A 252,002-nucleotide genomic window follows, 5' to 3' on the forward strand; every position below is an offset into this window, starting at 1 on the left:
AGATGGGCTGGCAACTCTTATTCAAGAATGCAGAAACATTTTACTGTGTGCCAAAGAAAGGGAACATCATTATTACATCCAGGGAAGTAACTGGCTAGAAATGATCCATAATGCTGTGGCAAAACAACTGAAAGAAAACTCTCTTTGAGCTTCTGACAGTACATACAACTGTCACAAGATACAGATGGCCCTTCAGTGTTGGACCACCTAGACAAGGGTCCCATTTCTGACAGTGCCAAGTTGCAGAAACTTGGGGAAATAAGGCACAATGCAGTTAGTGAGCAGTGTTTCTGACAGTACGTCCTTCCAGCTGCTGAGACAAAGGCACATCATGACCAGAATGTTTATCAGCCCTTCACAAACATTTCTTCTTCTAAATTCTAGGATTGCTGCTCTGAATGTATTTCACATTTATTTACAACCTCCTACATTTTTAACTTCGATCTGAAACCCCTGGCATACTCTACAAAAAGCAAACCCCTTTTACTCTACCACATGCACTCGTTATGCTCATTTTACAAATGCACAAAGGCCAGAGATAAGGAGATCCAATGCTAAACAACAGATTCTTGGCACAGCTGGGAACAAACCTGGACTGGTTCTTAACCTCTTACCCTAGCCATGCATTCATGCTTCCTCCATGTGGAGGAACATGAACATTTCATACATGCTTCATTGGATTAAAATTCTTACCGTCTGCTTCTTCAATTTCAAAGTATCTGTAGTTGAAGTGCATGGTTGGAACATGAGGGTTCTTTGGATGGATAACGGAGCTCACACCCATGGCGCAAAAAGGCAGCTTCCCTAGATAAAGAGATGCACCAAGAAAGCCCTTTAGTTTTTCAAGAAACTTCATTTACTATCATTTAAGGAACATCGCTATTTTTCCTTAGGTTTCGTGACAGGAAAATTTCTCATGTTGGATCACCATAATTATTAGTAAATGTGCAATTCACTTCTCATTCACGCTCTTCTGTGCACCTTTTTTTGGTATTAGTCCTAAAATGCAGCAACATGTTAGAGAACCCATTAAATGAAGACCATTTAAAACATAAGGCACTGCTAAGGGTTTCAGCCACCCCCAGTCCTCACAACTGCCCTTTGCTACACAAACATGGGTTGAGTGCTCTTTAGCCTTCAGGTGGTGTTGGTTCCCTCCCTTCACCTCTTTGGTACATAACTCCTGCACTGTTTCACTATTAAGCTACAGTGTCATTATTGAGAAATCACCCGTGCCTATAATGCATTCCTTGAAGCAGCAAGACGGAGAGAGAAGCACTCTGATACATGGCTTTTTAGGGATACGGAAGTCCACCTGTTAGGCTTACTGGTTAGAAATCACCTTGATACAAATGAAACCCTTCGATCTTTGATCCGTCTGGCTTTCCTCAGGTTCTGCTCAAAGGCCAGGACTGCTGAGAGTCCCGCACGGGAATACTCAGGTGAACGTGTCCCGGTTCCCTACCCCACCTCCCGGCCGGACACCTTACCGTCCTTGGCCTTCAGAGACTTCCCCCTGCTCCGCATCTGCCGCGCTGCCTCCTCGGACAGGAGCCCGGACACGACGGACACATTCACGCCCGCCTTCTCGAAGACCTCGCCGTCCTGCAGTACGCAGCTGATGCCGCCTCCGCCTGCCAAGGCCAGGGGCAGGGTCACCGCGGGGTGACCGAGCCCGGGGTGCCGGTGCCCGCGGCGTCTCCCGCGGCTTTCCCCGTACCTTCCTTCCTCTCCCAGGTGTCGACGGAGAAGGAGGCGCCGGGGTCCAGCGCGGCCAGGGCGCGGCACACCTCCGCCTGCGTCTCCATGATGAGCAGCTCCATGCGGCTCCGCAGCTCCCGCCGCCGCCGCCGCAGCTCTCGCAGCCCGCTCACGGGCGGCGCCATGAACCGCTGCCGCAGCTCCTTGTCCTCCTCGTCCTCCCGGGACGCCGCCAGCGCGGTCTGCCGCCGCCACAGCCCCAGCGCCAGCCCGAGCCCGCCCAGCGCCCCCGCGGCCGCCAGCGCGGCCCGCCGCCCTCCCCGGCCCGCCGGCCCCGGCGGCGCGGAGCTCAGCGCCCGGGCAAGAACAAGGGTGGACGGGCCGCGGACAGCCCCGCGGAACAGCCGCGCTGCCGCCGCCATGACCGGCACCGGCACCGCACGGCCGGCGGGGCGGGCCGGGGGCCGGGCCGGGGCGGGGCGGGCCGGGGCGAGGCTGCGCGCCCTGTCTGTGTAGGGCATCGATTACGTGGGAAAAGACCTCTGAGATTATCGAGTGCAACCTTTGACCCAACACCACCATGTCAACTAGACCATGGCAGTAAGTGCCACATCCAGTCTTACCTTAAACACCTCCAGGGACGGTGAGTTCACCACCTCCCTGGGCAGGCCATTCCAATACCCAATCACCCTTTCTGTGAAGAAATTCTTTCTTATGTCCAACCTGAAGCTCCCCTGGTACAGCTTAAGACTATGTCCTCTTGTTCTGTAACTCATTGCCTGGGAGAAGAGCCGACCCCTACCTGGTTACAACCTCCTTGCAAGCAGTTGTAGAGAGTGATAAGGTCCCCCCTGAGCCTCCACAAGCCTAACAATCCCAGCTCCCTCAGTTGCTCCTCATAAAAATTGCATTCCAGCCCCTTCACCAGCTTTGTTGCCCTTCTTTCGACCTGCTCCAGCACTTCAATTGAGCTTCTTTCCTGAATTGAGGGGCCCGGAAATTGACACGGGATTCAAGGTGCAGCCTCACCAGTGCACAGTAGAGGAGCAGAATCACTGTCCTGCTGGCCACACTACTTCTGATACAGGCCAAGATGCCATTTGCCTTCTTGGCCACCTGGGCACACTGCTGGCTCATACGTGTCTGTACGGGGTAGCCTGCCCTCACTGGGTGCCATGGGGCAGTGCAAGTGCCCTGTAACCATCCCGGCTGGGTGCCCCCGGAGCTGGGCTGCCTGCGCCGTGTGGATGCTGTGGCAGGGAGAGGCACCTGTAGAGAGAGTGCTGAGGTACTGCAGCCCACCCAGCGTGGCTTTGGGAGAGCAGGTTATGCTGTGTTTGTGCCCGTGAAACATTTCTGCGTACTGCTTTCAAATAACTCGGTAGGATCACTGCAGCTGCTTGGGGCTGCATAGTCACTTGTGTGAGTAAAGGCTTGTACAGGGCCAGGCATGGCTGGAATAGGGGCAGTGATATATTTTATTGAGCTATCCTGTGAACCATGTGGAATTGCTCTCCTGTGTGTGGCATTGCTGGTTTTAGAAATTTAGAAACAATTTTTAGAAATTTATAAACTCACAGATTTTAGAACCTGACTACTTTGTGGGACCACCACTTTAGTGCAAAGGGAATATTCCCCATGGACCTTAGAGGGCACATACTTATACCTTCTTTGTTTTCTCTAAAGTTGAAGCATGTTTTCTTTCCTAATAAAAGAGGAACTAGAGATATGTGTGCAGTCATAGGGCTTTGATCTCATTGTGATTACAGAGATATGGTGGGATAGCTTGCATGATTGAAATTTTGTCATGAAGGGCTACACACTGTTTAGGGGAGGCAGACCAGGCAGGTGCAGTGGTGGAGTTGCCCTCTATGTGACACTTGGAATATATCGAGCTCTGTCTTGGGGTGGACAGTGAGCAAGAGCTTATGGGTTAGGGTAAAGGGGCAGACTAGTAAGGGTGACATCCTTGTGGGTGTTTGCTACAGGCCTCCTGGTCAGGAGGAGGAAGTTGATGAGGCCTTCTACAGGCAGCTTGAAGCAGCTTCACAGTCACAGGCCCTAGTCCTGGTGGGGGACTTTAACTACCCTGACATCTGCTGGAGAAGCAACAGGTGACAAAAATTAAGGGACTGGAGCATCTCTCTTAGGAGGAAAGGCTGAGGGGGGTGGGTCTGTTCAGTGTCAAGAAGAAATGGCTGAGAGGGGACCTCATTAATGTGTATAAATATCTAAAGAGACGGTTCCAAGAGGATGGAGCCAGGCTCTTCTTGGTGGTGCCAAGCAATAGGACAAGAGGCAATGGGCAGAAACTGATGCACAGAAGTTCCACTTGAACATGAGGAAGAGCTTCTTTACTGTGTGGGTGCCTGCACACTAGACACTAGGTTGCCCCGAGGGGCTGTGGAGTCTCCCTCACTGGAGATATTCAAGAACAATCTGGAAGCAATCCTCTGCAATGTGCTGCTCTAGGATGACCCTGCATGAGCAGGGAGGTTGGACCAGATGACCCCCAGTGGTCCCTTCCAACCTGACCCATTCTGTAATTATGTGAAAATAAGAATTCAGAATAATAAGGAAAAGGGCTATGTAGAGCCAGATGTTGAAAGGTACTCCATAAAAAGGCCCAGGCCTGCAAGGTTTGTACTCTGGTATGGGACTATTCCTTGGACACAGTGAGCTTCTGGCATTTCAGGACTGATTTGCACCTGTAGTTCCCAAGAGCAGGTCAGTTTCAAAAGTGGCTCTGGGGAAGGCATGGAGATTGATCCCTGTTGCAGATCAGGGATCTTCGTTATCTGCCTCTTTTCACTGTAGGGTAACTGGGGGGAGTGTCTGTCTGTATAAGGCGATAATGTTTGCTTGAAGGCTCAGCCTGTTTTCTCATTTCTGATCTGATTCTGCTCTTTGGCAGCAGAGGATGCTGTGAAGCTGCTGAAGCGCTGCAAGGAGGAATGGAAGATCTCTGAGTTGTGCTCTCTTCTGCCAACATCTGGAGGACAGGATCCCTGATGAGCCAGGAAACCTGACCCACTGGGGGTAGGAGTGAAGGAAGGAATGTGTTGTTATTTGCAGAAGAGATCTGTGGCTGAGGGAGAAAGGCACTACCATCTTAGGAGCTTTGGCTGCTCTAAGCAGGTCTTTCAACCATTCTTTATCCAGGGCTGGCTGTGATAGCTCAGTTTCTTCTTGAATTGCATCTAGTGGATTTATCAAAACACTTTCATGATAGTGTGCATTGTGTACTTCTTCTACTACTTACTGTAGTAAAGGTCTGCTCTTTGACTGTGGTTCTTAGATGCTATGGAAATGAAAAAAATAAATAAATGCTGAGGCCAAGACACGTAAAACACATTCATGCTGATTTAGTGTGTTGGTAGGTTTTTTCTGTGTTAAACTGAATGCAAGCTCTGATTGATAACATCTGGTAATTCAGCTGGGTGGACCTCTGGAGGTCTGTAGTCCAACCCCAAGGGTTCACAGTTCCCAGGCTGGATGAGGTTGCACAAGACTTTCCTTGTCCAGCTGCATTTAGGAAACCTCTTTCCTCGTTTTTTTCTGGGCTCCTGCCTCAGCACTCCACCACTCTCCCTGGGAAGAATTTTTTCTCATATCTAGTGAGAATTTCCTTTGCTGCAAACAAGTTGTCAGATCAGTGTCTTACTCTTGCTGCTGAAGCACAACTTCTTTACAGCCTGGTCAGGCTACACTCACTGGTGGAGGTGAGGAGGAGTGACAGAGTGTAAGACACTCCTACTGTTTCTGTGCTGAAGCCTCTCACATTAGCTCCTTGTGAGGACCTCCTCTATAACAGCACCTTAAGATTGAAACTTCAGCCAAATGCCATGTACTTTCACTTTGCAGCAGTGGAGAAGGTGCAATAAGCAGACAGTGCATCAAAAATGGCACCATGCATAGGAGATTGTTTTTGTAGCCCTATTTATATGTGTACAACCAAATTGTGCTGGCAGGTGAAAAATAGCATCGTAGAGAGTAGTTCAAGCCACGTTTTTCACTCTTTGAACTCAATGTGGTGCTTCACCACATTACGTCTGGTTACTTCTCTTTAAAGTACTGAGAATAGGAGCATGTACTGATGTGTGTGAGATGCTCAACAGTGATATGAGGCAAGAAAATGATATCTTGCATTTTGATCTGCATTTGCAGTGCATGGTATTGGTATGAAGGGTGGGCCTTTCTGTGGAAATAAAGGAAGAGATAAAAAAGCACTCAGAGCCAAAAAGGAAAGCATGGAATTCCTTCTTGCACTTAATTGAACAAGAATTGAATCTGAGGAATTGTACCTTGAGCTTTTAGTGTGCTAGGTGAAATTCCAAGGTCTTGACCTCCCTTGAAATCTCTATGTCAGTTTTTAAAGTCTGACTGAAAATTTGCACGGTGAAATGACTTTGAATATTGTATCTCTCCATTTTCATACCTGTATGTGTAGCGAGGATCTTGTGGTAGGTTTTGTTTCCAATGACAATGAAGTGATTTAGATTTGCTTTGTAGCCAAAACCTCTACTGATGCAAATGTGATTCTAGAGCAGGTTGTAGGGGTACAGTGATTTCAAGAAGATTTGATGAACTGTACTTTTATCTACAGTTTTATGCAAGGTGACCTCCTATGAAGAAAAGAGTATTGTTAATTTTATTTCTTCATTTTTGTTGTCCTACCTATACTTTAAGAGAGCTCTGAAGCTTCTCTGCTGCTTGTATTTAGGTGCTGTCTACCTTGGTTTTCCTTTTTTTTTTTTTTTTTAAAGGAGAATTTAAGCACAAAGAGGATATTAACAAAAGAACAAAAGACAATGCATGTTCTAAGGTAACAAAGCACAATCAGACCTGATTCAGACTGAGACAGGCACATGCTTTCGCTAAGGCTGTTTGATACTTTTACTTTGAGCACTAAATCAATGCAGTTGCTTATCACTAAATGGGAAGAAAAAGATGAGAACAGGAAAATTCACCATCAAGTTGGCATTTCTGTTACTTCTTAAGTTAAAAGAACGAATCTCATCCAGTGTACTCTACCACACAAAGCATTTATTGTGACTTCAAAAAGATTTTGAGGGCTTGCAAAGTTAGACAAGCACTCTTGTTTAACAGAGGTCATCTCTAAGGTTTTGCATGACAATACAAGTTGAATTAAGTTATTATCTCAGTATGATTATAGTGAGAGAGAAGTAAAAGCTTTGGTGACTGAGCTGAAATAGTAGGCGATGTCAAGGTTATAAGAGGAAGAAGAAAACCTTTCCTTCTACATCTGTCATCTCAGTAATTTGTCTGGAGGCAGGTTCATAAGAATCCTCCTTTTATTCTTTGGTTTTTTTTAATGCAGGATTGATTCTCCTGGGTGTATGAAGGAGGGAAAGGACAGCTACAGAACAAGAAGCTGCTGTGCTGGAATTCCTTCAGGCTACCTTCTGGAAGGTGAGTTATGCAATGCCTTAGGAAAACCTTTCTTCTTCTAATGATTGATCATCTTTCCATAGTTAATAAAAGAGAAGTGAAAAAGTGAAATGTAGCATTGCCCAAAGACAGCGAGTCTCCTAAAGAGGTTTGCACTAACAATCAGGCTCCAAAACATGCTGTTTGCAATCTCCTCTGGAAATGTATTAGCACTCCAGATCAGGTACTACATCTTCCCAGTGATGAGAGATTTGTCCACTGTTTCCCAATTCCTCTGCCCCCTTCCTTCAGCTCTGTCTTCAGATTTACTGTTACATAGCACCACCTTCATAAAACATCAGGTTTCAAAAACCATATTGCAAACATATTGCATATGTGACTTCATCCAGGCTAAAAAGCCAAAGCACAACCTTCTCTTCCAGACTTCCAAGGAAAGGGGAAGAACGAGCAGAAGGGATCTGTTGGAGAGAATTCTTTTCTCGTACTGAGATCCAGGTCAAACACACTACTTTAGCACACTAAATGTAATGTTTACCATTATGAAAGTTCATCCAGAAGCCAAAATACACACCTTTCTGTCTTCTCTGGAACAATAGGTACATATTGTATGGTTAAGCTGAGTTAGCTCACAAGTCTTAAGAGACATATCTGCAGCTCTACAGGGCTCCAGAGATTTATAGTCTTTGAAAAGCTCTTGTACAACTACAGAACTGAACTTTGAATTTGTAGATTTAAAATCATGTGCTTATGCTTCCCTAAGTTCAGTAATGCCCACTGAAAAGCCTTGATTCTAAGGGTGTCAGAAAGAACTACTCATTTTATTATGGTGTAAAATAAGACCTTTCCCACTGTTGCAAGAAAGATGCTAAAACTTTTCTCTGTGGTAACTGCAGCAACATGGGTTACAAGAGCTGCAGTGCTGTCTTAGTATTTTGTGTGTCCATAACTTTTCCTGGTGTAAGACATGGTGGCACAATGAAAGCTATGTTTTAGGTTCTAGTTCATCTTTAATCAACTGGACTAAATTGTTTTCACACCAGTACATTCTAAATTTCTTTTGTAGACTTTGCTGTGGTTTTCAAGATTTTTAAATCAGAGAACTTCTCAATCTGCACTTGCTGATCAGATTTCTGTGACACACATAAGTGAACGTCACATAGTATTCAGCAGGGTTTTTTAATAGTTACAGTTATCGAAGTAGAAATCTTGGGAAGAAAGTAGCTGTATTGGTGCCACTGCCCAACACAGGATTAGCAGGAAGACAGTGACGGGGAGGGTTATGATTCATATGTGGAGAATCAACAGGGGGCTTTAGGACAGGAAAGCAGTTTCCATGGAAAAAGTTACTATGGTCACCCTTGCTGACAAGGAAGATGATCATTGTGAGAACTGTGGACAGCACACAAGACAAGTGTTGTGGTCATTTTAAATCTGGCAGTTTGGGACTAATGATGGTCCCTGGTTGAGGCATTTTTAGCCTGGCACTGTGGGACTAGTTTACCACCTGGTGGAACTCTAGGCTTATTGCACCATCTTAATCTCACCCTTACACTGTATTGCAGGGGTAAGGTCGGACAGGAATTTTACAGAAAAGAAAATAAGCTGTTTTTCCTGCCTTGCCTCCAAAAAAACTGATGGTAAGGCCTGTTTAGTACATTATTTGCTGTCAAGATACTCTTTCCTCATGCTGTTAGTTCAAAGAAGTTATAACTACAGGTTTTACTATGGCAAATATTCAATTACCAGTTCTAACTATCTGTCCTGACTAAAAGCAAGCCAAATCCAAAAGCAATATGCCAGATGATACTTCTGCCAGATACTTTCCCAGACTGTGCATGTTTTAACTTTAGGAATTTCCTGAACCTGGTGTGATTGATCTAGTTAGTGACTATAAGCAGGTATCTTCTAAATGCTCATTCAGTCTCTGTTGAGGATTTTCTGCACCTAGAAAATCCTCAGGCAAGGAACATGGTGGTCTGTAGGGCTGTCTAGAACACAGCTTCTCTTAGCATCATTGATGACTCCTCATTCTTGAATATCTGAAGAGACAGTGAAGGATTTTCCCTATACATGCCATCAGGTCTCCCAAAGGTCTCTTCACCAGGATGGAGAATCCTAACCCTTTAGCACCTTGAATGGTGACACCTTGTGCAAAGTATGTGTCAGGAACACATTGCTTACCTATGAAATGCATGTATTTCCCAAGTGAAACACTGCAGATCTGCGTCAGCAGGTTAGGGGACTTCTAAATTAACCCACTGTCTTTAGTAGTTCTCTCAAAACTCTGAGAAAGAACAACATTTTGTTCTGCCTGGTTTGAAAAAGGGCACCTTAAAAGGCCAGTCGATGAATGTCTTGGCAGCACTCTGATTTCAGTCTTGCCTAAGAGAGAATCATCATCTGTTGAATCACAACTTTCACTTCCTTCGTTTGCTGAGTTTCTTAATCTTTCATCTCACATTGGTCTAGCTCTGTGGATGGGCAATGTCACCAAAGCAAAATATCACACCAGAGATGAACCTAGGGACTGTAGAGGCAAGTCTAGGCAGGAACCTGGGGACTGGGCTGGAGTGGAGAAATGGAGCAGGCCCCATACAGATGAGGGTATTTTGGAGGAGAGCAGACAGCAAAGGCAGAAAGCAGAAGTTTCTGGGGGAAGTTTGTGACAGTTAGTTTGGAAACTACTAATGTTTTTTAAAAGTTAGTTTTCCAAAGTAGGCTGAACTACTGCAAGGGAGCCCTCTTGGGTAGTGTGGTTTGCAAGGACTGAAATGGATTTGAGTTCAGTGTACTGAAAACCACAGAATCAATTCCTTACTGAGACTAGCATCTGTCCAGAACTTACTCTGTACAGCTCCCTGCCAGAGATCTCAAAAATGCTGATAAGGTGTAGGATGTTGTAGGGCAGCTGCACCATCTCAGCATCAGACTTCCTTTTTTGTTTATTTATGTAACTTGGCCTTCTTGCCAGAGCATGCCTTGTCATGAGGCATTTAATTGTCTTTTCAGCTTTTAAATGAGTGTCCCAAACAATACTGGATCTCAGCACTGCATTATTTTCCCTTTTGGGAACTTCTTCAGTTTCATTTTTTTTTCGGTGTAATAAAACCCAGAGCCCTGTCCTGATGCCTTCCTTCCCTGTTCTTCAAAACCGCCTTGAAAATCCCTGGCTAGACTTATCACATGCTCATCACTGGTTTTCCCCAAGGGTCCTGTATCTTGTAACACAGGCCCTTAGGGTTGTTGTCTGGAGAGTACTTCTCATAAGACACCTGTTTTCTACTCATTCTTGTCTAAAACTCCTGCAACTTTTCCTCTCCCACAAGTGTCAAACTTTTCCTCTCTTCTGGAGCTGAAGCATGATGCACTAGCTGAATAGTTCCATTGCCTCACTCTGGTATTATTCTAATCCTTCTCTATCATTGTGGTCTGTTTTGTTATATTTAGCTGTAAGAACAGATATTGGACAAACAATATTAAGCTGTCTTAGAAGTGTGCATCAAGTCCTTGTGGAACATTATTTGCACTGTCCAATGTAACAGAAAAGTGAATTATTTTTAGTACTGCTGTAACATTTCTCTAGATAATTAAAAACCATTTATCAGTGTTAATACTCTCTATTAGTACTCTGGAATTGTGGAAGATACTGCTCTAAAAACATATTAACTCATTCCCGTTACGTTTTCATGGCAGTTTTGTCAGCTTCATGAAAGCGTGAACATTTTAGAGAGCATACAGCTTCCTCAAAGAATAATCTTGGAATACAGAAAATAGACAAAGTTTTTTAGTTCTTATAATTTTTAAACTGACTGATTTCTTGCTAATTCGAAGTCAATGTTATTTGTAGCTCAGTTATTTCAGTTGCACTTTTGTAAAAGAAAAATTATTTAACTGTTCACAGTTTTCTACGTTTTAAGTTTTGCTGTACACTTTCTTGTGTAATTTTTTGACAAGTTCTCCATAAACTCAGATGGCAAGTTACAGCTTGCATTGAACAGTTTGATATATTTAATTGACTTGTTCAGTACTGAGGAATTTGAATCTTGAAAAATGTCTCCACTAGCATGTTTTCCAGCCCTTCCTGGAAGTACTGGAAGGTGAACTCTAACAGCTGTCATTCATTAGCTCGAGCAGTTTCTTTGTTTAAAGTGCAAAACCCTGGACTTGTTCTGCAAGGAGACCTACTGGTTCCCTGAAGGGTTTGGTTATTATTTAGTAAGTTCAGAAACTGTTGAGATTCCATGAAATTCTTTTTCTGAAAGTTTTCCCAGTAATTTGTAGGTGTGGTGATGGCAGAAGATAAAACCTATGTTTTATCTTTATGTTCTTTGTTTTGTCTCAGTATTTCCTTCTGTGTTTCTACATCTAGTCCCTGCTCCACCAGAGTATTGTGGGACAGATAGCAGTGATAGTGGTTCTACTGCTGATGACCTGGTATTCAACATATGGTCTGAGGGTGATTAGGGAGGGGATTATTCTACCACAGAACAAGAAGCCCGAGTGCCTGTTGAAATTACCAGGCAGCAGGTTTAAATCAAACAGGCAAGTTCTCTTTATATAGCACAGTAGAAATAAACCAAGACTGATAGGAGCAGGGTGTTACAGAGACCAGGCGTGCAAATGGACTTTAAAAAGGAACTAAACAGATCATAGAAAGGCTTTTAAAGGCACAGATGCAAAACCAGCCCCTGAGTCTGGCTCCCTGAACACCAAATTACCAGATCTCACCAGGGTATATTAGAGGAAGAGTCAACCTTGCCCTGTTTTTTGTACTCTTTCCCTAAGTACCCATCCCTGGCCACTGGCAGAGGAAGGAGCCTGGCTTTTTATAGGTTTGGTCTGATTCACTGTGGCTGTCCTCATGCTACTGACCCCCTGTATCTGGGAAGCAGGAGCAGAATTCGTGGTTGAGTACACATCTTCTAGTGTGCAAAAAAAAAGAAATGAAAGTTGTCCTCAGTCACACCACAACCTGTTCATGCTTTTCTAATATGTAAGGTTAATGAGAATAAACACATCTCTTGACCTAAACACATTCCCTAGACTAAAAGTGCAGTAGATCCTGGGATGGTTTGAGAAGAAAGAGTAAAACAGCATCAAATTACTCTTAATTCTGCTGTGGTCTTATTTGCTTAGCTCACAAATATTCAGGGATAGCAAGAAAAAGTCTGGCTTCCAGTGTAGCCCAATGCCAAGAATGTAATCCACAGTTTGTCCTTAATCCCAAAAGGATTGTCTCAAATGTTTCCAGTGCTTTTGGCAGGAATATTAAATTACAAAATCTAGGATACTTGCCAGAAATAGACAAAAGTAGGTTCACAGTAAAGGCAGTGCCCCTGCTCTATGCTTCTGCAGGAGCAAAATGGCCTGTCAATATGGACTATTACTTTGAAAATAAATTAAAAGGCCAGCTTCTCATAAGTGTCTTGCAGCAATCCATTCCAATTAGTTCCTAGTACTAAAATATGCATTGTTTGGTGCCTACTGATGACAATTCAAGGAAGTAAGTGAAGCCGACCATCTTGTGAGTATATTGAGCTTTTCTTTTGAGCTAAAAGCACTTATCTGTCTCATTTCTGACTCAGGCTGGGACCTGAACTCCAGAGCCTGACTTCTGCTTTCTTTGTTGGTTGGAAGGAATTTGCAGAACACAGTGGGGTGTTTCAGATTCACTCTGATACAACCAAGGCCAGAGTTCAAAAATTGCTGGTTTTGTTCAATTTACCATAAGAAGGTATTTATACTTTTGTAAAATAAATCCTGGACTATACAAGGAATTCCAAGAAGAGAAAGTTGGAGAATGGTAAGGACTTGTTGTATGTATGTCAAGCCTCCTTTTAGACTTTGAGGCATGACTTACATGCAGTCAATACCTGCTTTATTTGTCACTTTCCTCATTTGTATCAGACAGTTGTGGTGTTTTGTGGTGGCAGGAAAGGGTGGAGAGGAAGAAGTGTTGACCGCAGAGCTGCTTTCATGCTTCTCTTTCTTGCTTTTTTTGGTCTGAGGGATATTTATGTCTGCCAGCTGGGGCTCACCTGCAGATGCATGTCTTGTCTTACAAAGCTGATTGACTTCTTAGGTGCTTAGAAGACCTCTACATGCTGTTGAATTTGCACCAGCTATGTTGGAAGTCACATCCTGTCTTACATGCATACTTGCAGCCACAAACGGAAAACAGAACACATTTTGATAGATGTAAACATGAGACAGCATCTACCTTGTTATTTTGATCCTTTTTACAGCTCTGTTCAGATGAAAGGGTTTGAAAGAATGCTGAAACTAGAGGGAAGGTGACAAATACGTGGAGGAGCAACGCACACTCTGCCTCTCTTGTAAAAAAGGTTCTGGAAAGCTTAGTAGGCATGAGGCTTGTTAAACCCACACATTTTTCAGAGAAAGACAGGCATGCATTCAAGGAAACGTTGATGGCAACATTCAAGTTGCTTAAAAAGATAACAGCCCTGCTTTCTAAACCTAAGTTCCTCTTCATTTTGGTTATAAAACACTAGTTACTTTCATCAAAGGAAACTCTAAGATACATTTTTCTTGTTAACCATATACCTAGTGATATTTTTTTGTCCTATTGAAGATTGACTTGACCCTTTTTTAAAACAATACCACAGGTAACTTGTTAGTGTTTAGGAGAAGGGGAAAAGCAGTAGTATTGAGAGAGAAGAAAACTGAGGCTTCCAACTTGTTATTGTCAAAAATGTATGTGACCAAGTGACAGCCTAGTCATCTAAATTCCATACAGCAGTTATTTTGCTTTGTGCCCTCTGTTTTCAAAACCTTGAATGCTTAAGTTAAAGTATATGAAAGCAAGTTATGTACATAGGCTGAAAAAGATAGCTGTCAAAGGCTTTTGGCAAGGCATTTAGACCATCATGCAAACTCTAGTTCTTCAGTTGCAGTGTTTGCTCAGCATCTGTGAAGGAGCATCAGCTGCAGAAACAGCCATTTCATGTGCCTGTACTGCAGTGGTATGTTGGCATTGTAATGTGAGGGATTAAAATACATAAAAAATTGAGTGCACCTGAGAAAATCTGAGGCTAAAGCAATCAGAAGCAAAGTACCCAGCATTCAAACAAGAAATGCTGGCCTCTTTTCTGTGCACCGACAAAAAATGAAACAAAATTAACTGGAACATAATCTCAGATAGGCTTGGAGTCCTAAATGAAAGAAAGGAAAAGGACACAAATTCAATAACTGAATTCAAAGCCTCCAGTAGGTCCCAGACTCATCATGGGAGGATCCAGGAAGAGTGGAGCCCAAACCTCTTTTTGCAAATAAGAGGAGTGCCTTATTGAAGGAAAAGAGGGTTAACATAGCTGGTTTGCTTGTGTTAAAACATGTCTTTGAACTGAAGTTCTAGTTGACTTCAGTGGAGTTTTGCCAAAATACATCTGTATTAGGCACTGAATAGGATTTCAGGACTCCAGGTTCATTGATGTACTTTATACATCAGCCCTTGGGAAATTGTGGTAATCACTTATCTTCCCATTAGGAAATGACTCTGTAATGATACTCTCTGCTTCTTACTTTATGTTGTGCAGAGCTGGTAAAAGCCTTCACACCCCAACTTTTAGTGAATGGTTGCACTGCTTAGTGCTGGCATGAAAATAAATAGCAGCAGTTTGGGACTCATGCTGCTTTTCTTTTTGTTTGGTTGGTTGGTTGGGTTTTTTGTGTTGTTCATGTTTGCTGTTGTTTCATTATAACGGCCTGGATAGTATGTGGGGTACTTTAACTGAGAAAAAATTGGCCATTCATACATTTCTTATTAGCGTTCCTAAGGCATGTTGGTCAAATCATACTAACCATAAAGACTGAGCAATGATTAATGAACCCTTTGGAGAATGTAGATGAGTTCTGCTTCACATTCTGATGAGCACAAGGGCAGCTACCAACATTTTCAGTATGTTTGCTAATGCTGTGAGCTTCAATATCTGGGAGATTTTCTAGGCCCTATTAAAACAACTTGGTTTGCTGCTGGCAGACTGTATGCCATAAACAAATTATTGCCAACCAGAAACTCTGGCCATAGGATCTTAGAATGCGTTCACTTCTTAAGCCTCATATTGAGGGATGCTGAGGACCTGCAGCCCTGGTTCTTATTGCTGAGAGCTATTTCCCCTTGGGACTTCTGAAAACTGGCATAATGCGTGCCAATGAGGATCCAAAAATGACTGTGTGATATTCGGTAATAAGCACCCTGGGGGCTCGACCAGTCTTCCTATTCTGCATTTCTGCAGTATGTCATATTATAGGGGTCTGAATCCAAGTGTCTCACGAGCTATGCAATACTACTAGATATTAATAATAGTCATAACTAAGGAATATAGTTTGGCTGCTTTCATCGGAGCCACATTTCAAATCTTGCAGAGCTGAATGTAGAAATCCAGGGTTTCTAGATCTCACTCTTTGTTATTTGAGCAGCAGGCCATCCATTGCAGTAGTTACTTCGTTCTATACACAGCAGTTCCTCATGAAGTAAAATAAAAACAATGAGATGGAAAAAAGATACTTGATGCAATTTCTGTTGTTTTGTTTACTCAAATGGCATTTACAACTCTGCAGAGTGCAATTGGAAATGAGGCCTCCTACTGTCAGCTCCTATGCAAGCATGCTGGAAGGAACCAACTTTTCCACACAATTCTCTTAAAATGATATTGCCTGTAAAATTCGTATTTGGGCACTGAGATTATCAGCAGAGCTTAAGGAGAAGTTAGGAGATGCCACGTTAACCAAGCGCCATCCATTCAAAGGTGACTCAAAGTCACAAGATTTATTTAAAATATGTTATAATTTAGAGTTCTTCTCTATTTGCCATCTTGCCTGGGGATTCAGATTTTATAGCTTTAGATCTTTAACCATGCCGATGAAAGACTACTTTTATAGAGGGAGATAAAGGTCATGGGTAGTCATGTGGTTGCATGAGTTAACCTTCAGATGGAAACACCAGATATTACAGTATTTAGCAAGATGGAGTAGAATTATTGTCCTTTTAAATTGCTTTTCAGCACCAGTGAAAGATGGTATTCCTTGTAATTCTTCCTCAGAATATGAATGGACCCCCTTGTTGCTGTAATCTCAAGAAACGATAATGAGTCTTCCTTATAGCCATAGGGTGATCACATTTTGCAGCATGTGGGGGCTAAAACTTTTCTTAGAGCAGCATGCTTGTTAGTAAATGAATGCTTCCTTAACGGAAAGCCCACGTTTGTTTGCAAGGCCACATGTGTGTCAAAGCAGGACCTGCAAAATACCAGCCATGATTCAGGCACTCTCATGACACTGAAAAACTAAAAGTGAATGTTGCTGAGAACCATAAGGAAGAACGTTATGTAACTATCCTCTTTTTATTCTGCTCTTAATGGCTCATCCTCTGTGAGCAGCAGTACTATAATTTTTCATGATAGTAAAAATGGAGTCTGAGTGAATTGATTCCAAAATCTCCTTGCTGGCCTCGGTGTAGCCAAAAAGCCACACATATCTACATGGTAAAATGCAAAACCTCTGTCAGCATTTCCCCTCTGCTGAGCCTTGCAGTCAGCACAAGTGGACCTCACAGCAGGTCTACGACCAGTCATGCTAGTGGCTACATACTCAGAGGCACATAAGTCCTGAGTTCAAAGTCTTGAACTTATATGAACCTTACTTATATAGGGAAGGAGTATCATGACTGCATCTATGCTTTATTTCTATTCCCCAGTGTGCACGTTAAACCAGTCTAGTATTAGAAGATGCTAAATTACTTAGATTAATATACTTTAATTTATTTCTCCTTATCGAAGTGAAAGTTGCATCCATACATCATTTATCACTTTTTTATCATTGCCCAAAAGATAAAAGTTACATTTATGCACCAGAAGGTGGCATATGATGAACTTACGTTGGCATGTACCTAAAATAACAGTGAAGACAGATTCCAGACAGAACTCAGTATAAGCATCTTTTGTTCGACTATGATCTTGTCTGTAAATTTTAACTACTGTAGCCAACCCAAGTTGCACTGGCTTGATGGCTGTCTTAACTCAAGATCCCCTTTGGTTTTGCAGTTTGGATATGGGGTTCTGGGGTGGATTTTTTTTTAAGGGTATGTTAAAGAATCTAAATTGCTTTCATTCCTTATGAACAAAAGAAAAGCAATAGCAATTAAAAAAAACAAGATGGAGACTAAGAAGATAGAGAAGGCTACAGTTTTAAGGATGGGGAAGCTTGAAATCAGGGTGACATAACATTCTTGAGGTCACATCAGAGCCCCCAGCAAAGCAAGATCTCTTGGCCACTTTTCACAGTTTATTCATTCCTACATGTTTGTATAAGTCAGGAAAAAACATGCATGAAGGCGACGAGAGAGAGAGGAGGCTGTTGTATTCTCGAGCCTGTGTGACTGTTCCACAATCAGTCTGTGGCTGTGCCTCCAGATGTTCAGGTACACAGGGCTCAATTCTCCCTTTCAGTAAGCAGAATTTAGATCTAAGCCTGAGGATGTATATGTTCCCAGACATATCCTAACCTTGGACCATGCATTGGTACATAATGCCAGATGACATAAGCAATCTGAAGGGATGTAGGGACCTCACCAATTGCAGAGCCTATGTGGCATAACCTGTTCGCTGCAAGAGTAAGCAACAGGCAGCCACGATGGTGCTAATGGCAGCAGAAAGCAGCCTGTATCCCAGGTAAATGTTTCACAGGTGAAAAGTGAATTGTTTAGGTCTGCAAATTGTACTGACAGTTCCAGCCTAATAATCATTTGGGTGATGTGTTTATTATTTTTGTAGCCATTCAGGTAGCAAGCATTATTATTGGAGAAATTCCGGAGTAACTTTCTGTTTTCTTCTCTCGTTTCAGTCTTATTCTTCTAACACATCTTCACATCACGCACATTTTCCTCTTATGATATTTTTCTTCCTCTGCTGTATCTCTTTCTGTCACTGTCTTTTCCCTTCAGCTCACCTCTGTTCACTCTGTTCTTTCTACTCTCTTGCCAGATCAGTTTTCTCACTACCATACACTAACCTGAGTATCCTGGGATGTACTGCAGGTACATATGGCCATATGGCCATAGCATAATATATTGCAATATGTGAAACCATACGGTAGGATGGAGAAACTGTGTAGAACCATGTATTTATTTTTGTTGCATGTGTGTTTATTATAATACTGTGAGGTCTCACATAGAAAACTGTTTTAACCCAGACAAGTAACACTCACCTAGTTGTCCATCTTCTACCTCTGCCATTATTCAGTTTTTATTGATGCAGACAGACTGGAGAGTGCCTAGATCTGAAGGAAACCTCATTAAATATTTTCTCCAGCCCTCTGGTTGACAGTGAAGCAAGTTCATAGTTAAAGAAATCACACAAAAGCAGGCTTTCTCAAACAGTTAGACTTTAAGTATAACAGTTTTTATGCCTTCTATCTCTGTTTATTCCACCTTGTCATAATCTTTTCCGGATTATCACCACATGCTGTCTAATTAGAAAAGTCTTCTTAGAGAATTGTTTTATCTTCATTTTTCCAGGAAAAATCCTATGTCATGGCCCTTCTTAAATAATACAGGATTGAAAAACCAAGAGGAAGATGATCAAGGAGTTGCATTGGTTTGACTCAATCAAATTATTTTAGTCAGTGCGGGTACCATTTGTGGGCATTATCCTAAGTCATAAACAGCTGAAGATAATTCAGTCCATTATCTGTTGTTAATTTAATTTCAGATTGTCAGTTTAGCTAAATCAGTACAACCAGTCAGAGTAAAGAGAGTGAGTGGATAGACACAAATCTTGGCATGAGGATCATTGTTGAGATTCTGAAGGTAAATAAATGCATAAAGAATTAATCTTTTCCCATTCAGTCAATGACGAAAGCTACACTGATCAAAATGGAAAGAATGGCAGAAAAAACAACAGTGGATTAGAACAATTGTGCAAAGGCAGATCTCCTTCTCAATCATTGGCTTTGGGAACAGCTCGTTGCCTAAAGGTATGTTTTTCTCCTGTTTTGTTTTTTTTCTCCAGGACCATTGTGGCTGCCTGTTGCTGTGTTTGGTACTTTTTGTACTTGAAATGTTATAGTTAGAGGAGATGTGTTTGATCCACTGATTCAGGAGCTGGGAATCTTCCTGACTTACTACATGTCTACAGTAGAATATCTACAGTTATTATGAAGTATTTCATAATGGCGAAGTATCTTTGGAAGTATTCTGTGGCTAAAAGGACTTATGGGTACTTTTGTTCCATTGACTAGAAGTGCTCCAAGTGGTATTACAGGACACTGCAGGAATAAAGCTAAAAGCCATCTGAGAAAGATATAGAGGATTTTCTCTAGAGGATTTTCTTATGTGATATTTAACCATGTTTTTCAAACTTGCATGTGATAATTATGTTAGAATGCTAAAAGCCTTATTTTAATGCTGCCCTCTGTTCACACATTAACTCAGAAAAGGGCATTTGTCCCCACAGTTTTACAAGAAAGCCTACAAAGCAGAGAAAAAGCAATCCTTATGAAATCAATAGGAAGTTTTATCTGGTAAGAAAAACAAGAGCATGGTACAGTAATATAGTACTTGCATAATTGTGCATATATAGATCTGTCTTATCTCAAGGTGACTATGGCTAGGTCTGTGTTAATGAGTAGCACAGCACAGTGGGAATGGATTTGTGGAGCCAAACAGTGCTGAAGACTGAGTGTTTACACTATCTGCTTTTTTAAGGTAGTTAATTTGGACTGGCTCTGGTCAGGTCCCATGGGCTGACTGCCCTTTAGCAGCTGAAGTATCCAGGTTGAGCTCATCAAGAATGTCTTCCAATTTCTTTTTGTCCAAAAGAAATTCAGTCCATGTGCTCTGGGGCCATTCTGTACCATGAACCAAAGTGCTGAATGTGGGAGCTATTGGGACGATGTCTGAAAAGCACCTTCCTGATTTTAACAGGAATGCTAATGTAGGCACCCCTCCTCAGCTGCCAGCTTATGCTTTCATTTAATTACAAGGCACATTCACCAAGGTCCTCACAGGAGCATTGGGTGAAATTCCTGTTTGTGATTACTGCCAAGGGCTTAATTGTTGACTAATTTCCCATTTTTCAGCCCAGGTGAAATATTCTTTAAAGATGTATTGCGAACTTTATACTTTGTACCTTTGTATCTTTTTTGTTCCTCTTTGTAAAGCCTAACAGTTAGTCCACTTGAGGACTGAGTGTTTCAGTGGCTTTCAAGAGACTTCCAGTGATTTAGATCAAGCTCACAGATTCTACACCATACAACAAAAGCATTTTCAGAATTCTTTAGCATATTTTTCTCTTTTGTATCAAAGGGCTTTGGAGGGCAGATCCTGGGATCAGAGGAATCTCTTTCCAAGTGGCTGAAGAACTGGACAGAAATCAGGGACATGTGTGGTGAAAGGAGGACTGAGGAGGGAGGGAAGCCTTTTGTATGTGTGTTATTCTTTTCATAGGGAGAAAAAAAAAGATGACACTAAAGGATAAGATGCTTGAGAAGAAAAACTAAAGCATGGGAATGGACATGCTTTAGGGCAGAACAGAAAGGAGGGAGCGTAGCAAGAAGATACGGAAGAGAACAAGACTACTGAAAGGGCATCCATGTAGAAAACAGTCACCCAGGACAAGAGGTAGATTGCATCTCATGGATGAGTAAATACAGAAATCACAGATTTGAACAAACTGGTACATCATGAATGTAGCTCTTAATTTGTGGAAATTTGTGGAATAACTTTACTAGACTTCTCTGTTGGTTTTATCTTTAACTGCTAAGAAATTTGTGGCATACCAGCTGAACCTTAACCAAGAGATCTGATTTAAAACTCAAAATGGCTATAATGAAGGGAGGAGAGGGAATACTGGGTGTATGTGTATGGTTCCTTAAGTGTGTAGTTGCCTGTGTTCCATGATTGTGTCTTGTGGTTTCATTACAGAGCGCTAAAGTATGATCCAGTAGAGGAGGTAGATCAAGAAGAGTTTAAGGCTTTTCTAGATAGCTTAACTCTTTCTTAAAGGTGGTCACTTACTGTGTAGAAACCTTCAGAGCTTGCATTCCACTGGTGAAGGGAGAATGTTAATAGCCAGACTACTAAGTTTCAGATTTAACAGCAGTTTTGCCTCTGTTAGTTCCTTTAAACTTTGGCCATTCAGTCCTCTGCTGTAGATGTTACTGGGAGATCCAAGCTCAAACAGAAATACCTGGGCTGTGAAGCTGTGCTGGCCAGTGCACCAAGGCTACAACAGAGAAACAAACTCACTCTCTCTCTTTTTTTATTTTTTTCTTTTCAGTTCATTGCAGTTTTTCCTCTCTTGAGGTGTGTGTGGGAACACCTGATAAGAAGCACTCTAAAAGCTGCTGGTGTTATGGAGATGGTGTTTATAGACTCTCACTGTGATATTAGCAGCCAGCTGGGTCAAGTGTCACAGACCATACTGCTCTTGTTTCCTGAAGGTGTTTTCATTTATAGGAGTCATTAGTGCAACTTTACACTCATTGAGTAACTCAAACAGTGAAAACTTGGACTGGTTTTGTAGCCACGTACATTAACAATGTCTTTCAGTTATTTCCTTCTCAGGACTTTAAGGAAGTGTGACAAATACTTGGTAGGTCACCCCAGCAATGCTTTCTACAATTGTTTGGCAGCTCTTGAAAATCTGAGTCATGTCCTTTCCTGTTTCCAATTTTCACTGGGAAACTCCCTCTTGGTACTTGACACTTCACCACTCCAACAGTACCCATGCTTACTTGCACACCACAAAACATTTCTCATGTTATCCCAAGTGACCTACCTCTGCAAATATTTCAGTATTATAAACAGTCAAGGCCCATTTTTGAGCAAAACTCTAACTAAATACTGAGCTTGCCTCCCTTGTTTTTTGGGGGGAGTTTGTTGTTGTTTGTTTTTTAGTGATTACATTCATATGAGCCAACTTAAATCAATTTTGAACCAAGACGCTGCAAAGAAAAGTCCATGGACTGGATACTAATGATTGTTTATTTCTCTTTTTTTTTTTTACATTGTTAATTGCATTTTCTGTTCCTTTTTGGCAGGCATAATTATCAAATATACTAATCAAATGTCAAAGTGGAGATCTTTCATCCTTAATTTTTTTGCTTTACAAAAATAAGGGTTGCCTAAAGTTCGTAGTATAGTATTTAAACACGTGTGGGAGTAGAATTGTTTTAGACCACACCACAGACAAATACCAGAATGGTCAAACCCTGCATTTTGTTTGCCCAGACAGCTTGGCTGTCTCTCTGTTGTCTCTGAGGACTGCAGATATGCTTCATCTTAAAGATGCTGGTAAAGTAACTAATCTGATTCTGTCTCTGTTGAATTCCAGTTTATGGTATTTGAGTTTAAGAAGTTATTTCCTAGTCAAAGGTATGGGTTAATTGTTGTTTTATTCTTTTCCCCTCCTGTTGTTTAGGGAAAGCTGATTTTGCTCAGTCTAATCAGCTCAACAGTCAAACATTGAATCTTCCACATTTTCAATAAAACCGATCCCTAAAAAAGTGCTAAAGTAGTAAGGTGAAACCAGTTGTGGCAGTGGTCATTCTAAATATAGTTTTGCAAATCTCCACATGCAGTTTTCTCAGTGTAGTTTAAATATTTTTTTTTCCTTTAACTATCTTCTATTTTTGTGGCAAATATTTTTGGAAATGAATATTTTTTTAAATAAAATTTTAAGTTAATAAGAGGCTTTTCCTCTTCAAACTAGCCACTGCAGTATCTGCAGACAATTATTAATTATCACTTCTTCAGACTTGCCTGTCTGTCTTTCCAAAGACACAATTCTGACACTTCCCAAACCAGAGGCAGGAAGGGAGAACACTCAATTGCCATTGCAGATGACTCTGAAAATGAACAATTCTGTTTTCATTCCAAATTGCCAATGAAAGGTAATTGCTAAGCTCTCCACAGAACAGCATCTGAAAAATGTTGGCTTGCTAATTTCAACAAATTGGGACTGGGGGAGATTAAGAAAATGTAGACTTCCAATTTCAAAAGCCCCTGAGTTTGCCATAGAGGGTGGGGCTTGTTTGTTCCTTTTCGGCCCATGTAGTGGGATGGCAGGAGAGGGAGGGGAGCATCTGAGATTCTTTGATTTCTAGACTACTGGGACAAGGAATCTGAAAATCCTGGACACTCCTTCCCTGGAGGGCTGCCAGGATCTGTAGGGCTCCTAATATTTCTGACTTTGAAAAAAAAAATAAAAAATCTGCCAAGAGGGTTGACTGTAGGCCAAGACAGCATGGAAGCACTCCCCAAAGTCTGTCTGCTGAACTTCTGAGATTTCAATGAGTAAATCAGCAAGAGTTCAAGCAGGATCCCAAGGGAAAAGTGACTCTTGACTTTGATTTAAAACGTATTCCTTATAAGTTCCCTAACAACTTTAATAGTAGATGAGGAAAAGCAAGCAGTCTGCATAACAGTAGCTGAACATCCCAGGGAACATTGCCAGCAGTGACTGGCTGCAGTCAGATGCAGCTAATACAAGCCTCCTCACAGAATTTCTGCCTCTTAGTGTCTCCCAGTGACATCACATCTGTACTGGCTTAAAAGTAAACTGATCCCCTTCCTTAGTTTTACAGCTACAGCTTGTCCTGATCTTCTTATTCCTAAGCTCTGAAATGCTTTCAGAGTCATCTGACAGTTGTCCACAGGACACACTGATCCCAGCAATTAAAACTGATCTGGATCATAATCTGTCTGAACTGAACTGCAGTATTGGCTCAAACTCTCCTTTTTCAAACACTTTGGACATAGAAGTTATTGTCAAAACATAGGTAATGTTTGTTGAAAAATTAACTAAACTGTGCAGTGTCAAAACCCCACCCTTTTCAACAATTTTTAAGTCATGTTTTTCTTTCCCTTCATATAGTTTTGTCTTCTTCCTCTGTCTTTGGAAGACCTGAAAAATCAAGATGTATGTCCATCATTTATGTGGCAGCAGTTTGGTGTCTTGGTCAAGACATGACTGAACATGTTTTGAAGAGGGTAGACAAATCACCTTTTTTGTTTATAGAAAGCAAAAAGTTTCCACTTTGAATGCCATGACGTGCCACTCTGTTGCATTCACTTTGTAGAAGCTTCTTAACACTGAAAGACATTTTCATAAATTTTAAGAGAGCACTCTAAAAATATCAGCTAAGTTCTATTAACAAGTGATAAGTTAGTATGAAGGTTTTAGTAATCATCCACTTTGCAGGCATTTTAGATGGAAGAAAATCTGTTCAGAAAGCAAGCTGTGTTACCTACCACATGCTGAAACACTGTCTGTTCACAAGAAGACACAGCAGTGGATGAATCCCTTTTGGGAGAACAGCTTGTTGGAGTAGAGAACTGGAAACATTGGAAAGAGTAAGTGTGAAGAAGCTCTGTCTTGAAAAAGGTAGTCTTACGAGTCCTCTTCTTTCTTAAAATATGTATTTAATCCTTGGTATGATTTCTGCAAAGACCACCTCTGCTTCTGTCAAAAAAATGAAACTACTGCAACTGTTAGCATCCTGGTCCTGTGCTATTTGCCTCTTCTGGAAAGGTCAAGGGATCCTTCTTTCCATTAAAGGGGACCTTCTGACCTGCAGCATCAATGATCCAGATTCTGCTCTCAAATTGCTCTGTCATTATCTCTCTGTTGTTTTCTGTTGTAAATCACTGATTGTGATTGCCTGTAAACAACAGTGGCACGATAGTACTGGAGTAATTGTCATGTTTGTTCCAGGTGATCATGGCACTTCAACATGAGAGGAGTTACAAGAACATGCCCACCTGTGGGATGTGGACTCTACTGTTGATTTTGGATCAATCTTTGTGTTACCTGAAAGTAGATGTTCACTTTATAAAGCATTGGCTGGTTTATCAGTTCAGCTTTAAGTATATGTTTAAGCAAAACTTACTGGCAGCACTCCACCAAAATTGTTTGCTGTTGGATACGTCCTGACAGCTCCTACCAAGCACAGTAATGGGAAATCCTCAACAGAGCCATTTATTTAATTAGAATTATTTTGACATAACTATTATGTATGTACATTAGAGTTGATTTAAGTAGAGACTTATGACCATTCCATATATTGTGTTACCCAAGTTGCTCTAGCTCATGGGACAACTGGATAAACTGGCAAAGTGAAGCTGTTTGTCACAGGCAATTTAATTCTCTAATTAGCTTTTCCTTCTTCCCATATGCTTGCAGGGCAAGAATCTGCTCTGGTTTGGTTACATTCACAAGAAACTCAAAAGGTCTTTTGGAAAACTGAACTTCCCAATTACTAAAATAGAAAAGACACAAAACTAAAAACAAATACACAAAGAGTCTTTAGGAGGAAAAAAAAGAGGTTGTTAAAATAGGCAATGAGGTAGATTCTTTTCTTAGTTATATTGATTTAAATAAAAGTTATTTCAGTGACATGAAATATAAATGTATATAAGAATAACTGAAGGGCAGCATCTGACTTTCATTGCCTCTGTTGCAGTGATAGCTGGGCTTCATTTGTGCTTGCTGGAGATAAAATATTTCCCCATGGTCATACCAAGTTCAACAACCAGCTCAAAAGCACAAGTAATGATGCAAGCATCAGCTGTGCCAGGGAGAGAGTAATATAACTGAAAGCTATTTACTTCTGGTGATATTTCTGTAAGAGAAAATGTGAGTTTGCAGCCTTTTCTTAGCTGGGTTGCTACAAACACTGTCCAGCTACAAAAACCTCCTTTTTTGTGTGTGTATTTGTAGGCATTCTGACTTAGCTCTTCCATGCTTTTTAAGGGAAGAAGGAGAGAGGTGAGATGCCATAGGGCTTCAAATGACACCAATTATGGGGGAAGAATCCCACTCTATGAGGCATAGCCATGCAACTTTGCATGTTGAGTTTTTTGTTCAAAAATGTCCATAAAACATTTCCTTCATGCTTCACCAATTTATGTTGTGCCAAGGGTCCTTTCCAGAGCTTTACAACGAACTCAAGGCTTGTAAGAAAAGGCCAAAGAGCCAAGGAAAAATGTGCTACAGACAGAGGGGCAGAAAGCAGAACAAGGGTACCAACAAGTCTGCAGGTTTCTGTTATGCCAAGAAATTTGTTCAATTCACAGCCAGTTTGTATCCCTTTGTTCTCCTGCCAGCACTGTTTAGCTGCTCTCACATGACAGACTGTCCATTCTCGGTGTAACCCTTCTCTGCACCTTCACTAGAACTGTTTTCTTCTCCAGAACTGTTTTCCTCTCAAGTGTGAGAGCACAAATCATATACTGTGTTCTGGGGGAAGCACCAGAGAGCATTTAGTACACTTGCGTTAGTGCTTTCCTGCCTCTACCAGCAAAATACCATCTAAGGCATGTTCTCCTCTTCTCTGAATGCCTGAAGATTTAATTCAATCATCTTTAGCATGTCCTAGCTCATTTGACTTTTGACAAAACTGTCCTTAATCCTACGCATCTCTATCTCTACACAACAGCTATCTTTGTTGACCAGGATTATTTGCTATTTCTGACTCCTGAGAACCACTCTATAGTGAAGTTTTTTTCCACTTATTCAGGCCTCAAATATTTCTCGGTAAGATTTTTTTTTCTTGATGGGAATAGTTTTTATATCTTCGGTCTAGATATATTCCAATCTTCCTCCACATTCAAGTCTTTCATCTCTTCAGTCCAGGTAAATCTGCTAGTGAGTTTCCTTAATTTGACAGTTTGCCCTTTTGAAACTGAAATATTTTATTACCAACTTGCTTCTCTTTGTTATTCTGTCCACAGAAATGCAAACAGTTGCTGAGTGCTCAGCCCAATGGAGTTTTTTATGACCAGTTCTTTTTTAGTGTCTTCATTACTTACTAATTTGGGGTTGTCTCTTTTTGTCTCAGTGACTACTGAGAAGAAATCTGGCAGCTATCACACACATGGCTAGCTGGGCCCAAGTTTATTATTAGAACCATGTTTCCCAAATAGGGTATCTGGGAAGTTAAAGTTGACCATGGCACAATTCCCAGTGGTGTTTCTTTAATAACATTTCAGTGACAGACTTCTTCTTGCACCATTGTATTTTAGCTGCAGACAAGAAAGGCCAGGTTTCAATGAAGTGTCCAAATCAAAAACAACCACTCCCCAAAAAGCAGAGGCTGTGAGCAGGTGGCTTGGGCTTCTGGAAGTGGAGCTCCCTGTTCCCATACAATGGGGAATTTTATGATGAATGAAATGATGATGAGTTAAGTGACAGGTGGCTTTTAATAAAAAAAGATCACTTGATGGTTTCCACTTGTGTGGATGAAATGGCTAAACTTAAATAGAAGGAGTATTGTACTAAGATTGCAAATGACTTGGATATTGGCCTATTGATTGTATCCACATGAGTCAGGTCTGGCTTCCATTTGGAACAGGAACAGAGCAGTAAAATACAAAAGTTTGATCCACAAGCTATTGTTCTCCTGAGTTACAGAGACCAAGCCAGCCTTTTCTGCCATAGGGCTTCTCTGTTCAACCTGGAGTCCCGTGGAGGGAGGATTCCTTCTCCCGTGCCACCAGCCCAGTTTTGAGTGGGTACTTACTGGTTCTTCCAACCTGTTGCAAGTGACCATTTTTTCATTAGCAATGGGCATTACCTGGCAGAAGTTGTAAGTGGACAAGTCAGTCATGGGAAGAAATGCATTTAAAATTTTTGCACATTTTGCCTACATCCAAGACACTGAGTGCAACTTGAACTCTTAAATGTAAGAAACATGCAAAGCACTCTTCTTCTCAGCCCATGTCTGTGTCTCATTGAAATTATTCTGCTGTTTACATATGACAAGGCTTCTAGCAGCTTGTCATAACATTTCTGACTTATAGTGGCTCACCTAGCCTTCTCACCCTCCTTCTTCCTGGAATCAAATCATAGCTATTTGTATCACTTTTATAGCCTGTTTTGTGTTCTGACTTGCTACATCATATTTTCAAGTAAAGACCCAAACTGAAGAGTACCTGGCAGAAAAACTGTGTACCTGTTCCAAGATCTTAGGCTGCGAACCAGTAAAGGAATCCAGGCCAGTTAACACTGGCCAAAATTCGAAGTGGAAAGGTTATATATCTGAGAGCTGCAGTAGCTGCCTCAGCACTTGTAATAATGACTTGGCTGTACAGGTGAGGCCAGCAGGACACAGGACAGAAACTTGGGGCCAGAATCACAGGCTGTGCAATGGGGAGCCAGCAGGAAAAACAGAGATGTCTTTTTCATAAAATGCATAGAGAAAGAAATAGGGCATTAAGCTGTGCTTTAAATGGCAAAGGCATCTCACCTATTGGCCTCTACTTAGAAAAGAAACAAGGAGAGTGGGTTTTGGCATGGTACTGTAGGAATAACAGAGCTATCATAAAAGGACAGGTATTTCATCTTCTAGAAGCAGCTTATGTCAGTCATCTGAGCACACAAGGCCCAGTGGGTAGAGACCCAGAGCCACAAGATCAAGGGCTTCTTGTTCTCTTTGAGCTCGGAGCCCACCTGCATTTGGCACAGGGGATGTGACCCAACAGCAGACTGCAAATAAGGGTCTCCCACAGCCCTGCCACCCCCTAGCTCTGCCCCCTGCACCCTCTCACCTCTCTCCTCACAGTCTTCCCTCGTGCCAGATGCCACAGCCAACATCCTCTGTGAACAGCAGTCCACTGCGTGCCTGTAAGCTACAGGGAGGAGCTGCATCCCAGGCAGATGGGGAGGAGAACTGGATCTTGAGAGGTCTGTCTCCTGCCAGGGGAGGAAGCACCAGCTCTGGCCTGCTTTGCCTGGAGAAAGGGATGCTTTCAGCACTATGAAGCTTCAGTTTGGGTCACCCTTGGATGCACATAGAGGTGGAGTCACACCAGTACGCTGGCATCTATTGGGAAGATGAGGGGGCAAGTGGAGGATTTAAGTTCCATATGACAGTGTAGTTAAATGGAAACCAGGCAACAATTGGTGGGGAGAAATCTGAGGTTTAATGTTGCTTTTGACCTAGTGAAAACAACTGGCTGCTCAGGACATATTTTCTCTATTTTTTCAAACTCTTTCCCCTTTTCCTTCCTGCTGTTTTACTTGCAATGCTCTTCAAGTGCGTGTTTTGACCTACTTCTTCTGCTTATGCCTAATAAAGTACAAGCATGCTTAGTGCCTATTAGATAATGTATTTCTTCATAGGTTTGCAGATGCTCTTATGTATAGACACATGCCCTGAAGGCTTCACTTTGGTTGGCAAATAGCACTTCCTAATGTGCTCACCATTCAAGATTGAGTTTGACTTGCTGGCGGGGAGGCTGTCTCAGCCTACCTGGGTTACCTCTGCAATATATTTTGCTGTCATATGTTTTGTTTGTTTCTGTCCTGTCTCCCCAATGGAGTAGAGGACCACTGCACAGCCTGAGGCAGGAGAAAGCACCCTGCAATTCCCAGAAAAGGCAGTCCCCAGTGACTGTGAAAGCAGTCACAGCCTAATGTAGTTCTTTGGCTGACCCGGTCTTGAAAAAGTGACCTTAAAACTAGGTGGGGGTTGCATGTTGTGAGTTCCAAACACTGTGGGTTCTGATTAGACGTGCTACAGTCACTCACCAGATTTTTTTAAAGCTCCTGGGACAGGCTTTAGCAAGTTGTCTCCTGGCAGAGTCTCTGGAAGAAATATCATGCAACCACAAATCAGTCACTGCTGCTTACTACAACTGGGGCAGTAAGTGCAGCCGTGACCAGTCCCCAGTCATCTGGGGCAAGGGGATTGAGAGAAGGTCTACAAAACAGAATTGTGCTCAGATTTTGGGGCTCAACAGCAGAGATTTAGGCATGTATGGGACTCAGGGCAGCGGTCATGGTGTGATGTAAAGATTAGGATCAGACTGTGATGGTAGATAGTAAAGCTAGAAGACGAGTGACGAAGGGATGTTATTGCAGTCTGTATTTCTATAAATGCATTCATCTCCCAAAGTAATTAATGAACGGTGTCAGGTCTGTTGCATTTTTAGCTCTAAGACCAGAGGTGTATGATAGACTGCATGGTGCATTGCCTACACAGAGCTTCATTAGTCATCTTGCTTGTTGGATTGCTGGGCAAGAAATCAACTTTCCATTCTCTTTATTCCTTATTCTCCACAGTTTTGCTTTTCCCACGTTCAACAGTTTTTCCTGTAATTTACTGTAATAAATAAACAAAAAATACAGTATTTTATTTGTCTTATTACAGTATTTTATTTTATTGTACTTTATTTGTCTTTGATTTTGCAAGCTGGGGTAGAGACTGCAACATTTTCTTAATTTAGTAGTGACTCAGGAGGTACATGGTTTCTCCTGGAACTAAAATATGAATACATTTTATTTAGATTTATTTTAGTTATTGCTTCACATTTAAAGGTTTGTGTGGCTTTTATGTTTGGTTTGGGGAGAGGTTTGTGTCTCATGAGAGTTGATTTTGAACCAAAAGAGCAAATCTGTTAACTTTTTGGTCACATGCATTGTTTTCATTTGCAGGAACATTCATTTGACTTCCTGCTAGTCATCCATTTCCAAAGCATTTTGAAAGGTTCTTATTGTTGTCAAATCATTTGTGTGCAGTAGACTACATCCCAGTGATTCCTTATACTGTCCTTTTACTTTGTGCCAAATAAAGTCATTGGTGTTGCAGATTAGTTATTAACTTCTTGCTTGTACAGATTATTTGGAAAACACCTAGGAACGAAACTATTTTGCACTGTATCAATTATTCAAATTGCTATTTGAATCCTTGAATTTAGTTCAACATATTTAAATGACAACAAACATCAGCTTTCCTTCTGTTGCTGGTGTGGGATAGCTACAGTTGCCAGAAGAAACTGAAGTGAAATTACATTACTGCAAATTAGATTATTATATTACTTGACCAATGTGGTGCACTTTATTCCAGATAAAGATGTAGTCAACTATCTTAGATGCAATTTTTTGTATTTTTTACATGCACTGCCTTTAATGAAAGGTAATAAAACTGTGAGTAAACAGGTCCACTGTATCTCCTGTGGACTTTGGGCTGCAATTGTGAATGTTTAGCTCTTCCTAGAGTTAGATGCCTTGTGCAAGACTCCCAGAAAATGACAAGCACATAACTTGCAGCCAGCTATAAAATCAAATGGCCTCCAAGTCATCACACAGCATCACCATAGTAAAGAACATTGCTAGCTTCAGAGGTGCACTGGTAACTGGAGTTGGCCTTTCTGAGCCAGTGGCTCAGTCCTGCCAACAGTACAGTCATGTTTTTCACCCGTATCTTTCAGCCTGCCCAAAGGTCCATGCTAGACTGTTATCAATACTCAGGTATCAGCTCATGCCCGTGAACTCATGCACTAAAGATGCAGCTGCAACACACACATCCTGTCTGGAACAGAGGCAGGAATAGCATCCATTTCCTCAAGCTTTCCTACACTCGCCTGTGGTGAATAGTTCCAACAGCTTGCTCTGCAAAAATGTGGCACATCCTGAGAATAAGTCCATCCTGTATACTAAACAAAGGCAAGGCTTTGCAAAATAAAGCAAGGCCAGAAACAAAATAATACCAGACTATGTAATTTTAGACTGTCCTGAAAGAACAAGCAAGGGGACTGACATGAAGTCACATAATCAGTCTTCTGGTATTTCATGACTTCTAACTCCTTTGTTGTGCAACCTTAGTGATTTTTAAAAAGAATTGGTTTTGTGCCTGTTATACTTAGGTGAACCAAAGGGTAAGGATTGAAGAGATGAGAGCTAGCAGCAAAAAGGTATAGCAGAGTTAAATAAACTAACTTTAGAAGGCAGGTAGTTTACCTATGTACTTGGCGGCAGCTTGGTTTTGTAAAGGCCAGGATGTGAAGAGGGAAGACCTTGGGAACCTCTTGGGAGAAGGGGAAAAGTACAAAGGTATTTTCAGCTCAAGGGAAGACAAATTACAGAGGACTGAACTTTGGTTCTTAGCCCAGAACACACTGAAAGCCACCTCAGCAGACTACAGAGTGGGATAATCCCTTAAGAATAGACAAAATTTCCAGGCTTTCAATCTGTTATTTTTATTACATGTACTCATAGGCTGTAAAAAACTGCTCCTGAGAATAGACTCCAGCTATGATCATTCCAAGTGATAGCCATCAAAAACAGGAGTGGCTCTTCCAATAAAGGAAGCATCTTATTCTGATACAATCCTAAAAAACATACTGTAAGCTCACTGAAGCATCATATAGAAAACTTTCAGATTAGAAGTGATTAGGATTGTAACAATTGAAATAGGAGAGAATAACTAAATTATTAACAACCCCTCAGATTTTTTTTCTAGCATGATACACTCCTCTAGGTAAAATACAGCATTGATGCAGTACAGAATTCCTAACAAACTGATTTTTTTCATCACTAGCAGAATTGTTTATTAGTTTTCCTTTCAAATAGCAAGACCCAGCCCCACGCGGTTGGGTCCTGAGGTATGGAGAGATTTTCCAGGAGCCCCATGACTCGCTCCTGCGTTGATCATAAAGTGTGAGGCTCCATTTTGCTCCTGACAGCAGCTCTACAAGGAGATAGTTCTTCTTCCCCTGGAGGCTGTCCCTAGGGCTTGATGGCAGGGGGCAGAAGTGCTCGGGGAGGGAGAACCCTGCCCCTGAACGAGGTACAGTGGCTCTAGGCTTGCTTGGCTCACCCTCCCCCGCACCCCACACCTCGACACGCAGCCGGTGACAATCAGTTTGTTAATTAGATGGTAATTCCCGGAGGCCGAAGAGGGGCTGGTGGGTAGGGTGTTGTTCGCTGCCCCTTGCTTTGCGGGACTCCCACGCCTTCTCGGGCTGTCGGCGGCGAAAGGGCTGGGGAGGGAGGAGAAAGAGGCGCGTCTGCGGCTCCAGCTAGAAGTTGGTCAGAGCCCAGAAACTCACTACTGAGGGTAAGAGATAGCAACGCTTTATCTTTCTTCGCGTGAGTCTCTCCACCCCCTGGAAGGTATTGGTATAAACGGAGGAGGAATTTGAGCAGGCTCGAGCCAAATAATATTTCTGTCTAAACACACAACGTGCTTCCTCCTACGTTTTCGCTTCCAGATGGGGCTCAGCTGAATCAGCCCTCCTCTTCAGCCCAGTCGTAAGCACCAACCGTGTGGGAACCGGGCTGGAGCTGCTAGAGGCTGCAGCAGCAGCCTGGGCGGTCCTGAGCAGAAGCAACGAGCTCTGCCCTCTTCTCTGGGATCATTTGAAGATAAAATACCTGCTCTTTTGACAACCGGTAAGTGAACACCCCTGCTTTATAAAGTAAACCCCTGCACAGGCTGAGAGGGTGTTTGGATGGTGTCTGAACCCATAGGACTGGGTGCGGTGGAAGTGCTTGTTCCCGAATTTGCAGGACGTATAGGATGGTTGTTGTGAGACGTTCGACGCTTGGACGCAAACGGACCTGGGGGGTCTTTCCCAACCTTTACCATTCCATGCTCTTCTCACTGGGCTCTCGCGTCATTTCAGACGGGAAAGCTTCCTCTTTTAACCTCACGTAGAGCATGCATGCTTCTAATTTTAAAACCTGCTTCAGGTGAATACTGGGGGGCAGCATCTGCCAACAGCATTGCTATTCAGTGTAAATTACCGCGTATTCAAAGGCAGAGCTGCCTATTCCGATACATCAGCGTGTTCCTCGATGAAAGCATTCAAGGAATTAAATTGAATTTCCAGAGGGATGAAGCCTGCCTCCACAAGCCTCCTTTGAAGAGAACACAATTTTAATCGGCTTGAGAGCTGGTGAGATGAGACATCCCAGACCTTTCCCAGAGATTCCTGGGAACTTTCTGGCTAAAAAATATTAACACCGCGGCGCAGCGGGGAGCCGGCTCCCGGTGGGGATGAGCCCGAAAGAAGTCGAAGCGCCGCCGCCCCCCGCCTTCCCGGCGTCTCTCGGATGCGCTTGATGCCGCGGGCGGGCGGGCGGCCGGGGCCGGAGGGCGAGGCCGGGCTGAGGCGCTGCCCGGGGCCGCATGTGGAGCCAGGAGTCGCCCCCGGCCGGAGCGGGGCCCCCCGGCGGGCGGCGGGGGAGGGTCCGGCGGGCGGCCGGGCGGCTCCGCACGCACAGGTAGGCGGCTCTGGAGGGCCGCGGGTGAGGGGAAAAAGGGCCGCGTTCCCCCGGCTGCTCCCGCCGTGCGCGGGGCGCGGGAGCCGCCCGCCTGTCCCCGGCCTCCCGCAGCAGCCCCGCTGGCAGGCCGGGGCGGCGGGAGGAGCCGCCACGGGGCCCCCCGTGGGTCGCGGCGGGAGGCGAGCCCGGGGGCGGGAGAGTAAGGGGTGGCGGGGCCCGGAGCTCTCGGGGTGGGTAGGTCAGGGCAAGGTTGGGGGAAAGCGGGTTCGTGCGGGCAGGACAGCCCCGCGGAGGGGGAGCCTCCTGGCGCTGCAGGCGGCGGTCCGTAAGTAAAATTTGAGGGGAGATTCGCGGCTTCTGCTAAGCTGCTTGGGTCGGGTAATCCCACCGTGTTGCCATGGCTGCCGGTCAGGCAAGTTCGGATAAAGGGTTGCTTCTGGTGAGGGTACCCTTGGAAATGCCGAAGGCCTCAGGGAAGGAACAATGGCTCTGTGGGCAGACTCGGCTTTAAGCTATGCAAATCCATTACTTGTAGTTTAGGGAAGAAACAAACCCTGGAAGTTTTGTGTGCTCTGGTTTTTTTATTATTATTATTTTGAGTATTTGGATTATTATTTGGCAGTCGGAGTGGTGTTTCTATTTTAGGTACAGCAAGCTGTGAGATCAGTCCTGCTGTCCGTTCTCAAATTAAAGTTTACAAGGAGATGAACAGCTGATCTATTTGGATTTGTGGCTGTTGTGTTCTTGTTACCCAACTGAAACTTTCTGTCCAGATTTCTTTCATTTTAGTCTCTCTCTTCTTCACGCACGTTATGCTGAGCTATTCTTGCAGACAGTTTGGTTGTAGAACTATTAAAAGGATAAACTTTGTGATGGGATGAGATTACTTGTTTTAACCTGGTAATTCTATTGCAGCTGAACTATGTAAAAATGTTATACATAAAAATATCTCTGGTGGAGGGTGCCATGGTACTAGGCTGGTCACTCCTAAACTCAAAAAACTGAACTTGAATTTACTCACAGTAAATTAAAGTAAAAGGAAATATGTATGGAGCAGGGCTCCATAGCCATTAACAGGCAACACTCTTATCTGATTAGTCTTAGAAGTGATATTTATGAAACTAAAACGACTTTCCTTTCATATGTAACGTTGCACCAGCTGTATCTTTGTTTTTTTCCTAACTACACGAAATAAATCTATGGATCTTTTTTCCCCAACCTGATCCAGTACCTGCTTCTTTAGCACATCTGTCTCTGCTGAACTGAAGCTGTCCATTAAATTACTCTTTAAGCTTACAACTGTTTATTTAAGCAGCAGAATTGAAAGTGGGTAAGCCTCATGGGCTCCCTGAGGGTCATCTTGGCTTTAGACGACCTTTCCCTGTCTTGGGCTGGATAAATGATCCTCTGAAATTTCTGGAGGAAAAGTTCTCTGTGGAAGCAGTTGCCAGTTGGGGAAGTGCCCATGGGAGCAGCTGCAGAGTGTACAGTCGCAAGAGTAAAACCTGGAAGCTGGCAGAAAAATCACGAGTCCTGAGTTATAAACAGGTGGGGAAATACGTGTTAGACATGGTAGACAAGGTGACTGGCAAGACATTATGTTGATGTACACCGTGTGCCCTGCTAAGTAATGACTTAAACAATTATGAAGGGGAGTTTCCTGCCTGAGGAGGGAAATACAGCGGCTGATGTGGTGACCGATCCTGTTCACAGCAGGAAGCGCTTGAGATGCTTCTCCTTCTCCACCTTCTCAGACTCCTGATAGCTTAACAGCAGAGACAGTTTTAGAGGATTTGTTATGATTGTTTTCTTCCTTACATGATCATTTTTGGATCGTTCTTACGACAGCTTGTTTGTGCCATTAATGTTTTTATCTGAGGCTTGTTTTCTTTGTTAGTTTCTGGGCACACCGTGATTAGTGCCTTTCCGTAAAGATTTGATCCGTTCTCCAATGACAGGTTTGGAAAAGTTCTCATAAACCCACTTTGGCTGATGTGTGGTTTTCTGGTTCTTGCGTGTTGCTTCATAGTCTCTGAACCAATATCCAGGATATTTTGGCCTGGAAGAGGATGCAGTCAAATGGATCCTTTGAAAATAAAACTTGTGAGACCACCATGGGTCTCCTCAAGGCAGTCTATACCATTGACTCAAAGGTGATTCTGAGGAAAGGCTCTAATTTTTTTCCTTCACGGTATAGCTTGAGGTGTAGCACAGAATCTTGGTTTGTCTTTGTATGTTAACATTAAGGTTGTTTTACTTATAAGCACAAAAGGTTGTTTTTACTGTGCGTATGATGTGAAGTACTCTGCTGTGGCTGCCTAGTTTAAGTGCAGTTTAGGAATGAGCTCAAGGTTAGTCGAAATACCTCTTTCTACAGACATCTTTCCTTACAGATGTTTGCACTATTTTAGCTAAATTGGTTGAAATGTGCACTATGTGTTGAAGAGGAGTTTAATTTATCAGACTTAATGAAATCTACTTTGTAATTCATTTGAATACTTTGTTCATCAGTTTCTCTAGCTTTATAGAGGAGTTAGTAAATAATATTGGGAAACTCATTTATGAGGTAACTCAATCTACAGGATTTTTTTCATAGTCTCTGTTTTCTACCATCTAATTACTCAAAATACCAGGAAGAGAATAACCCCCCCTGAACTTCTCTGTTAATCCAGTTTCTTCTAGTTTTGCTGTGTTTCATGTGATTACTTCTGTATGTATTCATAGCCTTCAAGGGAAATGAAAATAAAGCTACTTTTATGTATTATTTGTTGTGTGAGCTTCCTAAAGTGTCAAATCTCTTTTATCATATTTCTACAGAAGAGCCTCAAACTTCAGCTTTTCTTGATGTATACTGAGGTTGGGAGGAAATATGATGTGCAGGCTGTTGTTTTCTTTATAAGTCACTTTTCAATAGTGTGTAGAAACTAATCTGCTCTCACTTTGCAGTTCAGTGTATTCATCACTGGTACCAGTAGCTGCTATCTGTACAGAAAGGGTAATGGACAGTGTTAGTGTGGGCTGTGAAGCAAAAAGAGGTAACATGTAGCTTGCACGCAGTGCCACTACCTCTTGAAAAATGGGTTGAAAAATGCAAGTGCAGAATGTGGTAAAATATTTTGCAACAGTGCTTCTTGCTGTGTTCTGTACCTATCATCTGAAAATACCACATCTTTTTAAAGTTCATTTTGTTCAGGTGGATTGGCTCTTCAGTGCTCTAGGTTGGTCATCCTTTGGTCTTGAAGGCAAAAGTGTGAAGCCTTGGTATCTTAAGAGAAAATACCCTTTACAGTTCTACCACAGAGTGAGCAAATTGTGTCCCCCCCGATAATACCCAAAGTTTGTGTGTAGCTGTTGTGTGTTACTTCTTCTCCTGGCCCCTGCAGCAGCATGGTGTGCTAGAGCTGTTCTTTACATTCCAGTGTAAGTGGAGAGTCAGGAGAGGCAAGGCAAGAACTTGAATACCCTCCATTTGCCTTGGCTGAGAAGGAAGGCTGGAAAACTTCAGGAGCCACAAAGCTGATCCTCCCTCCTGTTAGGAGGGCAGGAATGGAGCAACCATGGAACTGGTTTTAAGAGCAGCAGGAATTAAATGAAGATCAGTCTTAATCATTAAAGCTCTTAACCTGCACTTGAAATCAACAGATGTTTCCATTCCCCTAGCAGGAATATTGCTTTCTTTTGGGCCACTAGCCAGTAGGAAACCTTATTTGTGAGGTATGTGGCTAGCAGTCTTAGATTTCCACAGACTCTTCAACTTACTTTGTAAAGAACAGTTTCTAGCCCTTGTGGGTACAGGTTGTAAACACTACAATAAGGATTAGCTACTGCAGAGCTCAGAAAAGTTCTTTGTTAGGCTGGATCTGCAGACTGACCCAGCACAACAGTATCCAGACACTGCTTTCTGCTCCTGCTCTTCAGGGTCCTGGGCCAACAGTGAAATGAGAATGGTGTGAGGGGCACGTCATCAGCTTACCCAGAACCTTAGGAGGGGAAATACACCTATGTGATGGCCATTTAATGGTACAAAACATGCATGTATAAAATACAAATGAAATCGCATGTGGGATGGGGGAGAAGTCCCTTTCCCAGGATAAGAAAGGAGTTGAAGTTATGTTTTTGCCATTAGCTTTTTTCTTCCCCCCCTGCCCCTCCTGGTTAATGTAGATCCCTCCTGGGCAGCTAATTTTTGCAGGTGTTTAGTGCTGACAGGGTTTTTCGGCTCTGCAATGACCTGTGTAGGAGAAATTATCTATTTAGGGAAAGGAGCATAACAGCATAGCACAAGAGACAGTGTGGGGAAGGAACCTGTGGAGTTTTCTCACTGCAGTGAAGAGAGGAAGATGTTTGCTGCTCAAGAGCTGTTGTTGCTGAATGAAACCTCGTTTATCATTTGGCAGTTAAAGTAGGTATTTCCTGTTTCTTTGAATTCTGGAACCTGCCAGTCTGTGTCCTCTACCAGTGTTATATCTGAACACCCTGGAAACATTATCATCGTTATCTTTACAGTGATTCAGGTAGTCTGAAGTCCTCCTGTGGGACCGAGATCAGGAGGAGTTTAGTGGTGTAGATGGGAGACAGGCTGTAGGGTTGGTTTGAACACAACATGTGCACAATGGAGCCACAATATTAAATCTACTTGGTGAAGCACAGGAACAAGTTAGGATTTGTCCAGATTGCTGAATGTGCACAAGCCTTGCTAGCATGTAGTAGCTAGTCTTGATCGTGCCCCTTGTGTAGACAAGTTACTGCCTTCTCATTTGATTATCTGGGAAAAGCCTGGAGGTTTTTTTGCTGGAAACAGTTAAGGGAAGACTACAGCTAGCTCTGCTTGCCCAAATGTTTTGCAGTATTTAATGAGGCAGGGTGACTGTTACTTGCCTCAGCTGAGAATCTGGAAGGCTATGTAAGGCTATCCTTCAACACACCCTCCTTCCCCCAATTTTATAACCACCTATGGCAGTTTTAATTCTCCCTTCTCAGAAAGTTGAGGACCCCAGGCCTGTGTCTGCAGTGAAGGACCCCACGGTTCAGCAGCTCTGATGTAGCAGAACCACTTCAGTCTCCTTTTGTGGGTTTTCTGCCCTTTTTTGTGCCCTGGTTCCACATCAGTAGGTCCATAAAGGGATGCTAAAAGGAGCAGGTAGGAATGCTGTCCTCCAACTCCTGTACTAAACAATTGTAGGTGCTGCAGGGGGAATGTGGAGGAGGGGAATGAAACACAAAATGACCATAACATGCTGTTCCTAAAGAACATCTCCCACTGTCGATGCTGGAGACAGAACTGGGCTGGATGGACACTGGTCTGACATAGCAGAGCATTCCTTGTGCCTTCGTGGCTCATCTTGTGCTATGAAATACAGGCCAGGATCGTAAACTGGGTTTTGAGTAGCCAGATGATTAAAATACTGATTAATGTAAATATCATTTGTACTGTTTCTCAAGATTGACTGCCTTTTCTTGCAATACATGTTAAGGAAGTACTGTTACTTCATTTTCATTGGAACAATTTGAATGGAATAGTTATTTTAATTCGTTCTTTCTTTTGTGCAAATGGCGCACCGTAATTTGTTTTCAACTTGCGACGTTGGTTCTTAGATGGCTTAGTCTCAAACTTTAGGTTTTGTGTTAAAGATTTCTAATCTAAATTGAAACTCTTGTTTCAGAAATAACTGTAAAGTGAATTAGAATATAATCTCATTCAGTTTTCACAGAGAATATTTCCTGTAATAAATACTGGTTAGTGTTGGAGTGACTTCTTTTGAAGCTGGGTAATTGAAGTCAGCTAGCACTGTTAATTGACTGAAAAGGATATTTAAAATGTTGAGCATCATACAGCCACTTTGGGGAATTTGAATACTTATATATTTGTGCAAGGCTTTCAAAAATTTTAGCACTTTTTTTTTTCCGCAACGGCTAGAGACTTTTATATCTCTGTCGCAGAGTCGTGTGACAAGATATAATGAAAATGAATTTCTGATGTTTTTCTGCATGTACTTTCTGACCTTTAATAAAAAATGAGCTTATAGGCTTTCTTAATTCTACCTAGTTGGGTGTTTATTTTTGTAAAACTTGTGGAGGTCTCAGACACAATAAGTTCCTAATCTCCTCTCAAATTTGACCGAAATAAGCCAAAGGGGTTCAAAAGTTCTGTAGGAAAGGAAAGAAAGGACATGCACGCACGCATCCAGGGTGTGATTGCAGAAATCTCATTTCATGCTGAGACCACATGTGATGGAACAGAACAAAAAGCCCTTTACTGTATGGTATTTCATGCTCTAATGGAGTTCTGCATCGTCTGTGGCACGAATAGCAATCTGATAGGACATGGTGATGCTGGAGGCTGAGCTGGATTTGGCGTGGTCAGGGTAGCAAGGAAAAGATGTCAACAGGCAACACAGCAGGTGCAGCTTATGGCGTGTCTTGCTCTAGAGGAGTTCAAGTTTTGTGCTGAAGCAAATATCAGACTTTGTGTTTTATCACTGCTGCAGCGAGGGCCAGTTTGGTTATAAAAGAGCAGGTCTCTGTCACGAGGTCCATTGCCCTGCTGTGACTCACAGGGAGGTGAGTCCAGTCTTGTCTCAGGGTTTACTGGTTACTTTCATATGCAGCCCTGAGCATATGCAGCGCTCAGCAAAGATCAGGTGGAGGAGGATGGCTAATCTGTTTAAAAATACTGCAGTCCTGAAGAAACTCCTCTTTGTTTTGCTGTAGCATTTAGGGACTGTTGAAACCGAGAATCAAACAGCAAGAAATAGATGCTCTGTTTCACCAACACCAAACCAGACTTGGCTTACAAAGGAACAGAGCAAACTGGTGGAGGGAGCTGATGATGTGCAGCCAGAGGTACTTTGTGAAGTCATCACTGCAGCAGAGATTGGGCTGTGTGTCTGCAGCCTACCCTTAGTTACCTGCCGATGCCTCATTGCTCTCAGCTGGGCTTGGAGGCCTTTTGGCAACTGCAGCAGGGGGGCTGACCCCTAGTGAGGATGTGTGGGTGAGGCAACGTGCACCTTTGACTCCCCTCAGTTTTAGACATGACTGTCCTTTTCAAAAAGAAGAAGGAAAAAAAAACCAAGAAAAAGAGTGACAGATCAATATTCAGATTTGGGGAGGAAGTGGGTTGTGTTTAACCGTCAGTGAGGGTTGAAGTCTGAAAGTCATAAATAGTGTTTCCGTGTGGCACTGAGAAAAGCATAGAAGCTTTCCCAGCATGCCATACTGACTAATGTAGGCAGCTTTCCTCACAGACAGATGGCAATTGAAGATTACCATCAGATATAATTAGCTTTCTTCTTGCATAGGTAAGGAAAGTAAATATGAACTCCAGTATAGGATAAATACCCACTAAAAGTTTGCGCTGCAGTATGGACTGTTGTTTGCACAGAAATATATAAATGAACATGTGCCAACTTTTCTGTAGGGAGCTGCATTCTGTTACAGCAACTAATGGTTGCTCTGTGAAGAATTCCAGTTCTGGTTTTACATCTTCTAGTCTGCTCCTTTGTCCTGAGTTTTTATTATGTTTGATTTCAGCTTTGTTTAAATAAACACAGTTAATGATACTCTGAATGCTGAAGTCAGATACACCCTCATCTTTGTTCTCCTTGGAAAACTTACTACCTTACAAACAATGGTTTGATTGTCTTTTTTGTTTTGTTTTGTTTTGTTTTTGTTTTTTTTTTTAAACACGTTTCATTGGCAACCTTTCCCATTCAGAAAAGATGTCAGGACTCTACGTGCTGTGTTAAATATTCTTCAGGACTACACTTTTCTACCGTGCTCTGTATCTCATAGCACTGAGTCCTCAGAATGTGCTCTGGTTTGATATTGTATGTGATGATTTTGTTTTTTATATGTGAATACAGGAAAAACTAAGCACTAAAACTCTTCGGGGGATCAGATACAGGCTCTGATGCAGTCTGTACAACAGTTCTTTGTGAGCTCAAAAACATCCTATGTTTACAAAGCATTCTCACAGTTATAAAGCTGCTTATTAGAGCTTTTCTTATGGATGATTTTGTTGTTACTGTAAATAATGAATTTGAGCTTTAGTGCTAAGAAAACAAAGCTGTGCATAAAGAAGACTTTTGAAAGTAGCCTTAGTGTGTACAATAGTCAAGGTTTTCCAGTTTGGCACTGCCAGTTTGGGATTAGTTTTCAATGTTAGTTAGCACTTAAGTTGTGTATTCTGATTAATTTTCATGATCCAAAGGCAATGTGAAATCTAAGGCATTAAAGTTACCAGAGAAGCTGCTCAAACTGCTGGTGTCCTGCAGATTTCTTCTGAGCTGACAGGGTTCCTGCCGTGAGAAACTTCCAAAATTTAGTAGTAGTGTGGGGTAAGTGGTACCACTTATCTCCATTTTTCTCCCTCCCTGAATTAATTTGTCTTTACACTTTTCACTGACTTGTTTTGCTGCATTCCTGAGAATCCCAGAGCTCTGCTTGGCACAGATGCACTGCAGGAGATTGACTTGCAGAATTTGCTGTTGGGGTGAGTTGCATCACAGACAGCTGGGGGCTTGGGGTTTTTTTTGGTTGTTGGTTTTGGGGCTCTGACTACAGACATGGTTTGCTTGTTATTTAAATGAAAATTGAACTGTTCAGTTTCATATGCTGGCCAGGATCATGTTCACACCTGTTTTCTGGGCCTCTTAATCCACACAAACCTGAATAATGTACCCTATTGCTTTTTAAAATGGAGTCAAATATGGGCATTAAAAATTACCATAAAAAGAACTGTGCCATCAGATGTTGGCAGACCCTGGGTATGTGAGATTTGTCGTGACTGGGGCTTGCAAATGCTACTGTGAAAACTAGTCATACAAAAAGTACCTGTGTCTATTTAGGGACAGATTCTGACACCAGTAGAGATCAAGATTTATACTGTTGTGACTAAGTGACAAAATAGTTGATGGACTTGGGATTTGCTGTCGATGTAGATGGGGAGCATTTCATTCTCCAGGCGCTGGTAGAGAAGCTAGTAAATCAACCCTCTTAGTTATCCTTAAAAGAAAAAGGCAACAAAAAACTGCAGCAGAATATTATTCCCTCTGTGCTTGAGAGCCCTAATTTTGCTTATGAGTTGGTTTTAAGTTTTTTGGTGTGCTTTCCTCTTTTTTCTTTTTCTCCTTTGGTGGTGGTTGTGTTTTTTTGGGTTGTTGTTGAGTTTGTTTTGGTTTTTTCCTGTGATTTATTTTAGCCTAGTGTTGAGATTTTTCTTTATTTTCCCTGAACTGATGGGTAGATTTAGTTTTGTAATTCCCAACCGTTTTTGTGAGAGCTGAGGTTAAATCACTAACTCCAAATCAGCCAGAGCTGGATGTTTTAGATATCCTATACATTATTAGAAGACAAAGAGTGTGCCTTGTTTTAGAGGTAAACTTAATGCTGTAGCAAATGTGCACATATAATAAATACAGATCAAATTCTCAGGTTGGACGTTTATTTATTTAGATTGATCATGGTGTTCTGGAGGAAGAACCTGAACCGGATATGGTTTGTAACTGAACTGTTCTGAAACCTGACTAATTTGGCTATTTCCAGCCATGTATCCTTCTACTTTTTTCCATCTTTTTTCTCTGGGAAACCTAAGAAGGATTGCTTGTTTGACCTCAAGCCTCTGACTCTGCAGGCACTCACTGACAAAGAACAGTGCGTGTGAATGAGTAACTGATGTTGTACCGGGATGCATATCTTTGAAATAATTATGTTTTTTCAAGCATTGTGTAGTATGTCCGTGGTCTTTGTTGTTTTAAAAGGAGGTGAAGAATCAAAACAACTCAAAACCATGATGCTCTTTTTCTGCAAGTTGACAGAACCCTTTTCAGTTGTGCAAGTCAAAGTACAAGAAGGAAATGACCTGAACTCTGACCCCCAGAACATGTTGCATGGCTTGTTTATATTCCAGTCTTTCTGGAAGAAGAGTTCTTCCAGAGAGAAGGGAGAGGGGAAACAGACTGAGAAGGAACAGTGTTGTCACCACAGCATGCAGGAGGAGCTGTGTGGATTTATAGCACTCATTTTCTGTTTCTTTGTTCTATCGTGTATTATAATGACACCTATGATGTGTAGTGTATAAATAGCAGCCCAGCTTAGGCTGGCTAAAGCTTTAAAGGTTAATCTCTGAGAGTACAAGAGAGCAGGGAAAAAAATCTAGTAGCTAAGGTTGTGTTACTGAATTTTGAATTTGTGGGGGATTTTTAAGTATTTTTTTTAAAAGTGTAGTTAGAGCTGCATGTGTTTTTTTTGGGAGTGGAGGAAGCAGAGCTATCTGTGCTAAGCTCATACCTGCTTTTGACCAAACCCAAAATAGTTGTTTGTGTACCACACTGCATCTCTGTGGCTGCTGGCTGTGACAGGAACTGCTGATCTGAGTTCATGTGCATGGGAGGAAGAAAGGGGAAAAAAAGTGAAATGTGTTGAGGGGAGGGCTGTATAGGGGCAGGACAAGGGAAAGCATATGGAAATGTCTGTTCCCAACTTCTGTGCACCTTTGCATAAACTGACGACTTCCTTCTAGTCCTCATCTCAATGCACAAAAGCAGGCAAGAAGCTGACAGTGTGAACTTCATCTTACTCCTGATCATAATTACAGGCAAGGTTTCTGGAAATCTGTGATACTTAGAAAGCACCAACTAGATGAGAATCCAGTAGTTATTGTTGTTCTTCTTCCTCTCAAAGCCATGAGTTGGATTTGGATCTACCCAGGGCTGACTTTTTAAGCTTAAGTTAGCAGTGTTTAACTGTGCTACAAAAAGTGTGTCTGTTGTTGGAATGAGCCCTAAGCCATTTTGGAATGGTAGATAATGTTTTCTGCCTTGGATGGAAAAAATGATTAAGACCAACACTCACCAGCTGAAAAATATCAATCCAGCTATCTCTTTTGTGCTTGCAGTTTTAATTGTGTATGTGCACCATGCAGTGGAGCCTTGAGCTGGTGCCAGGGATCCACACTGCACTGTCATAACCAGCCAAAATACTAGCTTGGATCTCAAGGGTGGCATAGCAACCCTGTGATAGCCCCAAGCTGGAGTTGAGGTGTTCTGCCTCTCAGCAGGGCTAAATAACTCTGCTTCAGACATCTGCACTGAATACTCCTATTTGAGGGCCATTTCAGTGATGCCTTGTGCCTATGCCCCCTTGTATTTTGCTCATCAGAGTTTTCTGGCAGGCTGCACTGGCTGGTGGCTTTGTACTTCTGTTTTTCATCTGTGGAGCTAGTATTTCTTGTCAGTGTAAGTGACATTAAATTTTGCACTAGTAGGCCCAAAAGCCTTATCTCTGTGAGACAATGCACGTAATTGATTGTGGTACCTCGGAGAACAGGATCACTGCAGGTTTTTTGCAGCCAAATGTGGGACTGTTTCAGTAAGCTTTAAAAAGCTTGTAGTAACTTGACCTGGGCTTGTACCCATGCCTTTTTGCTATCCAAGAAACAGTCTGACTGCCTGCAGCCTCTCTTTCTCTCTGGGCTTACAGTTTCATTCTGTTTCTGCCCCTCCTGTGGGGCACATGTGAAAGCTTCTGGCTTCTCGGGCAGAGAGAGGGAAGAGGAGTGAAAAAGGAAGGAACACACCACTGAACAGACGATACCTTCTTTCTATCCAGTGCAGTTAGAACAAGAGAGTCTAAGCATGGTGATGAGACTGTAAATCAAGACCTGCAGGCTTTCTGTAGCTTTTGCCATCCTCTCTGTATTGAACCTTCTTGGAAGGCTACAAACTCCTGTTCTTTCAGATCTTGTCTGAAATGTTGATGGCCTTAGGTTTGGCTAGAACAACCCCCCATGTCTGATCTCTTGCATTTAAAGGTGGCAGTGGGAATGAAGTGAGAGTGTGGGGCTGAAGATAAGGTTTGGAGGGGTGTAAGTGCTGTGTTGCATGTTACACTGTGAACTGTACTTGTTCCTGAGCTTTTCTGCAGCCTTTGGGAAGGGAGCTCACCTTCCTCTGTCACCACATGTGCTGTCTAGGTAAATGGGATTGCAGGGGGTAAAAGTACAATAAATTTAATTAGACTTGAATTCTTTATCAGTATCTTTTAGCTGAAGGATATGTGTATATGGGGAGTTTCTGAGGATATAAATAGGTCTGCAGTCACACAAGAGGAAAAGTGATGCAGAGATCTTGAAGACTTTGGACAGAAGCAAACTGAAATGGTGATCATCAATGAAAAATACTGATTCTTTTTGCTTGAGCCAGTGAGCAGTTATGTGCTGATGAGCAAAATACTGTTGTCGATTCTTGAAAGGCAAAAAAGGAATAAAAGAATTGTGGATTTTTCACAATGTAATAAATGTACTGCTGTATCTTGTGGTACAGAATGTGTTGCAGCAGGATGAAGAAGGGAAGAGAGATAAGCAGTTAGGCCCTAAAACCAATCTTGCAGCCTGTCTTGAATTAGTGTGCAGCTGCACAAGAGGTCAGAGATGGACACAGCTCCAGTATGTGTCTCTCTCCAATAGGTTATAATGTCAACAGAGGCTACATTTCCAGCTGTAGGAGCTGATGAACAAAGATTGACTAAATCTATTAAACATCACTACTGCTGTGATGCCAAATCTACTGGACATAGTTACTTGCTGTTGAGTACTTGGAAAAAAGATTCTCTTACAGTTTCTTTTCAGGTCTGCTGCAATAGTTGGATAAAGGAGAAATGATAGGGGAAACACTGGAAACCTTCCTTAAAAAGGAGAAGCTATGTTTGGAGAAAGACTGTCTTTTTCTTCAGTTACCTGGTACTATCGAAGTAAAATGGGTTGTTTGGTGTGCTCTTGGAGAGGAAGAAGGCCTCAGTTTTCACAGTCAGCAAACTGTTCCTCTACTGCTTATCCCCACATTGTTGAAAGAGATTAGGACAGAAAGAACCCGAAAACATCTTACCTTCCAGTGCAGGAAAGACAACTTTGTCTGCAGTTCAAAATGTGCGTGGTGTAATGGTGGAAGTCCCCAATGACATTTTGACACAGTAAAACCTTGAGGTTTTTGGTGTCATAGTCTGTGCAGACTTTCAGAAACAGGACTAACTGCTGTGGTTTGTTGTGAGGCAGGACAGGTTAGCAAGAATCTTTTCCAGTTAAGATGATTTAGACTTACAATTTCAAAACCAAGTCTGTTGTTGGAGAGTTAGAAATGCAGTTTTAATTCTGAGCCACTTTGCTAGGATAACCTAATGTATCTCATTTAAACAGTATTTCCGAGGATGTCTGTTTCTTAATAAAATCAGAAAGAGTATTGGAAACCATGAGAATTTCAGGTGCATGTGAGGGAAGGCAGTAGACTGAGTCCGCCACTTCAGTACCTTTAAAACTCTACAGCAGTGCTATAGAATCAATGAACCATGCACACACATAGAGCAAGAACTGAACTAAAGACTGAATGATGAGTAGTGGTTAGATTTGGCAGAAGAAATATGTGCCATAATGTGCTCATGTTTTGACAGCTTAACCTGAAAAAGATGATGATGTGAGAAAACTCCTTCTTTAGTTGTCCTTTTGCTGCATAGTTGTTTCACCAGGCATGTGCTACACCCTGAACAAAAGGAAGCAGTGCTGCAAGTGGTGATCACAAGCAAACCCACAAAATACTGACTACATCTTAAAAATCCCAGTGTTTCTTTTAAAATTTTTATTAGGTTTTTATGTTCTTTTTCTGCTGTCGCTTTAAATTTCAAGGTCTACTTAAGGCACATTTTCAGGCTTACTTCCTCCCCCACAACAAAAGGCTTAGGAATTTGAGGTCTGAGCGAGCTGACATTTTCAGGCTATCAGTTAATTACAGTTGTGAGAAGTTACCTAGTCTTGTGACAGTTCAAGATTGTTTTAAGATGAGTAGTATTTAATTTAGTAGTAACCACTTTTTAGTTAAATATTATTAACTCTTTACTTTAGTAGTAGTCAAAGGTGCTTTACAAAATACACAGGACAAATGGAAAAGCCTACTGCATTATGTTATTAACAACCTAATTTTTAAGGAATAAAGCAAAAGGAATAATAAAAATTATGGAAAAAAAGGTGATCACAGTGTGGTCGTTTGCTTCCCCAGTCCAACAGCTGTAGATTCCTGCGGGGTTATTTTATTCTGTGGCATGGCTGCATCAATAGCATATGTAAGTTGGAAGATAAACAGAGGCTCTGAGATAGTGGCTCATACCAGATTCCACCACACTGTACCAGAATAAAGATGCAGCTTTGACAAGGGTGTGGGTCTGGGTTCCCCACTTCCACCAGGGGCAGAAAATATTAGCCTCAGGTCTTATATAGCTAATTGATCATATACCCAAATCAGTCTTTCTGGTGGGTTGATAGAAGCTGAGGCATATCTGTCTCTCAGTAGGAGATACAGGCTGATCTCTGAGGTCTCTTAGTACTATAACAAAGTCAGTCTTGTCTAATTCTGTAATTGTAGCTCTGCTTTGGGAGAGGTAGGAAATAGAGCCACAGAAGTTAGCTTAGATTCTTACTAAAAAGTGCCCATCAGTCTTTTGCAACATACATCCCATTGCTTGCTTGCTTTCAGAAAGCTGACCAGCTAACACCGTGATCATCAGGCTGTGCTCCTTGCTCCTTCCATTGAGGAGGTCACTGTAGGCTTTTTGTAAGGAGGGGGGAACTGAATAGTTGAGTTTCAGCTTTGTCCTCCTTGTTTTGCTTAATCCTGATTGACATTGACCTAAGGGCACCATGACCTCTGACATTTGGGTTGATGGGTTTAAATCAACATGCCGACTGTTGTATTGACATAAATAAGTTGGAAGAGATTGTTGTTTTACATCCGAACTGTGTCTTCTCAAATAGCCTGTTCTCCTGCGTCTCTAACTGTGGGAATTCTCTACACTCAGCTGTTTTAAAATAGGAAGGGAAAGCTGGAAAATTCTGTCACCATTAAAAATACACACAGAATAATTTCTTCTGTAAACAAGGCAATGGTTTTGTTTACTAAACCAGATTAAGGAAGTCTTCTCTAAGAAGATCGTCTTTCTTGACTACAGAACTCTCTCTTCTAACAGGGAATGAAGCCAGGCACCGGGGGATGGGATGGTGAGGAGACACTTGTATAATTAAAGACCATTTTATCTTTCTAAGAGCTGAGTTAGGTACACTCTTAATGATGGGTTGTTTGGAGCTGGGGTGGACCCATTAGCATGTGTGTGCTGGGCTGAGTGTCCTACATAAGGCACTGAAGGTTGTTACAGATCCCTTGTGATTCTTTGGAAGAATGCTGCTGACTTATGTTCTCTTGTTTCAATGATTTTTTTCTTTCTAGGCTGTACTCACAGCTTTATAAATATTTCAAGTGGAACAGTTTTCCCCCCCTGTGAATAATAGTGTTACGAATAATATTTTTGTTTTGAAAAGACTCTTCGTGGGCAGCTTTGTCTTGTCTTTTCTCTGTTTTGTAGCTTGGTCTGACTCTTCAGCAAGGTTCTTTCTTACACTGAAGTCACCAAAATGAGCAATTTAATCAGTTGTTAATTTAGCAACTTTATCTGAAGAGCTACTTTCTTATGTTCTGTTTAACTGAAGTTTGCATTGATTGAATTAGGGAGTAAAAAGTAAACAGTTGATTTTCACTTTAGTGGGATGTTTTGGCAAACCTTTGCAAAGCAGGAGGTGGTAAAGATACTGACAGTGAAAGGAAAAAAACTAAAGTGCAGTAAATCATAGAATCACATGAGACCAGGGAGTCCAAACATTAGCCCAGCACTACCACATCTACCTGTCAGCCATGTTCCTAAGGGCCACATATACATGACTTTTAAATACCTCCAGAGATGGTGACTCAGCCGCTTCCCTAGGCAGCCTGTTCCAATGATTAACAACTCTTTCAGTGAAAATAGTTTTCCTAATATCCAATCTAAACCTCCTCTGGCACAACTCGGGGCCATTTCCTATTATGTTTTGACTTGTTGCCTGGGAGAAGAGACAGACTCCCACCTCACCACACCCCCCCATTGAAGTAGTTGGGGAGAGCAATAAGGTCCCCACTGACCCTCTTCTCCAAACTCTTCAACAACTTTGCCTTTCTCAGATGTGCTCTGGCACGTCAGTGTCTTTATTCTCGGCCCAAAACTGAACACAGAATTCAAGATGTGGCCTCACCAGTGCTGAGTACAGAGGGACAATCGCTTCCCTGGTCCTGCTGACCACACTGTTAGTGATCCAAGACGGGATACTATTGCTTGTCTTGGCCCCCTGAGCACGCTGATGACTTGTGTTCAGCTGCTGTCAAACAGCACCCCCAGGGCCTTTTCCATCAGGCAGTTTTCCAGCAACTGCCCCGAGCCTGTAGCACTGCATGGGAGTTGTTGTGAGCCAAGGACAGGACCTGACACTTGACCCTATTGAACCTTATAGCACTGGCCTTGGCCCATCCTTCTGATCTGTCCAGATACCTCTGCAGAGCCCTCCTATCCTCCAGCACATCAGCACTCCCACCCAACTCTGTGTCGTCTGCAGAGTGACAGAGTGCACCCTATCTCCTTGTCCAGACCATTTCTTGCTTTTGAAGATATTAGACAGGACTGGTCTGAACGCTGAGCCCTGGGGAACCCCACTAGTGACTGTTGGATGTAACTCCACCACCTCTACTTGGGCTTGGCCAGCCAGCCAGCCAGCTTTTAACCCAGCACACCCATCCAAGTCATGAACAGCCAGTTTGTCTGAGAGAGTGCTGTAGGAAATGATGTCTAAGCTTTACAAAGGTCTAGGTAGACAACATACACAGCATACGCAGCCTTTCCCTCTTCCTTCGTGCAGGACACCCTGTTATACAAGGAGATCAGGTTGGTCAAGCAGGACCTGCCTTTCCTAAACCCATGCAGGCTGGGCCTGATCCCTCGGTTGTCCTGTACATGCTGTGTGATGACACTCAGGATTATGAACCAATTGCTGTTAATGACACTTGACTGAACTCAGTAGGTGAGTTTTCTTGTAATGTTATTGCACTTTTAGGAAATGATTCTTACAGAATTATTGCTAAAACAAAGAGATTGTGCTAAAAGTTGAAAGTGACTGTCAAGACAAATTTGCAGTGCATCATGGGAGTTGGAGCTGAAGGGAAGCAGTGCTAATTCCCAAGGAGGCCTGAAAGGTTGAAGTTGCAACAGCTGCAGCCCCTATGAGTATTTTGTCTAGAACAGAGTAGGATAGCCTGGAGAACATACTTAAGCTTGCTAGATTCTGCCTTGTTTGTTGCATGGCTTTGTTACTGGTACTACTGCTAAAGCCTGGTGAAGAATATAGGTGATAAAAGAATAAAGAAGTGGTGGGTTCTTACACTCAAGTAAATGTAACAAGTAGTTCACTGTCAGGTATTTCCTCAGGGATAAAGATACATGAGTGGCAGTCATTTGCTTTTCAGTTTCTAATAACAAAAAAGCTCTCCAGCAGTTTCTTGGCCTTTAAGGTGGGATATCAAGATATTACTAGCATACAGCATATTGCTATAAATCACTTGAACTATATCCACCTTTAGTTTTATTGCCTTGGGGCTGTTTAAAATAGCAGCAACTCTAAATACTCTAAAAAGCAAAACAGAGTTAAAAAGAAGAAAAATTAAAAAAAAAAAGTCAAAGGAATGAGCCATAAAGGCAGATGTTTTGCTCTTGGAAAATGCAGCAGTATGTTTGGATATGACTTATTTTACTGGACAGCTGTTTGTTATGTTCCCTTTAAAATGCAGATAGGCAGGTAGGAATATGTGCATTGTGTGGTTTGAACCTGCTTACTGTGATGGGGAAGGAGTGAAAATAGTGCAAGGCCATAGCTGTCAAGTAAATTTCCCCAGTAACTTGTGGCCAGAATGGCTATTTTGGACTTTGATGAGATTGACCAACAACAGTTCATTCATAGCTACTGAAAAGGCAGCTCACTGTCTAGGATGTGAGCAATACAGAACTTGATTTTCCCTCGGTATGTCTTGCCAGATGCATGCATTTCTGATATTTCTCTTTTTTTTTTACCAGACTATGCAATGAGGTGCAAGCTCTGTTTGAGAAATGAACACTTTTGCTGATATTTTTCCATAACTTAGTAAGTTTAACTTTTCTTCCTCACTTAGCAATGTTTCAAAGTAACATTTTTCTGTCACTTGAGCAATGAAGTTTGGCCTATGTCAGGAGCTGGAGGCTGTGCAGGCATAAGCAAGTAGCTTCAGTGCAATTTTAAATGTCAAAACTGGACTTCAAGAACATTCAGTCATCCTAAAAAAGCTGGTAGAAATTTGTGGCAGCATGTACCCTGTCCTGTTTCATCAGCCTATCTACCTCCTGGAGAGTGCCAATGCTTGTTTAACTGTGTAATTATGGAAAGTGATAGCGTGTGGCACAAGAAGGGGGAGAAGCGTAGGTGCCTATAAAGGCCAACTGCTGACCCAAGAGTCTAGTTTGGTTGAGCTGCCAGTGAGCAGAAAAGAGTTTCTACTCTTGACGTGCTTCTGGAAGAGCCCATCTTCAGAGAGAACCTGGAGTGAACCCCTCTCAGAGCTTCTGTGCAGTGAGGGCACATGTGGTAGGTGCAAAGCAGCGTTCAGCTCCTGTCTCTGGTGTGTGAAAAGTCAAAGTGGATGATCTCCAGTCAGATCTGTGGTGGTGGAGAATGGCTGTAATAATAATACCTTCCTTTTGTAGGTTTCCAGATGCTTTAGAAAAGTTCACGTAATAGCTTATTTTGGGTTTAAATTTCTTGGTTTGTTTTTCTTGTGTTTCAGGTCTACCAGTCATGAAACGAATTCTTCTGTTTTTTATCCTGGCTGCTGCTGTTATGTATGGTATACTGCATGGAAATCTGTGGAGAAATAACCTCTACTGGTATGGTGATGTTTTGTTCAGACACCTCATGGCTGTATGAGAGATGTGGCTGTGAGTTGCTGTGTTGCTCTTTAACTGTTTACCAGTGATCAACAGAAGTCATTACTACTCTGTCTCTGTGTGTTTGTTTTGTGCCTGGGTTTTTTTTTGTACTGTAAGGGAATCAGTATGATCATTCTGTCCTGTCTCCCCTTGTGTCACTTTTAAACCTAGTAATCAATTTGAGCCTGATTGTATGGAGAGGTCAGGACCTCACAGATAGGGAGCCCCTCTGAGGTTCATGAAAACAGGTGTTCAGGTGAGGAGATACCTTATCTCTGTGTGTCATGTGTCCATATCTCCCTGTACCCCATACGTGTTTAGTGTTAGTTTGTTCTTCAAGTGTCTGATAAGTGACGTGGGAGAGGCCTTCTCCACTCATGGGAATAACTGCAGGTGTGGTGGGCACCTTTTGCAGAGCTGAAATTTGTTGAGGCCCAGTGGCAACCCTTGTGGGCAGTGACCCTTCACTGTCTCCAGGCTCATGGAACAAGTGGCTTGGGACCTAAAATTCAGGGCACTTATTTGAAGAAGTTGAGTTTCCACTGGCATTTACACAGCTGTGACCAGGACTGACCAGAGTGTTATGAAGATAATAGTGATAGCTTTTGAAAGTAGTGATTGATATGCCTCCTTTTATCTTGTTTATAGCATACAGTTGATACAAATAGCTTTCTATTGTGGTTTCTGTTCACAGCAAACCACACTGTTATGAAATTTCCCTTTTTGCAGGATTAGCTTTTATGGACAGACTTCCTCTGTGGGGGCTTCTCCTTCCTATGAGACTAGTGGAGTTACCCAGTAAGTTCAGCAGTTGAGTATTTTTGTGGGTTTTATTTTTGGTTGGTTTTTGGGCAGGTGGGAGGGATTGAGGCTAAAATCTGTAGCCTTTGTCCATAGGCTCCCTGTTCAGTTGGTTATTGTACAGCTGTGTCCAGTGGCTGTTTCTGTTATGAACACAATGGTAACATGTCTGTCAGAAAGAAATTTGTCTTACGTCATGTTTCCAGTGTTTGTTTAATATTAATGGCCACTTCCAATGACTGTCTGTAACAGACAGTGAATTGTTGGAAGGACATCGGTTTACACTTTCCAAATTTTTGCAGTTCTGAATTATACCTGAATAAAATCAGCAGAGCTAAGAGGGCAACTTTTGTGCTTAAAATTTATTAAATCAGAGGAGTGTTTTACTTGCAAAGTGCAAGTGCCTGTATAAGCAGATCTTGTGCTAGTGAATTCCTGCAGTTAGGTTTGTGGGACTAATGAGCACCTATGTTAAAGCTTAAAAGCAGTCATCTGTTCTCTCTGAAGCCATGCTGCAAAATGCCATCTGTGAGGCTGATGCTGGGAAGCAGCAAGGTGGCGAGAGCTGATAGATTTTACAGGGTGCTTTCTCAGTGTCAGTATTCACATGACAACTTGAGGTTACCAAAAGCAACTAACCTTAATGGTCTGTTTGACTTATGGTTCTAATGCGGTGGTTTCATCCTTCTGTTCTTAATGCAACCCAGATGCACACGTTGCTCACATTGAACTTTACTTTCCCTTCTGGGCTTCATGTTTGTGATTAATTGGGCTAAATCACCAAGGCGGGAATGTGCTTAGGCGTGTAAGTCTTAGCCTTATTATGAGAGGAATGACTTATCCCCAAAGAATCTCATTTTCCTTAAAGTACCCTATGTAGTGCTGTCTGTTTCCCTCTCCAAACAAGACTCCATCTCTTCTTTGAGGAGCGCTGGGGATGCCGTCTTGTATGGCTGCAGGGGTGATTCAGCCTGTGTGTCCTGCTTCTCTGGAGGTGGGCCTGAGTTCTCTGCTCTGGTTATGCCTGCTTTGATACTTACTGAGCAAGGGAGGTTACAGACCCTTTGGAACAGCACTGTGAGATAAAAGCCTTTACTAGTAAAAGTAGTTGTGCTGCAACGAGAAAGTTCCGTCTTTACAACACAGGCAGAGGGAGTCATGAAAATTTAGTGTGACATTAGCTCAGTAATCAGCTTTTACTACTTTAGTTTGTCCAAGTTTCCCTACCTTGTTTCTGCAACCCATTCCTGTTCTTACTATTTGTTTGAAATTCTTCTTTTGCAGGCTGCCACCTACAGCTGTGGAGAGAAGGAGCGCGCTGGACACTTGTCTCCTGAAACCTGCGTTTGAATCTTTACTGGGGTGAGTCTTCTGTGGGAACTGGGGGGGAAGGAAAGGCTGTGCTGATTGGGCTATTTATGTGTTTTGGAGCAAACATTGAGTAATGCCTCGAGAAAGCTTGGTAAGATGTTTAGACCAAGGCCTGGCTGAAGAAGTCCTAAAGCTCTGCACAAAGACACCATGACTTTTCTTTTTCCCCTGGTACTTTTTGTGTACAAGAAAATGTGTCTATCACATTGTTTCTTTTTAAAGAACACGGAAGGGTGTAAAATTTGTCCTACCCAAAGCAGACTTGTAGTCTGTGAGTTTTGGTTAGCTCCTGGTCCAGGGAGGTGATCTGAGTTCCCCTCGCCCATGGATTGTGCCCAGGCTGTCTGTGTGTTGGGCACAGCAGGATAACTGGTGCTCAACAAGGGTGCAGGAATGAACTCAGAGGTGCATAGCAAGAAGTTACACACAGAGCTAGGGCAAAGTCTTTCGTACATTTCTGTAGCTCCTTTACTGAGACAACTTGCATGAGCTGAAGATCTGTTCTGTGCGCTTTGGTAATAGCCTGGGGAGGTTGAAAGGATTTCTAACCTTGCAGAATTATTTGTTGGAAAGGAACCAGAGCTAGAATTAAGAATCTCTTTGCAGTAGGTAAATTATTTATTATGTCTAAGGTTACCAGCTGCTTCTGAACAGTAAGGCAAGTTACTAAATTTAGTATGAGTGTTTAGTGCATCATGTCTTGAAGTTAGTTGGTCTTGCTTAGTTAACCTCTGGCCCAGTTCTTGGTGTGTGGGCTGTGGTGTTTTGTAGTTTGATTTTTTTTCCTTTTTATTGTTAGTATCTTCTGAATATGTGGTTGGTAAAGAAGAAGAAGAAAATACTTGGTTTGTGAAACTAAGAGCAAAGGTTTTCTTAACAGCTGTTAATGTTCTTCATGGAAAAACAACTGTGGTGGGTGGGGGTTTTTATGATAAGCACTAGGTTTTCTCATGACTGTATATTTCTGTGTTAACATTATAATGTAAGACCTACTGTGCAGGATCACTACAAAGTCAACCAGTACAGTAAGTGTGTGCTTAGTTAATTCAAAGGTGAAGCCAAGGGCATGGTAGCATGTGACGTTTGTGTCTGCTGTTCATTCATTTGCCTAGACTGGGCAGATAAGGTAATAAGAGTCACTTCCCTGCTATGAGATATTCCTTGTCTGTGGTTCCTGTCTTTTGAAGAAAGAAGTGGCCCATTATTTTTATCTTGATGCTCATAAGGCGTCATGCCATCGTGTTCTGGTTTGTGGGAAGAATGTGCTTTTGAGGCAAACCTCCTTGTGATCCCCTCGTGTCGTGCTTCTCATCCCAGGGTAGCCCTGGCATGTGTGCACTGGGCTCCTTTCACATATGTGGTTAAACCAGAAGATGCACTGCAGGACCGTGCCTGATGTGCTGCAGCTGCTGTGTGTTCAATCCATGGGACCGTATCAGAATTAGTCCAGAATAAAAAATACTTAATATGCATGTAATGTGGACATGAGAACTCCATACTTTTTTGCTATATGGATATACCCATGTTGCCCCAAACTACTCATTAATGTCAACACAGCCACTGCTTGGAATGGGAGTGCATCTCAAATCAGGAGGTGGTATTTTCAAGTTAAAACACCTTGTTTCAAATCCCATTCTTACTTATTAAATTGCCATATACAATACCAACTCTTAATTTTCCTTACTTGCCTCTGTTATGTACTTTTCAAACTGAAGTTACTCATTGTCTTCCTGGGGTTATATATTGTCTTGAATATATGGTCTAATGGTGTGCTTTCAGTCACACAATTTTGGTGACGATTTTAATGACTCTATATAACTTACACTAGCAGACAAATCTTTTTATCTCTTTACACGCATTCTCTAAGATCTTCCCCTTTTCTGTCATCTTCTTGCTTTCCCTGTGTTCATGGATTTCCTTCTTTTAAAAATGGATACTGGTAATAGCATAAAAATTACAATAGTAGGATAAAGAAAGCTTTTTATGAAGCAATTGCATGAATTATTTGCTTATGCAGATGCATCAGGTGGATTTTTGAAACGTCTTTCTTTTTCAGTGTTGACAAAATATACCCATTCCTGTGTGCTAATGATTTTATCAGGGTGGCAGAGTTCCAAGGGAGCGATAAGTTTGAACTACCTTATGGAATAAAGAGAGCAGGTTAGTGTTTCCATGTACCTTGTTTTTAAACAGAAATTCCTAAAAGTCTTGTAAGCCCCCCAAATCTGGCCCTGGTCTTTCCTGTTCACTGATGCCAATTCTTTTGGGGGTGTCTAGCAGTGACTTAATGGTTTCATTTAGTCCCTCTGACCTGACACCTTTCCATTTCTAACAAAAAACCACAGTGTTGGGATTGCCCCTCTCACTAGAGGAGCTCCAAAAAGGTGGGACTGAGGAAGAGTGGACCTTATTCAGCTTCCTTTTGTTTGTATGTGAGCTGGAGTACTAAAGATATTTAGCTAGTGATTTGCTAGGTCAGATATTAACTGGTGGGCTTCATTCAACACCTCTAAGATAACTGGGATGCAGTGTCCTACTGAGGCAGAAGTCCTCAGGTTGGGGTAGTTACATCAGTGAAATTTTCCTTTTACTGTCCTGGTTTTGGCTGGAATAGAGTTAATTGTCTTCTTAGTACGTGGTACAGTGCTGTGATTTGGATTCAGCATGAGAATAGTGTTGCTAGCACACGGATGTTTTACTTGTTGCTAAGTAGTGCTTACCCTAAGTCAAGGACTTTTCAGTTTCCCATGCTCTGCCAGCGACAGGTGCACTAGAAGTCTCAAGTTTTTAACACTGAATAGTGCACCTTCCAAGTACCCTGCGGGTCCCGGCTTTAGATTCTTGATTTGGCCTGCATCAGCATAACAGGCATGGTGCAATTTTTCCTGCACCTCTGGGTTTACAGCGCAGAAAAGCACATTTGGGAAAGAGTTGAGGCTTCCTCTCAGAGGCAAATTGAATGTCCATCAGGAGCCTGCCCACCGAGGGAGGGCTGGGAAGATGCCTCTGCCCAACTTTGCCAGTGAGCACAGGCTGGTTTGATGTTGTCTGCCACGACAGGTAATGCTTTTACTGTCCCTGCGTGTATGACCCCTCTTGGGTCAGGGCTGCTTCTGTTTCATCTGAAGGTGGGTGGAAGAAAAAACAAAGTCAGTGAGGATGTAGGTCTTGGAAATTCTTCCAAATCTTACTTACTGTAACTAGGATTTATTTTTTATACAAATCTCATGATATTTTCCGACAGGGAGGTACTGGGGCAGGATGAACTAAGAGAGGAGCTCTGATAAACCTGAATTTCTTTGGCATCATTGACTGACCTGTGGCCCTAAATTCCAAGTATTCTTATGTTGAGTTTTTTATGCACAGTGAACGTAAAACTAATATGTATGAAAATACTGTAGTCAGGGTGACATGCTTATTTTTGTATTGGCAAATACTGAATGTTTTCATTAATCTTCTTTATATTTGCCTTCTAGAGCAATTTTTTCGTTTAGCCCTTTCAAGACTGGAGAGCTGTGGACTTTCCAATGAAGATGACAAGTGAGTTCAGTTATTTGATACTGTTTCTGTTAATTGCATTTTTTATATTTGGTACTTGCCTGAAAAGGAATGTCAGTGGCGTTATCCTGAAATTGCCCAAGTTAACCAAGATACAGATCAGACCGACTGTGTAACCGATTCTGAGATTTAAATAAGCTTGGGTTTACACACATAGCACCAGCATTCAAGAATAATTTTTCTGTGAAGGAGTTTAAACTTAGAGATTTCTTTTTGTGTGTTAGGAATTTGCTGGCTGAATGTGGTCCCATCTTCCTTAGTATCTTTTTATTCTTGAAAGCTGAGTGTGAGCTCCGCTTTCAAAGTCGTTATTTGCAGAAGAGGGACACTGTTTGAGATAAGCAGATGCAAACCAATGGCTGCTTCTGTGTAAAAGAAATCTTATGCATATCCCTGTGCTTCTGCATCCTCTGGCTGCTGCACACCCTTCTTTGTACATGTGCTCAGCTTCCTTCCCTTGTGACTGAGAGAGACATAGGCAGACAGGAAAGGCTGTTCCTGCGTTTTTGGAGTAACGAGGGTGTGGCAGGGAGCAGACGGTACCTTAGATAACTTGCTTCCCATGCATTAGATTGCCTTGATTAAACCTCTTGTTAGAAGCCACTTCTGCTAGGATTTTTTGTTTGATTTTGGAGGATCTTTCTGTGTGTGTGTGTCTTGTTGGGGTTTTTTTTTGGTTTGGTTTTGATTGGGGTATTTTTGGAGGTAGTGTAGTAGTGTTGGCAAGTAGACTACAATCCTGTGTTTACAAAGTGATGCAAATGACTCATTAGATTTGCAGTCTAGCAAACTGGCTGACAACCTGCCAAATATGTTAATACACAGACTTCTTAATAGAGCTGAATCAAATAAGGCTGAAGTTGGCTGTTCTTGGTTTTGTTTTTTTTTAATTCAGATCATACAAGATTGCTGCTTCAAGCCAAACGTCAGGATCACATTTTAATCTAGCTTGGGTGGAATCTGTTCACACCTAAGAACTGGTTTTAATAACCCTTTTTTCTTTGCCTACTGTACTCTGTCCTTTCACCATGTTTAGTGTCTGGTTCTAGGATGTTCATGTTTATTCTTAAGAAAAGGGGAAAAAAAAGTAACTCCCCTCATTTACTATCAGGAGGGTGATAGTTGGGGAAATTTATACAGAACTGGCTGAAAAAGGTCATCTTTTGTCTGAAGTTTGGAGGAGAGTGCCAAATGTTGTATTAGAAATTTTCTGAAGTCATAAGTTCAGCTCTGTAATTGTTCAGGCTGTAAAGCAGAGATGCTTCCAGTACAGCATAGTACTTTTCAAATGTATTTGTCCTGTAGATGAGAAGCAAAGTAATTGGTATTTATCCTTTGATGGTTCTGGGAAATATGCTTCATTTTATTAAAAATAATGCAGTTCAGTGGTACTGAAGCAAAATGAGAGCTATTGCTTTTTAGTAGGCAGTAGGATAAGCAAATCAAGCACACAGTGAGTTCATACTTTGTATTCTTTCTAGATCCATCAGGTTTTGTGTATAGCACTCTTAGGGCATGAGTCACTGTAGTAGGGAAGAACTTTTATGTATACGTTTCACTGAGATGCAATTGCTTTTAAAATGAAACGTTTTGGGAATTAATCCTGACAACATTCTTCAGTAATACAGAATTATTAGGCTGTTGCCTAATTCAGCCTTCTTGTCAGAACACAAACCAAATTTCCCTTTTAAAATTTTTTAGTCAGGGTGGGGGAATCCTTATAAACTGTTTTAACAAATACTAGGCTGTATGAGCACCAAATCTAACGCTGTATTTGTGTACAACTTACGTAAAACTGTATATAATGAACTACAAAGGATTTTTTTTCCAAATAGTGCTATTTTCCAAACTTAGGTCGAGTTCTCACTGTGTGAAGGTGTAGTTCTCCAAAACTGTTTGGAAATGAACAGTGTCACTGATTCCAGTTCAGTTGTGACTTCAGTTCCTCTCTGGGTATTCTCAGGACTCTAAGCTCAGTAGCTATTACAGATGCATTTACACAATCCTCAGTCAACAAAATGTGACCTCTGCATCCTCCTTTCACCAAATAACCTCAAAGGAAATAATTTGCATTCCTCAGCTGACTATAAGGGGGTGTGTGTTAAAGGAACTGAGGTTGAGATATTTTTCTTTTTCCACAGAAACAGTATTTCAGTGGAATGTGGATGATGCAAGCCTTTTGACTTTTAAAGGCTACATTTCCATTTAGCAATATTTTTCTTTTATAGACTAGGAACATGTTCCTTTTAGCACTTTACCATGTAAACAAAATATGTAAACTAACACCTGGCCTTGAGGTTGAGGCTCTTGTACACCACATGAATAGGGTAGTGGTTTGAGTGACTGGTGCATGTAGACATTGGAGATCAGTTGCCATGCTGTTTGCATCAGGATCCATTTATACTCTTAAACAGATCTCTTAACACCTAAAGGCAATCCCTTAGTTACTCAGACTTTTCTGTAGCTATTTTTACAGCCAAGGTCTTACTATTTTTCATGAATATTGTCATGAATGTTGTGCTGGTGGTTGTAAGCTGAACCCCCAGACACTTCAGTGTATATTTCACTCGTAGCACACCTGATGTTGTTTAAGGACATCTGAATTTATTTCTCTTCTTGACTTGGAGAAAGGGTGAGTGTTTGCGGGTTTTTAATTTGAAAACATTATGAAGAAGGAAACTTGTAAAAAGTGGAGTTGGCAAAATATCTGGGAGTAAGAGTCTGCTGAAAATTGATGTCTTGACTTCTGTGATATGCAGTAAGTACAGGTCAGTTTGTTGAACTTAAGTATCTGAATACAATCCAACCTTGCGGTATATTCTTTATCTCCATGTCATATGTTACTTTCTGTGATATTATGTTCTGTTTTTTACATAAATCATTTTCCTCCCTGCTTATTGTTGTCAGTGGACTCTGTGTCACTGGGGACTTAGACTTACTATTGTAACTGAAGACACTTGAATACTGGGGGGGGAGAGGGAAGGTAAGGGAAGCAGGCGATTCCAAAATGGCACATTTGTGCCAGATTTCCTGTTTGACTTTTCTGTTAGGCTGCTTTGACTCCCTGAGCTTGGTAGAGATTCTAATTTGTTTGTTTGTATTTGACTGTATTCATGTACAATTCTCCAAGAATATTTGATCTGCATGTTGACTTTATCCATTTTAAAAGTTCAAATACCAATGTTAGATGTTTTATGGGGTATTTGAAGGCAGCTGATAACTTTATTTTTGAGTATGCATGTTACAAAGCGAACTGGAGTTCAAAAGATCAATCAAACTTCAAATTTCACTTCGTTTTCTGTCCAAGTAGTTAGCTCTTAATCACAAACAAAAAATATGATCTGCATTTGTCAGTAAGAGGAAAGAGAGTTTGGATTTGACCTGAGAGCAGCAGCATAGCTTCTGTAGCTAAATGAACCTCAGTTGTTCAACTCAAGTCATGTTTTATTTTGCCCTCCCTGCCCTGAGTGTGTCCTGTGCATTGTGACTGTATAGTGCAGAGAGGAGAAACCAAAGAGCTCTTCAGTTGTATGCCAGACTGAAAGGCACTATTTCAATAGCTAAGGATTAACTCAGTGAGGAAGCTTCTTAAAGCACAGCCTCTGCCAAAAATTGGAAGGGTGTAGTAAAGAATCTCTTCAATTCATCTCCAAGGGGCAGAAAAAGCAGTGCCTCCTCAAAGTAACTTTGTGGCTGCTTGTCATGGTCAGAATAATACAAATCACTTGTAATGGAGTTGGCACCGTTTTTGTGAATTCGCACCAAGCAGTCAGAAGGCATAAAAGAAAGTATTCAGCAAGATGAAAAGCAGTTTTTCTGGCTTTTTATTGAGACCTGACATGAGTTCATGCATGGTGTGTCAGTCACTGTCGCTCCAGGGTATCCACCAAGCATCAGGGATGGATGCTGTAGCCAGGAGGGAGCAGGGGGAGATGGAATACGAGTTGCAGTTTAGGATTTGCATTGTGGAGATGAGGTTTGTGCCTCAGTTACCCAGGTGCAGCCGTGTGACTTTTGGTGACGGTGAATTCCGAGATTTGAGGTGATTGAAACTTTCAGTGATTTACAGCTGCACACTGTAAATGCCAGGAAAACATGGTACAACCATATGCTAATTCTGTGCTTTTTGCCCTGCTTCCTCATTCCACCATCATCACTTACTGATCAAGTTTTTTTGTCCAGTTTTCCTTTTTCCCTCCTTACTTTGAACTCTGTGCTGTAGCTGTTAAGTAACAAAGTGTAATTCAGGAAAAGGGCAACTTCTGCTTTCTCTTACTGTCAACTTTGTAAGAGGCGTATGTTTGTCAGCTGGCTTTCTCAGGACATCTTAAAACTAGATATAAAAAACAAAATGGAAAATGAATAGGCTGAAGGAGTAGAGAGGTGGAGAGGTTTTATGGGTGTAGAGGGATTGGGCATACTGAGGGACAGGATGGTGTTCCAGGTTTTTACTCTTATTTCGGAGGTGCCAAGTCACATGATTTATGGTATTAGCTGGAAATCTTTTTATGAATGCTTGCCTTCTACTAAGCAGTTCAGGAAACACTAAAGAAAGGTGTGCCAGCTTTTTCCATGTCACCCAAGCCTGAAAGCTGCATTTAGAGCACTATTTATATTCATATATATTTAAGGGCAACTCCCTGTGCAGATGTTGTTAATTCTGTAGGAGGTACAGAGAATTGCTTTGTACGTTAAGATGTTGGTCAGTCTCGAGTGGAGCAGGGTGTTTTCATTGATGTTGAATAATATTCTCAGCTGAAAAAACAGGTTGGACTATCTGAGGAGAAAGATGGTAATTAGTGTACATAAAGTGCCACACTGGGCATTTAACACCAGTTACAGTATTCTTTGGGACACAGTCTTGGTGTCCCGAACCTAGAGCAAGAAATGACATAGAGCCTTTTTCTTACCTGAAGAAAGAATCAAGAGAGTGGGACATTGTGAGGTGACTCATCCTCTGTAAACAAGCAGACTGTGAGCTTGTGTCTGAAAAAAATACCAATGTTTTCATTTTCCCATTGTTTCTGCTGCAACCAAATTGAACTGCTTTTGCTCTAAATAAAGAAGCATTTTTGCAAGAACAAAAAACGTTGTGCTTATTCTGTAAGGAGGAGTTTGCAGTCTTATACATTGAATGTAAACCTTCTCTAAAAAGGCAAAATATCTTGAGTAAAACAACAGCAAGCCTGTCTGTGAGCTCCCCCTTATTTTTTTTTTAAACAAAGCAGACATTTTACTAGTATTGTAATAAAAAATATGCATGTAGAAAACCTGGGATAACTTTGAAAGTCTTACCATTAGAATTTACTTTCATAAGTTTAACATCTATATAATGCCTTTCTTGGGTGCTCTTTAGCTCTGAATATAATGTAAATTCAGAAGGAATTACAGTTTTGATTTGAGGTCATTTTTAGGATCTTATTTTTAAACTGTGTTTTATATACTTAGTAGTGCTGTCTGATTTGAATCTGGTCATGTGAGAATGCAACTTCTAATCAAGTGAATCTGCCTTGTTACGTCATGACAGCATGAGATTCAGCACATGTTGAAACGTGTTTAGACAGCACTTTTTAAGTAAAGAGAGAAAAACCAAGATCATATCCATTTGAAAAACCATCACATGTCATTGGGCAAAGGTTTTTCACATGTACAGTCTGTGAGGTAAATTGTGAACATAAATCTTGGTGCTTTAGCTCATGTTGGAGATCTCCTGAGTTGTGGAGTTATGCAGTGTTGTGGAGCACCTTAATTTGAGTTAGTTTTTCCAGGCGTACTCTGTCCTGGTTGATACCCCCAGACTGCAAAAAGTTTGAAGCGCTGTGGAAGATAATTTATGTAATGGCCCCCATATCACCAGCTGGTTAGATGATCTTAAACAACAAACCATGAGAAAAATTATGTGTAAAAGCAGTTTCACATGAGAGAAGCCAATTCCTGACTTTGTGAGTCCCTGAAATAGTGCAGCTGCTTTTTCTTTTTTTGAAAGCAGCCATAGTAGATGATACAGGATTGAGTCTGCTTTGTAGGGGCCAGGACTGTAAAAGATACAGGACCTCAGTTAGAAAATAAGCCAGTTAAATGCAGATGTATAATTAATAATATGAAGCCAGGGAAGTAGTGGCTATTAAAACTTCCGTTTGTTCCACAGCATTGCCTGTCGTCGGTGTGTTGTCGTCGGTAATGGAGGAGTGCTTCGAAATAAAACATTAGGGGAGAAAATTGATTCATATGATGTCATAATAAGGTAAATGGTGTCTCCTTTTCAAATTGTGTGCATGGAACAATGGGTGCTTCTCCAAGCCATATATTTTCTTTGCCCTTCTCTAGTTTCTGTGTTTGAGCCAAATCGGAAGGCCTTCTGCTTGAGTGATACATGATAAGCAATTGTATGATTGTATTCTAAACCATCTTGGCCAAGATCCCATATGTGCTTGATCCCTCTGAGTTTAGAGGGTGAGTGCACCTGATAATTGCTCATCTACTATGTAATGTGATAAGTGCTGGGCTGGTGAACTTCCCTGTCCCTAGACATGCTGTCTGTGCCACAGACTAATGTGAGTGCCAGACACCGCATGGTAAGGATGTGGTGGGTAGTCATTGATGTCTGTGTGTCTCTGCCCTGTGCCTTCTGCAGGATGAATAATGGCCCTGTTATAGGGTACGAAGAGGATGTTGGGAGGAGGACGACTTTCCGCCTTTCTTACCCAGAATCTATGTTCTCAGATCCGATCCACTACGACCCCAATACAACTGTGGTTCTCATTGTCTTCAAACCACGTGACTTGAAGTGGCTTTGGAAGATCCTAAGTGGTCAGAAAATAGTGAGTTCAGTTGTTCATGCAGCTTGGCTCATCTTGCCACACGTCTCTCACAGAAAATACATTTGCTTTTAACCTCAGTCCTCCTAGCTCAGGGGAGCACTTGATCTCCTAGTCAGTCTGTTTAATGTCTTTCCCATAAATGCTTCTGTCTTCTTTCTGATGCACATATTTGATCAGTTCCTCACCACAAAGCAGTTTTCCTCTGGGAAATATATTTTTATTCTCTTCCTAGCACTGTCTGATATTTTGCCATACATGCTGCAGACAGTACAAAGTACTTGAGAACAATAACTTCTGTCTGCCTGTTGTCTATGCTGTACCTAATGTGTCCAAGCACACAGTTAACATTTACTGCTTCCAGGGCATGCTGTTGGTATGAGTTGTTCATTAGGGATCTTTCTGCTGTTTTCCAGCCAACTGGACCCAACCACTGCTGCTGCAGTGGGTTATCCTGTTGAAGGAGCAGGTGTTTTTGAACTTCTAGAGGTTCAGCACTCCTCTTCTTCTTTTACCTCATGCCCTCAGAGTTTACTCTCATTAGCTACAAAACTAAATTCAGCTATTTACAACCATTAAAAATGTATATTTACTTACCTGTTACAGAGTGATAAAGGCTTTTGGAAGAAACCGGCTAAGAATATGATATACAAATCTAGTCAAATCAGGATTCTTGATCCCAGCATCACCAGGAAAACAGCTTATGAGTTGCTTCGTTTCCCAACAAGGTTTCCTAAGAAGGAGGTAGGCTCTTTTCTTCATTGCTTTTTAGTTTTGTGCCACCAAATGTGTACTTAGAGGCAATTATATCTTTGTTACAGTGGACTGTATTAGAAGATCTCTCAGGTTTGCTTTGAAGTAATTTGCATTTAGATGGTGCTCAGAAAAGATGGGAAAATGGAATCCAGAAAGAGAGTGGCTAGCCTTGTGTGCCAAAAACATTTTTTTATAGATTCTGTAATTGGTATGACGTGAGACCGCTTTCCAGATAGACATAATGTCTTTTGCAAAATTGGGAAAAATGGGAAGGTAATGGAACATGGCAGATCCAAAGAGCTTCTAGAAATAGTAGGAAGTCTTGAATTATTGAACGTTGAGTGTTTTATAGTGTTTCTTAAAAACAAAACAAAACCCACCAAACCCCACAAAACAACAAACAGGAAAAGAACCCCCAACTAAACCTCCCACGAAAAACCAAAACACCAAACATAAACCCACACCAAACAAACAAAACCCCAACAAACTGGTGATTCTAACACTGCTGCAATTTCACACTTCTGAGGAGGGACTGGGGAACATACAGGATATTCCAGCTCTGTGCTAATGACATATGTCTAGCAGCATTGTTCTGCTTACTGATTTGATGCCAAGCGTTGTAATGAGCTAACCAGCAATTTGGACATAAAAATACATTTTAAGTGTCAGTTTATGACTGAAGAATGTTTCTGATGAAAGGTAAGGCTTCAAGCTGGAGACCTCCCTTGTGCAGTCAGGGTTGACCATGTGCTGTTTAGCACAGTTACAATTCCCGGGGTTATATCGCTGCTTGGTGGGCACCAGCCAACTGACACGTGTGGAAACGTTTGACAGGCTGTCACTGTGCTGTATCTGCCACAATTGTTTTCTGGTTTAATCTTTCTAATCTTTGAGGGAGTGGAGATTTTTTTTTGTTTGTTTGTTTGTTTCTGGAAGTTTCTGTGCCTTTTCTTTTCTCTTTTCAAAATTTCTGTCTGTTTTTTGAGCGCAGTAGTGGCTTTTTTTCTCCCTTATTAGCTCTGGAACTGGAATAGCCATTTTAGCTATGTGCTTGCTGAGGTTCTGTGGCATTTCAGGTTTTCAGCAGAGGGTGGGAAGAAAGCAGCATAATAATTGGATGCCTAACTATCTCCTAAATGACCACAGATGTTCTATGGCCTCCATGGGTCCAGAAATCTCTCCCGTCTCTTCTGGTGTAGATGTTAAAACTGGTGCTGTCAGTGAGTCAGAGAAATGGTGTCCTGAAGTTGGAAAAGAGGCAGAGGTCCCTTGGTCGCCCTTTGCTTCTCTGCTGCTCTCTAGGTGCCCCTGCACAGAGCTGGGGTAGAGTTTGGAGCCCTCCGTGTTTGGAGCCCCCTTCTACCACCTCCAGTTCCCATTTACTCCATTCCAGGGGTTTTGCAGTCCCTTGTCCCTGGGGCAGCAGTGATCAGTCTAAGGCAGACTCTTCCTCGCTTTTCCTCCCATCCTAGAGGCAGGCTGTGGCTGGGAGCCTGCACATCTGCAGTGGCCCCAGAGCAGCTCGGTTAAGCTGCGGGTTGTGCCTCTTGGGTTCCCGTGGGCAGGACAACGTTTTGCAGGATTCACTTCGGGACCCTCTGTACCTTAGTGTGTCCCTGGGGAGGGCTGGTGCTGCCTTCCCTGTCCTGTGCTTCAGCCCCCTCTGCCTGCGGGAGACACCAATGACTGGTGCTGCTTTCCCAGCTGTCCCTGCCTCTTCCATTAAGCCAGTCTTGAGTTCCCAGTGTGTGCATTTGTCCATAGCCAAAAAGCATTTCTGATTTTTAGTAAAGCCAGGAATAAAATTGGATGTGTTGCCTCAGCAGCACTGAAATCAGAAAGTGTTGCGGATTCATTCCAAGGCTGTTCCTGTTCTCATTAAATGTGACTGGCTGCAGTAATTTCATTACAGGCTGAGGATATCTGGATGTTGCTAGAGTGGTATCATGATAATACATTTTAAAAGTAGTTGCCTTTTAAACTATATTCTTTTGAGGTGAATTTTGTGAGAGTCAAAGGTGAACAATGTTAGTTAAAAACGTGATATTCCTGATATTTCCAAATAGCGCTAATCCTGAAGTGTAGCATTCCTGCCATAGTTTTGAGGTCCTGTTTAGTATGGATGTTGCAACAGAGTCACCACTAAGTTTATGAAGATGGGCCCCTAGGGCAGAAAGTTATTTTGCTAACTTGGCAGGAGCCTTGGGCAACAGTGCGCATTTTAAAAAGATGTTATTTCTGGAGTACTCTAAGAGTTGTATAAAGGAACAAAAAATTGTAAAAGGTGAGAGTTCAGTTCTGTGACTTTAATTAGACTTACAGAGCTGAGAAGAGTAGCATTTTCCTGGGGATTTTTTGTGTTATTTTATGATACAAAGAAGTACATCGAGTGCATCTACCTTCTCTCTGCACAGAGATGTCCAGTACTGGTTTGTCTGCTTCATTTTCGGAGACAAACGAAGTGAGCCTTTGGTAACAGTTTAAAAAAAAACTGTATCATTTTGTGCTCAGTTTGACGTTTGATTGCAGCTACCGATAGCACATAGTTCATTTGGTCTCTGAAAAAAATGTTATTTTAGCTAACAAGAGCATTGGTGCCTGAAAGTTTTGTCCATTTCTGGGCACACTTTTTCACCCTAGCTTCATCTATTGGTTTAATGAAAGAGTGCACCTCTCTCTAAAAAACCTTGCCTCATTTACTTGCCCAGATCATTGTAGCTCCTGCTGCTGAAAAAAATCATGTACTTGACCACAAGATAGGGCAGATGGTTGCAAGGAGTTGTTCTCTGCTTTTGTGAGAAGTGCTAGCTTTTCGTTGGGTGCTCTTAATCTTGCACAGTTAAAACCTGTTTATATCCTGCTCTTGATATTTCACATAGCATTTACTTCTGAGCTGTTCTTACTATAGGGAGAAATAAGCCGTTTTACTTACAGGTTTCTCTTCTTCTAATGTGAATAGTGGGGAAGGTCTAAAGCAATGGTCTTCTGGAATTTCCCTGCTTTGAAAAAATTCAAATTCAGTCAAATTTGTGTGGCAGTAGCATTCATGCTTTTTTAGTTTGGGGCTATGAAGATTTGAGGCATGTCATGTTCTGTTCATCTGAGTCTCCGTCATCTAGAAACTTCTGAACACATCTGGTAATTCAGTCATATTAGATAGGTGAAATGGTCTCCAATGTAATGAAGCCTGACCAGTTTCTCAGTAGAATCCCAGGGAAGGCTGACATGGCAGACCCCCTGGTCATGGGAAATCTGTGGGCAGTACCTTCCTCTTTTTGAGCCACAAGGGGATCAAACTATGAAACCAAACATCTGTAGAAGACCCAGGCTACCTGATTTGCCTTGTCTTTGTTATTAAGTTTGCTGTTCCCATTAAGCTACCAGGTATTTATGTATGTGTTATCTCTGTGTTTTGTTTTAGAAACCCAAGCATCCAACAACAGGGCTGATTGCCATTACACTAGCATTTCACATATGCCACGAAGTCCACCTGGCAGGCTTCAAATACGACTTCACTGACAGAAACAGTTCTTTGCACTACTATGGCAATGAAACCATGTCTCAGATGATGCAGGTAACTATAACTTGTTTGTGCTGAGAGAATTATAGCTGGTAACTGGGGAAGGCAATTTAATGTAGATAAGAAGAGTGGACTGCAGGTCAGAAAGCCTCCTGCCTTCTGGTTCAGCTGCTTGCAGGCTAACATTGCTTGAATCTCCTCCTCTCTGCTTTTGTTTTTGAAGAATGTAGATAATGATATTTGTGTCCCTTGTGCTACACCATATTCTGCAATGTCTGCATGAGATATGTCCACTTGTGTGTTCTGTTTTGCTTTGGTGGTGTTGTCCTTAGGTTGCACATGTCATGTCATAGAGATGTTTTCATTAACACTGTCAGAATGTGAGTGGTCTTGTTTCTGTTTGCATTCTCTTTTTCCTTGGCACCTGCTTGCGCAATTTGTCATAGCTGCCAAACCCCTTAAAGGACAGAAAGAAGAGCAAAGGGAAATGGAAGGAGTTAAGACCTATGAACATGCAGTTAGGAAAAGAACTGAATTTTGGAAATGGAAAGCAGAAAAGAGAAGCAGCTCTTGGAGGAGGATAGGAAGAGAAGGTACTGCTTCCAGGATGGGGAAGCCACAATTCAACAGGAGAGGAAGCAGCAGGAGCCTGGCAAACATCAGGGATGCCTTCTCTTCTCCCTGCTGTTTTGCTATGGTCATGCCTCTGTTTTCTTCTGCTCTTATTTTCAGTTGCCTTTGGCTCTGTACTCCAAGCAACCCCATCTCAGCCCTTCACCTCAGTGTGAAGTTTTCTCTTCCATTTGCCCAGAGCATATGGGGACCATTTCCCTCTTCTTCCTTTTCCTGAAGAGGATGGGTAGGGACAATGCCTGTAAGAGCTTCTCATGTCTCTCTCAGGACTTCTAGGTGCCTGCTGTTCTGAGATAATTTTCCTCTAACACTGAACTCACCTTCATTTTGAGGCTCCTCTCTGCACGTGATGTTTCCTAAAATCTTTAAACTTAAAAAAACAAACTACTCAACAAAAATCTTTCTGTTAATTCTTCAGTGTCATTAAGTTGTAAATATTATGCTACATATGTGTAGTATTTTATGCAGTATTTGTATTCTATTCATTTTAATTTACTGGATTCAGTGCCTTAAGTAAATTTACTTTCCTTGTGCTGCCCTCCACTAACCTTGGTGGTCTCCTCTGTGTCCAGGATCTGGGTGTAGCACAGAAGATGGATTGGTTTTGGCTTGCTGAAGCTGATTGGCAGGATGCATCTGATGTGCTTTTCAAGAACCTGCACTGAGTTTTGAGAATTACTCATTTTCTTACTGCTTGTGCTGTAAATGTGGTCCCTCAGTTGTTGTCTCTAAGCAGAGTGAGGAGTTGAGAGGGTTAATAATGGAAGGACTTCTCTGAGACCACATCTCACCCATTCTTGCCACCAAAGGATCATCCTTTTTGGTTGTGTCCTAGTGGAAAAATCTAATGTAGTTTTGAGCAATAATCCCTTGTTTTCTTGAGAGACTGTGCTAAGCCTTTGCTAAAGAAGTCTTTTCCCCAGAACTTTCCTACTGTTAGCATCTTCCAAGTATCACAAGTAATAGAAAGAAGATAACAGTGAAGTGGTGCTTCTGGTTATAATTTGATACTTATTTTTTTTATTATTCCCTCACATCTTTTTAGAATGAATATCACAACATCAGTGCTGAGCAGAAATTCTTGAAGAAGCTTATAGACAAGAACTTTGTGGTCAATTTGACGTGAAAGCTGAATGGAAAATACAAAGAAGAATCACTATTTTCAAGATTTGAAAAATTTTTATTTTTTGTATGACATTTTTATTTTTTAAGTGCAGCATAACTGTTTACTGTTTAAAAGGAGCCCAGAAACCTCACCAAGGCAGAAGCTTCTTCTAAGCCTGAGGGTAATGGACTGCTGCAAACAGAGTCAATTGAATTTCTGTGAAGCTATTTAATAGTGGGAAAACCGTGACACTTTCAACTGAAAGTATCAGGGATATATAAAAATGTGATGCACATCCCTTATTTATCAGTGAGAACTGTTTCCAAATGATGTCGTCCTCCAAAAGGGTTCCACTGTCAAGAGACTGAGATGACCAGTGTTTAATTAGTAGATGGATGTAAAGTACTGAGTATCTGTCTTGTAGTATGGAAGTGGCTTTAAAACTGTGCCTATAAATAATTACTGTATGTTTTGGAGAAGGGTGGACATACAGAGTGTACAGGCTTTGCTCCGCCGTACTCCCAAGGAGAGGACATCCACCGTCAGCAAAGAAGGCACGCGCAGCTCGTGTGCTGCCCATCGACTCTGAACTGCTGTTTGCCTTTGCCAAAGGTGAAGACCCTTGGGTCCAGTTTGTGGAAATGTCGATATTACAATGCTTGTGGTGTACCCATTTTATGGAAGAATCATATTCCCTGTGCTGTGCATCGAGTAAATTTTACAGTTGCTGACTTGACTTACAAAAGAGGGAGTATGAAGACCGAAGAGTTGTCCGAACTACCCGCGTGTCAGGCACGCACAATGGAAATGTGAGCTGGGACAGATGCTCATGCCTGAGTTTAGAGTCAATGCTTGTTGGATTCCTAGGTCTCCAGGGCAGGATGTCATGTATTTTTCTGTTTGCTCCCCAAGAATTGAGGTGGATTTTTCCAAATGAGCACAATCTCCTTCTTCGGATGCTGTAATGCATTTCCACCTTTGAAATGCATCAATACAAGCAGTGAAGACTCCCATTTTTGGCAGTAGAGTGTGGTAGGAATATCCAAGATGTACCTCAGCTGAATTACCATTTGGCATCCGTTTACCTCTCCTGTCCTGACATTTAGATTTAAAGTATGTGGCTGAACTAAATCATTTAGCAATGGGAATTTACTTGAGATTTTAATTGAAATTTAATGGGGCGTTTATGTTTTCTGTATTGGTTTGTCTCTGACAAGCCTGTTGAATAAATTAAGTCTACCTGGGAATGCACTTGACAGTTGTCAAAGAACAACAAGTAATATGCTGTTCTGATTCTTGCACAGGGTGTTGTATATGAAGTTTTTATTGTAATTGTGGCAGATTTGTTGGAAGATTTTGTGGTTATCTTAACCAATCATATCTAAAAAAATACAAAGAAGTCCACTTCCAAAAAAAAAAAAAGTTTAAAGTTAGTTTAAAGTTTAAAGCAGTAAATACCTTTGCTGCTTTTAAATAAAATTATATAGGTAGTGCATTTAAGGGTAATGTAAACAACTGCAATATGAATACAAACCTCTAATAGGTCAAGAGCATGGTATTTCTTCTTTTCAGAAGCTGAGGATTACGAAAGTACTGAACCCAATTTCTTTGCTGCGGCAATGTAGAGGAATAACCCATGAAGTAACCAAAGAGTCTTCTTTCTTTTTTCTATTACTCTTGAGGAGTAGGTATTTAAAACAAACAGGCACACACCTTGCCATAGTTCTCATTTCCATCTTTAGCTCCTTGGCTCTGCCATTTGGGAATTAGCGAGAGCGATGTGATTCGGAGGGGTGCCACAGCTGAAGGGGAGGAGGCTTGTGTTTTCACCTGAGTTTTTGGTCTGTTTCAGGCAAGCTGGACATACCTGAAACAACTCCGGATATCAGAAAAATCCGTGGCATGGGGTGGGGAAGGACCCAGATGTGTCCCCAGCAAGGAACAGGCTGTGCTGTGGTGTCTTGTCAGCTGTGTGTCCCTTGGGTGCAGCTGCAGTCCAGCCATGTGCAGGGCAACAGGCAAGAGCGTGGAGGAGAAGGGAATCTGGGAGGTCCTAGGGCACCGGAGCAGGTAGTGGAAATGGAGGAAATCACAATTTCTTCACCAGGTTGCAGAAGGGCTCTTACTCAATTTTTTTATGTCTTTTTTTTCCCCCCCTAAACATGCACATTTCTGAGGCTTTTAGGAGAACTTTGCTTAAAAATCTGAATACAAACAAAAAATAGTGATAGTACTGTCTTTGTCTCTACCTGCATTTATTTCTCCTGGTTATTTCAGTTAGTTAAAAAGGTTTGTGTGTCAGTCTGCAGCCCCAGACCTGCAGTGATTTAAACTATTGGCAGCAGTAGTAATTCCATGTGAGAACGATGCTGTGGTAAGGCTGTTCGCAGAGGTTGCAGTGTTGTCCAAGCTCTTGTTGCATAGAAGTCCTTGGTAGATCTTAGACTGTGTTGAGAACTGAGGCAGGCAGAAGTGGGGGGCTGCCTCTTCACTCTCAAAATGTGTAGTCACTTCCAGAGCTGGGGCCCCCAGCTCTCCCGTGGCTGCTGCCACGATCCAGCTGCATCCGTGTAATGTCTCTTAGTATGCTGTCTGTAAGGATTTTTTTCCTGGAGAGTTGTTGGATTTGCTCCAGACACTGTGAGGAGAGTGCTTGTGGTGGAGCAAGCTGCTTCCCTCTGCTTCTCCACCCGTCTCCAGTGGCAGGAAGTGGGTAGGGAGCTCTGCTTTTGAGGATGTGGTTATTTTCTCTGCTTTATTTTGTCTCCAGAGATATTCTTCCCATTAATCTAAACTGACTTTGTCTTCTGATTCTCCTAAGTGGTTTTCTACTTTTTGTGGGAGGGTGAGGTTTGGATTCTAACTATAGCAGAACAAACAAAATAACTGAAAAAAAGGCTTCATGGCAAACAAATGGTGTCTCCCAAACTCTTCGTACTTGAAATAGATCCCTTTTTTCTTAATCACATCAGCTTTATTGGTCTCCCTAAGACACATTTTTTTTTTTAAATAATGCGTTTGGTATTCTCAAGGCATTTAATACACTGTCTACAGTTATTTATCTATACTGGCTTCACCTTTTTATTTTTTACAAAGTCTCTCTGTTTGTATGAGTGACTTATTTTTGAAATTAAGCAATACTCTCAGGGATATTTTTCCCCCACTTTTGGGCTCCTGCAGGGATGTTCAGTCCATGTATGCCACTGTTATTGTCCCAGGGTGACTGAGTAACGTTTAGAACCAAACCTGTGTACTTGGGGCCGAGCCAAGAGCAGATACTGTTGAAGAACCACAAAGTATGAGACTTTTTTGAAAGCCCATCTTGCAGACCAGTAGCTTTTCTCTTCAGTAATAAGCAGTGAACCAAGTAATTAATTTTCCCCTCCATGAGATGTTTTGGTAGGATTATGTGTAGGCCAACCCTGCTTCATCACCTGTTTCACATAATTTCTGCTACTCTGCCTCAAGGACAGGTATGGTTTTGGCACTGACTTTGTTCAGGCAGGAATACCCATGTGTAGTGGGTTTCTCAGCAATGTTCACAGATGACAGTGTCTGTTCTGTCTGGGCACACGTTTTCACGGGTGTACTGCAGTACCAAAGACTTTACTTTGGGCTTTTAATAAAAAACAATAATGCTAACTCCAAATATTTAGATTGTTTCTGAGAGTGAGGTGCTATAAAGAAAGACTTTCTTCTTCCGTTTTTGCCGTTCCTGAAAGTGAAATCTCTGCACTGAAACTTCTCTTAATAAGCTATCCAATTTTTTTTATCACATCAGGGACAAAGCTACCAATTTTGGATCCCAGGGTGCTGCCAGCTTTATTTCCACATCTGGTAACAGTGTCTGTATAGGTATCCAGTGTCTCCTATAATTTTTCTTTCTCTTATCAGTTGTGAAGTGAGATGCTCTCCTCCCATCTTACTCTGTCCTGTTCCCCAGCAGCCTGCTGAATTTCAAGAGAGCAGCATCTTACAGCAAAGGTGCTTCTGCATTTTATCTGCTACCCCCCTCAAAAGAGTGCCCAGTCAGAAAGACCCAGCTCTAAGATACCAAAATATGCAGTGAACGGGCAGGATGACACGTGTCAGCTGAAAGCTTTGTTTGGCTCAGACTTTCAGGTTCGCTTTTTTTTTTTGTTTTGTTTCCTGTTGGGAAAGTATTTTTTCCTCCATTGTAATAATTAAGGGAAGTACTGAGATATTTTAAGAAGGAAGGTCATGGACTATTGCACTAAATGTGAATCTGAGAGTGCCTGGAAGATGTTACTAAATTACATTTCCAGTGACTGTGTTGGTGGTGATAATACAGAATCACAACTTTGATGTTTAAAAATTAGCATATGGTACTTCTTGTTTCCTATGCCATGCTTTCCTTTTTAATAATGCCCTGGGGGGTAGTATCAATAGCTTAACTTTTAAGTGGACTCTGATTTTTAAGAACATACTAAACTCAACGTGTTTTTGGTATCAGTAAATACTTATTTTATTTGCCATTTGTCTTAAGTTTTATACACCTTTAAAGTGCCAGCTGTGTTTTGAAGACATTCTTACAGTTGTTTCAAGTGAAATTTTGAATGCTAAAAATTTAGAAAGAGATTATTTTCCTGTGAATAAACTGTTAAAAAGACAGTGCCCTCAGACTTATTTTTCCAAGACCACTGCTCTGTGTGTGAGTGTGGATGTGTGGGTATGCCCAGCCCCATAATGATTGGTGTGTCAAATATGTATCAAATATGTTGTCAAATATGGTATCAAGTTTTGAACAATCTTTGATGCTTAGTGGAGCAAACAGTTGAAAATTTTTGAACCCAGGTGGGCTGAGTTGTTCTGTGGGTGGAGATCTCACTCCAGGCTGAGTACAAGCAAAGCTGGGACATGGTTTTTGTGGATAAGGTCAAGGGCAGCATCGTTGTGATTTGAATTTTTTTCACATTTTTTTGAATCTTGCTTGTCTTATTGTGGACTTTCAGGGGAATGCTAAAACAGAAGATGGTGTGTGACAAAAGACTTCAGAAAGTGAGAAAGTGAGATAGTGAGAGACACTATTGTGGTACTTTGTCTATAATCTTTTTGTGCAGTAAAAATGAGATGCTGGGGGACTTAAGGGAATCTAAGGGAGATTTAGGTAACAGTTACTTGATGCAGTAGATATTCAGTGCTTTCCTTTTAGTATGGACAATTTAGGAGTTTGCCAGCTTAGAGGAAAATGCCTGTCTCTGAGGTGAGATCAGGGAAGCCACATCAGGAGAACCAGGGATGTGATGAGCATCTCTCAGCCTGGGCAGCCAGTTCTGACTTTCTAGGTGAGCGCAAATCCTTACCAGCATGCCTCTGCAACAGATCCCTTGGCTTCCTTCTTGCTGCCCCTCTGCCTTTTTAAGCTGCACTCCCACATCGACTTGTGCTGAGCAGGCACCTGTCCTCACAGGCTGCTGAGGGAGCCCCGCGCTCTGTGCTTTGTGCATCCCCCCCGGCCCCTGCTGAGCCTTCCCACTAAATGTGACTCTAGGACAATGCATTCCCCCAGCAGCTTCTGGGAACTAAAGAAAAGGATATCTCTCTTTTTTGGTTTTTTCCTCATGTCCAGTGTCAGTGGTTTCAGAGAGTCGTTGTGGTCCGATACATGAATTCAGCAGATTGAATGTTCCTTCTAACAGTTCTGAATGAAGACACAATTGTTTTTCGGTTTTATTTTTAAAGATATTTAATAAGATATTTTTTTTTCAAATCAGTACAAAAATTTTAAATACAAAATTATTTGCTTTTGACATATCTCATATATTCTGGGAACATACTGAAGTCACCAGTGTCTGGTAAACTGTCCGTCCATTCCTGCCACCGTTCCATAAAATTTCTGAGATAAAGCACCACATTATATCACTGGAGTCCTTAGTCAATGTTAGACTGCATTAAACTCTGCATTTAAATAATGGTAATGCCAGTTAAATCCAATCTGAGTTCTGCATGAAAAATCTAGTTCATTTTTCACTCAAAAGCGGTAGCGTTAGCTAAAGACATGGAAGAAGTGACGAGTATTTAACTCAACTAGCGCAGCAGTGTGTGATGTGCAGCACTGTACAGGGAACCACAGTAAAGTACGCTGCCCTTTGGAAACGGAACACTGTTGAGGTGAGAGTAGCACCACTGATGAGCAGACAGAGACTTCTTGCAGAGAAGTCGCTGTCCTCAAGTACAGGAAAGGTTGAGGCCTGCAGGTTCTCCTTGACAACTGGTAACATATAAATAAGGATTGGAAATCAGCTTTTAGATAGAATGAAGTTCTTGGATAAATTTGAGTGATCAGCATTGCTGGTAAACTTATCAGTTGATCTCAAGCAACAAATTAGTTAATTAGCAAACAGAGCTACTTCTGCTTTGCCTAGTCATTGAAGAGCAAACTGATTTTACTTTTGCTGAGTGGCAGAATAGGTGTTTCTTCTGACAAGCCAAATGGGTTCTTAGTATAAGCACAGACATCCAAGCAAATTTGTGCCACCCTGTGTAAGCCAAAATGTCTCAATGACATGGCACAAAGTAAATGGGGAGCCCTTCATTTTTGTCTCTGATTTACCTCATCTACTTCAGCTGTGCAAATAGAGATGGAGACATTTTGAGTGCTGTGGCCTTTGGAGGTGAAACCAGTGCCTGCTGGAGTCAGTGGCAGCATTTTGAGTCCAGTGACTGCTGGAGAAGACTCAGGGGAATTGGTTAGTTACAGCATCAATACTTCTTTTCCATCATAAATCATTCAGGAAAAAAACTACCTGCAGGAATATTTTATATGGGGGAAGGGAAATAAAGGTCTTCAGCTACGAGAACCTTTGCTTTGTCAGGCAGACCTGCTGTCAAAAAAACCAAGAAACCCCCCACCCAGACAAATAAGCCACTCAAATTTTTTGTTATAATTAGAGACTGACCTACTCTGGTTTAAGTCACCGTTTTTCATCTCATTACTATGATCAATGCAACAGGAGTGAGTGACGTACACTAATTTGAACTTTAGTACTGAGTTATTGTGAATGAAATTAAGTAAGCATGGCATTGCAGAAATATATAACGTACAGCTAATATGTCCCCCTTGGGTGCAAAACAACTGCTTATGAACCTGATATGCATCTTTAGATATGTTCACCACACCTTTTTGTTTTTATAACTAGCTGTGCATAATGTTAAACTTTGTATTTATTCTTTTTTTTTGTACAAGATGGTCCAAAATGGTCATAAAATGCATCTTTTGTGGTATAAAAGTTGAAGCAGAGGAGAAAGGTTTTGACTTCATGTGTGTGTGTGTGTGGGTTGTTGTGTGTGAGTGTGTCTGGTTTTTTGTTTTACATGGGATACAATAAATATCCTGAAAAAGATGAATGAACGTATTGCCCGGCATAGAGTCCTGCTGCCTGCTCGGATGGCATTTGAACGTAAACCTTGTCTCCAGGCATGAGCTGGACCACGGCACTGCCCGAAGCCTGGTCCAGGAAGCCCTTCTTGTACTCATCGTAGGTGTACATCAGCGGCTCGTTGTTCTTGAACAGAGCCACCCACACGTTGGCCCCTTTACAGTGGACGTGGTAGGCGAAGTAGTAGACACCGGGGATCTCGCAGGTGAAGATCCCCGTCTGGGGGTTGTAGTTCTGCCGGCCGTTGTAGAGGAGCTTGTCGAACTTCACGGGCACCCCAACCCGGGGGAAGGGGGTGAGCAGCTCTGCTGTGAACGCAGGCATCTCGTAGACAATGCCACCAGCCTTGCCTTTCTTGCCCTTGTAGCCGTAGGGGGGCTTGACGCCGTCTATCCCTGGCCCCACCTCAGGCAGGTATTCTCCCACAGCTGGTGGAGTGGGTGGGATGATGACTGGGGGACCTGGGGGTCCAGGGGGGCCCGGTGGCCCCTGGAGCCCTGGCTGGCCAGGAGGACCGAGTGCCCCAGGCTTCCCTGGGGGTCCCTGCAACCCTGCAGCCCCAGGTTTGCCTACGCCAGGGAAGCCAGGGGGTCCAGGCATGCCTGGCTCCCCCTTCGCCCCTGGCAGCCCTGGGGGGCCAATGGGGCCGCTGGGTCCTGCAATGCCGGGGATGCCTGAGGGGCCCTGAAGCCCCTGGGCACCAGGGAGCCCCGGCTCACCCTTTGGCCCCACAAGCCCTGGGACACCCGGCAGCCCCGGCAAGCCTTTATGTCCTGCTTCCCCCTTGGGCCCTGTGGGGCCTGGCAGCCCCCGCAGCCCAGGGGCCCCCACTTCCCCAGGAAAGCCTGGCTTTCCCGGAAAACCCTGCAGGCCAGGTTCTCCCTTAGGGCCGACCGGTCCCGGTGGCCCCACGGGTCCACCCTCTCCTTTGGGTCCTGGGAAACCAGCGGCCCCTGGGGGTCCCATGATGCCTGGCAATCCCGGCTGGCCTGGCTCTCCTGGTGGCCCCCCCATGCCAGGTGGTCCCGCATGCCCCTTCTCCCCCTTTGGCCCCAGGGGGCCGGGCAACCCACCCACGCCTCGCTCACCTTTGGGCCCCGGGAAGCCTGGCTTCCCAACCCCAGGGGGGCCCGGGGGCCCCGGTAGGCCTGGCAGTCCCTGCTCTCCTTTGCCACCTGGGAAGCCTGGCTGGCCAGGCATACCATCCTGGCCTGGTTTGCCGATGCCAGGCGGGCCAGGAGGGCCTTGGATCCCAGGGGCCCCTGGAGGCCCCTGCAGCCCTAGCTCTCCTGGGGGTCCAGGTTTACCCAGGGGTCCCTGTGGCCCAGGAAAGCCAACCATGCCTGGTTTGCCAACCCCTGGCAGCCCCACGGGGCCAGGGGGACCAGGCAGCCCGGGTGGACCCTTCAGGCCTGGCAAACCTGGGATCCCAATGCCCTTCTCCCCTTTTGGCCCTGGGATCCCAGGGATTCCTGGTGGCCCCTTCATCCCAGGCTCACCCTTTGGCCCTGGCTGTCCCTGCAGACCTGGAGGACCTGCTTTCCCTATACCGGGAAGCCCATGAGGTCCTGGTGGTCCTTGTGGTCCAGGTATTCCCATAGGCCCGATCTCCCCCTTTGGCCCCATCTCCCCTCTTGGCCCTGGGGGCCCCATGACCCCTGGTTTTCCTGGCATCCCTGGCAAACCCGGCTTTCCAATTCCTGGATATCCTTGTGGGCCTGGTTTTCCTTTGGCTCCTGGCACGCCATGGCCTGGTAATCCAGGTGGCCCCGGTGGCCCTCTTGGTCCTGGCTCACCAGGGGGGCCTTGCTCACCCCTCAGACTGCGTATGGGCATTTCTGGGTTGGGAAGAAAAGAAGAAGAAAGGGGGAGGGAGAGAGACAAAAGGTGATTGCAGTCGCATCCTTCAAAAAACATAAAGGCAGTTTTGAATGGAATGTACTTGTTATGATGCTTCGTGGGTTTGTGGTAGGTAGAGCCAGCTAGCCAGTTACAGGTTGGTCCTGGGAATGAAGAGGATGTTGCTACTGTTTTGCATACCCCAAACTTCCATGCATGTGTCTGTTTCCATAAAATAATTACTGTGCATCATATGTAAAAGTTATTTGTGCTTTACTGGTATTCTCCACCTATACAGTCTTAAACAGTAAAATCTGCACGTTGTCCCATATTTGCTGTACATTAATCTACCTTTAGGAGTTTTCACAAGACACAGAAGCTGCTCGGTGCTTTCGTGCTGTAGGAGGAGTCCTGGCATAAAAGTACTTTTGCTGGAGGGCTTGCATGAGCAAGATCAATTAAAAAAGATTCTGTCAGTAAGGTTTGTATGTAGGTATGTCTGTATTCACCAAGGCTTTGGATCCCATTAAGGTGTTACTGGAAACCAACCTACGTCCTTAACCATCTCTTCTAAATGTTTTGCAAAATCATTCTATTGTCCAAACCCACATTTTTGTGTATGTGACCACTTAGTGTTGCAGGTCAGGGAGGGAGTTTCTGTGTGGGGGTGTTTGTGCTGGGGTCAGTTGCTTTTCAAGCTGCAGGCTTTTCATGTTAAGTGGAAAATCTCTCCAGCTCTAAAAGGGATAAAATAGTGAGAGGCTTGGGGGAAGGCAAGAGATGAGGTTTCAGGACAAGAGAATTAACTGTTCTTTGAGAGGCAGAAACCCTTCCTCTCTGCACATGTTGTGTTTTATGCACGTAGAAGATCTTTGCTCATGAGATGGGTTGATTTCACAGCCAGTGGTGTTTGTTCAGACAGTCCAAAAATATTCCATTTCCCTCTGAAGCCAGTGGGTGTTGTGGTTAGCTGAAACCTCAATAAGACAAAGGGTTAACCAGCTTGTCTGAAGTCACACAGACGCTGGCTGTCCTCACAAGGATTTTATGATACTGGGTGTTCCTGGTCACCCTTTGTATTTGGACTTTCTTTCTTATTTTGTTAAATATCTTAATACTGTCCAAACTTCCTTTACTGAATACAGAAAGTGCTTGTACGTGCAGACTTGTGCAGTAAACCTCTGTACTTTCAATCTTCTGTTACACCCATAAATAACCTATAGAAAGAGGACTCCAGAGTTGGAAGAGCAATTGTATACTCTTATCTGCAAACCTCTAAATCACAGAGTCTGGGCAAATTCAGACAAAACTGTGATGTTCCCGTAAATTTGAATCTTGGGGCTGTTAGCTCTTATGTCTGGTTGCTGCAGTTAGAGTGGGAGCAGATCCAGGCAGGACCCTGGCCCATCTACCTGGGCCATCCTTTGAAACCCCATCAGAGGGACTTCTGCAGGCAGGTGGGATTACGAGGTTTCTCCTAACCTCGAACAAGCACCCAGGCAAATCTGGGGCCAGCCCTGGGTGCTGGAGACTCATCACAGGTAGGGCTGCTCAGAGGCTGTGCTGCAGTCCAGAGGATGACTGCGGACTTGTGCTGGTGACCCTGAGCTGCCCCACAGCCTGTTTTGTCCACCTGTGGCCAGGTACCAACCTGTCCAGTCCTTTGGGCACAGGGGTGCTGTGCCCAGCCTGCTCCAATGTTCAGGCCCCCCCTCCGGCAAACAGTGCTCTCGTGCACTGGTTGGGATCGTGCAGGGTTGGGGAGGGACATGGCCAGCCTACCTTTTTCTTTCTTGGGAGCCATATCCTTGCCAAGCAGGGGCCTCTGTGGGATCTCCTTCATGTACTGAGGCAGATGGGGGTACTCTTTCCCGTACTGCATGTGGGGCATCTCCTTGCCCATGTGCTGCATTGGGATGCCTTCTTTGCCCAGTGGCATGTGAGGTACTTGTTGTCCAAGAGGTTGGTACTGGGGCACCTGAGGTGGCAGCTGCTTGATCCCATAGTAGGCACCTCCTTGAGCAGACCTCACCAGCTCCAGGTAAACGGTGACAGCCACTGCCAGCAGCTGCACAGGGAAGAGCAGCGCGGCCATCACCTGCAAAAAAACACCGCAAAACCCACAGTTGGCAGAAGATTTTCATGGTATGTGTTTCCCATTAGGGCAACATGCTCTCATTTTCTGCAGCAAACTGGACCTAAACCTCCACAAACTGGCTCTGGTTTGTGCACTGCCCTGAAGGACATCGAGCAGCAGGCCTGTATCTGGTTTATTGGAGGCTCTTACTCAAACAGTACTAATACAGTAAATGTCCTTATATGTATTTAGTTTTATGCTACCCCAGGGGTGCCCTCTGCAGTTTCTTCACACCTGCTCCCAGTTTGCTGCTTTCTCACTTGTGTCAGCGCCACAGCACAGGTTGGGCAAGCTGTGCTGCAAGCTCTGGCACAGGGGAAGAGCAGGCAGGGGATGTGGGGGTCTTATAAACACTTTCTGCCCAAGGAAGCTAAATTGTCAGTGCCCCTTCCGCTCTCCACAGCAATGAAAGCTCAGTTTCTGCAGCTTAAATCTGTGCCTATGCCCCATGACTGCAGGGTCTGTTCCTATGGCAGGTCTTACCAGCTCTCGCCTTAAAACTGGGCTGGGATCCTCTCAGCCTCTACCCAGAAGTAGGCCATCGAAGGGCTACCTGAGTCATCACTGCTCCAGTCAGATCAGCCAACCCAAGACTTTCTCTGGGAATGTTAAAGGTCTAAAGGTCTTCTACTGTTTTCTAAAGATGGGAAATCTTGTCCCATCTGCTGTTGGCTTTCCTTTCTGCAGTAAGGGCATTTACCAGCAGGTGAACAGCAAATCAGGAACCAGGAACTCCCTAGAGGAGTGCAAACTGGGGAGAGCTTATGGTAAAATGAGACTCTCCATGTGTTGGAGTATTTTATCCCACAGCCAAATCCTGCCCTTTTTGGCAATTGCCAGGCCTGATGGCTGTCCCTCTGTCCCTGCTTTTCCACCATGCAAAGATACCTTGCACCCAACCTGGGCACCTGGAAAAGCCCCCTTGCTTTTCCAAGTCACTAATGCTGCAGAGCTTTGCCAAACTGCCTGTTGGGACTCACTCCCAGCAGCTACTGCGCCCCAGTGTGATGAGGGCATGTATTATCATTACTGAAGGTGTAGTGGAGGCTAAATAAAAATTATGTAGTTGGAACCACAAGCAGAAGGTTGTTATTTTCAATAATAATTCTACATAGACAAATGAACTACAGAAAAGATGGAACTGTGTGTTAACAGCGAAACAAACCATTTAAGGACATGAAATATTAGTGAGTAAACGCTAGGTGGAGCATATGTTGCACAGCTGAGTTTCTGCAGTCACTTTCTTTCCCAGGAATTCAAAGTCTTGGATGTAACCGGCTGCCATGTGGCAAAGCGCAAGCACAGTTGCTCATCCTTGTTCAGCACAGCATTTCAGCAAATGCTTCTCCTCCAGTGAGTTTAATGTGGCTTTTAGCCCACAGCTGGCTGTGCTGCTGTGAGCTAAAGGATTAGGGCCTTAGGACGTGGTATTTCTGCTTAAAGCCCAATGGCACTGGACTTCGAGGACAGTCTGTGCATGATCAGTTACTGTGGCCTGGCTGGGACATGGTAACTTATTAACCCACTGCAGCTTCATCTGGGTGCATAAAACACTAAGCAATCTTTTTTTTCCTTTTTTTTGTGGGGGGGAGATGTCCCCATTCTGTCCTCTGTTGGCCTTCCTACCCCATTCTATACCATAACGAGTAACTTGCAGCAGCTTTGCCTCTCTGTAGTGTGACACCTGCCTCAGTTTGCAGGGAAAATCCCAGCTACTGGAAAATTTGCACCATTCTGTGCATCTCTCACAAAGGAAAAGCATTGCCCATATGAAAACAGAAATGCAGCAAAACCTTTAAAAAAATTAGAAGATATTGGATGATTTAGGACTGTTGTTGAAACCTACAAGTATGAAGGGCAGGGTGGATTTGAAGAATGAGGTTATTAAATTAGCTTCTTGGCTACTTTGTTGTTCTGGTGACCAGTTTTGGGGGGTTTATTTTTTTAAAAAGATAACTTCAGTGGAATAAGTAGAGAGGGAAATAGGTAGAATTCCTTTGGATGAGATTTTGTCCTTGTTTTTATTACAAAACATGGGCTTTGTGTGCAAGTGGGAGGTATTTGAAATAACTGAAAAAATTTCCTTCGGGGAGACACCAGCCTGCCCGCAGCTCAGAGTGAACTCAGCCTCCTGCTGCTTGTGCTGGGCTCCCTTGGCCCTGCCAAGCGTCACACAACGCACCTGCAGTTTAACACGAGATGTTTTTGTGGGCCCACGTGGAAATTTTGAGGGAGATGAGGCAAGACTTTTAGAGATAGGAAGGCTCCAGAGAAGGTGATCTCACTACATCTGTGTTTCCTGTCATGTTTTTTGACTCATCATAACCCAACCAGTGTGGCCTGGAAATGACAGATTGCTTCTCATCTATTGATTTTGGCTGGGGCTGGTGCCTGTGACTTGCTGAAGTGGAAGGTGGGGGCTTATTTACTGAACAACCTTGTGCTAGATGGGACTTGGCTGACATCTTTGTGGGAGGAGGTCAGAGCCTCCCCAGTGGCCTTGTGAGCTGTCTGGGTCTTGGGATCTGCCGCAGGTACTGAGAAGCAGCCTGTGTTTGGTGCCGGCCGTACAGCTCATCTCTTCCCCACTCCCAAAGGAAGGAGAGATCAGACAAAACTTGTCTTGATGAGAAATGTGGTAGAGTTGTGTGTGCTGCTGCTGGATTATCCCTAAAAGATGCTGTCACTATAAGGCAAGCCTACCTGGCAGCAGGAGGGATGCCGAGGATAGTCTTCAGTATTTCAGCTCATTGCCTGTCTCATCCAAGTCAGCTTCTCTAAAAAGTTATTTATGTACTGAGGGAAGTTGAAGGCCTTATTTTTTTTGCCTTGCAGTTGGTTTCTGAATACCTGAGTGCACAGCTCTGGTTTGAAGACCTCACTAGGAAACCACTAGCATCTTTAATGCCTAAAAGCTACTGAAAATCTTGTTCTTGGTTTTCAAAAGAAGACTATAGATTGTAAATGTTGGACTGGTCCTTCAGAGTTTATGAATAGCAAAAGGAGAGTTTTTCCAGCAGTGTCAGAACTTTAGGAAAATAGCAGAGTGAGGAGGAGAAAAATCTGTGTTGAAGATGCAGCCAAAGCGTAAGACTTCCCACACCTTTCACCCAAATCCCAGCAATTTAGGGATCATCTCCAAACACTTTCATGTAATGCAATCTGACATACTTTCAAAGGTGTGTCTGTTAGTGGAGTGATAATTTGGCTCTGGATTGGGATTTTCCTGGGTTTCTGTCAGAAAGTAATAGGAATGTGTCTGTGTATTTGTGCACCTTTAGAGAAGCCAAAGGCTTGGAGAAAGTGAAATTTTACCTTACCTTTTTTTGATGTCTGAAGGGAGATGGAGGAGAAGCAACTATGCCTTCACACTATGTGACATGTCATTTTGAACCAGTCATTCAAATTAAGCCACAATAAACATTTTGCTTTACCTGGGGTGGGACAAGCCAGTTGAGGATGAGGGAATATTATCCTAAACCACAGTGTTCAACTGCTCGTGTGTGAGTGCATGTGGTTGGCTTTGTGGGTGAGAGAGAGTCCCTGAAAAAACACATTTTTATGGGCAAAGCTCAAGTGAAAACATTTCTCAATAATCTCTTCGGTGGAGCTGTTCTCCTGAGAAAACGAGAAAGGACCTTCCTCTGACTATTTGAGTTTTTCAGTAGAAACTGAAGACAAAACAAAATGTACCAGCAGTCATAATTCTTAAATTCTTAGGTTGGTGTGAAAAAATAATGGCTGGTTTAGCCTAATTATGTAAAGAATGTATGGGAAGAGTGATGATCATCCACGTGGGACTTGAAATCATAGGTGGTCTTGCAAAAGGTGGAAGCCAGATCTTGATTTATTGGTTCTTACAGGAAAGTCATCACTCTGCAACAAATGTTGGGTTTAGCTGAAGTTTACCCACATCTCAGAACCTCTAAGACACTCAGCCAGAGACTACTCCTATGGGCTTAATTTACTACACCTTACTTTTTGCTGTATTTACCAAATAGGCATAAGGCATGAGTAGATCTCAGTGACCTGAAGTCTTCTTCCCTGGGGTCCCTTCCATAGGGGCTGCCTGAAACTGCAGGACCAGATGTCCACTGCAAGGGGGGATGGTCTTGCTCAGGTTTCCACATGGAAAATCACTTCTACAAAATAAAAATCCTAGTGACTCTAGAGATTTTGTTACCAGAAGAGTGTTACTAAAAAAATTTGATGATAAAAAGCTAAATTCTCTAGGATGTTTTTTCACTCAAGATCAGAAGTGGTTAGGAACACAGCTAATTTTGGGGTGAGCTTGACATATAGAGATATGCAGGAACAGCATGGAAATCGCAAATAATGTGTCACCACACGTAAGGAGCAGCAGCAGCGCAGCATTGCAGAGAGCTGGTGGGTCAGCAGCACAGTCACTCTCTGGGGGGATTTCCCTGGCTGGCCCCCACTCCATATGCAGAGGTACATGGCAGCTCTTGGGAAGTCAAAGAAGGGCTCGTAAGAGAGAGCTAAAATCCTTACAAAGTGATAGCAATTTCTTTTCAGTTTTCATTTGTGGTGCTACTTCGGAAACAAGTAACCTATACTGTTCCTCTTTCCTGCAGTACGGATCCATGAAATCACTCGGTTATACTTGCAAGCATGTACACACCCCCACTCCATGCATATTTTTGTTAAGGTTTCCACCACATGAAAAGCATTGAATTAAGCACTGGGCATATAAATTGGGTTTTTTTTCAGCATTTGTAAACTAATTCTGTTAGACAGCTAATTTTCCTAGAAGAATTTTTAGCACAAAATTAGAAGAGTAGCTATCAAGGCCTTAGTTCCTGTAGTGAACTAAGCTATTCCTATCCAGTGACTTCAAGTGAGGGGTGTGAAAAGTCAGGCAAATGTTGGTGGTTGTTCTCAGCACCAGTGCCACGATGTGTAGGTGACTTGAGCAGTGAACTTCCCACCACAGTTTTCAAAGATACTGTTTCAAAACTTCATGGCAGCTAGAATTCATCTCTGGATCATTAACGCCTTTGAGGACTAACCTGTCAGTCAGTGAGTACTTTCTGAAGGTTTCTCCCTGTACTGTACGGAGACTGAATTTTAACGGTAACTCATGTTTTCAGGGGCAGGAAAAATCTAAACCTTCTTCTTGCCAAATCATTTTGTATATACTCAAGAGTTTTGAGTGCCATTTAATGCACACATTACCGCTTGCATATAAAGCACTCTTCTGCCTCTCTGTGCCCAAAAAAAGTTTTATGTTATTTTATGTTTTCAAATTTGCCAGCAGACTAGTTAAATACAAGGCAGGGGGTTTCTTTTTGCAAGTTCAGTCATACTCCACATAAAAGCAGGGAGTGAAGGCAACCAAATATAACTTGACAGGGATTTCCTCTGAAAGCTAACCAGTTTCATAACACAAATTAAGACTAGCTACACTGACCTAATCTTATTTTCAGCAGCAAAGAGCAGGAGGACAGTAAAGGAGAGTGCAGCCCCTGTGCGAGGGCCCAGCCGTGCTGTTGGCAGGATTCACGTGGTCCGTGCCTGACTTTGGCCCAAGCAGGTTTGGGGTTCCACATAATTTTGCTGTTAATGGTGCCTGCAACTTCGTTGAAAGCTGTACTTGTTCTTGAGTAGGTGAAGAGTTTACCTTGCTAAAGGGTCTATAAGGCCCTGTGCATTCAGTAGGTAGGAAAGTAGGATTTATGGTAAATGTAATCCTTCTTGCCTCTTGTGAAACTATCCCACAGAGATCAGGTTTATTTTTTTTTCCCTTCCTCCTTTTCACTGTCCCTTCCAAGGAAACCAAGTAGTCTCAAGTGTCTGTGTTCAGTTTAGATTACCAAGAAATAGCTATTGTTTAGTATGTTAAAAATAAATCATATTTTGCTCAAGGTCTAACAACTGTGTCTGATTATCATGTGGTATTTACTAAATCTGAGGCAGTCATAACAAGTATTGTCATAATAAACATTTTAAAATGCATGCATGCATAAACCTGTTGCTAATGGGAAATATTCAACATGTGGCAGATGGCTTGTTTCTAGGTTGTTTGGGTTTTTTTAATTCAAAATGGTGCCTGCAGTTTCTTTCTTAGAGAAGTGTGAAAACATTTAAATAAATGGCTTCATCTTAAAAAACGATGATCAACTATAAGCTATCTTTGGCTTCACTGATAATTATATGATCTTCTATTGCAATTCCTGGGGCGGTCTCCATTTGTAAATGCATTTCCAAAGATGAAGCAATTGCCTCTGCTCCAGTCTTTCTGCAAATACATTCATTCATGGGCTCAGTCAGCTCACCCAGCTCTCTGTGGGCACCCTTGGACTTCCCATGTTTCTTGCTTCCAAACAGTGTATATCTGCATGTGGGCCTTTATCTGTTGCTTGTGTGCAGGTATTTATATGTGCATATCTATGTGAAAATATGTCCTGGGAGTGGAGGCAGCCACAATGAGAAGGAGATTTTAGCTCATGCAGACACATAATGACATTGCCCTTAGTCTTCTTCCTATGCCCAGTGTGCTGTGAGCCTACTTACATGGGCCCGGGTAGGCATCTCCTTCTCTCTCTGCAAACCTGGGCATGATTAGATTGGCAGCTCCATAATCCCTAACTCCCAGGCACAAGGGCTCTGCTGACTCAACACAAACATGAAGCTCATGATTTACGATGATATTAAGATGCCTGGCGCTAGTAATTGATTTCCAGGGGAGTTCATCTCTTGCGTGTTTTTGAGGATCTGGCCCAGATGCTGTTTGCTGGAAAATGCCTGAAAGCTACTTGGAGTCAGATGGCAGGGAGCCGTGACAAGGATCAGTAAGTTGGGCACTGCTGGCCGGGTGACCACAGTCCCCGGGGATGCAGCTCTCTGGCGTGGTGGCATGTGCTTGTTTGCACGAATCGGTGTCTGACCTTGGGGTGGGGATGAAGGACCAACGTGGGGGAATGTTTGCAGAAAAGCATGCGACTTTAATTATGGGATTAGAATTAATTATAGGTAGGATTTAGAAAATACCTGCCTTTGAATACATTTTCCTGTTCTCTGCCATACAGCATGCACTTGAATCCTCTGCCTAATGCTCTCTTCTGGGCAGTTTGCCTACAGTCTTGGTGGCAGGCAGATTGATGGAGGCACTTTAGTGACTGTCACCAGCTCCCGGTTCAGCGACCGGCTGCATGAGGCACACAAACCTGGACCCAATAACGTGGAACACACAAAGTGATCAAAGCCTAGAGCTGCCTCCCCACTTATCAGCACGTAACCACCCTCCTGGCACCGAGCCCAAGACTGGCCACCAATGCGTCCGAGCACAGACTGGTTGTTCAACGTGGGAACTGGACTGAGGGCTCCTTCTCTGAAGTGGGGGTGCTACCCAGCGCTGCAGAAGGAGCTCCCTGTGGGGCAAAGGCAATGACACTGTCCAAGGAATTTGCCTTATCAGATGTAACAGGTTTGCTGTGTGCAGCCCACTGGAAAAGAGGCTGGTTTTCATGGAAGTGCATTTGTAGGCAACCAACCGTTTCCTAGGAGAGCTGTTGGTATGAGGATTGTTTTGGCAAGAACGCTTTGCATCTACTGCCAATCCACTACCCCAAAATAAATGCAAAGACAGACAACTGGTGATGTGCTTCAGACTGAGGTGTGTGATCCAGTAGGCTGAACCTTGAGGTGTTGATAATGAACTATGGTGATTTCTGGTTGCAGAACAGTGTGAACAGGGAACTGCAAGCTTTCTTTGGAAACCTCCTTTCTCAGCTGTCACTCATCACTCTTGGCCTTACTCTGCCCTGGGACAGGTTGTGTTGGCTGCGTGCAGTAGAACCCTCCCAAATTTTTATGGTACAATTGTTTGCATGTTATCATGGTACAACAGTTTGCAAAGTGTATCACAGCATTTTGCTGTTTTAATCCAAGGCAGTGCCTCTAGGCAGTGCTGCTATGAATTAGACTCACTGGTGAAAGTGTAAATAAAGTTTCCATTTCACTACCTCTCGGTTCAGCCAGCTACAGCTTTGTGAGCAGGCCACACACTAGCAATGGGCTCTGAATGACAAGTAAATATTCTGCACAGTTCACTATTAAACTTGTTAATCAGTGAAATGCTCCATCTCATCAGATGTGTAGGGGTAGACAGAAATGAGGGAAGATTATCTCTTTTTGTGACAGTAAACTGAAGCACATCCTAAATCTTTGCCCAAATATCTGCCAGTGCCAGAATCTTATTCTGAAGGTTATCTGTCAGTTTTACTGGTCAGAGAACTCTTAGTTCCTCATTTGATTAATCACATTACTGAACTAAAAGCAGAAAAAATAAATTGTTGTCTTTGTGGAGGTGCATTGAGTCCTAAAGAGGCACGAAAGATCAACTTTGGCTATGTATATTTTATTCTAATACAGTGTGGGTTAAAATTCTCTTACATGTGTCTGGGAAGACTGCTTAGAGAGGGAACATTCTGTGAACTACTAGATCTCAATACCTTTAGGAAAGCTTACATGTGCATCTGCAAGACACAGCTAGGTGCCAGAGTGTGTATTTTTCTTAAACACTTCCCAAGAGGTGACAAAAGAAAGACAAATCCTGATTATAGAAGCGTTCTTGGTAATGACAATGATTGATTGTTACAGATGTGGCAGGGAAGATAATGTCTTCTTATCAGTTTAAGTGTTACATAAAGCAGTAGAGCTCCCTGCAGTTGTAATATTCATGCAGGGTGGACTTTCCAGGCTAAGGTATACTTAGTGCCAAACCTAAGGAGACCAGGGGAAAGTGGCCAGAAGCTGCTCTTGTGCTTCTCTTGATCCTGAGGCTGTAGCAAGTACTGTTTCAGTTGCTGGTGCCACTTGATGTCTGACTTGCCCTGCGTGGCCTGTGGGCCACCTATAGCACCCTGCTGTGGTGTGACATCCTGCCACTGTCACCATGCCCTCACTGAACTAAAAAGGCTGCACTGTGTCCGGGGTGGATAGAACCCAGCCACAACTTTGGGAAAGGCAGGTGTCTGTGTTTGCTAACACTGAGGTCTGGCCAGTGTTCTGCCATGGGACATTTTGGGAGGTGAGGGCTCCTGGCAGCTACAGAGTGCCTGAGGCAGGCAGGAGGGATGGCTCTTTGGAAAGAGGTGAGTTTTAGCTTTTTATTATCAGTGATGAAGCAGGGACTTCTCTGAAGTTTAAAACGTTTTAGCTCTTTTTAGCACTGCATGTATTCTGATTAAATATAAGTGCTTTACAGATTTAAATGGGAGCTGTTAAACCCTACCAAGGAATCAAGATCATGAAATCTCATTAAGAACAAGAGACTAATTCTGGGTGCACGGGTTCTTTGGTTGAAGTCTTTTGGTTATAAGGAAATGTTATTTCATGTGCCCCTGTGTAGTGATCTCACTCCAGGCTTTGCAACCCCTTATAGCATTTACTTTAACAATCTTGGGAATTCCTGCTCTATAAAGCAAGAAATTTGTGCCAGACTCTTGAAGTGCTTGGCCTGATCTTAATTTGAAATAATTTATTGTTCTCTGTGACTCCTGTTGCAATCCTGTGGCCTTACGCGTTGTCTTCTTGCCATAAAATTTGCTTGATTGCCTCTGTCTGAAACTGGCACGGCACAGCATTTCTGTTCCTTTTCTCACTTTGATGGTGTACAAAATGTGTTTTCTTGGCTCTTGCCCTCATGCTGTTTCATGACTTTTTTTTCTTTTCTTTTTTTTTTTTTAATAAAAGCAAAAGGCTTTGGAGGCTTTATTTTGGAGACGAATTGTTGCAATTTACAATATTTCCGTTCACTGTGCTTTGATGAGCCTGTCGAGAAAGAAAGAGCAGCCTCTCTCTCCCTTATTTTTATTTGCTGTGCTCTAATTCTGCAGCTTCCCGGAACTCCAAAGACCCAGTCCAAGGGAGATATGAAAACAATAACAAATGTCTGTAAAATATTTTTCTTGAAAAAACTTCCTCTCAGACAATTTTTATTGGAAGATTATTTGCCATTAAAAAAAATTCCTGCCCTTTGCATACTTTTCCTACCTTTGCTCGAACAGTGGAAGAAATAATCTTGCCTTAGAAAGTTAAACATACTAGACTACTCCACCCAGACAGAAATCAGGAGCATGTTTTAAAATTATTTACCAACAGTTATTTTCCTATTTTATTATAAAATATTGCAGATATCGTTGTATTTGTTAGGATGTGCTAATCATGATCTGACACCGTTCCATTCACAAAAATCAAGCAGATCTTACCTTGTGATTGTATTTCCTAAATGGGTGAATTATAGACAACAATAACCACAACTGGACACTCATTTGGTTAAAATTATTTCAAAACTGGGAATTTAATTTTTATGAAAGACCCTTTGTGCTCTGGGTCATACCTTTGGGCAGACATGAACATGGAGGTTACTAGATGGTTGACAGTGGATATGCCAATGTACATCTATCATAATCTGAACTTGGGTGCAAATCATGACCAAAACCCACCGAAAATTCAAGTGGACGCCTCTAACTGCCATGGCTGAACTGCACACACACATCCCTGTGTCATGCCAGAATAGATCTGCCCATAATGACCTTCTTCCTCTTCCTCTTGTGGAGCAGGTAAGAAAATGCATCTTAGTCTAGTGTGCTTCAGCAACAGAAGCACTTGACTAGTTGAGGGGCAGGGAGGAAAAGCTTGAAATCATTGTTACTTCTGAACAAATGTAATGTGTACAGGCCTACACAGATACCACTCTCTTCCCACTCTACAAGTGCAAGTGCAGAAACAAGGGTAGCATGACAGCCTGAGTTGTGAAGTACACCCTGTAGGTCTGACTCAGTGAATATTTATAACAAATGTTTGCTACGTCTCTCAAAAGCACATAGAAGAAAAAGGACACTTCTGAAACACATGAAAGACCCTCCCCATCCCATTCACACACACTTATCCTGCATCCATGAAAATATATAGTCATTGAAACTCCAAAAATGTCATGAGGGAAATTAATTTCCTATATGCAATCCAATGTACTATGGTTTAAAGGACTTAAAATCACCATATCTGTCACCTTGGAACAACCCAACCAAGGCCAAAGGAAAGCAAAGCCAAGTGCTGAAGAGCAAATACTATCAGTCACTCACTCAAGTCTCTCAACTCTACTCCAAGAGAAACAATCTGAAAGGTTCAGTGCAGCCATTTGGACCCATGATAACTGTGAGACTAGCAAATATTCAGACTGCAAAGCTGGTCAGTGCTCAACTCCCAGGGCTAATGGTTATAAAACAGCCGCAGTGGGAGTCGGCACTTTTATTTCATCAGTGCTGCATCCAGGATGAGGGGCTGTGCCAGTGGGGATAGGCTGACAAACACACTGCTGCCCTGCTGCTCAACTGGATCCAAGGCAGACACCAGCTTCCCTTCAGCTGCCTGCTGAACTACGTGGCAGACTTGGGGCTGAAAGGATATAGGATTGGAGCAGGGAATTAAAGCACTTCAATCCATAATCAAAATCCAAGCCCCCAATCAGGGACTGATTAGCTCTTGCCTGATCTGTCTCATCACTGAAATCCTCCCCAAAGTAGTGGTCCCACTGGTCCCAAACCTTTCTCAGTGCCAGATGTGGAGTTGAGGCTCCCTTTGCCTGCTGATGCCTCCCAGTCTTTCAGACAAGGTCCCATGGGCTTTCCCTCCTCTCTGTGGCTTCTTGGGTCTCCTGTGACCTCTGCCAGCTCCTACCTACCCTCCTGGGAGCTGATGCCTGTAGCCTGCTGGCTCGGGCATGCCTAGGGGGAAGGAAATATGAACTTAAATGCCTTCTGCTAAAGGAAGGAATTAGACCCCTCTTCCTCAGTGCAAGGAACACTGTGCTTGAGCTGCTGATGGCTGCACTGAGTTAGAAAGAAAAATTTGGCACCTGCCTACAAAAGAGGATTGTGAGCTATGAACTGAGAGTGAAGGGACTTGAGCGCGTGTACTTCGTTCACCAGAAGGCGCTTAAACCCAGGAGAGAGCTAGGATATAGGATGAACTGAAATCTTCAACTTTTCCTATTTGGCTGTCTTAGGCAGCTCCCCAAACAGTGGCTTTTGTGAATCCCCCTCTGAGGCACTTAACTCAACTTACACACATGCATGGAGTCCTGGCATCTAATTCAGGCATGTGGACTCCATTATGGAGCCAGATGTAAACTTCCCATCATGGATTAGGATCTGAAAGGTTCTATGTCCTGTATTGTCAGTCAATTAAGGCCTCCATTCCCTGCCCAGTCCTCTTTTTTGTTTCAAAATCTGGATTACTTTTAAGCAATTATGTATTTTAAAAAATTATTTTTGTATCTATGCAAAGGAGTAGTTAAGGCATGTACTGGGTATTCCCCAGATGATGCAGTTAAGTCAACAATGACTAACTTCACAAAATCTGGCATTAGAAAAAACAGTGTATTTAAATGACATCATATCCTTCCCCACAAACTTTGTCCACCAGATCCTTACTGCTGAACATCAGAACCAAAGGTTTATGGCTACCTACAGACCATGGCTCAGCCAAAATCAAAAATAAATCCATTGGGCTGATATTTCTCTAGCAAGGAAAAGGGTATCATGTTCTCCAAACAACAGAGTGTCTATCAGCAATGCTTACAATGATTTTCATTTCTGTGTTTTGTTTGACTCTGAGATGGGGCACCTGTGTTAATTCCAAATTAATTTTGTCTTTGGTCAAGAAACCTGCTCAGATTTTCAGATGTTAGTGGAAATCATGTATTCTTGATAGAAATACTTCTAATCTGCTTTGTGGAAGGCTTGTTTAACCATGCTAAGGAAAGAGATGTTCTTGAGTACATAATTATAGCCCACGGGCTCAGAGTTTGAGAGGGTTTTTCTCTTAGGTCTGAGCAGTATTCCCTGAAAATTGTCGCAAAATTCTCAATAAGTTAAACAGTAAGGCTGATCAGATCCTGCAGGAATGAGCTCCTTAAAGGACTGTACTCACAAGTTCTACTAGTAAAGTCATCCAGGGGCTAATGTTTTCAAAAGATGTGTTTGCAGCTTTGTGAGCTCCAGAAACCTTTGAGAGAGACTTTGGCAAGTAGCAGTACTGGACACAGGGTGCAATTTTGGCTGTGTTTAGAGTAGGAGCATTTTACTGCTAAAGGAATACTAAATGTCAAGGCTAGAAGCAACCATACCAGCAACTCTGAGCAATGTGCTGGGATAGTAAGCGCTGCCCACGCACATGCACGTGAGCATATGCACACAAATGAAACAATCCATAAAACAAAAAAATCAAAAGCTCCCAAGTCAGCTTTGCTGGTATTTCTGCATCTGTGTGGTGGCATAATTGTTTCACACTGCTGACTGAGAGGACCCCAGAGTGCAGCAGCTTCATGGCAGGCAAAGGAAGAAGCACCTGGAGGAGAGCTGGATTCAGAATGGAGGGGAATGTGTGAAGGAATTAACTGACATACCAGAGACTTAACAGTGCTCCGCTTGGAACTGAGGGGTAATCCAGTGTCTTCCATCATCACCAATTTAAGCTTTAATAATAAATCAGAACTGATTGTACTGGACAAAAATCTAAGAGCTTTTATAATCTGTGGGATTGTATGGCATCCATGTTTGCTCTTTCATTAGATACTGTTTTCATTACAGGTTTTTGAAAATAACATGCAGAGAGGCGAAGCAAGGCAAACTTAAGGAGAGTTTTCGTCTTTTCTTTTAAGACATAGTGGGCAAAAAGTACAAACTGCTGTCACATGACAATGCCATTGCCTTTAAATGTTTCAAATAGTATCTGTAGAAATAGATTATCACCCTCCTCTTTTCATTTTCAGCCTAAAAGGCGACACCAGTAATGAAAATCACTGAAAAATTGAAAAAAACCATCCAACTTCGTGTCTTTCATCTTTTTTGGCAATTGTGTTTCTTTTGTCTATTCAGGCTCTAGACTGGATTATCTCCTAATATGTGTACAAATCTCATTAGTCACCTTTGAGAACTGCTGTTAATTCTATGCATGCCTCTCCTTCCTGAATTCCTTCTTGTTTTATCCGTCTTCTCTTTATTACTAATACCTATACCTTGTTTTATCCTTTCTTCTACCTTCAACTTATATTTAGTCCCCAGATAATGCAGTTCCTTAACCATGGTCTGTTGAAAATAATTTTTTTCTTCTTTTGGTAAGGATTTCATGCCATTACGTCTTTGGTTTGGAATGAAGTCCTCATCTTGATTAAATGTGACACCTGAAATGAGGACTAAGCCATGACAAGTCATCCAGAGGAAGGGGAGAGATTTGTGTTTTCCTTCACTTGCAGTCATCAGTATATTATGACCATGAAACACTGCTGTGGCATTCATAACCTAGTGATAACTGTTATGGAAGAGAAGACAAACCTACTTATTTTTCATTTGGAAATGCAAAATTATTAACGCAATATTGTCGAAGAATTTCCTGGCTAGTTTTCCGTTGACTGCCTCAGGCTAAAAATGATTGCTGAAGTTTAATATTTTATGAAACCTCCTGACTATGAAGGTCTAGTAATTCTCCTTGGGAGGATCTGTGACACAGATAAAATGCAGAAACCTGAACAGACATGATGGAAAACTACATGCAGTAGAGACTGTAACTTTGAGAAACTTGTGTCCCTCCAGTGCCTGTGCATCAATTATACTGGTGAATATCTATTTTTTAAAGTAAAAAAAAAAAGGATATTTCCCAGAGTTCAGTAATATGGGCCTCCACAATTATAAAGAAAAACCTTACATGATCTAGAACAGATTTTTCTCTAGTAATTCAATTAATTGCTTCCATGTAACAATTAGCAACATTAGAAGCTCATGAAATTCAACAGTCAGAGAACTGGTCACCTGTGCAGACAGGTAACTTGACATAACCCCATTAATTTTGATGAGAACTGTAACCTGTATAAAATTTGCTAGTTGTTAAATATTTTAAAATGGATCTCAACCTATATATACCCAGACAATTATCCATGCAATAGACTGCAGCCCGTTTTTCTTAATCAAGCACAACTACAATGGGAATTTTGCTCAATTAAGAACAGAATAATTTGGCTGGTTTTTGTTCAGTTCTTGGCAGTAGAAAAAAAGTGGTCTTTCCAACACTAAGTGCCAGTGCAAAATATTTTGGCAAGGAACAAATGTCAGTTTAGATCTATGAAATTACCATTTCCAGGCAGTAAAATTAGAATCACTCTGGTTTGTATTAGCTTAAAAATACCCAAACCCTGGCCAGCTATTGTGTAGCTAAGTAAACAGGTATCCACTACTGGCCCAAATTCTATTCTCAATTATAGTAGCATTTTGACTGCAGGGGAAGCAATTCTGATTTTTAAGCAGAATAACCAGTATCACTGAGTATTAACTTTTCCATGTGCTTAGTTTATTGATATTGGTATTCTGCTGTAGAAATTATCACAGTGGTTAAATGTATCCTGTTTGAAGTGGACAACACTGATTGGTTTTGAGTCCATTTTACTGCATCTTATCTTGCCAATGATGACATTTAATAGGATGTCCCAGATGAACAGCTTCACTTGTCTAGCCCCTCTGAGCTAAAAGGAAATTTTCCAAAGATGGAAGAGTTGGAAGATGAGTGGGAGTGTTGCTTTCCTTTAATTATTTTCTTTTAAGGAAATGTTTTTCTTATCATTCTTTTTATCTATTCAAAACTATCCCAAAGTCTTCCTGGAAACTGGGCTGGAAATGTCATGAGAACAGACATTATTTCATATATCTGATATTTTTTTTTTCAACTGGCGACAAAGATCCCATTTAATTAAATGAAAGCAGACTTTGGATGTCTCTGTTGATGTACAGACCTACAGGCAGTAGGAGAATGAGGGAAGAACCTGTAACGTAAACCTATCTATTACATTAAAAATACATACTTATGTTCAGACTTGACCGTTGTTTTACAAGGAACTCCCAAGAAAACATGCATGTGGATCCCATTTCCTGCAGAAGTTTGCTTTTAATGCTCATGTAATCAACATATCATGCTTCAAAGATTTTTTAGTTTAGCTAGAAATAGGGCTGTAAATGTTCTACTCATATCCTTCCCCGTGGCTTAGCTGATGCTCCCAGCCAACCCACTTCATACCTGCAGAAAAGACAACTACTTGTTGGCCTGCTAGGGAGCTCTGTGGGCCAAGCATCAGCTCTGCAATCAGGTCTATAAATCTTCTAGATTATTTGTGTGCTGGAGCTTCTCTTGCCATTGTGATGAAGAAATAATTGAGTTGCAAAATTCCACCAGTTACATATGAAGCTCATGAAGTTTATTTTCTAACAAAAGCATTATTTTGTAAAGGGGGGGAAAAGTATAAATGTAAGCAGATACATATGTTTTTAGTACTTAAACCCATTTAATTACATTATTATTTTTGCCAAATAAGATGACATGGACAAGTTAGATGTTAGCCTTTTTTGTGAATTTAACCAAAGTGATCACGCATATTGTGTGCTACACAATTACCTTTGATCTTTGTCCAACCACAGCAAATTAGTGCAAAAAAAAAAAAGCGTGGGAGGACCCAGGGCTTCCAAATGTATTAAACTCATTACTGAGATGCTTTAAACTTACTCATCATTCAGCCTTGTTCACTCTTGGTGATGATGGCTCACTGACTAAAAGTAATAATCCTAAATTGAATTGTTTTGCAAAGAAATGCAGTGGTGCCTCTGTAATTATGATATAGATGATTCTCAAGAAAAACCCATTTTGAAGGTTGCCACATTTTAAAATGCATTTCCATAGCCTTGCTCTGCTGTGGGCTGCCAAAGGATGTGCATAAAAAATGAACTGAGGTGTCAGTGTCCAGAAAAGCCAGTGTTTTTTTCTTCATATAGAACACAATGTTTTTTTTCTCCAGATAGAACACAGACTCCCACAGTTGCTGTCTCTGAATGTGAGGCTGATGCTCTGAATCAGTGTGGTGAATAAGGCACATGCTGAATGTTTACTGTTCTCTCAAGATATTCTTTCTTTCCTGCAGTGCTGGAGGGGAGTGGGTTAGAAAATTATAAATGTGAAATCCTGTTCCTGTCTTCTATGAGGACATGCTGCCTAGAGAACTAAGGACATACTGGCTTACGTTTTTTCCCCAATTAATTCCTAAGGATAGACTTAGACATGCTCGTATCTCTGAAAAAGACTGAAGAGAGATTATAAACTGTCTGGTATTGTTGAGTTAACTAATGGATTGGGCAGTAGCTCTGAGAAAAACTCCTATGCTGGAATTGAATCCTGCCTGCTTGCTCACACCATGGGACTGCAGTAGGGGGTGGCAGAATTCTGGTTGTGAGCCCTGACCTGGTATGTCCAGACACCATCACTCAAGCAGCAGGCTCAGGTTTTAAAAGAACTAGAGATTTTTAAGCATGTGTGTAAGGTTGTTCTAAACTACCTCTATGACCTTGAGCAAGTTACTTACAGCATCATTTTTCTTTTGATGCCATGGAAAAGGCAGGCCTGAGCCAACATATACATATTGCTTGCTGTCACTCCACAGCTCCTACTTTTTGGCACATTCTAACCCCTGCTCACAAGTTTCTTCCACCTTGAACACTGCAGTTTCTATTGGAGATGGAAAGAAGCAATGGACACAAGCAAAACAATGGCAGTGGAGTGTCTTGTAGTGTTTTGAAGTCCCTCAGTTCCCATGTCTCATTTAGGACACCTCTGGAGTTCAGGACTCCAGATGAGGTCTACAGCACAAGAGTGGAAGTAAGTTGGCAAGCCAACCTGTGATGAGCATCCAGATGGTGCAGCCTGACTGACAAGGGTGTTCATGCTACCTGGTCTGAAGTTAAATCTTTGGTGCCTCTGCAAGACATTGCTTATGCTTCTGGGGCTGCTGTGGTATTGCCATAGGTATTGCCGTACTTTGCTAAATCTGCTTCAGTTCCTCACTTGCAAAATGGGTCTGAAACTCCTTACTTAGCTCTGAGTGATGCTGTAAGAAGTCAAGCATCTAAAAGAGGGCTATACTGAGTCAGCCTTCTCTTTCTGGTGCTTATGAATGTGTAATAAACTTACTTAAGTGTGGCAGTAAGTGGCAGTAAGCTCTTTTGTGCACTGTGTTGTTTCCAATAGTTTCCAGACTCTTCAGTTGACTGTTTACGGGTCCTTCTGAACCTCTGACTTCAAATAAAGCTACAGAGAGACCGCAAGTCAGTCTTGATGAGCTGACACATTTATTCAGGTTCTCTTCAGGGCTATGAAATGCAAAAGAATAGTTTCCTGAAAATATATTTGTCAAGAAGATGAGCACTCAAGATAAACAATATAGTGGAGGCCAAAAAAGAAATTGAAACAGGACATCCCCCCACATTGTTTGCTTAAGCAAAATCAGATGGATTTGTCTCTGGGGACTCCAGGACTGGAGCTACATTTTTTTTTTCATGCTAGGTGGCATATTCTGCCTGCTCTTTTTTTTCTGGCCTTGCTTTTGTGTATATCAGAGTGTCTTAAGCAATTATTCACCTCAGTTGTTCTATTTCATCCATGCAAATTAGAACTGCAGTTGCAGTTAATATGAAACTGTAGCACTATCTGCATTTTTTCTTAAATCCTCAATGTGTTACTCAAATTCTACATGCTAATTCATTGCTTGATCTGACTACATACAATTCGTTAACTCACTTTAAACCCTCACACAAGCATCCATCCTATGCCTTCAATTACAATGTCTTTCAAGAACAATTCCCTTCACAGTCTATGATGTTATTAAGAGATTGAATAATGCTTTACAATTAAAGGGACACATTTCTTTGTCTTGACATTTTGATTTTTCCTGGATTAGGTCACTATTATTAATGAAATTATCTTGCTTCTGTATTTATTTCACTCCAGTTTTAAAATCACTAGAGCAACTTTTTTTCAGAGTCTTTTCCAGAAATTCTTCAGTCCTAGAAAAATGTATACTTCATTAAACCAAACCAAACCAAAAAAACTATAAAAAATGGTTCTTACTGGAAGGAAACTTTACAACAAGTCTGCACTTTGTGAGAGAGGAATAAAGTTTAGGCTCTGATGCTCATCTCTGAGTAATGTAATTGAGAAGTATCTTCCTTTGCATCAGTGGCATTGTCCATGTGTAAAATTGGGATGAAATGGCTGAACAGAACAACTGCTTCATGTTTGTAGCTAGTTCATCTCCTGAGTAACAGCGGAGGAGCCTTCCTTACTGCCAACTTTCCAATATGGCATTCAGCATGACTGTAAAAGTCTTAGGGAGAAGGAGGTGAAGAGGGTAAAGAAGTCCTGACCAAAAATCACACTGGCCTGGTGTGCATTAGTACATTAAAAAGAGAAAAGAGTGTAATAAGGTTTAGAATAATTTTTTGTTTTAATCGTGGAAGTCCTTGTCATGCAGTAAGCAGCTGAGTTTGCTTAAGGAAGACAAAACAAACCAGGGCATGATTTGTGTAAACTGCATGGAAAGGCCATGTCTTTTTTGTGCACTGGCCTCCAGCCACAGGCTGTTTCCAGTGCTCCAGCTGGGTTGGGGGGGATGCTGCAGTCTTTGTGTCTTCACCTATTCAGATTCTGGTTCCTCCCCCTCCACCCTCTCCCAGGGTGGCAGAGCAAGCCAGCCAGGGGCCTGCTGTCCTAGAGGATTAGCCCTTTGCTTTAGGGAACTGGGAGAAGCACTCCTACCACCATCAGTGACCTCCACCTTCAAGCTCAGCTGCTCAGGCTGTGACTTGCTTTTGGAGCTCGCCTGTTACGACTTAAGGACTAGGTAGTGCTAATGAGTGAAAAAAGAGCTGAAATGGGTGATTGAAATGAGCCTCTGAAAGCAGTGGAAAGGCTGGCACTTGCACAATTTTGTAAAGGAAATACTGTTATTCCTAAGGAAAGGGTACTATTTCTACAGCTACAATTTAAGACATTTCCTCTTTATCACCGAAGCTGCACACTGGGACTCATCTAGGCTTAATGCAAACACTGCATCGGGCAGTTCAGGGATGGTCAGCTCATATGAACAATTGTAGCTTTGTAAACTTTGTTTGGAGTTTTATTAGATTCCCTGCTGCAGTCTTCAGTAGTCAGAATGGGCTGTGTATTAAACCCATCTACTAAACCCATCTTGTATAATTTTTCTAATTCTTGATGTAGTCACTGTAACTAATTTGTGGCAATAATCAAAGGAGAATCAGATGTTTATGTATTCTTATTTGCAACAGGGATAAAAGAATGGATTGTTAGCAAGTATATTTATAAAAACAAGTACACTGAATGCCAAATGGTGTAGCATCAAATGTTTCTCATCGGTGTATATGTATTTAACTACTGACAAGTGTTACAGCCAATTCAAACGTCTGTTGGAGCGATTTTTGATCAGTATAGGAACTGCTAGGTTTCCATGGGAAGGCCTTGGGAGCGGACAGGTCTTGGTACTGACACTGCCCCATAGGTGGCGTGAGCCGTCCGCTCAGCACAGACACAGGTCTAACACTCTTGCATTTAAAAAAAAAAAAAAGAAGCAAAATTAAAAAAAACAAAACACGTCCACATGATTGTCCTTTATATAGGAGCTATGGCTCATATTGGCTGGTGCACAACTGCTTTATACTGCCTTCATGTCTGAACTATCACACTGTGATAAATGAAAGATAGTTCTTTCTGGTAAAGGTAAAATATTATTTTAAGACACAATGTTTGCCTATGCCTATGAATGAGGAGAGTCTTCCTTTCTTCCACGTACTTTGATCACCTACAGACAGCTCATTACGAACAGCATATTCCTTGTAATGGCCAGGGCAAATATGATACAAGCTGAGCATTAACAAATACCTTTTCTTTCTGGCTTCCTGTCATTTAGTCTGTGTTTAGCTTTTCAGACACTCTCTCCTTTGTCAAAAGGCAAGGGCCTTTGTTTTCTGGCTATCATGGAAGTGTATCATGTTGGAATATGCTTTACTCTGAGCACATCAAAGTCTGCAGATTTTTCTGCTGGTGGGTAGACAATGGTAAGCATCAGCTCTTTGAGCTTAATCATTCTATATTTAGGGAAGAAAGGGAATGAATCTGGAGTGTGTCTGCAGTTCCTACAGATATATAATGCCCATTTAGGGGTCATATTCATTCCTAGCTGGGTTTAATCACATGTGAAGTTGTGTTTGTATTCCACATCTGGCCATGGCTGGACAAAGTAACGTGTACATTCAGGCATCTGTTCTGCTCCTTTCAGCACTACTAAATCTCAGAGCAAAATCATCCATATCTAGGTAAAAAGTGAGCAGAGAGAGGAAGTTAAAAGGAGAAGGAAGTCAAAGGAGGACTGTCTGGCGAGACTTTCTATCTTTAGGTCTTCACAACCACTGCGTACTTGCATGGGTAACTATTATACTTCCAAGGCAGGTGGAATGGACATCAAGTTTCAGGTACAGTAAAGAGATTTGTATCTCAGGGTGCAAAAATATCTGTCTCAAGAGGGATATAAGGGAATATGTTGCGCAACAACTGGAATGGGTATTCTGCCTGAGCCTGAAGGACAACATGTGCCAAGCATGCAAGCATCTGAGATTGGAAATAGATCCCTCATGGCATTGTCAGGTATGCCTGTGGGAGGCACAGGGAAAACCCCACCAGGTGCCTTCAGCACCTACAGACACAACATGGGCTCAAGTGTTTGGCACTCCTAGCATGCACAACAAACTCCTCATGTATGATCGTGCTGAGATACACCAGGGGTTGTGAGCATATGAATGCAAAAAAAAAGAGCTCACTTGGGAGGTTAAAAGAATACACTTTGCAAAAAATTTGGCCAATACCTGGCTCACCTGCTGTCCTATTTTTACTGTTTAATCCCATTCACACTCCTAGGTTATCTCTGAATATTCTCAGCCCAGGAAAGATGCACCCTAAGAAAAGATTGGTACAGAAGAGTTTTTTCTCGTTTCAGCAGCACAGGCCTGAATACTAGAAGTAATGATTTAACAAAAAGCAGTGGTTGCACTCACATCTGAGGTACATAGGTAATAAAACTCTTCTTTGGGTTTCCGAGGTTACATACCTCCAGGAAAACAGTCTCCACTTGGTTTAAATTTAATTGAGTCGAGGAAATAAAAATGTCATTGTCAGTGTTTCACAGGCCCAGCTAAACTTTTCCTAAAGGAGATGTTAATAATATTCAGAGGAGGGAATGAACTCACCGCAGGCAAAAATTATAATAGAAATAATAATAAAAAATCAGACTCCTTCAAGTCTCCTTTGGTTCAACTACGGATTGTAGGAGATTTCTCATAAAATATTTTAAGGATATTTTAATGTGACTGTACACTGGTTGGGAAAAAAATGAACATAACCTATTGAGAGTATTAGGACCCTTCCTCATCATGCTAAATTTTTAGCAAGAAAACTGCAGGCCACTTGGCATAGCTGAAGCTGGTTAAGCCTTTAGCTTATCAAACGTCACATGAAAGGTTGGGGCCGGGTAAGTGTTAAGGCTGTGTTAGGATGGCGTGTCCTCAAATAATTGTAGAATGCCAAACGCAGAGCTTCCCGTGTTCCTCCAGGCTGAGCAGGGATGCCAAATATACAGAATTGGAAGCTGCCTATCTGGGGTTTTTTATTTGCTTGATATTGTGCAGGCAGCAGAGACAAAATACCAAAAATACTTGAAATCCTTATGACCTTTCTCTGCAAACTGTGAACTTTGTCCACTAAACTCAAATTTCTATTTACACTGTCAGCACAGGCTCATGCTGTTGCCTTTTCTTTGCCTTTTCAGTTTGTCATGTATCAAGGGACAGCTTTACAAACACTGCACAAGAGGGGGGACCTGAGCACATTCCTGACCTTTTGCAGCTTCAAAATGCTAAGTCTCCGTTCTGTGGATTGCTTAAAAGTAGCTGTAATGCCAGCAAAGTAGCATGAAATATGCTGTTTGCACCCAAAGGAAATATTCTACATAAAGTCTTCGCCATCAGTTGGCATGGCTCACGTTCCCAACTTGTGTCCTGACTCCATGCTTCTGCACAGCTGACTCCATTTACACCATCTCCCATTTACATCAGGAATACACAGGTGATGGCTGAGTAAATGGTCCAAAAATGCATTCAGTAAAGTAGAGCATCACCTTCCTAAGTGAAACATCCCTGATTTCAGCATTGTGCTTCAGTATTCATCCACCCCTTGTAAATCATGAGCCAGACTGCTGCAGAGAACAAGTACAGGGGAAATTTCAGATGTATAAAGTAGAAATTGTGAGAATGAGTAGAGGAAGTAGAAAAGTGAGGATGACTAAGCACTGACATGGGTTAGGGAGTCTCCATCCTGGGAGATAATTAAGAAGCTGTCTGGACATGATCCTGGACAACCAGTCTAGGTGTCCCTGCTTGAGCAGGGGAGTTGGACAAGATAAGCTTCAGAGGTGCCTTTCAACCTTAACCATTCTGTGATTCTGTGAAATTGTTCCTATAAGACTGTAATATTTGTCACTGTTTGCATAACTTTTGCAATTAAAAAGGACAGCCTTAACCAGTTACTTAAATAAACCCAACAACTACATAAAACTCCTTTGAAACTAAATATTAGATTGAATTATATAGCAAATATTTTAGCTGAACTGTCATTAGCTGGGCAATTCTTATGACTGTATTTCAAATTTCATTTCATCCTGTAGTACCATTCCTTGAACTTTACAAGGCAAAGGTATTAACAGAGTTCTGTCTGAACTCTTTAGAGTCTAGAAAATTGTCTTAAAATGCAACATTTCCTGAGAGGCTCCTGCATGGAAAATACATTGGTGTTTCCAAAAGAAACTGAATGAGTGCACAAGGAATCGTTACATGGATAAATCATGTCAATGAGGCTTTTGAAAGAAGATTTTTCACTTCATGCTACTTTTCCTTGAATGTGAAAACTATGGGAAATGTGTGGAAAACACCTGTGAAGTGATGATAACAGCTATATGCTCTATATGTTGCTGTTAATCAGCTACCTGTTAATGAACTATATGCTTCAGCATAAAACAGGAGGATTTACGTGTAACGCAAAACGCATAAAAAGACTTACTGTTTGGTACAACTTTTTCCTAAATCAGAGAGGCCCATTGCTCCAGTCTTCCATGAATTTCCTGTTATGAACATAAAAATCTGCTGCTTACTGACTCGAAGTCTCCTTTCACATGAGTTTGTCTAGGAAGTAGGGGACTAGGGAAAAAGAGAATTTAACAAGCAGCAGGTTCCTTAGGTCTCTGCTTTGTGTAGCCTGGGATCATAAACTTGTCATCATGGTTACTAACAGCAAGCAGGAGGCATCCATAGAATATCTCCAATTCTAATGATTTGTGGAGGCAAGTTCATCTTGTTCTTTTTATGTGTTCTTCTGTACTAGAGCTTTATGTGTCAATTATCGCTACTAAAGCCCCAAACAAGCCCCTCTTCTTCAAAACACAGACAAAAGCAACCATTGGGTTTATTCACAGTAATGCTTGGATTAGTTAAAGAAACCACATTCACCAACAGGAAAAGAGAAGTAAATTTCTAAGCTATTGAATAACACTGCTATGTTTGGAAAGGATTTTTCTTTTGTAATTCTCCTTTAATTTCCTCCCATCCAAAGCTGCTGAGAGGAATCTGAAGCTAGGTTTTCACGAGTGACTAAAGGATCTAGCAACTGACTCCCTTTTAAAATAAATGGTCCTGGAAATGTAAGGTAACATTTCCATGAATACTCAAGTAATTTGAGGTTTAGGTTCCACTAAAAATCATCCAGTACTTCCAGTTCCCCAAGTGAGACAGGGAAAATTCAGACCAGTAAACTAATCCTTATTATCAGATAAACAGGGATTGAATGGAGGAAACTAAAGTATGAGAAAATGAGGAGAAAACTGAGGACACAGGAGATTACTACGTTCAAGAAGTTTATACACTAAAAGGCATAAAAGGCAGTTCAACAGGAAAAAGGACAGACAGAATATCAGACCATATAAATCAAAACACTGCTTTTAGTTACTTAGGTTTTCTTTGGATTTTGAGATATGACCTCAGTAAATCCACACAAAATTGTATAACTTTATCACCTGACTCAGTGCCTCTAAATTCAGCACAATATTTTTTTTTTCCTTCTGCTTCCTGATCAGATTAGAAAGTGTCTGAAGTTAAAGTGTGCATTCTGGTAACCTTTCTGAATAGTTTTGCTTTCTTCATTTCAATTGTTGTTTTTCAATTTAAAAATATTAAAATACCACAGTTGGGTGGGTAGTGACTACCATGACACTGTGTAGAAAACCAAAGCAATTTGAAGCAAGCTAGACATTCTGAGTACATTTTTAAAATACCTTATTGCTTAAATAAAATAAATCCCTTAGTCTAGCAATTACTTTCAGATGTTTGATTGTTTATTTTTAAAGAACTGTCATATCAACCATTTAGAATTGACAAGAACTACTTTGATATCTTCATGACTTTTTTTCTGGTGTTTCTCCCCTCCTTATACTGGGGACTATGTACTCATCTTCATTCTCTCTTGTATTTATCTTAATTTTGCTGTATTTTATTTTATTAGAGGAAAAACTTAGCAGAGCTGTTTGTGGCAAGATTCAGTTACAGGAAACCCAACAGCTAAGCCCCAGTTTCAGCTGAGACAATTAGACTGTTGATTTTGGTAGCAGCTCAGGACTTCTACTCGACCCAAATGCCTTTCAAGTCTATCTGCCAGTTGATGCTCAAGTCTGAAAATTTTCTTTATTTTTGCTATAGATAAAGGGCTTTGTTTCCTTTTAACTTGAGGGTTATTTCTATCCAGATATGAGTGTTTTGCTGAAATTCTTCTCCATTCACTGGAATAGGTTTAAAAAAAAGAAATAACAATATTTTCCAGATCTTCAAACCTTTTTTAAAGTTTTTTTCCTCCTTAATTCTCTGTTCCTTGATATCTTTGAATTGATGAGGATAGTGTTTGTTTCTCTCAAAGCAATTTTGCCATGCATGAGAAGTAGTAGGTGCTAATTTGTAATGCTTAGCTTAACCATTGCTTTTTTCTGTCCAGCAACTGTATTTAATAGCTCATACTTCTGTTTCACCTGTTGTAGGTAAAGGACTCTACTGAACATATGATACTTCTTAAAAAGTAATCTATATTATTATATAGAAGATATTTATCAGAAGGTTTGAAGAAATGACTAGTAAAAAGAGCAGTGTTCTTTTACACTCTTTTCACCGACTGCTACGGAAACTTTGCAGCTGAGTTATCAAAGTCCACTGCCATTCTTTGATGGATTTTTTTTTTAAGTGGACGGGCTCTAAAACTTTTTAAAACTTTTTTTTATGGATACTCTGAGAGAATGTAAATGCTAACTGAGAAGTGGTTTGTTCTCTGTCAATATTTTGTGAGCTGGAGCCTTGAGCATTTTTTTTCCTCTTTTGTTTTCTTCCTTGTTTTTTTCTTTTTAGACTTTTCTAGCAGTCTTTATAGGGTAGGTCACAGCAGCTGATGCTGGGTGAAATGGTTACCAGGGACAGCTCCAGCTGAGGACGTGGACAGAGATCCTAAAATCCTGGCACTGCACCACTCTACCCCAGTGCCTGTGAACCCAGTGAGTTCATAGTTCAGTGCTCCCCAGTGGGTACCCACCCCAGTAAAGCCCAGTGGGTTCACAGAGAGGGGTCTCTGCCAGGACTGATGCTCTATTGCTGCATGTTTGTGGAGTCATGTTTGTCTGATTCTACTGGTTTCATTTCAGACAAATTGTGTATGATTTCTCTGCAAGAGAGAAACACTATCGAATGTGGCATTCATGCTCCTTAAAAGATGTCCAGAAAGTCTGAGGAATTTACATGATTAATTCTTAACATGTGGATTCTTTTAATTAGCTATCTAGAAACCAAAACAGAGTGCAGGACACTACTGCAGTGCAGCTTGTTATGCAATAATGCATTTTTTCTTCCAAAAGTCACACTTGATAACAAACAATAGTCCTAGGCATAAGATGACTGTGGGCAGTATGAGCTAATGTCTAGTTGTCAGAAACTTTTCCATTAAGGCTCAGAATGATGTTTAACATACTCTTCCCATTATTGAGCTAAACTAAACATTGTATTAAGTATGGATTTCCCAATGAACATTACTGCTGTTTATTTTAACATGTGCATACATATGGAAGTAGACACGTGTACATTTGGGATACCAAAAGCACATCAGTAGCATGGTTCACTCTGTTTCCAGGATATAATGTTTTTTGGCATTTCTTTTTTTAATGAAACTTGTCCTTATCCTTTTCTGACCATAGAAGTAGGTTTAAACCAAGATTCTTTAAATAAACACAAAAGGCCAAAATTACATATTCCCTCCTATTAAACAGTGGAGAATGACTGAAAGGGTAGATTTCTTTATCTAGGAAAAAACTGCTGCTGAGGATGATCACCAAAATTTATGTACCATGTACTTTTCCACTCAAAATTCAAAAGCTCTGGTGTATAGCAAACACTTGAATAACTCATGAAATCCTGAGCAAGTGATAGCTTTAAGACAACTTCAGTTTTAAGGCTTTGCACTTTGGTTTTGGCATTACATATAATTTGTTTAGGATTTCAAAACTGAATATACTTACATTTAGATTTCAGGAAAGGGCAGAAGAAGGGCAGGTTGTTTGCTTTTCACTTTAAGAGACCTAGATTTCCTGATTGTGTTAGGCACGTTGTTACTTTGTTGATTTTAAGTTGGTCCCTAGGGGGAAAAGAAAGCTTATAAGAAATGTATGAGCACACTATCTTTTTTTTTTTCCCAGAAATATTATGAAATATTGGCCAAGATTTTCAAACATAGTGGTTTAACATAGTCTAAATTCTATATTCAGGCTACTTATTCAAGGTCTACTGTTCAGAAGTACGAAAATCTGGCAACTCATTCACTTTAAGTAGCCTTTTTAGTTACTCAGTGCTTGTGAAAACTGATGTAGCAGTTTGAATATGGGCTAAAAATCCTGGTGTTTGGTGTTTTTGTTGGCAATCCTGTGATAATTATGCTGTAAATCAAAATATGGGTTTGGATTTCAAAAACGCCTTGAGCCTTGTTCCGACTCTTCTGCAGAGACACTGCATAACTTTTTCAGATTACAAGGTATAAAATTATCGGTTTGAAGTACAGATGAAAAACTAATCTCATATTTCTTCACATGTGTTGCGCCCCTGAAAATGCACACACAAACCCTTTCATGCAATGCACAAATAAAGTCATTAGTTCCCAAGAGACTTAGATTAATATGATGTGCTTGGAACTACCAAAGGACCCAAGCACTACTGCACTCATAATGTGAGAATACTAGCAAGGGGAGTCACAGAAAATGCTAATGTCCTATATAAATATAAAATATGCATATCTCTTTTATAGGCTAATTGTTCTCAGGCAGCTGTTACCAAGTCCTGTGTGCCACGCCTGACCCAATTCTCACTGACATGACTGAGAAGGGTCTCTGTGATTTGGTGGGTTCAGCTGCCATTGAGATATTTAGAGTTCAGGCCTGGATGGTGAATTCTGGAGAACTGTGCTCCAACTGGAGTGAGCACGTGCTTTGGTGCTTTGCTGGATCAGAGTTCAGGAGGCCCCTGTGCCTCTCTGCACAGCCCCTGTCCTCAGCTGCTGACCACACATTCCACTTGCTGCTCAGCATCCATCCCACTTGAAGCCATGGGCTACTAGAAAACCAGCTCTTTGATAGGCAGAGTGATGCTTTTCATATTCTGATTTGCTTTGTGGTTGAAAATTGAGATATTTGGCCCAAGGAAGACCTTGGGCCTGTGTTTTCACTCTCCAGAGACATTGATTTCCCAGCAGTCAGAGTAACTCCAAAGAGCCAAACACACCCAAAGGTATCTCTCCATTTACTTTTAGCATTTTATCAACCAGGGCAAAATTAAAACTCAAGAGCAGTGGCTCCTAAGCTCTGTACAGCTGAGCTTCAGCAGTGCCATTGTACCCCAGGACTCAGTGGGCCCCAGGCAGCCGTGACCTGGGTGGCCTGGCCACCATGAGACTGTGCAAATCTCAGTGGGTGGAAGCATTTGGAGAGGAAGGTGTACAAGGGAAACCTGCAGGTAGCTTGCCTGTTTTACCTCAGATTTATTCAAGCCCATTTGAAACATGTCCACTATACCCTGTTTCATCTGAATGCCACACCTGGGCTATTGTGAGGTCTCTCACTTTCAGATCTGACAAAAGAATTAATTAAATTATTGTAAAAACAGTACATTTACACAAAAGAAGCTTGAATTTTCTAGACAGAGTAGCATTTTCTGCCAGAAAGGACATCTCCGAACGTCTGCCCAGGTACCTCCAGGGTCCATTGTTGCCACCCATCCCTTGAGCTTCAGGTCTCTGATTGGAATCTGTTTTCTCCCTTTCAGGTGGCTCCAGCTGCCCACCTAGTCCCAGCACGGGCTCCAAGAGCTGCCACATGAGCAGCCAGGTGGATGCCTTCCTCACAAAGCCCAAAGCCCTTTCAGAAAGTAACTGGCTGCTTTCCAGGCCCTTTGGTTCAGATTGTGGATTAGATTAATGATGACAAAGCCTTCTGGCCGCTGGTGTCAAATTTATTTTAAAAAATCCCTTTATGATTGCTGGCTCAGTTCTCTGGCAATACCAGATCTAGAACTGGCCTTCAAACCACCTTTGTTTCAGTAGATAATCCGACATGATCTTCTCCTGACCCCTTCCATCTCTTGCAAGCAGACCCCTGTTCGGTTTGTGGTGCAGTTTAGCAGATGTGTGACCACTTCAGAAACCAATAGGAGATAATGTTCCAGTGCTGTGGATTATTTGCAATTCATTGGAGCTGTACAAAGAAATGTGTATTTGGCACCTTTCTGAGGGGACTCTAAAGCCCGGAGAGTAGAAATTGCCAGTGCATTATGCACAACTTCATTGCCATTTGCTTCCTAGTTTTTTGAAGAGTAGCTTTTCATTGTTTATCCTGCCAAACAGGCCTTCTCCTTCAAACAATGAGTCAGTAATTCAGAACACATCTACACCCTATATCAGCATTTTAGAGATGCCTCTGTGCTCCATAGTTCAGCTCAGGATACAAGCTTCTCTCCAAGTTGCAGATATTTAGGTTCGGGGCTTTGGCTCAGCTTCTTGTGTGAATGAGGGGAAGTCACAAAGTCAGAAGTAGCTTTGAATAGTTAGCAAAATGGCGAGCTGCCAGACTGAAGGGGATGGCAAGCTACTTTGCCTGTGACCGAGGAGAGAAGGATTAGGCATTTCAGCCAAACAGCTCATTCCTGCCTCTTGTTTGTACCATCCATGCTGCTGTTACTGCCTTTGCAGGATTAGAGAGAGGGTAAAGGAGTGCCAGTGTGTACCAGAGGGTCCCAGTACAGCAGCAGCAATCACATCTGCCCTTTCTACCTCCAAAAGCAGCAGGATTCTGCCTTTCTGTCCTGGTCCTGCCCTAGTTCCTGTCCCTCCAAACTAGTATGACCCCTCCTTGACAATCAAGAAAGAGCAGAAAAATGTGTAGATGTTGATGATGGAGATAGTGGAAGTGAAGGGAAGGTCTCTGGGTGTCCTCACTAGAAGGAGAAGGGAAAGGAAGGAAAAGAAGGGGTCATAAGGAGGAGAAACAACTTTAGAAACAGAAAAAGTGCCATGTCCCCCCAAAACCACCCCACACAGAGTCCATTCAATCCCTACCTTTCTCACATATCTTTCCCTATCCCACACTGTGACTGCTATCCCTGCCTATCTTGTGTGCTCCAAGCATTCCCTTGGCTGAGAGTTTGGTGTTGCTACAAGTGTAACAAAGTGTAAAAAAGACAAATTCTGGCTCCAGTAGATCACTCAGCAGGCTCCCACTGATTTTTCTGAGGGGAATTCCTGGCCACTTTGAGATGTTCTCTTTAAAATTCATCTAATATTATTATTATGCAGCTCTTCATGTCCTGAGACCAGTCACTTCATGTCCATTCTTCCACTTCACTGCCTTCAGAACCGAAAACCTATAATGGTGCAATAATTTTTTTTTAACAAGAGAAAAATAATCTCTTGAAAGATTTACTACTGAAAGATTTACTACTGATAAAATCCCTGTCTTCCCTGTGTTATTATTTTTATATATATATATATATATGGGCTATTTGGAGAAGTTCCAAGTACAAACCATGATGTTGAGTAACATGAAGCAACACAAGGCAGTCTTTTTTGTTATGGAGAAAATAACTTTCAAGAAGGCTACTTGGGGAAGGAAGAGATGGAGGGAATATGAAAGAGAGGAGGATGAGAGAAATGATTTCTTAGAGAGCATTTAAACTTTGAATTTTCTGACTGGTAGATTTTCATTTCATTGCTCTCTTTTTAAGAATTACTTCATGCAAAGCTGTAGCTGAAAGGAGAGAATTTGCTTTCTGTGTACTACTTACTTTCAAATAGCACACACTCTCCTCTGCCTTCCACTTTCCTGACTGCAGATATTAACTGAGTGTGGAAAACAACATTTTGTTTTCAAGTGCAGAAATACAAAAGCAAAAAGGCAGAAAATAACTGTATTTTCTCTCTTACCACAGAAACAGCATGACCCCTGGTTAATTTAAGTAGTCACATAAATATAACTTCTATTTTAAGCATATGCTTAAGTTCTGCTGATTCAATATTCAGCCCAAATGCAAATGACTTTCATGGAATGAGGTTTGCATTGAACTGGATCCACTTAGTAAAATATTTCAGTCTAGTGTTTGAGGGAGAAAAGAAGAATCTGATCAACTGCTGGAAATGCCTCCATAGCAAAATCACTTCTGTACTGATTGATTGTGCTGCTTTCTAGTGAATTTTTAAGTGCTACTGTGGGATGGAAGGCTGATCTGGTGAAAAGTCACAGGGGACGTATACAGATAATTACATCTTTTTAAAGTAGCATGCTACATAGGATTTCCTAAACTGTACCAGAAAACATTAACATCCTGGAACTGACATTTGCAATTTCAAACTCCAGCTCTCCAAGCATAATGAGTGTCCTAAATGTTTCAGTATCAAATTAGTGTCAGTAAATGTTTCAGTATCAAAATTGGGACTCACTTTGGATTTTTTTGCATTTGTTATTTCCTTTTCCAGTGTTCCAGAGATGACAGCTGTGATATTTAATACTAAGAAATAGTAAATTGAAATAGCATGTTTTAAAGTATTTATTACATTTGATTACAATGTATATAAGTTGTTTTCATTTATAATTCACTCTTTTCTTCTGACACTGTTCTCTTTTTTACTTAAAGTACCTGTGATTCCTATCCTCTGTTATACAAAATACACAAATACTTTTACATAACTACAGCCTTTGTCTAGTCACACACCAAAATAGAAGGTAGAGGATATGAAAATTACTTATGACAGATGAGTCACATTAATATTTTGTTCAAAGCCATGAGAAAAATGAGACGGAAGGGGTGGGAATCAGAACAGATCAAAACCCTTAGTGCTTTATGATCCAAAACCACAACTAGCTATTGAGGTGCAAAATGTTCTTTTTTAAATAAAATGTGAGAAAAACACAGAGTTTTGTACTGCAGATGCTGGCAGCACACGATGTTGCAATTATTCTCAATATTTTGAGAAGTTTGAATCATAACCAGAACTTTGAGCAACACTGAGGTAAAAGCATTTTGTGCTCCTTCATAACACACATACACACACACACAGACAAAAATTTAAAAAAATTGGGTTTGTCACAGTTACTTCAGAAATGGTGCACCAAGTTTCTACCAGTGACTGAGATTCGAAACAGAAGGGAGGGATGTCATGACATCCTCTTGCCTGTTTTATTTTTTCCAGCATAGTAAATTCAGAATCATTCAGATAATACTCTGATTAGCTTTATCAGACTTCTGTGCTGCTTAAAAAATCTTGTATATTCTTTGAAAATAATCATTCTGACTGCCTTTTACAGGTAATTTACTATTTCAGTACACGTGACTAGCTTAGTCTGGATGTGAAGCATAATCTTGCTTCCTATTTAGAGGACACTAATTAGGATCAATCACATTGGGGAGCGCTCTCAATAGGTTACCACTCATTATTAGTCTTAAGAAGAAACATTACTCACTCCATCTGATGTGATCAGGTAATATAATCTAAAATTCAGCTCACTGTTGGGTGAGCTTAGGACCTAAGTATTCTCTTTATTTATTCCCTCTTCTTGACTCAGTATCCAACAAAGAGCTCAAGTTAGCAAGATGGTAAGCATCCTTCATGAGCTTGTCAGCACCTCAAGCCTTAGGAAAGGATGTGCTTTTTTTGGTCCCTGAGGGAGGCAGGCAGGCACCTTGAGGGAAGTCTGTGCACTATGAGAGTTTCCAGCTTCCCTGGCTGCACAAGGAGTGCTTCAATATGGAAGACACTTCAGCCTGCCAGGCTCCAGTTCAGCAAAACACCAGGGAAGGACCTAAGCATCCATCTGGAGACACGTATTTCACTAACTGTGATCACTTCAGTGTAATTGTATTTGGGCTGTAAACTCTGTACAGTTACTCAATAGGACTGAAGCTGTGCTGTGTTTCTCATCATGAGAGTGAATTAGATAGATAAGTATAAGCTCTGCTTAATGGTGCTTGTTTGTTCTTCAGTCTATTAGCAAGGGCTCTGTTCCTACCCACTCCCCATTGAAATCTGTCTTTTCCTCATATGATAACAAAAGTAGCTGTTCACAGTGCATACCATGATGGGCTGGGCTGGTTTTATGCAACTTTTTCATGATGTGTAGGAGAGATCAAATGTGGAAAGTGAACAGACAATTTATGGATAAAGAATGAAAATTTAAGAACTAAATGAGTGGTCTTAACCAGACAATTCCCGTGTACTTTATTTAGAGAAACACAATTCTGAATAATTAAGAACCAGCACAATGCTTTGAATATCTAGCTGTAAAGGTATTCCCTTAAGCCAATAACAGCAAGTTCTCCTTTTCCTCCATTTTTAATTTGCCTCATCATGCCTGAGGAATTTTTCTACCTTCTTAGCTTATGCAATACTTTGGACTTGTTCTATGGGTATAAAACACATTTCCTATAATCCATCAAACATCAGTAACTTGATTCTTTATGATTAGGCTATTGGAGGCTATTAGGGTGTGGTTGCAACTTGTTTGCAAATAGGTATAGCTGTTGCACTTTTTTTAGTCCATGGAAACTCAGTAATTTAGTTTTTGTTTGACAGGCAATGTGTGAGATACAAGCCTTGAGGTAAACATAAACACATAAACATAAACACATTTCTTTAGTGATACTGGAACTATCACAAGATGTGTTTCCTGTTAATATGGCTTATAACTGTGATAAGCTTCTCAGGATTTTCAGGCAAAGCAATTCCTACAAAACCACCTCCACAGAAAAGGTTTGTTGGAGCATGCTGAACAGCAATTAAAGAGTAGGCCTCTGAGGGCCAAGAAGATTATAAAGGGGTATTATTGGTCCAGACAGAAATATTGCCAGGCCTTCAGGAAAGAGTTTTGTACCGCTGCATGTTTCTCTCTGGTATATTTCTACACCATGAACTTGTACAGAATTTCAAATTTATGATGAAATCTAAACTCTGTTAAGACTACTGAACTCCTGTTTTGAAATTTTTTCCCGATTCTAACTAATACACAGAAAGATTTGCTAGTGCAGCCAAGATTAGCTATTTCTGGGAGACATACCTGTAAAAGGTAACAGTAGGTATAAAGAATATGGTGTCATTTTAGTCAGGTTATTTATGCATGCCTCTTTAAAAAAAAAAGGGGCAAAAAAAAAGCAAAGAAAAATAAACTTTCCAGTTCCTTACTGCTGCCAATCTCAATAAACCAATTCTTTATCCATCCAGGAATTTTTATCAGCTTAGTCTCATATTATAAGGAAAAATGAAGTGAAAGTGCACATTTTTTTATATAATCTAATAAAAAGTCAGAACACATAGCTTGTTCATATAGCATGCAATGACCCCTGTGCTCTATTGACTACAGGTATAGGTAGTGTTCCTTACCCTGATTGTCACCAGGCAATTGTTGCTGCTTTGTTCATTTGTTTGGCTAAACTCCCTGACCCACACCACTTGCTTTCATGTAATTTACCTTTAGAAGTTAAGTAACAGCCATAAGGACTATGCTAACTTCTGGATAGTATATTTGAAGGAATTGTTCTAAACACCATCATTATAACCAAGATGAAATAGAGCAGAGTACAACCTTGACTGTCCTCTGCATGCTGCGCATGGGCAGAAGCAAACAAACAAAAGTAAATTCTGTCTTTCATTACTGATATCCAGATAACTGAATATTAGACACTCTATGCTTTTTGATTTTTGGCAAATGGAAAAAGCTTAAAGGAGATGAAATTAAGAAACAGTTTCTACATTAGCATTATAAAATCTCACATCATAAGAAAAGGCAAAACTTTTCTGTTTGTCTCCAGAGCGCGAAGTTGATGAGGTAATTAAACATGCACCTCATTTATTTTTGAGAGCAAGTGTTATATGTTGAATTATGTACATGATTAGTTTCTTTGCTGGATCAGGGGCTTACATTAAACTGATGAAAATGCCCTCATACTCAGCAGAGAGTAAACTACCAATTGCAGGAAAGCGTGGATGGTTTTCTTTTTCAACATACTTTTTCTCTTAAATAAAATCAAATCAATTAAATGTACTCAAGCAGGCATGTTTTATACTCAAATTGGGATGAGGAAATGTAAAGGAACCTGGTCTACCATTATTAATCAAAAAGGCAAAATGTTATTTTGTATGTTTCATCACACAGTAAAATGCTTTCAGGTTTACAGAGGAAAAAGTTCTGAGAATATGTTCGAAATGCTACCCTTGGAAGTAAAATGCCTATGTGGACTGTAAAGTATGACCTCCCCTTCATTCCCCTTAGGGATTCAGGCTGTTTGTTGTCTGTTCCTTTTAAGGCAAGATTTTAGAAGTTTCCCATTACAGGCAAGGAGGAGAATTCCTCTCCATGCTAATATAGTACCCAATAAGCTCATGCCAGTGGCTTATTTGGTCATCGTTACAGTAGTACCTAAATATTCACATATTTACCTTCAGAGTACCTTGTGAGGTAGGCAAAAGGTACTGCTCCCATTTTGTGTCTGGAATGAGGCTAATTCCTCGTCCCAAGGTTGGTTAGGACACGTGTAATAAATGAGGGGCATAGGAAGGAGGTATTCCCTGTCCCAGGGTAGTCCCTTAGTGGGTCAGCCTTCCTTTCTACAGGAATATGGAACTTATCCAGGACCAGCAGCACAAACACTGCTTGTGTGTTTGAAGGAATTATGACACAGCCCACCTCTTGAACTGTGTTGCACTTGGGATATGTCCTATGATCTCATGTTCCCCTGCCCCTTGACTTCCTAACCTCAAAAAGCATAGCATCCACTTTTCCAAGCACTGAATTATTTTTATCTTATGAATGTAGTTAGCTAATTAAAACCCAGAGTACATACTGTGTTTCTACCATCCTTGGAATTTCTGCTGCAAAATTTCATCACTTGATGTGATTATATGGGTGGTATTTATACATGTGACTGCACTAGACTCCCCGCTGTACTGCTGTGCAAATTAAGGGCTTTAAAGAGACAGCAGCTATACAGTGAGGTGTGTGACACGTCAGAAAGGGTGTTCATGCATGAGTCATGAAATAAACATTTCAAATGCCATTGAATATATTTAATTAATAAGATGGGCTGGTAAAAATGAGAACATTAACTAATCATAGAATAGCCTGGGTTGGAAGGGACCTTAAATATCATCTAGTTCCAATCCGCCTGCCATGGGGCATTTAAAAATATTCTCAGATTTATACAATAAGAAACAGCCCGAACACCACAAAATAAAGTACTTTCGCTTAGCTGAAGTCCTACAGACAGTCTCTAGCAACAGAAAGAACATTTGGATGGAAATATAACTAAGCAGAGATTCTGCAAATATTTCAGCTATAAAAAGCCACAGAAGTCCAGGCTTCGATGAATTCCTGAGACCATTTTATAAAGAATAAAGGCATTTACTAAAACTAATTCTAAAGAAGGATACCTCTTCTGACCTGAACAGAAAGATTTTGGTGATAGAATGTTTCTAATCACAATTCTAACACTTCTGAAATTAAGAATATGTGTAGAAAGTACAGATCCCGAATAAAGATGGATTGTAAGATGCTGACAAACATTCTCACCAGCAGAAAGGAAATAATCTTCTCAAGTATTAAAGAGATGTATCACTTTAGATTAATTAAGAACAAGTTCATAATGATGTTAGTTCATTTATTTAATTTCACTTTGTTGTAAATGTAGAATTGAGGCTAATGCCAGCCTTTTCTGGATGTAGAAAGAACGATTTTGATAGATTGGGATGGACTGGCTAAATTTAAACTGTTGTCCATAGTGTAGCCATCTGAACGTAGCAATATAACTTCTCTGTTCTAGAGTTCACACTACAACTAGTACCAAAATCAAATTTGCATGCATATGGGAGAACAACTCCAGCAGTTAACCCCTCTTTTTTTTTTTTATCCCTGGTATTTTAACCTGAACTAATTTGAAGTCGTCTGCTACATCAGTTGTAAAATCATTTTATAGCTAAGTTCCACCTTTCTTCCAGATGCCATCAGAGTGACACCACAGTCAAAGTGATCTATATAGTTGTAACTTCCAAGATGGATCTGCCCTTACTGTAGATAATTTATATGTTACATGTGATAGAAAATAAATCTGTCTTCTGTTTTTGTGGCTTAAATATGGAGGATTTAACAGACTTAAACACCTTCACTGGTGTCCAAGTCATAGGGAGATGGGGATCATAGAATCATAGAACATTAAGGGGTTGGAAGAGGACCTTGAAGATCATCTTGTTCCAACACCCCTGCTGTGGGCAAGGACACCTTCAACTAGACCAGGTTGCTCAGAGCCCCATCCAACCTGGACTTGAATTTCATTGGGACTTAAATATTATTATTGATTTCATGTGGGATGTTGTTGCCATGTTTGGAAGTGGTAATCCTAGCCTATATGGAAGCGTTAAAAGGAATCTTTAGCTCTTGAAAACTGGAAAAATATCAGCCCTTTCTTCCCTCAAAAACTGACAAATTCAAACAAAAATATGAAATTACTTACCTTCCCCAGCAGCTGCTTAATACCTTTAATTTCTTAGGCAATAATAGGACAAGGTTGACTGGGGTAAGTTTCAGGTCTGACAGACATTAAAAAGATATTTCAGATCTTAGCAGAATAGCTGGCAGCTTTAGTAGATACCATATTTGGTTATGAGAACAGTAAAACAAAGGATATAGTTATTTTAATTTAAAACTGGACTTGAACGAGATCTGATGAAGGAAGATGGGTCAAATTATAAGTCTGTGTTAGTGATAGGACATTAATAGCTGTGCAATTATGTTGCTAGTTTTGGTCTCTATTTTTAGGTGAATTTTTATCAATGAAAGAAGTGTAAAATATCTGAGTATAATGGGATGACATGATAAAGGAAGGGGAAAGTTAGATATGCTCTGACTCCCAAAAATGACAAGAGAAAATGAATATTTCATTCTTCTAAAATGACCATTTATTCAAAGAAAGACAGAAGGATATCCCTGTGTGTTGCTTTTCCCCCAGAGATGAAATCTTCATTAATTAGATGTATGGATTCTTGCAGAGGTCATCATCTGAGTGAACATAAATGTCTCTGACAGAGGATTGAATTGTGAGGGTTTTAAGAAGCCATGTATCACCTACATGGTAGATCCTACTCTGAGACTAAAAAAAATATAGGGGTAAATTGAGCAGAACACACAGAGATGTGTTGTCAGCTTATCTTCATCTGACTTTGTTTGCTTAAGAGAACATGAAATACAGTCTTTTTAGGTATGGGATCCACCTTCCACAGAAGTCACATCAGCCCACAGCCAAGTCATTTGACAACTCTGTGCTAATGTCTTTCCATCTGGAATATGATTATATTAACATTTACCTACCTCATAGTGGAAGCTGGAAGAGCTTAATTAACATGTGTAGTTATTTAAAGCTCTTGGATTGAAAGCTGCACTAGGGATCCAAGTTATTTGTTAATATTATTATTTCTATACCCAGATGATTTACTCACATTTGCAATGTGCCAGCATAGAAACCTACTGGATGCAACACAGTATTGGAAAGTTCATCAAGTGAGAGGATGAATGGCATAAACAATAGTGCTAATTGGTGGAGTGCTTTGGAAGATCCAACCACCTGAAGGCTTTAGTGCAACTCTTTGGCAATATAGAATGTAAATCAGCTTCAATTTATGATTCTATTAGCTCCAAAACCACTAAGGAACAGAGAGCTAGAGTCTCTGGAACAGATCTGGAATTTCGTTTCAGCAGTATGCAGTCTTATTTGGGCAGATGTCACAACCTCCACCTTGGACTGAAAGCTCAATGCGAGCCAGCAGAAAATACAATTTTAATATGCTGGATAATAAGGCAAATGCTGTTTTTTGGAACTTGTAGCAAAGACACCTGCTGACAGTTGGCATTGAAGGCAAGACACATTGCAGGGGCAGAGGCGAAATCTGATCCTTGTTGAAGTGAAGGGAAGTTTTGCCATTGAATTCAAAAATGCCAGATAATTAAGTGTATCTATGAGGTTATGGGTAGTTCATGAAATTTTTATACACAGGCAGATATCCATAATGTAAAATAATGGGGATGCTGAGACACTGAAGAAATATAATTAGCATAATAAATACCTACTAGAGAAAAAAAGAGAGATGACACCTTACATTAAAAATTGATTGATTCCAGAGTTTGATATCATCCCAAACAAAAGTCATAAACCAGGCCATTCAATGATATTGGTGGTTGGTGAAAAGCACTTTTCACTGTTTAGATGTTTGGAATTTCTAGTGGCAAAAAATTGTCCAAGAGTCTGGGGAGTAGAAAGAATTCCCGTGCATTCACTTCATGCAGCAAATAAATTGACTGACTCCTCTTTAGATTTTTGCAAATCCATGAGCTTTGATGGAGATCAGAAATAACTTCTGCAAAGCAAGCTCTGAGGAGAACCAGTTCTATATTTTGTTCATGTATTTTGCCAAGTGTCTCTTTCTTCCTCTGTATTTTAGTATTATCAGTCTCCCGTGCCTAAATTTTTTTCTTGAAATTAAATTTAAAAAATTGAAGCTTTAATAACCTGCCAATAAAACCTCTGCAGCTGCGTCTGTTAAAACACCCATGTTTGTTCTTTAAGGGGAGCAAATTTGCATGCAGGTTTTTGAGTGTGCTGGGAGAATGTTTCTGTTGAAGTAATTTTTTCCACTAAAATCCCAGAGTGCTTGCTCAAGAGCCTGGTTTGACAGATGAACTTTCTCAAGCTGAAAAAGTTTAGACTGGTTGTGTGTTTCCAGTGTATGTATCACTGGCGCAACACACAGACACGTGAGGTTTTCATGCAAAGCCTGGACAAGAGCCTGATACCTTATTTCAAACCATGCACAGTCAGCCATCAACCTGTAGCAATAGGCAGCCAATCTGCTGTAATGTGCTACAGGCCACATTATAGTGTAACTTACACTCTAGAAAAATATAACTTTCTACACATGAGAATATAAGCCTGAAAGGGTCAGGTGGAATAGTCATGCAACTCCCTCCCTGCAGAAGGGTCAGCGGCAAGGACTCCCCCTCCTGGTGCTTCAGGAGTCAGCTAAAACTGTCAGTACCTTCTGTGCATGACTGTGGCCTTTGGATTCCCTCTGTCTTTCTGCTTGAAGATGGAAAGATACTGGAGAAACTATCTGCTTACTTGTACTAGAATCTGGGATTTGGAGGAACACACAGTTACCAGGCAACACCACAGCATTTATAAGGTACTTCCATGTTGGTGACTAAAGCAGAATGAAAGCTTGTGTTCACATGATGAATGGAAACTGAGTTGACTCTGAAAATTTCTTCCAGAATGACTATTGGAAAGTGATCCCATCTCCACAGTGAAAGCACTGGGCTGAAGTCTGTGTTGCTGTGATTCCTCTGGAAATGCAGCAGCTGCTATCCTGTCACAGTGAATGTATGGCAGATGAATTCACCAGTCCAGTTTCGGAGAAAAATTGGTGGGCAACTGGTGCTTAGGAAAGCATAATATGGTGTTTTGCAGTCCATGAAATGGGAGAGAAGAACCTTGTGGCACCTGTTTTCTTCCTCTAATGTAATCGGTGGTGGTAGACTTAAAAGGTGATCGTGTTTTAAAGGAAAGTGTAACTATAATCAAATGTCACTTTGCAACATGCATTACATTGTGTATACAGGTAACACAGTTCCACCTGCTTGTATCTGATGCAATCACATCACATGTCATAATGTCTTTTAAGTTTCAACAAGTACTCTGTTTAATTTTTTCCTGCTTTATAGTATTTTCTTCCTAAATCTGCCTCTAGATCCTGTAATACTCTTAACATATCTGCAAATCTACTACAGTAGCTACTTTATTTAAATAACAAGACTCCCCCTTTACTGAGGAATTAAGCAACCCTTGTTGGCAGCAGTCTGGTAGAGTGCTTAATTCTGTAAAGGTTGTGCAAAAGCCAGGCTAAACTATTGAAAGAATGTTTTAAAAAAATCAGAACTGAAGGTTTGCTCTGTTGCAGAGCAAATAAACTTGCATTAGCTCTTCAAAGCAGATCTCATTGTTCAGTGTCTCTGAGGCACTGCTGCTTTCTCAGCAGAAATGCTTGTGATTCAGTTTGAACTAGTCCTCTGACTTTTTTTCACTGTGTCAAACTATATCAGCAGAAAACTCTGTGCTCTACATGACCAAGAAAGCATTCTACAACATTTTAAGTCTGTCTTTACAGCAGAAAACTATCAGAACGTGACATGAGGAGATTATCCCTACTTGGCCCAAGTTAGTAGCCTATGCAATGCTGTCACTTCTCTCAGCCTGAGCAATTCTTTGATTATTAATTAATCTCAGTGCCTCTCATGAAAGAACTTGGGGAGTGATCAGTACAAGGTCAGTGTGAGCAAGAGAAACAAGGTCTTTCTTTAGATCTCATGAATTGCTATTGCTCAGCAGCAAGCTGATACTGCTGATACATTCAGCCCGATCTCATTCCCACTCGGTGGAAAAGCCTGTGAACCGATAGTATAATAAGAAATGTATCCAAAGGTGTAAACAGCCCACTGAAAACAGCATTTGGAGGTAAGACTGCTGGTTTTCAGTTACAGTTTAAAAACAATTGGAAGTGGGTATTGCTTCATTTGTGAGCATCATGAGGTACCACAACTGGAGAAAATGAAATGATGTCTCTGTTCTCAACAAAATGAAGTGCCTAACACAGCTAATTTTGTAGTAATGCTTTTTAGAGCTGAGCACTTACAGCCACAAGAATTTCTAGGATAACTATGACTCAGTTTTGTTACCATCATTTTAGAGTTAGGAAAACAAGGGTAATTGGAAAGAATCATTTGCCCGAAGGTTCCCAGCAAGCCATTGGCAGTGCTAATCTTTAGGTCTCATGACTTGTTGCTTAGTTCTGTGTAGAGGCAAATATCTCTTTGCACAGAGATGTTAGCAACCCGATTTCATTCCCACTGGGTGGAAAAAGTCCAATTCATGTCAATTTGTAACTTGGCTTAGGTCACAACTAGACACTAAGTAACAATTCCTTTTTTTTTTTTTTTTTTTGGTATTGTTCAATTCTGTACTAAAAAGCAGGCTCAAACCTTATGCTTATAGTGTAGTTAAAAAAACTGCATATATGTATGAGATTACTATACATGCAAACAGGCTTCAGCTTTTTCATTTTCCAAGAATTTGAGTAAATTCCTCATCTGTTGATATGCTGATCAATCTTTCATTACCAACATTTATATAAAGAGAACACATATAGATGATCTGTATCATTAAGTGATATATGTATGTTACGAACACATATAATTTTGAAGGTGCAGCAATTTTGAATTTACCATGCCTTGTTTCCCGTTAATATATTCTAAATTAAAAAAAAAAAAAAAATCCTTAGACCCTAGTTCTCTTTCCCCATCCTTTAAAAAAAATTGAAAGCCACCCTTTGAGTGGCTGGTGGTGTCAGATATTAGGGTGTTAAGTTGGATGTCCTTGGTTTAAAGTTGTTAATGTCTATCTCATCTGTTCTCTCTTATCATCTTCAATTTGTCAACAGTGTGTAGTAATATGTTCGATTCATTAGAAGTGAAAAAAGGATGGCGAAAGCAAGTAAATATGTCTGTTAAACCCCACAAGTATTAAGTCACCTCAATTTGTTTGTCTGGTAAAAACTGGGCTCTCACTGGGTGAACTGAGGCCAGCTTGATTCACCATCAAAATGTGAATCTGGAACTGACATTGAATTTGCAGATGTGCATAAGAGAAATCCCTCGAGTTTTGAAATAATTGACTTTAAGGAGAGGCAAGAAGAATGTAAACAGCATTGTTAAGCAGACTGAAGGTAATCAGTTACTGTCATTGCTACTGACATCAGTCTCAGTTTGACATCATGTTGATTTTCTCATTATTTTGTCTAAATAAAGATTAAATTATTTTTTTCAGTTCACTTAGATTATACAAATCCAAGACATTTCTGAACAATCTTCTTGCTTATAAACAACAAAAGGAAGTGATATCATACATGAAAACAATAACTAAGGAGTGAAGATTTTGTGTGTGCAAAAATTTTAATTTTAGAGCTTTCAGGGGAGAACGAGGTACAAACACTGAAAGGAAATCAGCATGAGTTGGCGTGAAGAGTGCTGAAAATATCAAGCATATATGGAAAACCCCAAGCATGTAATTATATGCTGTGCTTGTAGAAATGGTTCTCTAATTGTAAATTTGGGCTTCTGGAGGCGATCATAAAAACAATGCTGTAGTGAAAAAACAGGACAATGTCTCTCTTTCTTGCCTCTCTGTTTATGTAGGCTGTCATCCAAAGCTGTCAAAGAATCAAGCCCTCTTAGCAGAGCTCTTCCAGGTGCTTTCTGTCTAGTGGAAGTTTACATACAGTCAGATTCAGAAGTGCAGTGACTACAATTGAATTACCTATGTCCAAATTAATTATGCTTCTGTTCTCTGCTATTCATTTGAGCCACAGAGCATCTTATGGGTCATTTAGATACACAACAGCCCTTCTAATGGGAGTGATGTACTTAACATGTCAACACAGACTAACTTATCTGGCTCATATTTTCTCTCTTGGAATGCAAGACTTAAAATAGATGCCATTGTAATATTTGGCTTTGATTTAAAGACCCATCTGCTGATGCCTGATGGAAACATTTTTAAACACTCCATTTAGAGATAATTTTGGTCATATGGTATAGATTTCTTCTATTCCTCTTTCTCCATCTTAAACCAGCAGGAAAAAAAAGGATTTTGTCTGTTTAAGATTTCTGTCCTTTATTTTATTAATGGCTTTAGGGTGCTGTAACTTCCAGAGCAATCAATGATTCTGTCACAAACAGAAAATTGCACCTGGTTTTTAAAAGCAGTGAACATTTATGTCTCACCTTCCTTTTTTTAGACAGTAACTCTACTATTATACCTGATACAAATGAGGATAACATGCCTAAGTTTTGAAAAGTATCTAATCCTCAGCTTGAGACACTATCAGGCAATCTTGTTCTCAGAAATGTGTGGTCTGTACTTGGTGAAGGTTGGTCGTGTTGTTCTGTCTCCAGTTGGTCATTTGGAAAGCCAAACATCCAAAATCACTCTCTCCTTTGAATGTGTGTTCCAGTCATCTGATGTGTGTGGAATTTGAAGTAGCTAAATATGTGACCACAAACTGAATGACGGATTGCAGGAACAAAAATTGAAATCAGTTTTATAAATTATCAGTGATTGTTCAAATGAAAAATAAGTTACAATCTGAGATCTGAAACCAACCTAAATAAAAGATTGCTAAGGAACTCTGTAAACATAAGTCTGTCTTTAACAAATTCAATCAGTTTTATTATCACTGTTAACAAGATTGTGGCAAGTGGTCATGAATTATGGAAATTAGCCAACAGAAAAATACTGTCTGGAGTTAAAAAAACAGTAAAAGCTATGATGGCTAAAGGGATATTTCTACTTTTACCAGAATGATGCCTAAAAAAATTTAGAAGGAAAGAAGCATTTTCTACAAAAGAGAAAAAAAAAGGTCAAATGTCATGTAACTAGAGTGTGTGGGCCTTTTGCTTTTCTAACAAATCTTCTAAAAATTCTTCCATTATTGACAGTGCTGCCTGTCATGCTGGGAAAAGCATTATTTGAGCCCTGAGATATGTTATAAAGGACTTCGGTTATTTAACCCATGAAATGGGGAAAACAAAACTTGTGATGCTTAAAAATTAAGAAACAGAAACAAGAAACCTCAGTTCTATGTGCCTTTGCATTTGTCAGTCATCCGGTGGACTCCTCTCAGCAACCTCAAGCTAATGTTGGATTGATATCAGATCTTTCTAATCAAAATGCTCCTTTTGTGTGTATCACAAGCCTTCAGCCCACACAATGATTGCTTGTTTGCTTTATGTTTACAGAATCCTTTAACAAGATGTGTAGAGCTCAGCCAAGGAGCTTTGGCCAACATTTTCCAAATGTCATTGCCTAAAGCCTGGCACCTTTTCAGAGGCGCTGAGCTTCAAAACTTTCTAGAGACTTGGAGAATAAATTGTTGTGCTCAGCATTTTGTGGCTAAGCATGGATTTAAGCACCTTAGGTCAGGCACACTCAGTATTTTCTGTTAGGGTTAGGGACTAGATATTACAACACTGAGCTACAGAGTTTCTATCATATGCATACATGTTAAGGTGAATGTTTAGGCTATACTAATGATCTGTGATGATGACCAGAACAGTAATACTTTATGAACATATTACCCACATTATATGTGGATAAGACTAGCTTGTCTTGCAGGTATCTTTGCATTTTGTCTGTCTTTGGAGGAGATTGTAGGTGCTAATTATCTGTCAGGAATGAGTTCATCCATGAGGACATGAGTCCTCCATACATGAATTAATTTCTAGTGGCAGAAGGAGTGACTTGACTTAAGTTTGATGACTTGGAAAAGTTGTTTTAGGACCATAACTGTTGTGTGAACAAGGTTGGTTCAGGGATCAGCATGAGAGTTATTTGATTTTTTCACCTTACTCTATCTTGACTGACCCATTGGAAAAAAAAAAAAGTCAATCCCTGCACTGATGGCACAGAAACCTAAAGCAAATCTTTAATAGCCACATGCACATGGGATCGGCTCTTCACCAATCCAGCTATGCAGGATGTACAGGGGTCAGGTTTTAAAAGGTCAGGTCTGAATTGTTTTATGGAACAGTATTAAGCAAAAAAAATTGCTGTTGAGTCATTATGGAAGAAGTGAGGCTAAGTGGAAGGAAGAGCTTGACTTCTGATTTCATGTCTGAAGCCATCAGAGGTCAGGATTGTTCAGTGTTAGAAACATAAAGTAGAGTTCATGTAAGTGTGACTAACTTCAGAATTCAAGCATGGTTTTAGAATAGGAGTGTAAGGATGGGAAAGTGTTTATTGCAAAATGTTATTTCATTCAGATTTCAAAGTTTGCGTCTCTTCTCTGACAAGTTTTTATTCCTTTTTTTATGTTTCCTGCAAAATTGTCTTACTTGTGTTACAAGAAAAGAACATCCTCTCAAAGTCACAGAATAGGAGTATGACCCTTGGAAGAGCCTTTCTTGAGACACAGGTTCTTATTTTATTCATTCTTATTTTCACTGAACTTCAAACTGCAAGCATCACTAGTCTCCTAATAAATTGGTTTTTCTTTCATGTTCTACCTGTCAAGTGGCCCCGTCACAGGAAAAAGTTCTATAAGTAAGATGTCTTTGAAGTTCAGGTCCTCCCAGGCTAAGGTGGCAGCTCTGTGGTGGTTTTCAGGGCTACAGTTTCAGTCAAGAGTATGCATGTTGCAGTTAAGCCTCATTTTGTTCTGTAACAGGCAAATGAACAACTTTTTGTAAGATAACCTGAGTTTTATTTTTTTTCCACAGTGCCCATGCAGATACATTTATCTATTCCCATTTTTCAAAAATAAAATCAAATGCCTTATTTTTGCTGAGAGAGAAAGCATCTTATGTTTACCACTGTGCTTGTGTATGGGCAGGTGTCCCAAATTAGCCAAAGCACTGCAAGTTCATTTCCTAGCTGACCTACCAGTCACTTCTCTATGTGTAAGTGCCCTGACTCCTGCATGGAATTAGGCCTAACTTTACTCAATTTTGTCTTAAGAGATAATTTTCAGCTACTTTCCAGGAGCTTATAGAAGCTTTTTTCGTTATTAACTAGCTTTAAATGTATTTAATGACTTGGAACATGTAGAGCATTTGAAAAACACTGGAAAATGTTCTTGATACAAAAACAGACCATGAAAAAACAAAGATGCAAGAAGAAACTTACAGTATTGTGGTGATAGAAAACACTTGCTAACTCCTTCAGCACAAACCAAAGCCTTTGTAATGAGGCACACCTGGACTCACTTAACCCTTCCCACAGCCGGATTTCTGTGGCAGGTTATTGCCATCTCCCTCTCGTTGAAGTGATTCAGAAACTGGATGCAGGAGGATTGTTTTGATACTTTGTGCTTGCATTTCTATGCAAATATGTTTTAATCAAAAAGATCTGGGTTCTTTGTTTTTGTTTCTTTTCTGTTTCTAAATGTAAAAATCATATAGTCTCTTGAGGACTTCTAGCTTTTAATGAAAAATACCATATCTGAAAATTGGCAAGACTGCAACAAGAACTTTTTTCTCCCCACTGTGTTTCTTTTGTGGCTTTCTCTTCATTATTGGTAGAGCCAAGCAGCTACAGCCCTAGAGGGGCCATTTTGGAGCTGGCTGCAGCTTGCTACACCTCCTTCTTCCAAGTGGTAAGTGCTCTTGATTCCTGCTGTATTTTTGTAATGGAAGTATGAGTTTCTGAACCAGAATGAATGCTAAGGCTTTTGAAGTGGGTTTATATTTGTTGTGCAAGTGTAATTCTTCTGGGGGAAAAGTAATAATGAGCGTGCATGTATGTAAATGGTTTCTAAAATTCATGTTGATAACATTTTCTGCGGTACCATACTTTGTAAAAACCCACTAACTGCGGAATATTTTTCTTTTAATACTTGGGGATATATAGTGTATTTCTGTTCCTATGAATTTCTTTAGTTATTAGTGACTTAGATCTGTATGAATAAAAGGGAATGAAAACTCAAATTTATTTACTTGAGTTTAAAGGTGTCTTTGAAGTTATCTGAAATTATTTTGTTTTTAAAAATGTTGATAGTTGAAACCTCTTGATTTTCTGTATCTTTAGGCCTCTAAAAAGTGCTGCGGTTTGGGGTTTTTTTGGGGGAGGGGAGTGCAGGGAGAGGGGAGAAGGGGAGGTAGGATGAGCACTTAATCATTTCTGAATTAATTTGCCAGCTTCCCTATTCTCTATACCATGCATGCATACACCTTTCCACATCCTGTGTCTGTTAATAAAATGAAGGCAGAGATGTTACAAAGCTATTGTTTAGCTCTCCATCTCCTCAAATGGAGGGGGATTATATTTGAATTTAACATCTTATTTAGTAAATCTGCTTGTGAACCTCATATTTCAGGAAGGCTTGAAATAACCCCAAAAAATATGAATTAAATGTAACTCAAATGCAGTAGTTTTCAAAGAGGTTATTTGAAAATTATCAACAGCTTTATAAATTTTAATGGCATGTCAACTTCACAAACATTACTAGTGCTACCTCAGCAGGTGACTGTAGAAGATGGAGCACATGCAGCTAAACCTATTGTGTTTACTTGATACATATGTCTCTTCCCAGGGCTGGGAGGAAAAGAATTTTGTGTTCCTACTCTGAGAGGATGTCTTTTACCATCCTATAGGCAAAGTAATCTACCTGGTTTTTCCCATGTTTTTCTGGACTGTAGAGGTGGATTTACAAAACATGAAGAGCTATGTTGCACCAAGGCTCTTGAAATGCCTTGATTTGACACTACCTGCCTCCTTACTGTTGTCATTTTGAGTTTGATAACAATGTATACTGTGATGAAGAATAAAGCATTCACAATTATGATGTCTCTATTTTGAAAGAGTTAGTTTAAGGAGCACAATTCCCGTTTCTGTTTTTCATTCTGAATAACCTCCAGTGGGAAGGCATTTGTGTATATTGCAAATGGTGTCTATACCTGACTGTTCATCTTAAGCAAACCTCCATTTTTAAGTAAGAAGGAGTGTTATCTGAAGGCAAAGTGGTAAACTGGGCCCTATGTGGATGTTTTCACATTTTAGTAAAAGCATAAGAACTTAATACAAATGTTTGAAAATTGCAAAGCTTGAAATATGCCTGCAAGGGATATAGATAAGATTCTAAACCACAGAAGTAAGACAGAAAGGACTCTGACAATGTGTTAAAAGAAACAGTGTGTAGTGCTGTAAGGGGCAATACTGCTTATGTCATCTGGTTCGTTACAAATCTGAAGTGTTTTAAATTGTCTTCCAGATCAGAATGTTTTACTAAATGGCAGGTTGTGCATGAGGAAAAACAAATGAACAGTGTAAAGGAACTCATTCTGTTTTAAAAAAGGCAAAATATCAGGCTGTTATTATGATAAACACAAATTCTGTGTTTATCTTAACATTGGACTTGTACCTGGGCAATGTGTGTCCCTGATTTGCCATGGTGAGGATGGGGACAATATTTGAAGGAATTTGCATATGAAAAACCAGCTGAATTTCATTGCTGAAGGTGAGTAAGCAGTGGAAGGATCAGGTGCTAGTATGTGCACTGCAGAAGAATAAACAATTAGGAGGATCTGAATAATCCTAATGAATTCAGTGGGGCACATATGCCACTAAGGCAGGATGATGGATGCAGACAGTGCATAGGAAGGGAAGCTAGAGAGGAATGTGGCTATTTCAGCATAATAGCAACAGCCTGGTGTATATTTTGGCTATGCCATGTTCAGTGGTATTCTTAATGTGGCAGCTGATTTTTTTTTTTCTTTTCCATTCAGCTACCCTGGTAAGTCTGTCTCTCTGAATAGGTTGGTTTTTCTCCCCCCAGATACGATTTAGAATAGTTGACATTCAGATCCCTTTAATAGCTTTGAACCCCTCTCCTTTCCCCACAGGACACAAACTGCTGTAGGTTATTCAAGGGAACATGAAAGCTGAGTCAAAACTAGGTTAACCAGTGGACTGAAGTTTACGAATAATTCCATCATGCTCAAACCCAGTGTAACATCCATGTGGCTGAAAACTGAATCCAGTTTGTGAGTCAATGATGTTAGCAAAAGCTAGTTTCAAAAATGCAATATAAACTCCTATCCCTATCTGCTCTTTAAAAATGGATTATTCCTAGAATTTTTTTTCCTTAAGACCAGCTTATCCCTATCTCTCCTTTGCTCAGTCTGCAGCCTAACCAGGAAAATATCTCCTTTGTTAATGGAAGTTACCTTTGGATGACACCCCAACAGCTGTAGTCTAAGTTAGCATACAAGAGAATCCTAGCAGGATTTTACATGACAAATTAAGCCAATGAAAAATGTTGTAAGTCATTATTTTTTTTTCTTCTTTTTTGCCATGTGGATCACCCTGCTTCTTAAAAATGAATTATGTGTTTATCATTTGCTCTTCAGTGTCATTGGTCTAAACCGGGCCCTCGAGGAATAGTCTCATAAAGCAAATATTCCCTAAAGAACAATCCATTATTCTGGAACACGCAACTGTCCTGTGACACTTTAAAACAAACAAACACCACACAAAAGAGCCCAACCACAGACTGATGTCTGGAAGATGTGGTGTCAGAAAGGGATACGAGAGCAAGTTCCTGAACTGTATTGTTTCACTACATTTCCACTGAGATTCCCTTCCTACCTCAATCAATAATGAGGAAGCAGGATTGGATCCCAAATGGTTCCTTTACTGTGTCACCCAACTGGATTGTCCAAGTTGCTATGTGAGCAGCAAAGCCAATGAATTTTGATTTCTTCTGGATTTGCATTCTTTACTTTCCTTAGGCTAAACTGAATGACTAACAGATGAATCTTGTCTGCCTTTCCTTCTGTGAAGATGCCAAATTGTGTCTCTACCCACTGCTTGCCCACTGATTTTCAGGAACTTATGCAAGGATATAATTTTCTTTTAGATTTCTTTCAGGATGAGTTTCAAATTGGCCAGTGATCTCAAAAGTTATTCAGGGGAGGGAAGGAATAGATGAATAGACCAGGAAACATCACACTGAGATAAACATTTCTTTTTAGGAAAAAAAAAAACAAAACAAAAACCCCCAAGCACTAAAAAACCAAACCATACAAACAAAACAATAAAAAGAAAGGTAAGCCCTGCATGCAGTTCTTCTCACAAATAACCCTGTCTGCAACAGCATTAGGGACTTCTTGGATACTAAGTCCTGCTATCCATGTAGAAGACTACAAACACTAGGAGTGGTATCTGGCACCAGTGAACACACAGGCTCAGCCAAGGTAGTGTATGAACTATCAGAATCCTTCAGCATTTTTGGTAGGATGGTGAGGAATTACAGATCTTGCTGTTGGAAACGTGTGTATACTGGTTTGAATCACACCTACGTGCAGACGCATTCCAGATCTTCAGAGTTGCCAAAACTTTTGCTATCTGACTCGGTAGATATATCTTTTCACTTTTCTCTCCAAAGTAAGCTCTTGGTTTAGCTTGCACATACTATACAGTGATTTAGCATTTTTCTTAAAAACTGGGTTTTTTAACATATTGATGTAATTACAAAAGCATATGTGCGTCACTTAATCCTTTAAACCTTTCCACTGAACTGAATTACATAGCATTTCTACAGCCAACTTTATGATCACTTTAACACTGCATGTATATGAGGGTTACCGCAATAAATCAGACAACTTGTTGGATACTTTTCCCCCTGCTTCTGCTTCAAAATACATTTCTAGTGACTTTGAAAAGGTGACAGTATATGCTTGGAAATGCAATGGGTGCAGCAAGCAGCTGTTCTAGTAATATATTTTAAAAAAGGTTGCTTAAGGTAAAGATTATTTTGGTCCTGTTTATGATTCAACCTCTACAATGTAGGAAAGTCCTGCTTTGAGGTAGAGGAGGTGAGTAAGGCAGTGTTTCTTGTGACAGAAGGTGTAGGCCTAACTCAGAATCTTCCAACTGTGGGAACGTATTTAGGGTAAGAAGAGACACTCGAAGCCAAACAATGCCAGAAAGTTACTTGTAGGACCTAACCTACTCCTCTGCTTTACAGAGGCACTGGACTATGACTTCCTACACCATTCTTACCCTGGCCAAAAAGTAGGAATGAAGTGAAAAGTTAGAATTGCAAGGGAAAGACTTTGAACCAATCGAGGGCCTTAATTTTGACAAATTAACTGTATTTCATGACTTACTGCAACCTTTTCTCCTTTTTCTTTTGGTGTTTATGTGTAATTGTGTAATGATTACCTCTGTGCAAATAAAACCAGTGTAGATATATAATGATACCAGTGGAATTGTTGGTGCTTTTCCTCTCCACTTCTGCTACTGTAAGTACTTATGCATGAGCGTGCTGTAGGGAATTAGACCCTTTTAATTCCAGCTTCATATCAGGGGAACCTGCTAAAATTACATGTCTTGCAAGACTAAAGCACTGGTTCATTATGTTTGCAAGGAACTCTGAGATCAGAAACGAAGTTAAACATTAAGAGCTATTGATAAGCTAGACACTGAAATGGCAAATACCTGGAATCTCAACCTCTATAGCCTTACTCAGCTGAATACAGAACAGCAACACAAATTAATTCTGTTGCTTTTTGTTATGGGTGTAATGGAATCAAGAGAAGTGATTGTCTCCTTTTTTTTTTTTTTTAAAGTTGGGTAGCAGAAGAAACATGCTGAAAGTGTACCAGAAGTGATTGTGAGAAGGACTACAAAAATGTTTGCTAACTCAGTTAGTGTTTATTTCCAGATATCCTACTATTATTGCATTTTTAGCCATTTATCTTTTTCTTTTCCAAGATGTGACTCACTGAAGTATGTTTCCTAGCTGCACTGCAATCTTTGTAGTACAAAACAGAAACAGAACATGTCTGGGTTTTACTTCAAACTTCATCTCATAAACATTGTGCAAAGACCCCATATAAACACCCTAATTGAGTTAGCATTTGAACTTACCATAGATTTATTCTTTAATAAATTTAAGATCTTACAGATGCCAATAAACCAGTCTGTTTCATGAGCAGAGCAAACTGAAGTCTGGGTAGAAATAAATAGATGCTAACGATTTCACAGTTTCATATCCACAGAAAACGGTGAATGGTATCCCAACAAATGATGTGGAAATCGTTGTCTGATCTGTACCTATCACATTACAAGGAAGGCTTTTGCTTTCTCTCAGGGAGCACTTGTCTAGTGGGAACTGTGCTGTCCTATTTTTGGCTACATTTATGATGGGAAATTAACGGAGTATCTAGGAACAGGGTATTTTGGTTTCAATGCAAAAATAATTACTTGTACTGCTTTTGTTGTCTCTCTTAATTATTTCTTGCCCTGTCTTGTATTTAGCAGTGGAGGTAGCTTGTTTCCTTTTAGAAATTTTTTTTTTTTTGTCTGGTGAGGAAGTGACTCAAAACACAAACATATTGGCAAGTCCAATGACCTGTGAAATCAGTCAGAAATCATAAGGAATTAACTGCAGGAAATAAATTACAAAATATTAAAGCCTTCTCATTGCTGCCTTAGCTGTGTTTCTGCATTAGAATCTTTCTATTAGATAATTATATGAAAAGCAGAATCTGAGTTCCCCTACCAAACCAATAAAACAAATGTGAACTATCATGTATGAATTTACATACAGTTTAAGAGAAGCATTTAGTTTGAAATGTTCAATAGACCTTGCCATGGAAGTGGGAACCTGCTTTAAGAAACCATATACCCTATCTCCAAAATACAGCAACTTTAAAACTTGGATGAAATCACAGGATAAATCCAAGAGAGTTTTAAAAAGGAAGGAAGAAGAAAGAAGGGAAGGAGATAGAAAGATTAATGACAACTTAGTTGTGTGAGAATAGGCTTGGAGTTCAGGTCTGTATTTTTTTTCTTTATGCTTTTTAGAGACTTTGCATCTCAAAATATCCTTAAAGAAGAGAAAGCAGTGTATCTGACAAATTATGTCCTCCTGGTTCAAGTGAAGTGTTCATGTCAAATGAACACAAAGAGGGAGCTTGAATATCGTGCAGTCAAAGACACTACTATCTGGGGAAATTATCCTGCAGAGACTGCTTGTGCTAAACTAAATACTGTCACTCATGTTAAGCTCACTGGACAAATATTACTTTGTAATATGCAAGCTTTGGTAAATTAATGAAAGCGGTTACAAAACTGAGGTCTTCCTTCTCTGTCAAAAGAAAGCTATAAGGTTTCTTTTTCTCTTGGAGAAACTCTGTCTTGACTGCATGGATGAAGGGTGGAGCAGAAGAAGCGATACCTGCTAGTAGCACTGCGTATTTATTTTAGCAACTGTTGGGTGGCTGGCAGAGCTTAAGTGTCATATCTGACAGAGAAGGGAGACCAAGTGTTATTAGCAATTAACTCTATGTTTGCTTTGTGTGGGAGCTAAAACGTCACTGAAATTTTTTGTTAGAGGACTTGGCTATGACCTCCACAATCAAAACTTGCCCTCTGCTCCTCACAGCTAGGTGCTGTCACCAATCTTTCACACCTGAAGAATGACAGTGGTTTGTGTTGCTGTTTGTAGAGCGGGGGGGGGCTGTCGTCACAGCAGCATTGCTAAAATACCTGACAAAGCTCTGTGGGCCGAGCTGGTGCTGCAATGGACAGCACAAACAGCAGTGAGGTTTTCAAGAGCTTTCGTAGTCTCTACTGCTTGTCACAAATTGCACTTTCTAGTGAGCTGTGTTCCATGATGTAGAGCTGCTAAAGGAGCTGGGATGAGGCAGCAGCTACAAAATAAATGGCATGGAATATCAGCTGAAGCTTAAATGGAAATGGTTTATGTCAAGCTGACTTCTGTTGGAAGACACATACGAACAGCTGCTTAGCCACAAAGGTTTTCAATTGCTCTGTTCAGTGTAAAATTCTCAAGGCTTGTTAAAGAAGGTAGTTTGCACACATGTAGTAATACAGAATCATGAAGCTGCTCACAGCTGAATTTGAAATCATTTGCCTTACACAGGTTCTGTCTGGTGAATGTCTTTTGCTGTCTTGAGAGGGAATGAACCAGTTTGTAATATGGCTCTGCAGCAAGTCTTTCCAGGAACAACATAATTGCATTATAAAGTTATTTTACATGTGAAAAAAATATTATAAACAAATCACAGTTGTATTTACTTGATTTCATCTTCTTCACTGGACTGTTTCAAGGCAATGCCATCATTGAGCTTAGAAGCTGTTGCAAAGTATTTGTTAAGATGCCTGACGTGCTTATTCATGAGAATTTGGACTTAGTTTTTTTTCCTCTGCTTCTATCAAAGTAGTAGCTTAAACTGTGGGATTATCTGTCTCAGTGAGAGAAGGAAGCACCATCCCTCTCCATTCTAAAGGATAATGAGAGGAAAACAGGAAATGTACCTCAAGAAAATGTTTCTCCTGTGTTCTAACACACAGTGGCTCATTAAACCAGCTTCATTTATTTTGGATGTGCGTGGGTGCAAATCAGATAGCTTTAAGCAGTGTTATATTGGTCATCCATATCTCTGTTTTATACCTACCTACTAAACTGACTGTGGTGTATCTGGGGATCTGTGCTTTCTGGGCTTTTTTTCGGGTGTTCTAGCTGTTGTTTTTTTGCTTTTGTTTGTTTTTCTGACTATGAATTCCTAAATGAGCAGATAGACAAATTATTTGATTTCTACAAATTAGGAAAAAAGATTTTGCTCCTTCTGGATGGGAGTGGGAATTGTGCAAGTGCCTAGAAGTCCTCCTCTTTTCAATTTTATGCATCTTGCACAAGCACTGGCAAACATCTGAATAGTTTGGTGCTTATATAGGAGAAAAAGCCTGCAAATCTGATTTCTCTCCCCTCTGACTTTTCAGGGAATTGTGCTTTTTAGTAAGTTTTCTGTTTAACTGTGCCTTTGATGGAATAGATAGAAATATTACAGACAATAACTTCCATGCATAGCTCTAAGGAAGAGATTCTTTATTATAATTATTATTATTATTATTCCCAGTTGCTGTGACTGTTGATTCAAAAGGAAGTTGAATATTGAGTAGATATTAAAAGTCTTTGCAGTATTACTGTACTGTCTTTTCCCTGAAGCTACTGTCTCAAGCTCTAACAGGGGACTTGCCCAAGCTGCAGTCCTATCCATAAACATCACCTTCACCAGAAGCGTATGAATGTTCTTTACTTGACCTCCTGTCAGAGTGTAGATTGAAACTTAGTTTAGGATACCTTATAATTTGCTTGCCCCATCCATCATAATGGATGGAGCTTGCCCCACTCAAATGGGACGTTTTCCATTGCCTTCCCAGAAAGTGTCTTTCCACAGCTTAGTAGGAAAGAATTAATTGAAAATCTAAATTTGCCAGCAAGTGAAACAGCACAGATGTGTCCAATGGGACTTCACTGCCCCTTCCCAGGGAGTGCATCACTGAAAGCAGGAAGTATTGTGTGCTGATGGGACCAATGATTACTGTGTTGCTAACCAATAATAATTCAGCCTTGCCAAATACTCTGAATTATTTTTTTCCTTCTCTTAGAAGCAACAAGTATATATTTTTCTACTCATGTCACAATTAAAAAAGCCCTTTTTATATGACTGGCATAACTTTAAAAATGTAGATTGGATGTCATTTGATGACCATCCGGTTTTCTGTAGTTCGGGACAAACATCTTGCGCTTCACAGGACATTTGTTCTGATTTTCTCCTTTGTGAATCTTCTTACAGTTCTTTAAACAAAGTCTATATTTCACTTATTAGCTTTCACTCCTCAAATTAATGCTGCTGAAGTAAGCAGCATCCAAGACAGTTACACTAAAATATGAAGGAAAAGGATTTAGCTCTCTGAATTTTAACTGAAATAAGGTACTGATGCACCTTTTCTGACTCTACTTTTTTTTTTTTTTTTCTAAAAGAGAAGCAAAAGATTTATTAAAATTACATTGCCTTGTATAAGTTACAAGTTATAGATACTTTCCAGATTTCCACAAATTGCTTGTAGAACTATTTCCTTTTCTCTTCTGGATACTTTAAACACCTTCAAGAACAATTACGTTAAAAGAGAAAGTTCCTTTACTATCAAAGGGATTCTGTCAGAGACACTAGAACAAATTGGGGCTGAGACAGTTTGGAGGAAATAATACTCCAGCTTTGCACTTCCATTTGTAATCGGTATAAATGTGTCAAAACAAAGGACACATCCAAGAATATTTCTGTCCCTTCAAAGAAACAGACAGAATTACAACCAAATTCTTTCATCATTTCTGTTTTATATTTGGCCAGTCTTTTGAATTAGGTAACGGAAACTTAATCTTTCCCTGCTGCAAACTGTTTTGCAAGACCAGTGACTATGAAGTTCACCGCCTCAAATTTCAAGAACAAAAAGATATTTCACATTTGTTGTTCTTCTAAGAAAATATTCCGAAGTGCCCTTCAAGAAAAAACTAAACTTCTAGTTCAAGAATTATATTTATCATGACCTATAGTACAATGTTTTCATCAAGATAGCAGACTTGGGCTGCTTAGGTTAAAAGGCTGTATTACTCAATCTGACAAGCTTAACACTTCCACTCAGCAAACCACACTTTAAATTCCTGTCTTGACTTACTCTTCAGATGTCTAAAATCCCGCAGGCTGTATTTGGCCTATGGTTCCTTATGAACCACCAGCTTTTGCAGGAACTACAGAGGGATCTCTTCACAAGCACATGTGAGGATTTCATGATGCTGAGTCTGCACACAGCCTGCTGAATGGTAATAAATCCTTTCCAACAACTGCTTTGTCAATAACAGAACTGCTTGGAATGGGCTACTGCATCTATAGCATGACTGTGAATATTGTACCTATATGTGATAGTGTCCTGAGTACATTCATACAGCACAGATGGGTTTGTATTCAGTCACCACTGGGTCAAGAACATCTCCATATTTTTTTACTCTTTCTTCAGGCCTTCTTCTTGTGTCCACTTAGTGAAAGGGATATATCACTAGTGACATAGTACTTATTGTTCCTTGCAGGATGTTAATTCAGCAGTCCTTCCAGCCTGGTCTGAGGCAGTCAATCTCTGGTTTTAACAGATACTCTCCCCAAAGTTCATACTGAAGTATTATCTTATTAAAAATGTTCCAAGGTGGTTAAACACCTTCAAGGTGAATTCTTCCCATCTGACACACAAAGAGCAGTCAACAAAAGGAGCCTATTAGAATGTTCTCCAAAAATTGTCTGCTATAGATATTCCATAGTGTGGAATATACTATTTTGGGAGTATCTGTTCCTGTTGGCAGTGTGTCCCTTCTGGATTCCTGAAGGGCCCTGGCACCAAGGAGGAGGAAGAATTCTTGAGCGGAAGAGGCAATAAGAAGAGACAGGAAATGCTTGGCTGGACAGAGGAGGAAAAACCTGCCTGAGAGAGTTTGCCAGAATGTGTCCAAAAGAAATGCTGGAATCTCCCTTCTCAAGAGGCTTCAAAAGCTAAGCATTAGAAAATGTACTGCAGGGAACAATACTGCATTGGCAGGAAAATGAGATGGATGATCTAATTATTTTCCATCTTTAACTTGTCTAAGTCTATGAATAATCCAGATCTTTTTAGCTGCTCTTTTTCTTACTAATTTCCAAAATATTGTAATTTAGGAATTGTTATTTTGAAAGAAATCATATTAATAATTATTTCTTTTAATCCATTAGTTCCGAGGCTCAATAAATTCTGTAACCTGTTCTACTTTTCAGATTTGTAGCCAGGTGTAGCACTAAGCTCAGGCAAGCTTGTATAGTTACAGCTGGTTTCTACGGTGCATGTCTGCAGAGTTTTGGGACCAGTCATACTCAAGTTTTTGGTGGTGTGGTATGAGTAATTCTGTGCAAGTGGATAATAATCTTTGGAAAGCCTTGATGTTGTAATTTCCTTCATTCCCTTGCTACCAGAGCTTTTTCCTGATACAGTGACAGCAGGTGTCCCAGTATGTATATGGATGTGATGTAGCATGAGTAGAGCTTGTTAAAGACAAGAATACACCACCCATGGGTCTTTAGCAGACTTGGTAGTATTCATTCATTTAATAAGGGAACAAATATATACAGGATGTTTTTGCTGAATTGTAAATTTTATGGGTTTTGTTGTGCTGTTCACCTAAAAGGTTTAAGGTAATTTATTTGCATGAAGAGCCTTCATCTTTCCCTTATTTCTGTAGCCCAAATACAGTGTAGTTTGTATTGTTCCTATATGATTTTTGATTTTACTTGAAATGTTTTATTGTGCCTTTCCCCAAAAAGAAACTTTTATATATAAGCATGTATACACTTGCATAAATATAAGATGAAATATCAGGGAGACACTTAATTCTGTCCCCAGTGTGAAAAGTATTACATAAAGATTTGCTTTATCTACAGTCACTTCACTGATTGAGTTACCTGTAGCTGCTTTGGATCAGCATCCTAGGACACATAAATAGATTAGGTAAGCAATGGGGATGTCTCTTACAATGAAGTAGGAAGCTTGTAAGTTCTTTAGGACAGAATTCATGTAGCTCTATCCTTGAGTTCAATGAGTACTGCTAAGCATTCTTCAACATGTCATTAGTTTACAAAATCAGTTTGTCATCATATCCTTTGTAAAGCAGCATATTGTCAGCGTGTTTTCACAAAAAGGAATTGAAGCACACAAATAAAACTGTACACAGACTTACATAAGCAGTGGGCGGCCTTGCTCCTGATCAGTGGGAGTATTCAGGGGAGGTTATGTGCCTGAATAATGTGGGTACAAATCTTGCATCCAAATCCTGCATTGAAATGTAGACCTTCTTGGCACACATGGTAACTTGACCCCAGAAATGCCTTGTTTTATAATTTATTCAATAAGAGAGCTCAGTCTAAAAGCAAAATATCAGCATTAACTTTCACTTAGAAGAAACAACATTAAGAACCTACATCTATCTAAGCATCTATCTGTAAAGCAGAGTTCTCTTTCGGATCCAAGGTAATACAATGACTTGTTTATGACAGACTTTCAAGCCTGCAATTAATGCTTAAAGCCACTAACTTTTGCTAAACTCATAAAATTGCTAGTCCCTTTGTGAATCTATTACGGAGAACTTGTGTTAGCCATCATAATGAGAAGTAAAATTTTTGAAATGTCCATTCATGATGGTATTCATGAATGCTATTTAGAATAGAATTCATGATGCTATTTATTAATTTGAGAAAATAAGCTTTCATTTAGCTCCTGCTACAGTGAAACTAGTATGACACACTCAAAACAGGAGCATCCAGCAATAAAACAGAATGTTCCTAATCAGGACAAATTTACTGTGAGCCTTGGGTAAACCTGTCCATCACTATCTGTATTCAGCAGTTCTGTATGTTGCAGCAATGCTTACATGAAAAATCAGTCAATTTTAATTTAGCCTGTAAACTTCTGTCCCATATGGCATAACTGTTCACAATTCAATTATTTTGTATATGTTAAATCTCTTAAAATAATGTTGTTATAAATAGATATAGCTGGGAAAAAATATTGTTTTTAGGACTAGGATGGCTAAACTAATGAATAGTTGATAAAAATGTGAAATAAGTGTTAATTCATCTTTTACAGTCAGTAACAGTACAGTTGTACCTGGAAGAGCTGAAGAGAGGAAATAAAATTGCTGAGTTGGTTTCAGTAACACTTGTCTAAATCATTGACCTTTTTCCTAATAGACCTAGCTCTGTTTTGTCCTTGGATGTTTGAATAGTTCTTTGGGTTGGAGAGGATTCTACTTTTCAATTGAAAACATTTTCAGTCTTTTTAAAATTTCTACTACTTTTGTGCAGTAGAAGTTCAGCTATCCTGAAGCACTTCAGTGAGAAAAATACTCCTCTGTTTGGTCTCAACATATACGAATTTGAAACTCTATGCCTCGCAACCATAAAAATAAAATGCTATTGGGTTTGGAGATTTTTTTAAAGTGATAATTATTTTCAGTATCGCAACTCTAAATTTGAGCATCTGATGGAGGGAGTATATCTTTTTAATAAAAAAATTATTTTTGAGTCTAGCCTCACTCTGGAAAGTGGAAGGTTTCAGGCTGTTTCAAGCTATGTGCTTGAATCTTTAAGCATTTTGACAGTCTTATGTGTTTTATCCCTGCACATGCAAACCCTCAACTTTCTTACTGAGGATGTGATTGCAAGTTCACTGAGCTCTGAGTATAGATTCAAGCTCTTAAAAAAGGTATTTACCCTGAAGAATGTGCAGAACCTTTCTTAAAATATGCTAATGATTACTAAAAGAAAGGACTTTTAATGTATGCATGTGAAATATTTAATAGAGATGAACTGCTTCTCCAGCTCTGAAAAAAAGACTGCACAGAGAAGCTTTGCCAGATGACACCAGGTCGAGAAGTGCTTTGTGAGAAATGTCTTGGCCTGTTCTAGTCACTAATGAAATTCGCTTTCCACTTCAGTAAGGCCAAAATTTCACAGTTGGATGATGCCCTAGAGATTATCAAGAACACTAAGAAAAATTTCCCATCACCGCTGATTAATTACCCAGAGTAACAAGTGTTCCCCTGGGCAAATTTTTGCCTCAGTTATAGATAAGCAATGCGATGTGAATTTTAATGAAGTGCGAACTCTGCAACAGGCAGGATAAAGTCACCATTGCACCATGTGTTCCTGTTGGCACCCTGGTAACATAAAATCTAGAATTATAGTCATTGCTCTCTAATATAATAAAGCTAAGGACTTCAAGGTTACTAATTCAAGGGTATTTTGGGGTGGGAAGGATAAAAGCAGGGAAGAAACACACTCAGAGTTCTAGTAGAAAATAATTTCATGTATGAGAGTTATTTGTAGAGGAACTCAGAGAATGATACTGGCAAGAGCATGGAATAAATCCATGAAAAACCTCCAATCCTTTCTACAGTACAAATACTGATTTCCTTTTTTTTTTTTTTACTATTCCTATGTACTTCTACCAATTACTGCATTTAAAGTATTTACTAATGTGCATGAGGATATGTAGTCAATTATCCAAAACAGATGGTTTTTAATTAAAAAAACTATTCCTTTGTTATGATCAATATGTTACAACATGTAATTATCTCATGAATATCACGGTCATATCAGGTTAGTACATCGGAGATGATTCATATAAGTTAGATCTCTGGGAAGATTTGAGATGCATGTTCTTTGTCACTTGGTTAAACAAAGCCATTTCCTTTCCCAACATACCTTGCCTCACTTATATTCTCACAACTGAAAAAAAAAAAAAGGCATTAGTTTAGCTATGCAAATGAAAACTCATTTGGGACATATTTTTGTTCTGCCAATTCATGTTTTTCAATGTCCTCTGCCCTCTTTTATAGTCCTAAGCGAAGAACTGCTTTTCTTAAAATTGGAGAGTGTATGTATTTTTGAACCTTTTTTTTCCTTTTTGTTACTTGTACAGAATGTGAGTTTGAGAGAGCTGGAATAACGGAGACACAAGTGTCTCTTAAAAATCTGCATAGTTTCAAAATTTTGAGTGGGCTTGTTCATAATCTCCAAGAAGTCCTCTGTGAATAGGGAAGAATAATTTATTTCATTATATAGATACTAAACTTAGAAATAAAAAAGCTACAGGACTCTAAAATCAGACAGATGGTCCCTAATCCTTGACATGAAAAAGGAAAAATGGTGGTGGTCGAATTAAAAACAAAAAAACAACCAAAAAAATCCCCCAACCCAAAACAACTGCCAGTAAACCTATCAGGTTTACTGCTTAGTTTATGCAGGCAAAAGTTTTGATGAATCACAAGTGCTTCTTGAGCTGCCAGTCTTTTCACTTTACTTGCTGTGCATGTAGTGCTGCCCATCACCTGTTGTTAATTATAACATCCTATAAATCTAATGTTAGAAGACACAGTGACTGCACTGGCTTAATGGACACTCTAGGAAAAAAATAATTTTTCAAGAATTTATTCCTGGATGAGCTTCTATGAACCTGGCACTGTCATGAACTGATATTTCTATTAAGAAAAACACTAGTGAATGCCTTTAAACAAATAAGGTCCTGGCTTTATACAGTCATTGTGGTTTCAAGCACCATATCAAAAAACACTATGATGGGAAGCTATCATTTAATAAATCAAAAAAGCTTGCTTGGTAATAAATATTTTTCTTAGAAACCACAATATTCTCTTTTCTATGCATCCATGACCTTCCAATTCCTGATTTTTTTTACTGGAGTTACAAAGTAACGTGGGAAATAACTCTGCATGGTGAAATCATTCAGTAAAGCTGTGCCTACACTGTGGTTAGAACAACTTAAAAATGTGTGATTTCAGGCATACATGATCAAATCCTTCCACTTTTTCAGGTAGCTACAATTTGGCTGAACTGTGCCTTTCTGAGATGAGGAAAGCATTCAGTTTTGACTAAATCATTTCAATTTTATTTCTCAAGCTTTGTATTGTAAAAAAGGGTGAGCAATATTTCCATCTCACAGTATGGGAAAGAGTTTCTTGCCTGTATGGACCCTGAGCATTAAAAAACCCACAACAAACTAAAAAAGGCCATGAATTGTTGCTGTTGACTCTGTGTTCTATGTTGGCTGCTGTTCAGATAACTTCCATTTATATTGATAAATCAGGCTTTGCAGTTAGCAGTGAAAAAAAGCCATTATTTAAAATAGAAAAAAACCAAACCAAACAAAATATACAAAGATGTATACTCTGCTGTCAGTGACAGCTGTCTAAATCCAGACTGGGTCTAGACACAAGTCCTATAAAGACTCGCACATAAATAACATCTATAAGAAATATACTGTTACATTTACACACATGTATTCTCACATGTAGGATAACTTGCTGACATAAAATATCAAACTAACTGGCACCTATCTGTTGCCATTACCAAAGACTATAAATTGGTCCAAAATATTTAGTGACAGACATTGCTAAAAACAGACATGCACTTGCATACTTGCATACTTAGTGCCATGGTCTAGTAACCACGGTGGTGTTGGATCAAGGGTTGGACTTGATTATCTCGGAAGTCTTTTCCAACCCAGTTGATTCTATGATTCTGTATTTGTATATGAAATCATGCATAAGTAAGTTTCACTTAAAGAATACAAGTAAGAAACGCTTTTGTAAATAATACTGCTCTATACAAAGTCCTTCAAGTTTTCTAATGTCTGCTAAGAAAGGCATAAAAAAGTTTATACAAGTCTGAAGATTCACCTTGTTTTACTAGAGTCTCTTTTATGATGCACTTCTCGGGCAAAGATCACTGTATTCTTCCATTTATTTGTTCCGCAGTTATTCAGTATTCTACAGCAAGAATGTTTGTGTTCCTGGGTGTGAGATTCCTTCTATAATGAAGTGCAATGTGGATATGAATACATTTGTATAGCTTCAATGACTTACTGGCTCTGCTTGCAAGTAAAAATATGGTTTTGATTATCCTTAAAACTCCTGATTCAACCTACTTTGGGAAAGTTGAGCTATATTGCTTTTTATTGTTCACATGACATAGTGTGCATTCTAGCAGAGATCCAAGGTACTGTACAGTGGACTTGCATCAAAAGGGAAACTGTTGCAGCCAACCTTGATTGGAAGCTGAAATGTAACTTAAGGAATATTAATAACAGAAAGGTATTGAAATTGGTGTTCTGGCTTTAGGCAAATGATTTCTCAGTGGTTCAAAAATGCAGGTTTAGGAGATGGATAGGACAAAAATTGCTGAAAGTAAATGAGAAATATCATGAAACCTTGGAAAAAAAGTAAAAATTGGAGTATCATTTGTTTAACAGCCAGACTTTAAATGACCTCAAAGAACTATGTTCCGTGTTGGTTACTGTCTTGTAATGGAATTCCATTACTTTGAAAGCAAATGTGGAGCCCACGACAGCTTTCTTAGATATACTAAGGAGAATACAACTATCCTCTAGCTGATCTTCCTGTGCACCTATCTCTGTATGTTTTTTTCCTTTTCCTCTTGTCTGTAGTGGTGATTATATGAAAACCCATTTAAATCTTATCTGAAGCATCTTTAAGACTCATGGTAATATGTTGTGGATGTTGTGTGATTCTGTTAGGGCAATGGACAGAAAACTAACCGTTACTTGATTACTGACATGCCAGGAAAGGAAGGGACACAGTAAAGCCATGTGAGGGTAGAAAACTTTCTGAAAATCTTTTTTACATAGCTTAGTTCTGAAGATAGTTGTGTCTTTTCATCCTTATGGGCCACCTGCTTTGTTTTATTTTTTATTACAATTCTGCAACTGCCTGCCTTCCCATCTGCATCCTAAGTTGCATGTTCCTATAACATGCTGTGACTACATCAGGCCTGCGTCGTGTGCAGTTCCTTTCTTAAGGGAAAACATGATGCTATTAACCAGTGACTGGTTAAGTAGGCTTTCATAAATGCAGTTTTTCATGCTGAGTGAGTAATATTTCTGAAATAACCTCCTGTATGGATACTCATCCCAGTAAATAGAAACTTATCTCAACTTGTGTATGAAAAGCAGTTGATGTCCTTGGCAAAGGCTCTCTCTCTCAGAATAATATCCTGACATCTTCTGGCTTTGCTGAATGGAGAAGTTCTCTCCTCATCTTTGACTCGAGGGCAGCATTCTCATGTAGCTTCCAGTCTTTGCCTCTTAAATTTTTTTACAAGATAGATCCTTTTCAATGGCCATATTTTTTCCCAAGAAATGAAACTTTGAAAGACATGTTAATTGCATTGTTTCAGCATTAGACTTTTTCTGTAATTATGGAAGAAAATTACCTCAGTTTAACAGGAGAGTGCTTCACTCTACCGATTCTGATATCCAGACTCAACATCCAGTAATGAGGAGATCATAACAGTGCTGAGTATCAAATTTGAAGGATTCTGACAATCTGCATTTTCTTTTCTAGAAAGAGAAGGGAAGAAAGAAGGTATGTTAATAGCCTTCAAAAAGGCAGAACAGCAAAAAGATATTTTTTACTTTACTTGAATAAATAAGCTACATAAAGTTTATTTTATTTTCTTATTTTAATATTTTTTGATGTTAGTACATTAAATAAACATGAAAGAGCACAGAAAAACCATGTTTAAAACTGTTGCTCACATTACAAAGACACCATGAAGGGCTCACATTTTGGTTTGTTTTATTTTTGTGAGTAATATCATCTCTATTCCCCCATTATGCTTCTGTGTAGCTCTATAATTCACAGTCAACTGTGAGTTATTTTCTCATTGGACTACTTTGTATATCACAAAGGATCGTTATTTCTAGTTTTACACAGCTAATTTTTCTCTCCTCAACATCAGGCAGTTTCAAGCTTGTTCAGAATTTTGAACAAGCAAAAGCTGGAAAAATGAGAGAGAAAACTGAAATACTTCACTGTACAGTGTAAACTCTCTGGTATATCACAAAATACCAGACAACAAATTGCATCAACCAAAGCCTAAAACCAAAGTAGTTTTTCCCCCGCCTCATAAACGAGTAACAGTCGACAGCTCTGGAATGCGCACTCCTCTCCCATGAAAACATTTTTCCGCTCTGCCTTTTCCAAAACTCAAAAGTTCAAAGCTAAACTACTATATGTTATAAAAGAACAAATTTACCATGACACTTAAACAAAGACATGAGTCAGTGTATTCGAATTTCTTGAGGGAGGAAGGAGTTAGGTTTCTTGTTAAGGCAAGGTTTGCAGTAAAGAAGTTATTTTTATAGTTTTATATATCTCCTTATAATTATTTATTCACATAGAGGTTCTGTTTTACTGCGCAGTTAAAGTTGTAATTCATGCCCTTTTTGTAATGGATATATTAATTGAGATTTACAACATTTCTCCTCAGAAAACAAAATACTAACATCCTCATTAAAGAAATGGGCAAATGCAGTCACAGACATTAAGAAACTTGGTTCACTGTTATTTAGGATATCTGTGGCAATCTGGGAACCTCAGCTGCTGCTTTTTACTCTGAAGAGTACTACTTTTGTTCTTGGGAATGGTACAAGCAAGATGACCAGCATATATGTTGAAGACAGAGACAAAATGAGATGGCTTAGGACTGCTGTGGGGGAAAAAGCTTATACCTGGAATAAAAAGCATGTGATTTTGTGTCCTCTTAAATGTGAGGTGTAGAACATAATAGATTAAGCAGCTGAATTGCTCTATGTAGTTTTTAAAGCTGTCTAGGAAACTTGGAACACCATTTCTGTTTCTTTGGAACAAGTGGCCAACTCATTTGTCTGCCTTGAAAAACCTTTACTTCTGTTCCTGACTGAAGTAAGATGGATATTCTGAAAGTCATTGCTCTTGTGAAACAGGAAAGAAGTACAGAAAGCCACAGAGCTCCTGCTAATACTAAGCCTGGCCATTAATATGTAATATTGATTTGGAATATCTTAAAGGATTCAAACTTCTCCTAGGTACTGTAGTAACTTTAATGTGTCCATTCTTTCAAGCAGATTGATGTTTCAAAGCCTTGTTCATTGTGGATACAAATTTGGGATAGCTAGATCAAAGATCTGCTCTAGACTCAGACCTTTGGCACTGAATGTTATATTCACCAGAATGGAACCAAAATCAGAAAATCCTTGAGCGTGGAGAAAGCTGACATATCGAAGTATATCCAACAGCCCCCACACACCATCAGGACTTAGTTTTCCCTTATTAATATGTAAAGATTTATTAGATCATTCTCTAAAAGCAGCGTTCAGCAACTGTAGAGATGATGTGTTCAAACCGGGGGACATGGTTTTTTCCTTCAAATTCAGTTTTTTAAATGATATAGCTTAGACATGAAGTATCATAATTTCTATAGCTGCCCCTCTCTGTTGTTTCTGCAAGATGATGTGTGAAAGGACCTTACCTGGTAGTACCTACAGTCATAAGTTCTCTTTAGCCTTTTTAAAATACTAATATATTTAACAGGGAAATGCAGAGAGGGTGTAATGCAATTAATACAAAGGGGGGTTTTAAATTTTAACTTTTCAAATGTAAAGGTTTTGAGTTTTTGTTTGTCTGTTTTAGAGGCCCTTAACCAACTGTGCTGTTGAATTCAATGTTGGTTATGAATGAGACTGTAGTAAATAGAGACATGGTCTGTGGCAAGTACATTTCTAGTAAGGGAGAGTGTCACAGTCAGTTTTCTAGGGTGCAGGCATATCACACTAGTCACAATAGCTAGAAGCACCACCTAAAGAGGGGAACCTGCATTCAGTGACCTGCTGGGTAGATGACTCATGTTTTGATAACATCTGGAATAAGGACAAAAGTGAACTCTGCTTGACAGACAATAAACCCATTTAATTTTCAGTCACCATGAGCTAAACTATAATAGTTACTGTGAAAGCCACACCTGGATATAAATGTCATTGAGTAGTAGGACACAATTAGGAGGCAGTAGCTTGACAGAAAAAGGGCAGCTGATTTATGGCTCATAGTGGGTATGCTGGCTGCCTGTGTATAAATGAGGGTGAGATGGGGTTTGCTCCCCGCTTTCCTTGCAGCCAAGCATAGTCCTCATCTATGTGCTGCTTCCTCTGGCTACACAGGCAATACAGGCAGCAATACCTTGTATGTTCTGTAATAGTCAGAACCACAATGCAGGCAAACTTGGTACCAGACAACGTAATAAGTATCACACAGGGCAAGTATATATCCCCTCAGCTTGTGCTTCCACCTCCCACGTTATGCAAGTGAGCAGGGAAGAGACTTTCACCAGAGGTTAGGAAAACTGTGATTTATAGCACTGGCGGCAGGTGGAACAGGGGAGACTGTGAGACCAAGGGAGCCAAGTATTTTAAGCATCTGTTATAGGCCTGTGCCAGATACAGGATACCAGACAAGATGTGCCATTTGTCTGTTCTTGAATGGAATTTCCTATGTCCCTAATACCAGGCAAACTCTGTTTATTTATAATATAACTACTTCTGGTTTTGTGAGATGATATACAGCACATTTCATTTTTTCACTTTCACAATGACTTTTAAACACTTAAGAAGTGACTTATTTTGCTGTGTAAATTCAGTCAGGCTTGGAGGATGTTTTTGCTGTGTCACGGGTGAATCTGTAAGGACTGGAAAACTTTGCAGTTTAGGGAGGCTGCATTGTGTAGTTTTCAGAAGTGCAGTTTTCTCTAATGCTTGTCTGGATTAAGAACAGGACCCAGGTTCTTACAAGACCTATGTCAGTAGGTAGTGATTTCAATTGACAGTTTGCATGAGCTTACAGAGAACGAATTGGGAAATGCTGAATGTCCTCTCCTGACAGTGGATTTTTTTCCCACTTCTAAGCAATTATACTTAATAAGTGATTCCAATTATTTCCCAAAGGAATAAGCAGGAATTTCTAAGCAAAGCTTTTTCTCAGAGTACGTCAATTCAAAACTACAGCTTTCTAATGGAAATGTAATCATTAGTTGTAAAAGGAAATGGTTCTCATTTCTTGGAGTGCATTTCTAGACAAAATTTGACAGAAACACAACCTTCCCAGAGTAACATTATCTCACAATGAGACTGATTAACTTGGAGTTGATTATCCCACCTTTTAGTCTCTGTGCTACCTTGTAAAGAAAAGACACAAGCCCCAATTATGCTCAAGACCAGGAGGAAAAGTCAGTGCTGATATATCTAGGTCTAAAAGGAAAATAGAACAGCCCTCCAGTCCCAAGACCTTGGCTCCAGAGTAAGCCAATTGCACAGAAGGGTCCATCTTCTGCACATCAACCTTTATTACTGTCAGCACCCTTTCCTGTCAGTGCTGGAATGCCCATTTGCTCTTGCTCCAAAGGCACATCAGGCTGCACTGTCAAACCTGCCAGACTTTCCCAGGGGCCTTTACTGGTACCTCCACTCCAGCATCATATCTCCCAGTACTTTATCAGCAAGCTGTGTCCTGACTATCTCACTACTCTCCTAACTAAGACCTTTTTTTGGACTGTTGCTAATTTTTGAGTTTAGAGGAGGTGATACCCAAGACAGACTTCCTGACCTGGGCCTTTAGTTGACCAAGGCTTTTCCACAGAAATGCCTTGGTTTCTCTTGGACAGGACAAGGTAATTTAAAATAAACAAAAGTCTGCAAGATGGAAAAAGTGAAAAAGTTGTAGTGATGAATTTACTGACAAAACCACGAAGGCCCATAGAATTACTATTCATAATCCAATTTCTTCCAGTGATATTCCCTCTAAGGTTTTAGGTCACAAGGTACATCATAGCACGTGCAATTAACTGCCTGCATACATGTGCTGCATGAGCTCATCCCTTTCTGCCTCACTTTTTCTGTTTGTAAAGCTGAGGCTGTGTTATTAGACTGGGGCATAGCTCTGAAGTCCAGCTTCTGGCTAGAGTTGTTACTACAATAATTAGTGCAGCAGATGTCAGAATCAAGTGAAAGCAGCCATTTGACAGTCAAAGCACAAACCACAGTCATCACTTGCCTTGTGTTATTGCAGGTATAGAACTAACAAGAGCAGAAAAATGTTCACACTTGCTTCTAGATGTAATCCTCTGTTAGCAGAGTATCTCCCCTCCCCCTCTGAAAGGTTTTTCCAGTACACTTTGCTGTTTTTAGCTGTAGCTAGAAAAGATACAGCTGTGTTTTTTGGCTTATATAACTCGAGCTCAACCCTCAGCAACCCTCAACTTAGTCTGAGCTATTTTACAAAACTATTTTTCTGTAAACATTTTCATTCAATAGTTACCATGCGATATCTATGCTCCCTTAAAACACACTAGTGACTGGGTGCCTTATCTTCCTATTAGCAGACTGGTCAGATACTTGGGAGGTGGTCTGAAAGCTGGGGACAGAGGTGAGACAGAGAGCATTTCGTGAAGGCTGGACTCGGACATAGAGTCCTGTGATAGACAGTCCAACAAGCTGCTGCTGAGCAATGCAGAAAGCAGTGTCTCAACTGGCAGCTGAATGGATATAGTCGGCTTGGAGAGGAATTTCTAAGCTAGCCTTTAGCTCGTGGCTTTGGAAACTGTCATTTGCAAACGGACCTCACACAAATAGGGCATAAAATAGAGGATCCAGGCTGGGGTTTGGGGGTTTTGCCCATATTTACACTGTCGGGTACTCAGAGGAGTCAAAGGACCTGGAGGCAGGTCCTTTCTTGAGGTTCAGGACAATCTTAAATGTAACTAAATCATGCAGTGTACAGAGGCTGCTGTAAGGAGGCTGCTGCTTCCCACAGAGGTAAAGCCTGGCCAAGAATAGCATGTGTTTCCTCCTCTGCATCTAGCACAACTGCAGCTAAGTGGTTGCTTATGTTCAAAAATGAATGAAATATTCAATGAAAACAAGAATCTTCACTGACACGACCACTGCTTCTTAATCATTACACAAAGTAGTGTTGTCTTGCCCAAGCATGCCTGGCTCTCTAAGAATAATGGAGACAGTGCAATGTTTGGATAGCTGCTGTTTTTTCTGAAGAGTGGGGAGGGTGTGCCTGTTTGAGGGCATGTTCACAAAGGTTTTAGCCCAGAAAGAAATAGGTACATCTGGAAAGAGCATAAACCAGGTTGCCAGACTCTGGCACTGCTACTAGAAATAATCCTTTCTCAGGAAAGTACCAAAATGTGGCTGTCTGGTTTGCCCACAAGTATCCGGGCATTTAGCTTGGCAGGCATGGATACTGGCAGTTGTTTGGCATTTTGATTGCTGCCCCAACTAGTGTCTATTCTTTCTCTTCTGAAGATGAAAGAATACAGTTGTGGTTAAATCACTGGCCTAGGGATTAGGCAAAGTGTGTTCTGCTCAGATTTTAGTCTGCATCCTTGGCCAGGTCACTTAAGCAAGAATTTTGAAAAGTACTCAGCACCCACAAACAGGATCAGATTTTTCAAGAGCTCTCTGCTTCCACTGAGGCAGTGGCCAGATGATCAAAGGAACTTCTCAGAAAATCTGGCTGCAAGTGTCATTGCTAGAGCTACTGGGTGCTGAACGCTCGTGAAAATCTGGTTCTCACTGAGGTGCCCAGATGGGAATCGGGCTCTCCAACCAGCTCCTATCGTGATGGGAAGACACTTGAGAATCTGGCCAGGAGCAATCTCTTGAAATGCTACACTAGCAACTTTCTCTGTGCCTCGATTTCCTTTAAAATGAGAGTGATGTGGCCAGGGTGTGTGTAAGAATAAATTCATTAATCTATTGTATGCATTCCTGGATGCTTCTGCAGCCAGGAGAGGGAGGTGAAGCATTTGTAATATAGTGTCTTTCCAGACATACCAATCATCTGTGTAAACAAGAGTGTGTTAAAGCGACTGGAACAGGAGTCTGGGAGCCAGCTTTGCTGTATGTACAATTTACAAGCCTTCAGATTCAGGAGCTGCTGCTCTTTGTTTGACTCAAACCCTTGATCATGAGTCAGGGCTTCACCATGCTAGGGGATGTAACAAATAGATCAAAAGGACTCACCCTGAAAAACCTTTGTGCTAAACAAAGAAGGGCAGGAACAATACATTGTAAAGAAATGATAAAGCTGTTCCATTCAGCTGTTTGGCTTCTGAACTCCCTGCCTGTTGAGTACAGTAGTTTTATCATTTCCTTTCCTCACAGGATACTTCTTTCCTCACATCCCACCCAAGTGTTTGGTATTTTTGGGGGAGTTTTGAGGGTTTAGAATTTCAATTATACAGGACTGGTTACTCTTCTTATACTAGATACCCATATACAGTAGTATTATTTGCAGGTGGGATTTTTGGATTTTAAGACCAAAGAACCTTAACTTCAAAATGGGATTTTATTTTTTTTTTTTAAACTTACAGTGGCCTTAATTTTGCCTCCAGATGGGGAGATCTGAAAGGTCCTGAACCTCCTGTGGTGCGTGCTGGAGCAGCCTTCCTTCTCTTTCTCAGCAGCCTCCCCTCACATGATGCGACATTTTCTTTCCAGCTGAGAGTGGAGCCCCCCCGCTGCCCCCCTCATTTTTGGCCTTCCAGCACTGTCCGCATCTGTGCGAGCTAATGTTCCCCAGATCCTCCTCAAAGGGGCACCGAGGGCTGGCACGCAGAAGCGAAGCCCCTGGGGCTTTATCTCCGAAACCCAAGAAACCTCAAATGCATTGTGTTTCCATAAATGCTCCTCAGCTGACGGGGCTGTGGGGAGTTTCTGCTCTCTTCAACCCTTGCCTCTCCTTTGGGAATGGGAGGCACAGGCTTTAAATCAACTTTCTGGGTGTCTGTGTGCAGCAATGGAGCTAATGTTAGAGCGTGACGGAACCACAACACGAGGGGGCCTGGGCTGACAGATGGGGGGCCCTGAACCACGGCTGCCCCGTGGCTTGGGCTGGCCCTGCCCTTGCCCTTGTCCACAGCCTGGTGAGGGCGAGCTGTCACCACCCTGCCAGGCAATGGCAGCTTTCCTCAGGACTGAGGAGTCCCTAGCCTGTTGAGCAGGATGGAGCCCCCAGGATGGTGCCCTGTGTTTTTGTTTTGCTTTCTTTTATTTTAAAGTAGACTACCACACCATTAGAACTGAATTGTCACTAAATGGAATTGCTTGTTGCAAAATGCGTAATAGGTAAAATTTTTTTAAGAAAGGAAGTTCTTTAGTGTTGGAGGTTTGTATGCTTTCAAGCCTAATCAACAAGAAGGGGGATTTAATCTGTGAAACAGAGAGCAGCTAACAAGGAAGCTCTAAGTGATAGCCAGGTGTTAGAAAAACAGATCACTTGTTGGTAGAATTGCCTTAAGGTTTAAGGTTTGATCTCAGACCTAGGGGAGTAGGATGCCCACTAATAGTGGACACAATGCCTGCAGAATTTATGGGCCACAAGGGCATTAGTGGAACTCCCAAGATAAGGAAGAAACTAATAAAGCCAAGTCAGCTTGTGTGGAAATCAGCTCCAACTGCGTACAAGGTAGTTCTGACAGAGGCAGGTGGTGAGCACTGACTCACAGATCACCAACCTGAGAAACCCACCAACTCAAAATAAGGTAAAAACTGTGCATGCAGACTAATTTGCATGAGAAACGAGAGAATCATTAACCAATAGAAGATAGAATACTGATTAATAAGAGAACTACGTAACTTGTAGCCAATGAACGCTAATTCCTTTGTTTGCTAAAACGTGCAAATAGTAAAAAGTTTTAATAGTTGATGTGCCTGATTTGTGGAATTCCACCGAGCACCTAGGCTTGCACAACTCTGAAATAAATAATCAGTGTCTCTCTTGAGTGTATAATTATTGGCTTATTGCACACTGGGTAATGAATTTGATTTTTGTGAGCAACACGCTGACACAAACCCCTCCTATCGTGATAGCTTTGGGGCATTAGATACAATATTTCATGTTTTCCTGCAGTCTCAAAGAGACTTCAAAGGAGCTGAACGAGCAAAAATATTTCTCCTCCTCATCTCTGGTGGCAGAGAGGGAGAAACCAGGAAGGAAGGGTTTCTGCACCCTGAGCTGAGGTCTGGGATGCTGAGTGCCCGTGGAAAGTACCATGTTATTTCTTCAGTTAGCTCCAGCTTTGGTAGGACTTGCAGGAGCAGCCTTCTGTCTCACAGATGCAATCATTATTTTGAAGGATAAGGCTGTGTGTATGTTGTGAATGTTCATTAAGCTAAAATTCCAGCTCTCAAAATGTGCTCGATGAATGGAGCATTGAAAACATAATAGGTTTTTGCTCACTTATTTTTTTAAATACTTGTTTTCATAAGATAAGCAGTCAGTAGAAAGTTCAAAGCATGTGTAGAAGAGAAAATGCCCCTGAGAAATCACAAATTCAGTTTCTTCTGCTGGTGTTTCAGTCCTTTTGTATTGAGTTCTTGAGAGTGTTCAGCACAGGAGTGACAGATGTGATGTTGAAAATACAGGTTATTTCAAAAGAATGATATAAAATATTCAATGCAAGTGAATTCTGAACTCAGTGAAAGCAGGTTTTGTGCTTGAAATTTGCATCTAAGAGCTATCTTCTCCTGACTGTGGAACAGAAATATACCATAAGAATCACATGTACAAACTAAACATTAGCTTGGATTTTAGATATGAAGTATTTGCAGCTAGTTGCTTAAGAGCAATCTAAAATAGAAATGGAATGAAGATGATATTACAAAAGACAGCTGAGATAAATGAATTTCCTTTAAACTACAATTTAAAAGCCATCTGATAATTTTATACCCGTACATAAATAAAAAGAAATTACTTCTGCAAATTAATCTTTAATCAAGTATGAGGATTCAATGTTAAACATACAGTTTTCTGTACGAACAATGTTTTTAGGTGAGACTAGTAATGCAAGCCTAGGGAACAGTCCTAAAATGTTTTCCATGTTTCCGGATGTAGTAAGTTATGCTCAGATCTCCGAAAGATAATAACAGTCTGTAGGAGTTCCTAAGCATAAAAACTAAAAAACCACCCTTACAATGGCATTTTGGACTGCACTGCATAGACCTCCTAAACTAAGCTAGGCTGGTTGAACAGGAGGAGAGCAGGAATTCCTGTAACAGACACAGAATATCCAACTACTGTGCCACTTTCTTCTGTGAAAGACAGAAACTGCTGCTGCTGTGTCTGCACCTATGTGCACATACAGCAAAGCAGTTTGGAGGTCTCGCTGCCTGGACCTGCATGCAGCTTGTGTGCACTGTAGGAACTGAGTTCATCATGTTCACCTTCATCCTTCACTGGAGCATATTTTTGGAGCTATTGATCTGTAAGGCTGGGATAGGACAGAATCCTGCCAGTTGTTGCCTTGTTAATTCACTTAGGGAATCACTACTTAATAAATAGGCAGGGTAGCTCCTGTGAACTGACATTCAGCCTGTGAATTACACACTGAAGTACTGAGGCTGGTCTCGTAATCTGCAGCAGCGTATCACAAGATGTACCCACAACGACTACTGCAGTCTTGGAATATGTTCAAGTGCAGCCTAGTAATGATTACAGCCATTTTTGAAAGCACAGCTGGATTTTGCTAAGCTCTGCCCACCTTCAGCAAAAATCTGTCCATTCATTGGAGGGATTGTGCTCTGTTTCAGAGTTCTTTTTTTTTTACCCTGAGTTAACCAGAACTTGGCTTTGGTCCTTTAAATCCTTCTCCCTATCAACTCAGCAACCACAGAGGCAGTTTATTACTGAAAAGAAATCTAAGAATCACTTTTGGCCAGCATTGTCTTGGAAAGTTCATTTTATTAACATGGTTTTGGTTTTATTTCAAAAACACTTTGACAATCACTGACATTTTTGGAACCAGTAAAACACAAGAGACTTACTGCTAAAGGCCTAAGCTTTGCATTTTTCTGCAGCAAACAATGTGATGTGCTACTATGGTAAATTCAATTCAAGCCACTGGCTGAAAGGAAATAAGTACTGAATGTTGCCTTTTTTTCTTCATTTTCTAAAATATGTTTTGTATGAATGCTAGTGCTTCTGAGATATACTTGTTTAACTACTCTCAGCTTATTTGCTTTTTATCTATAGTGGAGGTGACAGATATATCAATACTGGCAACATAAAGTTTCCTCACACGCCTGCTTTTATTGTTCAACTTTGACCTAAAGTAACTATCTCTTGACTTTTTGCTGAGATTTGCCAGCAAGGGTCCCAGTTTGTGTTTTACATTAATGTCTGTCAACTGAGAGTTCAACTAAGATCACCTAATGCACCTAAAAAGAAATACTGGGAAATATCTGAACACTTTCTTTTATTTTTGTTGTGTTTTTTTTCTGTTGTTGTTTAAGGCAAGCTGAAGGAGAATTTCTGGTCTGCAAGCTGCATAAAGACCCTTTTTCTGATATTTTGCATTCGCTGGAACTCCATACATGGTGGGAAGAAAGCAAGGGCAGTACAGAGGTAAGTCGTGTGCTGGCATAAGCAGACTTGACTGCTAGATTTTTCAGTGGATTATATTTGATTATATTTGGTTTATGTGTCCCTGGGTCTGTGCCATCTTCCATTCTGTCCCTTTGAAAACTATGTTGAGTAAGTGAGAGGCAATGTAAGCATCTCCATTTCAGTGACTGCAGTATATTATATACATGTGTTGTTGCTTCACATCATTGTTAGAAACTCGTTTTACTGTCTGGAATTTTCAGTTGCAAAAATGGTCAAATGCTTTGTTTGAAGTTCCCTATGCAAATCCACAGTGTGCTACTGTCAACTTCTTACTTTCAGGGAGAAGAATGCAGCGGTATGTTGGTCTGAAGAGAGTGGTTGCTTTTTTAGTTAGCAGGAAACATATGCTGCAGATGTTTCAAAGTTTTGGCTTTTAATATAGCTTTGATATCTACTATGTCAGACTGTTAGTTTTGACTGATTCTCCCTTTATTGGGATGGGTTTTATTTATCCTATATGTTGCTGTGATAGATTCCTAGGAGCTGAAGTGAACTGGCATAGCTGATCCAAGAGTTTGTGATTTTTAGTAGTATGGATATTTATTTAAAATAGAAACTCTTTCTTAAGTTTGCAATATATTCTTTTTATCTCAACTTTATTTCAAAGTGGCTGTGTAAATTGTATGACCTGTTTGTGTAGTTGTATAACCAGGTTATTTCCCTATAAGAATGGAAAAGAACTAGTTAGGTTCTTTTTCTGTTTTGTTTTGGTTCGTGGTGAGGGTTTTCTTGTTGTTGTTTGTTTTGTTGAGGGTTTTTTTGTTTGGGTTTTTTTTTAAGGTTGGAGTGTTCTTTTTGGTACCTTTTATTTCTTACTTGCAAATGTATTATGAGTTCTCAGAAGCTGACATTCTGAAGTGCTACAATTCAGGATTGCCAAAAATATATGTGATAACTGCCCAGATGTCTCTAAACTGAGTGTAACGAACACACACGTTTTTCTTGAGGAGGTGTAAAAAGCAAAGTGTGCATGTGGTGCACAACAGAAGGATGCTCTGGCTGTGCAGTATTATGAATGGCATAGCTGCTAGCACGCTTCTCAGATCCTAAGTGGAAAGTTTCCTACCTACCAGGAAGCCCATATTATTTTTGAGTGCCCTCATATTGAACTCAGTGTAGTTGTTGATGAGACCCTACAAAGAATGATGTCCACATACGTGCACAGACACCATAGTCATCAGTTTACCGCAGGCACACAGCACTGGGAATAGAACTTCAGACCTTCGCCTCCGCAAACACAGCTGCTCATCTGGCCGTGGGCTTTGTAGCCAGCAGAGGGAACTGATAAACACTCTCATAAGGCTGCTCTATGTATTTTTTTCTAACCAAGAGAGGGCACTGATTTTCACTCCCTTTTGGAGAGGGTCCATTTCATGTCACCCCTCAACAGTTTCACCTGCCGTTCAAGAAGCAACAGACTTATATTCATCTTGTTTTTGCTATAAAATGTGGACTTGCATGAAGAAGTTTTAATCACCAAAAGATGTCCCTAGGCTGCACAGTGGTATTAATCCCCTGCAGTGCAATTATGAGACATTAAATTCATTACACATCAAGACAATTACAGAAACACTTCCAACATTTCAGGAGTACAGGGAGAACAAGCACAATTGTTTACTGATGACTACAGAGAATAGCCACAGTTATTGCACAAGACCTACAAAAGGCTTCAGAACCAGGACTTATCATTATCTTTTTGAACATATATGCCTCCACAACTTTTGATGGAGGGGAATTCTGTTAGCATAAAGAATAGATCTCACTTTCTGGAGGGAAAGCCACAAAAAAGGAAAAAACACACAAAACTCTAGGAAGTGTAAGTGGCAAAAATGAGAACTTTTGTACAGTTAAATGCAGCTGTTTGTAGTTTTTTTATGAGACAGAACAAGCAACCTCTGATGTTTTTGTCTTCTCTTGTTTCTCACTACAGTACCTCCATTGAACCATTGCTCTTTTAGAAATATGACAATAGTGAAAATTATAAATTATATCCCTGTGGAAGGAAAGAACTCCCAGCTTAGAATAATTGGAAGGCCAAAAATGTAAGGGAAAATATAGGGATATATTTAAGCTTAAGTGATAGAACTTAATCTTACCTCCCCTGAGATATATAGCAAGACATAGAATAAGTGAGCAGAAAATTCTGGCATGTAGTTATGCTCAGGGATATAAGAAAATTGTCCTATCTTCTACAATAGGTAGTGAGATGACAATTAATGGTTCTTTTTCTAGTCCTCCAGTTACCTCTCACACGTCCACTACCTTATCTATGAGCAATGCTTGCTTAGCAATAGTTTTTAATTTGAAAGAATAAGAGACAAGGCCTCCATCCATACAGCAGTAACTCTAGAAACTGAGCATCAGAATGTGTTGGGGTTTTTTTGTTTGCTTGTTTGTTTCCTTGAAAATTAAGTATTTGCAAGGCCACAGGAGCAATTACGAGCCTGTACCCTCATAAATTAACTCTAGAGTTAAAAACTGAAGGGACAGGGCAAAGCTGGTGGTTGGGTTTTGTTTGTTTGTTTTAATGGGTGTGAAATTATATCCTATATGTTTATAGAAGTGGCACATGATTGCCAGTGTAGAAAAGAAAGGGAGACTATATTCTACGCCCCCTACAAGATCCTTTGAATAATTTTGCTTAAGCATCATGTTAAGCTTCTCTTTGAGCTCTTACTGCTACTGAGTTACCAAGACTGAGTTCTTTTAGTTGTTGCCCATCATTTCTAGTCCATGGCAGTAGATCTCTGTTTCCACATCCTTCCAAGAGTAGGTTGGTCTCCTTTCACCACAGAGTGTAAGAAAGAGCTGGGCATTTGGTTATTTGTTTATTTACCCTCTCCAAGAAGGGTTTATTTGTAAATCCTGTTAAGGGGTTTGTAAAGGGTTTCCCAGGAAGTCTGAAAGTGTTAGGAGTAAATTACCTCTCTCAAGATTTGTCACTGGAATTCTCCTTGCTGTTCAGCCCTAAAGAGTCATGCAAAGACAGATCAGCTACAAAGGGGTGGACTTTATAAGGCTGAATACAAAATGAATTGTGGAATTAAAGTGCTGGCCTGGAACCCAGAAGAGCTAAATCTGACACTCTACCATGAATTTTCACTGTAACCATAAGCAAAAGAGTTCATATATTTAGTGGCAGCATGGCCAGAGGAAAACATAATCTCTCCCTATAGAGAGTTGTATGAAAATAAATTCATGAAGGTAAGAATGTTTCACAAGCAGTGGTGGTGGCAGAACTATGCATAGATAGCAGACAGTGATATGTTTATCCTGTGTTTCTAGGTGTCTAGTCTAACACTCTAGGCAGCACTGGAAGCTGGTAGCTTAAGTGGATATTAGTGCCCTAAATAAACACCTAAAAAACCTAAGCATAACTACGAAGAGAAATAGCTGAGCATCCCTGCTCAGCTTAACTGGCTGAAAAAACCAGCCAGTCTCTTTACCTTGACTTTATTATTTAAAATTCTATGATAATTACTCAAAAAATCTGAATTCCTTGTTCTACCACTGATTCACTTTTTAAAATTGTTGTGGTTGTAGCATTATTTTCAAATTACAGTATTTTTATTTTTCATTTTAATATCACTACACTTTAATCTTGTAAAAAGGAGATTCAGATCAGCACAAAGGTCAATAAATGCATTCCTAGATATCTCAGTTCTCTTGGAGATCTTCTGGGTGTAGTTTCCCTTCATCCCCTGCTGCAGAGTGATGCTAAGCTGAATTATCTATTCAGCTTAAAAGAGAAACTGCTCAGAGGAGATTCTGATCTAAATTAGATGCATTCCTTTGAAAAGAGTTTTCTTAATATGTCCTGCAATCCATTTTTCAAATGCCAAAACATTACATTTCACAGCAAGCTTTAATGAAAAGTATTTTGCTATAAACACATTTCCTGTGGCAAATGCATTTTTTTTCCATGAACATTGCTCTGTTAAAATTTTTGATTTATCTGATAGAGTAAAATTCTGTGTGAACAAATGAGGCTTAACTGCCAGACTGTAGACCTAAATTCTGTATGCATTACACATAAAATCACATATTGTGTTTTGCAACAGGGGTGTTTTTGGAAGGGAAAGGGAGGTTTGCTATAAAAATCAGATGTTAACTAAAGAATAAAATTTTGTGGCCAGTCATGAGGAAAACAACTGGGCTCTATTCCTGTTTTCTGTGGGCAATTTATATGAACTCCTGGATGGAGAAATAGTTTTGCTCTAAGTATGCTGCAGAAAGCACTGCACTTTGTTTTTTGAATAGTTAAATTTGTTTGGGTTTTGGATTTTTGTCATTTGTTTGGGTTTTTTTAAAGATACTTATGTAATCTTCCAGGCAAGTAGCTGAAGGCAGTATTTTCTTTTCCCCATTAGTTAGAATAGATAAGATATAAAATACATAAAAAAATCTTAGATACAGTATGAAGAAAAGGGCACTTTGAGCAGGATTCTGCTGTTGTTATACAGTGCTACAGCTTAAAATATTGCAGCTAACATGAGTACAGCTATATGTGGATATAATTCTTTCTTAGAGAAGGCTTTTTATTTGTGGAAAGATCAAAAAAGAGTCAATTTATAAAGAGAATTGGGTATTAAATCATTCTTTACTGCAGAATGTATTGCATATTTACAGACAGCATTAGCTGCTTGCTTTTGGCAGTTCATGCTTTCCCTCCTCTCTGAGCACTGGAGAGAGGCATTCTAGGATTAGGATTTCTATGATGGAATTTCTTTAAACAGGTGACTGTGTGTTAAAAGTGCACTGACTCACACAGCATGACAAACTGGTACTGGTCACTAATAGATTCATCTCAGTGTGGATGGATAGATGCATGGATGGGAGTGCAAATATAATTTTGAAACTACTTACTTTTTAAAGTTTTAACTGTTCAGTAACTGTCTCTGTCCTCTAGCATTAGAAATGCCCATGTAGGCAAACTGTAGGTAAAACATAAACAAGCTGATCTAAAAATTTCATAGAGACACAAAGTCTGTTGTTCCAAGAAACAGAACTCTGTTGGTAAAATATGTACTTTAAGCATATTTGGTACCAGATGATGAATTACATCAGCCTTATTACTGTGCTTCTGTGCAGGCTTAAGTTCCATCACACTTTTTTTTAAAGGCAGTGAAACACGTGAAGATGCACTTCAGTCTCAAGGTTGTCTCAATCTGGCTAGTAAATGATATTAGCAACAAAAACCAATCCCTTCCTTAAATTAGCACTAAGCTTTTTTTTTTTTTTTTCCCTCTAACAGAATTTAAGGAAGCTTTGTAGTGAATTTTTTTTGATAACTTTGACTGGAGTGAGAGGGGAACTATTAAGAGGGATAATAAATTGGTATAATTGGTCTGGGTATACTAATCTCTTCAAAATCAATCAGAAAAGGATAGAAGACCATTTCTCAGCCACAGTGTTTCCCAGCAAGATCTACTTTTATTTCATTGCTAAAACAACAGACTGTTACTAACTTAAATGTCAGATGACACTACATCTGAAAAAAAAGGGGGGGTGGGGAGCCAGCACCACCCAGCAAGGCAGTGCTAGAGTTCACATTAAGATTTCCTCACAATAGCTGGTTAGAACAGAAACCTGAAGTAGCAGTAGTCTTACCTTGAGTATACAAGATCCAAGAAGAGAAGATCACTGGTTCAAAACACTGGAGGACTGAGAAAGTGCTCTGATCTGCTGCTGGTAGCATGCACTTGGCTTTTATGTGCAGGTGGGAGGAGCTGCTCCCTACGGTAGGTGGGCAGTGAGGATAGCAGGCAGACAGCCTTCAGAAGGCATTATACAGTAGGTTTTTGCTCTTTGGGGACAGAGAGAGGGAGAAAAAGCAAGCTGGATGGCATTCACATGAGAAACAGTGTTGGATTTATTTGCTGGCTTTTTTTTCTGTCAATCTTCAGTTAGCTGAAGATTTTCTACCGTATTTGTTTCTCTAAATCTGAATCTCTGAATTATTCCAGTTGCAGTTACAATGCTACTAGGTCTCACTTCGGATTTTGGAAGGATTTTTACAACCGTGAGATAAGAATGCAAAGCCTTTTTCAGAAAGGTCGGTGTTTCCCTTTCTAAAAAGGGATAGCTATGAAGAATCTGCCCCTTGATCCTTGAAGTTGTCTGTTTACTCAGGGATTAAACTTCCTTTATATTCCAAATGTCTACTAGATCTCAGCTCCGGAACCCTCCTAAGTTTCTGTTTTGCTGAGCTACACAGCTTTTTCTTGACGCAGCTGTAACGTGTTCCATCTACACACTGACTTTTCTAGCAGCTTAGTTTAGAGCACTTTCATTGTTCACTGTGTCTGAGTTCTAAACAATTTTCCCAACTGGTATTCTCAAAAGGCAAATGTAGCCAAAAAGACAAACCAGTAGGAATATGCATTCCTGGTGGTTTCTGTGTAAAATCATTCATTGTTTATTTTAACTCATTCATTGCTTTCAGAGCACAGAAGAATGGATGGCACAGTGTCCAGACACTGGTTCCTGCAGGCAAAACAGACAGTTGTACCTGTCTCAAATACACTAATTCTCTATTTGCACTTATTTACACATGTTCCTGCATGAGGCATCTGGGCCTATATTATTCACCATAATACATGAGTAAAACCCATGTTATATTGGAACATTTAATGGGGGGAGAAAGCTGGAAAGATAGAACAGGAAGAGAAGGACAGTGGTGTGCAATCAAAGGAGAGACTGGAGATGCATCCTGACTTAAAATCCAGGGAGGACCAGACAGAAAAATACATGAGAACCTTAGTTACAGAGCTGAGATAAGCAAGTTTGTAGCAGGGTTTGTGGAGATGAGATGATGCATACTGCTGCTTGCACCAAAGGACTAAACTGGTCACTAGATAAGGAGGTATAAGATGCTTTTTTTTAAAAAAACCCTCTAATTGAGTGGATCAGACATATTTAGTTGCATACGATTTTATTTTGTTTTGTCTTTTTAGAAAAAGGCTTACAAATCATGCAGCCATCAACCTGGATGTCAGTGTTATGTGGCAAAAGCAGCTTCATAACCTTGATGACAGCCCCTGTGAGATTTGGGACTGTCAAGCTGAAAAGAACTGGTGAAATTGCTAATATTTCTTACAGGTATTGGGTTGCTGTTGGATAGGGCATTTTCTACATAATGCAACTATTATTAATATATTATATTATTAAAAATATATTAATATTGAGCAACATATTGCAACTAATTGGGAAAAGAAGTCCTGTTATTTTGCTATTTCTGCAGCACTCAATGTATTTCTACAGTTTTCATTAAGAAATGAGTTTCTGCTCTGAAGAGATTAGTGTGCTTTTAGAAAGGCTACATGAAGTAATTATAATATGGGAATAGGGAAAGCAAGGATACTGCAATAGGTTTATGTAATTCATTCAGTTAAGGCACCTTGTAGTGATTCAATGACTAAATAATATACGTAAAGTGGAATTCTACTCAGCTAACATCTAACCAATCAGATGATTTCATACTTAGAAAAATCTAAGTTGAGACTTTCAGAAAAAAAAAGAGTAAATAGGTACCCATGTCCTTATCTGATAGTTAAACTTTTCTTACTGTCTCAAAATTTCTGAGCTTTCTGTAGGTCCCTTCTAAAATCAGAGGATACTTCTATGAACCCAATGCCATCTAAAGGTACCTTCTAATGATCAAGGTCTCTTTTTAATTTTCTTGAGATCAAAACTTTAAATGTAAAGGACTAGCTGTATGTTGATATATTTTTGTTTTGTTTTTTTAACTCTTGACCATAAACTTCAGGTGCTAAGCAGCACTTCAATTCTCAGAAGTGAGTCAATACTCAAACCAGCTCAGTGTAACTCTTCCCTACTCAGTGGGCTGTGCATACTGATGGTGTGTCTTGCTGTACTGCAGGCTCATGGATAGCCTTACCTTTTTATACTTCTAGAAGAGAATAATAAAGAAGTTTTTCTTGAGTTCTTTCCTTTGGGGCATCTCAAAGCACTTTACAAGTATTAAATAAACCTACCAACACATAAAATAGGTAAAAAGTATTAGACTTACCCTAATGGTTATTAAAGCAGTACCATAATGCAATTATATGGAAGATCACCTGATGAGGTTAGAACATTATGCATATATCTCATAGAATTATAGAATATCCTAAACTGGAAGGGACCCACAAGGATCACTGAGTCAGCTCCTGGCCCTGCACAGGATCACTGCAAGAATCCCTCCATGTGCCTGAGAGCATTGTCCAAGCACTTCTTGAACTCTGTGAGGATTGGCACCATGACCACTTCCCTGGGGAGCCTGTTCCAGTGCCCAACCACCCTCTAGGTGAAGAGCCTTTCTCTAATATCCAACCTAAACACCTCCTGACACATCTTCATGCCACTCCCTTGGGTCCTGTCACTGGTTACCAGAGAGAAGAGATCAGTGCCTGCCCCTGCCCCTACTCTCAGTCTCCTCCAGGCTGAACAGACCCAGTGATCTCAGCTGCTCCTCACACGGCTTCCCCTCAAGGCCCTTTACTATCTTCGTTGCCCTCCTTTGGACACTCTCTAAGAGCTTAATATCTTTCTTATATTGCTGTGACCAAAACTGCCCCAATATTCAAGGTGAGGCAGCACCAGTGCAGAGCAGAGCGGGACAACCCCTTCCCTCAACCAGATGGTGATGCTTTGCCTGATGCCCCCCCCGGACACAGTTGGCCCCCTTGGCTACCAGGGCACTGCTGACTCATATTCAACTTCCCACTGACCTGGACCCCAGAATCTCTTTCTACAGGGCTGCTTTTCAGCCTCTTGTTCCCCAGTCTGTATATACACCCACGGTTGCTCTGTCCCAGGACCTGTGGGTTTCTGGTCACTGCAACACTTACCTTCCCTAATGAGATTTTTAGTAGATGAAGCTTTATCAAAATATCTGTGGGAGATTTGATTTAGGTCATCGCACGCTCAGCTGGATTTCAGGCCACACTACCAGACTGGACAGTAAATTCAATGTGGACACATGGCAGGAAAGGTTCCTACAACTAGGACTGATGTCCAAACTCTCCATTTCCATCTGCCTTTTAAAAATAAAATCCATTCTTGCCTGAAAATATCTAGCTTTGCCATGAGCTTCAGAGAGCTGTTTGAGGCAGCCTGTGCTTTCCAAAATCTGTATCAGGTATTTCCTTTACTTGATGGTAGGGCTATATCCATAGTGCAGAATAGAACTGTTAGGAAGGGAATCAACTTCATGAAAGTACCTTAGACTTAGTTAGATGGTTTGACCAAAGTTTTGAGAACAATGCATGTTTGGTTTTCAGCGAGTTTTCTGTTAAATTAAATTAATTAAAGAATTAAATTAAATTAATTAAAGAATTAAATTAAATTAATTAAATTATTAAATTAAATTTGTTCCAGCATACAGAGCATATGTCAAAGAACAATTAGTAACACAGGGTGCATCATTCTTAAAAGACAGGTTAAAACTATAGCTGTACAAATAACATGTGCTTGACTTACGATTTTTTTAAAAGGAGATAAGCTGAAATTCCTGCATTTGTTCTATAAAGGAATTAAGTGATTACTCCCTGTTTGCTCTGAACATGACAGAGCTAAAATAGTGTGGTTGAATGTGTTAGTAGTAGATGGAGAAGGAATCAGCGTGAATAGACTGGGAGGTTGAACCTTTGCAAGTGAATGACCATTTTTGTAGCATCACAGCAACAGCTCAGGTAGGTGGTATTTGCTCTTTGGCAGTATTATCAAAGGAAGAGGGTCCCCAAACAGTTAGATAACAGGGTGATGGCAGAAGATTAGCTATTAAGATCAAAGTGTCAATGTTTTTTTTTAAACACAACCCAAACAGTATTAGAAAGAGACCTCCTAACATAAAGTAGGATACAACAGGCAATAGCAACCTCATGAAGTAAAAGTTAACTCTTCCAAGTGTCAGCTATAAATGTAAAAATTCCATTATTCAAGAAACAGGAAAACATTTCAGAGTTTTGTTTTGATGATTGTTGATAGAAAAATATTCCGAAGAGCCTACAGGCAAATTTCTGTTAACCTATGCAACCCTCATGTAAATATACTCTTCTTTTAATCTTATTTGACTGTAGGACCACAGACACCAACAATTTCTCCATTAGACTAGTGTTATATTTTATTAACCTAGGGTTTCAGGCAACATTCTATCTTCTGTCATACTTCCCATCATTGTCAGTTTTATTTAAAGTCTTTCCAACCAATTTGCCTTTTAAAGAATTAAATGTGACAGTGTCGCAGTTTTTATAGAGCATTTTTGGCTGATGGCGTTTTCTTTATAGTAAAGATTCACAGACTTAGAGAGGAGAGTAATGGGAGAAAGTGAACAGTTTTCAAAGTACAGCTCAATTAAATTTGTTTTCTCTGCATGATACTTAGAATCTGTTCGATATCGCCTTTCAGATTTGCATCTGTACATTAATGCCAGTCAGATGGTCTGGCTACAAAATCACTGTAGGATGCAAAATCAGGATACATTTTGGAATTGCAGATCTTGCATTCTAGGTAAGCATATACCTAAGGCCTGACTGTGTGTGGAGGCAGCACATATTTACCTCAAACAATGTTTCCTCCAGTGTTACAAGGTTCGTTCTTTAGCAAATAGCTGGATGGAGGCAGAATTGAAAAAAAAGAAACAGAAAATAATTGATACAGACCATCCTGTAGCTGTAACTAATGCCATTTTGTATGTCTTGACTGTGCTGATTCTGTTGTGTCCACCAGTGAAAAGGGAACGCAGTCCAAAGTTGCAAGTATCAGTTCAATCAATCCAGCCTCCAAATCCATCATTTATCTCCTATATTTACTGAATTCCTTTATCTTTGTGTCAGCTCTGGAATTTCCACTGCGATTCACTAGCTGATGTTGATGCTTACCATACCAAAACAGAAAAAAAATCACATATTTTTTTAATGGAGCAACTCTCTGAAGTCTTAACTTAGAGACTGTCAGTATTTTTAGAAAGTATGTGATATAGCATAAGCCAACTTGAACATACAAAAGCCGGGAGCTCACAGACTGGGGAAGCAGTTCTGCTAAAACAATGGGAGAGTCTTGCTAGACAGCAAATGGAATGTGAGCCAGTAGTAGTTTGTGGCAGCAAAGAAGGACAACATTCCCTTGGACTGTAATAATAGGAGCACAGCCAGTAGCTTGGCAAAGTGATCATCCCCCTCTACCCAGCACTTACTAGGCCATATTTAGAAGAGTATGTCCAGTGTTGAGCCTCGTAGTGCAAGAAAGGTGTCAGTGAACTGGGCCCAGTTGAGTGGAGGGCCCCTAACATTATCTTCAGGGCAGCAGCACTTGAACTGTGGGGTGAGGCTGCAGGAACCAGGCTGGTTCAGCCTGGGCAACACTTGGTTTTGGGGGCCCATCAAACAGCAGCCTCCAGTACCTATGGAGAGGTTATTAAGGAGGTGGAGCTGGGCTCTTCACAGTGTTGGAAGGACAACAGACAGCAGGCCTAAGTCAAAAGAAAGGATGTTGTGTCTGGATATAGGGAAAAGCTACTTTCCTGCAGAAGCAGTCAGGCAGCGGAGCTGGTTGGTTGGTGAAACTGCAGGCACCATCCTTGGAAGCTTTCAAAAACCAAGTACATAAGCCTTGAGCAGCCTGATCTGACTTCATGGCTGACCTCCTTCAAGCAGGGAATCGATTTGATTAGAGAACTAAGGTTCCTAGTTATGCTGCACTCAGATGTTATTGTACAAAAATAGTAAGTTTTCACTCAGGTGACATTGTACAAGGGTTCAGATTATCTGGGTTTCAGCTCATCTGCATTTAAGAGAGTGGCACATTGGCCCAGGGGATGATCAAAGCTGATAAGTTGTCCTTGTATTCAAATTTAGTGTTTGTACATTTCTGAAAAATAACTGAGATAAAACAGGGAAGTCATAACTTTTAACGTATGATTGAGGATTAAATAAGACTTGTCTTCAGTTCCACCGGAATGTGCTTGGTGGCAGTATTATGCATTCTGTGTGTGCATTTTGAATATTTTTCTTTTAAATAAGCTTCCTGAAATTTTATTTAATGAAGCCAAGTGGCACACATTTTGGCTGTAACATATATATATATTCTTTTGATACTTTCTGCCAAAAGATTGTATAGTGTTTTTTATTATAGAAAGATAATTTGTGCTCTGTTTCAAATGAAATATAGCATCCTTGGGAAAATATATTTCTGATCAAAAGAAATACTTGGCCCAGTGACACTGAAGTTAAAAAGAGAGTGAAACAGAACTTGAATAAAAATGTTCATGTTTTCTAATCCATCTCTACCACACAGGCCTTATGTCTTATCTCACAGATATTGCTCACTTTTTAACTACACAATTAATCAATTTTGAAATAATACACAATTTTGCTGCCTTACATCAATAACAAATTCCTTCCCCTTCTGCAAAAAATAAAAACGGCATATAGATACAGAATTATATTGTTTATTTTGATTAATGTTCAAACTGCTAATGTTATGAGAAAATCATTACACCATAAGAATTTGATCCTAAGCGTCATAACTATTTTTCTTCAGGACTGGGGTAAAAGTAGTTTTGTTGCATATTTAGTTATCGGTAAAGTGATCAAAGTCTAGTAACTGAGATTTTAATTTTTTTTTTTTTAAAACTCAAAAGTGACATAAACTGGTCAGGGAATGGATATATGGGAACTTTGCAGAGAACACCTAAAATACATCTTGTAGCAACAACCCTAATTTTCTTCAAATTGCATCAAATTTCAGTGTTGGGGGTGACTCATGTAAGTGAAGGACTAACACAGTTTTCTTTTCTCCTACCTTGCTTTCCTCTCACCACACTCTGCCCTTTTTTTTTTTTTTTGACAAAGTACTTTATTGAACTTCTAAACCAGCAGTCAACTCTGGAAACAAGTCCTCTGAGTTCATATTGGCATGGTGATGAAGAAGACATTTGAGTGCTCTGTCCTGTTTATGTCTCTGATCTTTTACAGGAAGCCACTGAAATCATTCTTACTGGGCAGCAGCTACATCAAAAGAAGTTCTAGTATGGACAAAAAGTTTCTCTGACATTGCTGGTGAACAGATAACAACACTCAAATAAATTTCAGCACTCTTAAGCTTTTTCAAAGTGTTGATTTATTATCAATTAAGAAATTGGCTTGCCACCACGTTCACCATGAAGAGAAAAGGAATACAAAATGAACGCTTCATGATGCATCAGCATTTCTTCATGCATTCCCAAATTGATACTTCAATCTCTTTTTTCCCATGGCATTTCATCTGGAAAAAAAAGCTCTTTTATTGTGAACATTCATAACATTACCTTGAAAGAATGAATAGAAAATTATCATTTCTACATATTATATTTTGGACAAGGGCCTTTTCCTAACTGTAGAAATTCAGACAACTCTTTCAGTTCATAATAATTTAATTGTTTTTATAAACCTGTCTCATTGTGCATAATGGATACGTTCCCAGGGTGTCCCCTGCTCATGTTATAAGTGGAGGATCTAGATCAGTGTTTACTACTTTTATTTAAATTATATCCTAAGCTTTAGGTAGCCTTCATTAATACACTCTAATGCATTCAGTAATGCTAACCAAACCAATGACAGGAAAGCAAGTTCACCACTTACTTAACCAACACCTTTTGCATTTAAGATGATACTGGTAAGCTTGTTTTTCACTTGTGTTTGTTTCTTGAAAAGAACTCAGTGGCAACCTACCAACCAACCTGAGGAACGGATTTTTCAGTTTTCCTCATCTCCGATCCTCCTTTGGCCTAGATATTAAGAGGAGCTTAAAAGAATATTGCATGTGATCAATCAGAGAATTTTTCTCCTACTGCAGACCAATTATATTAGTGTCAGAGGGTAAGGCATCTATAATTGTCTTATCTTTGTAGCAGCAGTGCACTGTCACTGCCACAGAAGCAGGAGATGAGTGCATAGTGCATGTAGTACAGACCCTACATTCTCCTGTGGGAGATGTGTAGACTTATGCTATGCTAACAGTGTAGCTTTTTTGCACTCAAATACTTTTAGACTCTTTATCAAACTGCTTATAGTCCTATTTCCATGTCAGAACTCAGTGCTATAAATTTTAAAAAGTATAGAGAACTTGACATTGTTTTATTTCTGTGAGTGCTCTGTTCAGGCTTGTTTATTTTACAAAAGTACAAGAACTCTTCTAGCTGGGATCTGTCATTCATGCACTTGCAATAAGAAAAGGCAGGCTGAACTTCTGAAGCTTTAACTTGCAATATAGCATGTTATGTGAAAGCCTTTCTACTCCATCCAAATACAAAGGCCATTCATATCTCAAAGCATTTATTTCTATTTATGTTGGACTGGATGGAGTGTCCAAGTGTTACTTTTTTCTCAAACAGTTCAGTGTTTGTATGTTACTACTAATATTTAAATAAATGCTATCCAAATTGATTTTGTCCCACCGACATCAGATGAAGTTTATGTGAATTAAAAAAGCTTCTTATTTGTATATATTTGGTTGGGGGTTTTGTGTGTTGTGTTTGTTCTGTTTTTCTGAATTAATGGAATCGACTCTTTGTAGCTCCATTAGACTTCTCAGCAACAATTCTAGAGTAATTCCTCCCAGAAATCTTCAGAAATGAGCTGGGCATACACAGTTGACTACAGAAGGAAGTAGGATGCTTGGCAAAATAGCTGCTCCTTGACAACTTGTATCTGCATATTCTTACCATGCAGGAAAGGTGAGGTAGTTCTGGACAGAGAACCATTCAGGGAAGATAAATTTGGAGTAAAATGCTGACAAACTTGCTATCCTGCATTCGTGTGTCTGTGCCATGGTTTATCACAATTTTGCCTGATAAAATGTTATCTAACCATTCCAGAGAAACTCTTGGGGTAAGTCCATGTTCAGTTTTTGGTTTGGATAGTCAACTGAAGTCAGAGGTGCTTATTTATACCGTCTGATTCAGGAAGAATGGAAACCACTTTCTCATAGGATTATCTCTACTTTTCTGGTGCCGAAGGAAATACCATGACAGCAGCCTTTCTCAGGCTTTTATGATGAGTAATTTTGGATGAGGAGGACACTGTTGTATGTACTTTGTTAATGATTTGGAACTATCAGCTGGTTTTCTCCATAATTTTTCTTTAAGAACATTTTTTTATTAATTTACACACATAGACATGTATTACTTGTTTGCTTAGTATTATGGAAGGAAGAAAATCACAGCGCAGTTACATGCTGAGCTGTTCTGCTATTTGCATCTCAGAAGATAAGGTGCATTCCTGGAAAAATATAGCTTGGAAAAGACCTTTAAGATCAAGTGCAACTGTTACCCCAGCACTGCCAAGTCCACCACTAAATCATGTCTCTGTCACATCTACATATCTTTTAAATACCTCCAGGGTTGGCTACTCAACCACTTCCTTGGGCAGCCTGTTCTAGGGCTTGACAATCCTTTCAATGAAGAATTTTTTCCTAATATCCAATATAAACCTCTCCTGGCACAATTTAAGGCCATTTCCCCTTGTTCTATCACTGCTTACCTGGGAGAAGAAGCTGACCGCCACCTCACTACGGCCTCCTTTCAGGTAGTTGTAGAGGGCCATAAGGTCTCCCTTGAGCCTCCATTTCCCCAGGCTAAACAACCCCAGCTCCCTCAGCTGCTCCTCATAAGACTTGTGCTCCAGACTCTTCACCAGCTTCATTACCCTTCTCTGGACACGCTCCAGCACTTCAGTGACTTTCTTGTAGAGAGAGGCCCAGAACTGGACATAGGATTTGACATGCGGCCTCATTAGTGATGACTACAGAGAGATAATCACTTCCCTGGTCCTGTTGACCACAGTTTTCACGAGCCAAGATGCCATTGGCCTTCTTGGCCACCTGGGCACACTGCTGGCTCATGTTCAGCCGCTGTCAGCCAGCACCCCCAGGCTCTTTTCTGCTGGGCCACTTTCCAGCCACTCTTCCCCCAGCTGGTAGCACTGCCTGGGGTTGCTGTGACCCAAGTGCAGGACCTGACACTTGGCCTTGTTAAACCTCATACCGCTGGCCTCAGACCATTAATCCAGCCTATTCAGATCCTTCTGTAGAACCTTCCTACCCTCCAGCAGATCGACACTCCCACCCAACTCGGTGTCCGTGAACTGACTGAGGGTGCACTCAGACATATTTTGAAGTCACAGTCGGGTTGCTTGAAGCAAATGAAATTTTTTAGTGTTTTTAGAATTATGGTAAAGAAAAGAAATTAAACTGGAATGAAGTTGCAGGCTAAGTATTGCACATTTTTTTTAAGGGAGTTTAGGTTTTGCACAATTTGCGTAAGGTTGTTTTAAAATGCCTTACTATTTTCTTGTCTCACACTATCTATTCCCATTCTTACCCTCAAACTCATTTTCTCTGCCAGCAAAAAACATTTTATTGTTTCATCCCTCTATACTGCAAGTGGTGAAGGAGTACAGTAACAGCAATCACCACTGTGTGGTAACAGCAGAAACTATTCTATTTATTTTTTTCATGGTGTTCAGTTAACGAGGACCAGTTTCCACCAGGCCTTTCCAACCCATGTCTCTGTAGGCTGACTTTATGATTCTGGAACAGCAAATTTCAGGGTGAAGTTCATGAGAACTAGAGAAGAAGTGGACTTGATCAAAGCTTCTGACTACAGAATAATCTACAGAGAGAGACAAGAGAGAGCCAGCATCAGATAGCACTCCAGAAATTTGCTGATCCTGTTATTTTTTTCTTAACTTTTTTTTAAGAGTTCACAACTTTCCAGAATGACAACATGAATATTCAAATACGGCTGTACTTCAGAGATGTCTTATTATTGATAATTTATTTTCTTATTAGAGAGCACCTTGTGCTCTTTTTGTTTGTTTCGGGGGGGGGGGGTTCTGTAAATATGATCCCTACAATGGGTCATAGCCCTGTTGCTCAAGTTGCTAAATGTTTTGTAAACTTTGTTAACAGAACTATAAACCTCTCACATTAAAAAAAATCCCAACAAACTAGCAAAAGGGCAAATTTTGGAGAGGCACTGTGCACTACCAATATATTCTCTCAAGTAAAACTAATCCAGGTAGAATTCACAGAATCACAGAATATTCCTGTATAATATTTAGGTTCTCTAGAAATTCTGTCAAAAACCCCTAGCATTAATACATCAATATAATGTTTCTTGTCAGTCAAAACAGAAGTCCTTATGTGCAAATCTGAGCTCAGGTTCCTGCAGTGTATTTTTTTCCAGACTTATGAGAAGGAAATAGGAGGATCCTCAAGAGATTTTTTTTTCTTGTTTGACTGAACTTAGGATCTTTAGGAACGGGAACAGAATATTCCAAGCATGACTGTCTGGTGGGGGAACTTCCAATATATGTATTAATTTATTTACTTAAAAGTGAGAGTTGGGAACCAGTCACAGTCTGTAGATTGGTTAGTCAGTGAAATGGGAATGCAGTTATATTTAAATCTGTCATTTTAAAATATATGCACTGTGCACACTGGCTACAGAAGGAGGATCAAGGGCGTTAACTGAACATAAACATTTAACTTTCTTAATGCTCCCAAATAATGCTTCATATCATAATATTTTCCACATTCTTGAAGACAATTGAGAATAAATTATACTATATATGAGGAAAGAATTTGTAACCTTTTTACAAGAACAAATATAAGGTTTTGAGTATTGTTTCAGTGTAATTATTTGATTTAGCACTGGGGGATGTGGGGTTTTTTTATGTATGCATATTCATATGTAGCTGTCCTATACTGGGTTGATGCAGAATGGCTTAATAGTGAGTTATTAGAGAGGTAGATTGCAGCTTGTAATTTACCTCCCCAAGTACTAAACACCCTGCTATTCTTTAGGTGGAGCATTTGAATTTTTGCTCAACAACTTCCAAGGAAACTGGCCTTGGCTGATATGTGCACAGTAGTGAGATGGGTCCAGTGCATTCCTCTTGATTCATTGTCATTCGTTTAGTGCTTAACAATGCAGGTTGAATAAAATAAAAGCACACTTTATGGATATTCAGGGAAAGAAAATTAGTTTATTTAAACTAAAAGAAGTCCAATTCTGGCTTTAATCATCTGAATATTTGGGGTACCACCTTCTCTCTGTTTGCATTTGTTTGTTCACATAAGACAGTGCTTTTAAAGCATGACAGTTTCTGCAAAGAAGTGTCTTTCTTCATATGCAAATGTTCATATTCTCCACAGAACTGACAAAGGCCTACTTCAGGCACCTGGCTTCTAAAAATATGATTCTATAATAGGAGAGGTTTCAGAACACATGGAGAAGAATGATTGGAGATCTGTGACTTCTTTTCCTGTAAGGAAATGTAGGAGAGCTTGGTTTGGGGGAACACTAAAAGCCTTCAGAAGTATGTAAAAGAGATTTGCAAAGAGGAAGATGCAAATAAATAAAAAAGTTGAAATTTGGATTAACAAAAAGCAGAATTTGCTATCATATAAATTTTTTATTTGCAGCAGGATCTCAACTAGTCTGTTTGTTTATGTTGGAACATTTGTACAGTCAACTTTGAAGACTTCTATGTTGCACTGGGAGTTACCCAGACAGTGTGAGAATCAGTATCAAACACTTTAAATGACTGATCTCATGCTTTGAGTAGCACGTACTTAGGGCCATTGTGATTATCAAAATTTTGTGTGCAGGTCCGTAAAGTAGAATATGCTCACATAAAGAGTTATGTAAATAATTTTGAATGAAAATCTATTCAGGGATCAATTCTGAACTAAAAGGGTCTAAGTTATTGAACTGAAGGGTCTGAGTCTATGAACTGTCCAGCCACACTCAGTATTTATTTTTCCTTCTAAATCATTCAATATTACTGTTTCCAGGTTTTCCCATGCCTTCAATCCTTGTGTTTCAGATTATTTCCTCTTGCATTAATTTATTTTTAAAAAATTATTGTTATTTTCTGCTGTCTCCCGTGTCTATCTACTTCTATATGTTTCTTTATGTCTCCAGTTGCCCCTTGTTTGCAGTTTATACCCTTTGCTGGTAGAGCTGTTAATAAATATTAATGTGTTTCTTGGGAAAAGAAAATATGTGCTGAGGATCTTTTCCAAGTTATATTTAAAGATATTTCAGAAACATTGGCCCACTTATCATTATCTTTCAGTGGCACAAAAATCAGATAAATCCCATAAAATTAAGAAGCAAAAAACTCACTATTACAATTTCTAAATGAAATTTCTAGATGAGAGGGGTACTTCAAAACTAGGCTTTTCACATATGTAATGAATACCCTAGTTGTAAGGCATACAGGTGTGAAATAGGAAATCAGGACCAGTATCAGAAGATAGTAAACAATTATAAATTTTTTTTTTAAAATAGCTTTATTTGTCTCTGAATACTCTCTTATTTTGCAGAATAAATTATAAACTACTGTAGTTCAGAGTTACTCTGTGTGTGTGTGTGTGTGTGTGTCTACTTGAAGAGATTTCTTAGAAGAACAATGTAAGTTAGCCATTTTTTTGTTTAACTGAATTGTCTGATGGTTTGTTTGTTGCTTGCCCAGTAGCAAGGTAATCAAACATTAGCATGGCAAACATTTTTGAAAAAGTAAAACTTTGTTTACAAAGTGCATCTTTGTTTATGTCATAAATTTAGACATTAGTCTGAAGTATGCATCTCAAACCATGTTCAAACAGGTTATTTGCAAATACATTTGCACCTTCCATTATATCTGCAATTCAATTTTCTATTGACTTAAAACTGATTCTTTGACATTTTATTAGGGAAAGGTTGTATGTACTCACAAGAAAATGGCTAGTAAAATAAATTAGTGTAAATACAGTTAAGTAAGCAATGAAGAATCATTTAGAAGAGACATTTGGGTTGCACTTGTGTTTTGGGGCAGTGTACATCCTCTCTGGGAAAAATCTTAAGGAAATAACTGTCCTTCTAGCCTTTTAAATTATCTAGAACTGTGATTTTCAGTTATGGTCTCAATCACATGGGAGGAAGAATTTTTCATACAAAATGCAAAGAGGAAGATGAGGAATAAACCATCATATAGAAGTTGAAGCAAGGCTAAGTCTAGTATCCATAGTTAAGAGAGAACTGAATAAATATTAGGAAAAAGGCTGGTAATTCCAATGGTCTGTCCATCTCTTTGGGTTTTTCTTTCTTTAACTTCCTCCTTGTTTCTCTTCCCCTCTGCCATTTTCTTGCTGTCATTTTCTCTCTCATATGCATCACAAAGGTACCTTGTGCTACCTGAGAACACAAACAAAATGTTGCATCTGCTGTTGTACTCAGTGGAGTAAAATCTGAACTAACTTCTTAAAATTTCTGAAATAATGGTTAAATGGGGGAAAAGAGGGAAAAGAGTGCTCTTTAAAAAGCCCTATGGAGATACAGGCCAAATGTGATCTTGCGTACCCAGGTGTACAACAGAGCTGTAACTGCTGTGAAGACTTCCCAAGTATTTTACTGGATTACCTGCTCAGTCTGTCAATGAGCAGAACATCTGGGGGCTTGCTGGCTACCTTTTTTCCTGTGGACTCAATGCTTGCTTATCAGAATCTGATTATTTTTTCCCAACAATTTTCAAGATATAAATTAGACAATGAGATGTGTTTTGCCATTCTTTTTTTTAACTCATCTCACATACAGCTATTGCAATAACAGCTGTCATCTGATTAGCCATTTTTAAGCTCCTTCTCAAAAGTCAAGTTCTGTTTGCACCTGTTAGAGACTTGAGTCTTATTCTGTAATGCTATCTCGTGTGGAGTCTCACTCCCTTAAATAAAAAACCCCAAAACCTGTAAGAACCTATTTCTATGTTGTGACTGGGCAGAACCTTATCTGTTTTCTCCAGAGAGCTTCTAGCACATCGTGCATGTATTTCTGAAACATATTTTGCTTTTCCCAAATGCTTTTAACTTTTCTTGTTACTGCCACCACCATCCAAAGAATCTGAATCTGAACAAAACTGTGCCCTATAGGTCTTGTGTGGAAGAGACAAGAAGAGCCATCATCATTTCCTTGTAGCAGCCCTGATTTTATGGACTGCTACTATAATCTCTTTCAGCTATCTTTTTTTCCCAGGTAATAATCTGTCGGCTTCACTCTAGAGAGCACTATCCACTGCTCTCTGGGTGAAATATCCTGGGTGAATATCTGTTAACCAAAGTGCAGGGTACCTGATCACATCTGTAATTGCAGGCTTGTGAAATGGCCTGTGACATGCACTCTGACTTCAACCTGAAGTTTGTATTTGTGCACAGTGATGTGTATAGACACCTGATTAAGGTAGGGAGGTGGTTGACAAAATAAACACTGAGTCAATTAAGTCATCTGGATATAATTTTGTGTGTTACTGAAAAGCCTGTAGGGGAAAAAACTCGGTGCAGGACAGTCATTCCTGACCATCAGGCAGTCAAAAAAATAGTATGCTGAAAAGTATATTATTAAAACAAGCATGCACAAAACTATACACATGCAAGCACTTGAAGTAAAAAAAGCCCTGTCCAGAATCTTTAAATGTGTTTATGGAATCATTACAGTAATGAAAACATCACTGAAAATATAGTTAAACCAGTGAGTATTTAGAAGAGAGAAAAATACTTGAACTTCTGTACATTTGGGATATTTGCAGACCTTCCATCCCAGGTGTAGCTCAGTTACACCTAGATACGGATGCTGAGTCTGAACCACAAAATTGAGCACATAAAAGAAGGATATTTAAGGGCAATATAGGATTGTTAGTAAGGGAAATGATGTAATATTATGGCGCAGTTACAAAATAAATAGTGCTTTACATTTCTCTGAGTGCACCCTGGCTTCTCTCTGAGCCCTGCTCTGGACAGAACCATGTGTCCCAGTTGCTGGGGAACAGAGGATAACAGGGCAGCCTTTCCCTGTTTGTTACCCAGCTGTATTGGCTTGTTCAGTTTGGCACTTGTCAGCCCCTTCACTGTGGGAGCACATAGGCCTGTAACTAGGGAACAACCTCAGGGGACTTGGAAATGTTCTTTGTTGTATCCTTTTGACATGTGCAGGAGAAATGGTAGAAAGAGTAAGATGCTCATATGCCTATGTCTGTCTTGTATCCTCATCTTTCCTTGCCTGCACTGAAATCCCTTTCACATTAGAGATTATGTCTATTTAAACCTCTGAAAGCCTGATTCCTTCATCTACACTGAGCTGCAATTTCCTAGCCCCAACACAACAAATTGTTGTAAGAGGGGTAAGACGGGGTAGAGGGGTAAGACGACCTTTTCCTTATATCTGAATGCCAGAGATGCCACCAAGCAAAGGCATCAAGATGCTTTTCCTTGCAGAAAGACTTACTAGTCACTCTGTGTCTTTTAGGTAAGAAATATAAATACTCTGCACTTTTTTTCCCTGTTGGTCTAAAATAGCCTGCAAAGGAAGATTTTCCAGGCACACTGCTTATAAAAACCTGGAGAGGACTGAGTGGCACTTAAATCTTTAGATGGTCCTTGAAAGCCAGTATCTTGCACAGTCAAAGTAAATTTGTATTATACTGTATGTGGCTGTAGCTGAAACTCTGCTACATGTGCTAGGGGCAGAGATGTGATATAAGGCATGTGTGTTTAGTCTGAGGAATTTCAAATACTTTTCAGGGACATGTGATTCCTTTTGCCCCCTTTTTTTAAAAAAAAATGGGTTGAACAGATTGTTGAACTTCTTTGTCCTGTGTGTTACAGTTGCAATATAGTGATGGATGTGCAAGAGGTCTTTCTCTGGGAAGTTTCTGTTGTCTTGATAGCTGGATATTAATGCAAGCTGTTCCCATGCATAATAAACCCTCTGTGAGTGAAAACATCTGTGATGTTAATACCAAATTATATATACAGGAGTGACATGGTAGGTAGGTCCTAAGCTCTCCACAATGGGTAAGTTGTAGTTGTGTTTCTTCTTATGAGAGAAAGTCCTGTGCATTCTTACATAATAAAAAAGGTAATTATTATAGTTTGTCTTCCAACCCAGATTTTGAAGATATGCTTGTGTGCAAGAAAAGGGGGAGGGAAAGCAATCTTTTTTCTGAAGTGACAAGTGACAACACCTCTTTTTTTCAGTACACTTTCCCAGGGATCTCTTGTCCAAGTGGCCTCACACTTTCCCAAAATAATTTCCCCTGGCTACAGACCAAACACGAGAACTTCAGGCAAAAAAATGTTTCTTAAAAAAAAAGACTGAAAGGGTATCTCTTGTGAGAGGGAAAAGATTTTGAGACTTATCATGATAAAAATGGAATTATGTTTAATAATTTTTATTTAGCACTTAGGGCTAATAATAATGTGCTAAAACCAAATTTGGATTTTAGTATGGCTGCTATAGATCTGTCCTCTTTCCAGTTGTCTGTATACATACAGTGTGAAGGAAATATCAGATAGAAAGACCTCAGTGACATGTCAGACTTATTCCCAACCATATTCTAGCAGTGTTCTGTTCCTTCACCATTGGCAGAACCCCTTGCCAAGGTCTCTGGTGGAAGGAATTGGCACTGTTCGGGGCTTGCTGCCCTCACTGCGGTTTTCTCTTATGGGAACAGCAGCTGGTCCAGTAATAGGGTGGTGTAACCCTTTCATTCCATTGTTTTGATCACTGGCTCTCTGTCAAAAATGTTGAATTCTAAGCCTCTAAGGTAGAGGTTTCACCTGTTGCTTATTCCAGAAACTTCCACAATAGCTGCATCCTCAGAATGGACACATGCCAGTGACAAAGGTGAGATTTATGGTTTGAGTCTTTTTGTTTTACAATAATGCCTAGATTGCTTAAGCTAGATCAAATCCTCTTTGTTCTTTGCCTTGTACAAAAGAGTAATATGAAACAAGCCATCCCCTGGGAAGTTTAAAATCTTGACAGATTTGGTAATCTAAGTATCTAAGAGCACAGCAATTGCACTCGTCTCCTTTAGAGATTTGCTACAGAGTGAAATAAAACTATTTTCTTGCAGCTGGGGAAGGATGAGGGGAAAGATCTTATTATACAGAAAAAAAGAACTTCTGATTAAAACAAGAAGATAATCAGCATTTAGATTTCTCTTAACAAAATACTGGATGGTCATGAAGTTGAATGTCACTAGACTACTCTACATATTACTCTACATATTAGCAATGTTAACCTTAAAAATAGGAACAAAACTATTCTTTGGATCAGCTGCTGAATCTCACACAGAAACTTTGCTTTTCAAAGATCCAAGTGGACACAAAATCTCTTTGCTTGGATTCTCTTTGCCTTTTAGGGTTAGATTTCCTATGACCTATAGTTTTGCAGGAACAGCATCTGTAGCTCTTTCCCACTTGTGCAGGGAAAGATAGACAAACCCTGCTGTCTGTCAGAGCAAGCTATTTTGAGGAACTGCACAAGTAAATATTCAGCAGCAACAGTGCAGTGTCAGACTGCTGCATGTGTAAAGTGTAACAGAAGGAAATGACTAATGCAGCCCTCATACTTACAATAGTTTTGTCACATATGTAAGCAATAACTAGACTCAATCAATGAAAGTTTGAATGGTGTAGAGAGGACTTAAACCTTCTGATTACAAAGGAGGTTCCATTATCTTAGAAGGAGTGTACATATATCGTGGCTTAGAGTAATTTATTCCATGTTTAAGTAGTGTTCTATTAAAATGGATAATGTGTGTCTGTCTGAGCTCCTGCCAACAAAATTTAGTACAAATTACTCATTTTCTGATAGACAAATGCTACTTTCCATTTAAATTTCCTACAGATGTTATCTTTAGATTCAGTAGTGTCCTAATTTGGGCATAATAAATATCTTTCCTTTTTTAACAAAGAAATTTAAATATTAAACAAGCCAGAGGTGGGATTGTTTTTCTCTGCCTAGGCCATACGTATGATGTCAGTAACTTGCAAAATGCATCAAAACTTCACAGAACATGGATGGCAATGGATGCTAGTGGGGTTAATTTCTAAGTTTGTTGGGGAGGTGTGTTTGTTTGTTTGGGGGTTTTGTGGTGTGGTGTTTTGGGTTTTTTAAAAATTGATTAATAAAGTAGATCAGAGCCTGTCACCTGAAAAATGATTATGAACTGAAGGAGACAGGATGACATATTTCACAGGTCTGAGCTTTCAGCAGTTGTAAGGCATCACTAGGCCATTATGCTGCAGGAGAACCAGGAGGGGTAGGGCACTGGGAGTTTTCCTCGAGCATGGAGGCAGACACTGCAGAAATGCTCTCTGCATGCTCTCCTGGAATTGTGCAACCACCTTGCCAGGAAGGGAAAATGACTGCAGCTCATGCAATCTCTGCCATCTCTGGTGGACTTATTTTGGTGGGTGTTGTAATGCAGGCATTTGTTCTCTTAGAAGTGGAAGAAGACACATTTAAATGATATCTTTTGAATGTGTTATTAAAAAAACTTTCAAATAAGTAATTGTTCAGAATAGCTATTCCAAAAGCAGCTTGCTTTCCTTAAAAATTTCCTGGGGCTTTTGTTCTTGTTTCTTTGTTTGTTTTCTTGAATGCCCACATTTCTCCCCCCAAAAGATTCAAAATTACTCTGTAGCATAGCAGAAAAAAACATTCAAGGTGGAATTCCCCCAAAATGCCTTTTTGTCTAAATGCCAGTGAAAGTCAATGGTGTTTGCTCCAAAACCAGGTAATTCTTTTAAAAATCCTGCTTAAATAAAACAAATTATCACCTTGGTTTTACTGGGTAACATTTAGAGAGCCTGCAAATTGTCTCTTCAGAGCAGGGGGAGGACAAAATGTTTTTAGAGCTCTAGTTTGAAGTTAGGGGTCATGTCAGCTGGATCAAAAGTAATCAGTATTTTTCACTCTAGCGTTTGTTGGATGAATGAAGCCAAAGATAAAGCAGTGGTATATAGTCAGCTAAATGCTGGTAGCCATGGAAAAAAAAGCAGCAGCTAATTGAAACACGAGTCTTTTTTTGGTTAGACAGTTTCGTCCAAGAAAGTAAAAGGCATGTGGTAACAATGAGTATAACTAATTTCATTTTTGTTGTGAGATGGTTACAGTTACAAAATACCATGCCATTAACTGTTTAATCCCAGTATTAGAAATGCAGTAGGGCACGATGTGAACAAAGCAGCTTCTTTAATGCATAAATGACGCATAGGAACCTAATTCTTGCTGTCTTTCAAAAATTCTCCTTATTGTACGCTTTCTCTGGGAGCAGAGACTTTGAACTCTGCCAAAGGCATCACAGGACTGGTTAGCAGTTGGAAGGACTCAATGATCTTAAAGGTCTTTTCCAACATAAATGTTTCTGTGATTCTATTCTATGGTTCTACCTAACTTCTCCGACAGCTTTCCACTTCTCAGTCTGGCACTGCAGACCCAAAGTGCCAATTCAAACCCTGTGTGTGATGCAAGAAAGCAAATATTTGCCCCACTAAGTAGAGGTTTGGGAGAGGCAAGGGACTTGCCAAGTTATAGAGTGGAATCCTTTCATCCTGGCACTCTTGAATGGCTTTTGGATCTAAATATTGACGCATTGATACTATGTATCTACAGAAAGGAGTAAGTAAAATTGAAACAGGACTGGAAAAACATCTTGGTCAGAATTTCATTCACAAAAACTCTGAAAGGAAGCAGTTCATAAATATATGCTAGTACAGCTAAAGATTTCTGTTCAAAATAAATCCATAGGGAAGAGAGACATAAAAATTTTGGAAGTTTTTTATATGAAACACTTTGAAACAAAGCATTTCATGAAAAAAAAAAAAAAACCAACAAAACCAAAACCAAAATAAAAACCAACCAAATACTTGGAAGTATATTTTCAAAACCACTGTCATTCAAAAAGCCCCCTTCATTAGAACAACACAAAAATAAACACATCATCCCTTTTGATTTGCTAAAAACTGAAGACATTCATTGTTTTAGATTGTTATGCTGTAACTTTTGCAGTTGTCAGCAAATGCAAAAGGTAGCTGTACAGCCTTGATTAGAAGTTGTCAGATCAGTATGAGAGCTCACTGATACAATAATCTCTTTCAGGTTAATACCTCTGTGACACACTATGTTTTTATTACTGCGATGATGATTACTACAGTTGCAGACTCTAGTTTGGCTGTTTGTCTGCCCCTCTGAAGTCGAAGTAATAAGGTGGTTAGATTATAAATGGGAAAGGAAATAAATAGGATTTTGATTTCCCCCCCCCCCGGATTTTTAAAAGAAGTAGACAGCTATGGAAAGATTCCCTCAAACCAATGTACCCTTTGAATTTTACGGAAGTCCTGTTTAAGAGCTGAAGTGGAATATGGGTTTTGCTGGTTACTTTGCATGGAAGTTAGCTTTACCCTACATTCATTATTTTATTCCATGTGGTATTCAGCTGTTTCTGGTAATGGACATTAGCCAAATCATCCAATTAACAGATATTTTCAGTTTAAATATGAAAGGAAAAAGAAAGCCTGCCTTTCTCATGTTGAAACATAGTTTCTTAATTTTTTTCTCATGACAGTGTTTAATTGCATCCTTCGTTATTTTTGACAGTCTTTAATTTCCTTTTTGCTTCACCCTGTGCCTGTGAAAATAAAAGTAGCAAAGTAACTTTAAAATAAAACAAGCAGGACAACTGATGGGAAAAAAAAAAAAAAAAAAGAAAAGAAAAATGAGTTTTAAGAGAATTTTGTGTCTCTGGTTATGCTCTAGTTTGTCCATAACACAAAATCAAATATCTGGTCTCACAATTACATGTGAAGTTTTAATAGGATAAATGGATTGATTGAAAATCAAATTTTGAAGAGGTTATGAGAAAGGACTTACCTAGTAAGCACAGCCAAGATTTAAGCCATTATTTCAGATGTGAAGCATTTGGCAACAAGAGATGATTTTCATCAAAAAGGGTGCCCTAGTTCATTACTTTTGGTCTGAGAATAATTTGGTGCTTTGTTTAATGCTACTTAGAGTACCAGCAAACAAAAATTATATAAATAGAATGAAAATCCATTTTTTCTTTAATCAAATAACATAGAACCTTAAAGAAATTAGTAACATTATTTTACAGTCATATGAAGTATGACTGTATTAACAGTCATATACAAAATTGACACACAATAATATACAAAATTGACACACATCCCCCATGCAAAATCAACCCATTTATTTCTGAGTGAGAACTGGCACAACTGGCCCAAGTGACTGGAAAGCTAAGTGGCTTTGCTTGTTTATTACTGCAGTGCAGCATAGTTTCCACTGGATAGCTATGCTAAACTGGTGTGATTTCAGTGCAGAGATGTATGTACAAGTGGATAAACCCACTCAGAGGCTTAATTTGACTTTACATTTAAGTTTTTTGATCAGAGCTTATTAACTTACCTGAGCATCAAGCCCTCCCTTCTTAGTGCATACATCTAATCATCCTATCACACTAGGAAGTAGTTTGCTCCTCTTTCCCCTGTTCCTTCCCATAGTACAATTACTACAGACTCTTGAGTCTTCTGATGTTGTGGTATTTAGGTCTCTCTTACTTGGCCAGTTCTTCTGGGAAGAGAATTGTTTTGTTGCTGGGCTCTGGTGCTTGCTTCAGGGAACCATGGAAATTCAGGAGTATTCTTTGGCTTCTCAGAGATTCAGTTCTGTTCTACTGGATTTGGAGGATTTGACTGCAGTAAGAACCATGCCTGTGGAAAAGCAAACAGACCTCAGAGGTCATTTTTTAAAGCAGGAGCACCTTTGGAACATTAACACAAGCTCTGACAGGGTGGGCACAGAAGAGGAGGAAAGAAGGGAGCCAGAAAGATCCATGACTAATGCAACAGTAGTCCAAACAGATCTGAATCTTACGACAGATTTCAACTATGCCATGGACTGGCTTAACTCTGATCCCATTGAAATCAGACTTCAAGGAGGGGGAGAAGGGTACTACTGATTGCTTTTATATCATTCTGCCTTTCAGTCCAGTTCTGATCAAGTGCTGGAGTGTATTTAATGCACCCAGAAATTACATCTAGGAGTATCTTACTGCTACTGCTGATGATAAATTCATGAAATAACATACACTTCCTGTGCCTTGTGTGTGCCAAGTTTGTGCATGTCTGCATTCAAATACAGATGAAAAATTAAATTTGTTTGGCTCGAGCAGTTTTCACTGACAGCATAACTCATTCCTCTTGAGTTTCTGGATAAGCTGTAGCTGAAACTATTTGTTCTGCTTTCACTGCCCAGTGCCTGAGAGCTGGAGTTAGAGCTGTCTTGCCCTAAATCAAAGCTGTGTTGAGACACACCAGCAGCCAGGACAAAGGCTGTCGCTTTCCCAGTCCTCCCAGTTCACCCACACTTTAGAAGAGAAGGAATAGACTTAGTTGCAGATAACATTGGGAATTCCACATGACTTTCAGTAATTACATTAAAATGGGTTTCTTGGTATTATTTTTTTAATCGTCTGATACGTGACAGTAGTCATAGGTCCAGACATCCTTCCTTTTTTGTGTTGGAAATACTGGTAATTTCATGTCTTGCAACAATGGTAATTGGAATGAAAGCATAGTTATAAGATCAGAAACTGTCAACCCATCTTTGTTGAAAGCATGTCTATTTTATCTTGACAACTAATTTACCTCAGCACTTTTCCAGGATCAGGAGACTGTCACTCCAGTTAAACAGAGACTCCTCCCAGCTAACAGAAATGTCAGTTAACATTGGCAGTTGCACCAATTCCAAATACCATCTTGATTTTAGAAGGAAGTGTGAAGTTTTTAATCCTCCCTATTGATCAAATAGGGTGACTGTCCAAGAAGAAAATGTGGGGAGACTTCCAGCTTAAGAATCTGTCTTTAAAATGTGTTCAAAGCTTTTTGCAAGCATATATAGTAAATATAGAACCAGTTCTGGTTTACAGGATAATTAGTGACATTACTCTGGAAGCATGAGTTGGCCATAAAAATGTTACAAATCAATCAAGTCCATGTTCCAACCCTGTAAGTTGCTGCTGGTTGAAAAAGGAAAAAAATCTCATAAATGAGATTTCTTAATTACCAACAATCTCTGACTGGATTATTCTTTTATTGTTCTTGACTAGGAAATTTTGTTTGATTAATATATGAAGGTATTTGCTTCTATAGGAAGATATTAAGCGCGCTTATCAGTTTTTTCAGGTGTTATTAGTGCTTTGAGGTGCCTCAGTTTTCAGAAGAATCAGAAAGGTTTCAGGGTATATTAAGTCAGTACAAAGTATCAGCTGTCACTTTTGAAGGAGCAGTGTAGCTGCTCCAGAATTCGTACTATGACTGTACTAAAACATAATATTTTCAGCCTTAAATCCTACATCTTCTATGCTTACTTATTCCTTTGGAAAATACCTTTTTATGACTTACTGCTTCCAGTGCATTGAATACAAACTTTTTCTTTGATATTGCAAGTTTTCCAAAATACCAAAGCAATGCGAGAGAAACATCATCTGTGTGTTTTGCCAAACACATTGGCTTTGGCTACCCACATAAATTTTTTTGGATCTTTTGATCAAATCCTCCACCCTGTTGCAAATTTGGAATTCATGCCAAATATAGCATCCAGCAGTGAGATAAGTCTGAATTCTTTCATGTGAACTACAGTGGTTTGGGGTGTTTTTAATTCTTATTTGTGATAAATTTTCTGTATATATTGTTAGAAATGATGGTCAATTTATTCCTCAAATAATTTGAAAATACTGTTGTCGCTTTTGAATTCAACCAACTTAACATGCATTCTCAGAAAAGTCGCATTCCAATGCTGATTACAAGTACTACTGCTTTTCCTTTCATAAATGTTTGCAAATACATATTGCTAGCTTTTGTTATTATCCAAAATTTCAACAGTTGGGAAAAAATTATATTTTTACTGGAACATGACGTCTGGTTATTGGAAAACAAAAAGCAGACAGGGCTCACCCACTGAAGGCAGTGAGACTTTTTCTGAAATTTCCATTTAGTATGTCTGACAGAAATGGGCTTAAATGCATCATGCCGCTTCAGTTCCAGATATTTCCAAAACCATTGTTGGGAAACATTGTGGCTGATAGTTTTCATCAGGAATACTAGGTACAGCCAGATTACCTGTTACTTAAGAAATCGTAATTAAAAAAGAAACAGGTGTAAAAAAGTGTTTAAACTGTCCAGGATTGGAAGGATCCTATAAGGGACAATAAGAAAACTTAATCAGCATGGTCAGGCAAAACAAAAAGAGGGATATGATTGTATTATATAAATATATTTGAAAAAGTGCTATTTAAACTAAGGGAAATGCTGACACAAAGACAAATGGATAGAAACTATTTGTGTACAGTTATTCTGGATTTAACAGTGTTGCTAATTCTAAAAGAAATGAGAATCTATGACAGCTTTTCCCTAAAAGTACCAAGAGCAAAAAAAAACCCACCAAAAAATCCCCAACTCTCAAAGCAAAAAAATTCTAATTGATTATAAGCAGAGCCTAAGCAGCATATGAAAAAGATTATATGGCATGGCTGCCTGCAAAAACAAGGGACTGAACTCAATGACCCAAGAGTCCCTCCCAATCTGCTGTTCTTAATTAGATATATGAGTATCATGGGAGCTCTTCTAGCCTCCAGCCTGTTCCTGCAAGAGGATCCTTTTATTTATGTAACTTCTCACTGATATCCCTGCAAATCTGCAGATCCCCACTGACATGTAGGTGATATGGATTCTTGGATCAAATTCCAGGGAAGGGTTCAGGATCCCAGAAGAAAATTCTATATCTGGCTTCTGTTTTCCTTCTTGGTTTTGCATGCAGCTTCTGTTTCAATCCCCGAAGCTCCCTTCTCTTCATTGCTTCATTTTCGTTGTGAAGATAACATTTCTTCTTGAAGAATGATTTAAAGGCTAATAAACCATATATTTATAGTTAAAATTTATATGGCTGGAAATACTTTTATATGCAGGAATTCCCGTTGCCAAGACCTGAGTGCCCTTGTCACCGAAATCTGTGCAAGTGGAACAGTCAGTGGTTTTTAGACCCTTGAACCAGTGTTATAACTTTCATCACCACAGGTCAAGTCTTGTGCCATAAAACTTGAAACACATACTTCTCACGGAATCAGTGGGTGAATGTTAAGGTAGCCTAAGCTTCCAGTATCTATGGGGAAAAAATTGTAGTGGGACCCTTGAAAATGAAGCTCTTGACCTGGTAGCACCATAGATCATCACAACAGATGCCCTTTATGGTGCTCCATAATGCAGTAGTTTTTGAGACGGGATCCTTATCTTGCCACTTACAATCAGTTCAAAGTACTTGCTGAAGTCTTTCCTTTACACAGCATAATCTGGCCTTTTTTGCCTCTTGCTTCACCTACAAATTAGGATAGTGTTCTGAGGATTGAACATACTTGCAGGGAACGTCTGGAGTCTCTGATAGAAAGTCCTACTTGTAAATTACTATGATGATATTTCCTAGAAATAAAACATTGCATTGCAAGTTCTTACTGGCTACGATGGCAGATGGGAATGAAATGATTCCCATTAATTTGGGATGGCTGGTAACAAAGCCTGACAATTTATGTTATTGCTTTCAATTGTTCAGGTGTTCTCTAATGTGCTGTTTTCACAGGGAAGTTCGCCATGACAAAACCCCAACAGTTCTGGCTGTTCATGAGCTTGCTTTATGAAAGCCATGACCTCCAGAACTTCTGAAGGACTCTCTCCTCATACCAGCAGCCATAGCAGGTCTGACTGCCAGGCACCCAGTGCCAAGAGAGAAGTACAGTACCAGGGCCTGAAAAGAATGCAAGCCAGCCTCAAATGCTGAATAAAGATGGCTGAAATTTTCTTTGCTCTTCATTCTGAATGGAAAGGATTTGATTCTGGCATTTTCCTTTGGCAGTGTTTTATCTTTGACTTTATCTTTGAATAGTGTATTCATATTCTGGATGCTGTAATCAATAATCTTAGAATTTTATTGTATTTTTAAAAATATGTTATTAGAGCAAACCTCTGCCCTTGACATGATTTGTACCATTGTTAAAAACTTGTTAAATTCAGTCCTGACCATTAAGCTGATGGAAAACCTGTAATAGCACTACTTCAGTCTGCACTGCAGAAGGTACCCGGGTATCTTATCTCTGAGAGTCTAAGGCACAACCACTAATCTGTGACAAGAACAGACCAAGAACAAGCTTGCAAGAAAAAAGCACAAGCCAAGAGGTTTCTATGGCCATGGGCTTGCAAACTTCTGCAAACACCTGCCTACTCAGAACCTTGTAGCCTGTGAATGGAAAAGAAAGATCTTTTACCTAAAGCGAGTCAGCCTGAAACTCCTGCTGCCTTGTAGCTGTAAATTGGAAGCTGAAGTGTCTTTCATTACTGTGTGGCACCTGACATACTGCTCTTCTACTTGGCCTTTTTGTCACTGTTATTTGTACAGATGACAACCTGCAATTTCTCCAGTACATTACAATAAACAGCAATTGCATGTGACTTAAATTTAGACAGTTAAATGTTTTAGGAAGGCAAACTATCTTCATTTTCTAGTTAGTAGAAGAACTGAACTCATAAATATCACATTATCTTTGTTTATGCAGAGAACATGGGGAAAGGCAAGACTGTCTTCCTGCAAGACGTGTCAGGACATCCTCCTTGCTTTATGTTGTTCATGCTCTTATTTCCCATTTAAAACCACTTCATAATCTGTACTGCTGTTTACCTTCAGAGACTGTCAGGAAGTTTAGTAGTTTGGTAGTATAATCTTTTGAGAATGCCAAAGAGACTGTACCACTACCTGTTCAGTATGCTCAGTTCCAGACTTTTCAGATGGGTATTCAGAAACATTGAAGAGTAACATCTCCAGTTAAAGTTAGTATTAACAGTGATGAACATCTTATGCTTACCAGTCTCAAAATTTCAGAATTATTTACATTCTGGTAATGCCTGTGTTTGGGTCTCAAAGCAAGCCATTTTACATTGCCTTGTATTCCAAAGCATTGAGTACCTGCCCTTTGAGGATCCATGCTCCTTCTCTTGATGGTGCTGAACATGGGGACTAAGATGTGTCAGAGTGGGACCCTCAGAATGAATGAACACACTTTGGAAAAAGGAAAGACATTAAAAGACTTACAGCAGAATTCACTGTAATTATGGTCAGAATTAACATAGAAAATCAGGAGATTGTCACTCCTTATATTGTAATTGTTGTAATTCTTTTCTCCACATGAAGCCAAATAGAATCTCTGTGAACAGAGACTTTCATAGATACATATTTTCTGCCTGAGGCTGATAGCATGTGTCTGAGGCATGTCAGAAATAAGTTGTCTGATCTTCTTTCTCTGTATGATCCAAAATGTGTCAGCAATATTTTTCAGGTTAGATAGGTCAAAATACATAATGATGCTGACCAAAACCAGAATCCTGTACTTAAAGTCAAACAAAAATAAAAAAAGCCGAAGATCCCATATAAGAATAGACTTTCTGCTGTTGATCCATTTTTCTTTGCAATTATGCCATCCCTGCTGGGAGGCAAGGTAGAAAGTGGTCTATCAAACCGTAGTGCCAGAAGTCAGAGAGCTGCACAGAGGTTTATAAGAAGTTCTGGTAAAATGTTGCTTCCTTAGTATTTCTGTGGACGCATCCACGAGCAAGAAATGTAGGTGGTGAAAGGCTTCTGTAGGAAACTATGGGAGAAAGAATATTCTTTTTTTTAGACTACTTGCTTTATACTCTTCTAGGGTTTGGGGGGTAGTTTTCTTGTTTGTTTTTTGTTTGTTTGGGTGGGTGGGTTGTTATTTTTTTGTTTGTTTGTTTGTTTGTTTTTGAGAGGAAAAAAGCAAGAAAATTAGGGTAGACACAACACAATTTTTAAGGGTTTATGGATTTCAAACTGGGACTGGCTTCTGTCCTGCCTGTTCAGAGTACAAGCAGAATGAGATTGGGTCAGTCTGCACCCACTGGGGTAGACATATTCTAGGTGGTGTTTTAAGGTGTGTATATGTTTCTGTTACATAAGAATGAAAGTCATGGCAAATATTCTTGTCTGTATCTTCCACTGTATAAATAATTTTGACAGCTTTGTTGAATAAATCAGGGTTGATTTAATATATACAGTCCTTGAACACTTTTCAAATGTTGCCATATAAATCTCTTGATGACCTGTTTATGATGATCTCTTATGAAGCCACTTGGCTGTAGTGAAAGCTTCACTCTCTGCCTGTAGATGTAACTCTCTTTAGTATGAGAGAAGTGTAAGACTTACCAGCAGCACTATTGCAGCTTCTGCAAATGAAGCATCCTTTATACCATCAGACTGTTAATAAGGATAGATGTGCATCTTTTCTTCAAACCAGCGAAAAACCACAGGAATTTAATGGAATGGATCTGTACAAAGGAAATCTGCATATATCACTACATCAGATGTTTTGCTGTATGTGATTTTAAACTGAATGCCATTTTCCTGCACATGAGAGTTTGTTGCAGCTGACATTTAAACTTGTTTTATAGACGGAAAACTGCAGACAGCTGTACATAACTTGGCCAAAACATCTCTGCTGGAGTGTCATCTCATAGGGCCTCATCTTTTCCCAAATTTCTGCTGTTTGTGGCTAGGGGGAGAAGTAAAACATTTTTTCTACTCTGTTTAACTACAGATCCATTTGATAAGGTTCAGCTTCAGTAACCAAATCACTTTTGAGAATGAAATAAAATAAATTTTTCATTCTTAAAGAAAAAGTTTACAGTCTTTTTGAACAGCTGTACTGCTGAGGTGGGTGTGGGTAGGATGTTGAAGTCTGTCAGGAAAGTTGCCAGAAAGGGCTTCATGGATTTGAATATGCTTAGGAAAAAAATAGCTCTTAATTATTTTTTTTTTTGGTAAGGTGGGGTAGTGGTTAAAGAATATTCTCATTAGGTTATTTTCCTCATAAACTAAATGCTGTCAGTTTGGCATGATTCAGGTCTGTGAACAATGCAAAGCTAACCTGCCTTTGAGGGAAAAACAGAGGCTATCTTCTTTCTGGACTTACAAAGCCTTCAGGAGGAGCCTAAGACATGAAAAGAGCTCCAGAGAAACTTTCCTTACACCACTGCTGCATGTGGGATTTACAGTCCTGGAGCCTGCTCTTTGTCCTTTTTATGGTAGGGCAAGCTTCCATGAAAAGAATTAGGAAACTGTTGTTGTACTGTCCTGAGTTTGGGGAGAAAAATGATTTTTCCCTATAAGAAACAGTTCTTACTTCCTCCCCGTTCTCATCCCATGGAATGAGTAGGGATAAAGGAACAAGGATAAATACTTCCTTCCAAGATTATTCTTAGGATTTTATGACAATCATGAACAAATACAACATGTTATGGAATTAAATTTTTGCCTCTGCATCTCTATAGCACAGTGTAGCAACTATTGAACTTTTAGTACATCTTCATGTAGCATTTACCTACCCTCTGTTGACCTCTCCTCCTGTCACTCATCAAACTTTCTAGTAACTTGGGACAGCAAAGACACTCCAAAGTGTGTGTGTGTGTGTGTGTGAGCGCTGCTTAATACTAGAGTTATTTCTGTTACATTTCACACAACCTACAATTTGAGTCATGATGCATAAACTAGTGAATTAATGTGTTTCTGGGTTCTTCCAGGGTCAGTTTTTTTGAAGCCATACACTTATGTTTGGAAGATTGATTCTCTTGAACTCCAGAACTTTAATCTCAAGGGACATCTGTATTAAAGTAATTTAGTATTAGAGTCATAGGGTTTGTTTACACAGGGAATTGATCAGCATTGCTACAGCAGAAATGGCTTTACTTCAGTGTAACTCCCCCATGTGGACGTTGTGCTCTGGAATAAAATGGACTTATTTTTTAAATAATTACTCTTACTAATTGTTCCAGAATAGAGTGTCCACAGGAGGGAGTTACGCAGAAATAGCTATAACAGAATAGTTACAGCTCAGCTGATTAAATTCACTGAGTAAGAATGCCTTGTGCAAGGGTGGCATGAGATTTACAAGGGTAAAAATGCAGTAGTTGCAATCAATTCTGGTCTTGTCAACCAAGTGGGTTGCTAGTGTTAGCTGTTTCTCCTACACAAGGATTTGTAGTTTCCACAGCGTTCTGGGAAACTACAGCAATGTTGCTGTGATAGTGCTCTCCAAATGACTCAATAAATTTGATATAAAATACAGCTTTGTCTCCTCTCTCCCTCTCCCCCATTTATTTTCACTTTCTAAATTCAATTACAATTTGGACATACAACTCCTGGGTGAGAAATAAGTTTTTTACTTTTTTACCCTGTTCCCTGACCTGCTGGTGTTTGTCAGTTCACTGACCCTTCATGCCTCTCATTACCTCTGAATTAAAGAACACCTTCTTGAAAGATCTCTTCACCCTTGTCACCATATGGTCAGGCTTTATCACCAAAAAGGATGTCAGGATGTCTGGGTTTTTTGGTTGTATTCTGCCCTGTAACAGCAAAGGGCTGTTTTCTAAAATGTATTTCGGACATTGCTGATAGCTGCCTGAATTTCAAATGGCTGGGAAAAAAAAGCAAACCACAACAAACCAGAGATGCAAGATAAAAGCAAAATTTTAACTTCTTCCATAAAACCTGCAGTTACAAAATAGATTTTGTGACTCTTCAGAAACCTTAAGGAATTGAGGTTTGGGGCAGTTTTGTGCAAGCTTGTTCTGTAAAGGTGAGAATTGTACATTTTAGTCTTAGCTCTGTTAAAGAAGCAGTATGTGGCCTTAATAGAATCTCTTATGTGCCACCATTTGCTCTCTCTATGCACACGGACACACCACACAGCATGTCTTACAGTTCAGACCATCAGGTAACAGGTGCTGTGTCACTACAAGAGCTAAACACTACTTTTTACTGCTAGACTTGCAAGTTCTTAAAGTATCATTGAGGGAAGTGGCTTAAATTGGAAGCAAAGGTGCTGAAACTGCGATAACCTCTTTGTGATGCATTGTGGGCAGTAAGGAGCTTACTCTTTCAGGTCTTCAAGACAATTCATAAGTAGATGGTTGCATTGCCACAGAGATGAGTATGAATTAATATACCTCTTTTTCCAAGATGTATCACTGTGCTAACATAGTCACTCATGGTGCACAGTAACCTGTCTACCTCTAGGAGTGCTGGCCCAGCAGGCTTGCAGCCAGCCAGAATATGGAGTATAGACATTAATTACAATGGTTCCTCCGTGAGGTTTGCAATGGATTTGAAATAGTCACCCTCACTGAACCTTTTAATTCGGTTTCTGATTTGCAGAATCAGTGTATTGCAAAGGAAGGAGTGGAGAAGAGGCCTGAAAAGGAAGGAAAAGTTAAACTACAGTTAAAATCAAGGATAATTCAGGAAAATAAGGTTTGCTGGCTCGCTGTCCTGAGTATAGCAAAATAAATGTTTCAAATCAGTGACAACAGTGTAGAATAAAAGAATTTGCACTAAATCTAGTGAGAGAAAGTCAGCAGTGAAAAGGACAGAACATGCCAAGGTTAGATGAAATTCTCGTGGAATCACAGCAAAGCAGCTAAACCAGATGGTTTCTTTCCCTTTGCCTCAATAAATAGCCTGTCCCTCTACCAATGCTGTTTCCAATGAGCATAAAAATCAGTGGAATCCTCTCCACTCTGCAGCAGCCCTTTATATATTGAAATATTGCTGTTTCTTCTCTCTTTGGTTTTCTCTTCACTGGAAAAAACCTATTTAATCTTACTCAGTTTTTTCTCATAGGTCTTGCTGTGTAGATCTCCACTTGTTCTTGTTGCTCTCTTCTGGACTGTTTCCAGCAGGTTCATATGTCATTCATTCACAGCACTTGAGGCTTTACCTGTACCTCACCTAGAGGCTAAAGGGCTACTTTATGTATTCTAAGTACTTTATATATTCTGGTATGTTTTTTATTTGCACTAGTTTTAACATGAGGAAGGAGAAGCAAGTGCTTTTGCAAGTAATCTAAACTTATTCGTTCATATTCAGACTAACACTCAAAGTGAACGGGGGGAAATGGGCTAGACCTGGGTTGCTACCAAACTTAACAGAAGCTGTGAATAAGGAGTGATTTCCTCCCACAGAAACAGTGTAAAAGGAGAACCAGGAAAATGACAAGAGAAAGAGCAGCAAATTAAAAGTGAGATTCTCTCAGCCAAAGGCATCAGAAAGATCAAGCAGCACAAGATTAAAACGGTTGTGCCTCGATGTTGGAGCTACAATTCTTTTGCTTCCTCTAACATGAGACCCATATGCATCATACAACTGTTAATTCAGATGAGGTGTTTCTAAGTTGGATTAAGAGGTAATAGAGGCATGCAGTCCCATCTGTATCTCTAGACTGACTGTACTGTGATTGCTTGCATTCAGATCAGGCTACTGGAGGGAATCTTACTAAGTATCACTTATTTAATTGTGCAGTGTTTAATAAACTTGTTTTGGCTGGCTTGATGTGGAAAGAAACAGAAAGTAGAGTGAGGATTAAAGAGGGAGCTGAAGCAGATCAAAGTAACCACGTGGTCGAAAGGACTTATTTTTATTTTCTGTTATGGAAGGTATATTCATTTTGCTGTGACTTAGACGTCATGGCAAAAAGGGGCCCATGTATTATTCATGCAGCAACTTTAGCAAAGCTCTTCAAATGTTATATTTCAGGGTCACTGTGAGTACTTTTGTCCAGTACACTCTTTCCAAGGATTTACTGTAGCAGCATATTTTGTTTTTTCCTTTAAAAAGTGTCTCAGCAAATATGAACAAAATATTTTAAAAAAATAAAAGCTATAGGAGGAGCTCAGGTAGAGCAGAGAAATGTCTTATTATGGCCATGCAGTGCTGATCTGTAACAATTGAGGCTTTGAGCACTGAAAACTTTTAATGCCCTTACTTCTAATCTAGTGCAGTGCCTCTGTGGGGAGGGAACTCTTAAACCTGCACTTAATTCTGAGAAGTCGTACTGAGGCATTGAAGAGATTTTTGTAAAGAAGGATGTCAGATATCTGTTTCTTTGCCCTGACTATTGAGTTACTGAATTCTGAAATTAGTTGTCTACCTGTCTAGTAATATAATACTTTTCAGTCACTGGATAATTACCTCTGCAGAAAGAACAGAGCAAAGCATTATCCCCATCCTCCCATGTGCCCTAATTTCTCAGCAGGTTTGTGGAAGACTGCAGCCATTACCAGCAGTACAGTGAAGCCCACAAAAATGGGTCATCCATGTCACTACTGAGTGCCCTGTTTCCAACATGTGACATGTTGGAATAATTCCCAGTGTGAATAATTCCCTGAGGGAATATTTACTTCAGATTGATTAGCTGGTAACTGTAACAGTTAAACCAATATGCTATTTAACATTTGTCTTCATTAAACTGAAGAGACAGGATGTTTATTAAAAAGGAGAATGTTTCTTCTAAATGAAAAGAAATTGTAATTCAGACCAAATGCCTGCCTACTAGACTTTCACAGCTGCTATGCTTGAAGTGAGGGGATTCAGTGAGAACTGGTTTTGAACAGCACTCAGGTGGTCAGCTTAGTCTCCAGGGTCCTGTCCTGAAGTACTGCACTGCAGTTCTTTCATGTAGCAGCAACTCATGTTAAAAAGTGCCTGGATATTAGGAAGAGGACAAGTGCCTGGATATTGGGAAGGGCACACCATTCCATCTGTCTGCCTGGATGCAGATCCTGGATGACATACAGAGGATCCCTGGGGTTTTTTTCCCTCGCTCCCTGTGCAACTCGGAAAGCAGTCAGCCCTGTGCTTCCTCTCACCTCTCAAATTGCTATCTTCTCTAAATATCCCAGTCCAACATGAAAAGCTGGTTTAGTAGTTAAAAAACAGTTTGCAATGGTGCCAAATGAAAAACTCCAATGTGAAGCTGTCCTCAGAGGGCTGCAAGATCTGATCTAGGGGGTAAAGATTGGTTTTGCTATCCTCTTAGCCTGGCATGTGAAGCTGTTTCTTAAAGAATTTAAACTATGTAATTGAGGCTCTTTGTTTTGTTTTGTATTTTTCTTGAAACGGGACTAATATGGAAATTTAAAGATCTAAGTGGTCCCTTCTGAAAGTTCCTAACATTGCTATCAGTATCATTCCTTTTTATAAACAGAACTGTTACAGTTCTAAGAAATAAAGTATTCAAAGAATGCACTCATAAAAGATTACGCATACAATGGAATTTTTTAGCCTCAATGGGAACAGTAGGCTTTGTGAGAAGTGTTTGTGTGCAATGAACAAAATGTTTAAATCAATTTTTAAGCTGTTGCTAATGAAACACCACCGTTTGAATAAGGGGCTACAAGGCATGAGTCTTACAGATGCACAGTGTATCAGTTCCTGCCTGGCATATCAAGAGCCTGGGGGTTTAGAGTGTGAAACAAGTGTTCAAAAAGAACCATTCTAAAAGGGGAGGGGAGCTGAAATGCAGCTTGATGTGAGATTTATTCCCTTAGCTCGTGTTTTCTGTAGTTTCATCATATGATTTGGCAATTCTGCAGAGCTGGTGTTTAATACATCATGTGGGAGTGCAACAGAGCCTTGGCCAAGTGACAGACCTCACAGAAGAATAGTTACATGACAGTTCATACCTGTTCCACTTTTGTAGTTCAGCTTTTATTTCTTTTGTGGTCTCCAGCCTGTTTCTCCCATCACATATCTGATCTAACCACATCAGGGGTTTCCTTTTGGGATCATGGCTACTGACACTGCCCCTACTCAGATTTTTCAATGAATGGGGAGGCTGGGGCCTTCAGCTTCATCCTCCCTTCAGATATTTTATCTGCTGCTTCACAACTCAACCTCAGCATTGCTCATACTCAGCAATACAGAAACACAGTTTAGGATTACTTGGTTATTCTGAAGTGTCCAGTGAATGGTTCAAATGGGCATGTACATTCTAGCCTGAGTTGCTTCCAAATCATTTCCTCAAAGAACTGTGAAAGTTGGTTGAGGCTGCCAAAAGGTTCATTGCTGGACAATATGGATTCTTGGTCTTGAATGGATAACTCTTAAGCTTAAAATGAATTTTCAGCATAGGTATATGAATTTTTCCATTGCAGACAGACCTTCTCACAAACATCTACAAAACCTTGCCATCACGTGTTTATTTCACACGTGTTTATTTCTATTGCACGTGTTTATTTCTACAAACTTTCATGAATTAAAAGCAAAAAGAGACATACATACAAAAAGCCACCAAGTGCATTTAATAATTTTTATTCAAGTGAATGTTCAGACTGACTGTGGCACAAAAGTTGCCTAGAACTGCATGGAGCTGAATATCTCTGCTATGAATTTATCTCTGGAATTTCCATAGGTTAGCAGAGTTTGTTACATACCATTTCAACAAGGATAACTCACTAGAAAATACTGGGAAAATACTGCATCTAGCTAGACCTTTCTTTGGCCTATTTTTATTTATGGTGTTTTTGTTTAACTGCCACTGCATCTGGTGAGCACATTCAGACTGGGGAGACCAAAAAAAAATAAAAGGCATAGAGAGCAAGTGAGAAGTTCTTGGAATATTACAAGCTGCTGTGTGACTGGGAATGGCAAGACAGGCAGGCAGAAAGCTCCTCTCTCCAAAGTTGACACTATAGTGAGAAAATCTGATACTTATTAGGGGGTGAACTGACTGAAGGAATAACTTTGAAGTAAATGTTCAGTTGCAAACAAATACTGCAAACAAATGCTCCTCTTAGTTTCTTTTCCCCTTGATTCTTATACCTTATGCTTTTTAAGATATTCTTTCTGAACTGTATTCTTTGAAAGCTTATGGTCCAGATGGCATTATGTTTTGTAGACCTAGGGGCTACCGTACATCTTAAAATTACTTTGGTCCCACTTAGACAATAAAACAGATTTTTGTCTAGTTACAGTTTACATATGCTGTATGCGTTAAAAAGACAAATTATTTCACTATTGCATCAGCAACAAAGTTTATGTGCTGAATCCTCAGAAACAGCGAAGCCTGGTTTCCATGCTGTTCCTGTGCACCATGTTTTCCAAAGATGCTGTCTTCTGGCACATACAGCTCCTTCAGCCTCCAAATGTGTGTAAGCTGTTGCCTAAAACAAGAGGATGTATTGTCCTTAAAAAAAATGTGAGAGTAGAAAACCTCACCCTCATCCTTCACACATGGATTTATTCCATTACCAGGATTGCATAAACAAAGTGTGTCTTTTTCTAGTCTTCCTTTTTGTCTCCCTTAGAACTTAGTTCTCTGAAAGCTTTTCAAAACAGGAAAAAAAGCAACCCAAAACTTAAGGGAGCAGTTGAGGGGATCTAATTCACATTGACCATTTCTAACCTTTCCTTACCCATCCCTCAAAGGCCTAACCAGGACAAGAATTACCTTTAAATTGTATTCTGGCTGGATTCATGGCTTAGGGCCTGATTCCCAAAACCACTGGATAAAGAAGGTTATCTTTCTTGACAGTTTAGGTATTCTTAATGTGACTATGTTGCATGGTAAGCAACAATTTTTGCTTCATGACAGACAAAAGTAATGTTAAAAAGATTCAAACGTTACCCATTCCAGTCAAAGTTGAACATGGGGAAAAAGAGAAGAGATAAACAAGGCATTAATCCATGCACACATACCTGCAGGTTTCTGTAAGATCTGTAAGATCCATCTTCTTGTTATGAGTGCAGACCTAATAGATGCAATGAAGTCCGTAGAGTTCTTGTGGTGTGTAAACAAGCGCAGTCACTTGGTCAAGTGTTGCTCCTCATCCGCCCTCCACTCAAGTGCTGGTAGCTGCTTCAGTGACTGAAAGAAAAAATGGTCTGTTTTTTAACCCAAATGTGCTTTTTATTTGTTTAAAAAAACATTAACAGCTGAGTTACAATGGTTTTGGGGTGTATCTGCATAGTACTGGTTGCTCCACCCAAACTCCAAGCCACAGGGGCTGGTGACAACTGGAACTGGCATCCATTCTGGTGCATGGCTGTGGTCTGGTGGTTCGGGCACCAATTCCATGCTCAAGCATCTGAATGGCTTCTCAAGCAGCACATGTCCAGGCATCTGGAAACCCTGGCAGCACAGATTCACACTTGTCTGCACCTGAGTATGCAAACATCCCTTCTCATGCTGTAACACCCTCAAAATTTCCCAGTTTCAGTGGAGCTTAGCAGCTCATCGTGAAAAGTTTGCAACAGGTTTTTCTGACTTAATTTTCACTTAGCATCAGCTGAAAGCAGGCTGGCCAGCTTGTTAACAGCGCTTGGCCGCGAAGGGCTGTAAAAAGGAGGCTCTGGAGTGCTAATACAGGATGCTGCAGAGTTAACTGCTGCTTTTGAGTAGAAACCTTTCCTAGAATCTCTTATGCTGCAACAAGTAACGTTTGGGAGCAGAGGAGTCACAGAGGAAGGCCTGGCTGCTCTAGGAATCGTTGCCACAAATCTCCGGTGCCACCCGGCAAGGCCGGGTCACCGGTGGGATTCAGGGAGGCTTTCACGCAGACAGTTCCACGCTCGTCCCTTAGCGCTGCACAGACAAGGGATAGCGTGGCGCTGCGTAAACGAGGCAGGTTTAATTTGCTCCTTCCCCTGTTTTACACAAACATTTGGTCACACGGGAAAAGCTGCCTTTCCGTACACGTGGGAAGAGACGTGTACGCAAACAGCCCCGCCTGCCACCGAAACAGGCGCCGCCCGCGGGCAGCCAAGGGGTGGGAGCACCATCTCCCGCGAAGGGCGGCGAAGCGGGGCCCGAGCGCGGGGTGACACCGGGGCGGGGGGCGAGCACCGGGTGACACCGGGGCGGGGGGCGAGCACCGGGTGACACCGGGGCGGGGGGCGAGCACCGGGTGACATCGGGGCGGGGGGCGAGCACCGGGTGACATCGGGGCGGGGGGCGAGCACCGGGACGCGCCGGGGGCGGCGTCGGCCCCGGGCACGCACGTGCGGCCTCCCGCGAACCCGCCAGGTGGCGCCGTCCCCCGCCCGCGGGCGGCGCGGCCGCTCCTGGGGCCGCGGGTTCGCGTCCCGGGGCTCCCGCCCGGGCGCTGCCGGGGGCTTGTCCCGCGGGAGAGGCGCCTGGGAGCCGCGGGCTCTGCCTCCCGCGTCGCCTTATCCCCGGCCGGTGAGACCGGCCCAGAGGGAGGAAGGCCCGAGGAGGATGTTCTGCCCTGGGGAGAATTGTTCCGTGTCTAGACAAATCCATGATGTGGGGGGAGACGGAGGAAATGATGAGGGTAGCTGTTCACCGGGAATACGCCTGATCTCCTCGCACCCTTACGGGTTTAAGTCCTGCAGGGCAGTCGGAGGAGATGGGGCGGCGTGTGTGCCGCTCTAGCTGGGTCCTGGGAGGCTGGAGATGGAAAATATTCAGCTGAACAAAAAGTGTCCCTGTTATTCAGAAAGAGAAGCGTGTCAGAAGTGTGAATGTTCCAACAGGCTTTTCCCCGGGAAAACTTTGAAGACGGAGAAAGAGTGACATTATATAGAGACGCGAGGATGGGCGACCGGGTTCAGTTACGCCTCTGCTCAGAATCGGAGCAAGAGCACAAAACTGAAAGGCCAAATCTAAAAAAAAAAAAAAAATAAAATAAAAAAATTTTTTTGTAATCTAGCAGCCTGCCATGAAATGGAATTATTGTTCTCTTGGCCTTCATGGTGATTGATTGTGTTTTTTCCTTATCACGGTGAGAAAGCTCTGGTTTCTTATCAGGCTGCTGTATTTTTGTGTGTTCTATATCTGTTTTATTATTTGCTAGTTATCATAAGAGCTGAATTAAATAAAGCTTGATTGCTTGACAGTTGTTTACATGTATATGGAATACACTTTCATAATTTTTAACAAATATTGAAATATATATATGAAACATTAACTACTTGAGTCTTAAGACCCTGAGAGCTACAAGAATATTGCAGGTTCTTGTCTTGGTCACTAATTTTACAGTGACTGATAAGCACACAATTGTATTTCTTAGAAAAATCTGAACTTCCCAGAAATGTCTGAGGTATTACAGTGGCAAAACAACTCAGTTTTGCAGACTTTTGATGATTTTGAGTTTGATGACAAACACAGATGCAATTGTGTAATGCAATGCCTAATACAGGCCCTCTTTAGTTCATTTGATTCCTCTGGTGTGTTTTTGCCCTTCATTGCTGGAGTTATCTTTCCTGTAACCATTCATAGGTAAGAGACTTGTTAGTACTTTTCACTATTAAAACACAATCGTGTTCATTTTGTCCAAGACAAAAGGCTTGAACAAATTCCTGGGAACCCACCACATTGCCTCCCCATAGGACTGTGAGGAAGTTGCTTCTCTCTACCTTATAGTGGGCTCAGATGTAAACCAGGAATCGTGGTATCTCATCTGTGAGAGAGGTCAAGACTTGTAGGTGAAAAATGTGACTGTAAATTCAAACCTTTAGGAATAAATGAATTGGCCTTATGCTGTAAAGAGAAACAGAATGAAAACCCCACCCTTTTGTGGTGACTGATCCAGTTTCTCTGAAGTCTTTTGGAAAAGAACTGACTTATTTCACATGTACAGAAATCTACACAAAGGCTATCCAAGCTTGTAAAGAGTCAGATGGACCAAGCTCACTAAAAACGTGCAAGATTCCAAAAGCACTCTGGAAAACTTGTTTTTCTTCCACTGGCAACACTGAAATTTTCATATCCCTGCATAAAAATTGTTTATCATGCATTAAGTTATTACTGCATGGCATCTATAAAAATTATTTCTTTTCTCTGATTACTCCAAAAAGAAGGATTAATTTTATCTATATCTAAAGTATAGCTAGATATACTTTATCTATACTATTTTTTGCCGTTGATGCATTCAGTTAACACACTAAGAACATCCTTTAATCAAAATAATATGTAACAACATATGTGATCATGATAGAATTATTTCACTAACTGTAATTTCTATAACGGTTGATTAAATAGACTCCTGTTGTTTCCACAGGTTTTTATAATGAGAACAAGGCTGGTGACGATGGTTTTCAGTTAAAACTACAGTTATTTTTGTAATTCAGCAAGCTGCTTCTTTCAGATACTCATAACTTTCAGAGCTCTCGGGCAGAATTATTACATTCTTGCTTATAGACAAGTAAAAATTTATCAGGAGATTTTCAACAAAACATATCCACCCTTTATAAGTCATACTGGTGCCAAGTATTAGAAACCGCAGCCACAGTGAAGAATGCTTTTACTGCTCCTACCAAAACATAAATGTGCACGTGCCTATCTTAACAGTAATTTAGATGTATGTGGTATAACTTGCCGTTTTGTAGCATTCACTGAGTCCCAAAATTTTGAAAATAGGTTTTAAACTTATAACTACTTGCTTAGATTTTTCAATACCCTATTATTTGCAAGTAGCATCAAGGACATAGGTAATACTATGCTTTAGCAGTGTCTCTGTATTTATTTTATCTTGGCATGGCTGGAAAATTGTAGAAGGGAAGGAGCAAATATAGCACTTTTAAAATGTATTCTTCGTCTCTCATGCTGTCACGTTTATCTTCCCTCTGGCATATTTAGCTCTGATTTGCAGAGTGCAGAAAATGCTTTTGTGCGATTTAAGGCTTACAGGTTCTTTAACATGTTTTCATAAACACTTCAGGAAAGCTGTGAGTTTTGGTGCTGCTGCTGATGTACTCAGGAGACTTAGAAAAAGAAGAAGTGTTAGGATAAAAGCTCCCAAGTTCTGTTTCCCACTTGGTTTTCATCCGGACATACAAATATTTCCGTTAACACAAATAAATAGGCATCCCTTTGGACTGGTTATTACAACCCTTTCAAAGGGGGGAAGACAGAATTTCATGAAAGGATATGGGTGCATAGGGATATATGTGTGAGGAAGGAGTCAGCATCTGAAATAGGATGTGGCTCTACCATAAGCAAAATTTTAACCCCGATATGTTAGCTGTTTATTTACCTCTAGGTAAAATTTCTTCTTCAATCTCTGCTTTCTTACCTGGAAATTGAAAAAAAAAAAAAGTGATTGAAAGGTAATATCAATCAGTTGTTTAATACAAAAGTCTTTTTTTTCTTATTAGCTCTTTTATGTTGACTGTAATAAGATGTTTGCCACAGATGCCTAAGGAGGTCACCATGGTAAATTGTAAATTAATGCATTATATAATGCAAAGTTCAAGCGCAGTAAGTTTCAGTACAGCCCATGTATTTTTCCTATGTGGCTCTGTCCTCAAGTTTCAAAGAAATACGCATGCAAGCCAAATTCGAAGAAATTTTTTTTGGAGCTTTCACACTGAGAAACTTATTCAACCTTTCCAGCAGCTTAAAAAGCCATGCTTTTGAAAGTTTTTATGTAGATTCCACTTATATTGACTTTATTAAAGTTGTTAATCATTGCTTTTCCTTCTGGTCTGAATTAGAACGCTACCCTAACTGCAGAGCTAGAAGGTGGCTCTCTTGAATATCTGTGCTATTTCTTTATTTTTCTTCTACTGTCCCACCAGTGTCTCAAAAAGTCTATTTTAGTATACTGTCTCTGCAGGGCCACCTAGTTTGTCCATGGCCTGCAAAAGATGCAGCAGGAACACTGTAGTGACAAACTTGTTTCTTATTTGTCAGTTTGCTTGTTGTGACTTTAACTGCATATTGAATATGTATATGCCAGTTTAGTAGCACCATGAAAGATTTGGTATTGTACATATCCTAGAGGAGCTGTCATAGCCTGTCCCTGCTTCATTTTGGTTGTGCTGCATGTGTAATTTCATAAATAAACATTTATTCACAGAATGTAAATTTGGCTGAATCATTCTGCATATGTGAACCATTTATTCTTGAACAGAGTAACGTTCCGTATTCAGTAACTTAAATATTATATAACCACTGCAAAGCTTGTCCATTTGAAGGGTAAAAGAAAACACAATTTTCTTCTGGCCTCTTTCCTTCATTTCCGTAGAAACCTTTTCAATTGTGACTCTGCTTTGAAACACAAAAACGTTAGCTCCATTTTATTCAACAGAGATTTAACTTGTGTTTATCAAAGGCATAGTGGAAAAAAAAGTAACCATTTACTGCCTTTTGCTTCTGTTATCATTTAGACATGTTGTGTCACATGCAGCATCAAAGCTGTTTACTACATTTTTAGCATTTGCAATACAGGAGCAAACCCACTGCTGGAGGTAGTCACTGAGTCACGGTAGGAATACTTTTGTGTGTCCAACCTCTCTGGTACTGTCAGCAATATATGAGATACTTCACATAATTTGCATAGCATAGGCTGTGATTGCACAGCGTGTGAATGGTTATGTGTAATTGTGAGTCACTGAATGCAGTAAGCAGGGAGCTTCATGGAAATACCGGGGTCCATTTTGCAAAACCAGCTGTGGTGACTAACTGCTGCCATCCAGAGGGATGTTGACAGGCTTCAGAGCTGGGCCCAGGTGAATGTCATGAAATTCATCAGGCAAACAAGGCCAAGTGCAAGAATCCTGCACCTGGGTTAGGGCAATCTCAAGCACAAATGCAGGCTGGGTAGAGAGTAGATTGAGTCCCTCTCTGAGGTGAGGGACTTTGGAGTTAGTGGGTGAAAAGTGAAAAACCTGGCAATGTTTGCTCACAGTCCAGAAAGCCATCTGTATCCTGGGCTTCATCAAAAGCAGCATGGCCAGCAGGTCGGGGTAAGTGATTCTCCCACTCTGCTCTCTCTCACGAGACTCCACCTGGAGTGCTGCATCCAGTTCTGGGCCCCCAACATAAGAAGGATGTGGACCTGCTGTAGCAGGTGCAGAGGGGGGCCAGGAAGATGATCAGGGGGCTGCAGCACCTCACCTATGAAGATAGGCTGAGAAGGTTGGGGTTGTTCAGCCTGGAGAAGGCTCCAGGAAGACCTTGTAGCAGCCTCCTAGTACCTAAAGAGGGCCTGCAAGAAAGCTGAAGAGGGGTTTTTTACAAGAACATGTAGATGAGATATGAGGAATAAATTCTTTACTGTGAGGGTGGTGAGGCACAGGAACAGGTTGCCCAGAGAAATTGTGGATGCCCCATCCCTGGAAGTGTTCAAGGCTAGATTGGATGTGCCTTTGAGCAACTTGGTCTAGTGGAAGATGTCCCTGCCTATGGGAGGGGGGCTGGAACTACATGTTCTTTAGACCCAAACCTTTGTATGGTTCTATGATTTGCTCATGTGAGGTTTTATATTAGGACAATAGCAATCAGACAAAAAGCTGCAGTCCAAATATGTGGAGAACCTTGTCTGATGAAAGACAGGAAAAGCTAGTAGCTCAGTAGCACAAGCATGATTCACTCATGTAAGCAGCAGTGACCCCTGAAGTCAGTTTATAGTGTAACAGGTGGAGGGATTTAAGTGTCTGAGTCTTTGAGCATACATTTCCCCATTATTTTTTCTTCTCCTTCTTCTCCTCCTCTGTCGTCTTCTTCATCATCTTCTTTTGTGTAACAAGGGGCTTGCTGATAAAGGATTGGTTTTCCTGTGCTTCCCACCTAGTTTGCCAACAGTGTGCTTTTATAGAGAATGAAAAGCTTGGTAAATTCAAGGAGATAGACTGTAACTGTTCCTTCCTGAATCTGCACAAGTACCCCCTAGACATGTACAAAGCCTCATGCATTCATATTTTTTTTAAATTTTCTCACAGAAGAGCAACCTGTCAATCAGTTGAGCCTACCCAGCAGGCTCTCATGTATTTCTGGTAACTGTTCTTCTCTTGGACTAGCAAATTTGTGACTGTGAATAAAGAGGCCAGTCTGTTTAAGCTAAACTGTTGTATCATTCTAACAACAGGGGAAAAGCATAACATTAGAGAAACAGGATACTAAAATTATACCAAGTCTGTACACAGTTCACTTTTCCAAGGACCTGACTTTCCTCTTCCTAATAGGTCAACATTTCCCCTCATACAAAAGAATCTGATTTCTCAATCTCAACAGATAATCTTTCTCACTTTATCTCAAGTGTACTTAATGAAAAATTTGTGAATTCCTGGATTCCTGCTCTCCCTGCAAGGACTGTTTCTCTCCTGGGGGGGGGACGGGGGGGGGGGGGGGGACAACAACCAAACAACTCCAATTTGTGTATTACAGGTTCTATTAAAAAAAAGAAATTAAACCCAAAAATGAAAAAACCCACAGGCTTTTGCCTTATGTAACAGATGTGTGAAGAGTGTTAAACTAGGCTCACCTTCATTTTCCAGCGTGACTGTGCCACTATTATATTAGTTCAGTATCTGTACACAGTAAATCAGTATATAGGATTCAGGAATTATCATGGTCAGATCCAAATCTATTGTAGAGGAGAGGCTTGTTCTTTGCATTGAGTCAGAAAAAGTAAATGAAAAAAGCAAAAAACCCGAGAGATTATTAGTGTTCAGTCTCAAAAACAAATTGAAGTGGGGAAGATGTAAATACTTAGTTTGTAATTACTTAGTCTGTGTTCAGCTTCTCCTACATCTTTCAGGCTCAGCATGAGATTTAAAGTATCTAGGTGATTAAAGATCAAGGCTGTTTGAGACTTAAGGGATTTTATGCACTTAAGGCCTCTCTGTACACTTTGGGCTATCCTTTCATGCTAATTTTTTCAGTCCCTAATGGTAGAAAAGCTGGAATGTAACAACCTTTGTGAGCTAAACTGTATGTCTGCTATGGCAGTGCAGGGCTGAGAAGTGTACCATAGGCCAGATGCATGTCTAATGGGGCTAGGCTCAATGATATAGGATGTGGTTTGATCCAAAGTGAGAGATATTAGCCTAATTTTCCGTCTGCAAAAGAGTTCCACTGTTCTGTTTACATTACTTCTCTGAGCCTTTCTCAGCCTGAACACTTGGTACAGTTCTTTGGAAGAGAGTAATTTACCCTCTCCCTTCATAAGATATTTATCTGCAAACTCTCAGGTCTCCAAGAGCCCCCTCTGTTCCCTCTTACTTTACCTTTTCAGACGTTGGCACACTGCTAACTGTTCTTTCTGGCCAAAAAGTTCTGGATGTGGCCCTAAGCAGCGTCATTCAACACTGCTATTGAGTCAGGCAGAAGGATGAATACAAAACATGTGCTGCTCCTGCTCCTTGTTACACAAGCCTCTGCACTTCTCAACAGAGGTTGCAGTGCAACTCCTATTTAATGAAAACATCTGACAATGGAATAAATTGTCTTATCAAGTTAAGATTTTAAAGATGCTCTTTAAGCCATTCAGCAGTCCCAGACTCCATCTTATTTGATCCTCTGCTGTTTCAGTAATAAACCTTCTGTTTCTGGAGCCTTATCCAGTTTTCTGTGATCAGCCTTAGGAGGAAGGAATAGGTAAGGAACTATAAAATGTTCTTTGCTTTCCCACCAAGCAGGCACCTGTTGCATTTTACTCAGCAGAAACTTGATGCTTTTCAAAGGCAAACTTTTGAAAAAATATCTTTGTGTCACTGTAAGGAAGGTGGTTTATTTGTCTTAAAAGACAGGGAGAAATTCATCAAGGGAAATCTCCAAGGTCTTCATAGTTTGAGAACAGAGGTTTGTGACTGGTGATATTCAGAGAACTTAAGGCCTTCTGTGAGTGAGCCTGAGCACAGTAAGAAAATTTAAGTCCTCTGCAGTGATCTGGAGCAATCTCAGGAAGGGAGCACGCTACCTGCTCAGCCCCACAAAGGGACAGAGCTGCCACTAGCAGCTCTGTGTAAGGAAGAGAGAAAAGAGCTGCAGTGAAGCTCAGGGAAAGTCCAGAAGACCAAGCGAAGGTGCTGAGGCTAGAAGGGGCTATGTAGAGTGAACAGGGAGGGATGATAGTAGCATAGAAAAAAAATACTGTGAGATTTTGAACCAAGCATATGAATGGCATCGATAGGAACACTGCAAAGAAGGGGAGAGGGCTCTCTGCAAGTTGTACAGCCATGCAATTGAGAACACCTGACTTTTACTGCTGGCTGTGTAACCATGCCAGAATCTTCTCCTTGTGTTTGAATTATTCAGCTATAATCTGGGAGCTTGTCTCATAGGGAGTATTCATATCATTTTGGTATTTGCTATGTAAAATGTAAGAAAGAAATACTTAGTGAAACCTTATCTTCAGCAAAAGCCTTGATGAGTCTGACAATTATATTGGCAGACACATAAGTACTATCCTGTCATTGACAATATATTTTTTCATGCAAAAGCAATTGATTGTACTTACTCTGTAGTGTTCTTTATCAACCTCATTAACTTCAAATGTACTACATACATTCACAGCTCAGATTCTGTTAAATCATTTCTGAATTTTGCAGTGTTCTTGCTTCAAGCTCATAGGTACAAGGAAAATCCTTTATATTTTCCATTGTGTCAGGTGGGGCAGACACTTTTTAAAAATCAAAGCTTTCACTATACCACTTCTCCTGCCAACATCCCTGAATGCTGAATGAGCTAAATTTCATATTTAGGAGCCAAAATAAATATTTCTGCCACTTACTGCTGGCAGTGTTAGTCTGATTCCACTCTAAGCTAGAGTAAAGATGTTCCTGGAAAAAGAAATAATTTCTTTCAGAATGTATTAGAAAGCTGGATGTATTCTGACCTTCAGGAATACAGGATTTAGCTGAAAATAGATTAATAAAGTTTCTATAGTGTTTCTGTAGTGTGTCTATGTAGATGCCAACATGCTGGGGAATATTTATTTCAGCTAATACAAGCTGTCTTACAGTATAGGCAATTAGTCTGGCTCCTTATGTAGGCTTTTTGTGCGGTCAGCAGATAAACAGTTACAGAAGGCAATTATTCTACTTACCTTTGTCATCTGTGCTGGGAACTGGTGAATTTCCCTGAGGTGTCTCCCTTTATTGATTACAGAGGAAGCCTCTATAATCAGTCAGGTCTAGATGCTCAAATGACTTAAGTGACTACAATTATTTATGATAAATTTGCCTGGTACTGTAAGAATATACAGCACAGAAAACTTGGAGAGCCCAGGAAATACAAAGTAGTGTGATTGGTGTGGCATAAAGGATTTATTGTTATACACAGTACACAGACAACTCTCTGTCAACTGTGACTTATCCCAAATTTGTCTCGTTTCTGCAGCCTAGAATCTTGCCTTCCAAAGTGGATGATAACTATTTAACCACAATCGTGCCATCACACATCACTGACAGTTGTTTCATCTGCTATGCGATGTAGAAAATTTTAAGTGTCTATGCTCAGGTATTACCAGCCATGCTCCAAACTCATGCTAAATTACCATTTTATCACACTGCATCTGTTTCAGAAAACATGTTCTCTGTCTGTTATCAGGTTGTCCACAATCTGTTTTGAGTAGTCTGATGAAATGCTGGCTGCTTTAGCAGATATGAAGTTATTTGAACAGGATTCTGAGGTAGAGAAAAAGTTCTTTCTGGAATAAAACTGGACGAAACTGATGGAAAAAATAACCTTATATTTATCAAATGTCACAATCTGAATTTTCTCTGACTTTCCTAGAATTAGGAAAAAAGTGCTTAATTCTACTCAAATGAGTTTTGGTGGACACCTTAAGAACGTAGTGGTGGCAAATGCTAAGTAGAACAGGTTGTTCTGACAGGCAGAATGATTGCTACCTAAGAAGAATGGCAACTTTCTCTCTAGGAAATTTTCCTTGCAAATTTGTTTATTCTGCATTTATGCTGCAAGCCAAGAATTATTCATAGAACTGAATACAAGTAATGGCATATGTTGTACACTGTTGACAAAAGAAGAACCTCATATCTCGTCACTAAGAGAATAATGTTCAAGCTGTTCAATAGCTAGTCCTAACCATGCGAATATGGCCCGGTCCTCTAAATTCCTCTTCCACTCTATTTTTATAGAATCACAGAATCATTTAGGTTGAAAAAGACCTCCAAGATCATTGAGTCCAACCTCTGACCGATCACTACCTTGTCAACTAAACTACAGCATTGAGTGCTATGTCCAGTTTTTTTATTGAAGACCTCCAGGGGTGACTCCACCACCTCACTGGGCAACCTATTCCAATTCATGACAACCCTTTCCATGAAGCAATGCTTCCTGATGTCCAACCTGAACCTCAGCTGGTGTAGCTTGGGGCTATGTCCTATTGTCCTATTGCTGGTTGCCTGGGAAAAGAGGCCAACCCCTGCCTGCCTACAACCTGCTTTCAGGTAGTTGTACAGAGTGATAAGGTCCCCCCAAGCCTCCTTTTCTCCAGGCTAAACACCCCCAGTTCCCTCAGCTGCTCCTCACAGGACTTACTCTCCAGAGCCTTTACAAGCTTTGCCCTTCTCTGGACCTGCTCCAGCACCTCAATGTCCTTTTTGTAGTGAGGGACCCAAAACTGGACAGAGAATTCAAGATGTGGCCTCATCAGTGCTGAGTACAGAAGGATAATCACTTCCTTAGTCCTCTTTGTCATGGTATTTTTGATATAAGTCCAGATGCCATTGGCTTTCCTGGCCACCTGGGCACACTGCTGGCTCATATTCAGCCACTGTCAACCAGGACCCCGAGGTCTTTTGCTGCTGGGCCACTTTCCAGTCACTCTTCCCCAGCCTGTAGCACTACCTGGGATTGTTGTGACCCAAGTGCAGGACCCAGCACTTGGCCTTATTGAACCTCATACCATAGGCCTTGGCCCATCGATCCAGCCTGTCTTGATCCCTCTGCAGAACCTTCCAGCTCTCTGGCAGAACAACACTCCCACCCAACTTGGTGTCATCCACAAACCTGCTAAGGATGCACTTGAATCCCTCATCCAGATCATCAATAAGGATATTAAACAGGCCTGGCCCCAACACAGAGCCTTGGGGAACCCCACTAGTGACCAGCTACCAACTGGATGCAGCAGCGTTCACCACCACTCCCTGGGCCCGGCCCTCCAGCCAGTTCTTAACTCAGCCAAGACTGCACCTGTCCAAGCCGTGGGCTGCCAGCATTTCCAGGAGAATGACATGGGACACAGTTTCAAAGGCTTTGCCAAAGTCCAGGTAGATTACATCCACAGCATCTCCCTCATCCACTAGGCAGGATACCTGGTCACAAAAGGAGATCAGATTGATCCTCCCTCAAAATTTCTTTCAGACTGAACAAGAAGCAATTTATTAAACAATACCCATTAGCTAAGAGAATGGAGCAAAAAACAGTGAAGATGTAGGCAGCATGGTTTTGGGGGGTTTTTTTGTTTTTTTCAGAGAAGTGAGAGAAATGGCATGGAGTTATCCAGTGTTTTTGTTCTCTCTTGAAATGAAATGGTGTGACAGGTTTAGTAATCCCAGTTTCATGCTTCAACCATGACAGTAGATCATGTTTAAAATAGTGACAACAAGGGGTGCCAGGTCAAAGGGAACAAAACAATCAAGCTTTGATAAGACTTGGTTATAATTTATTTAAAATGGGCACTTCCAAAGACGGCTCAGGTGAGATTTAAAGAGAAAGGAAAAACAGTAACATTGACCTGGGAAACCAACAAGTGGTCAGTTAAGACAAAGGCAGCATTTTGAAGGAATGGCTAAGGTCCCACAGTGCTCACAGCCAGCATGCCAAGCACAGAGCGAGACACTGGTTTGTTAGCAAAAAATCTTTTCAGTGATTGATTGGGTGAGTATCTGGTAAGTCTGTCCTCCAGATACAATTGTTACCTCAGGGACAGCAACCTACAGTAACTCATTTATAATCATCACCAACTTATAAATACAGGCTCCAGGAGTTTGCCAAACAGTGGAAATTCAATTGGAGCACCGAAGAGCAACCCAGGGTGTGAATTTGTTTTCACTTAGTGGTGGTGGGAAGCAACTGTGGGTTCATACACAAAGTGAGAAGTTCTGAAACGGCAGAAAATTCCCTCATGTTGGTCTTCAGTTTTTGGTGGGACAAGCCATATGTGATCTTCCTCCTCTCCCCTCCCCCTCCCTTCCAGTTTATCCAGAAAAGCACTGCTCATTATGGGCTATTCAAATGCCAAGTTTCATATTTTGTTGTTTAGCCATCCTGGAATGGTTGTCCTGGAAAAGCTTTGTAACTATGGGCAAAATGTTCAATACATTTATTTCTCACACACATATCTCAGAAGTGTCTCAGTAGATTTTTGGTTTGGTTTGGTTTGTTTTTCCCAACTGTTCTCCAGAAAAAATTGCCTTTGGTCCAATACTAAGCACAGAAGACTTTGGGCAAAATTACCATTATTTTATGAAGTCAATGGATTATCATGGAAATTACTTGATAACCTATTCTAAGATAGCTATTAATGATGTCAGCTATAGCATGACAATGTCACAGGTGTGGTTAGTAGCACTGTCTGCCTGCCCCCCATCTTCCCATAATAAGACCTTTCTTTTCCTTGCTTTATAACTTTGTCGAACTCACATGGTTTAGGCTGAAAATTTCCATGTCAGGTGTCTGCCCAAGGCTGATTATTTTGGAAAACTCAATTCAACCATTTCCAAAAATAAGACTAGAGGAAAATATGTTGGTTCTAACTATGTCTAAAAAGCTGTGGCAAACTTTTCCTTGAAAAGCTCTGGAACTCCAGTGCCTTAAGACACAGATGTACCATCTCGTAGGGTGATGAGGCTGAAAGCAGAGGAAAAGCTTTATATCAGTAATATAATTTTTGTTGTTCCACTCAATGCAATATAGTCCACTCAATGCACATATAGTCAAGTTATAAACCTCTAGGAGAACACATTTTGCATGGGCTCTGAAAAGGCCTACTTGAATGTAATGGTTTAATATTCCTAATTTATATTTCCGTTCAGACCATTTTGCACCTTAGGCTTTGGCAAGACTTTCTTTGCAACTACAGATGTGTGCTACATCTGATCTAGGTACAAGCAAAAGAAACACTAAAAGTAGGACCGATGGCAGAAGATGGAAGTAGGGATCTGAACAAGGAAATAAATGTGAATTATATTTTGATATATAGATCTGGGATGAAGGAATTATCTATGGCTAGTCAAGGAGACAGGAAATAAGGAAAGAAGACATAAAAGAATGAAACTGAGTTCCTGTATCAGGAAGTGGGTGCTAGGTTTGGAGTCCTGAGGAATGGCTTCAAGAAATGAACTAGTGAAGGAAGTGAAACTGTGCAGATTTGGCCCTAAACATAAGCAAAATACTTAGAAAAGCAAAGTCCATTTACTTTACTGCTTATTTTGCTTTACTGCTTACTTTTGCTATGCTAAAGCCATGAAAGGTTGACTGGCTTGTGAGGATGATGAAGCAGGAGATGGGATATGCAAAGCAGCATGCATTTCTCCTAAATCTCTAATCTCCCAGTTCATGCAGGAGCAGGATGTCCTACTCTTTGGTAATTTGACATGGGTCACAGCTTTTCTTCCCAGGCCAGCCATGAAAAAGTACTGACATTGCCCTAGCATGGCAACAGGTAGATGTTGTCAGGGCCCTAAGCATGTCTCTCTTTTCTGTGCCTTTGGCTGCCTGGGCGCATGATCTTGGAGCATTACACTTTGCATTCTGCTAAGGTAGTGTCCACAGCAAGCCTTGAATCAAAGAGAAGCTTTGATGAGCTCTTGTCTGCTTTTCTCAGGAACTGTTTTTAAGCTGAGGGTTTTGCTCTTGTTCTGTCTGAGCTGTGTTGCAGCTATTCCTATGCCTGAATACGTTTCTTGCTCACCCATACCTGAAGACTTGACATCCTGGCTTGACTTCAGACTAGGGACTTGTCTGGTGGTCTGGGCTCTTGACAGAACCTGGCTACCATCAGCAGACCTGCTTCTGTTTGGATACTGTAGGACTGCACCCTTTCTTGGTGAGGCCACTCTACCTGCTTGCCTTTCTATCACTCCAGCTCCTGACTCCCCTTCCTTTATGAATCAGCACCACTCTTGTTACTCTCTGGCAGTTTTGAGAAATCTTCAGAGGGCTCTGGACATCGTTGAGGATGTTAGAGGAAATAGGACTGAGATAAACACAGTCAGGGAAGACAGGCAAAGGCTTGGCCTCGATGTAGAGTCTTTGAGAGCTTGAGCTGGTACTGATACTGGAGTTTCAATATTCCTCTGCTGCCAGCAACTACCTGTGAAATGCACTATCTTTTCTGATTATTTTTTTTCCTTGAAATGGAAATCCTAGCAGAAATGCAAATACTTATTTTCCTGTGGAGAATTAATATCTATAACACCCTATAGCTGTCTAATCTTAGTTTTGATTTTATTGTTGCATGTCAGTCATCCACAGTAGGAAAAATGCTGTTCATATATATATAGGATAACACCACTGAATATGAAAAACACACAAGCCTAAATAAGGTAGGAAAGTGAACCTGCAAGTAAAGCCTTGATATAATCTATACCAATTTAGCAGCTAAAGCTCACAAATGAGATTGCAGCACAGTATTCTAATTGCTGTGTGTTCTTGCCTACGGAAATGCAATCTCACTGAATAAAAGAAAAAATAGGATTAAAAAATAGGACAGGGAGGTGCAAAACCATGAGAAATCATCAGGATTGAACCAGTTGAAAAGCCAAATATTATCTAGTTTTTCTGGCTCACATCTGGCTCACGCTGACAGCAGACACAGACATGAACAATGTCATAATCTGAAATATTTGCCATTCCTAGGTGGTCTTTGACCATTGCATTGTTTGTTAGTTATTTTTTGATAGGACAGACTGTGAGTCTGTCTTGAGAGGAATTGTAAGGGAAGTGGTTAGGAGGTGTCTTTGCAAATGACATCAGAATGCAGAACCATGAAATTAAATGCTTTTCATTGCTGGGTAACCCCTTTGGCTTCATTTAACACTTCATTACTATAGCTTTACACCACTGTAGTCGTGGCAGTAACACTAGCAAAGAACTGAAATTAAGCCTTGGCAGATTAGGAAGGCTAAAATTAACTACATTTCTGAACATTTATCTTACTATTTTAAGGGTAAAATAGTATATTTTCATAAAAATGGATCACGTTGACACTTGTTTTACTGCTGAAGCAGGTTTTTCATGTCCTGATGAGAATTTAAATGTCACTACTGTATGTCAGCATTTATAAACTTGATTTCTATAGAAAGACAATATGGTGTTTATCTCCAATATATATGAGTAAAGTGTCCAAGCCAGTAGTGTCTGGAGTGAATTTTAATATTGTACATTCATACTGTAGTGCATGAAAGTCATTTCTTTCTGGCAGTGCTTATTTTATCCAGGTTTGACATAAACAGATAAAATCATATTAATAAATCCAGACCTCAGTTTGTGTCAACAAGTACATAGCTGATTTAAAAAAAAACACAACACCACACCTCTGCTATATGCTATTGTCTTGGTCAACCACCTTTGACATTCAGCTGGCTGGTGTTTTTCTGAGTACTGGCAAAATGAGTCTTAGGCAGGTAGGATGTATTTGACAGTGAGTAACTAAAAGAAATGAAACTAGCAGAGTACGTCAGTTTATAGCAGGTGGTGACTTGTAATTTAAGGAGAAGAGAACATGAAGTTTTGTGGTGTGGCATACACAGTTTCTAAGTACAGATGTTGAATGTTTTGTCATATGGGAACACTAGGAAGGATTTGCACAGCTAATCACAAATGAGTGCCAGTGACACCTTTTTTCAAAATTGCTGTTATGTATTTATTGTATGTATACCAAGAAAGTGCATTTCAGGAATGCACTTAAAAATTGTATTTCTCATTTACAATAAAAATACTAAGAAATAAATAGAATAGCAGTGATACTAAAATTCAGAATTAGATTGGAGCTGGTACTTAAACAGACTTTGAAATATGTGGATTTGGACAGCTCAGTTTGGAGGCAAAACCCACAAACGCAAAGCCTCTTCCCTCTGGGACAATTCAAATCTAATTCCATAGGGTCTGGCTGAGACCCAGATCTACAGTACAATATTTACCTGCAAGCATGTACATATAGGAGAGACAAGTAAAAGGGAGATCCTGTTTTGTTACACCAGAGATAGCTGGGATAATACAAGTGACCTTGAGATTAGCTCAGCTGGTTAGAGCATGGTGCTAGTAACACCAGGGTCACTGGTGCAATCCCTGTACATCACTTAATAGTTGGACTACCACATATCTAGAGCTGCATGCCTAAATGAACAATATGATCCATGGTCTCCAGAGTGCTAAAAAAAAAAAACACCAAACAAATCAGGGCAGTCTCTTGAAAGTTCTCTCTGCTTTTATCCTATTGGAATTATATAACATGTAATAATCCCTTCTTTATTTTGAGACCTATTTGTTAGGTCCAGGAATTATTATTTCTTCTTGGCAACAGCAAATCCATCATTCTCTAATTTCCCCACCTTGGAAATTACATTTTTTGTTTTATAGTTGGCATCATCCTCAAAAGAAAACAAACAAGCTGGTAGTCAGTGAAAGAAAGGACAAGAAACATTAAAGAAAGGAAAGGGAAAAAAAAATCTTCAAATCATGTTTAGCCCCATCTGGCCCTAGAAAAACATGGAAATGGGTGATCGAATACAGATTCCAGGATGGGCTGCCTTTCAAGGGAAACAAAATCTGGATATTTCTATGTCTAGACCACAGAAGAAAAAATGCTTTGGTGCTAATTAACCCATTAAAAGCTTACAGACCCTGAGTGGTGCCTGGCAATATATGTAGGGAAGTTAGCAGATTTAAGCTGCCAAAGGAAATGTGGAAGGGTGTAGCCTGGGAGTCAGGAGATCTGGGTCCTGCTATTTACTCTACTACTGGCTTGCTCTTTCATTTTTGGTTGTATCAATAGTTCAGCTTATATCTGCCTCAGTTTTCCTCGCTGTAAAGTGGGATTGTGACATTGTGCTCCCTCCAAGAGCTCTCTGATACCGAGAGAGGAAAAATGCTATTAAGCCAGTGCTAGGTCTTGCTCTTCTATGTAGTATGTAATTTATCTGGATGTTTTCTAAGAAGAAACCACAGTCTATAAGGTTGTTTGCTGTAGTCGGGTATTAAGCAGTCAGCAAGTAAGCAATCCTTTAGAACCAGCTATATTGAAAATAATATATTCCATGCTTCTCTCTCAGTGCACATGCTCAGAGGGGAAAATAATGTGTTTGTTTCTAAGTGAGGTTTAGAGACATTACTGGTATTTGCCTCTCAGAAACCTATTAATTATGCTTTAGACTGAGGGTTTTTTTAACTACTAATGAATATGCACCCTAAGTGGGTCCCTAAAAAGTAGTTTCAGTATGGATGGAAATGAAAAGGTAGAAACAGTATTTCAACCAAGCAGGTGCTGCCTTTGATTCTTTCCATGCTTCTCATCTCATCCCTGCAACCACCTGCCATTCTGGTCCTGCTGGTTGGGAACAGAGTGGAAATTGTTCCCATATGACTGCTTTTTGAGTTAAACGAGTAGCTGCTAGAAGACAGAAAAATCCACATTACCTTCATCAAAGAGAAAAAAATCAAAATCCAGGCCTGCCTGGGTCTGGGAAATATAGTGATCATCCAGTTTTACCTCTTACTCCCTACTCAGCTCCCTCTAATGCCTTGGCAACCCTCCCTGTTGTCTGTTACCACAGCTGCCAACTCAGATCTTGCTCTTACTAATTTCACTGTCTGCATTACCCCCATTCCCATTTGGAAGCACATGTTCCTCATTTGTTTACATGACACCTTTTTCCTGGATTGGTCTGACTTTCACATACAGGAGATTTCAGAAATTGCTAGGAAGGGAAGTGGAGTTGATAAAGGCTTCTTTGGTGATGGCTTATGGGAACTCTGTTACAGCTTCAAAACTTAGACAAATCTTCAATAGTACAACGAGGTAATTAATTAATGCATACTTGGGGAAGGAGCTTGGGAGGAAAGAGTCAGTATCTCCATACCAGGCAGGGAGCAGCTGTACAGGATCAGAGCATTCCTGTCCCTCTGAATGGACTGTTGTCCTTACAGGACAGCATGGAGGGGGTTACTACAGTGTTACTACTTGTCAGAGTTGGTGGGGGGTGGAGTAAAGGGTGAGGAAATATGGATTAGTGCAGGTGGAAACAACAGCCAGAATATATACAATCTTTTTCAGACCTTGTGCAGATCTCTCTACTTTCAGTAGTTTGGCACTTCTATGTTTCTAGACATTTCACACTAATAAATGAGTTCAGTCTGTTCCTTAGCATCTACCTAGCTGATGTTTGGGTTGTCACCTATGGATTGGCAGCCTGAGAAGTGCCCAAACAGAACTTTATAAGTGCCCAAACAGTCTCCCCAGGTCAAGATGCCTGTTCAGCAAGAATGCTGGCTTAGATGTTTAAGTATTGGTACCTTGAGGTTCTAGATTTTACCGATAAGATTTCTTACCATGCTTTTCTCCATCCTTTCCTCTGTATTGCCTCTTTCTCTCTCCAGCTTCCTAAAATATATTTTTATCCTCCATCCTGCATCATTTAGGTATGTATTTTCATTCATTCTTATTCTGGATCTCATCTCTCCTTCCATGCACCTGCACTCACTCCCGCATGTCTTTGTTGCTGAATCAGTTACACCAAGTAGATCTCTGAAGGTCTCTAATCCAGTCTGCCTGCTCAAAGCAGGCTGCTTAGGGCTGTGTCTAGTTGGGTTTTGAAGGATGAAGATTCCACAACCTCTCTGGGCACATTTTCCAATGTCTGACTACCTTTAGTAAAAAAATTATTTTTCTTTCATTTAAATGGAACTTTCTGTATTTCAGTTTCTGCCCATTGCCTCTTGTTCTGTCAGTGCATCCCTTTGAGAAGAGTTGGCTTCATATTTTTTATTCCACCATCTCAAGTATTTATACGTATTGATAAGCTCCCCCCTTTCTTTTTATAAGACCCTTCTCTTCCTTTTTATAGTCTCAGTTGGTTATCATATCAAACCTTAGACAGTGAGAGGACCACTGCAGTGAAAAAGCCCTAAGAAATGCTGGCTGATTACAGGATGAGACTGCCTGGAGTCATCAGACTGCCTGTTCTTAGGAGACAAGTGCCCCAAGGCAAATGGGTGTTGCCAGGGGAGGAAACAGGCTGAGCATGGGCAGGAGCTCTCTCTTGGACAGTGGTGACAGGGAGTTGAACTCAGTATTCAACTCAATATTGGCTTAAAGCTGGAGAAAGGGAAGCGGTGCCAGAAGAAAGTCTCCCCTGGAGAAAAGGAGCCCTAGACAGAAAGACAAATAGTTTAGAGGCCAGTAGGGTCAGACATGTTCTTACTTCTTGGTTGAGATAAGAATGGAACATGGATTGCTGCTTTCATAGAGTAGGTTGCTAAAGCTGTCTGGATGGTGGCAGAAATTTGAAGTTCATTTGGGGGACACAGGGAGAATAGTATCCAGACCCCTGAAAATACACCTATGCTGACAAAAAAAAAAAATAATGAAAGGAGCTTTGTTAACAGAACTTTGATAAAAACTGGCATTACAGGGTACAGGACACATGGCTGCAACAAGGGTGTCAAATACCAGCTGCAAAGTTCACATTTAGCTTTACATCCATTGCTATAGCATATTTTAGCATTTCATTTTTCCTCTTCAAGCTAATCTCCTGTCTTAAGATATGACAGTTAATGGCCCTTCCAGAGACTTCATGAGTTCATAGAAGTGAAAGCTTTAAATCATATCCTGCTAATACTCATGCCAGAAGTGTGAACAAAATCTCCAGAGGAGACAGTAATAAGGGAAGTCGAGTCAGCTGACCTTTTAAACTGGTAAGCAGATTTTTAAAAATATGATCTGATTTGATAATATGAAGGAAACTTGTTTGAATTTAGTGCTTTGTTGCAATTTATCTTAACTCTTGAGTCAAATGAAGCATGTCAGCATATTAAATTAAACCTTCATAAAGCCAGACAGTCAAATCCACATTGATTTATAGCCTGCGAGATTATAAAATTACAATTAAAGAAAATACAAACTTTGAACAGTACAGTTCTGTGTTCAGCTTTGGTTACTCAGGTAACCTTATCAGTTCTTACCAGTTCAAAAGCATTTTCTTGTCTAAATGGGAAACATTTCTCTTAGATTAAGATTCAAATATATAACTTCATAGTTGAAAATGGAAATATTTCGTTATTCTTTGTAGATAGATGGTCTTTCTACTCTTCACCAAATATAGTGTGTATGTGTTTGTAGTACATATATATTTCCAATGTAAACCCTCATCAAGTTAGTCTTCCATCAAATAAAATTACTAACTTCAGCTCAGATTTCCTCTGCTGAGGATTGTGCTAACAATGGATTTTTGGTTTGATAGCTGAATATTTAAAAAGTCAGGTCTAAATTGAATTATCTATTCCTGACCAATGTGAATAAATGACAGGGGTTTTGTGGGTCAAAATAACTTTTTGGCATTTAAAAAGAACAGATAAGTGGAGATGAATGACTAGACTTGAGGAATGTGGACAAAACAGGGAGGCTTTGGGGCTGTGAGATAAAAAAAGAGTATTCTCTTCTTTGGCTTTTTCTTTGCTTTTTGTACAACTATCACAGAATGTAACTTTCTATTAATGCTCAAATAAAATGTTCTTTGTGCAGGGAAATGCTTATTTTTCCCAGTTTTCCTCTAAAGTGAAGAAAATAAACAAGAACTGGTTCAGTCTAATATTTAAAAAATTTCCTGTCAAACAAAAAGCAATTATTTGCTCATTCCTACTGACTAGCTTTTTATAATTTGAGTGGAAGTAAGAAGGTCCATGAAGCAACAGCTTTCAGTAGTAATTTCCCAACTGTGTACAAAGAGCTAATACTTGATTTTGGGTTGCTTGAAGAAGCCCATCATTCCCATAAAATTTCCCGTGTCCTATTAGCTTATTAATTCTTTTTTCTCTGAAAAAAAGTCACACTATACTATACAATTATGAAACATCATTCCTGTTAATGTTTTATAACATTGTATAGAATATTTTATAAGTATCTATTTTTTCTTCTTTCCGGATATTTTAATATTAAGTAGCCACAGTGAAATTAAGCAAACTATGTTTTAAAAAGTGAAGTTATTTCAAATGATGTTGAAAACCACCATGTTTTGCTCACATAGGGTCATAAAAGACAAACAATAGCAGCTCTGCTTATAAATCTGTTTTAGTGACATGTTTGTGTAAGTTTATCACTTTCTGAAAGATGAAAGCATTCCACGGAAGATTTGGGAAAAGACAAATTAGAGGACACTTAAATGGTTTGGTAAGTGGAATTCTGACATAGTGTTCCTACTAATTCCATTGGAATCTAATTTCATTAGAAGTAGAAATATGCAGATTATATGCAAAAATATTTTGAATATCTGTTTGAGCAAAACAGTTTTGGATAGAAGTATTGATACCCTGTATTAGTATTCCAACACTATTTATGCAAACCAAGAAATTTAGTGTGGAGATTGCTGAACAATGTCATGAATTGTGAACATTTGATACGTGTATCAAAACTCTCACCAGAAGTATTCAGATCTCAGTTTTGTACATGTTTGTTTGGAAGGAGAAGTAAGGTGAAACCATGTGGCTTGGGCAGCCAACACAGTAGGAGGAATGAAAATATAAAGCAATAGTTGTTTCAAATATGCTGTGACCAGGCTACAGGTCAACATTAGTTTGCCTAACCTATTTAATGACATGGAAGGTCTCTACAACCTGTGAACCAGCAAAAAGTGCTAATTCAGTTGAATTCATAGCCCATTGTGAATAGTTAATACATCTGAAGAAAGACCAATGTTTAACCTTATCTGTGCGGGCTGATTAAATCATGCTGGAAACCACTACCATTGCTACTTACTCACTGTTTATAAACTTAGGTCCTTTGTGTAGTTCTGATTTTTCTCTCTCACATACCTCTCTAATGAGGTGTTGAAGTTATTTTGTGAACTACTGAAACTGAGTAGCCAATTTCTTAGCATTCCAGGACTAGCTAATATTTATACTTCTGCCACATGTGAGTGCTAGTATCTATTCCTTGTTTTACTTGCAGCCTGTCATTCTGCTGTACCACTTGTTTAAGTCACATCAACATCATTGATGGGACACCATTTTCCATTAAATAGTCTGTCATTAACCTCTTGAGTATCCAGATGCTGCAAGGAGTATGGATTGTGTTTTTCACTTTGTTCATTTATAATGTTATTGATTTCCTTTCTGTCTGGAAGAGGTTTAGAGGTTGATAGGACATAGTCCTCTTGAAATGACTGTATGTTTTCAGTAGTGTCCAGCCATTTTACATCTCACCATATGATGTCCAGCTGTTTTTTTCCCTTACTCTGTCATTCATTTTCCCCTTGTGATGTAATGGAGTGACAGCTGTATGGGCAAAAAATTCTCTACATAGTCATGACTGTGTGAAAACACCATGTTATATTTCACAGGTAGCAGCCCTGCTTTAAAATGTTTTAGAAATATGCAAACAGAACAGTGGGATTTCACTACAGTAATTAGTACACTGTTCAGAATCATTGCCTTTCTGCTCTGCCATAATTTCTGTCTTTCTGGAGCTTAAACTCAAAGGACTAAAGTCAGAATGACTTTTCTATTCCTGATTCTCTTGGAGTCTGTGAGGGTGCTTGGTTGATGTTGCTGTGATAGTTCCTAAGTCACTCCCAGTGCGGTATTGTGGAATGAGCTGTATGAAGATAGTTATCTAGATCTAAAAGAATTTTAAGCATCTGACTTTAGGTTTTGATTACAATATAAAAAATCTTGTAGAGAAATAAAGTGCAAAGCATATTCCCAGGTGGTTATTTGTCACTCATCACGACAAGTTATACATCAGCGGTTTGCATGGGCATTTCTGCCTTTGAAACATTTGTTTTGGAAACTCTTGCCCCGTTGTGCAGCACAAAAAAAGCACATATTCCTGTTCTTCATTATTGCATAGCCTTTGGTATTGCTATTGATATTGCTTGAGTGCCACTGTGTGGCTGGTGCCCTTCTATCATGAGGGAAAATTGTTGTGACTTCAAATGCTGTAGCACATGTTTACCCAGTGGTCGAACTACTATTTCTCTCTCAGTCTTTCTTTTGTATTTGTCGTTGGGCGTCCTTTGTAGCCTCTCAGCAACATCGGTTTTCTCTCCAAAAACAAGAGTGAGGTCCTTGGCTGCCTGAAGCAGCCAGAAGTTTTGCTTAGATGTCAAAGAATGTGTGAAAGAAGATTTTTCCCCATAGGGAGAAATCTTGATAAAGTGCAGTTGTGTTTGTTCCTGTTATGAGTGTAGGGTAAGATTCTTTCTGGATCTCCTCTAGGATAGTGTAATGAAAAAAGCAAAGAATTGTGGTGAGATTTTTTTATAAAAGGTCTTGTTCTGTTAATGTGTAGGAGACCAAAATAGGTATCTGGTAAACCTGAGAAAGTTTGTGCTTGCCATTAGTAAGGCTTTTGAAGAAAAGAAACTCAGGTCTGATATCTGCACAGCATTGCAGAGAGATTGTGGGCCTGACAGGGAAACATGTATCATTTTGCTACTCTTGTGATGCAGTGGCATATCTCTGGCAGAGATAGCCCAGCAGACTTTTTGGTAAGCTTAGTTATTAGAGATGCTAAAATCTGTGAAACTAACCTGAATCAGAAAGACATGGGTTTTCTTGAATTGTTTGTGGGCTACTACTGAGCTCTTGTGTGTAAAATCTCTAGGGTCCCTAACTCTAGGTTTGCTAGGGCTCCCATGTAGTATTGTACCAAATTGGACACCAGAAACAAAATGTTTGCCACAACTGGAATTTTTATAAAATCTTGAAGACCTTGTTTGTTATCTCTGGGCTTTACACTCCAGATAAGGTTTGTAGCTCTTATTTCTAAAATCCAAACTATGTGTCATAGTGATTTTTTTGCACAATAAAAGCCATATAAGATAATAATTATAATAAAAATAATAAAATCCAAGTACTTCTATTTCTTTTTGCCTTATGACAATATATAAAAAAGCATGTTCATCTTTCTGTAGCTGTGCTTAAATGTTGCAGATGTGCAGGGAATGGTATCTTGTCTGACTGACTAAATGAAGATTGTTACTTCTTTTGGACATGGAATAAATGAAAACAGTTTTGGCCCAAGATGAAAATGGGTAAAGCACAAACTGATGTGTTATATTTTCTGCAACAGGATGTTATTGATAAAAACCAACAGTGAGAATTACTCAGCATTACAAATTCATAAATATTGGTTGAAAAATCTTAGGCCCCATTAAAATGTGCCCTTGACATCATAATACATTCATTGGAATTCATTGGTAAATAAAGCAATTATATGTGATTAAGCAAGCCTACAACAATCTCACTCTACCTTTCATCATTATTTTAGATTTTTCATAATGATATTTTGGCAAGTAAACTTGAATTTTGTCTTCATAATAAATGCACTTTGGTATGATGAAAGGCATACCAAAATCTCTGGCAGGGGCAGTCAAACTTCCCGTGTTTATCTGGCTGGCTCCATAACAGGAGAGGAGAGAGATCTCCCAGAGCCAGGTTCTGTCTGTTCTGGTGGATGCTCACAGCACAAGTCTTAACTATCACAGCTTGTGCTCACTTCCAGAGTTTACTTTAATGGCTGTTTTAATTTTATCCAATATTAAGCCTATATGATTGGGTTTATTACCGTTTTCAGCAATGTTTTCCAATCCTAGCAAAATAAGTGTCTGACTATTTGGAAAGGCTCACAAGTCTTCCTAGAAGCTGCAGGTGTATCACAGACACATGTTCCTGAAAGGAGTGCTGTGCTTGGTCTCATCAGGAATATCTACTGTTGCAGCAGGACAAAGGGAGAAAATCAGCAGAAAAAGGCTATTTACTTGAGAGGCCAACAGCAGGGTAGTCCTGGAGGGCCAACCAGCACCTGACTTTAACCGCGCAGAACTCAGTGAACAAAAGCAACAACAGAGCAATGCACTGAAAAGGATGCAGAGACACTTCATAAATCTGTAATTCAAAGAACAGTTCACCACACATTCTAGGCTGACATTCAGGCGAACTTATTCTATTCAAACCTTTTCCTCTCTCTTCATCCATGCCTTTGTAAAGTTGCATTCAGCAACCACCATTACTAACAAACGGTTAAGGTTATAAAATGTCTTGGACTAAGCTAATCCTGTAGAGGAACTGCTGATGCTTAGTCTCTGAGAGTGTTGAGAGAACAGAAAATTGGTGGGATGATGGGTTGGAGGAAGATACAGAATGCCTTTTGAGTATATTGCTTCCTATTGAAGTTCTCAGCTGGATGCCATATCAGGAATGTACTTTTTCATTTGGCCAGGAGAGTCAGTCCGTTTTTGATTCTGCAAGTGGTTGTTGGCATGTGAACCTGAAATCGAAAGAAATAAAATGGAAGAAGCCAAGTACTTCATGTAAGATTCGGAAAATAGTGTTACAGGCACGTACAGCATTATACAGTTACGATACTTTTGCAGTATTCTTACAATACAATAGAGAAAAATAAAAGGCCCACATGGTTACCAACTCTATATCTGTCGTGGGGATTTGGTGAAACAAGTGCAGTTATCCATCAGCAACCTGATTCTTCTTCTATTGAAGTCATATGGAGTTTTGCCAATGGCTTTAGTGGGTGAAAGAATAGGATCTGGTAGGCTATAGAGGAAGAAAAGCCAGCACTTGTAACATTTTCTCAGCATGTTATTGGATAAGTGCCACTGTCTAGAGGGCAGTGGGTGGCCCAGAGAGGAGTTTCAGAGAAAAGAGATAGAAAGCAAATTCAAACAATTTGGAGAAAAAAAGTCTTGTATAAAAGAATAGGCTAGGCTTTGAGGGAGACATCACAGGTCTGATCTTTCTATTTACTAATGACAGTGGAGTAGTCCACTGCATCAGAAAAAAAAAAAAACAACACACAAAAAACAAAAAACAAACAGTAACAAGTCTAGGTTTGAGTTTTTAAGTGTGTTGTTTTCCAAATGGGTAGTTTTAGAGAGGTGCATGAGACAAAAGAAAATGGATTTAGATGGCCAGTGAATGTTCATAGCTGTCAGCCCAAAGAAGCCAGACCTGAAGTGAGTGCATAGGAAGATGTGCCTTGGAGACACACCTTGTGCCTTGGAGACTTTTGTTCATATATCCTTATTTTAGGAAAAATAACTTTCAATCCTTGTAGACTGGTGTTAGGATCTGGTTATTAGAAGATGCCTCTGCCCGAACTAAGGAGCAAATGAGACCATATGCCAAAGTCAGTAATATGGTTTTATTTAACAGTAAATATGAGAGAGAAATAGAGAGATGAAGGGAGGGGAAAAAAGAGGAGTGACTGAGGTCATTTGGCTTGTTTGGCCCTAGAGACCTCGTTGTGGTCTACAGCTTCCTCATGAGAAGTGCAAATGCAGGAACAGATCTCTTCTCTCTGGTGACCAGTGATAGGACACAAGGGAATGTCCTGAAGTTGTGCTTAACCCAGAGGGTGCTTGAGCACTGGAATAGGCTCCCCAGGGAAGTGGTCAGAGCACCAAGCCTGACAGGGTTCAAGAAGTGTTGGGCAATGCTCTCAGGCACATGGTGGTTTTTGGAGTGGTCCTGTGCAGGGCCAGGAGTTGGACTTTGATGATCCTTATGAGTCCCTTCCAACTCTGCATTCTAGGGTTCTATGATTCTATCCTATTTTTCTACTTGGAAACAGCAATATGTATTACCACTAGCAGCAGGAAAGGTCAGAGCACAGGATACAAACTTTACACTCTTTAAAGTAATATGGAAGCCACAAAGCAATACACTGATGACAAAATTCCTATTTCACCTTTTATGTCCATTTTCAGCATTCACAGAGGGGGATACAGTGGAGATTTATGCATCAGATTTGCTAAACTAAGTAAAAATTTACTATCTCAGAATGACCTGATGCCATTCATTAAACCAGGGATCAATGAAGACCCCTCTGTTTGTCATCCCATTATATTTATCTGCCAAGAAGCTTAGCTAATACATTCATCAGTTTTATGATGGAAAATCAGTTTGTGCATAGTAAAGAACTTGAATTTTCTTCTTACCGAGTTTTTAATGTTTACAATGAAAAGGTATGCATCTGGTCTACAGATTGTGCAATAACCACTCTTGGACAGATGAGCATAAGAAAAAAATTAGAAGGAATGGGGACTTCTGTTCCATTGGTATCTCCTTTTGGGATCCTTCCAGCAAACATATATTTAAACAATTCTATAAACCTGCTGTCTCAGAAAAAATATCAACACCAATTGCATTTCAGCCTCTTTTACAACTTGATAATTGTATGTGCTTTTTTAGGGACTTATGAACCTCTATTTTAAACTAAAGTCACTGGTTTATATTGCTTAATGACTTTTCCAATTTGCTTTGGTTAAATCTGTTATTAGCACTGTGTGTGAACTGCAACTGGGGGTACACTGCGTACACTGCTATTACTGCACATGCAGATTGTTAAAGGACATCAGCCTTAAGTCTTATTGCAATGTCACAAATGTCTTCTTACACCAAAGAATATGGGAAATGTTTTTGCTATGAAGTTTCTTAACTCTCTAAGTTTAGATGCACGGTGAGGCCACACAGTTAAGACAACACTGAGCATGAGAACCATTCTTTGTTCTTTACAAAAATACCTCCTTTCTGAAAGCCGTTTGCCCCATGAAGATAAGGGAGTTAAATGATTTTCCCAACAAGTTTACTATACTGCTGAAGAGCTGCAATGGCTGCCCGAGGAGTAACTCTACTAAACTTACTGATTTTCAGGTATACATGCTGGTCAGGGAGATGTGCTAAAGGAATGAAGGACACATCTTGTGGCTCTTGGTGGTGTCCACCGAGCACATACTCTGTTCAGCTGTAACAAAAAGTGGCTGCACAAATACATAACACTCGTCATCACACCAGATCTGTGTTCACTTCTGTAATCAGATCCAAAATTAACACCCTCATCCTGTCTTGGTCAGATTGTATGGATCGTTTCAGGCTTCTCTCAGCTCAGTTCTCTTGCTTTCTGTAAAAGGTTCAGTAATGGAGTGAAGCATTAGAAAAAAAATCATGATCCAGAGCTTTTGTTTATTTCCACAAGCAAATATAAGTTTGCTGAGGCTGCACTAGGTGTTCTGAGAATGGTAGAGAGGTCTATGCTAGTGTGAGAATCACTGGCAATTGGTCTCATGACTTATATATATATATATATATATGTCTGAGGAATGGTGCTATCAGTAGCATAGCTTTCATAAAGAGTGATTCTCTTTACACCAGCTGTGCAGAACACACCTTTATGCACATACAATTTCACATACACAACTTGAGATGGATTTAAAAAGGACTCAGGATATTGCTTTAAAAAATATATTACTACTGAAAAAATGCTAATTAAGGCTATCCAGATTAATCAGATTGTCATATGTGGTAGAATAAGAGAATAATTTTGAAGTAGAAGTTTAATATTCTTTAAACTCAAAGTCTCAACTTACTTAGGAATATAATTTTATTATGTAAAAAAAAATAATTCTTGCAAATAAAGCTGGTAATGCCTTGGTCTTGGATTTGGGTTTTTTTCAGTTTCTTTGTTTTGTTTTTCCTGCAAACTTTAAAAATATAAAAATAATATTCATTACAATACTCAAATTAGAATCTCTGGTATTGACAGAAAAAATTATGTAGTCTCCATGTAGACACTCATGTTATAGTAAAGAGTATTACAACTGACACGATTGTATCATGTACCCTGGTTTTTTTTATCTGAACCTCCTTTTTGTGTAAGGATTATAGAGGCATGCACCCATTACATTTCCAGGCAAATACAGGTATACAACCTCACATATGTATTCTTTGGTTCATGTATAAAGCATGGAGTTGGATTCATTGCTTTTGTTACCTAGATAATTTCAACATGCATTTTATTCTGCGAGATCTGAGAGGAGGAGTTGCTGAGGGAAAACTAGAGGCAATATGATGTAAATGTGTCATATAAAGTCATATTGCAAAAAATTATATATGCCAAACAGAAGGTTCCTTGAAACTATGCTTACCTCTAAGCACATGAATAGTTTTTTGTACAAAGTGACTGATGTCTGGTCTCCCATGAGAGGAAAAAAATATGGACCCCAAATTACTTGCTAAATTTTGCTTTTTAGTGTAGAAGACTTAGATGCCAAGTGTGCTAACTGTAGCCCACCTTCAATATTTGGCTGAAAACATTGATGAGCACTGTGAGGAGGAAGTTTTATGCCAAGCAAGCCAACAGCAGCTTAAGTAAAAAGGAACTTAAGAATGGGATAAGTGAAAACAGACACTAATACTGTTTCAGTCTCTGCTACAGAGCCATATGGTTCTCCAGGAATTGTAACAAAGACACTTATATATGATCTTACTGCAAATCAAGTACTGCAATTAATGGAGTAATAACTTTAAGACTTCTTTTTTTTTTTTTGTGAGGATGAAAACTCATTTCATAAAAAAGAAAGTTTACACACTTGATAAGGAAAGCCTGTCTCTTGACAAGAATTAAAAATACTTTCTATTGGACTTTACAATGGCTTTGATTTTTGCTTTTGTAATGAATTAAGTAAGAGGAAATTTTATTTGTATTTTCCAAGTTGCACTGCCAGAGACTTATGATAAAAACAGACTTTCAAGAATACATTCAAAGGAAGTATATTCCACTGGATCTGTAGGACTTCCATGCTCTGACAGAGAGACTGGCATTTGTTGAACAAATGGGGAGGTTGGCTCTTCCCTGATTCAACAGGGAATCTACTTACAGATCCCATTCTGGAGGATTCAGTATTTATCTGTGAGAGTTGGATGTGCTGGCCTGGGTGTGCCAACACTGTTTACACAGGAAGATGAATTTACCCTCCTTATTTTAAGTTCATTTCCTGGCCAAAAAGTGTATGGAAACAGCAAAATTTAACCAATATGAAGAATGGCAAGAATTACTAGCCTGCAGGTTTAAGGATCTGTACTTACCTCTTTATTGTGGGGCTTATAGTGGCAGACATATTTTACTCTGGTATCAATTAGCAGGTCAGCACTGTGATTTTTCAGAGACCTCTCTCCATGCTAATTGGCATTTGATGTTGGCCAAGTGCTGGTCATGTAAGTCTTATAAGAATGATTCCTCTAAATTACTTAGACCAGGGCCAATAGCTTCTTGTTGGCTTCAGGTGAGATTGATCTCTTTTTTTATGTATCTGCTTTAGCTGTAGTGAGAGAAATCATAATGCCTTGATTAAAATGGCAGGGGGGGATTTAGGGATTCACTGTTTTCCTAAAAGTAGGTCAGTGAAGTTTTGCCATTCTAGGGTAGCCAGACATGCACAGATACTGCTTAATTTTTTTGCTGCTGACTCCCTCCATAAGAGTGAAATTCTGTGATAGCTTCCTGCATGCAACTACAGGGGGAGAAAGCAAGTTTCCAAGACAACCCACTCACCACATCCAGTATGTTACAGGGTATTACAGTCCTGAGAATGAAGAGCATCTTCCCACTGGTTTAATTCCCCAGTACTAGGTACTTGACTGCATGTCACACTGCTTAGGCTATGTGCTGCGTACCAGAACAGAGGTTGTATTAGAAACAAAATAGATTTTTTTTTCTGCAATATTTCTGTAAGACTGGGGTTTTCTTAAAGTGTGTCACCATTCTCTGTGTTTCCCAGGACACTCAGTAGACTTCTTTTTTCTGGGTTCTTAATTCTGTCTGCTCTAAACATAACTATCTTCTTTTATGTATAACGTAAAAGATAAGACAACATTTAGCTCTGGCAGATACTGGAGTTTGTTGCAAATGCATTCCACCTAATACTTAAAGCATTTCTAAGTGATTTTCCTCTGAAAATTTTTAGCTGTCTGTGTATCTGGTAGATTTTGCTGTTGCATGTTCATCTGTTAAGATGGAAATAACATTTGAGCTGGAGAGGCCTACTTGTATATTTTCAGTGGCTTCTAAGCTAGCAAATGCATCTGATGTGTTGCCAGTCTGTGGCAATATTTTCTTCTAGACTTAAATTCTCACTCATGCAGATTACTGCCAGTAATTAAAAACTGACCCACTCCTTGAATTCCTTAGCTTTTTAAAGTAATGGCTGGCTTTGGATTTCTGAGGTTTTCATCAGATTTGTCTTTATTTTGTCATTACTATTCTGTTTTTTCTAAGTTTCGACAATCTTTTATTTTTTACTTGCATCTAAATTGAGCTTAGAAAGACCACACCATCCACAAAAAGTTCATAACACATTTCTGTGATGCTTGTTATGTACAGGTATTATACTGAGGTCTTTTTAAATAGTCTTTTTTTCAATATGCAAAACTCTTAAATGCCTCCCTCTTAAATTCAAGTTTTTCTAAGAATTCTCTTTATAGGGATCTATTTTAATTTGAATTTGCTTTGCCAAATTTGAGCTGTTTGTGCTGATGTCTTCCACGTTGGTCTTAGCCTGAATTTTTGGTTTTAATGTTTCAGATTAAATGGTACACATGTTTCCAAGAACAAGATTAGGGATAAATGCATTGTTTTTTATCTATTGTTGATCTTTTTTTCATAAGTCAATCAGGAATCTCTAGAGCCTTTCATTCTTTGGAACAAAGATTTGAAGCATTAGGATAAGAGGAAAGCCATGAGGAAGAGATGCAAAAAGAAATGAAATGGAAACAAGCCCTAAGGGATCAAATAGTCTATCTAAACAATGTTCTTCTCCTGAATGTTGCTTTGGACCTGTGAGTCCCAAATGTTTCTTTCCTTTGTTATTAGCAATTAGTTCTGGCATTTTGGAAAATGATTATTAGCCTCTTTTATGTGCATGTTGATGTCACTTGGGCAGTCTTCACTATGGTATTTCTTGAGGGGTTTTTTAAGCTTTGGATTATGACTAACATGATTTTAACCTTTTTTACCATTTGTATGATTATGCATGTGGTTTATATCATGAGGATATTCCAAAGGCAGTTAATGCAATGCAAAATTGAGGAAAGAAATGTACTTCCATAAAAAGCTCATGCTTTAGTGTGAGGACTGATGAAGCGTAGCAAGAATAGTAGTGCAGAAGATGACAAGGGCAATACAAGGACTAAACAAAGGATGTATATAAAATAATTGTTAAGTTTTTTAATATAGAGCTATCACATAGCTGTAGATTCTGTCTAAGGAAAATGGAAGGCTGAAAACAGGGCTCATATGGGCACCTGTTTACACATGGCTTCTACCAGTGTAAGAGATTGTAATGTCATGTGTAAATAAAACTTTGTAATTCCTGCATCCATCTCTGACCAAAAAAAAAGAATTGATTTATTTTTTAAGCTTTCTTTTACTTATGGTAAGATAACAAACCCTACTGTGTATAATTTTTGTAGGAGACATTTTATCACATTGAGTTTTCTGTCTTTACAGAACACATAGTCCTTTGCAAGCATAGACTTTGTATCTTGCAACATATCACATACTCTAGTCAACAGAATATCACTGTGTTTGCAGAGTTTGGTATTTTTCCCTGGCAATTCTCTGTGACACATGTGGTTCTGTCTTGCACCCTTCACTAATTAAAGTTTCCCTCCAAAATATATGTGTCAAAGCATTAACCAGCTGCATACGGGGGTGGGGGGGGGGAACATTTTTATAGGACAAATGTAATGGAAAAGAAATTTGTCAAAGAAACTGTTTCACAGATCTAAAAAGATCAATAATGCAAAGCATTTTTTGCATCCTTGGCTCACACAGTCCCCCATGAATGCGGGGAAAAAACCCTGGTGCTTAGAAAACATTTTCCCTTCATGTAGTCCAGCATCACAGATCTGCATTGCCACAAATCATAGCCAAAGATAAGTAAAACTTATATTTCCTGTGAGGAAGATCTCTGAGTGTGAAAAAGGTTCAGGAACACATGGAGGCCAGAGTTCATATCGACTGAACACAATTTACTAAATCAGATGCAGAGATAAGACCTGCAGCCCTAACAGAATCACACCACTACCCAAAACAGTTGTGTCCCACGGTGGCATTAGAGCAGCTCTCTAAGTTGCTCAGACTAAGGATAGACTATCCATATATAATGAAAAGCACAAGCCTTGAAAGCCGAAAAGAGCAAAGGCTGGGAAGAAGTCTTATTGGGAAAGATGAGGCAGAAGGCAGGAAGATTGAGAAGACGTGGCAAACGATCCCAGGAAAAAAGATACAATCACATAACAAGGCATGTTGCCATCATGCACATGCAGAATTAGACCAACTTGCTTTTCACATTTCCCAGTTTTTGAGTGTTTGACTCTAAGATTACTTTCGCAAGTTGGTGGTTGGTTTTTGTTTGTTTTTAATTTGGAACTATACACACATGTATAGAATGAATCAAACTCTCAAAAGAGAATGTGAAAAGAGTGCATGCTGCTTTGGGTTGACATGTTTATATGTGCAAGTTATATCTGTAATATGCATTTTTAAATGGAAGATCTGAATGAACATAACACAGCAGATGTGGATTTGTTGCGATTTCCTCAGGAATGTATCTTATTTTGTACATCTACATGTTCTTCTGCATGTTCTGCAAAAAGACAAAATAGGCTGAAGATGTGTTAAAAAACCTTCTAGTGCAGCAAGCAGGAAAGGTTTCTGAGCACAATGGTTAGAGATAACTTGCCATCTGAAAGAGTGTACCTGAGTAAAAAGCACAATGGGGATGTTTTGGAAGTGGAGGAGAAGACAAGCCATTAAGGACAGCCTGGTTGCTCCTTTGTCTTGTCCATCTGGCACAGAGTATGGCTAGTTTAATACTAAGTGTGACACAGACCCATCCTATAAAACTGCCTTGTGTACCCTGCCCTTTCCCTGCTCTCGCTCTGGTTGAATAAATGAGAAAAGGCAGAGAGGTAAGGAGTGTCCATGCTAATCTCCAGATCAATTCCTCTTGCCTGTTAACTAGCTAGCTGACGGACTAAGAACTTAACTCATCACAGAGTTCAAAATCATAGGGCAGTTTTTGCTTTTAAATCAAATTTATCTATTTGGCACAGAATGCTGTATGTCTGTTACAAGGATTAAGATAAAATGCAAGCCTATTCCTCCTCCTTTTTCTTCTGTCCCTTTTTTTGTCTTTGAAACTTTCTAAAATGAATACCAGACAGTATCCTTTGACAAAGGGGTAGAGCTTCCTGCAGTTGTTTCAGAAGCAGTTTTGAAGTTCTCATGGGAAAATCAGATTGCACATAGAGTCAAGTGTTTAAATAAATTCTTATCTTTTGTTCTAACATTAGCATCTATCAAATACAATAAGTTGTTAAAACAACATGAGGAATTTGAGACCGAAATTATTTGTTTATAGGGAATCATTTTTATTTGATTTGTCGTAGGGTGCAGGTACTGTTAGTGAGTGAATGAAAACTGGAATTTGCAGATGGAAAAGGCTGCCAAATACCCATTTTGGTGAGATTCAAATACCATTAAATCAATTTGAAACTCGCACTTACAGTTCTTATATATATTGTTTTAGTCTATAAATGTTAAAAGATACTCCAAAGCTTTTATGAAAGATGTATTTATCTAAAGAGATAAAGGATCTGGGCGTAGGAGAGTAACATGAGTTCTGTTCAGGTATTTTCCCCCCCCTCATATTTGCACACAGGAGAATAGGGCTGTCCAAGCCCCGGATTCTTCCCCCTCCAATCCAAGCAGTCCCCACTCCTTTCTTCCAGATGAATATACAAGACTTCACATCCAGGCTTTTTTGCTGTCCATCAACTTATGACAGACAGTCAAGAAAATAGTGTGCCCTAAATGTCATATAAATGTTAGTCTTAATCAGCCAGCCAAATACAATATTTTGCTGCAGCTAAAAATGACTTAAAGAACCTGCCACACACACTTCTAAAAATTTCCCTAGAAAGGAAGGTTTAGGGAAAGTTCAAATGCATAGAATAAGTAGAACATAGTCATAACAGGATATGCCTTTTGTTACCTTTGAGGAAGGGTCAACGTCCAGGAGAAATGATACCTGTTTAAAATGTTATGGTAGAGGGGAATCCATTGATACTGGATGAGAAGGCCTACGTTTGTGTTCTCCTTGGAGAATATGCAAATAAGATTAAAAAAAAGGCAAACCAACCCAAATGATCTCCATTTCATAGTATAGAAAACTAAGAAGACTTGATATCTCAAGGCACTGTGAAAAAAAGAAGTGGTAGGGAAAACTGTTTACACCATTTCACTTCCACATTGTCGATAACTCTTTCACAAAAATTGGTCACAGCCATCTTTCCTTTATCATTATCCTTTGGCACTGTGTTAGGGGTGGTGGTTGGCCCCTTTTATAGTAGAGGTACCACTGCAGCAAGTAAAGCATTCTCTGTTTCTTAATGGTATATGATGAACTTTGCAAACATCTAAGAAAGCTATGCTATGAATTACACTGTATTCTGAGCAACCCAGTGGTTATCTGAAGGGGCAGTCTTTCTCTTGATTAGCAGTTCCCAGTTCCTGATCAAGAAAGTGATAGCAAAAAATGAAACTAGGGGTCCTTTATTGGGTCTCAGTAATTTTCAGGTCAAAGCTCCTTCTGGCCAGTTACTGAATGAGGTTTTCAATCTGTCCCCATATTCAGTCACAAATGCTTGCTTTGTGTGGCATGTGTAGCACTTTACTCTTATGGTGAGCTGTAGTCATGTGGTGTGATACCTTTCACTTGTGTTCCAGTCAGATCTACTTGCTGACTTTGGTTTGTTATTATGTTCTCACTTTATTTCCTCCTGGGACATTGATAATTAGGTGACATTTGATATATTTGATAACAGCTTTTATTGGCTCTTGTGGATATCACTACTCTTTGCAAACTGCTTTGGGGTGGAGCTCAACAGCCTTGCTGTGATTATAATCTGAAGGTTTTTGAGGAGGCTTGTTATTTTTCTGTGTTCAATACAGACTGTAATACATTAGCCTGTTAGTTGTCTTAATTTGTGTTCCTTTTTTAATTCATGCAACCAAATAGCTAAGCATGTCAGCTTACAATTAGTTTCTTGTAGGGAGAATGAGAATTAACAAAGTGGTTTCCTGTTGTAAGGAAAGTTGATAATCCTCTTTAAATGCCAGCAAATAGGCAATAAAAAGTTCCTATGTGTTATTTCCATTTGGAAAAAAACCAACCTGGTGATGGTAAAGTACTCATTTGAAGCAGTCCTGCTTATGCATATGGGATGTACACAAATCATGTTCATCTGACCATATTTGAACAAAAGCGACCATATTTGAACAAAAGCAGTTACTTGGCCTTTAGCTCCATGCCTGTCTTTCTGGCAAGCTGCAACCAAAAAGCTGGTTCTTTGCCACGCTGTTTGTCTCCTCCTTTCTGTTTTCCTCCTTGCTGTTTACAGTACGCACCTGGAGTTGAATGCATCTCCAAATCCTGATGGTTTCTTTTGTTTTCTTGCTTAACGGAAGGGCACTGAACCTTCTCTGGTTTTGCCTGAGTATATGTGGCTTCTCCCACTTGATTAACTGTGGAGGGGTTTGTGATTTCCTTTAAATCACAGACTTGTCGAGTAGTGACTAATCAACCACTGGTATTCTGGGCAATTGTGAAAAATTTTGCCTATCAATTTCTTTCTGTATATTTTTCTTTCAGTATCATGTCATTCCAGGAGGAAAATCAGATTCCCAGCCAGGATCCCTTCTACATAATTTGTTGCCCTTCAGTCAAAGAATTGTTTTGGGATTTTGGCAGTCAAACAAGCTAATAATCCAGTTCACTTAGCCTGAAAATGAACTCACCCTCACTTTTTCTCTGCCTGGCTTTAATGGTGTCAGAGATAAAATGGCAAAAGGCAGGTTTATTTCCTTTTAACATGAACTGTTAAAAGGCTATAGCTCTGGCAACACTTCAGTGTGTCACTTTTGTAGTATGTTGCCAGAACTGGCAACTCCCATAAAACTACTATGTTTGCTTCATTCAAGCTGTGATAAAGGTGACTCCACCACAGTATAATCCTCCAGACAACAATGGATAGAACAAGTCTTAACAAAGTTCAAAGCTCTGGGTTTTTTTTACTGAAAAGTACCTGTTTTTATTATTTTGACATTAAAACTACTTATTTTTTACTTTATTCAAGTTTTTTGATGTAAGTAACACTGACATTAGGTTGAGAATGTATTGCTGTTTCGAGAGAAGAGGTGTGAAAGAGCTAAGAAAGCTCTCCAGGTATTAATTTGACAATTAGTATTTGAAGTCTGGATACAAATATTGGCTGCCTTCTCTTGTTTGCTACTTATGCTCCACTTCTGAATAAGAAGCACATTTGTCTGAAGTTTGTTATGTGATATATACAATCATGTGCAATTTTAACTTTTCTCTACCTATATTGTGAATATTTTTACTGATTATAAGAGTGACTTAAAACTCATCTTTGTTTCAGTTAATACATTCAGAGATTTGCCTTTTGCCTTTGATGTATGATGTAGGAGCAAAAGCTAGTTTCATCCACCACCTTGCTGGGCACTGGACTGTTCAGTCTGTTTTCTCCTTAGTCCTGCCAGTAGCGATTCTGGACCTACGTTGCTCTCCTGAGAAGATTTCAAAAATCAGTATTCCAGAAGCAATTCAGACCTGCTATGGGCCCCTAGTTTATGTAGGGGAATTTTATTCTCTTCTGGAAGAGTGAAGTGCCGCAGAGAATCAATGTGAGCTAAATTCACTTTAAGGCTTCTTCATATTGCCTAAGCATCATCAAAAGATTTGGAATTGGATTCTCACATGCCTCATAGTTCTTAGGAATCTTCTCTGTTTTCTCTACCTAATGGAGAAAGATGGTTCAGCTGTATAGACCAAAGATATGCCAGGATTCTTTTAGAGGCAGAGTGTTGCAGTTACAGGTGGGTCTGCAGCTGCCTGCAGTCAGCCATGTCCCTCCTACTTCTGACCCCAGTGTCTAGTTGGCAGAGTTTTGCAATTGCAAATGCAGAAGACAATGAGGCGAAGCAATGAATCCTAAACCTGGCCAGTTTCTCTCTTTTCCATTTTTAATTCTTTCTTACCTCTCTGTTACAGGTCCTACTCAACTGCTATGACCTTCAGCCAGGCATTCCTACCTCATACAATGACCCCAGCACTTCAGTATGATAACTGTCCTGGCTAGGGAGGACCAAGCATAAGGGGTTTGCCTCATGCTAAATCCCACTTACCTCTGTTCTTGTTCTTGGCTCCTGACTGGTCATGGGCCACAATAGGGCCACTCTACCTGTAGACCTGGACTCTTTGTACCTTACAGCATGGTGGAGCTGTCAGTGTTTGCCTGTCCTGTGATTCTTCCCTTACGTCAGCCACAAAGCTATGCAATATCTAATCAAGGGAAAAATATCCTTGGGGCTCTGTATGGGTGTCTTGTCTAGACATCAAAACAATCTACAGAGAATAACACCCATTATCTGCTGTCAATGAAACAGAAGTGGGAGCTGCACTTGTTCCTCCTGTTAAAAGGCAAGAACAATATCCCTTGCTCTTGCATGTGTAACCTGCACAGCTGTGTATCTGTTAGTCTTGCCTTTGCCCACCTATGTCCATAATGCAGCTCTTTCCTGGTTTTGCAGAAATGGCATGACACTTGCATCCAGAGGAGGTTATACAACTGGATTCACAACAAGAAGGAGGCACATCAGATGTGTTTTCTACTGAGCATTTCTTTCAAATTGTACCTTCCTTTTCAGTTCTTGACTCCTAATCCTGCTACATAAAAGCCTTGACAAAGTTTGAAAAGGACTTGTGTGTTCCAGTGCAGGAACCAGGAGGACATTATCTGACTGGCAAAATAACTTAGCAGCAGACTATCTCATTGCAGGATTGTTATCACCTAACACATTTACCATAAGCAACACTTGTTAATACACAGTACAAATGAGATTTATGAACTCTCTTACAGGATCCTTTTGCATGCAGTAGTATTTATGTGAGGTTCAGTGTAAGGGACTGTGAAAAACCAGAGCTTTCCTTGCACTTTGAAGAGACCCCAGTTTGCTTGTAAAGTTCACTTCAAGGTACAGCATTTACTAGTGAGGCCTCTTTCTGATGGCACAAGTACATAGCATGTGTCCCATTGAGTGGGCCAAAGATCATCTGTATTAATCTCTTAGGAACTGAGAGCTAAGATGAAAATTACAGTTTCCAAACCAGACAGGTCTTGCTGTTACTTAATACACTTTTAACACAGAGGGGCATTTGTTACATGGGAGTCTTTGGCAGTAACTTCTTAACCGCCTTTTCCTGAAACTCTCACAGTTGAGAGTTGCTTTCTCAGACTGAGACTAAATTACTTATGAACACACAAACATAGTTATTTTGTTAATGCTTTGGATATTAGTGTGAATGATAACATAGCCCTAAGCAAATTTCTCTTCAGGTTTTAGACTTGTGAAGGAACAATAAGACCAATTATTCTAAAAGGGTTATTTATTGTAATTCTTACGTTGTGTCTTTGCAGAGTTTGCTATTTTTACCAACTAAAATGCAGGGAAATTCTCAAAAGCAGTTTAAAATAATAAACTTGTCTTAAGAACAGATCCTGTCAGCCTTGGCTCCTTCTTCTGTTTTGAAAGGAGCAGTGCTGTACCAGCAGCCATTCTTCTGGTGTGAGTTTCCCATGGGTTTTCACTGTGGTCAATCTCTAAGTTTTGACCAGATCTTAGACAGTGGCTTAATTGGAATTAACAGCTTATGAAGGAGTCCTATGGAACAACATTTGCGTGCTTTACAGCGCGTATGACAGATTAGTGTAAAGTCTTGACCTCCTAAGACTGTTTTCCTCATTCCATCAGGTGTCACTGAGAAAGGGGAGAGAAAATAAAAAAAAAAGCAAACAACCAAACCAAAATTCCCCATGTCAGACTGTGTTGGGGGTTTTTTTCCAAGAAGTGAAATGATCTACAAAAAATTGGTGATGCATGTACATGATATCTTGACTTTATATTGCAAATTTGTGTACCATGGCGATCAAAATACACAGCATCAGTGTGAACAATGTACGCTTGTCCTGGGGACCTCTCACACAGAAAGAACTCGCAGCAGTGTGTGATCTGCGGGCTTGTCCTGCACCGTGTGTGGGGCATTTATCTGCTGTTGCAGTGCTCCTTCAACTCTGTCTTCTTGGACCGTAACAGGTTTACCCCAAGTAAGTCTGACAATAAAGTAAACCACGTGATTGAGGGCCACCAAGAAACCTCACAAAAATGCTTTTATACAGATTGGTAGACAAAGTCCAGAAATGTGAGCATAAAGGAGCGTCTCCCTACAAGCTTTGTTGCGAGTCCATGCAGGGAGGTCCTCATACATCTGAAGTACTTTAGCCATATCCCTGAACCTAACCCGTCAGTTACTGCCTTTGTTGCATCCCTGTCAGTAATAGGGAGCAATACAGCCTCAGCAACCTACTATCCAGAAACTGGGAGGTCATCTGTACTACCAAAAAAACTGCCGCTAACTTCATCCTGCCTGGAACAAATGGCATCCTATCACAACTGACTCACTGTTCCTCTCCAGTACATCTCTGTAGAAGATGGTGGTCAAAGTGGCTTGCAGATTTTACATCCTTACCTGAAGTGGTGCTGTATCAGACTTGATACAGAAAAGTTGGTGTCCCCAGCTACTGAAGATGCAGACTTAGCTCTGACTTAGATACAATCTCTTTCTTTCAGTCTGCACCATTAGTGGGACTTCAGGCTGAACTGTGTCCTCACAGGCATGTGCCAACTCTTTTTTCATTTATCAAAATTACTGATAAAGGATGATATATTAAACATGTAGAAACAGAAGAAACACAGAAAACACAGAAAAGTGTGCATGTGCACATGGCAAATCTGCTTAGAAATGGAAGATCCATCAAAAACATAAAATCACACAGTGGCAACTTTTAAGCTATTTTTCAGCACAGACCTGCAATAATGTTGTTCTTTCAGAGATCAGGCCAGGTATGGTGATCAGAGCAGGCTAGCTGTGGGTATGGATTCCTTGATTCTTTTCCAGATCTGTAGTCAATCCTCTGGATCCTCCTGCTAAGGCAACAGCATCTGCAACAGCAATAGTCATGTATTTGAACAGAATATTTGGATTAGATCCCAAATGAGCTCAGACAAGTCAATTAACATACTTGCTATGTCTCATCTGCATTTGGTTCAGTAATACTTTTTATACATGGCATCTGGGAGCAGTGATTAATGATCAGAATTTGTTCTTGAAATTCTTGAATGAAAGTGACTACATCAGTAAAGTGTCTAAATATTTTAATACGTCTGTCACATTTTTCTCTCAGTGCCAGTATTTTGTACATTGTAAACTCTTCAGCACAGCATGGAACTCCAATCCCATTAAATTTTATGGAGCAACTTAATAAAAATGAGTTAAGTTCCAAAAAGAAAGCAAAGCTAAAGTACAAGCACAAAGAGTTTTGTAAGCCCTGTTGTGGGACCATGCAAGGATGCCTGGGTGCATATGGAGTCCTCCTTACTCCATTGGTGCAGGCTACCTGTTCTTGACACATAAGTGTTTAGCACAAAAAATAGATACAGGAGATCAACTTATTTCTTCTGTGGCTTGTTTTATAGCAACAGTTCATGTTTGCACAGGCAAACCTGCAATAGAAAGCATTCCATGTGCCCAAAGCCTGATTTGCAAAGAGAGACATTGAAGGCAAGGATTGTAAACAGACTTACTGGTTCTACTGCTGAGGTTGCCAGAGGAATTCTCAGTTCCCAACTGTTAAATGGCTTTTGCCATGGGAATGTTTTGTGGTAGTGAATTGATCTGAGGCTACTGAGCCCGGTATTAAGCCTGCTGGTAGCATGCCTAACAAATTCAATAGATTTGGAGCCAGTAACCTACAAGCAGATAGAAATGCTCACAAATCCAAATGTAATTCTTTAGGAAGACTCTGTATTTCTTTACATACATCTAAAATAATGCTGACCAAGTAACAAAAGGATGTTTCATAGATATGAACCTTTCCTAATTGGCTTTAATCTCTTTTTAATATTTATACTCTCTTTTCTGATTGTTCTTTACTAACCTGTAAAGTCACAGAACTCGTGAGCTTCTTTGCTCATAAGCATATCCCGTGATACTTAGAGAGAGGCAGAAACAGCTAAAAATAGTGAAACTCTCCTCTACACAGCCCCCTAGGAAAATATTATGATAAGCCCAGAGAGCAAGCAGGAAGGCTTGAAAAGGAAAGTAAGACATACCTCTCTGAATCTGTACAAACCTTAGGAAAGCACAGCTTAAGAAATAGACCACATTTAAGCTTTTATTTTATATGAATCAATTTGCCTACCCAATGTAAAACACATGTCATAATCCATTCAGGTATTAGGAACAAGGAAAAATCCCTTTCTGTGATCTTGCTGCTTTCTCTGCACCCAGATGTGACCCTGGCAAATGATCAGGGACTTGTTTTACATTTTGTTGGTCAGCACTATACATCAGTAAGGCTGTCAGGGAGCTGCTGTTTTTCCTGCTTGCATGTCCACAATGAGGCAGAGTTGCCTGAACCACGGGGTGTCCACAAAACAACAACAAAAAGTTGATTTTATATGAAGCATTTAGAGATGGGAAATAGAATACACTGTGACTAAGATTATCGAGATAATCATGATTTTTGGGTGCTGTACTCTCTTGATGAGTATTATGACAACACCAAGGGGGAGAAAGGGGGTAGAAACCAGGGAGCTAATTTTCTGGGAGTACGCACTACTTCAAATTGTATTTCGAGGGTATTAATGTCATCTGATTTCAATATCTAGCTTTAGTGCTGTGCCCTTTGGAAGGTCAGTGCCTACAACATAGTAAAAACTGACTGGCAGGTTCTAATCACTTCTGCAAACCTTGTTCCTCAGTTTTTGCTGTAGTTTCAAAGGCAAGAAAGGACCCTTGCTTTGCAACCCCTTGTATGTGTGGTGACAACAACACAATCAAAATTTTTGCACTTGGGTCATTTCAGGTGGCGTTTTATTAGCAAATTCTCTTCTTGTAAGTTAAGGACAACTTCCAGTGTTACAGGTGAAAGCCCATCTTTACAAAATCATGGCTAACTATGTGTATATCAGTTCTGTGAATCTCAGGGGAGGGGGTTCCAAAAAAACCAAAACCAAACCTGAGCTGTTTTTCAGAGCGATTCACCATGAGTACAGTGAGCAAGAGCACATCTACAGGTTGGTGCCCTCATCTTTCAGACCTGCCTTGAGAAAATTTAATGTTACATAACTCAGGGAAAGCTGGATAATGGCTTACCCATCAGGAAAACATAAAATATTATATGCTTCTGTGAAGTTTTGGAAAGCTCCCCTTTCCTGTGTGTTTTATGTTCTGTTCACTAAGGAGCTCATGTAACCAGACATCATGCCATACCCTGGAATCCGTCTGAACAAATGTAGCAAGCAAATGGCTGGCAAAGTGCAAGTGTTGTACTCAAAACCTTATAACAACCAAAAGAACCCTTAACACAAACCCTTAAACAAATAAAAACCAACCACCAAAACTCCTGACTTCAAGCACAGTACTCTAAGGACATTTTTCAAGAGGACTGTTTTCCTACCAAGAGAATTGGAAGACATATTAAAAACCCAGGTCAATATACTTTGCTCAAGGCTGAAGTGAACTTTGATATTTGTCCTTAACCCTTACACTGAGTTCTCTCACTCACTAGAGTTGCATACTGATCTCTCCACATGGTTTTTTATCTGTTAAATGTGAAGCATGCTTTCAATGGGGCCATTCTAACACTTAGGGTTTTTAAGGACAAAATATATGTGCTAAGTATTGCACATTTAACAGGAAATTAAGTCATGAAGTGATCTTAAAATACTTTTGACAGCATAGAAATAGCTAAGAGTTCCCACTAAGAGAGTATTCCTTAGGTCACAGTTCTTATTTTGATCATAGTACATATGGAAAACTCATCATATATGCACAAATGCTGTAATTTACTGGAGAAATTGTACCAGGCTGGTGTGGAAGAAGCTTAACAGGGTGGTCAAAGTGAGGCACTCACCCAAGATTGCTCAGAAAAAGCAAGGCATGCTTCTTAGCATGCTCAAGAAAGGCCTGGAGTAGACAAAGCAGAGCTCTAGCCTACCTTTCCAAGAATTCTTAATGTCAAGTGAAGCCTGGAGCTATAAAAACATTTTCATACCAGTCAGTCTGTTATACGCATAAAGCTGGTATTTTACAGGGCATTAAATATTTTTGCCATATTTGAAGTAATTTTCTCTTGTTGGTGCCAATTCAAATACAAGCTTCATTTTCTGATCTTTGTTACTTGCTCCTGACTAGCTCCCCGTTCATAACTTTCCTTCCTCCAGCCTGCAGTTCTCAAGGGCATCTAATTTTTTACTTATTTTTCCTCTTGGTATTTCACTAATTTGTGTTCCATAACATCTAGATCATTTTCAAGTTATTGGCTTCATCTGTTCTTTTTGGTCTGTAGTCACTTTTCATCACTCCTATTCATTTATTATGTTTTTTCTTATCAAATTTGTTTTCTATTTTTGCCTTGCGAAATCGGTATTTATGCCTTAACCTCTCTCATTTAGTATTTTCCTACCCTGTCTAAGGGAAATAAAGCCATGAGATAATAGGGCACTTCTGTCTCATACATTCCTTTCCCAGGAGACCAGGATTGTTCCCATCAGTGCAGGACCTGACTTATTCCTCGCTGAGGTCATTTGTATACCAAGTTTTCAAACCCAATTTTCAATCCCTGAAACAGAAGGAACAAATCTCATCTCAAGTATGATTTCTTGTAATGATCTAAAAATTTGTTTGAGATGGTAATCTCATATAATTAGTGGGTTAGTGATTGATTGACATGGGTAAAGGAAAACTAATGCAAGCTGAGGGATAATCTAGAGGAGTAACAACCAAGAAAGCTGTTGCCAAATAGCTGTTATTTCCCTGGTGTCCACATGGACACTTGCCTTCTAATTTCATTAAGTTTTGGACGGAAGCTATTTTACTACTGTGAAGATTTTGGAGCTGTGTTACAAGTGGATTTTTATTTTAACCAACTGAAATGGACAACTAAGTGTTTCTAATCTTGCCCTCAGAAGGGCCAAAACATTTAAATTTTAAATTCAGCAAACTTAATTTCTGTATTTATACTGAAACACACACAGTATGGTCTTAAACTCTGCCAGGGGAGGTTTAGGTTGGATATTAGGAAGAAATTTTTTACAGAGAGAGTAATCAGACATTGGAATGGGCTGCCCAAGGAGGTGGTGGATTCACTGTCCCTGGAGGTTTTTAAGATGAGAGTGGATGTGGCACTCAGTGCCATGGTCTAGTAACCACGGCGGTGTTAGATCAGGGGTTGAACCTGATGATCTTGTAGGTCTCTTCCAACCCGTTTGATTCTATGATTACCTTATTTATGTAAATTTAAGCACACAAACTTGAACCATTCATCCAAAAAACCTCAATACTAACATGAAATCCCTAGGCTTTCCAGCCCTTCTCTTAGCCAATGTGCTATACGTTGTTCTGTCCTGGAGACAAAAGTGAAGACTACAAGAACCCCCTCTTTAAAACTCTGCTAAAGGCAGGCACAGCAGCACACTCAGAATCTCCTATCTTAGGCACTTTCAATGTCAGCCCTCTTATTGTAGGGTGTAGGTGCAGCACAGCCATCACCTCTTGATGTGTAAGGTTAAAGTGGCAGAAAGCAAAGAACTATTCTTATTCCCTGACAGAGTGGATGGGAGAGGGAACTCTGCAATACACAGAAATAGTAAGCCTGGCCGTACTGCCACTGCTGCAATTAGTTTTCCTCAGTGCTGGACTAACTAAATATAGGGCTGACAGTTGCATGGGAGAGTTATGCATGAAATATAAAGTGCATGGAAGCTTTATAAAATGCCCTTGCCAAGACTTGCCTGGTAACCTCTAACTTACATATGTGCAGCAATGCCTTGTGACACAGGGAAAATTATATATGTGAAAATCCCCAACTTTACCTTAAAAAAATTGTTGCCAAAAGGAATATGGAGTAGTTAAGAAAAGCTCAGCCAGGACTACTGAGCATGTCTTACAGGTGAGCTCCCCTTCTGTTCATACCTCCTTCCCTCCCTTCTATTGGACCAGCAAAATCATTCTGCATCTCTGTATGTTTTGATAAATATTGTTAAAAATTAATTGGAAGTTGCATTTACAGCTGTCTGAATAGGATGTATTTTTTTGTTATTTTTCCCCTTTCTGGTAAATGTTTTCTTTAATTTATTACTTGAAAAAAAATATAGCTGTGTATAACCATGGGGGCAGACTGCAATGGTAACTCCATCTGCTGCGTTTGTATCAGTTACCTAGAGCCTGACACTGCCTTAAGGAAACAGCAAAGTCTGCATGTGCAAGCAAATAAGGCTTATCTAAGATAAAAACTCTAATTCCTAGCAGAATGAACATTATGCTGATAATGAAAGCCTCGGTAATTAAGGAGTCCTTAAGATATTTGTTCAGAAATAGCTTCATTGGCAGATGCGTCACTTCAGGTTCTCTATATAGCAGTCACTATACTTCTGAAAATACAGAATCTGGGGTGAGGAAGGCTGGAGGAGAAGATGAAACAAACTCTGGTGTTTCAATAGTAAATAATACAGTACAGGAATAACATCTAGCCCAAGTTAGACCTAGGAGATACAGTTTTCAGAAAACTATTGCAATTGCAACCTTGCTGAATAGTGCTTTATTTTCTGTGTATTTGAGAAATAAGGGCGTTTATCACTTTATTTTAAATTAATGGCATTTGGGGTTATTTTTAGGTGTGAGCTATTTAATGTCTTAGACATTGTCTTAGAAGTGTGGAAAGTTTTTTAAAGGCAGTAATTAATGTTTCACTTGAGGAAAAACTTGGAAAGAGCATAATGTTGCTCTTATAGGGTAAAAGTCTTGAGATTGGCTTTTTAATTTTGCCATAGCAAAAGCAAAATTAAACAGCTGAGATTTTGTTAGGAACAGAACACAGCTGCCAAAATCCAGTTCTGTCCCCTCAACATATATGTGTAGTTTAGAATTGTTAATAAAAAACCTCTGAGAATGCGGATTCTGAAACTTATCCAGTTGCCCAATGCTAGTAATGATGATGACTGAAGACATTCATATCTCCCTTTTGTGTGTCACATATTATTCAGTTGTGACAAGTCATCCAACTGTATTTCTTGTAATTTTGGTTATCTGAAAACATGAAATAATGTTGAAAGAATTCAGAATGACAGTGATTCTCACTCTGTTCCACATGGGCTAGGAAACTGATTTACATCACCAGTGTCACAGGGGGAGGAAGGAAATTGTATTAAAAGTATGTAAGGGAGAAAGTACATGAAAAGGGAAAATTTTGCCTATGCTTAGAAAGAATGAAAAATCTAATGTACATCTCTCTTTGGGCTGTCACTACTGCAGTCTCAGTAGTACATGAAACATTTTCAGAACTGCAAGGAGTAGAGTTTTATTGGCACCGCCGCACATACACATACAAGGACTCCCTTGTAAATGTCAGTGTCTTTTCTGGGAAATTGGGCACATCTGCAGATGTTTTAAAGAGCGCTGACAGAAAGTTGTT

The 252,002-nt window shown here is 40.2% G+C and overlaps 3 protein-coding genes across 8 annotated transcripts in view; 1 reads left to right on the top strand and 2 right to left on the bottom strand.

Moving 5' to 3' along the window:
- Nucleotides 1-2,298, bottom strand: part of CPOX (coproporphyrinogen oxidase) — an 8,941-nt gene extending 6,643 nt beyond the window's left edge. The window contains exons 1-3 of one of the 2 annotated variants that reach the window (XM_051781002.1): nucleotides 1,721-2,138; nucleotides 1,491-1,634; nucleotides 694-804 (exon numbers count right to left, since the gene is read on the bottom strand). In XM_051781002.1, coding sequence (XP_051636962.1) covers nucleotides 694-804; nucleotides 1,491-1,634; nucleotides 1,721-2,123 — 658 coding nt within the window. In that variant the 5' untranslated portion in view covers nucleotides 2,124-2,138. Of the gene's footprint in view, nucleotides 1-693; nucleotides 805-1,490 lie in introns of both variants that reach the window. The other variant, XM_051781001.1, reaches the window with a different exon arrangement.
- Nucleotides 2,299-32,867: 30,569 nt separating this feature from the next.
- On the top strand, nucleotides 32,868-76,183 carry ST3GAL6 (ST3 beta-galactoside alpha-2,3-sialyltransferase 6). Of its 3 annotated transcripts, none has more exons than XM_051781039.1 (12): nucleotides 32,868-33,305; nucleotides 52,107-52,173; nucleotides 52,850-52,949; nucleotides 53,721-53,789; nucleotides 55,077-55,154; nucleotides 57,220-57,323; nucleotides 58,640-58,703; nucleotides 64,870-64,965; nucleotides 65,356-65,542; nucleotides 66,146-66,283; nucleotides 69,717-69,869; nucleotides 71,494-76,183. In XM_051781039.1, the coding sequence occupies exons 3-12, from the start codon at nucleotides 52,861-52,863 to the stop codon at nucleotides 71,572-71,574; spliced, it is 1,059 nt and encodes a 352-aa protein (XP_051636999.1). In that variant the 5' UTR covers nucleotides 32,868-33,305; nucleotides 52,107-52,173; nucleotides 52,850-52,860; the 3' UTR covers nucleotides 71,575-76,183. The 3 variants fall into 3 exon arrangements, with proteins under 3 accessions (XP_051636999.1, XP_051637000.1, XP_051636998.1); XM_051781038.1 differs by lacking the exons at nucleotides 32,868-33,305; nucleotides 71,494-76,183 and adding exons at nucleotides 34,378-34,464; nucleotides 70,262-71,469; XM_051781040.1 differs by lacking the exon at nucleotides 53,721-53,789 and having other exon boundaries at nucleotides 32,874-33,305.
- A 2,517-nt stretch (nucleotides 76,184-78,700) lies between these two features.
- Nucleotides 78,701-165,540, bottom strand: COL8A1 (collagen type VIII alpha 1 chain). Of its 3 annotated transcripts, XM_051780985.1 has the most exons (5): nucleotides 165,439-165,540; nucleotides 148,775-148,901; nucleotides 110,483-110,598; nucleotides 82,575-82,890; nucleotides 78,701-80,791 (listed from the first exon to the last, which is right to left on the bottom strand). In XM_051780985.1, the coding sequence occupies exons 4-5, from the start codon at nucleotides 82,885-82,887 to the stop codon at nucleotides 78,885-78,887; spliced, it is 2,220 nt and encodes a 739-aa protein (XP_051636945.1). In that variant the 5' UTR covers nucleotides 82,888-82,890; nucleotides 110,483-110,598; nucleotides 148,775-148,901; nucleotides 165,439-165,540; the 3' UTR covers nucleotides 78,701-78,884. The 3 variants fall into 3 exon arrangements, with proteins under 3 accessions (XP_051636945.1, XP_051636946.1, XP_051636948.1); XM_051780986.1 differs by lacking the exon at nucleotides 110,483-110,598; XM_051780988.1 differs by lacking the exons at nucleotides 110,483-110,598; nucleotides 148,775-148,901; nucleotides 165,439-165,540 and adding an exon at nucleotides 106,945-106,967.
- Nucleotides 165,541-252,002: the final 86,462 nt, after the last annotated feature.

Source organism: Manacus candei, unplaced genomic scaffold, assembly GCF_025592945.1.
Source record: "Manacus candei isolate 608988 ecotype Guabito, Panama unplaced genomic scaffold, ASM2559294v1 h1tg000014l, whole genome shotgun sequence".
NCBI lineage: Eukaryota > Metazoa > Chordata > Aves > Passeriformes > Pipridae > Manacus > Manacus candei.

Bases quoted from the DNA above. Each gene is read 5' to 3' on its own strand.
- ST3GAL6 (XM_051781038.1), top strand. From the start codon at position 52,861: ATGAAACGAATTCTTCTGTTTTTTATCCTGGCTGCTGCTGTTATGTAT. The intron at 58,704-64,869 runs GTGAGTTCAGTT...TTTGTTCCACAG, and splicing joins CTTTCCAATGAAGATGACAA to CATTGCCTGTCGTCGGTGTG. The intron at 65,543-66,145 runs GTGAGTTCAGTT...TACCTGTTACAG, and splicing joins TCCTAAGTGGTCAGAAAATA to AGTGATAAAGGCTTTTGGAA.
- COL8A1 (XM_051780986.1), bottom strand. From the start codon at position 82,887: ATGGCCGCGCTGCTCTTCCCTGTGCAGCTGCTGGCAGTGGCTGTCACC. The intron at 80,792-82,574 runs GTAGGCTGGCCA...TTCCCAACCCAG, and splicing joins GGCTCCCAAGAAAGAAAAAG to AAATGCCCATACGCAGTCTG.